Raw genomic sequence first — 288358 nt, 5'->3', positions numbered from 1 at the left:
CCTGTGAAAATTTTAGAGTGATCCAACGGTCGGATCAAAAGTTATGGCCCTTTCGAACCGGTACTCTGTCTGGAGCGACGAGACCTCCGTGACACCGAAAAGAGATTCCACTTCTACTCCAAGGAAAACAGCGTCCGGAAACTCCTGTGAAAATTTTAGAGTGATCCAACGGTCGGATCAAAAGTTATGGCCCTTTCGAACCGGTACTCTGGTCGGAAGCGACGAGACCTCCGGGACACCGAGGAGAGATTCCACAACTCCTGTGAAAATTTTAGAGTGATCCAACGGTCGGATCAAAAGTTATGGCCCTTTCGAACCGGTACTCTGGTCTGGAGCGACGAGACCTCCGGGACACCGAGGAGAGATTCCACTTCTATTCCAAGGAAAACAGCGTCCGGAAACTCCTGTGAAAATTTTAGAGTGATCCAACGGTCGGATCAAAAGTTATGGCCCTTTCGAACCGATACTCTGGTCGGGAGCGACGAGACCTCCGGGACACCGAGGAGAGATTCCAATTCTACTCCAAGGAAAACAGCGTCCGGAAACTCCTGTGAAAATTTTAGAGTGATCCAACGGTCGGATCAAAAGTTATGGTCCTTTCGAACCGGTACTCTGGTCTGGAGCGACGAGACCTCCGGGACACCGAGGCGACATTCCACTTCTATTCCAAGGAAAACAGCGTCCGGAAACTCCTGTGAAAATTTTAGAGTGATCCAACGGTCGGATCAAAAGTTATGGCCCTTTCGAACCGGTACTCTGGTCGGGAGCGACGAGACCTCCGGGACACCGAGGGGAGATTCCACCTCTGCTCCAAGGAAAACAGCGTCCGGAAACTCCTGTGAAAATTTTAGAGTGATCCAACGGTCGGATCAAAAGTTATGGCCCTTTCGAACCGGTACTCTGGTCGGGAGCGACGAGACCTCCGGGACACCGAGGGGAGATTCCACCTCTGCTCCAAGGAAAACAGCGTCCGGAAACTCCTGTGAAAATTTTAGAGTGATCCAACTGTCGGATCAAAAGTTATGGCCCTTTCGAACCGGTACTCTGGTCTGGAGCGACGAGACCTCCGGGACACCGAGGGGAGATTCCACCTCTGCTCCAAGGAAAACAGCGTCCGGAAACTCCTGTGAAAATTTTAGAGTGATCCAACGGTCGGATCAAAAGTTATGGCCCTATCGAATCGGTACTCTGGTCGGGAGCGACGAGACCTCCGGGACACCGAGGGGAGATTCCACCTCTGCTCCAAGGAAAACAGCGTCCGGAAACTCCTGTGAAAATTTTAGAGTGATCCAACGGTCGGATCAAAAGTTATGGCCCTTTCGAACCGGTACTCTGGTCTGGAGCGACGAGACCTCCGGGACACCGAGGAGAGATTCCAATTCTACTCCAAGGAAAACAGCGTCCGGAAACTCCTGTGAAAATTTTAGAGTGATCCAACGGTCGGATCAAAAGTTATGGTCCTTTCGAACCGGTACTCTGGTCTGGAGCGACGAGACCTCCGGGACACCGAGGCGACATTCCACTTCTATTCCAAGGAAAACAGCGTCCGGAAACTCCTGTGAAAATTTTAGAGTGATCCAACGGTCGGATCAAAAGTTATGGCCCTTTCGAACCGGTACTCTGGTCGGGAGCGACGAGACCTCCGGGACACCGAGGGGAGATTCCACCTCTGCTCAAAGGAAAACAGCGTCCGGAAACTCCTGTGAAAATTTTAGAGTGATCCAACGGTCGGATCAAAAGTTATGGCCCTTTCGAACCGGTACTCTGGTCGGGAGCGACGAGACCTCCGGGACACCGAGGGGAGATTCCACCTCTGCTCCAAGGAAAACAGCGTCCGGAAACTCCTGTGAAAATTTTAGAGTGATCCAACGGTCGGATCAAAAGTTATGGCCCTATCGAATCGGTACTCTGGTCGGGAGCGACGAGACCTCCGGGACACCGAGGGGAGATTCCACCTCTGCTCCAAGGAAAACAGCGTCCGGAAACTCCTGTGAAAATTTTAGAGTGATCCAACGGTCGGATCAAAAGTTATGGCCCTTTCGAACCGGTACTCTGGTCTGGAGCGACGAGACCTCCGGGACACCGAGGAGAGATTCCAATTCTACTCCAAGGAAAACAGCGTCCGGAAACTCCTGTGAAAATTTTAGAGTGATCCAACGGTCGGATCAAAAGTTATGGCCCTTTCGAACCGGTACTCGGGTTTGGAGCGACGAGACCTCCGTGACACCGAGGAGAGATTCCACTTCTACTCCAAGGAAAACAGCGTCCGGAAACTCCTGTGAAAATTTTAGAGTGATCCAACGGTCGGATCAAAAGTTATGGCCCTTTCGAACCGGTACTCTGTCTGGAGCGACGAGACCTCCGTGACACCGAAAAGAGATTCCACTTCTACTCCAAGGAAAACAGCGTCCGGAAACTCCTGTGAAAATTTTAGAGTGATCCAACGGTCGGATCAAAAGTTATGGCCCTTTCGAACCGGTACTCTGTCTGGAGCGACGAGACCTCCGTGACACCGAAAAGAGATTCCACTTCTACTCCAAGGAAAACAGCGTCCGGAAACTCCTGTGAAAATTTTAGAGTGATCCAACGGTCGGATCAAAAGTTATGGCCCTTTCGAACCGGTACTCTGGTCGGAAGCGACGAGACCTCCGGGACACCGAGGAGAGATTCCACAACTCCTGTGAAAATTTTAGAGTGATCCAACGGTCGGATCAAAAGTTATGGTCCTTTCGAACCGGTACTCTGGTCTGGAGCGACGAGACCTCCGGGACACCGAGGCGACATTCCACTTCTATTCCAAGGAAAACAGCGTCCGGAAACTCCTGTGAAAATTTTAGAGTGATCCAACGGTCGGATCAAAAGTTATGGCCCTTTCGAACCGGTACTCTGGTCGGGAGCGACGAGACCTCCGGGACACCGAGGGGAGATTCCACCTCTGCTCCAAGGAAAACAGCGTCCGGAAACTCCTGTGAAAATTTTAGAGTGATCCAACGGTCGGATCAAAAGTTATGGCCCTTTCGAACCGGTACTCTGGTCGGGAGCGACGAGACCTCCGGGACACCGAGGGGAGATTCCACCTCTGCTCCAAGGAAAACAGCGTCCGGAAACTCCTGTGAAAATTTTAGAGTGATCCAACGGTCGGATCAAAAGTTATGGCCCTATCGAATCGGTACTCTGGTCGGGAGCGACGAGACCTCCGGGACACCGAGGGGAGATTCCACCTCTGCTCCTAGGAAAACAGCGTCCGGAAACTCCTGTGAAAATTTTAGAGTGATCCAACGGTCGGATCAAAAGTTATGGCCCTTTCGAACCGGTACTCTGGTCTGGAGCGACGAGACCTCCGGGACACCGAGGAGAGATTCCAATTCTACTCCAAGGAAAACAGCGTCCGGAAACTCCTGTGAAAATTTTAGAGTGATCCAACGGTCGGATCAAAAGTTATGGTCCTTTCGAACCGGTACTCTGGTCTGGAGCGACGAGACCTCCGGGACACCGAGGCGACATTCCACTTCTATTCCAAGGAAAACAGCGTCCGGAAACTCCTGTGAAAATTTTAGAGTGATCCAACGGTCGGATCAAAAGTTATGGCCCTTTCGAACCGGTACTCTGGTCGGGAGCGACGAGACCTCCGGGACACCGAGGGGAGATTCCACCTCTGCTCAAAGGAAAACAGCGTCCGGAAACTCCTGTGAAAATTTTAGAGTGATCCAACGGTCGGATCAAAAGTTATGGCCCTTTCGAACCGGTACTCTGGTCGGGAGCGACGAGACCTCCGGGACACCGAGGGGAGATTCCACCTCTGCTCCAAGGAAAACAGCGTCCGGAAACTCCTGTGAAAATTTTAGAGTGATCCAACGGTCGGATCAAAAGTTATGGCCCTATCGAATCGGTACTCTGGTCGGGAGCGACGAGACCTCCGGGACACCGAGGGGAGATTCCACAACTCCTGTGAAAATTTTAGAGTGATCCAACGGTCGGATCAAAAGTTATGGCCCTTTCGAACCGGTACTCTGGTCTGGAGCGACGAGACCTCCGGGACACCGAGGAGAGATTCCACTTCTATTCCAAGGAAAACAGCGTCCGGAAACTCCTGTGAAAATTTTAGAGTGATCCAACGGTCGGATCAAAAGTTATGGCCCTTTCGAACCGATACTCTGGTCGGGAGCGACGAGACCTCCGGGACACCGAGGAGAGATTCCAATTCTACTCCAAGGAAAACAGCGTCCGGAAACTCCTGTGAAAATTTTAGAGTGATCCAACGGTCGGATCAAAAGTTATGGTCCTTTCGAACCGGTACTCTGGTCTGGAGCGACGAGACCTCCGGGACACCGAGGCGACATTCCACTTCTATTCCAAGGAAAACAGCGTCCGGAAACTCCTGTGAAAATTTTAGAGTGATCCAACGGTCGGATCAAAAGTTATGGCCCTTTCGAACCGGTACTCTGGTCGGGAGCGACGAGACCTCCGGGACACCGAGGGGAGATTCCACCTCTGCTCAAAGGAAAACAGCGTCCGGAAACTCCTGTGAAAATTTTAGAGTGATCCAACGGTCGGATCAAAAGTTATGGCCCTTTCGAACCGGTACTCTGGTCGGGAGCGACGAGACCTCCGGGACACCGAGGGGAGATTCCACCTCTGCTCCAAGGAAAACAGCGTCCGGAAACTCCTGTGAAAATTTTAGAGTGATCCAACGGTCGGATCAAAAGTTATGGCCCTTTCGAACCGGTACTCTGTCTGGAGCGACGAGACCTCCGTGACACCGAAAAGAGATTCCACTTCTACTCCAAGGAAAACAGCGTCCGGAAACTCCTGTGAAAATTTTAGAGTGATCCAACGGTCGGATCAAAAGTTATGGCCCTTTCGAACCGGTACTCTGTCTGGAGCGACGAGACCTCCGTGACACCGAAAAGAGATTCCACTTCTACTCCAAGGAAAACAGCGTCCGGAAACTCCTGTGAAAATTTTAGAGTGATCCAACGGTCGGATCAAAAGTTATGGCCCTTTCGAACCGGTACTCTGGTCGGAAGCGACGAGACCTCCGGGACACCGAGGAGAGATTCCACAACTCCTGTGAAAATTTTAGAGTGATCCAACGGTCGGATCAAAAGTTATGGTCCTTTCGAACCGGTACTCTGGTCTGGAGCGACGAGACCTCCGGGACACCGAGGCGACATTCCACTTCTATTCCAAGGAAAACAGCGTCCGGAAACTCCTGTGAAAATTTTAGAGTGATCCAACGGTCGGATCAAAAGTTATGGCCCTTTCGAACCGGTACTCTGGTCGGGAGCGACGAGACCTCCGGGACACCGAGGGGAGATTCCACCTCTGCTCCAAGGAAAACAGCGTCCGGAAACTCCTGTGAAAATTTTAGAGTGATCCAACGGTCGGATCAAAAGTTATGGCCCTTTCGAACCGGTACTCTGGTCGGGAGCGACGAGACCTCCGGGACACCGAGGGGAGATTCCACCTCTGCTCCAAGGAAAACAGCGTCCGGAAACTCCTGTGAAAATTTTAGAGTGATCCAACGGTCGGATCAAAAGTTATGGCCCTATCGAATCGGTACTCTGGTCGGGAGCGACGAGACCTCCGGGACACCGAGGGGAGATTCCACCTCTGCTCCTAGGAAAACAGCGTCCGGAAACTCCTGTGAAAATTTTAGAGTGATCCAACGGTCGGATCAAAAGTTATGGCCCTTTCGAACCGGTACTCTGGTCTGGAGCGACGAGACCTCCGGGACACCGAGGAGAGATTCCAATTCTACTCCAAGGAAAACAGCGTCCGGAAACTCCTGTGAAAATTTTAGAGTGATCCAACGGTCGGATCAAAAGTTATGGTCCTTTCGAACCGGTACTCTGGTCTGGAGCGACGAGACCTCCGGGACACCGAGGCGACATTCCACTTCTATTCCAAGGAAAACAGCGTCCGGAAACTCCTGTGAAAATTTTAGAGTGATCCAACGGTCGGATCAAAAGTTATGGCCCTTTCGAACCGGTACTCTGGTCGGGAGCGACGAGACCTCCGGGACACCGAGGGGAGATTCCACCTCTGCTCAAAGGAAAACAGCGTCCGGAAACTCCTGTGAAAATTTTAGAGTGATCCAACGGTCGGATCAAAAGTTATGGCCCTTTCGAACCGGTACTCTGGTCGGGAGCGACGAGACCTCCGGGACACCGAGGGGAGATTCCACCTCTGCTCCAAGGAAAACAGCGTCCGGAAACTCCTGTGAAAATTTTAGAGTGATCCAACGGTCGGATCAAAAGTTATGGCCCTATCGAATCGGTACTCTGGTCGGGAGCGACGAGACCTCCGGGACACCGAGGGGAGATTCCACAACTCCTGTGAAAATTTTAGAGTGATCCAACGGTCGGATCAAAAGTTATGGCCCTTTCGAACCGGTACTCTGGTCTGGAGCGACGAGACCTCCGGGACACCGAGGAGAGATTCCACTTCTATTCCAAGGAAAACAGCGTCCGGAAACTCCTGTGAAAATTTTAGAGTGATCCAACGGTCGGATCAAAAGTTATGGCCCTTTCGAACCGATACTCTGGTCGGGAGCGACGAGACCTCCGGGACACCGAGGAGAGATTCCAATTCTACTCCAAGGAAAACAGCGTCCGGAAACTCCTGTGAAAATTTTAGAGTGATCCAACGGTCGGATCAAAAGTTATGGTCCTTTCGAACCGGTACTCTGGTCTGGAGCGACGAGACCTCCGGGACACCGAGGCGACATTCCACTTCTATTCCAAGGAAAACAGCGTCCGGAAACTCCTGTGAAAATTTTAGAGTGATCCAACGGTCGGATCAAAAGTTATGGCCCTTTCGAACCGGTACTCTGGTCGGGAGCGACGAGACCTCCGGGACACCGAGGGGAGATTCCACCTCTGCTCCAAGGAAAACAGCGTCCGGAAACTCCTGTGAAAATTTTAGAGTGATCCAACGGTCGGATCAAAAGTTATGGCCCTTTCGAACCGGTACTCTGGTCGGGAGCGACGAGACCTCCGGGACACCGAGGGGAGATTCCACCTCTGCTCCAAGGAAAACAGCGTCCGGAAACTCCTGTGAAAATTTTAGAGTGATCCAACGGTCGGATCAAAAGTTATGGCCCTTTCGAACCGGTACTCTGGTCTGGAGCGACGAGACCTCCGGGACACCGAGGGGAGATTCCACCTCTGCTCCAAGGAAAACAGCGTCCGGAAACTCCTGTGAAAATTTTAGAGTGATCCAACGGTCGGATCAAAAGTTATGGCCCTATCGAATCGGTACTCTGGTCGGGAGCGACGAGACCTCCGGGACACCGAGGGGAGATTCCACCTCTGCTCCAAGGAAAACAGCGTCCGGAAACTCCTGTGAAAATTTTAGAGTGATCCAACGGTCGGATCAAAAGTTATGGCCCTTTCGAACCGGTACTCTGGTCTGGAGCGACGAGACCTCCGGGACACCGAGGAGAGATTCCAATTCTACTCCAAGGAAAACAGCGTCCGGAAACTCCTGTGAAAATTTTAGAGTGATCCAACGGTCGGATCAAAAGTTATGGCCCTTTCGAACCGGTACTCTGGTTTGGAGCGACGAGACCTCCGTGACACCGAGGAGAGATTCCACTTCTACTCCAAGGAAAACAGCGTCCGGAAACTCCTGTGAAAATTTTAGAGTGATCCAACGGTCGGATCAAAAGTTATGGCCCTTTCGAACCGGTACTCTGGTCTGGAGCGACGAGACCTCCGGGACACCGAGGAGAGATTCCACTTCTCTTCCAAGGAAAACAGCGTCCGGAAACTCCTGTGAAAATTTTAGAGTGATCCAACGGTCGGATCAAACGTTATGGCCCTTTCGAACCGGTACTCTGGTCGGGAGCGACGAGACCTCCGGGACACCGAGGAGAGATTCCACTTCTACTCCAAGGAAAACAGCGTCCGGAAACTCCTGTGAAAATTTTAGAGTGATCCAACGGTCGGATCAAAAGTTATGGCCCTTTCGAACCGGTACTCTGGTCGGGACCGACGAGACCTATGGGACACCGAGGAGAGATTCCACTTCTACTCCAAGGAAAACATCGTCCGGAAACTCCTGTGAAAATTTTAGAGTGATCCAACGGTCGGATCAAAAGTTATGGCCCTTTCGAACCGGTACTCTGGTCTGGAGTGACGAGACCTCCGGGACACCGAGGAGAGATTCCACTTCTAGTCCAAGGAAAACAGCGTCCGGAAACTCCTGTGAAAATTTTAGAGTGATCCAACGGTCGGATCAAAAGTTATGGCCCTTTCGAACCGCTACTCTGGTCGGGAGCGACGAGACCTCCGTGACACCGAGGAGAGATTCCAATTCTACTCCAAGGAAAACAGCGTCCGGAAACTCCTGTGAAAATTTTAGAGTGATCCAACGGTCGGATCAAAAGTTATGGCCCTTTCGAACCGGTACTCTGGTCTGGAGCGACGAGACCTCCGGGACACCGAGGAGAGATTCCACTTCTATTCCAAGGAAAACAGCGTCCGGAAACTCCTGTGAAAATTTTAGAGTGATCCAACGGTCGGATCAAAAGTTATGGCCCTTTCGAACCGGTACTCTGGTCGGGAGCGACGAGACCTCCGGGACACCGAGGGGAGATTCCACCTCTGCTCCAAGGAAAACAGCGTCCGGAAACTCCTGTGAAAATTTTAGAGTGATCCAACGGTCGGATCAAAAGTTATGGTCCTTTCGAACCGGTACTCTGGTCTGGAGCGACGAGACCTCCGGGACACCGAGGCGACATTCCACTTCTATTCCAAGGAAAACAGCGTCCGGAAACTCCTGTGAAAATTTTAGAGTGATCCAACGGTCGGATCAAAAGTTATGGCCCTTTCGAACCGGTAATCTGGTCGGGAGCGACGAGACCTCCGGGACACCGAGGAGAGATTCCACTTCTACTCCAAGGAAAACAACGTCCGGAAACTCCTGTGAAAATTTTAGAGTGATCCAACGGTCGGATCAAAAGTTATGGCCCTATCGAATCGGTACTCTGGTCGGGAGCGACGAGACCTCCGGGACACCGAGGGGAGATTCCACCTCTGCTCCAAGGAAAACAGCGTCCGGAAACTCCTGTGAAAATTTTAGAGTGATCCAACGGTCGGATCAAAAGTTATGGCCCTTTCGAACCGGTACTCTGGTCTGGAGCGACGAGACCTCCGGGACACCGAGGAGAGATTCCAATTCTACTCCAAGGAAAACAGCGTCCGGAAACTCCTGTGAAAATTTTAGAGTGATCCAACGGTCGGATCAAAAGTTATGGCCCTTTCGAACCGGTACTCGGGTTTGGAGCGACGAGACCTCCGTGACACCGAGGAGAGATTCCACTTCTACTCCAAGGAAAACAGCGTCCGGAAACTCCTGTGAAAATTTTAGAGTGATCCAACGGTCGGATCAAAAGTTATGGCCCTTTCGAACCGGTACTCTGTCTGGAGCGACGAGACCTCCGTGACACCGAAAAGAGATTCCACTTCTACTCCAAGGAAAACAGCGTCCGGAAACTCCTGTGAAAATTTTAGAGTGATCCAACGGTCGGATCAAAAGTTATGGCCCTTTCGAACCGGTACTCTGGTCGGAAGCGACGAGACCTCCGGGACACCGAGGAGAGATTCCACAACTCCTGTGAAAATTTTAGAGTGATCCAACGGTCGGATCACAAGTTATGGCCCTTTCGAACCGGTACTCTGGTCTGGAGGGACGAGACCTCCGGGACACCGAGGAGAGATTCCAATTCTACTCCAAGGAAAACAGCGTCCGGAAACTCCTGTGAAAATTTTAGAGTGATCCAACGGTCGGATCAAAAGTTATGGTCCTTTCGAACCGGTACTCTGGTCTGGAGCGACGAGACCTCCGGGACACCGAGGCGACATTCCACTTCTATTCCAAGGAAAACAGCGTCCGGAAACTCCTGTGAAAATTTTAGAGTGATCCAACGGTCGGATCAAAAGTTATGGCCCTTTCGAACCGGTACTCTGGTCGGGAGCGACGAGACCTCCGGGACACCGAGGGGAGATTCCACCTCTGCTCCAAGGAAAACAGCGTCCGGAAACTCCTGTGAAAATTTTAGAGTGATCCAACGGTCGGATCAAAAGTTATGGCCCTATCGAATCGGTACTCTGGTCGGGAGCGACGAGACCTCCGGGACACCGAGGGGAGATTCCACCTCTGCTCCAAGGAAAACAACGTCCGGAAACTCCTGTGAAAATTTTAGAGTGATCCAACGGTCGGATCAAAAGTTATGGCCCTTTCGAACCGGTACTCTGGTCGGAAGCGACGAGACCTCCGGGACACCGAGGAGAGATTCCACAACTCCTGTAAAAATTTTAGAGTGATCCAACGGTCGGATCACAAGTTATGGCCCTTTCGAACCGGTACTCTGGTCTGGAGGGACGAGACCTCCGGGACACCGAGGAGAGATTCCACTTCTATTCCAAGGAAAACAGCGTCCGGAAACTCCTGTGAAAATTTTAGAGTGATCCAACGGTCGGATCAAAAGTTATGGCCCTTTCGAACCGCTACTCTGGTCGGGAGCGACGAGACCTCCGGGACACCGAGGAGAGATTCCAATTCTACTCCAAGGAAAACAGCGTCCGGAAACTCCTGTGAAAATTTTAGAGTGATCCAACGGTCGGATCAAAAGTTATGGCCCTTTCGAACCGGTACTCTGGTCTGGAGCGACGAGACCTCCGGGACACCGAGGAGAGATTCCACTTCTATTCCAAAGAAAACAGCGTCCGGAAACTCCTGTGAAAATTTTAGAGTGATCCAACGGTCGGATCAAAAGTTATGGCCCTTTCGAACCGCTACTCTGGTCGGGAGCGACGAGACCTCCGGGACACCGAGGGGAGATTCCACCTCTGCTCAAAGGAAAACAGCGTCCGGAAACTCCTGTGAAAATTTTAGAGTGATCCAACGGTCGGATCAAAAGTTATGGCCCTTTCGAACCGGTACTCTGGTCGGGAGCGACGAGACCTCCGGGACACCGAGGGGAGATTCCACCTCTGCTCCAAGGAAAACAGCGTCCGGAAACTCCTGTGAAAATTTTAGAGTGATCCAACGGTCGGATCAAAAGTTATGGCCCTTTCGAACCGGTACTCTGGTCTGGAGCGACGAGACCTCCGGGACACCGAGGAGACATTCCACTTCTATTCCAAGGAAAACAGCGTCCGGAAACTCCTGTGAAAATTTTAGAGTGATCCAACGGTCGGATCAAAAGTTATGGCCCTTTCGAACCGGTACTCTGGTCGGGAGCGACGAGACCTCCGGGACACCGAGGAGAGATTCCAATTCTACTCCAAGGAAAACAGCGTCCGGAAACTCCTATGAAAATTTTAGAGTGATCCAACGGTCGGATCAAAAGTTATGGCCCTTTCGAACCGGTACTCTGGTCTGGAGCGACGAGACCTCCGGGACACCGAGGAGACATTCCACTTCTATTCCAAGGAAAACAGCGTCCGGAAACTCCTGTGAAAATTTTAGAGTGATCCAACGGTCGGATCAAAAGTTATGGCCCTTTCGAACCGGTACTCTAGTCGGGAGCGACGAGACCTCCGTGACACCGAGGAGAGATTCCAATTCTACTCCAAGGAAAACAGCGTCCGGAAACTCCTGTGAAAATTTTAGAGTGATCCAACGGTCGGATCAAAAGTTATTGCCCTTTCGAACCGGTACTCTGGTCGGGAGCGACGAGACCTCCGGGACACCGAGGAGAGATTCCAATTCTACTCCAAGGAAAACAGCGTCCGGAAACTCCTGTGAAAATTTTAGAGTGATCCAACGGTCGGATCAAAAGTTATGGCCCTTTCGAACCGCTACTCTGGTCGAAAGCGACGAGACCTCCGGGACACCGAGGAGAGATTCCACAACTCCTGTGAAAATTTTAGAGTGATCCAACGGTCGGATCACAAGTTATGGCCCTTTCGAACCGGTACTGTGGTCGGGAGCGACGAGACCTCCGGGACACCGAGGGGAGATTCCACCTCTGATCCAAGGAAAACAGCGTCCGAAAACTCCTGTGAAAATTTTAGAGTGATCCAACGGTCGGATCAAAAGTTATGGCCCTTTCGAACCGGTACTCTGGTCTGGAGCGACGAGACCTCCGGGACACCGAGGAGACATTCCACTTCTATTCCAAGGAAAACAGCGTCCGGAAACTCCTGTGAAAATTTTAGAGTGATCCAACGGTCGGATCAAAAGTTATGGCCCTTTCGAACCGGTACTCTGGTCGGGAGCGACGAGACCTCCGGGACACCGAGGAGAGATTCCAATTCTACTCCAAGGAAAACAGCGTCCGGAAACTCCTATGAAAATTTTAGAGTGATCCAACGGTCGGATCAAAAGTTATGGCCCTTTCGAACCGGTACTCTGGTCTGGAGCGACGAGACCTCCGGGACACCGAGGAGACATTCCAGTTCTATTCCAAGGAAAACAGCGTCCGGAAACTCCTGTGAAAATTTTAGAGTGATCCAACGGTCGGATCAAAAGTTATGGCCCTTTCGAACCGGTACTCTGGTCGGGAGCGACGAGACCTCCGGGACACCGAGGAGAGATTCCAATTCTACTCCAAGGAAAACAGCGTCCGGAAACTCCTGTGAAAATTTTAGAGTGATCCAACGGTCGGATCAAAAGTTATGGCCCTTTCGAACCGGTACTCTGGTCGGGAGCGACGAGACCTCCGGGACACCGAGGAGAGATTCCAATTCTACTCCAAGGAAAACAGCGTCCGGAAACTCCTGTGAAAATTTTAGAGTGATCCAACGGTCGGATCAAAAGTTATGGCCCTTTCGAACCGGTACTCTGGTCGGGAGCGACGAGACCTCCGGGACACCGAGGAGAGATTCCAATTCTACTCCAAGGAAAACAGCGTCCGGAAACTCCTATGAAAATTTTAGAGTGATCCAACGGTCGGATCAAAAGTTATGGCCCTTTCGAACCGGTACTCTGGTCTGGAGCGACGAGACCTCCGGGACACCGAGGAGACATTCCACTTCTAGTCCAAGGAAAACAGCGTCCGGAAACTCCTGTGAAAATTTTAGAGTGATCCAACGGTCGGATCAAAAGTTATGGCCCTTTCGAACCGGTACTCTGGTCGGGAGCGACGAGACCTCCGGGACACCGAGGAGAGATTCCAATTCTACTCCAAGGAAAACAGCGTCCGGAAACTCCTGTGAAAATTTTAAAGTGATCCAACGGTCGGATCAAAAGTTATGGCCCTTTCGAACCGGTACTCTGGTCGGGAGCGACGAGACCTCCGTGACACCGAGGAGAGATTCCAATTCTACTCCAAGGAAAACAGCGTCCGGAAACTCCTGTGAAAATTTTAGAGTGATCCAACGGTCGGATCAAAAGTTATTGCCCTTTCGAACCGGTACTCTGGTCGGGAGCGACGAGACCTCCGGGACACCGAGGAGAGATTCCAATTCTACTCCAAGGAAAACAGCGTCCGGAAACTCCTGTGAAAATTTTAGAGTGATCCAACGGTCGGATCAAAAGTTATGGCCCTTTCGAACCGGTACTCTGGTCTGGAGCGACGAGACCTCCGGGACACCGAGGAGACATTCCACTTCTAGTCCAAGGAAAACAGCGTCCGGAAACTCCTGTGAAAATTTTAGAGTGATCCAACGGTCGGATCAAAAGTTATGGCCCTTTCGAACCGGTACTCTGGTCGGGAGCGACGAGACCTCCGGGACACCGAGGAGAGATTCCAATTCTACTCCAAGGAAAACAGCGTCCGGAAACTCCTGTGAAAATTTTAGAGTGATCCAACGGTCGGATCAAAAGTTATGGCCCTTTCGAACCGGTACTCTGGTCTGGAGCGACGAGACCTCCGGGACACCGAGGAGACATTCCACTTCTAGTCCAAGGAAAACAGCGTCCGGAAACTCCTGTGAAAATTTTAGAGTGATCCAACGGTCGGATCAAAAGTTATGGCCCTTTCGAACCGGTACTCTGGTCGGGAGCGACGAGACCTCCGGGACACCGAGGAGAGATTCCAATTCTACTCCAAGGAAAACAGCGTCCGGAAACTCCTGTGAAAATTTTAAAGTGATCCAACGGTCGGATCAAAAGTTATGGCCCTTTCGAACCGGTACTCTGGTCGGGAGCGACGAGACCTCCGTGACACCGAGGAGAGATTCCAATTCTACTCCAAGGAAAACAGCGTCCGGAAACTCCTGTGAAAATTTTAGAGTGATCCAACGGTCGGATCAAAAGTTATTGCCCTTTCGAACCGGTACTCTGGTCGGGAGCGACGAGACCTCCGGGACACCGAGGAGAGATTCCAATTCTACTCCAAGGAAAACAGCGTCCGGAAACTCCTGTGAAAATTTTAGAGTGATCCAACGGTCGGATCAAAAGTTATGGCCCTTTCGAACCGGTACTCTGGTCTGGAGCGACGAGACCTCCGGGACACCGAGGAGACATTCCACTTCTAGTCCAAGGAAAACAGCGTCCGGAAACTCCTGTGAAAATTTTAGAGTGATCCAACGGTCGGATCAAAAGTTATGGCCCTTTCGAACCGGTACTCTGGTCGGGAGCGACGAGACCTCCGGGACACCGAGGAGAGATTCCAATTCTACTCCAAGGAAAACAGCGTCCGGAAACTCCTGTGAAAATTTTAAAGTGATCCAACGGTCGGATCAAAAGTTATGGCCCTTTCGAACCGGTACTCTGGTCGGGAGCGACGAGACCTCCGGGACACCGAGGAGAGATTCCAATTCTACTCCAAGGAAAACAGCGTCCGGAAACTCCTGTGAAAATTTTAGAGTGATCCAACGGTCGGATCAAAAGTTATTGCCCTTTCGAACCGGTACTCTGGTCGGGAGCGACGAGACCTCCGGGACACCGAGGAGAGATTCCAATTCTACTCCAAGGAAAACAGCGTCCGGAAACTCCTGTGAAAATTTTAAAGTGATCCAACGGTCGGATCAAAAGTTATGGCCCTTTCGAATCGGTACTCTGGTCGGGAGCGAGGAGACCTCCGGGACACCGAGGGGAGATTCCACCTCTGCTCCAAGGAAAACAGCGTCCGGAAACTCCTGTGAAAATTTTAGAGTGATCCAACGGTCGGATCAAAAGTTATGGCCCTTTCGAACCGGTACTCTGGTCTGGAGCGACGAGACCTCCGGGACACCGAGGAGAGATTCCAATTCTACTCCAAGGAAAACAGCGTCCGGAAACTCCTGTGAAAATTTTAGAGTGATCCAACGGTCGGATCAAAAGTTATGGCCCTTTCGAACCGGTACTCTGGTCTGGAGCGACGAGACCTCCGGGACACCGAGGAGAGATTCCAATTCTACTCCAAGGAAAACAGCGTCCGGAAACTCCTGTGAAACTTTTAGAGTGATCCAACGGTCGGATCAAAAGTTATGGCCCTTTCGAACCGGTACTCTGTCTGGAGCGACGAGACCTCCGTGACACCGACAAGAGATTCCACTTCTACTCCAAGGAAAACAGCGTCCGGAAACTCCTGTGAAAATTTTAGAGTGATCCAACGGTCGGATCAAAAGTTATGGCCCTTTCGAACCGGTACTCTAGTCGGAAGCAACGAGACCTCCGGGACACCGAGGAGAGATTCCAATTCTACTCCAAGGAAACACCGAGGAGAGATTCCACTTCTACTCCAAGGAAAACAGCGTCCGGAAACTCCTGTGAAAATTTTAGAGTGATCCAACGGTCGGATCAAAAGTTATGGCCCTTTCGAACCGGTACTCTGGTCGGGAGCGACGAGACCTCCGGGACACCGAGGAGACATTCCAATTCTACTCCAAGGAAAACAGCGTCCGGAAACTCCTGTGAAAATTTTAGAGTGATCCAACGGTCGGATCAAAAGTTATGGCCCTTTCGAACCGGTACTCTGGTCGGGAGCGACGAGACCTCCGGGACACCGAGGAGAGATTCCAATTCTACTCCAAGGAAAACAGCGTCCGGAAACTCCTGTGAAAATTTTAGAGTGATCCAACGGTCGGATCAAAAGTTATGGCCCTTTCAAACCGGTACTCTGGTCTGGAGCGACGAGACCTCCGGGACACCGAGGAGAGATTCCAATTCTACTCCAAGGAAACACCGAGGAGAGATTCCACTTCTACTCCAAGGAAAACAGCGTCCGGAAACTCCTGTGAAAATTTTAGAGTGATCCAACGGTCGGATCAAAAGTTATGGCCCTTTCGAACCGGTACTCTGGTCGGGAGCGACGAGACCTCCGGGACACCGAGGAGAGATTCCATTTCTACTCCAAGGAAAACAGCGTCCCGAAACTCCTGTGAAAATTTTAGAGTGATCCAACGGTCGGATCAAAAGTTATGGCCCTTTCGAACCGGTACTCTGGTCGGGAGCGACGAGACCTCCGGGACACCGAGGAGAGATTCCAATTCTACTCCAAGGAAAACACCGAGGAGAGATTCCACTTCTACTCCAAGGAAAACAGCGTCCGGAAACTCCTGTGAAAATTTTAGAGTGATCCAACGGTCGGATCAAAAGTTATGGCCCTTTCGAACCGGTACTCTGGTCTGGAGCGACGAGACCTCCGGGACACCGAGGAGAGATTCCACTTCTATTCCAAGGAAAACAGCGTCCGGAAACTCCTGTGAAAATTTTAGAGTGATCCAACGGTCGGATCAAAAGTTATGGCCCTTTCGAACCGATACTCTGGTCGGGAGCGACGAGACCTCCGGGACACCGAGGGGAGATTCCACCTCTGCTCCAAGGAAAACAGCGTCCGAAAACTCCTGTGAAAATTTTAGAGTGATCCAACGGTCGGATCAAAAGTAATGGCCCTTTCGAACCGGTTCTCTGGTCTGGAGCGACGAGACCTCCGGGACACCGAGTAGAGATTCCAATTCTACTCCAAGGAAAACAGCGTCCGGAAACTCCTGTGAAAATTTTAGAGTGATCCAACGGTCGAATCAAAAGTTATGGCCCTTTCGAACCGCTACTCTGGTCGGGAGCGACGAGACCTCCGGGACACCGAGGAGAGATTCCACTTCTATTCCAAGGAAAACAGCGTCCGGAAACTCCTGTGAAAATTTTAGAGTGATCCAACGGTCGGATCAAAAGTTATGGCCCTTTCGAACCAGTACTCTGGTCTGGAGCGACGAGAGCTCCGGGACACCGAGGAGAGATTCCACTTCTATTCCAAGGAAAACAGCGTCCGGAAACTCCTGTGAAAATTTTAGAGTGATCCAACGGTCGGATCAAAAGTTATGGCCCTTTCGAACCGATACTCTGGTCGGGAGCGACGAGACCTCCGGGACACCGAGGAGAGATTCCATTTCTACTCCAAGGAAAACGGCGTCCGGAAACTCCTGTGAAAATTTTAGAGTGATCCAACGGTCGGATCAAAAGTTATGGCCCTTTCGAACCGGTACTCTGGTCGGGAGCGACGAGACCTCCGGGACACCGAGGAGAGATTCCACATCTACTCCAAGGAAAACAGCGTCCGGAAACTCCTGTGAAAATTTTAGAGTGATCCAACGGTCGGATCAAAAGTTATGGCCCTTTCGAACCGATACTCTGGTCGGGAGAGACGAGACCTCCGGGACACCGAGGGGAGATTCCACCTCTGCTCCAAGGAAAACAGCGTCCGAAAACTCCTGTGAAAATTTTAGAGTGATCCAACGGTCGGATCAAAAGTAATGGCCCTTTCGAACCGGTTCTCTGGTCTGGAGCGACGAGACCTCCGGGACACCGAGTAGAGATTCCAATTCTACTCCAAGGAAAACAGCGTCCGGAAACTCCTGTGAAAATTTTAGAGTGATCCAACGGTCGAATCAAAAGTTATGGCCCTTTCGAACCGCTACTCTGGTCGGGAGCGACGAGACCTCCGGGACACCGAGGAGAGATTCCACTTCTATTCCAAGGAAAACAGCGTCCGGAAACTCCTGTGAAAATTTTAGAGTGATCCAACGGTCGGATCAAAAGTTATGGCCCTTTCGAACCAGTACTCTGGTCTGGAGCGACGAGAGCTCCGGGACACCGAGGAGAGATTCCATTTCTATTCCAAGGAAAACAGCGTCCGGAAACTCCTGTGAAAATTTTAGAGTGATCCAACGGTCGGATCAAAAGTTATGGCCCTTTCGAACCGATACTCTGGTCGGGAGCGACGAGACCTCCGGGACACCGAGGAGAGATTCCATTTCTACTCCAAGGAAAACGGCGTCCGGAAACTCCTGTGAAAATTTTAGAGTGATCCAACGGTCGGATCAAAAGTTATGGCCCTTTCGAACCGGTACTCTGGTCGGGAGCGACGAGACCTCCGGGACACCGAGGAGAGATTCCACATCTACTCAAAGGAAAACAGCGTCCGGAAACTCCTGTGAAAATTTTAGAGTGATCCAACGGTCGGATCAAAAGTTATGGCCCTTTCGAACCGGTACTCTAGTCGGGAGCGACGAGACCTCCGGGACACCGAGGAGAGATTCCAATTCTACTCCAAGGAAAACAGCGTCCGGAAACTCCTGTGAAAATTTTAGAGTGATCCAACGGTCGAATCAAAAGTTATGGCCCTTTCGAACCGGTACTCTGGTCAGAAGCGACGAGACCTCCGGGACACCAAGGAGAGATTCCACTTCTATTCCAAGGAAAACAACGTCCGGAAACTCCTGTGAAAATTTTAGAGTGATCCAACGGTCTGATCAAAAGTTATGGCCCTTTCGAACCGGTACTCTGGTCTGGAGCGACGAGAGCTCCGGGACACCGAGGAGAGATTCCACTTCTATTCCAAGGAAAACAGAGTCCGAAAACTCCTGTGAAAATTTTAGAGTGATCCAACGGTCGAATCAAAAGTTATGGCCCTTTCGAACCGGTACTCTGGTCAGGAGCGACGAGACCTCCGGGACACCGAGGAGAGATTCCACTTCTATTCCAAGGAAAACAGCGTCCGGAAACTCCTGTGAAAATTTTAGAGTGATCCAACGGTCTGATCAAAAGTTATGGCCCTTTCGAACCGGTACTCTGGTCTGGAGCGACGAGAGCTCCGGGACACCGAGGAGAGATTCCACTTCTATTCCAAGGAAAACAGAGTCCGGAAACTCCTGTGAAAATTTTAGAGTGATCCAACGTCGGATCCAAAGTTATGGCCCTTTCGAACCGGTACTCTGGTCAGGAGCGACGAGACCTCCGGGACACCGAGGGGAGATTCCACCTCTGCTCCAAGGAAAACAGCGTCCGGAAACTCCTGTGAAAATTTTAGAGTGATCCAACGGTCGGATCAAAAGTAATGGCCCTTTCGAACCGGTTCTCTGGTCTGGAGCGACGAGACCTCCGGGACACCGAGGAGAGATTCCAATTCTACTCCAAGGAAAACAGCGTCCGGAAACTCCTGTGAAAATTTTAGAGTGATCCAACGGTCGGATCAAAAGTTATGGCCCTTTCGAACCGGTACTCTGGTCTGGAGCGACGAGACCTCCGGGACACCGAGGAGAGATTCCACTTCTACTCCAAGGAAAACAGCGTCCGGAAACTCCTGTGAAAATTTTAGAGTGATCCAACGGTCGGATCAAAAGTTATGGCCCTTTCGAACCGGTTCTCTGGTCTGGAGCGACGAGACCTCCGGGACACCGAGGAGAGATTCCACTTCTACTCCAAGGAAAACAGCGTCCGGAAACTCCTGTGAAAATTTTAGAGTGATCCAACAGTCGGATCAAAAGTTATGGCCCTTTCGAACCGGTACTCTGGTCGGGAGCGACGAGACCTCCGGGACACCGACGGGAGATTCCACCTCTGCTCCAAGGAAAACAGCGTCCGGAAACTCCTGTGAAAATTTTAGAGTGATCCAACGGTCGGATCAAAAGTTATGGCCCTTTCGAACCGGTACTCTGGTCGGGAGCGACGAGACCTCCGTGACACCGAGGACAGATTCCACTTCTATTCCAAGGAAAACAGCGTCCGGAAACTCCTGTGAAAATTTTAGAGTGATCCAAAGATCGGATCAAAAGTTATGGCCCTTTCGAACCGGTACTCTGTCTGGAGCGACGAGACCTCCGGGACACCGAGGAGATATTCCAATTCTACTCCAAGGAAAACAGCGTCCGGAAACTCCTGTGAAAATTTTAGAGTGATCCAACGGTCGGATCAAAAGTTATGGCCCTTTCGAACCGGTACTCTGGTCGGGAGCGACGAGACCTCCGGGACACCGAGGGGAGATTCCACTTCTACTCCAAGGAAAACAGCGTCCGGAAACTCCTGTGAAAATTTTAGAGTGATCCAAAGATCGGATCAAAAGTTATGGCCCTTTCGAACCGGTACTCTGTCTGGAGCGACGAGACCTCCGGGACACCGAGGAGAGATTCCAATTCTACTCCAAGGAAAACAGCGTCCGGAAACTCCTGTGAAAATTTTAGAGTGATCCAACGGTCGGATCAAAAGTTATGGCCCTTTCGAACCGGTACTCTGGTTTGGAGCGACGAGACCTCCGTGACACCGAGGAGAGATTCCACTTCTACTCCAAGGAAAACAGCGTCCGGAAACTCCTGTGAAAATTTTAGAGTGATTCAAAGATCGGATCAAAAGTTATGGCCCTTTCGAACCGGTACTCTGTCTGGAGCGACGAGACCTCCGGGACACCGAGGAGATATTCCAATTCTACTCCAAGGAAAACAGCGTCCGGAAACTCCTGTGAAAATTTTAGAGTGATCCAACGGTCGGATCAAAAGTTATGGCCCTTTCGAACCGGTACTCTGGTCGGGAGCGACGAGACCTCCGGGACACCGAGGGGAGATTCCACTTCTACTCCAAGGAAAACAGCGTCCGGAAACTCCTGTGAAAATTTTAGAGTGATCCAACGGTCGGATCAAAAGTTATGGCCCTTTCGAACCGGTACTCTGGTCTGGAGCGACGAGACCTCCGGGACACCGAGGAGAGATTCCACCTCTGCTCCAAGGAAAACAGCGTCCGAAAACTCCTGTGAAAATTTTAGAGTGATCCAACGGTCGGATCAAAAGTTATGGCCCTTTCGAACCGGTACTCTGGTCGGGAGCGACGAGACCTCCGGGACACCGAGGAGAGATTCCACTTCTATTCCAAGGAAAACAGCGTCCGGAAACTCCTGTGAAAATTTTAGAGTGATCCAACGGTCGGATCAAAAGTTATGGCCCTTTCGAACCGGTACTCTGGTCTGGAGCGACGAGACCTCCGGGACACCGAGGAGAGATTCCACTTCTATTCCAAGGAAAACAGCGTCCGGAAACTCCTGTGAAAATTTTAGAGTGATCCAACGGTCGGATCAAAAGTTATGGCCCTTTCGAACTGGTACTCTGGTCGGGAGCGACGAGACCTCCGGGACAACGAGGAGAGATTCCAATTCTACTCCAAGGAAAACAGCGTCCGGAAACTCCTGTGAAAATTTTAGAGTGATCCAACGGTCGGATCAAAAGTTATGGCCCTTTCGAACCGGTACTCTGGTCGGGAGCGACGAGACCTCCGGGACACCGAGGGGAGATTCCACCTCTGCTCCAAGGAAAACAGCGTCCGAAAACTCCTGTGAAAATTTTAGAGTGATCCAACGGTCGGATCAAAAGTTATGGCCCTTTCGAACCGGTACTCTGGTCTGGAGCGACGAGACCTCCGGGACACCGAGGAGAGATTCCAATTCTACTCCAAGGAAAACAGCGTCCGGAAACTCCTGTGAAAATTTTAGAGTGATCCAACGGTCGGATCAAAAGTTATGGCCCTTTCGAACCGGTACTCTGGTCTGGAGCGACGAGACCTTCGGGACACCGAGGAGAGATTCCAATTCTACTCCAAGGAAAACAGCGTCCGGAAACTCCTGTGAAAATTTTAGAGTGATCCAACGGTCGGATCAAAAGTTATGGCCCTTTCGAACCGGTACTCTGGTCTGGAGCGACGAGACCTCCGTGACACCGAGGAGAGATTCCACTTCTACTCCAAGGAAAACAGCGTCCGGAAACTCCTGTGAAAATTTTAGAGTGATCCAAAGATCGGATCAAAAGTTATGGCCCTTTCGAACCGGTACTGTGTCTGGAGCGACGAGACCTCCGGGACACCGAGGAGAGATTCCAATTCTACTCCAAGGAAAACAGCGTCCGGAAACTCCTGTGAAAATTTTAGAGTGATCCAACGGTCGGATCAAAAGTTATGGCCCTTTCGAACCGGTACTCTGGTCGGGAGCGACGAGACCTCCGGGACACCGAGGGGAGATTCCACCTCTGCTCCAAGGAAAACAGCGTCCGGAAACTCCTGTGAAAATTTTAGAGTGATCCAACGGTCGGATCAAAAGTTATGGCCCTTTCGAACCGGTATTCTGGTCGGGAGCGACGAGACCTCCGGGACACCGAGGGGAGATTCCACCTCTGCTCCAAGGAAAACAGCGTCCGGAAACTCCTGTGAAAATTTTAGAGTGATCCAACGGTCGGATCAAAAGTTATGGCCCTTTCGAACCGGTACTCTGGTCTGGAGCGACGAGACCTCCGGGACACCGAGGAGAGATTCCACTTCTATTCCAAGGAAAACAGCGTCCGGAAACTCCTGTGAAAATTTTAGAGTGATCCAACGGTCGGATCAAAAGTTATGGCCCTTTCGAACCGGTACTCTAGTCGGGAGCGACGAGACCTCCGGGACACCGAGGAGAGATTCCAATTCTACTCCAAGGAAAACAGCGTCCGGAAACTCCTGCGAAAATTTTAGAGTGATCCAACGGTCGGATCAAAAGTTATGGCCCTTTCGAACCGATACTCTGGTCTGGAGCGACGAGACCTCCGGGACACCGAAGAGAGATTCCACTTCTATTCCAAGGAAAACAGCGTCCGGAAACTCCTGTGAAAATTTTAGAGTGATCCAACGGTCGGATCAAAAGTTATGGCCCTTTCGAACCGGTACTCTGGTCTGGAGCGACGAGACCTCCGGGACACCGAGGAGAGATTCCACTTCTACTCCAAGGAAAACAGCGTCCGGAAACTCCTGTGAAAATTTTAGAGTGATCCAAAGATCGGATCAAAAGTTATGGCCCTTTCGAACCGGTACTCTGTCTGGAGCGACGAGACCTCCGGGACACCGAGGAGAGATTCCAATTCTACTCCAAGGAAAACAGCGTCCGGAAACTCCTGTGAAAATTTTAGAGTGATCCAACGGTCGGATCAAAAGTTATGGCCCTTTCGAACCGGTACTCTGGTCGGGAGCGACGAGACCTCCGGGACACCGAGGGGAGATTCCACCTCTGCTCCAAGGAAAACAACGTCCGAAAACTCCTGTGAAAATTTTAGAGTGATCCAACGGTCGGATCAAAAGTTATGGCCCTTTCGAACCGGTACTCTGGTCGGGAGCGACGAGACCTCCGGGACACCGAGGAGAGATTCCACTTCTATTCCAAGGAAAACAGCGTCCGGAAACTCCTGTGAAAATTTTAGAGTGATCCAACGGTCGGATCAAAAGTTATGGCCCTTTCGAACTGGTACTCTGGTCGGGAGCGACGAGACCTTCGGGACACCGAGGAGAGATTCCAATTCTACTCCAAGGAAAACAGCGTCCGGAAACTCCTGTGAAAATTTTAGAGTGATCCAACGGTCGGATCAAAAGTTATGGCCCTTTCGAACCGGTACTCTGGTCGGGAGCGACGAGACCTCCGGGACACCGAGGGGAGATTCCACCTCTGCTCCAAGGAAAACAGCGTCCGAAAACTCCTGTGAAAATTTTAGAGTGATCCAACGGTCGGATCAAAAGTTATGGCCCTTTCGAACCGGTACTCTGGTCTGGAGCGACGAGACCTCCGGGACACCGAGGAGAGATTCCAATTCTACTCCAAGGAAAACAGCGTCCGGAAACTCCTGTGAAAATTTTAGAGTGATCCAACGGTCGGATCAAAAGTTATGGCCCTTTCGAACCGGTACTCTGGTCTGGAGCGACGAGACCTCCGGGACACCGAGGAGAGATTCCAATTCTACTCCAAGGAAAACAGCGTCCGGAAACTCCTGTGAAAATTTTAGAGTGATCCAACGGTCGGATCAAAAGTTATGGCCCTTTCGAACCGGTACTCTGGTTTGGAGCGACGAGACCTCCGTGACACCGAGGAGAGATTCCACTTCTACTCCAAGGAAAACAGCGTCCGGAAACTCCTGTGAAAATTTTAGAGTGATCCAAAGATCGGATCAAAAGTTATGGCCCTTTCGAACCGGTACTCTGTCTGGAGCGACGAGACCTCCGGGACACCGAGGAGAGATTCCAATTCTACTCCAAGGAAAACAGCGTCCGGAAACTCCTGTGAAAATTTTAGAGTGATCCAACGGTCGGATCAAAAGTTATGGCCCTTTCGAACCGGTACTCTGGTCGGGAGCGACGAGACCTCCGGGACACCGAGGGGAGATTCCACCTCTGCTCCAAGGAAAACAGCGTCCGGAAACTCCTGTGAAAATTTTAGAGTGATCCAACGGTCGGATCAAAAGTTATGGCCCTTTCGAACCGGTACTCTGGTCTGGAGCGACGAGACCTCCGGGACACCGAGGAGAGATTCCACTTCTATTCCAAGGAAAACAGCGTCCGGAAACTCCTGTGAAAATTTTAGAGTGATCCAACGGTCGGATCAAAAGTTATGGCCCTTTCGAACCGGTACTCTAGTCGGGAGCGACGAGACCTCCGGGACACCGAGGAGAGATTCCAATTCTACTCCAAGGAAAACAGCGTCCGGAAACTCCTGCGAAAATTTTAGAGTGATCCAACGGTCGGATCAAAAGTTATGGCCCTTTCGAACCGTTACTCTGGTCTGGAGCGACGAGACCTCCGGGACACCGAAGAGAGATTCCACTTCTATTCCTAGGAAAACAGCATCCGGAAACTCCTGTGAAAATTTTAGAGTGATCCAACGGTCGGATCAAAAGTTATGGCCCTTTCGAACCGGTACTCTGGTCTGGAGCGACGAGACCTCCGGGACACCGAGGAGAGATTCCACCTCTGCTCCAAGGAAAACAGCGTCCGAAAACTCCTGTGAAAATTTTAGAGTGATCCAACGGTCGGATCAAAAGTTATGGCCCTTTCGAACCGGTACTCTAGTCGGGAGCGACGAGACCTCCGGGACACCGAGGAGAGATTCCAATTCTACTCCAAGGAAAACAGCGTCCGGAAACTCCTGTGAAAATTTTAGAGTGATCCAACGGTCGGATCAAAAGTTATGGCCCTTTCGAACCGGTACTCTGGTCGGGAACGACGAGACCTCCGGGACACCGAGGGGAGATTCCACCTCTGCTCCAAGGAAAACAGCGTCCGAAAACACCTGTGAAAATTTTAGAGTGATCCAACGGTCGGATCAAAAGTTATGGCCCTTTCGAACCGGTACTCTGGTTTGGAGCGACGAGACCTCCGTGACACCGAGGAGAGATTCCACTTCTACTCCAAGGAAAACAGCGTCCGGAAACTCCTGTGAAAATTTTAGAGTGATCCAAAGATCGGATCAAAAGTTATGGCCCTTTCGAATCGGTACTCTGTCTGGAGCGACGAGACCTCCGGGACACCGAGGAGAGATTCCAATTCTACTCCAAGGAAAACAGCGTCCGGAAACTCCTGTGAAAATTTTAGAGTGATCCAACGGTCGGATCAAAAGTTATGGCCCTTTCGAACCGGTACTCTGGTCGGGAGCGACGAGACCTCCGGGACACCGAGGGGAGATTCCACCTCTGCTCCAAGGAAAACAGCGTCCGAAAACTCCTGTGAAAATTTTAGAGTGATCCAACGGTCGAATCAAAAGTTATGGCCCTTTCGAACCGGTACTCTGGTCGGGAGCGACGAGACCTCCGGGACACCGAGGAGAGATTCCACTTCTATTCCAAGGAAAACAGCGTCCGGAAACTCCTGTGAAAATTTTAGAGTGATCCAACGGTCGGATCAAAAGTTATGGCCCTTTCGAACCGGTACTCTGGTCTGGAGCGACGAGACCTCCGGGACACCGAGGAGAGATTCCACCTCTGCTCCAAGGAAAACAGCGTCCGCAAACTCCTGTGAAAATTTTAGAGTGATCCCACGGTCGGATCAAAAGTTATGGCCCTTTCGAACCGGTACTCTAGTCGGGAGCGACGAGACCTCCGGGACACCGAGGAGAGATTCCAATTCTACTCCAAGGAAAACAGCGTCCGGAAACTCCTGTGAAAATTTTAGAGTGATCCAACGGTCGGATCAAAAGTTATGGCCCTTTCGAACCGGTACTCTGGTCGGGAGCGACGAGACCTCCGGGACACCGTGGGGAGATTCCACCTCTGCTCCAAGGAAAACAGCGTCCGAAAACTCCTGTGAAAATTTTAGAGTGATCCAACGGTCGGATCAAAAGTTATGGCCCTTTCGAACCGGTACTCTAGTCGGGAGCGACGAGACCTCCGGGACACCGAGGGGAGATTCCACCTCTGCTCCAAGGAAAACAGCGTCCGAAAACTCCTGTGAAAATTTTAGAGTGATCCAACGGTCGAATCAAAAGTTATGGCCCTTTCGAACCGGTACTCTGGTCGGGAGCGACGAGACCTCCGGGACACCGAGGAGAGATTCCACTTCTATTCCAAGGAAAACAGCGTCCGGAAACTCCTGTGAAAATTTTAGAGTGATCCAACGGTCGGATCAAAAGTTATGGCCCTTTCGAACCGGTACTCTGGTCTGGAGCGACGAGACCTCCGGGACACCGAGGAGAGATTCCAATTCTAATCCAAGGAAAACAGCGTCCGGAAACTCCTGTGAAAATTTTAGAGTGATCCAACGGTCGGATCAAAAGTTATGGCCCTTTCGAACCGGTACTCTGGTCGGGAGCGACGAGACCTCCGAGACACCGAGGGGAGATTCCACCTCTGCTCCAAGGAAAACAGCGTCCGAAAACTCCTGTGAAAATTTTAGAGTGATCCAAAGATCGGATCCAAAGTTATGGCCCTTTCGAACCGGTACTCTGTCTGGAGCGACGAGACCTCCGGGACACCGAGGAGAGATTCCAATTCTACTCCAAGGAAAACAGCGTCCGGAAACTCCTGTGAAAATTTTAGAGTGATCCAACGGTCGGATCAAAAGTTATGGCCCTTTCGAACCGGTACTCTGGTCGGGAGCGACGAGACCTTCGGGACACCGAGGGGAGATTCCACCTCTGCTCCAAGGAAAACAGCGTCCGAAAACTCCTGTGAAAATTTTAGAGTGATCCAACGGTCGGATCAAAAGTTATGGCCCTTTCGAACCGGTACTCTGGTCGGGAGCGACGAGACCTCCGGGACACCGAGGAGAGATTCCACTTCTACTCCAAGGAAAACAGCGTCCGGAAACTCCTGTGAAAATTTTAGAGTGATACAAAGATCGGATCAAAAGTTATGGCCCTTTCGAACCGGTACTCTGTCTGGAGCGACGAGACCTCCGGGACACCGAGGAGAGATTCCAATTCTACTCCAAGGAAAACAGCGTCCGGAAACTCCTGTGAAAATTTTAGAGTGATCCAACGGTCGGATCAAAAGTTATGGCCCTTTCGAACCGGTACTCTGGTCGGGAGCGACGAGACCTCCGGGACACCGAGGAGAGATTCCACTTCTATTCCAAGGAAAACAGCGTCCGGAAACTCCTGTGAAAATTTTAGAGTGATCCAACGGTCGGATCAAAAGTTATGGCCCTTTCGAACCGGTACTCTGGTCTGGAGCGACGAGACCTCCGGGACACCGAGGAGAGATTCCAATTCTACTCCAAGGAAAACAGCGTCCGGAAACTCCTGTGAAAATTTTAGAGTGATCCAACGGTCGGATCAAAAGTTATGGCCCTTTCGAACCGGTACTCTGGTCGGGAGCAACGAGACCTCCGGGACACCGAGGGGAGATTCCACCTCTGCTCCAAGGAAAACAGCGTCCGAAAACTCCTGTGAAAATTTTAGAGTGATCCAACGGTCGGATCAAAAGTTATGGCCCTTTCGAACCGGTACTCTGGTCTGGAGCGACGAGACCTCCGGGACACCGAGGAGAGATTCCAATTCTAATCCAAGGAAAACAGCGTCCGGAAACTCCTGTGAAAATTTTAGAGTGATCCAACGGTCGGATCAAAAGTTATGGCCCTTTCGAACCGGTACTCTGGTCGGGAGCGACGAGACCTCCGAGACACCGAGGGGAGATTCCACCTCTGCTCCAAGGAAAACAGCGTCCGAAAACTCCTGTGAAAATTTTAGAGTGATCCAAAGATCGGATCAAAAGTTATGGCCCTTTCGAACCGGTACTCTGTCTGGAGCGACGAGACCTCCGGGACACCGAGGAGAGATTCCAATTCTACTCCAAGGAAAACAGCGTCCGGAAACTCCTGTGAAAATTTTAGAGTGATCCAACGGTCGGATCAAAAGTTATGGCCCTTTCGAACCGGTACTCTGGTCGGGAGCGACGAGACCTTCGGGACACCGAGGGGAGATTCCACCTCTGCTCCAAGGAAAACAGCGTCCGAAAACTCCTGTGAAAATTTTAGAGTGATCCAACGGTCGGATCAAAAGTTATGGCCCTTTCGAACCGGTACTCTGGTCGGGAGCGACGAGACCTCCGGGACACCGAGGAGAGATTCCACTTCTACTCCAAGGAAAACAGCGTCCGGAAACTCCTGTGAAAATTTTAGAGTGATACAAAGATCGGATCAAAAGTTATGGCCCTTTCGAACCGGTACTCTGTCTGGAGCGACGAGACCTCCGGGACACCGAGGAGAGATTCCAATTCTACTCCAAGGAAAACAGCGTCCGGAAACTCCTGTGAAAATTTTAGAGTGATCCAACGGTCGGATCAAAAGTTATGGCCCTTTCGAACCGGTACTCTGGTCGGGAGCGACGAGACCTCCGGGACACCGAGGAGAGATTCCACTTCTATTCCAAGGAAAACAGCGTCCGGAAACTCCTGTGAAAATTTTAGAGTGATCCAACGGTCGGATCAAAAGTTATGGCCCTTTCGAACCGGTACTCTGGTCTGGAGCGACGAGACCTCCGGGACACCGAGGAGAGATTCCAATTCTACTCCAAGGAAAACAGCGTCCGGAAACTCCTGTGAAAATTTTAGAGTGATCCAACGGTCGGATCAAAAGTTATGGCCCTTTCGAACCGGTACTCTGGTCGGGAGCAACGAGACCTCCGGGACACCGAGGGGAGATTCCACCTCTGCTCCAAGGAAAACAGCGTCCGAAAACTCCTGTGAAAATTTTAGAGTGATCCAACGGTCGGATCAAAAGTTATGGCCCTTTCGAACCGGTACTCTGGTCTGGAGCGACGAGACCTCCGGGACACCGAGGAGAGATTCCAATTCTACTCCAAGGAAAACAGCGTCCGGAAACTCCTGTGAAAATTTTAGAGTGATCCAACGGTCGGATCAAAAGTTATGGCCCTTTCGAACCGGTACTCTGGTGTGGAGCGACGAGACCTCCGTGACACCGAGGAGAGATTCCACTTCTACTCCAAGGAAAACAGCGTCCGGAAACTCCTGTGAAAATTTTAGAGTGATCCAAAGATCGGATCAAAAGTTATGGCCCTTTCAAACCGGTACTCTGTCTGGAGCGACGAGACCTCCGGGACACCGAGGAGAGATTCCAATTCTACTCCAAGGAAAACAGCGTCCGGAAACTCCTGTGAAAATTTTAGAGTGATCCAACGGTCGGATCAAAAGTTATGGCCCTTTCGAACCGGTACTCTGGTCGGGAGCGACGAGACCTCCGGGACACCGAGGGGAGATTCCACCTCTGCTCCAAGGAAAACAGCGTCCGAAAACTCCTGTGAAAATTTTAGAGTGATCCAACGGTCGAATCAAAAGTTATGGCCCTTTCGAACCGGTACTCTGGTCGGGAGCGACGAGACCTCCGGGACACCGAGGAGAGATTCCACTTCTATTCCAAGGAAAACAGCGTCCGGAAACTCCTGTGAAAATTTTAGAGTGATCCAACGGTCGGATCAAAAGTTATGGCCCTTTCGAACCGGTACTCTGGTCTGGAGCGACGAGACCTCCGGGACACCGAGGAGAGATTCCACTTCTATTCCAAGGAAAACAGCGTCCGGAAACTCCTGTGAAAATTTTAGAGTGATCCAACGGTCGGATCAAAAGTTATGGCCCTTTCGAACCGGTACTCTAGTCGGGAGCGACGAGACCTCCGGGACACCGAGGAGAGATTCCAATTCTACTCCAAGGAAAACAGCGTCCGGAAACTCCTGCGAAATTTTTAGAGTGATCCATCGGTCGGATCAAAAGTTATGGCCCTTTCGAACCGCTACTCTGGTCTGGAGCGACGAGACCTCCGGGACACCGAAGAGAGATTCCACTTCTATTCCAAGGAAAACAGCGTCCGGAAACTCCTGTGAAAATTTTAGAGTGATCCAACGGTCGGATCAAAAGTTATGGCCCTTTCGAACCGGTACTCTGGTCTGGAGCGACGAGACCTCCGGGACACCGAGGAGAGATTCCACCTCTGCTCCAAGGAAAACAGCGTCCGAAAACTCCTGTGAAAATTTTAGAGTGATCCAACGGTCGGATCAAAAGTTATGGCCCTTTCGAACCGGTTCTCTGGTCTGGAGCGACGAGACCTCCGGGACACCGAGGAGAGATTCCAATTCTACTCCAAGGAAAACAGCGTCCGGAAACTCCTGTGAAAATTTTAGAGTGATCCAACGGTCGGATCAAAAGTTATGGCCCTTTCGAACCGGTATTCTGGTCGGGAGCGACGAGACCTCCGGGACACCGAGGGGAGATTCCACCTCTGCTCCAAGGAAAACAGCGTCCGGAAACTCCTGTGAAAATTTTAGAGTGATCCAACGATCGGATCAAAAGTTATGGCCCTTTCGAACCGGTACTCTGGTCTGGAGCGACGATACCTCCGGGACACCGAGGAGAGATTCCAATTCTACTCCAAGGAAAACAGCGTCCGGAAACTCCTGTGAAAATTTTAGAGTGATCCAACGGTCGGATCAAAAGTTATGGCCCTTTCGAACCGGTACTCTGGTTTAGAGCGACGAGACCTCCGAGACACCGAGGAGAGATTCCACTTCTACTCCAAGGAAAACAGCGTCCGGAAACTCCTGTGAAAATTTTAGAGTGATCCAACGGTCGGATCAAAAGTTATGGCCCTTTCGAACCGGTACTCTGGTCTGGAGCGACGAGACCTCCGGGACACCGAGGAGAGATTCCACTTCTATTCCAAGGAAAACAGCGTCCGGAAACTCCTGTGAAAATTTTAGAGTGATCCAACGGTCGGATCAAAAGTTATGGCCCTTTCGAACCGGTACTCTTGTCGGGAGCGACGAGACCTCCGGGACACCGAGGAGAGATTCCAATTCTACTCCAAGGAAAACAGCGTCCGGAAACTCCTGCGAAAATTTTAGAGTGATCCAACGGTCGGATCAAAAGTTATGGCCCTTTCGAACCGATACTCTGGTCTGGAGCGACGAGACCTCCGGGACACCGAAGAGAGATTCCACTTCTATTCCAAGGAAAACAGCGTCCGGAAACTCCTGTGAAAATTTTAGAGTGATCCAACGGTCGGATCAAAAGTTATGGCCCTTTCGAACCGGTACTCTGGTCTGGAGCGACGAGAACTCCGGGACACCGAGGAGAGATTCCACCTCTGCTCCAAGGAAAACAGCGTCCGGAAACTCCTGTGAAAATTTTAGAATGATCCAACGGTCGGATCAAAAGTTATGGCCCTTTCGAACCGGTTCTCTGGTCTGGAGCGACGAGACCTCGGGGACACCGAGGAGAGATTCCAATTCTACTCCAAGGAAAACAGCGTCCGGAAACTCCTGTGAAAATTTTAGAGTGATCCAACGGTCGGATCAAAACTTATGGCCCTTTCGAACCGGTATTCTGGTCGGGAGCGACGAGACCTCCGGGACACCGAGGGGAGATTCCACCTCTGCTCCAAGGAAAACAGCGTCCGGAAACTCCTGTGAAAATTTTAGAGTGATCCAACGGTCGGATCAAAAGTTATGGCCCTTTCGAACCGGTACTCTGGTTTAGAGCGACGAGACCTCCGTGACACCGAGGAGAGATTCCAATTCTACTCCAAGGAAAACAGCGTCCGGAAACTCCTGTGAAAATTTTAGAGTGATCCAACGGTCGGATCAAAAGTTATGGCCCTTTCGAACCGGTACTCTGGTTTGGAGCGACGAGACCTCCGGGACACCGAGGGGAGATTCCACCTCTGCTCCAAGGAAAACAGCGTCCGAAAACTCCTGTGAAAATTTTAGAGTGATCCAACGGTCGAATCAAAAGTTATGGCCCTTTCGAACCGGTACTCTGGTCGGGAGCGACGAGACCTCCGGGACACCGAGGAGAGATTCCACTTCTATTCCGAGGAAAACAGCGTCCGGAAACTCCTGTGAAAATTTTAGAGTGATCCAACGGTCGGATCAAAAGTTATGGCCCTTTCGAACCGGTACTCTGGTCTGGAGCGACGAGACCTCCGGGACACCGAGGAGAGATTCCACTTCTATTCCAAGGAAAACAGCGTCCGGAAACTCCTGTGAAAATTTTAGAGTGATCCAACGGTCGGATCAAAAGTTATGGCCCTTTCGAACCGGTACTCTAGTCGGGAGCGACGAGACCTCCGGGACACCGAGGAGAGATTCCAATTCTACTCCAAGGAAAACAGCGTCCGGAAACTCCTGCGAAATTTTTAGAGTGATCCATCGGTCGGATCAAAAGTTATGGCCCTTTCGAACCGCTACTCTGGTCTGGAGCGACGAGACCTCCGGGACACCGAAGAGAGATTCCACTTCTATTCCAAGGAAAACAGCGTCCGGAAACTCCTGTGAAAATTTTAGAGTGATCCAACGGTCGGATCAAAAGTTATGGCCCTTTCGAACCGGTACTCTGGTCTGGAGCGACGAGACCTCCGGGACACCGAGGAGAGATTCCACCTCTGCTCCAAGGAAAACAGCGTCCGAAAACTCCTGTGAAAATTTTAGAGTGATCCAACGGTCGGATCAAAAGTTATGGCCCTTTCGAACCGGTTCTCTGGTCTGGAGCGACGAGACCTCCGGGACACCGAGGAGAGATTCCAATTCTACTCCAAGGAAAACAGCGTCCGGAAACTCCTGTGAAAATTTTAGAGTGATCCAACGGTCGGATCAAAAGTTATGGCCCTTTCGAACCGGTATTCTGGTCGGGAGCGACGAGACCTCCGGGACACCGAGGGGAGATTCCACCTCTGCTCCAAGGAAAACAGCGTCCGGAAACTCCTGTGAAAATTTTAGAGTGATCCAACGATCGGATCAAAAGTTATGGCCCTTTCGAACCGGTACTCTGGTCTGGAGCGACGATACCTCCGGGACACCGAGGAGAGATTCCAATTCTACTCCAAGGAAAACAGCGTCCGGAAACTCCTGTGAAAATTTTAGAGTGATCCAACGGTCGGATCAAAAGTTATGGCCCTTTCGAACCGGTACTCTGGTTTAGAGCGACGAGACCTCCGAGACACCGAGGAGAGATTCCACTTCTACTCCAAGGAAAACAGCGTCCGGAAACTCCTGTGAAAATTTTAGAGTGATCCAACGGTCGGATCAAAAGTTATGGCCCTTTCGAACCGGTACTCTGGTCTGGAGCGACGAGACCTCCGGGACACCGAGGAGAGATTCCACTTCTATTCCAAGGAAAACAGCGTCCGGAAACTCCTGTGAAAATTTTAGAGTGATCCAACGGTCGGATCAAAAGTTATGGCCCTTTCGAACCAGTACTCTTGTCGGGAGCGACGAGACCTCCGGGACACCGAGGAGAGATTCCAATTCTACTCCAAGGAAAACAGCGTCCGGAAACTCCTGTGAAAATTTTAGAGTGATCCAACGGTCGGATCAAAAGTTATGGCCCTTTCGAACCGATACTCTGGTCTGGAGCGACGAGACCTCCGGGACACCGAAGAGAGATTCCACTTCTATTCCAAGGAAAACAGCGTCCGGAAACTCCTGTGAAAATTTTAGAGTGATCCAACGGTCGGATCAAAAGTTATGGCCCTTTCGAACCGGTACTCTGGTCTGGAGCGACGAGAACTCCGGGACACCGAGGAGAGATTCCACCTCTGCTCCAAGGAAAACAGCGTCCGGAAACTCCTGTGAAAATTTTAGAATGATCCAACGGTCGGATCAAAAGTTATGGCCCTTTCGAACCGGTTCTCTGGTCTGGAGCGACGAGACCTCGGGGACACCGAGGAGAGATTCCAATTCTACTCCAAGGAAAACAGCGTCCGGAAACTCCTGTGAAAATTTTAGAGTGATCCAACGGTCGGATCAAAACTTATGGCCCTTTCGAACCGGTATTCTGGTCGGGAGCGACGAGACCTCCGGGACACCGAGGGGAGATTCCACCTCTGCTCCAAGGAAAACAGCGTCCGGAAACTCCTGTGAAAATTTTAGAGTGATCCAACGATCGGATCAAAAGTTATGGCCCTTTCGAACCGGTACTCTGGTCTGGAGCGACGATACCTCCGGGACACCGAGGAGAGATTCCAATTCTACTCCAAGGAAAACAGCGTCCGGAAACTCCTGTGAAAATTTTAGAGTGATCCAACGCTCGGATCAAAAGTTATGGCCCTTTCGAACCGGTACTCTGGTTTAGAGCGACGAGACCTCCGTGACACCGAGGAGAGATTCCACTTCTACTCCAAGGAAAACAGCGTCCGGAAACTCCTGTGAAAATTTTAGAGTGATCCAATGATCGGATCAAAAGTTATGGCCCTTTCGAACCGGTACTCTGTCTGGAGCGACAAGACCTCCGTGACACCGAGAAGAGATTCCACTTCTACTCCAAGGAAAACAGCGTCCGGAAACTCCTGTGAAAATTTTAGAGTGATCCAACGGTCGGATCAAAAGTTATGGCCCTTTCGAACCGGTACTCTGGTCTGGAGCGACGAGACCTCCGGGACACCGAGGAGAGATTCCACTTCTATTCCAAGGAAAACAGCGTCCGGAAACTCCTGTGAAAATTTTAGAGTGATCCAACGGTCGGATCAAAAGTTATGGCCCTTTCGAACCGGTACTCTGGTCTGGAGCGACGAGACCTCCGGGACACCGAGGAGAGATTCCACCTCTGCTCCAAGGAAAACAGCGTCCGAAAACTCCTGTGAAAATTTTAGAGTGATCCAACGGTCGGATCAAAAGTTATGGCCCTTTCGAACCGGTACTCTGGTTTAGAGCGACGAGACCTCCGGGACACCGAGGGGAGATTCCACCTCTGCTCCAAGGAAAACAGCGTCCGGAAACTCCTGTGAAAATTTTAGAGTGATCCAACGATCGGATCAAAAGTTATGGCCCTTTCGAACCGGTACTCTGGTCTGGAGCGACGATACCTCCGGGACACCGAGGAGAGATTCCACTTCTATTCCAAGGAAAACAGCGTCCGGAAACTCCTGTGAAAATTTTAGAGTGATCCAACGGTCGGATCAAAAGTTATGGCCCTTTCGAACCGGTACTCTGGTCTGGAGCGACGAGACCTCCGGGACACCGAGGAGAGATTCCACCTCTGCTCCAAGGAAAACAGCGTCCGAAAACTCCTGTGAAAATTTTAGAGTGATCCAACGGTCGGATCAAAAGTTATGGCCCTTTCGAACCGGTTCTCTGGTCTGGAGCGACGAGACCTCCGGGACACCAAGGAGAGATTCCAATTCTACTCCAAGGAAAACAGCGTCCGGAAACTCCTGTGAAAATTTTAGAGTGATCCAACGGTCGGATCAAAAGTTATGGCCCTTTCGAACCGGTATTCTGGTCGGGAGCGACGAGACCTCCGGGACACCGAGGGGAGATTCCACCTCTGCTCCAAGGAAAACAGCGTCCGGAAACTCCTGTGAAAATTTTAGAGTGATCCAACGATCGGATCAAAAGTTATGGCCCTTTCGAACCGGTACTCTGGTCTGGAGCGACGATACCTCCGGGACACCGAGGAGAGATTCCAATTCTACTCCAAGGAAAACAGCGTCCGGAAACTCCTGTGAAAATTTTAGAGTGATCCAACGGTCGGATCAAAAGTTATGGCCCTTTCGAACCGGTACTCTGGTTTAGAGCGACGAGACCTCCGAGACACCGAGGAGAGATTCCACTTCTACTCCAAGGAAAACAGCGTCCGGAAACTCCTGTGAAAATTTTAGAGTGATCCAACGGTCGGATCAAAAGTTATGGCCCTTTCGAACCGGTACTCTGGTCTGGAGCGACGAGACCTCCGGGACACCGAGGAGAGATTCCACTTCTATTCCAAGGAAAACAGCGTCCGGAAACTCCTGTGAAAATTTTAGAGTGATCCAACGGTCGGATCAAAAGTTATGGCCCTTTCGAACCGGTACTCTTGTCGGGAGCGACGAGACCTCCGGGACACCGAGGAGAGATTCCAATTCTACTCCAAGGAAAACAGCGTCCGGAAACTCCTGCGAAAATTTTAGAGTGATCCAACGGTCGGATCAAAAGTTATGGCCCTTTCGAACCGATACTCTGGTCTGGAGCGACGAGACCTCCGGGACACCGAAGAGAGATTCCACTTCTATTCCAAGGAAAACAGCGTCCGGAAACTCCTGTGAAAATTTTAGAGTGATCCAACGGTCGGATCAAAATTTATGGCCCTTTCGAACCGGTACTCTGGTCTGGAGCGACGAGACCTCCGGGACACCAAGGAGAGATTCCAATTCTACTCCAAGGAAAACAGCGTCCGGAAACTCCTGTGAAAATTTTAGAGTGATCCAACGGTCGGATCAAAACTTATGGCCCTTTCGAACCGGTATTCTGGTCGGGAGCGACGAGACCTCCGGGACACCGAGGGGAGATTCCACCTCTGCTCCAAGGAAAACAGCGTCCGGAAACTCCTGTGAAAATTTTAGAGTGATCCAACGATCGGATCAAAAGTTATGGCCCTTTCGAACCGGTACTCTGGTCTGGAGCGACGATACCTCCGGGACACCGAGGAGAGATTCCAATTCTACTCCAAGGAAAACAGCGTCCGGAAACTCCTGTGAAAATTTTAGAGTGATCCAACGCTCGGATCAAAAGTTATGGCCCTTTCGAACCGGTACTCTGGTTTAGAGCGACGAGACCTCCGTGACACCGAGGAGAGATTCCACTTTTACTCCAAGGAAAACAGCGTCCGGAAACTCCTGTGAAAATTTTAGAGTGATCCAAGGATCGGATCAAAAGTTATGGCCCTTTCGAACCGGTACTCTGTCTGGAGCGACAAGACCTCCGTGACACCGAGAAGAGATTCCACTTCTACTCCAAGGAAAACAGCGTCCGGAAACTCCTGTGAAAATTTTAGAGTGATCCAACGGTCGGATCAAAAGTTATGGCCCTTTCGAACCGGTACTCTGGTCTGGAGCGACGAGACCTCCGGGACACCGAGGAGAGATTCCACTTCTATTCCAAGGAAAACAGCGTCCGGAAACTCCTGTGAAAATTTTAGAGTGATCCAACGGTCGGATCAAAAGTTATGGCCCTTTCGAACCGGTACTCTCGTCGGGAGCGACGAGACCTCCGGGACACCGAGGAGAGATTCCAATTCTACTCCAAGGAAAACAGCGTCCGGAAACTCCTGCGAAAATTTTAGAGTGATCCAACGGTCGGATCAAAAGTTATGGCCCTTTCGAACCGCTACTCTGGTCTGGAGCGACGAGACCTCCGGGACACCGAGGAGAGATTCCACCTCTGCTCCAAGGAAAACAGCGTCCGAAAACTCCTGTGAAAATTTTAGAGTGATCCAACGGTCGGATCAAAAGTTATGGCCCTTTCGAACCGGTACTCTGGTCTGGAGCGACGAGACCTCCGGGACACCGAGGAGAGATTCCACCTCTGCTCCAAGGAAAACAGCGTCCGAAAACTCCTGTGAAAATTTTAGAGTGATCCAACGGTCGGATCAAAAGTTATGGCCCTTTCGAACCGGTACTCTGGTCTGGAGCGACGAGACCTCCGGGACACCGAGGAGAGATTCCACCTCTGCTCCAAGGAAAACAGCGTCCGGAAACTCCTGTGAAAATTTTAGAGTGATCCAACGATCGGATCAAAAGTTATGGCCCTTTCGAACCGGTACTCTGGTCTGGAGCGACGATACCTCCGGGACACCGAGGAGAGATTCCAATTCTACTCCAAGGAAAACAGCGTCCGGAAACTCCTGTGAAAATTTTAGAGTGATCCAACGGTCGGATCAAAAGTTATGGCCCTTTCGAACCGGTACTCTGGTCTGGAGCGACGAGAACTCCGGGACACCGAGGAGAGATTCCACCTCTGCTCCAAGGAAAACAGCGTCCGAAAAATCCTGTGAAAATTTTAGAATGATCCAACGGTCGGATCAAAAGTTATGGCCCTTTCGAACCGGTTCTCTGGTCTGGAGCGACGAGACCTCGGGGACACCGAGGAGAGATTCCAATTCTACTCCAAGGAAAACAGCGTCCGGAAACTCCTGTGAAAATTTTAGAGTGATCCAACGGTCGGATCAAAACTTATGGCCCTTTCGAACCGGTATTCTGGTCGGGAGCGACGAGACCTCCGGGACACCGAGGGGAGATTCCACCTCTGCTCCAAGGAAAACAGCGTCCGGAAACTCCTGTGAAAATTTTAGAGTGATCCAACGATCGGATCAAAAGTTATGGCCCTTTCGAACCGGTACTCTGGTCTGGAGCGACGATACCTCCGGGACACCGAGGAGAGATTCCAATTCTACTCCAAGGAAAACAGCGTCCGGAAACTCCTGTGAAAATTTTAGAGTGATCCAACGCTCGGATCAAAAGTTATGGCCCTTTCGAACCGGTACTCTGGTTTAGAGCGACGAGACCTCCGTGACACCGAGGAGAGATTCCACTTCTACTCCAAGGAAAACAGCGTCCGGAAACTCCTGTGAAAATTTTAGAGTGATCCAATGATCGGATCAAAAGTTATGGCCCTTTCGAACCGGTACTCTGTCTGGAGCGACAAGACCTCCGTGACACCGAGAAGAGATTCCACTTCTACTCCAAGGAAAACAGCGTCCGGAAACTCCTGTGAAAATTTTAGAGTGATCCAACGGTCGGATCAAAAGTTATGGCCCTTTCGAACCGGTACTCTGGTCTGGAGCGACGAGACCTCCGGGACACCGAGGAGAGATTCCACTTCTATTCCAAGGAAAACAGCGTCCGGAAACTCCTGTGAAAATTTTAGAGTGATCCAACGGTCGGATCAAAAGTTATGGCCCTTTCGAACCGGTACTCTCGTCGGGAGCGACGAGACCTCCGGGACACCGAGGAGAGATTCCAATTCTACTCCAAGGAAAACAGCGTCCGGAAACTCCTGCGAAAATTTTAGAGTGATCCAACGGTCGGATCAAAAGTTATGGCCCTTTCGAACCGATACTCTGGTCTGGAGCGACGAGACCTCCGGGACACCGAGGAGAGATTCCACCTCTGCTCCAAGGAAAACAGCGTCCGAAAACTCCTGTGAAAATTTTAGAGTGATCCAACGGTCGGATCAAAAGTTATGGCCCTTTCGAACCGGTACTCTGGTCTGGAGCGACGAGACCTCCGGGACACCGAGGAGAGATTCCACCTCTGCTCCAAGGAAAACAGCGTCCGAAAACTCCTGTGAAAATTTTAGAGTGATCCAACGGTCGGATCAAAAGTTATGGCCCTTTCGAACCGGTACTCTGGTCTGGAGCGACGAGACCTTCGGGACACCGAGGAGAGATTCCACCTCTGCTCCAAGGAAAACAGCGTCCGGAAACTCCTGTGAAAATTTTAGAGTGATCCAACGATCGGATCAAAAGTTATGGCCCTTTCGAACCGGTACTCTGGTCTGGAGCGACGATACCTCCGGGACACCGAGGAGAGATTCCAATTCTACTCCAAGGAAAACAGCGTCCGGAAACTCCTGTGAAAATTTTAGAGTGATCCAACGGTCGGATCAAAAGTTATGGCCCTTTCGAACCGGTACTCTGGTTTAGAGCGACGAGACCTCCGAGACACCGAGGAGAGATTCCACTTCTACTCCAAGGAAAACAGCGTCCGGAAACTCCTGTGAAAATTTTAGAGTGATCCAACGGTCGGATCAAAAGTTATGGCCCTTTCGAACCGGTACTCTGGTCTGGAGCGACGAGACCTCCGGGACACCGAGGAGAGATTCCACTTCTATTCCAAGGAAAACAGCGTCCGGAAACTCCTGTGAAAATTTTAGAGTGATCCAACGGTCGGATCAAAAGTTATGGCCCTTTCGAACCGGTACTCTTGTCGGGAGCGACGAGACCTCCGGGACACCGAGGAGAGATTCCAATTCTACTCCAAGGAAAACAGCGTCCGGAAACTCCTGCGAAAATTTTAGAGTGATCCAACGGTCGGATCAAAAGTTATGGCCCTTTCGAACCGATACTCTGGTCTGGAGCGACGAGACCTCCGGGACACCGAAGAGAGATTCCACTTCTATTCCAAGGAAAACAGCGTCCGGAAACTCCTGTGAAAATTTTAGAGTGATCCAACGGTCGGATCAAAAGTTATGGCCCTTTCGAACCGGTACTCTGGTCTGGAGCGACGAGAACTCCGGGACACCGAGGAGAGATTCCACCTCTGCTCCAAGGAAAACAGCGTCCGAAAACTCCTGTGAAAATTTTAGAGTGATCCAACGGTCGGATCAAAAGTTATGGCCCTTTCGAACCGGTTCTCTGGTCTGGAGCGACGAGACCTCGGGGACACCGAGGAGAGATTCCAATTCTACTCCAAGGAAAACAGCGTCCGGAAACTCCTGTGAAAATTTTAGAGTGATCCAACGGTCGGATCAAAACTTATGGCCCTTTCGAACCGGTATTCTGGTCGGGAGCGACGAGACCTCCGGGACACCGAGGGGAGATTCCACCTCTGCTCCAAGGAAAACAGCGTCCGGAAACTCCTGTGAAAATTTTAGAGTGATCCAACGATCGGATCAAAAGTTATGGCCCTTTCGAACCGGTACTCTGGTTTAGAGCGACGAGACCTCCGAGACACCGAGGAGAGATTCCACTTCTACTCCAAGGAAAACAGCGTCCGGAAACTCCTGTGAAAATTTTAGAGTGATCCAACGGTCGGATCAAAAGTTATGGCCCTTTCGAACCGGTACTCTGGTCTGGAGCGACGAGACCTCCGGGACACCGAGGAGAGATTCCACTTCTATTCCAAGGAAAACAGCGTCCGGAAACTCCTGTGAAAATTTTAGAGTGATCCAACGGTCGGATCAAAAGTTATGGCCCTTTCGAACCGGTACTCTTGTCGGGAGCGACGAGACCTCCGGGACACCGAGGAGAGATTCCAATTCTACTCCAAGGAAAACAGCGTCCGGAAACTCCTGCGAAAATTTTAGAGTGATCCAACGGTCGGATCAAAAGTTATGGCCCTTTCGAACCGATACTCTGGTCTGGAGCGACGAGACCTCCGGGACACCGAAGAGAGATTCCACTTCTATTCCAAGGAAAACAGAGTCCGGAAACTCCTGTGAAAATTTTAGAGTGATCCAACGGTCGGATCAAAAGTTATGGCCCTTTCGAACCGGTACTCTGGTCTGGAGCGACGAGAACTCCGGGACACCGAGGAGAGATTCCACCTCTGCTCCAAGGAAAACAGCGTCCGAAAACTCCTGTGAAAATTTTAGAGTGATCCAACGGTCGGATCAAAAGTTATGGCCCTTTCGAACCGGTTCTCTGGTCTGGAGCGACGAGACCTCGGGGACACCGAGGAGAGATTCCAATTCTACTCCAAGGAAAACAGCGTCCGGAAACTCCTGTGAAAATTTTAGAGTGATCCAACGGTCGGATCAAAACTTATGGCCCTTTCGAACCGGTATTCTGGTCGGGAGCGACGAGACCTCCGGGACACCGAGGGGAGATTCCACCTCTGCTCCAAGGAAAACAGCGTCCGGAAACTCCTGTGAAAATTTTAGAGTGATCCAACGATCGGATCAAAAGTTATGGCCCTTTCGAACCGGTACTCTGGTCTGGAGCGACGATACCTCCGGGACACCGAGGAGAGATTCCAATTCTACTCCAAGGAAAACAGCGTCCGGAAACTCCTGTGAAAATTTTAGAGTGATCCAACGCTCGGATCAAAAGTTATGGCCCTTTCGAACCGGTACTATGGTTTAGAGCGACGAGACCTCCGTGACACCGAGGAGAGATTCCACTTCTATTCCAAGGAAAACAGCGTCCGGAAACTCCTGTGAAAATTTTAGAGTGATCCAACGGTCGGATCAAAAGTTATGGCCCTTTCGAACCGGTACTCTGGTCAGGAGCGACGAGACCTCCGGGACACCGAGGAGAGATTCCACCTCTGCTCCAAGGAAAACAGCGTCCGAAAACTCCTGTGAAAATTTTAGAGTGATCCAACGGTCGGATCAAAAGTTATGGCCCTTTCGAACCGGTTCTCTGGTCTGGAGCGACGAGACCTCCGGGACACCGAGGAGAGATTCCAATTCTACTCCAAGGAAAACAGCGTCCGGAAACTCCTGTGAAAATTTTAGAGTGATCCAACGGTCGGATCAAAAGTTATGGCCCTTTCGAACCGGTACTCTGGTCGGGAGCGACGAGACCTCCGGGACACCGAGGGGAGATTCCACCTCTGCTCCAAGGAAAACAGCGTCCGGAAACTCCTGTGAAAATTTTAGAGTGATCCAACGATCGGATCAAAAGTTATGGCCCTTTCGAACCGGTACTCTGGTCTGGAGCGACGATACCTCCGGGACACCGAGGAGAGATTCCAATTCTACTCCAAGGAAAACAGCGTCCGGAAACTCCTGCGAAAATTTTAGAGTGATCCAACGGTCGGATCAAAAGTTATGGCCCTTTCGAACCGGTACTCTGGTCGGGAGCGACGAGACCTCCGGGACACCGAGGAGAGATTCCACATCTACTCCAAGGAAAACAACGTCCGGAAACTCCTGTGAAAATTTTAGAGTGATCCAACGGTCGGATCCAAAGTTATGGCCCTTTCGAACCGGTACTCTAGTCGGGAGCGACGAGACCTCCGGGACACCGAGGAGAGATTCCAATTCTACTCCAAGGAAAACAGCGTCCGGAAACTCCTGTGAAAATTTTAGAGTGATCCAACGGTCGGATCAAAAGTTATGGCCCTTTCGAACCGGTACTCTAGTCGGGAGCGACGAGACCTCCGGGACACCGAGGAGAGATTCCTATTCTACTCCAAGGAAAACAGCGTCCGGAAACTCCTGCGAAAATTTTAGAGTGATCCAACGGTCGGATCAAAAGTTATGGCCCTTTCGAACCGGTACTCTTGTCGGGAGCGACGAGACCTCCGGGACACCGAAGAGAGATTCCACTTCTATTCCAAGGAAAACAGCGTCCGGAAACTCTTGTGAAAATTTTAGAGTGATCCAACGGTCGGATCAAAAGTTATGGCCCTTTCGAACCGGTACTCTGGTCAGGAGCGACGAGACCTCCGGGACACCGAGGAGAGATTCCACCTCTGCTCCAAGGAAAACAGCGTCCGAATACTCCTGTGAAAATTTTAGAGTGATCCAACGGTCGGATCAAAAGTTATGGCCCTTTCGAACCGGTTATCTGGTCTGGAGCGACGAGACCTCCGGGACACCGAGGAGAGATTCCACATCTACTCCAAGGAAAACAGCGTCCGGAAACTCCTGTGAAAATTTTAGAGTGATCCAACGGTCGGATCAAAAGTTATGGCCCTTTCGAACCGGTACTCTGGTCTGGAGCGACGAGACCTCCGGGACACCGAGGAGACATTCCACTTCTATTCCAAGGAAAACAGCGTCCGGAAACTCCTGTGAAAATTTTAGAGTGATCCAACGGTCGGATCAAAAGTTATGGCCCTTTCGAACCGGTACTCTGGTCGGGAGCGACGAGACCTCCGGGACACCGAGGGGAGATTCCACCTCTGCTCCAAGGAAAACAGCGTCCGAAAACTCCTGTGAAAATTTTAGATTGATCCAACGGTCGGATCAAAAGTTATGGCCCTTTCGAACCGGTACTCCGGTCTGGAGCGACGAGACCTCCGGGACACCGAGGAGAGATTCCAATTCTACTCCAAGGAAAACAGCGTCCGGAAACTCCTGTGAAAATTTTAGAGTGATCCAACGGTCGGATCAAAAGTTATGGCCCTTTCGAACCGGTACTCTGGTTTGGAGCGACGAGACCTCCGTGACACCGAGGAGAGATTCCACTTCTACTCCAAGGAAAACAGCGTCCGGAAACTCCTGTGAAAATTTTAGAGTGATCCAAAGATCGGATCAAAAGTTATGGCCCTTTCGAACCGGTACTATGTCTGGAGCGACGAGACCTCCGGGACACCGAGGAGAGATTCCAATTCTACTCCAAGGAAAACAGCGTCCGGAAACTCCTGTGAAAATTTTAGAGTGATCCAACGGTCGGATCAAAAGTTATGGCCCTTTCGAACCGGTACTCTGGTCGGGAGCGACGAGACCTCCGGGACACCGAGGGGAGATTCCACCTCTGCTCCAAGGAAAACAGCGTCCGAAAACTCCTGTGAAAATTTTAGAGTGATCCAACGGTCGAATCAAAAGTTATGGCCCTTTCGAACCGGTACTCTGGTCGGGAGCGACGAGACCTCCGGGACACCGAGGAGAGATTCCACTTCTATTCCAAGGAAAACAGCGTCCGGAAACTCCTGTGAAAATTTTAGAGTGATCCAACGGTCGGATCAAAAGTTATGGCCCTTTCGAACCGGTACTCTGGTCTGGAGCGACGAGACCTCCGGGACACCGAGGAGAGATTCCACTTCTATTCCAAGGAAAACAGCGTCCGGAAACTCTTGTGAAAATTTTAGAGTGATCCAACGGTCGGATCAAAAGTTATGGCCCTTTCGAACCGGTACTCTGGTCGGGAGCGACGAGACCTCCGGGACACCGAGGAGAGATTCCACCTCTGCTCCAAGGAAAACAGCGTCCGAATACTCCTGTGAAAATTTTAGAGTGATCCAACGGTCGGATCAAAAGTTATGGCCCTTTCGAACCGGTTATCTGGTCTGGAGCGACGAGACCTCCGGGACACCGAGGGGAGATTCCACCTCTGCTCCAAGGAAAACAGCGTCCGGAAACTCCTGTGAAAATTTTAGAGTGATCCAACGGTCGGATCAAAAGTTATGGCCCTTTCGAACCGGTACTCTGGTCTGGAGCGACGAGACCTCCGGGACACCGAGGAGAGATTCCACTTCTATTCCAAGGAAAACAGCGTCCGGAAACTCCTGTGAAAATTTTAGAGTGATCCAACGGTCGGATCAAAAGTTATGGCCCTTTCGAACCGGTACTCTGGTCTGGAGCGACGAGACCTCCGGGACACCGAGGAGAGATTCCACTTCTATTCCAAGGAAAACAGCGTCCGGAAACTCCTGTGAAAATTTTAGAGTGATCCAACGGTCGGATCAAAAGTTATGGCCCTTTCGAACCGGTACTCTTGTCGGGAGCGACGAGACCTCCGGGACACCGAGGAGAGATTCCAATTCTACTCCAAGGAAAACAGCGTCCGGAAACTCCTGCGAAAATTTTAGAGTGATCCAACGGTCGGATCAAAAGTTATGGCCCTTTCGAACCGATACTCTGGTCTGGAGCGACGAGACCTCCGGGACACCGAAGAGAGATTCCACTTCTATTCCAAGGAAAACAGCGTCCGGAAACTCCTGTGAAAATTTTAGAGTGATCCAACGGTCGGATCAAAAGTTATGGCCCTTTCGAACCGGTACTCTGGTCTGGAGCGACGAGAACTCCGGGACACCGAGGAGAGATTCCACCTCTGCTCCAAGGAAAACAGCGTCCGAAAACTCCTGTGAAAATTTTAGAGTGATCCAACGGTCGGATCAAAAGTTATGGCCCTTTCGAACCGGTTCTCTGGTCTGGAGCGACGAGACCTCGGGGACACCGAGGAGAGATTCCAATTCTACTCCAAGGAAAACAGCGTCCGGAAACTCCTGTGAAAATTTTAGAGTGATCCAACGGTCGGATCAAAACTTATGGCCCTTTCGAACCGGTATTCTGGTCGGGAGCGACGAGACCTCCGGGACACCGAGGGGAGATTCCACCTCTGCTCCAAGGAAAACAGCGTCCGGAAACTCCTGTGAAAATTTTAGAGTGATCCAACGATCGGATCAAAAGTTATGGCCCTTTCGAACCGGTACTCTGGTTTAGAGCGACGAGACCTCCGAGACACCGAGGAGAGATTCCACTTCTACTCCAAGGAAAACAGCGTCCGGAAACTCCTGTGAAAATTTTAGAGTGATCCAACGGTCGGATCAAAAGTTATGGCCCTTTCGAACCGGTACTCTGGTCTGGAGCGACGAGACCTCCGGGACACCGAGGAGAGATTCCACTTCTATTCCAAGGAAAACAGCGTCCGGAAACTCCTGTGAAAATTTTAGAGTGATCCAACGGTCGGATCAAAAGTTATGGCCCTTTCGAACCGGTACTCTTGTCGGGAGCGACGAGACCTCCGGGACACCGAGGAGAGATTCCAATTCTACTCCAAGGAAAACAGCGTCCGGAAACTCCTGCGAAAATTTTAGAGTGATCCAACGGTCGGATCAAAAGTTATGGCCCTTTCGAACCGATACTCTGGTCTGGAGCGACGAGACCTCCGGGACACCGAAGAGAGATTCCACTTCTATTCCAAGGAAAACAGAGTCCGGAAACTCCTGTGAAAATTTTAGAGTGATCCAACGGTCGGATCAAAAGTTATGGCCCTTTCGAACCGGTACTCTGGTCTGGAGCGACGAGAACTCCGGGACACCGAGGAGAGATTCCACCTCTGCTCCAAGGAAAACAGCGTCCGAAAACTCCTGTGAAAATTTTAGAGTGATCCAACGGTCGGATCAAAAGTTATGGCCCTTTCGAACCGGTTCTCTGGTCTGGAGCGACGAGACCTCGGGGACACCGAGGAGAGATTCCAATTCTACTCCAAGGAAAACAGCGTCCGGAAACTCCTGTGAAAATTTTAGAGTGATCCAACGGTCGGATCAAAACTTATGGCCCTTTCGAACCGGTATTCTGGTCGGGAGCGACGAGACCTCCGGGACACCGAGGGGAGATTCCACCTCTGCTCCAAGGAAAACAGCGTCCGGAAACTCCTGTGAAAATTTTAGAGTGATCCAACGATCGGATCAAAAGTTATGGCCCTTTCGAACCGGTACTCTGGTCTGGAGCGACGATACCTCCGGGACACCGAGGAGAGATTCCAATTCTACTCCAAGGAAAACAGCGTCCGGAAACTCCTGTGAAAATTTTAGAGTGATCCAACGCTCGGATCAAAAGTTATGGCCCTTTCGAACCGGTACTATGGTTTAGAGCGACGAGACCTCCGTGACACCGAGGAGAGATTCCACTTCTATTCCAAGGAAAACAGCGTCCGGAAACTCCTGTGAAAATTTTAGAGTGATCCAACGGTCGGATCAAAAGTTATGGCCCTTTCGAACCGGTACTCTGGTCAGGAGCGACGAGACCTCCGGGACACCGAGGAGAGATTCCACCTCTGCTCCAAGGAAAACAGCGTCCGAAAACTCCTGTGAAAATTTTAGAGTGATCCAACGGTCGGATCAAAAGTTATGGCCCTTTCGAACCGGTTCTCTGGTCTGGAGCGACGAGACCTCCGGGACACCGAGGAGAGATTCCAATTCTACTCCAAGGAAAACAGCGTCCGGAAACTCCTGTGAAAATTTTAGAGTGATCCAACGGTCGGATCAAAAGTTATGGCCCTTTCGAACCGGTACTCTGGTCGGGAGCGACGAGACCTCCGGGACACCGAGGGGAGATTCCACCTCTGCTCCAAGGAAAACAGCGTCCGGAAACTCCTGTGAAAATTTTAGAGTGATCCAACGATCGGATCAAAAGTTATGGCCCTTTCGAACCGGTACTCTGGTCTGGAGCGACGAGACCTCCGGGACACCGAGGAGAGATTCCAATTCTACTCCAAGGAAAACAGCGTCCGGAAACTCCTGTGAAAATTTTAGAGTGATCCAACGGTCGGATCAAAAGTTATGGCCCTTTCGAACCGGTACTCTGGTCGGGAGCGACGAGACCTCCGGGACACCGAGGAGAGATTCCACATCTACTCCAAGGAAAACAACGTCCGGAAACTCCTGTGAAAATTTTAGAGTGATCCAACGGTCGGATCCAAAGTTATGGCCCTTTCGAACCGGTACTCTAGTCGGGAGCGACGAGACCTCCGGGACACCGAGGAGAGATTCCAATTCTACTCCAAGGAAAACAGCGTCCGGAAACTCCTGTGAAAATTTTAGAGTGATCCAACGGTCGGATCAAAAGTTATGGCCCTTTCGAACCGGTACTCTAGTCGGGAGCGACGAGACCTCCGGGACACCGAGGAGAGATTCCTATTCTACTCCAAGGAAAACAGCGTCCGGAAACTCCTGCGAAAATTTTAGAGTGATCCAACGGTCGGATCAAAAGTTATGGCCCTTTCGAACCGGTACTCTTGTCGGGAGCGACGAGACCTCCGGGACACCGAAGAGAGATTCCACTTCTATTCCAAGGAAAACAGCGTCCGGAAACTCTTGTGAAAATTTTAGAGTGATCCAACGGTCGGATCAAAAGTTATGGCCCTTTCGAACCGGTACTCTGGTCTGGAGCGACGAGAACTCCGGGACACCGAGGAGAGATTCCACCTCTGCTCCAAGGAAAACAGCGTCCGAAAACTCCTGTGAAAATTTTAGAGTGATCCAACGGTCGGATCAAAAGTTATGGCCCTTTCGAACCGGTTCTCTGGTCTGGAGCGACGAGACCTCGGGGACACCGAGGAGAGATTCCAATTCTACTCCAAGGAAAACAGCGTCCGGAAACTCCTGTGAAAATTTTAGAGTGATCCAACGGTCGGATCAAAACTTATGGCCCTTTCGAACCGGTATTCTGGTCGGGAGCGACGAGACCTCCGGGACACCGAGGGGAGATTCCACCTCTGCTCCAAGGAAAACAGCGTCCGGAAACTCCTGTGAAAATTTTAGAGTGATCCAACGATCGGATCAAAAGTTATGGCCCTTTCGAACCGGTACTCTGGTTTAGAGCGACGAGACCTCCGAGACACCGAGGAGAGATTCCACTTCTACTCCAAGGAAAACAGCGTCCGGAAACTCCTGTGAAAATTTTAGAGTGATCCAACGGTCGGATCAAAAGTTATGGCCCTTTCGAACCGGTACTCTGGTCTGGAGCGACGAGACCTCCGGGACACCGAGGAGAGATTCCACTTCTATTCCAAGGAAAACAGCGTCCGGAAACTCCTGTGAAAATTTTAGAGTGATCCAACGGTCGGATCAAAAGTTATGGCCCTTTCGAACCGGTACTCTTGTCGGGAGCGACGAGACCTCCGGGACACCGAGGAGAGATTCCAATTCTACTCCAAGGAAAACAGCGTCCGGAAACTCCTGCGAAAATTTTAGAGTGATCCAACGGTCGGATCAAAAGTTATGGCCCTTTCGAACCGATACTCTGGTCTGGAGCGACGAGACCTCCGGGACACCGAAGAGAGATTCCACTTCTATTCCAAGGAAAACAGAGTCCGGAAACTCCTGTGAAAATTTTAGAGTGATCCAACGGTCGGATCAAAAGTTATGGCCCTTTCGAACCGGTACTCTGGTCTGGAGCGACGAGAACTCCGGGACACCGAGGAGAGATTCCACCTCTGCTCCAAGGAAAACAGCGTCCGAAAACTCCTGTGAAAATTTTAGAGTGATCCAACGGTCGGATCAAAAGTTATGGCCCTTTCGAACCGGTTCTCTGGTCTGGAGCGACGAGACCTCGGGGACACCGAGGAGAGATTCCAATTCTACTCCAAGGAAAACAGCGTCCGGAAACTCCTGTGAAAATTTTAGAGTGATCCAACGGTCGGATCAAAACTTATGGCCCTTTCGAACCGGTATTCTGGTCGGGAGCGACGAGACCTCCGGGACACCGAGGGGAGATTCCACCTCTGCTCCAAGGAAAACAGCGTCCGGAAACTCCTGTGAAAATTTTAGAGTGATCCAACGATCGGATCAAAAGTTATGGCCCTTTCGAACCGGTACTCTGGTCTGGAGCGACGATACCTCCGGGACACCGAGGAGAGATTCCAATTCTACTCCAAGGAAAACAGCGTCCGGAAACTCCTGTGAAAATTTTAGAGTGATCCAACGCTCGGATCAAAAGTTATGGCCCTTTCGAACCGGTACTATGGTTTAGAGCGACGAGACCTCCGTGACACCGAGGAGAGATTCCACTTCTATTCCAAGGAAAACAGCGTCCGGAAACTCCTGTGAAAATTTTAGAGTGATCCAACGGTCGGATCAAAAGTTATGGCCCTTTCGAACCGGTACTCTGGTCAGGAGCGACGAGACCTCCGGGACACCGAGGAGAGATTCCACCTCTGCTCCAAGGAAAACAGCGTCCGAAAACTCCTGTGAAAATTTTAGAGTGATCCAACGGTCGGATCAAAAGTTATGGCCCTTTCGAACCGGTTCTCTGGTCTGGAGCGACGAGACCTCCGGGACACCGAGGAGAGATTCCAATTCTACTCCAAGGAAAACAGCGTCCGGAAACTCCTGTGAAAATTTTAGAGTGATCCAACGGTCGGATCAAAAGTTATGGCCCTTTCGAACCGGTACTCTGGTCGGGAGCGACGAGACCTCCGGGACACCGAGGGGAGATTCCACCTCTGCTCCAAGGAAAACAGCGTCCGGAAACTCCTGTGAAAATTTTAGAGTGATCCAACGATCGGATCAAAAGTTATGGCCCTTTCGAACCGGTACTCTGGTCTGGAGCGACGAGACCTCCGGGACACCGAGGAGAGATTCCAATTCTACTCCAAGGAAAACAGCGTCCGGAAACTCCTGTGAAAATTTTAGAGTGATCCAACGGTCGGATCAAAAGTTATGGCCCTTTCGAACCGGTACTCTGGTCGGGAGCGACGAGACCTCCGGGACACCGAGGAGAGATTCCACATCTACTCCAAGGAAAACAACGTCCGGAAACTCCTGTGAAAATTTTAGAGTGATCCAACGGTCGGATCCAAAGTTATGGCCCTTTCGAACCGGTACTCTAGTCGGGAGCGACGAGACCTCCGGGACACCGAGGAGAGATTCCAATTCTACTCCAAGGAAAACAGCGTCCGGAAACTCCTGTGAAAATTTTAGAGTGATCCAACGGTCGGATCAAAAGTTATGGCCCTTTCGAACCGGTACTCTAGTCGGGAGCGACGAGACCTCCGGGACACCGAGGAGAGATTCCTATTCTACTCCAAGGAAAACAGCGTCCGGAAACTCCTGCGAAAATTTTAGAGTGATCCAACGGTCGGATCAAAAGTTATGGCCCTTTCGAACCGGTACTCTTGTCGGGAGCGACGAGACCTCCGGGACACCGAAGAGAGATTCCACTTCTATTCCAAGGAAAACAGCGTCCGGAAACTCTTGTGAAAATTTTAGAGTGATCCAACGGTCGGATCAAAAGTTATGGCCCTTTCGAACCGGTACTCTGGTCAGGAGCGACGAGACCTCCGGGACACCGAGGAGAGATTCCACCTCTGCTCCAAGGAAAACAGCGTCCGAATACTCCTGTGAAAATTTTAGAGTGATCCAACGGTCGGATCAAAAGTTATGGCCCTTTCGAACCGGTTATCTGGTCTGGATCGACGAGACCTCCGGGACACCGAGGAGAGATTCCACATCTACTCCAAGGAAAACAGCGTCCGGAAACTCCTGTGAAAATTTTAGAGTGATCCAACGGTCGGATCAAAAGTTATGGCCCTTTCGAACCGGTACTCTGGTCTGGAGCGACGAGACCTCCGGGACACCGAGGAGACATTCCACTTCTATTCCAAGGAAAACAGCGTCCGGAAACTCCTGTGAAAATTTTAGAGTGATCCAACGGTCGGATCAAAAGTTATGGCCCTTTCGAACCGGTACTCTGGTCGGGAGCGACGAGACCTCCGGGACACCGAGGGGAGATTCCACCTCTGCTCCAAGGAAAACAGCGTCCGAAAACTCCTGTGAAAATTTTAGATTGATCCAACGGTCGGATCAAAAGTTATGGCCCTTTCGAACCGGTACTCTGGTCTGGAGCGACGAGACCTCCGGGACACCGAGGAGAGATTCCAATTCTACTCCAAGGAAAACAGCGTCCGGAAACTCCTGTGAAAATTTTAGAGTGATCCAACGGTCGGATCAAAAGTTATGGCCCTTTCGAACCGGTACTCTGGTTTGGAGCGACGAGACCTCCGTGACACCGAGGAGAGATTCCACTTCTACTCCAAGGAAAACAGCGTCCGGAAACTCCTGTGAAAATTTTAGAGTGATCCAAAGATCGGATCAAAAGTTATGGCCCTTTCGAACCGGTACTATGTCTGGAGCGACGAGACCTCCGGGACACCGAGGAGAGATTCCAATTCTACTCCAAGGAAAACAGCGTCCGGAAACTCCTGTGAAAATTTTAGAGTGATCCAACGGTCGGATCAAAAGTTATGGCCCTTTCGAACCGGTACTCTGGTCGGGAGCGACGAGACCTCCGGGACACCGAGGGGAGATTCCACCTCTGCTCCAAGGAAAACAGCGTCCGAAAACTCCTGTGAAAATTTTAGAGTGATCCAACGGTCGAATCAAAAGTTATGGCCCTTTCGAACCGGTACTCTGGTCGGGAGCGACGAGACCTCCGGGACACCGAGGAGAGATTCCACTTCTATTCCAAGGAAAACAGCGTCCGGAAACTCCTGTGAAAATTTTAGAGTGATCCAACGGTCGGATCAAAAGTTATGGCCCTTTCGAACCGGTACTCTGGTCTGGAGCGACGAGACCTCCGGGACACCGAGGAGAGATTCCACTTCTATTCCAAGGAAAACAGCGTCCAGAAACTCCTATGAAAATTTTAGAGTGATCCAACGGTCGGATCAAAAGTTATGGCCCTTTCGAACCGATACTCTGGTCGGGAGCGACGAGACCTCCGGGACACCGAGGAGAGATTCCATTTCTACTCCAAGGAAAACGGCGTCCAGAAACTCCTGTGAAAATTTTAGAGTGATCCAACGGTCGGATCAAAAGTTATGGCCCTTTCGAACCGGTACTCTGGTCGGGAGCGACGAGACCTCCGGGACACCGAGGAGAGATTCCAATTCTACTACAAGGAAAACAGCGTCCGGAAACTCCTGTGAAAATTTTAGAGTGATCCAACGGTCGGATCAAAAGTTATGGCCCTTTCGAACCGGTACTCTAGTCGGGAGCGACGAGACCTCCGGGACACCAAGGAGAGATTCCAATACTACTCCAAGGAAAACAGCGTCCGGAAACTCCTGTGAAAATTTTAGAGTGATCCAACGGTCGGATCAAAAGTTATGGCCCTTTCGAACCGGTACTCTAGTCGGGAGCGACGAGACCTCCGGGACACCGAACTGGTACTCTGGTCGGGAGCGACGAGACCTCCTGGACACCGAGGAGAGATTCCACTTCTACTCCAAGGAAAACAACGTCCGGAAACTCCTGTGAAAATTTTAGAGTGATCCAACGGTCGGATCAAAAGTTATGGCCCTTTCGAACGGGTACTCTGGTCGGGGGCGACGAGACCTCAGGAACACCGAGGAGAGATTCCACATCTACTCCAAGTAAAACACCGTCCGGAAACTCCTGTGAAAATTTTAGAGTGATCCAACGGTCGGATCAAAAGTTATGGCCCTTTCGAACCGGTACTCTGGTCTGGAGCGACGAGACCTCCGGAACACCGAGGAGAGATCCCACTTCTACTCAAAGGAAAACAGCGTCCGGAAAATCCTGTGAAAATTTTAGAGTGATCCAACGGTCGGATCAAAAGTTATGGCCCTTTCGAACCGGTAATCTGGTCGGGAGCGACGAGACCTCCGGGACACGGAGCAGAGATTCCACTTCTACTCCAAGGAAAACAGCGTCCGGAAACTCCTGTGAAAATTTTAGAGTGATCCAACGGTCGGATCAAAAGTTATGGCCCTTTCGAACCGGTACTCTGGTCGGGAGCGACGAGACCTCCGGGACACCGAGGAGAGATTCCACTTCTACTCCAAGGAAAACAGCGTCCGGAAACTCCTGTGAAAATTTAGAGTGATCCAACGGTCGGATCAAAAGTTATGGCCCTTTCGAACCGGTACTCTGGTCGGGGGCGACGAGACCTCCGGGACACCGAGGAGAGATTCCACATCTACTCCAAGTAAAACAGCGTCCGGACACTCCTGTGAAAATTTTAGAGTGATCCAACGGTCGGATCAAAAGTTATGGCCCTTTCGAACCGGTACTCTGGTCGGGAGCGACGAGACCTCCGGGACACCGAGGAGAGAGTCCACTTCTACTCCAAGGAAAATAGCGTCCGGAAACTCCTGTGAAAATTTTAGAGTGAGCCAACGGTCGGATCAAAAGTTATGGCCCTTTCGAACCGGTACTCTGGTCGGGAGCGACGAGACCTCCGGGACACCGAGGAGAGATTCCACTTCTACTCCAAGGAAAACAGCGTCCGGAAACTCCTGTGAAAATTTTAGAGTGATCCAACGGTCGGATCAAAAGTTATGGCCCTTTCGAACCCGTAGTCTGGTTTGGAGCGACGAGACCTCCGGGACACCGAGGAGAGATTCCACTTCTACTCCAAGGAAAACAGCGTCCGGAAACTCCTGTGAAAATTCTAGAGTGATCCAACGGTCGGATCAAAAGTTATGGCCCTTTCGAACCGGTACTCTGGTCGGGAGCGACGAGACCTCCGGGACACCGAGGAGAGATTCCACTTCTACTCCAAGGAAAACAGCGTCCGGAAACTCCTGTGAAAATTTTAGACTGATCCAACGGTCGGATCAAAAGTTATGGCCCTTTCGAACTGGTACTCTGGTCGGGAGCGACGAGACCTCCTGGACACCGAGGAGAGATTCCACTTCTACTCCAAGGAAAACAACGTCCGGAAACTCCTGTGAAAATTTTAGAGTGATCCAACGGTCGGATCAAAAGTTATGGCCCTTTCGAACGGGTACTCTGGTCGGGGGCGACGAGACCTCAGGAACACCGAGGAGAGATTCCACATCTACTCCAAGTAAAACACCGTCCGGAAACTCCTGTGAAAATTTTAGAGTGATCCAACGGTCGGATCAAAAGTTATGGCCCTTTCGAACCGGTACTCTGGTCTGGAGCGACGAGACCTCCGGGACACCGAGGAGAGATCCCACTTCTACTCAAAGGAAAACAGCGTCCGGAAAATCCTGTGAAAATTTTAGAGTGATCCAACGGTCGGATCAAAAGTTATGGCCCTTTCGAACCGGTAATCTGGTCGGGAGCGACGAGACCTCCGGGACACGGAGCAGAGATTCCACTTCTACTCCAAGGAAAACAGCGTCCGGAAACTCCTGTGAAAATTTTAGAGTGATCCAACGGTCGGATCAAAAGTTATGGCCCTTTCGAACCGGTACTCTGGTCGGGAGCGACGAGACCTCCGGGACACCGAGGAGAGATTCCACTTCTACTCCAAGGAAAACAGCGTCCGGAAACTCCTGTGAAAATTTAGAGTGATCCAACGGTCGGATCAAAAGTTATGGCCCTTTCGAACCGGTACTCTGGTCGGGGGCGACGAGACCTCCGGGACACCGAGGAGAGATTCCACATCTACTCCAAGTAAAACAGCGTCCGGACACTCCTGTGAAAATTTTAGAGTGATCCAACGGTCGGATCAAAAGTTATGGCCCTTTCGAACCGGTACTCTGGTCGGGAGCGACGAGACCTCCGGGACACCGAGGAGAGAGTCCACTTCTACTCCAAGGAAAATAGCGTCCGGAAACTCCTGTGAAAATTTTAGAGTGAGCCAACGGTCGGATCAAAAGTTATGGCCCTTTCGAACCGGTACTCTGGTCGGGAGCGACGAGACCTCCGGGACACCGAGGAGAGATTCCACTTCTACTCCAAGGAAAACAGCGTCCGGAAACTCCTGTGAAAATTTTAGAGTGATCCAACGGTCGGATCAAAAGTTATGGCCCTTTCGAACCCGTAGTCTGGTTTGGAGCGACGAGACCTCCGGGACACCGAGGAGAGATTCCACTTCTACTCCAAGGAAAACAGCGTCCGGAAACTCCTGTGAAAATTCTAGAGTGATCCAACGGTCGGATCAAAAGTTATGGCCCTTTCGAACCGGTACTCTGGTCGGGAGCGACGAGACCTCCGGGACACCGAGGAGAGATTCCACTTCTACTCCAAGGAAAACAGCGTCCGGAAACTCCTGTGAAAATTTTAGACTGATCCAACGGTCGGATCAAAAGTTATGGCCCTTTCGAACTGGTACTCTGGTCGGGAGCGACGAGACCTCCTGGACACCGAGGCGAGATTCCACTTCTACTCCAAGGAAAACAGCGTCCGGAAACTCTTGTGAAAATTTTAGAGTGATCCAACGGTCGGATCAAAAGTTATGGCCCTTTCGAACGGGTACTCTGGTCGGGGGCGACGAGACCTCCGGAACACCGAGGAGAGATTCCACATCTACTCCAAGTAAAACAGCGTCCGGAAACTCCTGTGAAAATTTTAGAGTGATCCAACGGTCGGATCAAAAGTTATGGCCCTTTCGAACCGGTACTCTGGTCTGGAGCGACGAGACCTCCGGGACACCGAGGAGAGATCCCACTTCTACTCAAAGGAAAACAGCGTCCGGAAAATCCTGTGAAAATTTTAGAGTGATCCAACGGTCGGATCAAAAGTTATGGCCCTTTCGAACCGGTACTCTGGTCGGGAGCGACGAGACCTCCGGGACACCGAGGAGAGATTCCACTTCTACTCCAAGGAAAACAGCGTCCGGAAACTCCTGTGAAAATTTTAGAGTGATCCAACGGTCGGATCAAAAGTTATGGCCCTTTCGAACCGGTACTCTGGTCGGGAGCGACGAGACATCCGGGACACCGAGGAGAGATTCCACTTCTACTCCAAGGAAAATAGCGTCCGGAAACTCCTGTGAAAATTTAAAGTGATCCAACGGTCGGATCAAAAGTTATGGCCCTTTTGAACCGGTACTCTGGTCGGGGGCGACGAGACCTCCGGGACACCGAGGAGAGATTCCACATCTACTCCAAGTAAAACAGCGTCCGGACACTCCTGTGAAAATTTTAGAGTGATCCAACGGTCGGATCAAAAGTTATGGCCCTTTCGAACCGGTACTCTGGTCGGGAGCGACGAGACCTCCGGGACACCGAGGAGAGATTCCACTTCTACTCCAAGGAAAACAGCGTCCGGAAACTCCTGTGAAAATTTTAGACTGATCCAACGGTCGGATCAAAAGTTATGGCCCTTTCGAACTGGTACTCTGGTCGGGAGCGACGAGACCTCCTGGACACCGAGGAGAGATTCCACTTCTACTCCAAGGAAAACAGCGTCCGGAAACTCTTGTGAAAATTTTAGAGTGATCCAACGGTCGGATCAAAAGTTATGGCCCTTTCGAACGGGTACTCTGGTCGGGGGCGACGAGACCTCCGGAACACCGAGGAGAGATTCCACATCTACTCCAAGTAAAACAGCGTCCGGAAACTCCTGTGAAAATTTTAGAGTGATCCAACGGTCGGATCAAAAGTTATGGCCCTTTCGAACCGGTACTCTGGTCTGGAGCGACGAGACCTCCGGGACACCGAGGAGAGATCCCACTTCTACTCAAAGGAAAACAGCGTCCGGAAAATCCTGTGAAAATTTTAGAGTGATCCAACGGTCGGATCAAAAGTTATGGCCCTTTCGAACCGGTACTCTGGTCGGGAGCGACGAGACCTCCGGGACACCGAGGAGAGATTCCACTTCTACTCCAAGGAAAACAGCGTCCGGAAACTCCTGTGAAAATTTTAGAGTGATCCAACGGTCGGATCAAAAGTTATGGCCCTTTCGAACCGGTACTCTGGTCGGGAGCGACGAGACATCCGGGACACCGAGGAGAGATTCCACTTCTACTCCAAGGAAAACAGCGTCCGGAAACTCCTGTGAAAATTTAGAGTGATCCAACGGTCGGATCAAAAGTTATGGCCCTTTCGAACCGGTACTCTGGTCGGGGGCGACGAGACCTCCGGGACACCGAGGAGAGATTCCACATCTACTCCAAGTAAAACAGCGTCCGGACACTCCTGTGAAAATTTTAGAGTGATCCAACGGTCGGATCAAAAGTTATGGCCCTTTCGAACCCGTAGTCTGGTTTGGAGCGACGAGACCTCCGGGACACCGAGGAGAGATTCCACTTCTACTCCAAGGAAAACAGCGTCCGGAAACTCCTGTGAAAATTCTAGAGTGATCCAACGGTCGGATCAAAAGTTATGGCCCTTTCGAACCGGTACTCTGGTCGGGAGCGACGAGACCTCCGGGACACCGAGGAGAGATTCCACTTCTACTCCAAGGAAAACAGCGTCCGGAAACTCCTGTGAAAATTTTAGACTGATCCAACGGTCGGATCAAAAGTTATGGCCCTTTCGAACTGGTACTCTGGTCGGGAGCGACGAGACCTCCTGGACACCGAGGAGAGATTCCACTTCTACTCCAAGGAAAACAGCGTCCGGAAACTCTTGTGAAAATTTTAGAGTGATCCAACGGTCGGATCAAAAGTTATGGCCCTTTCGAACGGGTACTCTGGTCGGGGGCGACGAGACCTCCGGAACACCGAGGAGAGATTCCACATCTACTCCAAGTAAAACAGCGTCCGGAAACTCCTGTGAAAATTTTAGAGTGATCCAACGGTCGGATCAAAAGTTATGGCCCTTTCGAACCGGTACTCTGGTCTAGAGCGACGAGACCTCCGGGACACCGAGGAGAGATCCCACTTCTACTCAAAGGAAAACAGCGTCCGGAAAATCCTGTGAAAATTTTAGAGTGATCCAACGGTCGGATCAAAAGTTATGGCCCTTTCGAACCGGTACTCTGGTCGGGAGCGACGAGACATCCGGGACACCGAGGAGAGATTCCACTTCTACTCCAAGGAAAACAGCGTCCGGAAACTCCTGTGAAAATTTAGAGTGATCCAACGGTCGGATCAAAAGTTATGGCCCTTTCGAACCGGTACTCTAGTCGGGGGCGACGAGACCTCCGGGACACCGAGGAGAGATTCCACATCTACTCCAAGTAAAACAGCGTCCGGACACTCCTGTGAAAATTTTAGAGTGATCCAACGGTCGGATCAAAAGTTATGGCCCTTTCGAACCGGTACTCTGGTCGGGAGCGACGAGACCTCCGGGACACCGAGGAGAGATTCCACTTCTACTCCAAGGAAAACAGCGTCCGGAAACTCCTGTGAAAATTTTAGAGTGATCCAACGGTCGGATCAAAAGTTATGGCCCTTTCGAACCGGTACTCTGGTCGGGAGCGACAAGACCTCCGGGACACCGAGGAGAGATTCCACTTCTACTCCAAGGAAAACAACGTCCAGAAACTCCTGTGAAAATTTTAGAGTGATCCAACGGTCGGATCAAAAGTTATGGCCCTTTCGAACCGGTACTCTGGTCGGGAGCGACGAGACCTCCGGGACACCGAGGAGAGATTCCACTTCTACTCCAAGGAAAACAGCGTCCGGAAACTCCTGTGAAAATTTTAGAGTGATCCAACGGTCGGATCAAAAGTTATGGCCCTTTCGAACCGGTACTCTGGTCGGGAGCGACGAGACCTCCGGGATACCGAGGAGAGATTCCACTTCTACTCCAAGGAAAACAGCGTCCGGAAACTCCTGTCAAAATTTTAGAGTGATCCAACGGTCGGATCAAAAGTTATGGCCCTTTCGAACCGGTACTCTGGTCTGGAGCGACGAGACCTCCGGGACACCGAGGAGAGATTCCACTTCTACTCCAAGGAAAACAGCGTCCGGAAACTCCTGTGAAAATTTTAGAGTGATCCAACGGTCGGATCAAAAGTTATGGCCCTTTCGAACCGGTAGTCTGGTCGGGGGCGACGAGACCTCCGGGACACCGAGGAGAGATTCCACATCTACTCCAAGTAAAACAGCGTCCGGAAACTCCTGTGAAAATTTTAGAGTGATCCAACGGTCGGATCAAAATTTATGGCCCTTTCGAACCGGTACTCTGGTCTGGAGCGACGAGACCTCCGGGACACCGAGGAGAGATTCCACTTCTACTCCAAGGAAAATAGCGTCCGGAAACTCCTGTGAAAATTTTAGAGTGATCCAACGGTCGGATCAAAAGTGATGGCCCTTTCGAACCGGTACTCTGGTCGGGAGCGACGAGACCTCCGGGATACCGAGGAGAGATTCCACTTCTACTCCAAGGAAAACAGCGTCCGGAAACTCCTGTCAAAATTTTAGAGTGATCCAACGGTCGGATCAAAAGTTATGGCCCTTTCGAACCGGTACTCTGGTCGGGAGCGACGAGACCTCCGGGACACCGAGGAGCGATTCCACATCTACTCCAAGTAAAACAGCGTCCGGAAACTCCTGTCAAAATTTTAGAGTGATCCAACGGTCGGATCAAAAGTTATGGCCCTTTCGAACCGGTAGTCTGGTCGGGAGCGACGAGACCTCCGGGACACCGAGGAGAGATTCCACTTCTACTCCAAGGAAAACAGCGTCCGGAAACTCTTGTGAAAATTTTAGAGTGATCCAACGGTCGGATCAAAAGTTATGGCCCTTTCGAACCGGTAGTCTGGTCGGGAGCGACGAGACCTCCGGGACACTGAGGAGAGATTCCACTTCTACTCCAAGGAAAACAGCGTCCGGAAACTCTTGTGAAAATTTTAGAGTGATCCAACGGTCGGATCAAAAGTTATGGCCCTTTCGAACCGGTACTCTGGTCGGGAGTAACGAGACCTCCGGGACACCGTGGAGCGATTCCACATCTACTCCAAGTAAAACAGCGTCCGGAAACTCCTGTGAAAATTTATAATGATCCAACGGTCGGATCAAAAGTTATGGCCCTTTCGAACCGGTACTCTGGTCGGGAGCGACGAGACCTCCGGGACACCGAGGAGAGATTCCACTTCTACTCCAAGGAAAATAGCGTCCGGAAACTCCTGTGAAAATTTTAGAGTGATCCAACGGTCGGATCAAAAGTGATGGCCCTTTCGAACCGGTACTCTGGTCGGGAGCGACGAGACCTCCGGGACACCGAGGAGAGATTCCACTTCTACTCCAAGGAAAACAGCGTCTGGAAACTCCTGTCAAAATTTTAGAGTGATCCAACGGTCGGATCAAAAGTTATGGCCCTTTCGAACCGGTACTCTGGTCTGGAGCGACGAGACCTCCGGGACACCGAGGAGAGATTCCACTTCTACTCCAAGGAAAACAGCGTCCGGAAACTCCTGTGAAAATTTTAGAGTGATCCAACGGTCGGATCAAAAGTTATGGCCCTTTCGAACCGGTACTCTGGTCGGGGGCGACGAGACCTCCGGGACACCGAGGAGAGATTCCACATCTACTCCAAGTAAAACAGCGTCCGGAAACTCCTGTGAAAATTTTAGAGTGATCCAACGGTCGGATCAAAAGTTATGGCCCTTTTGAACCAGTAGTCTGGTCTGGAGCGACGAGACCTCCGGGACACCGAGGAGAGATTCCACTTCTACTCCAAGGAAAACAGCGTCCGGAAACTCCTGTGAAAATTTTAGAGTGATCCAACGGTCGGATCAAAAGTTATGGCCCTTTCGAACCGGTAGTCTGGTCTGGAGCGACGAGACCTCCGGGACACCGAGGAGAGATTCCACTTCTACTCAAAGGAAAACAGCGTCCGGAAACTCCTGTGAAAATTTTAGAGTGATCCAACGGTCGGATCAAAAGTTATGGCCCTTTCGAACCGGTACTCTGGTCGGGAGCGACGAGACCTCCGGGACACCGAGGAGAGATTCCACTTCTACTCCAAGGAAAACAGCGTCCGGAAACTCCTGTGAAAATTTTAGAGTGATCCAACGGTCAGTTCAAAAGTTATGGCCCTTTCATACCGGTACTCTGGTCGGGAGCGACGAGACATCCGGGACATCGAGGAGAGATTCCATTTCTACTCCAAGGAAATCAGCGTTCGGAAACTCCTGTGAAAATTTTAGAGTGATCCAACGGTCGGATCAAAAGTTATGGCCCTTTCGAACCGGTACTCTGGTCGGGAGCGACGAGACCTCCGGGACACCGAGGAGAGATTCCACTTCTACTCCAAGGAAAACAGCGTCCGGAAACTCCTGTGAAAATTTTAGACTGATCCAACGGTCGGATCAAAAGTTATGGCCCTTTTGAACCAGTAGTCTGGTCTGGAGCGACGAGACCTCCGGGACACCGAGGAGAGATTCCACTTCTACTCCAAGGAAAACAGCGTCCGGAAACTCCTGTGAAAATTTTAGAGTGATCCAACGGTCGGATCAAAAGTTATGGCCCTTTCGAACCGGTAGTCTGGTCTGGAGCGACGAGACCTCCGGGACACCGAGGAGAGATTCCACTTCTACTCAAAGGAAAACAGCGTCCGGAAACTCCTGTGAAAATTTTAGAGTGATCCAACGGTCGGATGAAAAGTTATGGCCCTTTCGAACCGGTACTCTGGTCGGGAGCGACGAGACCTCCGGGACACCGAGGAGAGATTCCACTTCTACTCCAAGGAAAACAGCGTCCGGAAACTCCTGTGAAAATTTTAGAGTGATCCAAGGGTCAGTTCAAAAGTTATGGCCCTTTCATACCGGTACTCTGGTCGGGAGCGACGAGACATCCGGGACATCGAGGAGAGATTCCATTTCTACTCCAAGGAAATCAGCGTTCGGAAACTCCTGTGAAAATTTTAGAGTGATCCAACGGTCGGATCAAAAGTTATGGCCCTTTCGAACCGGTACTCTGGTCGGGAGCGACGAGACCTCCGGGACACCGAGGAGAGATTCCACTTCTACTCCAAGGAAAACAGCGTCCGGAAACTCCTGTGAAAATTTTAGACTGATCCAACGGTCGGATCAAAAGTTATGGCCCTTTCGAACGGGTACTCTGGTCGGGGGCGACGAGACCTCCGGGACACCGAGGAGAGATTCCACATCTACTCCAAGTAAAACAGCGTCCGGAAACTCCTGTGAAAATTTTAGAGTGATCCAACGGTCGGATCAAAAGTTATGGCCCTTTCGAACCGGTACTCTGGTCTGGAGCGACGAGACCTCCGGGACACCGAGGAGAGATTCCACTTCTACTCAAAGGAAAACAGCGTCCGGAAACTCCTGTGAAAATTTTAGAGTGATCCAACGGTCGGATGAAAAGTTATGGCCCTTTCGAACCGGTACTCTGGTCGGGAGCGACGAGACCTCCGGGACACCGAGGAGAGATTTTACTTCTACTCCAAGGAAAACAGCGTCCGGAAACTCCTGTGAAAATTTTAGAGTGATCCAACGGTCGAATCAAAATTTATGGCCCTTTCGAACCGGTACTCTGGTCGGGAGCGACGAGACCTCCGGGACACCGAGGAGAGATTCCACTTCTACTCCAAGGAAAACAGCGTCCGGAAACTCCTGTGAAAATTTTAGACTGATCCAACGGTCGGATCAAAAGTTATGGCCCTTTCGAACCGGTACTCTGGTCGGGAGCGACGAGACCTCCGGGACACCGAGGAGAGATTCCACTTCTACTCCAAGGAAAACAGCGTCCGGAAACTCCTGTGAAAATTTTAGAGTGATCCAACGGTCGGATCCCAAGTTATGGCCCTTTCGAACCGGTACTCTGGTCGGGGGCGACGAGACCTCCGGGACACCGAGGAGAGATTCCACATCTACTCCACGTAAAACAGCGTCCGGAAACTCCTGTGAAAATTTTAAAGTGATCCAACGGTCGGATCAAAAGTTATGGCCCTTTCGAACCGGTACTCTAGTCTGGAGCGACGAGACCTCCGGGACACCGAGGAGAGATTCCACTTCTACTCAAAGGAAAACAGCGTCCGGAAACTCCTGTGAAAATTTTAGAGTGATCCAACGGTCGGATCAAAAGTTATGGCCCTTTCGAACCGGTACTCTGGTCGGGAGCGACGAGACCTCCGGGACACCGAGGAGAGATTCCACTTCTACTCCAAGGAAAACAGCGTCCGGAAACACCTGTGAAAATTTTAGAGTGATCCAACGGTCGGATCAAAAGTTATGGCCCTTTCGAACCGGTACTCTGGTCGGGAGCGACGAGACCTCCGGGACACCGAGGAGAGATTCCACTTCTACTCCAAGGAAAACAGCGTCCGGAAACTCCTGTGAAAATATTAGAGTGATCCAACGGTCGGATCAAAAGTTATGGCCCTTTCGAACGGGTACTCTGGTCGGGGGCAACGAGACCTCCGGGACACGGAGGAGAGATTCCACTTCTACTCCAAGGAAAACAGCGTCCGGAAACTCCTGTGAAAATTTTAGAGTGATCCAACGGTCAGTTCAAAAGTTATGGCCCTTTCGAACCGGTACTCTGGTCGGGAGCGACGAGACCTCCGGGACACCGAGGAGAGATTCCACTTCTACTCCAAGGAAAACAGCGTCCGGAAACACCTGTGAAAATTTTAGAGTGATCCAACGGTCGGATCAAAAGTTATGGCCCTTTCGAACCGGTACTCTGGTCGGGAGCGACGAGACCTCCGGGACACCGAGGAGAGATTCCACTTCTACTCCAAGGAAAACAGCGTCCGGACACTCCTGTGAAAATTTTAGAGTGATCCAACGGTCGGATCAAAAGTTATGGCCCTTTCGAACCGGTACTCTGGTCGGGAGCGACGAGACCTCCGGGACACCGAGGAGAGATTCCACTTCTACTCCAAGGAAAACAGCGTCCGGAAACTCCTGTGAAAATTTTAGAGTGATCCAACGGTCGGATCAAAAGTTATGGCCCTTTCGAACCGGTACTCTGGTCGGGAGCGACGAGACCTCCGGGACACCGAGGAGAGATTCCACTTCTACTCTAAGGAAAACAGCGTCCGGAAACTCCTGTGAAAATTTTAGAGTGATCCAACGGTCGGATCAAAAGTTATGGCCCTTTCGAACCGGTACTCTGGTCGGGAGCGACGAGACCTCCGGGACACCGAGGAGAGATTCCACTTCTACTCCAAGGAAAACAGCGTCCGGAAACTCCTGTGAAAATTTTAGACTGATCCAACGGTCGGATCAAAAGTTATGGCCCTTTTGAACCAGTAGTCTGGTCTGGAGCGACGAGACCTCCGGGACACCGAGGAGAGATTCCACTTCTACTCCAAGGAAAACAGCGTCCGGAAACTCCTGTGAAAATTTTAGAGTGATCCAACGGTCGGATCAAAAGTTATGGCCCTTTCGAACCGGTAGTCTGGTCGGGGGCGACGAGACCTCCGGGACACCGAGGAGAGATTCCACATCTACTCCAAGTAAAACAGCGTCCGGAAACTCCTGTGAAAATTTTAGAGTGATCCAACGGTCGGATCAAAATTTATGGCCCTTTCGAACCGGTACTCTGGTCTGGAGCGACGAGACCTCCGGGACACCGAGGAGAGATTCCACTTCTACTCCAAGGAAAATAGCGTCCGGAAACTCCTGTGAAAATTTTAGAGTGATCCAACGGTCGGATCAAAAGTGATGGCCCTTTCGAACCGGTACTCTGGTCGGGAGCGACGAGACCTCCGGGATACCGAGGAGAGATTCCACTTCTACTCCAAGGAAAACAGCGTCCGGAAACTCCTGTCAAAATTTTAGAGTGATCCAACGGTCGGATCAAAAGTTATGGCCCTTTCGAACCGGTACTCTGGTCGGGAGCGACGAGACCTCCGGGACACCGAGGAGCGATTCCACATCTACTCCAAGTAAAACAGCGTCCGGAAACTCCTGTCAAAATTTTAGAGTGATCCAACGGTCGGATCAAAAGTTATGGCCCTTTCGAACCGGTAGTCTGGTCGGGAGCGACGAGACCTCCGGGACACCGAGGAGAGATTCCACTTCTACTCCAAGGAAAACAGCGTCCGGAAACTCTTGTGAAAATTTTAGAGTGATCCAACGGTCGGATCAAAAGTTATGGCCCTTTCGAACCGGTAGTCTGGTCGGGAGCGACGAGACCTCCGGGACACTGAGGAGAGATTCCACTTCTACTCCAAGGAAAACAGCGTCCGGAAACTCTTGTGAAAATTTTAGAGTGATCCAACGGTCGGATCAAAAGTTATGGCCCTTTCGAACCGGTACTCTGGTCGGGAGTAACGAGACCTCCGGGACACCGTGGAGCGATTCCACATCTACTCCAAGTAAAACAGCGTCCGGAAACTCCTGTGAAAATTTATAATGATCCAACGGTCGGATCAAAAGTTATGGCCCTTTCGAACCGGTACTCTGGTCGGGAGCGACGAGACCTCCGGGACACCGAGGAGAGATTCCACTTCTACTCCAAGGAAAATAGCGTCCGGAAACTCCTGTGAAAATTTTAGAGTGATCCAACGGTCGGATCAAAAGTGATGGCCCTTTCGAACCGGTACTCTGGTCGGGAGCGACGAGACCTCCGGGACACCGAGGAGAGATTCCACTTCTACTCCAAGGAAAACAGCGTCCGGAAACTCCTGTCAAAATTTTAGAGTGATCCAACGGTCGGATCAAAAGTTATGGCCCTTTCGAACCGGTACTCTGGTCTGGAGCGACGAGACCTCCGGGACACCGAGGAGAGATTCCACTTCTACTCCAAGGAAAACAGCGTCCGGAAACTCCTGTGAAAATTTTAGAGTGATCCAACGGTCGGATCAAAAGTTATGGCCCTTTCGAACCGGTACTCTGGTCGGGGGCGACGAGACCTCCGGGACACCGAGGAGAGATTCCACATCTACTCCAAGTAAAACAGCGTCCGGAAACTCCTGTGAAAATTTTAGAGTGATCCAACGGTCGGATCAAAAGTTATGGCCCTTTCGAACCGGTACTCTGGTCTGGAGCGACGAGACCTCCGGGACACCGAGGAGAGATTCCACTTCTACTCCAAGGAAAACAGCGTCCGGAAACTCCTGTGAAAATTTTAGAGTGATCCAACGGTCGGATCAAAAGTTATGGCCCTTTCGAACGGGTACTCTGGTCGGGGGCAACGAGACCTCCGGAACACCGAGGAGAGATTCCACATCTACTCCAAGTAAAACAGCGTCCGGAAACTCCTGTGAAAATTTTAGAGTGATCCAACGGTCGGATCAAAAGTTATGGCCCTTTTGAACCAGTAGTCTGGTCTGGAGCGACGAGACCTCCGGGACACCGAGGAGAGATTCCACTTCTACTCCAAGGAAAACAGCGTCCGGAAACTCCTGTGAAAATTTTAGAGTGATCCAACGGTCGGATCAAAAGTTATGGCCCTTTCGAACCGGTAGTCTGGTCTGGAGCGACGAGACCTCCGGGACACCGAGGAGAGATTCCACTTCTACTCAAAGGAAAACAGCGTCCGGAAACTCCTGTGAAAATTTTAGAGTGATCCAACGGTCGGATCAAAAGTTATGGCCTTTTCGAACCGGTACTCTGGTCGGGAGCGACGAGACCTCCGGGACACCGAGGAGAGATTCCACTTCTACTCCAAGGAAAACAGCGTCCGGAAACTCCTGTGAAAATTTTAGAGTGATCCAACGGTCAGTTCAAAAGTTATGGCCCTTTCATACCGGTACTCTGGTCGGGAGCGACGAGACATCCGGGACATCGAGGAGAGATTCCACATCTACTCCAAGTAAAACAGCGTCCGGAAACTCCTGTGAAAATTTTAGAGTGATCCAACGGTCGGATCAAAATTTATGGCCCTTTCGAACCGGTACTCTGGTCTGGAGCGACGAGACCTCCGGGACACCGAGGAGAGATTCCACTTCTACTCCAAGGAAAACAGCGTCCGGAAACTCCTGTGAAAATTTTAGAGTGATCCAACGGTCGGATCAAAAGTTATGGCCCTTTCGAACCGGTAGTCTGGTCGGGGGCGACGAGACCTCCGGGACACCGAGGAGAGATTCCACATCTACTCCAAGTAAAACAGCGTCCGGAAACTCCTGTGAAAATTTTAGAGTGATCCAACGGTCGGATCAAAATTTATGGCCCTTTCGAACCGGTACTCTGGTCTGGAGCGACGAGACCTCCGGGACACCGAGGAGAGATTCCACTTCTACTCCAAGGAAAATAGCGTCCGGAAACTCCTGTGAAAATTTTAGAGTGATCCAACGGTCGGATCAAAAGTGATGGCCCTTTCGAACCGGTACTCTGGTCGGGAGCGACGAGACCTCCGGGATACCGAGGAGAGATTCCACTTCTACTCCAAGGAAAACAGCGTCCGGAAACTCCTGTCAAAATTTTAGAGTGATCCAACGGTCGGATCAAAAGTTATGGCCCTTTCGAACCGGTACTCTGGTCGGGAGCGACGAGACCTCCGGGACACCGAGGAGCGATTCCACATCTACTCCAAGTAAAACAGCGTCCGGAAACTCCTGTCAAAATTTTAGAGTGATCCAACGGTCGGATCAAAAGTTATGGCCCTTTCGAACCGGTAGTCTGGTCGGGAGCGACGAGACCTCCGGGACACCGAGGAGAGATTCCACTTCTACTCCAAGGAAAACAGCGTCCGGAAACTCTTGTGAAAATTTTAGAGTGATCCAACGGTCGGATCAAAAGTTATGGCCCTTTCGAACCGGTAGTCTGGTCGGGAGCGACGAGACCTCCGGGACACTGAGGAGAGATTCCACTTCTACTCCAAGGAAAACAGCGTCCGGAAACTCTTGTGAAAATTTTAGAGTGATCCAACGGTCGGATCAAAAGTTATGGCCCTTTCGAACCGGTACTCTGGTCGGGAGTAACGAGACCTCCGGGACACCGTGGAGCGATTCCACATCTACTCCAAGTAAAACAGCGTCCGGAAACTCCTGTGAAAATTTATAATGATCCAACGGTCGGATCAAAAGTTATGGCCCTTTCGAACCGGTACTCTGGTCGGGAGCGACGAGACCTCCGGGACACCGAGGAGAGATTCCACTTCTACTCCAAGGAAAATAGCGTCCGGAAACTCCTGTGAAAATTTTAGAGTGATCCAACGGTCGGATCAAAAGTGATGGCCCTTTCGAACCGGTACTCTGGTCGGGAGCGACGAGACCTCCGGGACACCGAGGAGAGATTCCACTTCTACTCCAAGGAAAACAGCGTCCGGAAACTCCTGTCAAAATTTTAGAGTGATCCAACGGTCGGATCAAAAGTTATGGCCCTTTCGAACCGGTACTCTGGTCTGGAGCGACGAGACCTCCGGGACACCGAGGAGAGATTCCACTTCTACTCCAAGGAAAACAGCGTCCGGAAACTCCTGTGAAAATTTTAGAGTGATCCAACGGTCGGATCAAAAGTTATGGCCCTTTCGAACCGGTACTCTGGTCGGGGGCGACGAGACCTCCGGGACACCGAGGAGAGATTCCACATCTACTCCAAGTAAAACAGCGTCCGGAAACTCCTGTGAAAATTTTAGAGTGATCCAACGGTCGGATCAAAAGTTATGGCCCTTTCGAACCGGTACTCTGGTCTGGAGCGACGAGACCTCCGGGACACCGAGGAGAGATTCCACTTCTACTCCAAGGAAAACAGCGTCCGGAAACTCCTGTGAAAATTTTAGAGTGATCCAACGGTCGGATCAAAAGTTATGGCCCTTTCGAACGGGTACTCTGGTCGGGGGCAACGAGACCTCCGGAACACCGAGGAGAGATTCCACATCTACTCCAAGTAAAACAGCGTCCGGAAACTCCTGTGAAAATTTTAGAGTGATCCAACGGTCGGATCAAAAGTTATGGCCCTTTTGAACCAGTAGTCTGGTCTGGAGCGACGAGACCTCCGGGACACCGAGGAGAGATTCCACTTCTACTCCAAGGAAAACAGCGTCCGGAAACTCCTGTGAAAATTTTAGAGTGATCCAACGGTCGGATCAAAAGTTATGGCCCTTTCGAACCGGTAGTCTGGTCTGGAGCGACGAGACCTCCGGGACACCGAGGAGAGATTCCACTTCTACTCAAAGGAAAACAGCGTCCGGAAACTCCTGTGAAAATTTTAGAGTGATCCAACGGTCGGATCAAAAGTTATGGCCTTTTCGAACCGGTACTCTGGTCGGGAGCGACGAGACCTCCGGGACACCGAGGAGAGATTCCACTTCTACTCCAAGGAAAACAGCGTCCGGAAACTCCTGTGAAAATTTTAGAGTGATCCAACGGTCAGTTCAAAAGTTATGGCCCTTTCATACCGGTACTCTGGTCGGGAGCGACGAGACATCCGGGACATCGAGGAGAGATTCCATTTCTACTCCAAGGAAATCAGCGTTCGGAAACTCCTGTGAAAATTTTAGAGTGATCCAACGGTCGGATCAAAAGTTATGGCCCTTTCGAACCGGTACTCTGGTCGGGAGCGACGAGACCTCCGGGACACCGAGGAGAGATTCCACTTCTACTCCAAGGAAAACAGCGTCCGGAAACTCCTGTGAAAATTTTAGACTGATCCAACGGTCGGATCAAAAGTTATGGCCCTTTCGAACGGGTACTCTGGTCGGGGGCGACGAGACCTCCGGGACACCGAGGAGAGATTCCACATCTACTCCAAGTAAAACAGCGTCCGGAAACTCCTGTGAAAATTTTAGAGTGATCCAACGGTCGGATCAAAAGTTATGGCCCTTTCGAACCGGTACTCTGGTCTGGAGCGACGAGACCTCCGGGACACCGAGGAGAGATTCCACTTCTACTCAAAGGAAAACAGCGTCCGGAAACTCCTGTGAAAATTTTAGAGTGATCCAACGGTCGGATCAAAAGTTATGGCCTTTTCGAACCGGTACTCTGGTCGGGAGCGACGAGACCTCCGGGACACCGAGGAGAGATTCCACATCTACTCCAAGTAAAACAGCGTCCGGAAACTCCTGTGAAAATTTTAGAGTGATCCAACGGTCGGATCAAAAGTTATGGCCCTTTTGAACCAGTAGTCTGGTCTGGAGCGACGAGACCTCCGGGACACCGAGGAGAGATTCCACTTCTACTCCAAGGAAAACAGCGTCCGGAAACTCCTGTGAAAATTTTAGAGTGATCCAACGGTCGGATCAAAAGTTATGGCCCTTTCGAACCGGTAGTCTGGTCTGGAGCGACGAGACCTCCGGGACACCGAGGAGAGATTCCACTTCTACTCAAAGGAAAACAGCGTCCGGAAACTCCTGTGAAAATTTTAGAGTGATCCAACGGTCGGATCAAAAGTTATGGCCTTTTCGAACCGGTACTCTGGTCGGGAGCGACGAGACCTCCGGGACACCGAGGAGAGATTCCACTTCTACTCCAAGGAAAACAGCGTCCGGAAACTCCTGTGAATATTTTTGAGTTATCCAACGGTCGGATCAAAAGTTATGGCCCTTTCGAACCGGTACTCTGGTCGGGAGCGACGAGACCTCCGGGACACCTAGGAGAGATTCCACTTCTACTCTAAGGAAAACAGCGTCCGGAAACTCCTGTGAAAATTTTAGAGTGATCCAACGGTCGGATCAAAAGTTATGGCCCTTTCGAACCGGTACTCTGGTCGGGAGCGACGAGACCTCCGGGACACCGAGGAGAGATTCCACTTCTACTCAAAGGAAAACAGCGTCCGAAAACTCCTGTGAAAATTTTAGAGTGATCCAACGGTCGGATCAAAAGTTATGGCCCTTTCGAACCGGTAGTCTGGTCTGGAGCGACGAGACCTCCGGGACACCGAGGAGAGATTCCACTTCTACTCCAAGGAAAACAGCGTCCGGAAACTCCTGTGAAAATTTTAGAGTGATCCAACGGTCGGATCAAAAGTTATGGCCCTTTCGAACCGGTAGTCTGGTCGGGAGCGACGAGACCTCCGGGATACCGAGGAGAGATTCCACTTCTACTCCAAGGAAAACAGCGTCCAGAAACTCCTGTGAAAATTTTAGAGTGATCCAACGGTCGGATCAAAAGTTATGGCCCTTTCGAACCGGTACTCTGGTCGGGAGCGACGAGACCTCCGGGACACCGAGGAGAGATTCCACTTCTACTCCAAGGAAAACAGCGTCCGGAAACTCCTGTGAAAATTTTAGAGTGATCCAACGGTCGGATCAAAAGTTATGGCCCTTTCGAACCGGTACTCTGGTCGGGAGCGACGAGACCTCCGGGATACCGAGGAGAGATTCCACTTCTACTCCAAGGAAAACAGCGTCCGGAAACTCCTGTCAAAATTTTAGAGTGATCCAACGGTCGGATCAAAAGTTATGGCCCTTTCGAACCGGTACTCTGGTCTGGAGCGACGAGACCTCCGGGACACCGAGGAGAGATTCCACTTCTACTCCAAGGAAAACAGCGTCCGGAAACTCCTGTGAAAATTTTAGAGTGATCCAACGGTCGGATCAAAAGTTATGGCCCTTTCGAACCGGTAGTCTGGTCGGGGGCGACGAGACCTCCGGGACACCGAGGAGAGATTCCACATCTACTCCAAGTAAAACAGCGTCCGGAAACTCCTGTGAAAATTTTAGAGTGATCCAACGGTCGGATCAAAATTTATGGCCCTTTCGAACCGGTACTCTGGTCTGGAGCGACGAGACCTCCGGGACACCGAGGAGAGATTCCACTTCTACTCCAAGGAAAATAGCGTCCGGAAACTCCTGTGAAAATTTTAGAGTGATCCAACGGTCGGATCAAAAGTGATGGCCCTTTCGAACCGGTACTCTGGTCGGGAGCGACGAGACCTCCGGGATACCGAGGAGAGATTCCACTTCTACTCCAAGGAAAACAGCGTCCGGAAACTCCTGTCAAAATTTTAGAGTGATCCAACGGTCGGATCAAAAGTTATGGCCCTTTCGAACCGGTACTCTGGTCGGGAGCGACGAGACCTCCGGGACACCGAGGAGCGATTCCACATCTACTCCAAGTAAAACAGCGTCCGGAAACTCCTGTCAAAATTTTAGAGTGATCCAACGGTCGGATCAAAAGTTATGGCCCTTTCGAACCGGTAGTCTGGTCGGGAGCGACGAGACCTCCGGGACACCGAGGAGAGATTCCACTTCTACTCCAAGGAAAACAGCGTCCGGAAACTCTTGTGAAAATTTTAGAGTGATCCAACGGTCGGATCAAAAGTTATGGCCCTTTCGAACCGGTAGTCTGGTCGGGAGCGACGAGACCTCCGGGACACTGAGGAGAGATTCCACTTCTACTCCAAGGAAAACAGCGTCCGGAAACTCTTGTGAAAATTTTAGAGTGATCCAACGGTCGGATCAAAAGTTATGGCCCTTTCGAACCGGTACTCTGGTCGGGAGTAACGAGACCTCCGGGACACCGTGGAGCGATTCCACATCTACTCCAAGTAAAACAGCGTCCGGAAACTCCTGTGAAAATTTATAATGATCCAACGGTCGGATCAAAAGTTATGGCCCTTTCGAACCGGTACTCTGGTCGGGAGCGACGAGACCTCCGGGACACCGAGGAGAGATTCCACTTCTACTCCAAGGAAAATAGCGTCCGGAAACTCCTGTGAAAATTTTAGAGTGATCCAACGGTCGGATCAAAAGTGATGGCCCTTTCGAACCGGTACTCTGGTCGGGAGCGACGAGACCTCCGGGACACCGAGGAGAGATTCCACTTCTACTCCAAGGAAAACAGCGTCCGGAAACTCCTGTCAAAATTTTAGAGTGATCCAACGGTCGGATCAAAAGTTATGGCCCTTTCGAACCGGTACTCTGGTCTGGAGCGACGAGACCTCCGGGACACCGAGGAGAGATTCCACTTCTACTCCAAGGAAAACAGCGTCCGGAAACTCCTGTGAAAATTTTAGAGTGATCCAACGGTCGGATCAAAAGTTATGGCCCTTTCGAACCGGTACTCTGGTCGGGGGCGACGAGACCTCCGGGACACCGAGGAGAGATTCCACATCTACTCCAAGTAAAACAGCGTCCGGAAACTCCTGTGAAAATTTTAGAGTGATCCAACGGTCGGATCAAAAGTTATGGCCCTTTCGAACCGGTACTCTGGTCTGGAGCGACGAGACCTCCGGGACACCGAGGAGAGATTCCACTTCTACTCCAAGGAAAACAGCGTCCGGAAACTCCTGTGAAAATTTTAGAGTGATCCAACGGTCGGATCAAAAGTTATGGCCCTTTCGAACGGGTACTCTGGTCGGGGGCAACGAGACCTCCGGAACACCGAGGAGAGATTCCACATCTACTCCAAGTAAAACAGCGTCCGGAAACTCCTGTGAAAATTTTAGAGTGATCCAACGGTCGGATCAAAAGTTATGGCCCTTTTGAACCAGTAGTCTGGTCTGGAGCGACGAGACCTCCGGGACACCGAGGAGAGATTCCACTTCTACTCCAAGGAAAACAGCGTCCGGAAACTCCTGTGAAAATTTTAGAGTGATCCAACGGTCGGATCAAAAGTTATGGCCCTTTCGAACCGGTAGTCTGGTCTAGAGCGACGAGACCTCCGGGACACCGAGGAGAGATTCCACTTCTACTCAAAGGAAAACAGCGTCCGGAAACTCCTGTGAAAATTTTAGAGTGATCCAACGGTCGGATCAAAAGTTATGGCCTTTTCGAACCGGTACTCTGGTCGGGAGCGACGAGACCTCCGGGACACCGAGGAGAGATTCCACTTCTACTCCAAGGAAAACAGCGTCCGGAAACTCCTGTGAAAATTTTAGAGTGATCCAACGGTCAGTTCAAAAGTTATGGCCCTTTCATACCGGTACTCTGGTCGGGAGCGACGAGACATCCGGGACATCGAGGAGAGATTCCATTTCTACTCCAAGGAAATCAGCGTTCGGAAACTCCTGTGAAAATTTTAGAGTGATCCAACGGTCGGATCAAAAGTTATGGCCCTTTCGAACCGGTACTCTGGTCGGGAGCGACGAGACCTCCGGGACACCGAGGAGAGATTCCACTTCTACTCCAAGGAAAACAGCGTCCGGAAACTCCTGTGAAAATTTTAGACTGATCCAACGGTCGGATCAAAAGTTATGGCCCTTTCGAACGGGTACTCTGGTCGGGGGCGACGAGACCTCCGGGACACCGAGGAGAGATTCCACATCTACTCCAAGTAAAACAGCGTCCGGAAACTCCTGTGAAAATTTTAGAGTGATCCAACGGTCGGATCAAAAGTTATGGCCCTTTCGAACCGGTACTCTGGTCTGGAGCGACGAGACCTCCGGGACACCGAGGAGAGATTCCACTTCTACTCAAAGGAAAACAGCGTCCGGAAACTCCTGTGAAAATTTTAGAGTGATCCAACGGTCGGATGAAAAGTTATGGCCCTTTCGAACCGGTACTCTGGTCGGGAGCGACGAGACCTCCGGGACACCGAGGAGAGATTTTACTTCTACTCCAAGGAAAACAGCGTCCGGAAACTCCTGTGAAAATTTTAGAGTGATCCAACGGTCGGATCAAAATTTATGGCCCTTTCGAACCGGTACTCTGGTCGGGAGCGACGAGACCTCCGGGACACCGAGGAGAGATTCCACTTCTACTCCAAGGAAAACAGCGTCCGGAAACTCCTGTGAAAATTTTAGACTGATCCAACGGTCGGATCAAAAGTTATGGCCCTTTCGAACCGGTACTCTGGTCGGGAGCGACGAGACCTCCGGGACACCGAGGAGAGATTCCACTTCTACTCCAAGGAAAACAGCGTCCGGAAACTCCTGTGAAAATTTTAGAGTGATCCAACGGTCGGATCCCAAGTTATGGCCCTTTCGAACCGGTACTCTGGTCGGGGGCGACGAGACCTCCGGGACACCGAGGAGAGATTCCACATCTACTCCACGTAAAACAGCGTCCGGAAACTCCTGTGAAAATTTTAAAGTGATCCAACGGTCGGATCAAAAGTTATGGCCCTTTCGAACCGGTACTCTAGTCTGGAGCGACGAGACCTCCGGGACACCGAGGAGAGATTCCACTTCTACTCAAAGGAAAACAGCGTCCGGAAACTCCTGTGAAAATTTTAGAGTGATCCAACGGTCGGATCAAAAGTTATGGCCCTTTCGAACCGGTACTCTGGTCGGGAGCGACGAGACCTCCGGGACACCGAGGAGAGATTCCACTTCTACTCCAAGGAAAACAGCGTCCGGAAACACCTGTGAAAATTTTAGAGTGATCCAACGGTCGGATCAAAAGTTATGGCCCTTTCGAACCGGTACTCTGGTCGGGAGCGACGAGACCTCCGGGACACCGAGGAGAGATTCCACTTCTACTCCAAGGAAAACAGCGTCCGGAAACTCCTGTGAAAATTTTAGACTGATCCAACGGTCGGATCAAAAGTTATGGCCCTTTCGAACGGGTACTCTGGTCGGGGGCGACGAGACCTCCGGGACACCGAGGAGAGATTCCACTTCTACTCCAAGGAAAACAGCGTCCGGAAACTCCTGTGAAAATTTTAGACTGATCCAACGGTCGGATCAAAAGTTATGGCCCTTTCGAACCGGTACTCTGGTCGGGAGCGACGAGACCTCCGGGACACCGAGGAGAGATTCCACTTCTACTCCAAGGAAAACAGCGTCCGGAAACTCCTGTGAAAATTTTAGAGTGATCCAACGGTCGGATCAAAAGTTATGGCCCTTTCGAACCGGTACTCTGGTCGGGAGCGACGAGACATCCGGGACACCGAGGAGAGATTCCACTTCTACTCCAAGGAAAACAGCGTCCGGAAACTCCTGTGAAAATTTAGAGTGATCCAACGGTCGGATCAAAAGTTATGGCCCTTTCGAACCGGTACTCTGGTCGGGGGCGACGAGACCTCCGGGACACCGAGGAGAGATTCCACATCTACTCCAAGTAAAACAGCGTCCGGACACTCCTGTGAAAATTTTAGAGTGATCCAACGGTCGGATCAAAAGTTATGGCCCTTTCGAACCCGTAGTCTGGTTTGGAGCGACGAGACCTCCGGGACACCGAGGAGAGATTCCACTTCTACTCCAAGGAAAACAGCGTCCGGAAACTCCTGTGAAAATTCTAGAGTGATCCAACGGTCGGATCAAAAGTTATGGCCCTTTCGAACCGGTACTCTGGTCGGGAGCGACGAGACCTCCGGGACACCGAGGAGAGATTCCACTTCTACTCCAAGGAAAACAGCGTCCGGAAACTCCTGTGAAAATTTTAGACTGATCCAACGGTCGGATCAAAAGTTATGGCCCTTTCGAACTGGTACTCTGGTCGGGAGCGACGAGACCTCCTGGACACCGAGGAGAGATTCCACTTCTACTCCAAGGAAAACAGCGTCCGGAAACTCTTGTGAAAATTTTAGAGTGATCCAACGGTCGGATCAAAAGTTATGGCCCTTTCGAACGGGTACTCTGGTCGGGGGCGACGAGACCTCCGGAACACCGAGGAGAGATTCCACATCTACTCCAAGTAAAACAGCGTCCGGAAACTCCTGTGAAAATTTTAGAGTGATCCAACGGTCGGATCAAAAGTTATGGCCCTTTCGAACCGGTACTCTGGTCTGGAGCGACGAGACCTCCGGGACACCGAGGAGAGATCCCACTTCTACTCAAAGGAAAACAGCGTCCGGAAAATCCTGTGAAAATTTTAGAGTGATCCAACGGTCGGATCAAAAGTTATGGCCCTTTCGAACCGGTACTCTGGTCGGGAGCGACGAGACATCCGGGACACCGAGGAGAGATTCCACTTCTACTCCAAGGAAAACAGCGTCCGGAAACTCCTGTGAAAATTTAGAGTGATCCAACGGTCGGATCAAAAGTTATGGCCCTTTCGAACCGGTACTCTGGTCGGGGGCGACGAGACCTCCGGGACACCGAGGAGAGATTCCACTTCTACTCCAAGGAAAACAGCGTCCGGAAACTCCTGTGAAAATTTTAGAGTGATCCAACGGTCGGATCAAAAGTTATGGCCCTTTCGAACCGGTACTCTGGTCGGGAGCGACGAGACCTCTGGGACACCGAGGAGAGATTCCACTTCTACTCCAAGGAAAACAGCGTCCGGAAACTCCTGTGAAAATTTTAGAGTGATCCAACGGTCGGATCAAAAGTTATGGCCCTTTCGAACCGGTACTCTGGTCGGGAGCGACGAGACATCCGGGACACCGAGGAGAGATTCCACTTCTACTCCAAGGAAAACAGCGTCCGGAAACTCCTGTGAAAATTTAGAGTGATCCAACGGTCGGATCAAAAGTTATGGCCCTTTCGAACCGGTACTCTGGTCGGGGGCGACGAGACCTCCGGGACACCGAGGAGAGATTCCACATCTACTCCAAGTAAAACAGCGTCCGGACACTCCTGTGAAAATTTTAGAGTGATCCAACGGTCGGATCAAAAGTTATGGCCCTTTCGAACCCGTAGTCTGGTTTGGAGCGACGAGACCTCCGGGACACCGAGGAGAGATTCCACTTCTACTCCAAGGAAAACAGCGTCCGGAAACTCCTGTGAAAATTCTAGAGTGATCCAACGGTCGGATCAAAAGTTATGGCCCTTTCGAACCGGTACTCTGGTCGGGAGCGACGAGACCTCCGGGACACCGAGGAGAGATTCCACTTCTACTCCAAGGAAAACAGCGTCCGGAAACTCCTGTGAAAATTTTAGACTGATCCAACGGTCGGATCAAAAGTTATGGCCCTTTCGAACTGGTACTCTGGTCGGGAGCGACGAGACCTCCTGGACACCGAGGAGAGATTCCACTTCTACTCCAAGGAAAACAGCGTCCGGAAACTCTTGTGAAAATTTTAGAGTGATCCAACGGTCGGATCAAAAGTTATGGCCCTTTCGAACGGGTACTCTGGTCGGGGGCGACGAGACCTCCGGAACACCGAGGAGAGATTCCACATCTACTCCAAGTAAAACAGCGTCCGGAAACTCCTGTGAAAATTTTAGAGTGATCCAACGGTCGGATCAAAAGTTATGGCCCTTTCGAACCGGTACTCTGGTCTGGAGCGACGAGACCTCCGGGACACCGAGGAGAGATCCCACTTCTACTCAAAGGAAAACAGCGTCCGGAAAATCCTGTGAAAATTTTAGAGTGATCCAACGGTCGGATCAAAAGTTATGGCCCTTTCGAACCGGTACTCTGGTCGGGAGCGACGAGACATCCGGGACACCGAGGAGAGATTCCACTTCTACTCCAAGGAAAACAGCGTCCGGAAACTCCTGTGAAAATTTAGAGTGATCCAACGGTCGGATCAAAAGTTATGGCCCTTTCGAACCGGTACTCTGGTCGGGGGCGACGAGACCTCCGGGACACCGAGGAGAGATTCCACATCTACTCCAAGTAAAACAGCGTCCGGACACTCCTGTGAAAATTTTAGAGTGATCCAACGGTCGGATCAAAAGTTATGGCCCTTTCGAACCGGTACTCTGGTCGGGAGCGACGAGACCTCCGGGACACCGAGGAGAGATTCCACTTCTACTCCAAGGAAAACAGCGTCCGGAAACTCCTGTGAAAATTTTAGAGTGATCCAACGGTCGGATCAAAAGTTATGGCCCTTTCGAACCGGTACTCTGGTCGGGAGCGACGAGACCTCCGGGACACCGAGGAGAGATTCCACTTCTACTCCAAGGAAAACAACGTCCAGAAACTCCTGTGAAAATTTTAGAGTGATCCAACGGTCGGATCAAAAGTTATGGCCCTTTCGAACCGGTACTCTGGTCGGGAGCGACGAGACCTCCGGGACACCGAGGAGAGATTCCACTTCTACTCCAAGGAAAACAGCGTCCGGAAACTCCTGTGAAAATTTTAGAGTGATCCAACGGTCGGATCAAAAGTTATGGCCCTTTCGAACCGGTACTCTGGTCGGGAGCGACGAGACCTCCGGGATACCGAGGAGAGATTCCACTTCTACTCCAAGGAAAACAGTGTCCGGAAACTCCTGTCAAAATTTTAGAGTGATCCAACGGTCGGATCAAAAGTTATGGCCCTTTCGAACCGGTACTCTGGTCTGGAGCGACGAGACCTCCGGGACACCGAGGAGAGATTCCACTTCTACTCCAAGGAAAACAGCGTCCGGAAACTCCTGTGAAAATTTTAGAGTGATCCAACGGTCGGATCAAAAGTTATGGCCCTTTCGAACCGGTAGTCTGGTCGGGGGCGACGAGACCTCCGGGACACCGAGGAGAGATTCCACATCTACTCCAAGTAAAACAGCGTCCGGAAACTCCTGTGAAAATTTTAGAGTGATCCAACGGTCGGATCAAAATTTATGGCCCTTTCGAACCGGTACTCTGGTCTGGAGCGACGAGACCTCCGGGACACCGAGGAGAGATTCCACTTCTACTCCAAGGAAAATAGCGTCCGGAAACTCCTGTGAAAATTTTAGAGTGATCCAACGGTCGGATCAAAAGTGATGGCCCTTTCGAACCGGTACTCTGGTCGGGAGCGACGAGACCTCCGGGATACCGAGGAGAGATTCCACTTCTACTCCAAGGAAAACAGCGTCCGGAAACTCCTGTCAAAATTTTAGAGTGATCCAACGGTCGGATCAAAAGTTATGGCCCTTTCGAACCGGTACTGTGGTCGGGAGCGACGAGACCTCCGGGACACCGAGGAGCGATTCCACATCTACTCCAAGTAAAACAGCGTCCGGAAACTCCTGTCAAAATTTTAGAGTGATCCAACGGTCGGATCAAAAGTTATGGCCCTTTCGAACCGGTAGTCTGGTCGGGAGCGACGAGACCTCCGGGACACCGAGGAGAGATTCCACTTCTACTCCAAGGAAAACAGCGTCCGGAAACTCTTGTGAAAATTTTAGAGTGATCCAACGGTCGGATCAAAAGTTATGGCCCTTTCGAACCGGTAGTCTGGTCGGGAGCGACGAGACCTCCGGGACACTGAGGAGAGATTCCACTTCTACTCCAAGGAAAACAGCGTCCGGAAACTCTTGTGAAAATTTTAGAGTGATCCAACGGTCGGATCAAAAGTTATGGCCCTTTGGAACCGGTACTCTGGTCGGGAGTAACGAGACCTCCGGGACACCGTGGAGCGATTCCACATCTACTCCAAGTAAAACAGCGTCCGGAAACTCCTGTGAAAATTTATAATGATCCAACGGTCGGATCAAAAGTTATGGCCCTTTCGAACCGGTACTCTGGTCGGGAGCGACGAGACCTCCGGGACACCGAGGAGAGATTCCACTTCTACTCCAAGGAAAATAGCGTCCGGAAACTCCTGTGAAAATTTTAGAGTGATCCAACGGTCGGATCAAAAGTGATGGCCCTTTCGAACCGGTACTCTGGTCGGGAGCGACGAGACCTCCGGGACACCGAGGAGAGATTCCACTTCTACTCCAAGGAAAACAGCGTCCGGAAACTCCTGTGAAAATTTTAGAGTGATCCAACGGTCGGATCAAAAGTTATGGCCCTTTCGAACCGGTACTCTGGTCTGGAGCGACGAGACCTCCGGGACACCGAGGAGAGATTCCACTTCTACTCCAAGGAAAACAGCGTCCGGAAACTCCTGTGAAAATTTTAGAGTGATCCAACGGTCGGATCAAAAGTTATGGCCCTTTCGAACCGGTACTCTGGTCGGGAGCGACGAGACATCCGGGACACCGAGGAGAGATTCCACTTCTACTCCAAGGAAAACAGCGTCCGGAAACTCCTGTGAAAATTTAGAGTGATCCAACGGTCGGATCAAAAGTTATGGCCCTTTCGAACCGGTACTCTGGTCGGGGGCGACGAGACCTCCGGGACACCGAGGAGAGATTCCACATCTACTCCAAGTAAAACAGCGTCCGGACACTCCTGTGAAAATTTTAGAGTGATCCAACGGTCGGATCAAAAGTTATGGCCCTTTCGAACCCGTAGTCTGGTTTGGAGCGACGAGACCTCCGGGACACCGAGGAGAGATTCCACTTCTACTACAAGGAAAACAGCGTCCGGAAACTCCTGTGAAAATTCTAGAGTGATCCAACGGTCGGATCAAAAGTTATGGCCCTTTCGAACCGGTACTCTGGTCGGGAGCGACGAGACCTCCGGGACACCGAGGAGAGATTCCACTTCTACTCCAAGGAAAACAGCGTCCGGAAACTCCTGTGAAAATTTTAGACTGATCCAACGGTCGGATCAAAAGTTATGGCCCTTTCGAACTGGTACTCTGGTCGGGAGCGACGAGACCTCCTGGACACCGAGGAGAGATTCCACTTCTACTCCAAGGAAAACAGCGTCCGGAAACTCTTGTGAAAATTTTAGAGTGATCCAACGGTCGGATCAAAAGTTATGGCCCTTTCGAACGGGTACTCTGGTCGGGGGCGACGAGACCTCCGGAACACCGAGGAGAGATTCCACATCTACTCCAAGTAAAACAGCGTCCGGAAACTCCTGTGAAAATTTTAGAGTGATCCAACGGTCGGATCAAAAGTTATGGCCCTTTCGAACCGGTACTCTGGTCTGGAGCGACGAGACCTCCGGGACACCGAGGAGAGATCCCACTTCTACTCAAAGGAAAACAGCGTCCGGAAAATCCTGTGAAAATTTTAGAGTGATCCAACGGTCGGATCAAAAGTTATGGCCCTTTCGAACCGGTACTCTGGTCGGGAGCGACGAGACATCCGGGACACCGAGGAGAGATTCCACTTCTACTCCAAGGAAAACAGCGTCCGGAAACTCCTGTGAAAATTTAGAGTGATCCAACGGTCGGATCAAAAGTTATGGCCCTTTCGAACCGGTACTCTGGTCGGGGGCGACGAGACCTCCGGGACACCGAGGAGAGATTCCACATCTACTCCAAGTAAAACAGCGTCCGGACACTCCTGTGAAAATTTTAGAGTGATCCAACGGTCGGATCAAAAGTTATGGCCCTTTCGAACCGGTACTCTGGTCGGGAGCGACGAGACCTCCGGGACACCGAGGAGAGATTCCACTTCTACTCCAAGGAAAACAGCGTCCGGAAACTCCTGTGAAAATTTTAGAGTGATCCAACGGTCGGATCAAAAGTTATGGCCCTTTCGAACCGGTACTCTGGTCGGGAGCGACGAGACCTCCGGGACACCGAGGAGAGATTCCACTTCTACTCCAAGGAAAACAACGTCCAGAAACTCCTGTGAAAATTTTAGAGTGATCCAACGGTCGGATCAAAAGTTATGGCCCTTTCGAACCGGTACTCTGGTCGGGAGCGACGAGACCTCCGGGACACCGAGGAGAGATTCCACTTCTACTCCAAGGAAAACAGCGTCCGGAAACTCCTGTGAAAATTTTAGAGTGATCCAACGGTCGGATCAAAAGTTATGGCCCTTTCGAACCGGTACTCTGGTCGGGAGCGACGAGACCTCCGGGATACCGAGGAGAGATTCCACTTCTACTCCAAGGAAAACAGTGTCCGGAAACTCCTGTCAAAATTTTAGAGTGATCCAACGGTCGGATCAAAAGTTATGGCCCTTTCGAACCGGTACTCTGGTCTGGAGCGACGAGACCTCCGGGACACCGAGGAGAGATTCCACTTCTACTCCAAGGAAAACAGCGTCCGGAAACTCCTGTGAAAATTTTAGAGTGATCCAACGGTCGGATCAAAAGTTATGGCCCTTTCGAACCGGTAGTCTGGTCGGGGGCGACGAGACCTCCGGGACACCGAGGAGAGATTCCACATCTACTCCAAGTAAAACAGCGTCCGGAAACTCCTGTGAAAATTTTAGAGTGATCCAACGGTCGGATCAAAATTTATGGCCCTTTCGAACCGGTACTCTGGTCTGGAGCGACGAGACCTCCGGGACACCGAGGAGAGATTCCACTTCTACTCCAAGGAAAATAGCGTCCGGAAACTCCTGTGAAAATTTTAGAGTGATCCAACGGTCGGATCAAAAGTGATGGCCCTTTCGAACCGGTACTCTGGTCGGGAGCGACGAGACCTCCGGGATACCGAGGAGAGATTCCACTTCTACTCCAAGGAAAACAGCGTCCGGAAACTCCTGTCAAAATTTTAGAGTGATCCAACGGTCGGATCAAAAGTTATGGCCCTTTCGAACCGGTACTCTGGTCGGGAGCGACGAGACCTCCGGGACACCGAGGAGCGATTCCACATCTACTCCAAGTAAAACAGCGTCCGGAAACTCCTGTCAAAATTTTAGAGTGATCCAACGGTCGGATCAAAAGTTATGGCCCTTTCGAACCGGTAGTCTGGTCGGGAGCGACGAGACCTCCGGGACACCGAGGAGAGATTCCACTTCTACTCCAAGGAAAACAGCGTCCGGAAACTCTTGTGAAAATTTTAGAGTGATCCAACGGTCGGATCAAAAGTTATGGCCCTTTCGAACCGGTAGTCTGGTCGGGAGCGACGAGACCTCCGGGACACTGAGGAGAGATTCCACTTCTACTCCAAGGAAAACAGCGTCCGGAAACTCTTGTGAAAATTTTAGAGTGATCCAACGGTCGGATCAAAAGTTATGGCCCTTTGGAACCGGTACTCTGGTCGGGAGTAACGAGACCTCCGGGACACCGTGGAGCGATTCCACATCTACTCCAAGTAAAACAGCGTCCGGAAACTCCTGTGAAAATTTATAATGATCCAACGGTCGGATCAAAAGTTATGGCCCTTTCGAACCGGTACTCTGGTCGGGAGCGACGAGACCTCCGGGACACCGAGGAGAGATTCCACTTCTACTCCAAGGAAAATAGCGTCCGGAAACTCCTGTGAAAATTTTAGAGTGATCCAACGGTCGGATCAAAAGTGATGGCCCTTTCGAACCGGTACTCTGGTCGGGAGCGACGAGACCTCCGGGACACCGAGGAGAGATTCCACTTCTACTCCAAGGAAAACAGCGTCCGGAAACTCCTGTCAAAATTTTAGAGTGATCCAACGGTCGGATCAAAAGTTATGGCCCTTTCGAACCGGTACTCTGGTCTGGAGCGACGAGACCTCCGGGACACCGAGGAGAGATTCCACTTCTACTCCAAGGAAAACAGCGTCCGGAAACTCCTGTGAAAATTTTAGAGTGATCCAACGGTCGGATCAAAAGTTATGGCCCTTTCGAACCGGTACTCTGGTCGGGGGCGACGAGACCTCCGGGACACCGAGGAGAGATTCCACATCTACTCCAAGTAAAACAGCGTCCGGAAACTCCTGTGAAAATTTTAGAGTGATCCAACGGTCGGATCAAAAGTTATGGCCCTTTCGAACCGGTACTCTGGTCTGGAGCGACGAGACCTCCGGGACACCGAGGAGAGATTCCACTTCTACTCCAAGGAAAACAGCGTCCGGAAACTCCTGTGAAAATTTTAGAGTGATCCAACGGTCGGATCAAAAGTTATGGCCCTTTCGAACGGGTACTCTGGTCGGGGGCAACGAGACCTCCGGAACACCGAGGAGAGATTCCACATCTACTCCAAGTAAAACAGCGTCCGGAAACTCCTGTGAAAATTTTAGAGTGATCCAACGGTCGGATCAAAAGTTATGGCCCTTTTGAACCAGTAGTCTGGTCTGGAGCGACGAGACCTCCGGGACACCGAGGAGAGATTCCACTTCTACTCCAAGGAAAACAGCGTCCGGAAACTCCTGTGAAAATTTTAGAGTGATCCAACGGTCGGATCAAAAGTTATGGCCCTTTCGAACCGGTAGTCTGGTCTGGAGCGACGAGACCTCCGGGACACCGAGGAGAGATTCCACTTCTACTCAAAGGAAAACAGCGTCCGGAAACTCCTGTGAAAATTTTAGAGTGATCCAACGGTCGGATCAAAAGTTATGGCCCTTTCGAACCGGTACTCTGGTCGGGAGCGACGAGACCTCCGGGACACCGAGGAGAGATTCCACTTCTACTCCAAGGAAAACAGCGTCCGGAAACTCCTGTGAAAATTTTAGAGTGATCCAACGGTCAGTTCAAAAGTTATGGCCCTTTCATACCGGTACTCTGGTCGGGAGCGACGAGACATCCGGGACATCGAGGAGAGATTCCATTTCTACTCCAAGGAAATCAGCGTTCGGAAACTCCTGTGAAAATTTTAGAGTGATCCAACGGTCGGATCAAAAGTTATGGCCCTTTCGAACCGGTACTCTGGTCGGGAGCGACGAGACCTCCGGGACACCGAGGAGAGATTCCACTTCTACTCCAAGGAAAACAGCGTCCGGAAACTCCTGTGAAAATTTTAGACTGATCCAACGGTCGGATCAAAAGTTATGGCCCTTTTGAACCAGTAGTCTGGTCTGGAGCGACGAGACCTCCGGGACACCGAGGAGAGATTCCACTTCTACTCCAAGGAAAACAGCGTCCGGAAACTCCTGTGAAAATTTTAGAGTGATACAACGGTCGGATCAAAAGTTATGGCCCTTTCGAACCGGTAGTCTGGTCTGGAGCGACGAGACCTCCGGGACACCGAGGAGAGATTCCACTTCTACTCAAAGGAAAACAGCGTCCGGAAACTCCTGTGAAAATTTTAGAGTGATCCAACGGTCGGATCAAAAGTTATGGCCCTTTCGAACCGGTACTCTGGTCGGGAGCGACGAGACCTCCGGGACACCGAGGAGAGATTCCACTTCTACTCCAAGGAAAACAGCGTCCGGAAACTCCTGTGAAAATTTTAGAGTGATCCAACGGTCAGTTCAAAAGTTATGGCCCTTTCATACCGGTACTCTGGTCGGGAGCGACGAGACATCCGGGACATCGAGGAGAGATTCCATTTCTACTCCAAGGAAATCAGCGTTCGGAAACTCCTGTGAAAATTTTAGAGTGATCCAACGGTCGGATCAAAAGTTATGGCCCTTTCGAACCGGTACTCTGGTCGGGAGCGACGAGACCTCCGGGACACCGAGGAGAGATTCCACTTCTACTCCAAGGAAAACAGCGTCCGGAAACTCCTGTGAAAATTTTAGACTGATCCAACGGTCGGATCAAAAGTTATGGCCCTTTCGAACGGGTACTCTGGTCGGGGGCGACGAGACCTCCGGGACACCGAGGAGAGATTCCACATCTACTCCAAGTAAAACAGCGTCCGGAAACTCCTGTGAAAATTTTAGAGTGATCCAACGGTCGGATCAAAAGTTATGGCCCTTTCGAACCGGTACTCTGGTCTGGAGCGACGAGACCTCCGGGACACCGAGGAGAGATTCCACTTCTACTCAAAGGAAAACAGCGTCCGGAAACTCCTGTGAAAATTTTAGAGTGATCCAACGGTCGGATGAAAAGTTATGGCCCTTTCGAACCGGTACTCTGGTCGGGAGCGACGAGACCTCCGGGACACCGAGGAGAGATTTTACTTCTACTCCAAGGAAAACAGCGTCCGGAAACTCCTGTGAAAATTTTAGAGTGATCCAACGGTCGGATCAAAATTTATGGCCCTTTCGAACCGGTACTCTGGTCGGGAGCGACGAGACCTCCGGGACACCGAGGAGAGATTCCACTTCTACTCCAAGGAAAACAGCGTCCGGAAACTCCTGTGAAAATTTTAGACTGATCCAACGGTCGGATCAAAAGTTATGGCCCTTTCGAACCGGTACTCTGGTCGGGAGCGACGAGACCTCCGGGACACCGAGGAGAGATTCCACTTCTACTCCAAGGAAAACAGCGTCCGGAAACTCCTGTGAAAATTTTAGAGTGATCCAACGGTCGGATCCCAAGTTATGGCCCTTTCGAACCGGTACTCTGGTCGGGGGCGACGAGACCTCCGGGACACCGAGGAGAGATTCCACATCTACTCCACGTAAAACAGCGTCCGGAAACTCCTGTGAAAATTTTAAAGTGATCCAACGGTCGGATCAAAAGTTATGGCCCTTTCGAACCGGTACTCTAGTCTGGAGCGACGAGACCTCCGGGACACCGAGGAGAGATTCCACTTCTACTCAAAGGAAAACAGCGTCCGGAAACTCCTGTGAAAATTTTAGAGTGATCCAACGGTCGGATCAAAAGTTATGGCCCTTTCGAACCGGTACTCTGGTCGGGAGCGACGAGACCTCCGGGACACCGAGGAGAGATTCCACTTCTACTCCAAGGAAAACAGCGTCCGGAAACACCTGTGAAAATTTTAGAGTGATCCAACGGTCGGATCAAAAGTTATGGCCCTTTCGAACCGGTACTCTGGTCGGGAGCGACGAGACCTCCGGGACACCGAGGAGAGATTCCACTTCTACTCCAAGGAAAACAGCGTCCGGAAACTCCTGTGAAAATATTAGAGTGATCCAACGGTCGGATCAAAAGTTATGGCCCTTTCGAACGGGTACTCTGGTCGGGGGCGACGAGACCTCCGGGACACGGAGGAGAGATTCCACTTCTACTCCAAGGAAAACAGCGTCCGGAAACTCCTGTGAAAATTTTAGAGTGATCCAACGGTCAGTTCAAAAGTTATGGCCCTTTCGAACCGGTACTCTGGTCGGGAGCGACGAGACCTCCGGGACACCGAGGAGAGATTCCACTTCTACTCCAAGGAAAACAGCGTCCGGACACTCCTGTGAAAATTTTAGAGTGATCCAACGGTCGGATCAAAAGTTATGGCCCTTTCGAACCGGTACTCTGGTCGGGAGCGACGAGACCTCCGGGACACCGAGGAGAGATTCCACTTCTACTCCAAGGAAAACAGCGTCCGGAAACTCCTGTGAAAATTTTAGAGTGATCCAACGGTCGGATCAAAAGTTATGGCCCTTTCGAACCGGTACTCTGGTCGGGAGCGACGAGACCTCCGGGACACCGAGGAGAGATTCCACTTCTACTCCAAGGAAAACAGCGTCCGGAAACTCCTGTGAAAATTTTAGAGTGATCCAACGGTCGGATCAAAAGTTATGGCCCTTTCGAACCGGTACTCTGGTCGGGAGCGACGAGACCTCCGGGACACCGAGGAGAGATTCCACTTCTACTCAAAGGAAAACAGCGTCCGAAAACTCCTGTGAAAATTTTAGAGTGATCCAACGGTCGGATCAAAAGTTATGGCCCTTTCGAACCGGTAGTCTGGTCTGGAGCGACGAGACCTCCGGGACACCGAGGAGAGATTCCACTTCTACTCCAAGGAAAACAGCGTCCGGAAACTCCTGTGAAAATTTTAGAGTGATCCAACGGTCGGATCAAAAGTTATGGCCCTTTCGAACCGGTAGTCTGGTCGGGAGCGACGAGACCTCCGGGATACCGAGGAGAGATTCCACTTCTACTCCAAGGAAAACAGCGTCCAGAAACTCCTGTGAAAATTTTAGAGTGATCCAACGGTCGGATCAAAAGTTATGGCCCTTTCGAACCGGTACTCTGGTCGGGAGCGACGAGACCTCCGGGACACCGAGGAGAGATTCCACTTCTACTCCAAGGAAAACAGCGTCCGGAAACTCCTGTGAAAATTTTAGAGTGATCCAACGGTCGGATCAAAAGTTATGGCCCTTTCGAACCGGTACTCTGGTCGGGAGCGACGAGACCTCCGGGATACCGAGGAGAGATTCCACTTCTACTCCAAGGAAAACAGCGTCCGGAAACTCCTGTGAAAATTTTAGAGTGATCCAACGGTCGGATCAAAAGTTATGGCCCTTTCGAACCGGTACTCTGGTCTGGAGCGACGAGACCTCCGGGACACCGAGGAGAGATTCCACTTCTACTCCAAGGAAAACAGCGTCCGGAAACTCCTGTGAAAATTTTAGAGTGATCCAACGGTCGGATCAAAAGTTATGGCCCTTTCGAACCGGTAGTCTGGTCGGGGGCGACGAGACCTCCGGGACACCGAGGAGAGATTCCACATCTACTCCAAGTAAAACAGCGTCCGGAAACTCCTGTGAAAATTTTAGAGTGATCCAACGGTCGGATCAAAATTTATGGCCCTTTCGAACCGGTACTCTGGTCTGGAGCGACGAGACCTCCGGGACACCGAGGAGAGATTCCACTTCTACTCCAAGGAAAATAGCGTCCGGAAACTCCTGTGAAAATTTTAGAGTGATCCAACGGTCGGATCAAAAGTGATGGCCCTTTCGAACCGGTACTCTGGTCGGGAGCGACGAGACCTCCGGGATACCGAGGAGAGATTCCACTTCTACTCCAAGGAAAACAGCGTCCGGAAACTCCTGTCAAAATTTTAGAGTGATCCAACGGTCGGATCAAAAGTTATGGCCCTTTCGAACCGGTACTCTGGTCGGGAGCGACGAGACCTCCGGGACACCGAGGAGCGATTCCACATCTACTCCAAGTAAAACAGCGTCTGGAAACTCCTGTCAAAATTTTAGAGTGATCCAACGGTCGGATCAAAAGTTATGGCCCTTTCGAACCGGTAGTCTGGTCGGGAGCGACGAGACCTCCGGGACACCGAGGAGAGATTCCACTTCTACTCCAAGGAAAACAGCGTCCGGAAACTCCTGTGAAAATTTTAGAGTGATCCAACGGTCGGATCAAAAGTTATGGCCCTTTCGAACCGGTAGTCTGGTCGGGAGCGACGAGACCTCCGGGACACTGAGGAGAGATTCCACTTCTACTCCAAGGAAAACAGCGTCCGGAAACTCTTGTGAAAATTTTAGAGTGATCCAACGGTCGGATCAAAAGTTATGGCCCTTTCGAACCGGTACTCTGGTCGGGAGTAACGAGACCTCCGGGACACCGTGGAGCGATTCCACATCTACTCCAAGTAAAACAGCGTCCGGAAACTCCTGTGAAAATTTATAATGATCCAACGGTCGGATCAAAAGTTATGGCCCTTTCGAACCGGTACTCTGGTCGGGAGCGACGAGACCTCCGGGACACCGAGGAGAGATTCCACTTCTACTCCAAGGAAAATAGCGTCCGGAAACTCCTGTGAAAATTTTAGAGTGATCCAACGGTCGGATCAAAAGTGATGGCCCTTTCGAACCGGTACTCTGGTCGGGAGCGACGAGACCTCCGGGTCACCGAGGAGAGATTCCACTTCTACTCCAAGGAAAACAGCGTCCGGAAACTCCTGTCAAAATTTTAGAGTGATCCAACGGTCGGATCAAAAGTTATGGCCCTTTCGAACCGGTACTCTGGTCTGGAGCGACGAGACCTCCGGGACACCGAGGAGAGATTCCACTTCTACTCCAAGGAAAACAGCGTCCGGAAACTCCTGTGAAAATTTTAGAGTGATCCAACGGTCGGATCAAAAGTTATGGCCCTTTCGAACCGGTACTCTGGTCGGGGGCGACGAGACCTCCGGGACACCGAGGAGAGATTCCACATCTACTCCAAGTAAAACAGCGTCCGGAAACTCCTGTGAAAATTTTAGAGTGATCCAACGGTCGGATCAAAAGTTATGGCCCTTTCGAACCGGTACTCTGGTCTGGAGCGACGAGACCTCCGGGACACCGAGGAGAGATTCCACTTCTACTCCAAGGAAAACAGCGTCCGGAAACTCCTGTGAAAATTTTAGAGTGATCCAACGGTCGGATCAAAAGTTATGGCCCTTTCGAACCGGTACTCTGGTCGGGAGCGACGAGACCTCCGGGACACCGAGGAGAGATTCCACTTCTACTCCAAGGAAAACAGCGTCCGGAAACTCCTGTGAAAATTTTAGAGTGATCCAACGGTCGGATCAAAAGTTATGGCCCTTTCGAACGGGTACTCTGGTCGGGGGCAACGAGACCTCCGGAACACCGAGGAGAGATTCCACATCTACTCCAAGTAAAACAGCGTCCGGAAACTCCTGTGAAAATTTTAGAGTGATCCAACGGTCGGATCAAAAGTTATGGCCCTTTTGAACCAGTAGTCTGGTCTGGAGCGACGAGACCTCCGGGACACCGAGGAGAGATTCCACTTCTACTCCAAGGAAAACAGCGTCCGGAAACTCCTGTGAAAATTTTAGAGTGATCCAACGGTCGGATCAAAAGTTATGGCCCTTTCGAACCGGTAGTCTGGTCTGGAGCGACGAGACCTCCGGGACACCGAGGAGAGATTCCACTTCTACTCAAAGGAAAACAGCGTCCGGAAACTCCTGTGAAAATTTTAGAGTGATCCAACGGTCGGATCAAAAGTTATGGCCCTTTCGAACCGGTACTCTGGTCGGGAGCGACGAGACCTCCGGGACACCGAGGAGAGATTCCACTTCTACTCCAAGGAAAACAGCGTCCGGAAACTCCTGTGAAAATTTTAGAGTGATCCAACGGTCAGTTCAAAAGTTATGGCCCTTTCATACCGGTACTCTGGTCGGGAGCGACGAGACATCCGGGACATCGAGGAGAGATTCCATTTCTACTCCAAGGAAATCAGCGTTCGGAAACTCCTGTGAAAATTTTAGAGTGATCCAACGGTCGGATCAAAAGTTATGGCCCTTTCGAACCGGTACTCTGGTCGGGAGCGACGAGACCTCCGGGACACCGAGGAGAGATTCCACTTCTACTCCAAGGAAAACAGCGTCCGGAAACTCCTGTGAAAATTTTAGACTGATCCAACGGTCGGATCAAAAGTTATGGCCCTTTCGAACGGGTACTCTGGTCGGGGGCGACGAGACCTCCGGGACACCGAGGAGAGATTCCACATCTACTCCACGTAAAACAGCGTCCGGAAACTCCTGTGAAAATTTATAGTGATCCAACGGTCGGATCAAAAGTTATGGCCCTTTCGAACCGGTACTCTGGTCTGGAGCGACGAGACCTCCGGGACACCGAGGAGAGATTCCACTTCTACTCCAAGGAAAACAGCGTCCGGAAACTCCTGTGAAAATTTTAGAGTGATCCAACGGTCGGATCAAAAGTTATGGCCCTTTCGAACCGGTAGTCTGGTCGGGGGCGACGAGACCTCCGGGACACCGAGGAGAGATTCCACATCTACTCCAAGTAAAACAGCGTCCGGAAACTCCTGTGAAAATTTTAGAGTGATCCAACGGTCGGATCAAAATTTATGGCCCTTTCGAACCGGTACTCTGGTCTGGAGCGACGAGACCTCCGGGACACCGAGGAGAGATTCCACTTCTACTCCAAGGAAAATAGCGTCCGGAAACTCCTGTGAAAATTTTAGAGTGATCCAACGGTCGGATCAAAAGTGATGGCCCTTTCGAACCGGTACTCTGGTCGGGAGCGACGAGACCTCCGGGATACCGAGGAGAGATTCCACTTCTACTCCAAGGAAAACAGCGTCCGGAAACTCCTGTCAAAATTTTAGAGTGATCCAACGGTCGGATCAAAAGTTATGGCCCTTTCGAACCGGTACTCTGGTCGGGAGCGACGAGACCTCCGGGACACCGAGGAGCGATTCCACATCTACTCCAAGTAAAACAGCGTCTGGAAACTCCTGTCAAAATTTTAGAGTGATCCAACGGTCGGATCAAAAGTTATGGCCCTTTCGAACCGGTAGTCTGGTCGGGAGCGACGAGACCTCCGGGACACCGAGGAGAGATTCCACTTCTACTCCAAGGAAAACAGCGTCCGGAAACTCCTGTGAAAATTTTAGAGTGATCCAACGGTCGGATCAAAAGTTATGGCCCTTTCGAACCGGTAGTCTGGTCGGGAGCGACGAGACCTCCGGGACACTGAGGAGAGATTCCACTTCTACTCCAAGGAAAACAGCGTCCGGAAACTCTTGTGAAAATTTTAGAGTGATCCAACGGTCGGATCAAAAGTTATGGCCCTTTCGAACCGGTACTCTGGTCGGGAGTAACGAGACCTCCGGGACACCGTGGAGCGATTCCACATCTACTCCAAGTAAAACAGCGTCCGGAAACTCCTGTGAAAATTTTATAATGATCCAACGGTCGGATCAAAAGTTATGGCCCTTTCGAACCGGTACTCTAGTCTGGAGCGACGAGACCTCCGGGACACCGAGGAGAGATTCCACTTCTACTCCAAGGAAAATAGCGTCCGGAAACTCCTGTGAAAATTTTAGAGTGATCCAACGGTCGGATCAAAAGTGATGGCCCTTTCGAACCGGTACTCTGGTCGGGAGCGACGAGACCTCCGGGTCACCGAGGAGAGATTCCACTTCTACTCCAAGGAAAACAGCGTCCGGAAACTCCTGTCAAAATTTTAGAGTGATCCAACGGTCGGATCAAAAGTTATGGCCCTTTCGAACCGGTACTCTGGTCTGGAGCGACGAGACCTCCGGGACACCGAGGAGAGATTCCACTTCTACTCCAAGGAAAACAGCGTCCGGAAACTCCTGTGAAAATTTTAGAGTGATCCAACGGTCGGATCAAAAGTTATGGCCCTTTCGAACCGGTACTCTGGTCGGGGGCGACGAGACCTCCGGGACACCGAGGAGAGATTCCACATCTACTCCAAGTAAAACAGCGTCCGGAAACTCCTGTGAAAATTTTAGAGTGATCCAACGGTCGGATCAAAAGTTATGGCCCTTTCGAACCGGTACTCTGGTCTGGAGCGACGAGACCTCCGGGACACCGAGGAGAGATTCCACTTCTACTCCAAGGAAAACAGCGTCCGGAAACTCCTGTGAAAATTTTAGAGTGATCCAACGGTCGGATCAAAAGTTATGGCCCTTTCGAACCGGTACTCTGGTCGGGAGCGACGAGACCTCCGGGACACCGAGGAGAGATTCCACTTCTACTCCAAGGAAAACAGCGTCCGGAAACTCCTGTGAAAATTTTAGAGTGATCCAACGGTCGGATCAAAAGTTATGGCCCTTTCGAACGGGTACTCTGGTCGGGGGCAACGAGACCTCCGGAACACCGAGGAGAGATTCCACATCTACTCCAAGTAAAACAGCGTCCGGAAACTCCTGTGAAAATTTTAGAGTGATCCAACGGTCGGATCAAAAGTTATGGCCCTTTTGAACCAGTAGTCTGGTCTGGAGCGACGAGACCTCCGGGACACCGAGGAGAGATTCCACTTCTACTCCAAGGAAAACAGCGTCCGGAAACTCCTGTGAAAATTTTAGAGTGATCCAACGGTCGGATCAAAAGTTATGGCCCTTTCGAACCGGTAGTCTGGTCTGGAGCGACGAGACCTCCGGGACACCGAGGAGAGATTCCACTTCTACTCAAAGGAAAACAGCGTCCGGAAACTCCTGTGAAAATTTTAGAGTGATCCAACGGTCGGATCAAAAGTTATGGCCCTTTCGAACCGGTACTCTGGTCGGGAGCGACGAGACCTCCGGGACACCGAGGAGAGATTCCACTTCTACTCCAAGGAAAACAGCGTCCGGAAACTCCTGTGAAAATTTTAGAGTGATCCAACGGTCAGTTCAAAAGTTATGGCCCTTTCATACCGGTACTCTGGTCGGGAGCGACGAGACATCCGGGACATCGAGGAGAGATTCCATTTCTACTCCAAGGAAATCAGCGTTCGGAAACTCCTGTGAAAATTTTAGAGTGATCCAACGGTCGGATCAAAAGTTATGGCCCTTTCGAACCGGTACTCTGGTCGGGAGCGACGAGACCTCCGGGACACCGAGGAGAGATTCCACTTCTACTCCAAGGAAAACAGCGTCCGGAAACTCCTGTGAAAATTTTAGACTGATCCAACGGTCGGATCAAAAGTTATGGCCCTTTCGAACGGGTACTCTGGTCGGGGGCGACGAGACCTCCGGGACACCGAGGAGAGATTCCACATCTACTCCAAGTAAAACAGCGTCCGGAAACTCCTGTGAAAATTTATAATGATCCAACGGTCGGATCAAAAGTTATGGCCCTTTCGAACCGGTACTCTGGTCGGGAGCGACGAGACCTCCGGGACACCGAGGAGAGATTCCACTTCTACTCCAAGGAAAATAGCGTCCGGAAACTCCTGTGAAAATTTTAGAGTGATCCAACGGTCGGATCAAAAGTGATGGCCCTTTCGAACCGGTACTCTGGTCGGGAGCGACGAGACCTCCGGGTCACCGAGGAGAGATTCCACTTCTACTCCAAGGAAAACAGCGTCCGGAAACTCCTGTCAAAATTTTAGAGTGATCCAACGGTCGGATCAAAAGTTATGGCCCTTTCGAACCGGTACTCTGGTCTGGAGCGACGAGACCTCCGGGACACCGAGGAGAGATTCCACTTCTACTCCAAGGAAAACAGCGTCCGGAAACTCCTGTGAAAATTTTAGAGTGATCCAACGGTCGGATCAAAAGTTATGGCCCTTTCGAACCGGTACTCTGGTCGGGGGCGACGAGACCTCCGGGACACCGAGGAGAGATTCCACATCTACTCCAAGTAAAACAGCGTCCGGAAACTCCTGTGAAAATTTTAGAGTGATCCAACGGTCGGATCAAAAGTTATGGCCCTTTCGAACCGGTACTCTGGTCTGGAGCGACGAGACCTCCGGGACACCGAGGAGAGATTCCACTTCTACTCCAAGGAAAACAGCGTCCGGAAACTCCTGTGAAAATTTTAGAGTGATCCAACGGTCGGATCAAAAGTTATGGCCCTTTCGAACCGGTACTCTGGTCGGGAGCGACGAGACCTCCGGGACACCGAGGAGAGATTCCACTTCTACTCCAAGGAAAACAGCGTCCGGAAACTCCTGTGAAAATTTTAGAGTGATCCAACGGTCGGATCAAAAGTTATGGCCCTTTCGAACGGGTACTCTGGTCGGGGGCAACGAGACCTCCGGAACACCGAGGAGAGATTCCACATCTACTCCAAGTAAAACAGCGTCCGGAAACTCCTGTGAAAATTTTAGAGTGATCCAACGGTCGGATCAAAAGTTATGGCCCTTTTGAACCAGTAGTCTGGTCTGGAGCGACGAGACCTCCGGGACACCGAGGAGAGATTCCACTTCTACTCCAAGGAAAACAGCGTCCGGAAACTCCTGTGAAAATTTTAGAGTGATCCAACGGTCGGATCAAAAGTTATGGCCCTTTCGAACCGGTAGTCTGGTCTGGAGCGACGAGACCTCCGGGACACCGAGGAGAGATTCCACTTCTACTCAAAGGAAAACAGCGTCCGGAAACTCCTGTGAAAATTTTAGAGTGATCCAACGGTCGGATCAAAAGTTATGGCCCTTTCGAACCGGTACTCTGGTCGGGAGCGACGAGACCTCCGGGACACCGAGGAGAGATTCCACTTCTACTCCAAGGAAAACAGCGTCCGGAAACTCCTGTGAAAATTTTAGAGTGATCCAACGGTCAGTTCAAAAGTTATGGCCCTTTCATACCGGTACTCTGGTCGGGAGCGACGAGACATCCGGGACATCGAGGAGAGATTCCATTTCTACTCCAAGGAAATCAGCGTTCGGAAACTCCTGTGAAAATTTTAGAGTGATCCAACGGTCGGATCAAAAGTTATGGCCCTTTCGAACCGGTACTCTGGTCGGGAGCGACGAGACCTCCGGGACACCGAGGAGAGATTCCACTTCTACTCCAAGGAAAACAGCGTCCGGAAACTCCTGTGAAAATTTTAGACTGATCCAACGGTCGGATCAAAAGTTATGGCCCTTTCGAACGGGTACTCTGGTCGGGGGCGACGAGACCTCCGGGACACCGAGGAGAGATTCCACATCTACTCCAAGTAAAACAGCGTCCGGAAACTCCTGTGAAAATTTTAGAGTGATCCAACGGTCGGATCAAAAGTTATGGCCCTTTCGAACCGGTACTCTGGTCTGGAGCGACGAGACCTCCGGGACACCGAGGAGAGATTCCACTTCTACTCAAAGGAAAACAGCGTCCGGAAACTCCTGTGAAAATTTTAGAGTGATCCAACGGTCGGATGAAAAGTTATGGCCCTTTCGAACCGGTACTCTGGTCGGGAGCGACGAGACCTCCGGGACACCGAGGAGAGATTTTACTTCTACTCCAAGGAAAACAGCGTCCGGAAACTCCTGTGAAAATTTTAGAGTGATCCAACGGTCGGATCAAAATTTATGGCCCTTTCGAACCGGTACTCTGGTCGGGAGCGACGAGACCTCCGGGACACCGAGGAGAGATTCCACTTCTACTCCAAGGAAAACAGCGTCCGGAAACTCCTGTGAAAATTTTAGACTGATCCAACGGTCGGATCAAAAGTTATGGCCCTTTCGAACCGGTACTCTGGTCGGGAGCGACGAGACCTCCGGGACACCGAGGAGAGATTCCACTTCTACTCCAAGGAAAACAGCGTCCGGAAACTCCTGTGAAAATTTTAGAGTGATCCAACGGTCGGATCAAAAGTTATGGCCCTTTCGAACGGGTACTCTGGTCGGGGGCGACGAGACCTCCGGGACACCGAGGAGAGATTCCACATCTACTCCAAGTAAAACAGCGTCCGGAAACTCCTGTGAAAATTTATAATGATCCAACGGTCGGATCAAAAGTTATGGCCCTTTCGAACCGGTACTCTGGTCGGGAGCGACGAGACCTCCGGGACACCGAGGAGAGATTCCACTTCTACTCCAAGGAAAATAGCGTCCGGAAACTCCTGTGAAAATTTTAGAGTGATCCAACGGTCGGATCAAAAGTGATGGCCCTTTCGAACCGGTACTCTGGTCGGGAGCGACGAGACCTCCGGGACACCGAGGAGAGATTCCACTTCTACTCCAAGGAAAACAGCGTCCGGAAACACCTGTGAAAATTTTAGAGTGATCCAACGGTCGGATCAAAAGTTATGGCCCTTTCGAACCGGTACTCTGGTCGGGAGCGACGAGACCTCCGGGACACCGAGGAGAGATTCCACTTCTACTCCAAGGAAAACAGCGTCCGGAAACTCCTGTGAAAATATTAGAGTGATCCAACGGTCGGATCAAAAGTTATGGCCCTTTCGAACGGGTACTCTGGTCGGGGGCGACGAGACCTCCGGGACACGGAGGAGAGATTCCACTTCTACTCCAAGGAAAACAGCGTCCGGAAACTCCTGTGAAAATTTTAGAGTGATCCAACGGTCAGTTCAAAAGTTATGGCCCTTTCGAACCGGTACTCTGGTCGGGAGCGACGAGACCTCCGGGACACCGAGGAGAGATTCCACTTCTACTCCAAGGAAAACAGCGTCCGGAAACTCCTGTGAAAATATTAGAGTGATCCAACGGTCGGATCAAAAGTTATGGCCCTTTCGAACGGGTACTCTGGTCGGGGGCGACGAGACCTCCGGGACACCGAGGAGAGATTCCACATCTACTCCAAGTAAAACAGCGTCCGGAAACTCCTGTGAAAATTTTAGAGTGATCCAACGGTCGGATCAAAAGTTATGGCCCTTTCGAACCGGTACTCTGGTCGGGAGCGACGAGACCTCCGGGACACCGAGGAGAGATTCCACTTCTACTCAAAGGAAAACAGCGTCCGGAAACTCCTGTGAAAATTTTAGAGTGATCCAACGGTCGGATCAAAAGTTATGGCCCTTTCGAACCGGTACTCTGGTCGGGGGCGACGAGACCTCCGAGACACCGAGGAGAGATTCCACATCTACTCCACGTAAAACAGCGTCCGGAAACTCCTGTGAAAATTTTAGAGTGATCCAACGGTCGGATCAAAAGTTATGGCCCTTTCGAACCGGTACTCTAGTCTGGAGCGACGAGACCTCCGGGACACGGAGGAGAGATTCCACTTCTACTCAAAGGAAAACAGCGTCCGGAAACTCCTGTGAAAATTTTAGAGTGATCCAACGGTCGGATCAAAAGTTATGGCCCTTTCGAACCGGTACTCTGGTCGGGAGCGACGAGACCTCCGGGACACCGAGGAGAGATTCCACTTCTACTCAAAGGAAAACAGCGTCCGGAAACTCCTGTGAAAATTTTAGAGTGATCCAACGGTCGGATCAAAAGTTATGGCCCTTTCGAACCGGTAGTCTGGTCGGGACCGACGAGACCTCCGGGACACGGAGGAGAGATTCCACTTCTACTCCAAGGAAAACAGCGTCCGGAAACTCCTGTGAAAATTTTAGAGTGATCCAACGGTCGGATCAAAAGTTATGGCCCTTTCGAACCGGTACTCTGGTCGGGGGCGACGAGACCTCCGGCACACCGAGGAGAGATTCCACATCTACTCCAAGTAAAACAGCGTCCGGAAACTCCTGTGAAAATTTTAGAGTGATCCAACGGTCGGATCAAAAGTTATGGCCCTTTCGAACCGGTACTCTGGTCGGGAGCGACGAGACCTCCGGGACACCGAGGAGAGATTCCACTTCTACTCCAAGGAAAACAGCGTCCGGAAACTCCTGTGAAAATTTTAGAGTGATCCAACGGTCGGATCAAAAGTTATGGCCCTTTCGAACCGGTACTCTGGTCGGGGGCGACGAGACCTCCGGGACACCGAGGAGAGATTCCACATCTACTCCACGTAAAACAGCGTCCGGAAACTCCTGTGAAAATTTTAGAGTGATCCAACGGTCGGATCAAAAGTTATGGCCCTTTCGAACCGGTACTCTGGTCGGGGGCGACGAGACCTCCGAGACACCGAGGAGAGATTCCACATCTACTCCACGTAAAACAGCGTCCGGAAACTCCTGTGAAAATTTTAGAGTGATCCAACGGTCGGATCAAAAGTTATGGCCCTTTCGAACCGGTACTCTAGTCTGGAGCGACGAGACCTCCGGGACACGGAGGAGAGATTCCACTTCTACTCAAAGGAAAACAGCGTCCGGAAACTCCTGTGAAAATTTTAGAGTGATCCAACGGTCGGATCAAAAGTTATGGCCCTTTCGAACCGGTACTCTGGTCGGGAGCGACGAGACCTCCGGGACACCGAGGAGAGATTCCACTTCTACTCAAAGGAAAACAGCGTCCGGAAACTCCTGTGAAAATTTTAGAGTGATCCAACGGTCGGATCAAAAGTTATGGCCCTTTCGAACCGGTAGTCTGGTCGGGACCGACGAGACCTCCGGGACACGGAGGAGAGATTCCACTTCTACTCCAAGGAAAACAGCGTCCGGAAACTCCTGTGAAAATTTTAGAGTGATCCAACGGTCGGATCAAAAGTTATGGCCCTTTCGAACCGGTACTCTGGTCGGGGGCGACGAGACCTCCGGCACACCGAGGAGAGATTCCACATCTACTCCAAGTAAAACAGCGTCCGGAAACTCCTGTGAAAATTTTAGAGTGATCCAACGGTCGGATCAAAAGTTATGGCCCTTTCGAACCGGTACTCTGGTCGGGAGCGACGAGACCTCCGGGACACCGAGGAGAGATTCCACTTCTACTCCAAGGAAAACAGCGTCCGGAAACTCCTGTGAAAATTTTAGAGTGATCCAACGGTCGGATCAAAAGTTATGGCCCTTTCGAACCGGTACTCTGGTCGGGGGCGACGAGACCTCCGGGACACCGAGGAGAGATTCCACATCTACTCCACGTAAAACAGCGTCCGGAAACTCCTGTGAAAATTTTAGAGTGATCCAACGGTCGGATCAAAAGTTATGGCCCTTTCGAACCGGTACTCTGGTCGGGAGCGACGAGACCTCCGGGACACCGAGGAGAGATTCCACTTCTACTCAAAGGAAAACAGCGTCCGGAAACTCCTGTGAAAATTTTAGAGTGATCCAACGGTCGGATGAAAAGTTATGGCCCTTTCGAACCGGTACTCTGGTCGGGAGCGACGAGACCTCCGGGACACCGAGGAGAGATTTTACTTCTACTCCAAGGAAAACAGCGTCCGGAAACTCCTGTGAAAATTTTAGAGTGATCCAACGGTCGGATCAAAATTTATGGCCCTTTCGAACCGGTACTCTGGTCGGGAGCGACGAGACCTCCGGGACACCGAGGAGAGATTCCACTTCTACTCCAAGGAAAACAGCGTCCGGAAACTCCTGTGAAAATTTTAGAGTGATCCAACGGTCGGATCAAAAGTTATGGCCCTTTCGAACCGGTACTCTGGTCGGGAGCGACGAGACCTCCGGGACACCGAGGAGAGATTCCACTTCTACTCAAAGGAAAACAGCGTCCGGAAACTCCTGTGAAAATTTTAGAGTGATCCAACGGTCGGATCAAAAGTTATGGCCCTTTCGAACCGGTACTCTGGTCGGGGGCGACGAGACCTCCGGGACACCGAGGAGAGATTCCACATCTACTCCACGTAAAACAGCGTCCGGAAACTCCTGTGAAAATTTTAGAGTGATCCAACGGTCGGATCAAAAGTTATGGCCCTTTCGAACCGGTACTCTAGTCTGGAGCGACGAGACCTCCGGGACACGGAGGAGAGATTCCACTTCTACTCAAAGGAAAACAGCGTCCGGAAACTCCTGTGAAAATTTTAGAGTGATCCAACGGTCGGATCAAAAGTTATGGCCCTTTCGAACCGGTACTCTGGTCGGGAGCGACGAGACCTCCGGGACACCGAGGAGAGATTCCACTTCTACTCAAAGGAAAACAGCGTCCGGAAACTCCTGTGAAAATTTTAGAGTGATCCAACGGTCGGATCAAAAGTTATGGCCCTTTCGAACCGGTAGTCTGGTCGGGAGCGACGAGACCTCCGGGACACGGAGGAGAGATTCCACTTCTACTCCAAGGAAAACAGCGTCCGGAAACTCCTGTGAAAATTTTAGAGTGATCCAACGGTCGGATCAAAAGTTATGGCCCTTTCGAACCGGTACTCTGGTCGGGGGCGACGAGACCTCCGGCACACCGAGGAGAGATTCCACATCTACTCCAAGTAAAACAGCGTCCGGAAACTCCTGTGAAAATTTTAGAGTGATCCAACGGTCGGATCAAAAGTTATGGCCCTTTCGAACCGGTACTCTGGTCGGGAGCGACGAGACCTCCGGGACACCGAGGAGAGATTCCACTTCTACTCCAAGGAAAACAGCGTCCGGAAACTCCTGTGAAAATTTTAGAGTGATCCAACGGTCGGATCAAAAGTTATGGCCCTTTCGAACCGGTACTCTGGTCGGGGGCGACGAGACCTCCGGGACACCGAGGAGAGATTCCACATCTACTCCACGTAAAACAGCGTCCGGAAACTCCTGTGAAAATTTTAGAGTGATCCAACGGTCGGATCAAAAGTTATGGCCCTTTCGAACCGGTACTCTGGTCGGGAGCGACGAGACCTCCGGGACACCGAGGAGAGATTCCACTTCTACTCAAAGGAAAACAGCGTCCGGAAACTCCTGTGAAAATTTTAGAGTGATCCAACGGTCGGATGAAAAGTTATGGCCCTTTCGAACCGGTACTCTGGTCGGGAGCGACGAGACCTCCGGGACACCGAGGAGAGATTTTACTTCTACTCCAAGGAAAACAGCGTCCGGAAACTCCTGTGAAAATTTTAGAGTGATCCAACGGTCGGATCAAAATTTATGGCCCTTTCGAACCGGTACTCTGGTCGGGAGCGACGAGACCTCCGGGACACCGAGGAGAGATTCCACTTCTACTCCAAGGAAAACAGCGTCCGGAAACTCCTGTGAAAATTTTAGAGTGATCCAACGGTCGGATCAAAAGTTATGGCCCTTTCGAACCGGTACTCTGGTCGGGAGCGACGAGACCTCCGGGACACCGAGGAGAGATTCCACTTCTACTCAAAGGAAAACAGCGTCCGGAAACTCCTGTGAAAATTTTAGAGTGATCCAACGGTCGGATCAAAAGTTATGGCCCTTTCGAACCGGTACTCTGGTCGGGGGCGACGAGACCTCCGGGACACCGAGGAGAGATTCCACATCTACTCCACGTAAAACAGCGTCCGGAAACTCCTGTGAAAATTTTAGAGTGATCCAACGGTCGGATCAAAAGTTATGGCCCTTTCGAACCGGTACTCTGGTCGGGAGCGACGAGACCTCCGGGACACCGAGGAGAGATTCCACTTCTACTCAAAGGAAAACAGCGTCCGGAAACTCCTGTGAAAATTTTAGAGTGATCCAACGGTCGGATGAAAAGTTATGGCCCTTTCGAACCGGTACTCTGGTCGGGAGCGACGAGACCTCCGGGACACCGAGGAGAGATTTTACTTCTACTCCAAGGAAAACAGCGTCCGGAAACTCCTGTGAAAATTTTAGAGTGATCCAACGGTCGGATCAAAATTTATGGCCCTTTCGAACCGGTACTCTGGTCGGGAGCGACGAGACCTCCGGGACACCGAGGAGAGATTCCACTTCTACTCCAAGGAAAACAGCGTCCGGAAACTCCTGTGAAAATTTTAGAGTGATCCAACGGTCGGATCAAAAGTTATGGCCCTTTCGAACCGGTACTCTGGTCGGGAGCGACGAGACCTCCGGGACACCGAGGAGAGATTCCACTTCTACTCAAAGGAAAACAGCGTCCGGAAACTCCTGTGAAAATTTTAGAGTGATCCAACGGTCGGATCAAAAGTTATGGCCCTTTCGAACCGGTACTCTGGTCGGGGGCGACGAGACCTCCGGGACACCGAGGAGAGATTCCACATCTACTCCACGTAAAACAGCGTCCGGAAACTCCTGTGAAAATTTTAGAGTGATCCAACGGTCGGATCAAAAGTTATGGCCCTTTCGAACCGGTACTCTAGTCTGGAGCGACGAGACCTCCGGGACACGGAGGAGAGATTCCACTTCTACTCAAAGGAAAACAGCGTCCGGAAACTCCTGTGAAAATTTTAGAGTGATCCAACGGTCGGATCAAAAGTTATGGCCCTTTCGAACCGGTACTCTGGTCGGGAGCGACGAGACCTCCGGGACACCGAGGAGAGATTCCACTTCTACTCAAAGGAAAACAGCGTCCGGAAACTCCTGTGAAAATTTTAGAGTGATCCAACGGTCGGATCAAAAGTTATGGCCCTTTCGAACCGGTAGTCTGGTCGGGACCGACGAGACCTCCGGGACACGGAGGAGAGATTCCACTTCTACTCCAAGGAAAACAGCGTCCGGAAACTCCTGTGAAAATTTTAGAGTGATCCAACGGTCGGATCAAAAGTTATGGCCCTTTCGAACCGGTACTCTGGTCGGGGGCGACGAGACCTCCGGCACACCGAGGAGAGATTCCACATCTACTCCAAGTAAAACAGCGTCCGGAAACTCCTGTGAAAATTTTAGAGTGATCCAACGGTCGGATCAAAAGTTATGGCCCTTTCGAACCGGTACTCTGGTCGGGAGCGACGAGACCTCCGGGACACCGAGGAGAGATTCCACTTCTACTCCAAGGAAAACAGCGTCCGGAAACTCCTGTGAAAATTTTAGAGTGATCCAACGGTCGGATCAAAAGTTATGGCCCTTTCGAACCGGTACTCTGGTCGGGGGCGACGAGACCTCCGGGACACCGAGGAGAGATTCCACATCTACTCCACGTAAAACAGCGTCCGGAAACTCCTGTGAAAATTTTAGAGTGATCCAACGGTCGGATCAAAAGTTATGGCCCTTTCGAACCGGTACTCTGGTCGGGAGCGACGAGACCTCCGGGACACCGAGGAGAGATTCCACTTCTACTCAAAGGAAAACAGCGTCCGGAAACTCCTGTGAAAATTTTAGAGTGATCCAACGGTCGGATGAAAAGTTATGGCCCTTTCGAACCGGTACTCTGGTCGGGAGCGACGAGACCTCCGGGACACCGAGGAGAGATTTTACTTCTACTCCAAGGAAAACAGCGTCCGGAAACTCCTGTGAAAATTTTAGAGTGATCCAACGGTCGGATCAAAATTTATGGCCCTTTCGAACCGGTACTCTGGTCGGGAGCGACGAGACCTCCGGGACACCGAGGAGAGATTCCACTTCTACTCCAAGGAAAACAGCGTCCGGAAACTCCTGTGAAAATTTTAGAGTGATCCAACGGTCGGATCAAAAGTTATGGCCCTTTCGAACCGGTACTCTGGTCGGGAGCGACGAGACCTCCGGGACACCGAGGAGAGATTCCACTTCTACTCAAAGGAAAACAGCGTCCGGAAACTCCTGTGAAAATTTTAGAGTGATCCAACGGTCGGATCAAAAGTTATGGCCCTTTCGAACCGGTACTCTGGTCGGGGGCGACGAGACCTCCGGGACACCGAGGAGAGATTCCACATCTACTCCACGTAAAACAGCGTCCGGAAACTCCTGTGAAAATTTTAGAGTGATCCAACGGTCGGATCAAAAGTTATGGCCCTTTCGAACCGGTACTCTAGTCTGGAGCGACGAGACCTCCGGGACACGGAGGAGAGATTCCACTTCTACTCAAAGGAAAACAGCGTCCGGAAACTCCTGTGAAAATTTTAGAGTGATCCAACGGTCGGATCAAAAGTTATGGCCCTTTCGAACCGGTACTCTGGTCGGGAGCGACGAGACCTCCGGGACACCGAGGAGAGATTCCACTTCTACTCAAAGGAAAACAGCGTCCGGAAACTCCTGTGAAAATTTTAGAGTGATCCAACGGTCGGATCAAAAGTTATGGCCCTTTCGAACCGGTAGTCTGGTCGGGAGCGACGAGACCTCCGGGACACGGAGGAGAGATTCCACTTCTACCCCAAGGAAAACAGCGTCCGGAAACTCCTGTGAAAATTTTAGAGTGATCCAACGGTCGGATCAAAAGTTATGGCCCTTTCGAACCGGTACTCTGGTCGGGGGCGACGAGACCTCCGGGACACCGAGGAGAGATTCCACATCTACTCCAAGTAAAACAGCGTCCGGAAACTCCTGTGAAAATTTTAGAGTGATCCAACGGTCGGATCAAAAGTTATGGCCCTTTCGAACCGGTACTCTGGTCGGGAGCGACGAGACCTCCGGGACACCGAGGAGAGATTCCACTTCTACTCCAAGGAAAACAGCGTCCGGAAACTCCTGTGAAAATTTTAGAGTGATCCAACGGTCGGATGAAAAGTTATGGCCCTTTCGAACCGGTACTCTGGTTGGGGGCGACGAGACCTCCGGGACACCGAGGAGAGATTCCACATCTACTCCACGTAAAACAGCGTCCGGAAACTCCTGTGAAAATTTTAGAGTGATCCAACGGTCGGATCAAAAGTTATGGCCCTTTCGAACCGGTAGTCTGGTCGGGAGCGACGAGACCTCCGGGACACGGAGGAGAGATTCCACTTCTACTCCAAGGAAAACAGCGTCCGGAAACTCCTGTGAAAATTTTAGAGTGATCCAACGGTCGGATCAAAAGTTATGGCCCTTTCGAACCGGTACTCTGGTCGGGGGCGACGAGACCTCCGGCACACCGAGGAGAGATTCCACATCTACTCCAAGTAAAACAGCGTCCGGAAACTCCTGTGAAAATTTTAGAGTGATCCAACGGTCGGATCAAAAGTTATGGCCCTTTCGAACCGGTACTCTGGTCGGGAGCGACGAGACCTCCGGGACACCGAGGAGAGATTCCACTTCTACTCCAAGGAAAACAGCGTCCGGAAACTCCTGTGAAAATTTTAGAGTGATCCAACGGTCGGATCAAAAGTTATGGCCCTTTCGAACCGGTACTCTGGTCGGGGGCGACGAGACCTCCGGGACACCGAGGAGAGATTCCACATCTACTCCACGTAAAACAGCGTCCGGAAACTCCTGTGAAAATTTTAGAGTGATCCAACGGTCGGATCAAAAGTTATGGCACTTTCGAACCGGTACTCTAGTCTGGAGCGACGAGACCTCCGGGACACCTAGGAGAGATTCCACTTCTACTCAAAGGAAAACAGCGTCCGGAAACTCCTGTGAAAATTTTAGAGTGATCCAACGGTCGGATCAAAAGTTATGGCCCTTTCGAACCGGTACTCTGGTCGGGAGCGACGAGACCTCCGGGACACCGAGGAGAGATTCCACTTCTACTCAAAGGAAAACAGCGTCCGGAAACTCCTGTGAAAATTTTAGAGTGATCCAACGGTCGGATCAAAAGTTATGGCCCTTTCGAACCGGTAGTCTGGTCGGGAGCGACGAGACCTCCGGGACACGGAGGAGAGATTCCACTTCTACTCCAAGGAAAACAGCGTCCGGAAACTCCTGTGAAATTTTTAGAGTGATCCAACGGTCGGATCAAAAGTTATGGCCCTTTCGAACCGGTACTCTGGTCGGGGGCGACGAGACCTCCGGCACACCGAGGAGAGATTCCACATCTACTCCAAGTAAAACAGCGTCCGGAAACTCCTGTGAAAATTTTAGAGTGATCCAACGGTCGGATCAAAAGTTATGGCCCTTTCGAACCGGTACTCTGGTCTGGAGCGACGAGACCTCCGGGACACCGAGGAGAGATTCCACTTCTACTCAAAGGAAAACAGCGTCCGGAAACTCCTGTGAAAATTTTAGAGTGATCCAACGGTCGGATCAAAAGTTATGGCCCTTTCGAACCGGTACTCTGGTCGGGAGCGACGAGACCTCCGGGACACCGAGGAGAGATTCCACTTCTACTCCAAGGAAAACAGCGTCCGGAAACTCCTGTGAAAATTTTAGAGTGATCCAACGGTCGGATCAAAAGTTATGGCCCTTTCGAACCGGTACTCTGGTCGGGGGCGACGAGACCTCCGGCACACCGAGGAGAGATTCCACATCTACTCCAAGTAAAACAGCGTCCGGAAACTCCTGTGAAAATTTTAGAGTGATCCAACGGTCGGATCAAAAGTTATGGCCCTTTCGAACCGGTACTCTGGTCTGGAGCGACGAGACCTCCGGGACACCGAGGAGAGATTCCACTTCTACTCAAAGGAAAACAGCGTCCGGAAACTCCTGTGAAAATTTTAGAGTGATCCAACGGTCGGATCAAAAGTTATGGCCCTTTCGAACCGGTAGTCTGGTCGGGAGCGACGAGACCTCCGGGACACCGAGGAGAGATTCCACTTCTACTCCAAGGAAAACAGCGTCCGGAAACTCCTGTGAAAATTTTAGAGTGATCCAACGGTCGGATCAAAAGTTATGGCCCTTTCGAACCGGTACTCTGGTCGGGGGCGACGAGACCTCCGGCACACCGAGGAGAGATTCCACATCTACTCCAAGTAAAACAGCGTCCGGAAACTCCTGTGAAAATTTTAGAGTGATCCAACGGTCGGATCAAAAGTTATGGCCCTTTCGAACCGGTACTCTGGTCTGGAGCGACGAGACCTCCGGGACACCGAGGAGAGATTCCACTTCTACTCAAAGGAAAACAGCGTCCGGAAACTCCTGTGAAAATTTTAGAGTGATCCAACGGTCGGATCAAAAGTTATGGCCCTTTCGAACCGGTACTCTGGTCGGGAGCGACGAGACCTCCGGGACACCGAGGAGAGATTCCATTTCTACTCCAAGGAAAACAGCGTCCGGAAACTCCTGTGAAAATTTTAGAGTGATCCAACGGTCGGATCAAAAGTTATGGCCCTTTCGAACCGGTACTCTGGTCGGGAGCGACGAGACCTCCGGGACACCGAGGAGAGATTCCACTTCTACTCCAAGGAAAACAGCGTCCGGAAACTCCTTTGAAAATTTTAGAGTGATCCAACGGTCGGATCAAAAGTTATGGCCCTTTCGAACCGGTACTCTGGTCGGGAGCGACGAGACCTCCGGGACACCGAGGAGAGATTCCACTTCTACTCCAAGGAAAACAGCGTCCGGAAACTCCTTTGAAAATTTTAGAGTGATCCAACGGTCGGATCAAAAGTTATGGCCCTTTCGAACCGGTACTCTGGTCGGGAGCGACGAGACCTCCGGGACACCGAGGAGAGATTCCACTTCTACTCCAAGGAAAACAGCGTCCGGAAACTCCTGTGAAAATTTTAGAGTGATCCAACGGTCGGATCAAAAGTTATGGCCCTTTCGAACCGGTACTCTGGTCGGGGGCGACGAGACCTCCGGGACACCGAGGAGAGATTCCACATCTACTCCAAGTAAAACAGCGTCCGGAAACTCCTGTGAAAATTTTAGAGTGATCCAACGGTCGGATCAAAAGTTATGGCCCTTTCGAACCGGTACTCTGGTCTGGAGCGACGAGACCTCCGGGACACCGAGGAGAGATTCCACTTCTACTCCAAGGAAAACAGCGTCCGGAAACTCATGTAAAAATTTTAGAGTGATCCAACGGTCGGATCAAAAGTTATGGCCCTTTCGAACCGGTAGTGTGGTCGGGAGCGACGAGACCTCCGGGACACCGATGAGAGATTCCACTTCTACTCCAAGGAAAACAGCGTCCGGAAACTCCTGTGAAAATTTTAGAGTGATCCAACGGTCGGATCAAAAGTTATGGCCCTTTCGAACCGGTACTCTGGTCGGGAGCGACGAGACCTCCGGGACACCGAGGAGAGATTCCACTTCTACTCCAAGGAAAACAGCGTCCGGAAACTCCTGTGAAAATTTTAGAGTGATCCAACGGTCGGATCAAAAGTTATGGCCCTTTCGAACCGGTACTCTGGTCGGGGGCGACGAGACCTCCGGCACACCGAGGAGAGATTCCACATGTACTCCAAGTAAAACAGCGTCCGGAAACTCCTGTGAAAATTTTAGAGTGATCCAACGGTCGGATCAAAAGTTATGGCCCTTTCGAACCGGTACTCTGGTCTGGAGCGACGAGACCTCCGGGACACCGAGGAGAGATTCCACTTCTACTCAAAGGAAAACAGCGTCCGGAAACTCCTGTGAAAATTTTAGAGTGATCCAACGGTCGGATCAAAAGTTATGGCCCTTTCGAACCGGTAGTGTGGTCGGGAGCGACGAGACCTCCGGGACACCGAGGAGAGATTCCACTTCTACTCAAAGGAAAACAGCGTCCGGAAACTCCTGTGAAAATTTTAGAGTGATCCAACGGTCGGATCAAAAGTTATGGCCCTTTCGAACCGGTACTCTGGTCGGGAGCGACGAGACCTCCTGGACACCGAGGAGAGATTCCACTTCTACTCCAAGGAAAACAGCGTCCGGAAACTCCTGTGAAAATTTTAGGGTGATCCAACGGTCGGATCAAAAGTTATGGCCCTTTCGAACCGGTACTCTGGTTGGGAGCGACGAGACCTCCTGGACACCGAGGAGAGATTCCACTTCTACTCCAAGGAAAACAGCGTCCGGAAACTCCTGTGAAAATTTTAGAGTGATCCAACGGTCGGATCAAAAGTTATGGCCCTTTCGAACCGGTAGTGTGGTCGGGAGCGACGAGACCTCCGGGACACCGAGGAGAGATTCCACTTCTACTCCAAGGAAAACAGCGTCCGGAAACTCCTGTGAAAATTTTAGAGTGATCCAACGGTCGGATCAAAAGTTATGGCCCTTTCGAACCGGTACTCTGGTCGGGAGCGACGAGACCTCCGGGACACCGAGGAGAGATTCCACTTCTACTCCAAGGAAAACAGCGTCTGGAAACTCCTGTCAAAATTTTAGAGTGATCCAACGGTCGGATCAAAAGTTATGGCCCTTTCGAACCGGTACTCTGGTCGGGAGCGACAAGACCTCCGGGACACCGAGGAGAGATTCCACTTCTACTCCAAGGAAAACAGCCTCCGGAAACTCCTGTGAAAATTTTAGACTGATCCAACGGTCGGATCAAAAGTTATGGCCCTTTCGAACCGGTACTCTGGTCGGGAGCGACGAGACCTCCGGGACACCGAGGAGAGATTCCATTTCTACTCCAAGGAAAACAGCGTCCGGAAACTCCTGTGAAAATTTTAGAGTGATCCAACGGTCGGATCAAAAGTTATGGCCCTTTCGAACCGGTACTCTGGTCGGGAGCGACGAGACCTCCGGGACACCGAGGAGAGATTCCACTTCTACTCCAAGGAAAACAGCGTCCGGAAACTCCTTTGAAAATTTTAGAGTGATCCAACGGTCGGATCAAAAGTTATGGCCCTTTCGAACCGGTACTCTGGTCGGGAGCGACGAGACCTCCGGGACACCGAGGAGAGATTCCACTTCTACTCCAAGGAAAACAGCGTCCGGAAACTCCTTTGAAAATTTTAGAGTGATCCAACGGTCGGATCAAAAGTTATGGCCCTTTCGAACCGGTACTCTGGTCGGGAGCGACGAGACCTCCGGGACACCGAGGAGAGATTCCACTTCTACTCCAAGGAAAACAGCGTCCGGAAACTCCTGTGAAAATTTTAGAGTGATCCAACAGTCGGATCAAAAGTTATGGCCCTTTCGAACCGGTACTCTGGTCGGGGGCGACGAGACCTCCGGGACACCGAGGAGAGATTCCACATCTACTCCAAGTAAAACAGCGTCCGGAAACTCCTGTGAAAATTTTAGAGTGATCCAACGGTCGGATCAAAAGTTATGGCCCTTTCGAACCGGTACTCTGGTCGGGAGCGACGAGACCTCCGGGACACCGAGGAGAGATTCCACTTCTACTCCAAGGAAAACAGCGTCCGGAAACTCCTTTGAAAATTTTAGAGTGATCCAACGGTCGGATCAAAAGTTATGGCCCTTTCGAACCGGTACTCTGGTCGGGAGCGACGAGACCTCCGGGACACCGAGGAGAGATTCCACTTCTACTCCAAGGAAAACAGCGTCCGGAAACTCCTGTGAAAATTTTAGAGTGATCCAACGGTCGGATCAAAAGTTATGGCCCTTTCGAACCGGTACTCTGGTCGGGGGCGACGAGACCTCCGGGACACCGAGGAGAGATTCCACATCTACTCCAAGTAAAACAGCGTCCGGAAACTCCTGTGAAAATTTTAGAGTGATCCAACGGTCGGATCAAAAGTTATGGCCCTTTCGAACCGGTACTCTGGTCTGGAGCGACGAGACCTCCGGGACACCGAGGAGAGATTCCACTTCTACTCCAAGGAAAACAGCGTCCGGAAACTCATGTAAAAATTTTAGAGTGATCCAACGGTCGGATCAAAAGTTATGGCCCTTTCGAACCGGTAGTGTGGTCGGGAGCGACGAGACCTCCGGGACACCGATGAGAGATTCCACTTCTACTCCAAGGAAAACAGCGTCCGGAAACTCCTGTGAAAATTTTAGAGTGATCCAACGGTCGGATCAAAAGTTATGGCCCTTTCGAACCGGTACTCTGGTCGGGAGCGACGAGACCTCCGGGACACCGAGGAGAGATTCCACTTCTACTCCAAGGAAAACAGCGTCCGGAAACTCCTGTGAAAATTTTAGAGTGATCCAACGGTCGGATCAAAAGTTATGGCCCTTTCGAACCGGTACTCTGGTCGGGGGCGACGAGACCTCCGGCACACCGAGGAGAGATTCCACATGTACTCCAAGTAAAATAGCGTCCGGAAACTCCTGTGAAAATTTTAGAGTGATCCAACGGTCGGATCAAAAGTTATGGCCCTTTCGAACCGGTACTCTGGTCTGGAGCGACGAGACCTCCGGGACACCGAGGAGAGATTCCACTTCTACTCAAAGGAAAACAGCGTCCGGAAACTCCTGTGAAAATTTTAGAGTGATCCAACGGTCGGATCAAAAGTTATGGCCCTTTCGAACCGGTAGTGTGGTCGGGAGCGACGAGACCTCCGGGACACCGAGGAGAGATTCCACTTCTACTCAAAGGAAAACAGCGTCCGGAAACTCCTGTGAAAATTTTAGAGTGATCCAACGGTCGGATCAAAAGTTATGGCCCTTTCGAACCGGTACTCTGGTCTGGAGCGACGAGACCTCCGGGACACCGAGGAGAGATTCCACTTCTACTCAAAGGAAAACAGCGTCCGGAAACTCCTGTGAAAATTTTAGAGTGATCCAACGGTCGGATCAAAAGTTATGGCCCTTTCGAACCGGTAGTGTGGTCGGGAGCGACGAGACCTCCGGGACACCGAGGAGAGATTCCACTTCTACTCCAAGGAAAACAGCGTCCGGAAACTCCTGTGAAAATTTTAGAGTGATCCAACGGTCGGATGAAAAGTTATGGCCCTTTCGAACCGGTACTCTGGTCGGGGGCGACGAGACCTCCGGGACACCGAGGAGAGATTCCACTTCTACTCCAAGGAAAACAGCGTCTGGAAACTCCTGTCAAAATTTTAGAGTGATCCAACGGTCGGATCAAAAGTTATGGCCCTTTCGAACCGGTACTCTGGTCGGGGGCGACGAGACCTCCGGGACACCGAGGAGAGATTCCACATCTACTCCAAGAAAAACAGCGTCCGGAAACTCCTGTGAAAATTTTAGAGTGATCCAACGGTCGGATCAAAAGTTATGGCCCTTTCGAACCGGTACTCTGGTCTGGAGCGACGAGACCTCCGGGACACCGAGGAGAGATTCCACTTCTACTCAAAGGAAAACAGCGTCCGGAAACTCCTGTGAAAATTTTAGAGTGATCCAACGGTCGGATCAAAAGTTATGGCCCTTTCGAACCGGTACTCTGGTCGGGAGCGACGAGACCTCCGGGACACCGAGGAGAGATTCCACTTCTACTCCAAGGAAAACAGCGTCCGAAAACTCCTGTGAAAATTTTAGAGTGATCCAACGGTCGGATCAAAAGTTATGGCCCTTTCGAACCGGTACTCTGGTCGGGAGCGACGAGACCTCCGGGACATCGAGGAGAGATTCCACTTCTACTCCAAGGAAAACAGCGTCCGGAAACTCCTGTGAAAATTTTAGAGTGATCCAACGGTCGGATCAAAAGTTATGGCCCTTTCGAACCGGTACTCTGGTCGGGGGCGACGAGACCTCCGGGACACCGAGGAGAGATTCCACATCTACTCCAAGTAAAACAGCGTCCGGAAACTCCTGTGAAAATTTTAGAGTGATCCAACGGTCGGATCAAAAGTTATGGCCCTTTCGAACCGGTACTCTGGTCTGGAGCGACGAGACCTCCGGGACACCGAGGAGAGATTCCACTTCTACTTCAAGGAAAACAGCGTCCGGAAACTCCTGTAAAAATTTTAGAGTGATCCAACGGTCGGATCAAAAGTTATGGCCCTTTCGAACCGGTAGTGTGGTCGGGAGCGACGAGACCTCCGGGACACCGAGGAGAGATTCCACATCTACTCCAAGGAAAACAGCGTCCGGAAACTCCTGTGAAAATTTTAGAGTGATCCAACGGTCGGATCAAAAGTTATGGCCCTTTCGAACCGGTACTCTGGTCGGGAGCGACGAGACATCCGGGACACTGAGGAGAGATTCCATTTCTACTCCAAGGAAATCAGCGTCCGGAAACTCCTGTGAAAATTTTAGAGTGATCCAACGGTCGGATAAAAAGTTATGGCCCTTTCGAACCGGTAGTGTGGTCGGGAGCGACGAGACCTCCGGGACACCGAGGAGAGATTCCACTTCTACTCCAAGGAAAACAGCGTCCGGAAACTTGTGTGAAAATTTTAGAGTGATCCAACGGTCGGATCAAAAGTTATGGCCCTTTCGAACCGGTACTCTGGACGGGGGCGACGAGACCTCCGGGACACCGAGGAGAGATTCCACTTCTACTCCAAGGAAAACAGCGTCCGGAAACTCCTGTGAAAATTTTAGAGTGATCCAACGGTCGGATCAAAAGTTATGGCCCTTTCGAACCGGTAATCTGGTCGGGAGCGACGAGACCTCCGGGACACCGAGGAGAGATTCCACTTCTACTCCAAGGAAAACAGCGTCCGGAAACTCCTGTGAAAATTTTAGAGTGATCCAACGGTCGGATCAAAAGTTATGGCCCTTTCGAACCGGTACTCTGGTCGGGAGCGACGAGACCTCCGGGACACCGAGGAGAGATTCCATTTCTACTCCAAGGAAAACAGCGTCCGGAAACTCCTGTGAAAATTTTAGAGTGATCCAACGGTCGGATCAAAAGTTATGGCCCTTTCGAACCGGTACTCTGGTCGGGAACGACGAGACCTCCGGGACACCGAGGAGCGATTCCACTTCTACTCCAAGGAAAGAAGCGTCCGGAAACTCCTGTGAAATTTTTAGAGTGATCCAACGGTCGGATCAAAAGTTATGGCCCTTTCGAACCGGTACTCTGGTCGGGAGCGACGAGACCTCCGGGACACCTAGGAGAGATTCCACTTCTACTCCAAGGAAAACAGCGTCCGGAAACTCCTGTGAAAATTTTAGAGTGATCCAACGGTCGGATCAAAAGTTATGGCCCTTTCGAACCGGTACTCTGGTCGGGAGCGACGAGACCTCCGGGACACCGAGGAGAGATTCCACTTCTACTCCAAGGAAAACAGCGTCCGGAAACTCCTGTGAAAATTTTAGAGTGATCCAACGGTCGGATCAAAAGTTATGGCCCTTTCGAACCAGTAGTCTGGTCGGGAGCGACGAGACCTCCGGGACACGGAGGAGAGATTCCACTTCTACTCCAAGGAAAACAGCGTCCGAAAACTCCTGTCAAAAATTTAGAGTGATCCAACGGTCGGATCAAAAGTTATGGCCCTTTCGAACCGGTACTCTGGTCGGGGGCGACGAGACCTCCGGCACACCGAGGAGAGATTCCACATCTACTCCAAGTAAAACAGCGTCCGGAAACTCCTGTGAAAATTTTAGAGTGATCCAACGGTCGGATCAAAAGTTATGGCCCTTTCGAACCGGTACTCTGGTCTGGAGCGACGAGACCTCCGGGACACCGAGGAGAGATTCCACTTCTACTCAAAGGAAAACAGCGTCCGGAAACTCCTGTGAAAATTTTAGAGTGATCCAACGGTCGGATCAAAAGTTATGGCCCTTTCGAACCGGTAGTGTGGTCGGGAGCGACGAGACCTCCGGGACACCGAGGAGAGATTCCACTTCTACTCCAAGGAAAACAGCGTCCGGAAACTCCTGTGAAAATTTTAGAGTGATCCAACGGTCGGATCAAAAGTTATGGCCCTTTCGAACCGGTAGTGTGGTCGGGAGCGACGAGACCTCCGGGACACCGAGGAGAGATTCCACTTCTACTCCAAGGAAAACAGCGTCCGGAAACTCCTGTGAAAATTTTAGAGTGATCCAACGGTCGGATGAAAAGTTATGGCCCTTTCGAACCGGTACTCTGGTCGGGGGCGACGAGACCTCCGGGACACCGAGGAGAGATTCCACTTCTACTCCAAGGAAAACAGCGTCTGGAAACTCCTGTCAAAATTTTAGAGTGATCCAACGGTCGGATCAAAAGTTATGGCCCTTTCGAACCGGTACTCTGGTCGGGGGCGACGAGACCTCCGGGACACCGAGGAGAGATTCCACATCTACTCCAAGAAAAACAGCGTCCGGAAACTCCTGTGAAAATTTTAGAGTGATCCAACGGTCGGATCAAAAGTTATGGCCCTTTCGAACCGGTACTCTGGTCGGGAGCGACGAGACCTCCGGGACACCGAGGAGAGATTCCACTTCTACTCCAAGGAAAACAGCGTCTGGAAACTCCTGTCAAAATTTTAGAGTGATCCAACGGTCGGATCAAAAGTTATGGCCCTTTCGAACCGGTACTCTGGTCGGGAGCGACGAGACCTCCGGGACACCGAGGAGAGATTCCACTTCTACTCCAAGGAAAACAGCGTCCGAAAACTCCTGTGAAAATTTTAGAGTGATCCAACGGTCGGATCAAAAGTTATGGCCCTTTCGAACCGGTACTCTGGTCGGGAGCGACGAGACCTCCGGGACATCGAGGAGAGATTCCACTTCTACTCCAAGGAAAACAGCGTCCGGAAACTCCTGTGAAAATTTTAGAGTGATCCAACGGTCGGATCAAAAGTTATGGCCCTTTCGAACCGGTACTCTGGTCGGGGGCGACGAGACCTCCGGGACACCGAGGAGAGATTCCACATCTACTCCAAGTAAAACAGCGTCCGGAAACTCCTGTGAAAATTTTAGAGTGATCCAACGGTCGGATCAAAAGTTATGGCCCTTTCGAACCGGTACTCTGGTCTGGAGCGACGAGACCTCCGGGACACCGAGGAGAGATTCCACTTCTACTTCAAGGAAAACAGCGTCCGGAAACTCCTGTAAAAATTTTAGAGTGATCCAACGGTCGGATCAAAAGTTATGGCCCTTTCGAACCGGTAGTGTGGTCGGGAGCGACGAGACCTCCGGGACACCGAGGAGAGATTCCACATCTACTCCAAGGAAAACAGCGTCCGGAAACTCCTGTGAAAATTTTAGAGTGATCCAACGGTCGGATCAAAAGTTATGGCCCTTTCGAACCGGTACTCTGGTCGGGAGCGACGAGACATCCGGGACACTGAGGAGAGATTCCATTTCTACTCCAAGGAAATCAGCGTCCGGAAACTCCTGTGAAAATTTTAGAGTGATCCAACGGTCGGATAAAAAGTTATGGCCCTTTCGAACCGGTAGTGTGGTCGGGAGCGACGAGACCTCCGGGACACCGAGGAGAGATTCCACTTCTACTCCAAGGAAAACAGCGTCCGGAAACTTGTGTGAAAATTTTAGAGTGATCCAACGGTCGGATCAAAAGTTATGGCCCTTTCGAACCGGTACTCTGGACGGGGGCGACGAGACCTCCGGGACACCGAGGAGAGATTCCACTTCTACTCCAAGGAAAACAGCGTCCGGAAACTCCTGTGAAAATTTTAGAGTGATCCAACGGTCGGATCAAAAGTTATGGCCCTTTCGAACCGGTAATCTGGTCGGGAGCGACGAGACCTCCGGGACACCGAGGAGAGATTCCACTTCTACTCCAAGGAAAACAGCGTCCGGAAACTCCTGTGAAAATTTTAGAGTGATCCAACGGTCGGATCAAAAGTTATGGCCCTTTCGAACCGGTACTCTGGTCGGGAGCGACGAGACCTCCGGGACACCGAGGAGAGATTCCATTTCTACTCCAAGGAAAACAGCGTCCGGAAACTCCTGTGAAAATTTTAGAGTGATCCAACGGTCGGATCAAAAGTTATGGCCCTTTCGAACCGGTACTCTGGTCGGGAACGACGAGACCTCCGGGACACCGAGGAGCGATTCCACTTCTACTCCAAGGAAAGAAGCGTCCGGAAACTCCTGTGAAATTTTTAGAGTGATCCAACGGTCGGATCAAAAGTTATGGCCCTTTCGAACCGGTACTCTGGTCGGGAGCGACGAGACCTCCGGGACACCTAGGAGAGATTCCACTTCTACTCCAAGGAAAACAGCGTCCGGAAACTCCTGTGAAAATTTTAGAGTGATCCAACGGTCGGATCAAAAGTTATGGCCCTTTCGAACCGGTACTCTGGTCGGGAGCGACGAGACCTCCGGGACACCGAGGAGAGATTCCACTTCTACTCCAAGGAAAACAGCGTCCGGAAACTCCTGTGAAAATTTTAGAGTGATCCAACGGTCGGATCAAAAGTTATGGCCCTTTCGAACCAGTAGTCTGGTCGGGAGCGACGAGACCTCCGGGACACGGAGGAGAGATTCCACTTCTACTCCAAGGAAAACAGCGTCCGAAAACTCCTGTCAAAAATTTAGAGTGATCCAACGGTCGGATCAAAAGTTATGGCCCTTTCGAACCGGTACTCTGGTCGGGGGCGACGAGACCTCCGGCACACCGAGGAGAGATTCCACATCTACTCCAAGTAAAACAGCGTCCGGAAACTCCTGTGAAAATTTTAGAGTGATCCAACGGTCGGATCAAAAGTTATGGCCCTTTCGAACCGGTACTCTGGTCTGGAGCGACGAGACCTCCGGGACACCGAGGAGAGATTCCACTTCTACTCAAAGGAAAACAGCGTCCGGAAACTCCTGTGAAAATTTTAGAGTGATCCAACGGTCGGATCAAAAGTTATGGCCCTTTCGAACCGGTACTCTGGTCGGGAGCGACGAGACCTCCGGGACACCGAGGAGAGATTCCACATCTACTCCAAGTAAAACAGCGTCCGGAAACTCCTGTGAAAATTTTAGAGTGATCCAACGGTCGGATCAAAAGTTATGGCCCTTTCGAACCGGTACTCTGGTCTGGAGCGACGAGACCTCCGGGACACCGAGGAGAGATTCCACTTCTACTCCAAGGAAAACAGCGTCCGGAAACTCCTGTAAAAATTTTAGAGTGATCCAACGGTGGGATCAAAAGTTATGGCCCTTTCGAACCGGTAGTGTGGTCGGGGGCGACGAGACCTCCGGGACACCGAGGAGAGATTCCACATCTACTCCAAGTAAAACAGCGTCCGGAAACTCCTGTGAAAATTTTAGAGTGATCCAACGGTCGGATCAAAAGTTATGGCCCTTTCGAACCGGTACTCTGGTCGGGAGCGACGAGACCTCCGGGACACCGAGGAGAGATTCCACTTCTACTCCAAGGAAAACAGCGTCCGGAAACTCCTGTAAAAATTTTAGAGTGATCCAACGGTCGGATCAAAAGTTATGGCCCTTTCGAACCGGTAGTGTGGTCGGGAGCGACGAGACCTCCGGGACACCGAGGAGAGATTCCACATCTACTCCAAGGAAAACAGCGTCCGGAAACTCCTGTGAAAATTTTAGAGTGATCCAACGGTCGGATCCAAAGTTATGGCCCTTTCGAACCGGTACTCTGGTCGGGAGCGACAAGACCTCCGGGACACCGAGGAGAGATTCCACTTCTACTCCAAGGAAAACAGCGTCCGGAAACTCCTGTGAAAATTTTAGAGTGATCCAACGGTCGGATCAAAAGTTATTGCCCTTTCGAACCGGTACTCTGGTCGGGAGCGACGAGACCTCCGGGACACCGAGGAGAGATTCCACTTCTACTCCAAGGAAAACAGCGTCCGGAAACTCCTGTGAAAATTTTAGAGTGATCCAACGGTCGGATCAAAAGTTATGGCCCTTTCGAACCGGTAATCTGGTCGGGAGCGACGAGACCTCCGGGACACCGAGGAGAGATTCCACTTCCACTCCAAGGAAAACAGCGTCCCGAAACTCCTGTGAAAATTTTAGAGTGATCCAACGGTCGGATCAAAAGTTATGGCCCTTTCGAACCGGTACTCTGGTCGGGAGCGACGAGACCTCCGGGACACCGAGGAGAGATTCCACTTCTACTCCAAGGAAAACAGCGTCCGGAAACTCCTGTGAAAATTTTAGAGTGATCCAACGGTCGGATCAAAAGTTATGGCCCTTTCGAACCGGTACTCTAGTCGGGAACGACGAGACCTCCGGGACACCGAGGAGCGATTCCACTTCTACTCCAAGGAAAGAAGCGTCCGGAAACTCCTGTGAAATTTTTAGAGTGATCCAACGGTCGGATCCAAAGTTATGGCCCTTTCGAACCGGTACTCTGGTCGGGAGCGACGAGACCTCCGGGACACCGAGGAGAGATTCCACTTCTACTCCAAGGAAAACAGCGTCCGGAAACTCCTGTGAAAATTTTAGAGTGATCCAACGGTCGGATCAAAAGTTATGGCCCTTTCGAACCGGTACTCTGGTCGGGAGCGACGAGACCTCCGGGACACCGAGGAGAGATTCCACATCTACTCCAAGTAAAACAGCGTCCGAAAACTCCTGTGAAAATTTTAGAGTGATCCAACGGTCGGATCAAAAGTTATGGCCCTTTCGAACCGGTACTCTGGTCTGGAGCGACGAGACCTCCGGGACACCGAGGAGAGATTCCACTTCTACTCCAAGGAAAACAGCGTCCGGAAACTCCTGTAAAAATTTTAGAGTGATCCAACGGTCGGATCAAAAGTTATGGCCCTTTCGAACCGGTAGTGTGGTCGGGGGCGACGAGACCTCCGGGACACCGAGGAGAGATTCCACATCTACTCCAAGTAAAACAGCGTCCGGAAACTCCTGTGAAAATTTTAGAGTGATCCAACGGTCGGATCAAAAGTTATGGCCCTTTCGAACCGGTACTCTGGTCGGGAGCGACGAGACCTCCGGGACACCGAGGAGAGATTCCACTTCTACTCCAAGGAAAACAGCGTCCGGAAACTCCTGTAAAAATTTTAGAGTGATCCAACGGTCGGATCAAAAGTTATGGCCCTTTCGAACCGGTAGTGTGGTCGGGAGCGACGAGACCTCCGGGACACCGAGGAGAGATTCCACATCTACTCCAAGGAAAACAGCGTCCGGAAACTCCTGTGAAAATTTTAGAGTGATCCAATGGTCGGATCCAAAGTTATGGCCCTTTCGAACCGGTACTCTGGTCGGGAGCGACGAGACCTCCGGGACACCGAGGAGAGATTCCACTTCTACTCCAAGGAAAACAGCGTCCGGAAACTCCTGTGAAAATTTTAGAGTGATCCAACGGTCGGATCAAAAGTTATGGCCCTTTCGAACCGGTAATCTGGTCGGGAGCGACGAGACCTCCTGGACACCGAGGAGAGATTCCACTTCTACTCCAAGGAAAACAGCGTCCCGAAACTCCTGTGAAAATTTTAGAGTGATCCAACGGTCGGATCAAAAGTTATGGCCCTTTCGAACCGGTACTCTGGTCGGGAGCGACGAGACCTCCGGGACACCGAGGAGAGATTCCACTTCTACTCCAAGGAAAACAGCGTCCGGAAACTCCTGTGAAAATTTTAGAGTGATCCAACGGTCGGATCAAAAGTTATGGCCCTTTCGAACCGGTACTCTGGTCGGGAACGACGAGACCTCCGGGACACCGAGGAGCGATTCCACTTCTACTCCAAGGAAAGAAGCGTCCGGAAACTCCTGTGAAATTTTTAGAGTGATCCAACGGTCGGATCCAAAGTTATGGCCCTTTCGAACCGGTACTCTGGTCGGGAGCGACGAGACCTCCGGGACACCGAGGAGAGATTCCACTTCTACTCCAAGGAAAACAGCGTCCGGAAACTCCTGTGAAAATTTTAGAGTGATCCAACGGTCGGATCAAAAGTTATGGCCCTTTCGAACCGGTACTCTGGTCGGGAGCGACGAGACCTCCGGGACACCGAGGAGAGATTCCACTTCTACTCCAAGGAAAACAGCGTCCGGAAACTCCTGTGAAAATTTTAGAGTGATCCAACGGTCGGATCAAAAGTTATGGCCCTTTCGAACCGGTACTCTGGTCTGGAGCGACGAGACCTCCGGGACACCGAGGAGAGATTCCACTTCTACTCCAAGGAAAACAGCGTCCGGAAACTCCTGTGAAAATTTTAGAGTGATCCAACGGTCGGATCAAAAGTTATGGCCCTTTCGAACCGGTACTCTGGTCGGGAGCGACGAGACCTCCGGGACACCGAGGAGAGATTCCACTTCTACTCCAAGGAAAACAGCGTCCGGAAACTCCTGTAAAAATTTTAGAGTGATCCAACGGTCGGATCAAAAGTTATGGCCCTTTCGAACCGGTAGTGTGGTCGGGAGCGACGAGACCTCCGGGACACCGAGGAGAGATTCCACATCTACTCCAAGGAAAACAGCGTCCGGAAACTCCTGTGAAAATTTTAGAGTGATCCAACGGTCGGATCCAAAGTTATGGCCCTTTCGAACCGGTACTCTGGTCGGGAGCGACTAGACCTCCGGGACACCGAGGAGAGATTCCACTTCTACTCCAAGGAAAACAGCGTCCGGAAACTCCTGTGAAAATTTTAGAGTGATCCAACGGTCGGATCAAAAGTTATGGCCCTTTCGAACCGGTACTCTGGTCGGGAGCGACGAGACCTCCGGGACACCGAGGAGAGATTCCACTTCTACTCCAAGGAAAACAGCGTCCGGAAACTCCTGTGAAAATTTTAGAGTGATCCAACGGTCGGATCAAAAGTTATGGCCCTTTCGAACCGGTACTCTGGTCGGGAACGACGAGACCTCCGGGACACCGAGGAGCGATTCCACTTCTACTCCAAGGAAAGAAGCGTCCGGAAACTCCTGTGAAATTTTTAGAGTGATCCAACGGTCGGATCCAAAGTTATGGCCCTTTCGAACCGGTACTCTGGTCGGGAGCGACGAGACCTCCGGGACACCGAGGAGAGATTCCACTTCTACTCCAAGGAAAACAGCGTCCGGAAACTCCTGTGAAAATTTTAGAGTGATCCAACGGTCGGATCAAAAGTTATGGCCCTTTCGAACCGGTACTCTGGTCGGGAGCGACGAGACCTCCGGGACACCGAGGAGAGATTCCACTTCTACTCCAAGGAAAACAGCGTCCGGAAACTCCTGTGAAAATTTTAGAGTGATCCAACGGTCGGATCAAAAGTTATGGCCCTTTCGAACCGGTACTCTGGTCTGGAGCGACGAGACCTCCGAGACACCGAGGAGAGATTCCACTTCTACTCCAAGGAAAACAGCGTCCGGAAACTCCTGTGAAAATTTTAGAGTGATCCAACGGTCGGATCAAAAGTTATGGCCCTTTCGAACCGGTACTCTGGTCGGGAACGACGAGACCTCCGGGACACCGAGGAGCGATTCCACTTCTACTCCAAGGAAAGAAGCGTCCGGAAACTCCTGTGAAATTTTTAGAGTGATCCAACGGTCAGATCCAAAGTTATGGCCCTTTCGAACCGGTACTCTGGTCGGGAGCGACGAGACCTCCGGGACACCGAGGAGAGATTCCACTTCTACTCCAAGGAAAACAGCGTCCGGAAACTCCTGTGAAAATTTTAGAGTGATCCAACGGTCGGATCAAAAGTTATGGCCCTTTCGAACCGGTACTCTGGTCGGGAGCGACGAGACCTCCGGGACACCGAGGAGAGATTCCACTTCTACTCCAAGGAAAACAGCGTCCGGAAACTCCTGTGAAAATTTTAGAGTGATCCAACGGTCGGATCAAAAGTTATGGCCCTTTCGAACCGGTACTCTGGTCTGGAGCGACGAGACCTCCGGGACACCGAGGAGAGATTCCACTTCTACTCCAAGGAAAACAGCGTCCGGAAACTCCTGTAAAAATTTTAGAGTGATCCAACGGTCGGATCAAAAGTTATGGCCCTTTCGAACCGGTAGTGTGGTCGGGGGCGACGAGACCTCCGGGACACCGAGGAGAGATTCCACATCTACTCCAAGTAAAACAGCGTCCGGAAACTCCTGTGAAAATTTTAGAGTGATCCAACGGTCGGATCAAAAGTTATGGCCCTTTCGAACCGGTACTCTGGTCGGGAGCGACGAGACCTCCGGGACACCGAGGAGAGATTCCACTTCTTCTCCAAGGAAAACAGCGTCCGGAAACTCCTGTAAAAATTTTAGAGTGATCCAACGGTCGGATCAAAAGTTATGGCCCTTTCGAACCGGTAGTGTGGTCGGGAGCGACGAGACCTCCGGGACACCGAGGAGAGATTCCACATCTACTCCAAGGAAAACAGCGTCCGGAAACTCCTGTGAAAATTTTAGAGTGATCCAACGGTCGGATCCAAAGTTATGGCCCTTTCGAACCGGTACTCTGGTCGGGAGCGACAAGACCTCCGGGACACCGAGGAGAGATTCCACTTCTACTCCAAGGAAAACAGCGTCCGGAAACTCCTGTGAAAAATTTAGAGTGATCCAACGGTCGGATCAAAAGTTATTGCCCTTTCGAACCGGTACTCTGGTCGGGAGCGACGAGACCTCCGGGACACCGAGGAGAGATTCCACTACTACTCCAAGGAAAACAGCGTCCGGAAACTCCTGTGAAAATTTTAGAGTGATCCAACGGTCGGATCAAAAGTTATGGCCCTTTCGAACCGGTAATCTGGTCGGGAGCGACGAGACCTCCGGGACACCGAGGAGAGATTCCACTCTCCGGGACACCGAGGAGAGATTCCACTTCTACTCCAAGGAAAACAGCGTCCGGAAACTCCTGTGAAAATTTTAGAGTGATCCAACGGTCGGATCAAAAGTTATGGCCCTTTCGAACCGGTACTCTGGTCGGGAGCGACGAGACCTCCGGGACACCGAGGAGAGATTCCACTTCTACTCCAAGGAAAACAGCGTCCGGAAACTCCTGTGAAAATTTTAGAGTGATCCAACGGTCGGATCAAAAGTTATGGCCCTTTCGAACCGGTACTCTGGTCTGGAGTGACGAGACCTCCGGGACACCGAGGAGAGATTCCACTTCTACTCCAAGGAAAACAGCGTCCGGAAACTCCTGTAAAAATTTTAGAGTGATCCAACGGTCGGATCAAAAGTTATGGCCCTTTCGAACCGGTAGTGTGGTCGGGGGCGACGAGACCTCCGGGACACCGAGGAGAGATTCCACATCTACTCCAAGTAAAACAGCGTCCGGAAACTCCTGTGAAAATTTTAGAGTGATCCAACGGTCGGATCAAAAGTTATGGCCCTTTCGAACCGGTACTCTGGTCTGGAGTGACGAGACCTCCGGGACACCGAGGAGAGATTCCACTTCTACTCCAAGTAAAACAGCGTCCGGAAACTCCTGTGAAAATTTTAGAGTGATCCAACGGTCGGATCAAAAGTTATGGCCCTTTCGAACCGGTACTCTGGTCGGGAGCGACGAGACCTCCGGGACACCGAGGAGAGATTCCACTTCTTCTCCAAGGAAAACAGCGTCCGGAAACTCCTGTAAAAATTTTAGAGTGATCCAACGGTCGGATCAAAAGTTATGGCCCTTTCGAACCGGTAGTGTGGTCGGGAGCGACGAGACCTCCGGGACACCGAGGAGAGATTCCACATCTACTCCAAGGAAAACAGCGTCCGGAAACTCCTGTGAAAATTTTAGAGTGATCCAACGGTCGGATCCAAAGTTATGGCCCTTTCGAACCGGTACTCTGGTCGGGAGCGACAAGACCTCCGGGACACCGAGGAGAGATTCCACTTCTACTCCAAGGAAAACAGCGTCCGGAAACTCCTGTGAAAAATTTAGAGTGATCCAACGGTCGGATCAAAAGTTATTGCCCTTTCGAACCGGTACTCTGGTCGGGAGCGACGAGACCTCCGGGACACCGAGGAGAGATTCCACTACTACTCCAAGGAAAACAGCGTCCGGAAACTCCTGTGAAAATTTTAGAGTGATCCAACGGTCGGATCAAAAGTTATGGCCCTTTCGAACCGGTAATCTGGTCGGGAGCGACGAGACCTCCGGGACACCGAGGAGAGATTCCACTCTCCGGGACACCGAGGAGAGATTCCACTTCTACTCCAAGGAAAACAGCGTCCGGAAACTCCTGTGAAAATTTTAGAGTGATCCAACGGTCGGATCAAAAGTTATGGCCCTTTCGAACCGGTACTCTGGTCGGGAGCGACGAGACCTCCGGGACACCGAGGAGAGATTCCACTTCTACTCCAAGGAAAACAGCGTCCGGAAACTCCTGTGAAAATTTTAGAGTGATCCAACGGTCGGATCAAAAGTTATGGCCCTTTCGAACCGGTACTCTGGTCTGGAGTGACGAGACCTCCGGGACACCGAGGAGAGATTCCACTTCTACTCCAAGGAAAACAGCGTCCGGAAACTCCTGTAAAAATTTTAGAGTGATCCAACGGTCGGATCAAAAGTTATGGCCCTTTCGAACCGGTAGTGTGGTCGGGGGCGACGAGACCTCCGGGACACCGAGGAGAGATTCCACATCTACTCCAAGTAAAACAGCGTCCGGAAACTCCTGTGAAAATTTTAGAGTGATCCAACGGTCGGATCAAAAGTTATGGCCCTTTCGAACCGGTACTCTGGTCGGGAGCGACGAGACCTCCGGGACACCGAGGAGAGATTCCACTTCTTCTCCAAGGAAAACAGCGTCCGGAAACTCCTGTAAAAATTTTAGAGTGATCCAACGGTCGGATCAAAAGTTATGGCCCTTTCGAACCGGTAGTGTGGTCGGGAGCGACGAGACCTCCGGGACACCGAGGAGAGATTCCACATCTACTCCAAGGAAAACAGCGTCCGGAAACTCCTGTGAAAATTTTAGAGTGATCCAACGGTCGGATCCAAAGTTATGGCCCTTTCGAACCGGTACTCTGGTCGGGAGCGACAAGACCTCCGGGACACCGAGGAGAGATTCCACTTCTACTCCAAGGAAAACAGCGTCCGGAAACTCCTGTGAAAATTTTAGAGTGATCCAACGGTCGGATCAAAAGTTATTGCCCTTTCGAACCGGTAATCTGGTCGGGAGCGACGAGACCTCCGGGACACCGAGGAGAGATTCCACTTCTACTCCAAGGAAAACAGCGTCCGGAAACTCCTGTGAAAATTTTAGAGTGATCCAACGGTCGGATCAAAAGTTATGGCCCTTTCGAACCGGTACTCTGGTCGGGAGCGACGAGACCTCCGGGACACCGAGGAGAGATTCCACTTCTACTCCAAGGAAAACAGCGTCCGGAAACTCCTGTAAAAATTTTAGAGTGATCCAACGGTCGGATCAAAAGTTATGGCCCTTTCGAACCGGTACTCTGGTCGGGAGCGACGAGACCTCTGGGACACCGAGGAGAGATTCCACTTCTACTCCAAGGAAAACAGCGTCCGGAAACTCCTGTGAAAATTTTAGAGTGATCCAACGGTCGGATCCAAAGTTATGGCCCTTTCGAACCGGTACTCTGGTCGGGAACGACGAGACCTCCGGGACACCGAGGAGCGATTCCACTTCTACTCCAAGGAAAGAAGCGTCCGGAAACTCCTGTGAAATTTTTAGAGTGATCCAACGGTCGGAGCCAAAGTTATGGCCCTTTCGAACCGGTACTCTGGTCGGGAGCGACGAGACCTCCGGGACACCGAGGAGAGATTCCACTTCTACTCCAAGGAAAACAGCGTCCGGAAACTCCTGTGAAAATTTTAGAGTGATCCAACGGTCGGATCAAAAGTTATGGCCCTTTCGAACCGGTACTCTGGTCGGGAGCGACGAGACCTCCGGGACACCGAGGAGAGATTCCACTTCTACTCCAAGGAAAACAGCGTCCGGAAACTCCTGTGAAAATTTTAGAGTGATCCAACGGTCGGATCCAAAGTTATGGCCCTTTCGAACCGGTACTCTGGTCGGGAGCGACGAGACCTCCGGGACACCGAGGAGAGATTCCACTTCTACTCCAAGGAAAACAGCGTCCGGAAACTCCTGTGAAAATTTTAGAGTGATCCAACGGTCGGATCAAAAGTTATGGCCCTTTCGAACCGGTACTCTGGTCGGGAGCGACGAGACCTCCGGGACACCGAGGAGAGATTCCACTTCTACTCCAAGGAAAACAGCGTCCGGAAACTCCTGTGAAAATTTTAGAGTGATCCAACGGTCGGATCAAAAGTTATGGCCCTTTCGAACCGGTACTCTGGTCTGGAGCGACGAGACCTCCGGGACACCGAGGAGAGATTCCACTTCTACTCCAAGGAAAACAGCGTCCGGAAACTCCTGTAAAAATTTTAGAGTGATCCAACGGTCGGATCAAAAGTTATGGCCCTTTCGAACCGGTAGTGTGGTCGGGGGCGACGAGACCTCCGGGACACCGAGGAGAGATTCCACATCTACTCCAAGTAAAACAGCGTCCGGAAACTCCTGTAAAAATTTTAGAGTGATCCAACGGTCGGATCAAAAGTTATGGCCCTTTCGAACCGGTAGTGTGGTCGGGAGCGACGAGACCTCCGGGACACCGAGGAGAGATTCCACATCTACTCCAAGGAAAACAGCGTCCGGAAACTCCCGTGAAAATTTTAGAGTGATCCAACGGTCGGATCCAAAGTTATGGCCCTTTCGAACCGGTACTCTGGTCGGGAGCGACAAGACCTCCGGGACACCGAGGAGAGATTCCACTTCTACTCCAAGGAAAACAGCGTCCGGAAACTCCTGTGAAAATTTTAGAGTGATCCAACGGTCGGATCAAAAGTTATTGCCCTTTCGAACCGGTACTCTGGTCGGGAGCGACGAGACCTCCGGGACACCGAGGAGAGATTCCACTTCTACTCCAAGGAAAACAGCGTCCGGAAACTCCTGTGAAAATTTTAGAGTGATCCAACGGTCGGATCAAAAGTTATGGCCCTTTCGAACCGGTACTCTGGTCGGGAGCGACGAGACCTCTGGGACACCGAGGAGAGATTCCACTTCTACTCCAAGGAAAACAGCGTCCGGAAACTCCTGTGAAAATTTTAGAGTGATCCAACGGTCGGATCAAAAGTTATGGCCCTTTCGAACCGGTACTCTGGTCGGGAGCGACGAGACCTCCGGGACACCGAGGAGAGATTCCACTTCTACTCCAAGGAAAACAGCGTCCGGAAACTCCTGTAAAAATTTTAGAGTGATCCAACGGTCGGATCAAAAGTTATGGCCCTTTCGAACCGGTACTCTGGTCGGGAGCGACGAGACCTCTGGGACACCGAGGAGAGATTCCACTTCTACTCCAAGGAAAACAGCGTCCGGAAACTCCTGTGAAAATTTTAGAGTGATCCAACGGTCGGATCCAAAGTTATGGCCCTTTCGAACCGGTACTCTGGTCGGGAACGACGAGACCTCCGGGACACCGAGGAGCGATTCCACTTCTACTCCAAGGAAAGAAGCGTCCGGAAACTCCTGTGAAATTTTTAGAGTGATCCAACGGTCGGATCCAAAGTTATGGCCCTTTCGAACCGGTACTCTGGTCGGGAGCGACGAGACCTCCGGGACACCGAGGAGAGATTCCACTTCTACTCCAAGGAAAACAGCGTCCGGAAACTCCTGTGAAAATTTTAGAGTGATCCAACGGTCGGATCAAAAGTTATGGCCCTTTCGAACCGGTACTCTGGTCGGGAGCGACGAGACCTCCGGGACACCGAGGAGAGATTCCACTTCTACTCCAAGGAAAACAGCGTCCGGAAACTCCTGTGAAAATTTTAGAGTGATCCAACGGTCGGATCCAAAGTTATGGCCCTTTCGAACCGGTACTCTGGTCGGGAGCGACGAGACCTCCGGGACACCGAGGAGAGATTCCACTTCTACTCCAAGGAAAACAGCGTCCGGAAACTCCTGTGAAAATTTTAGAGTGATCCAACGGTCGGATCAAAAGTTATGGCCCTTTCGAACCGGTACTCTGGTCGGGAGCGACGAGACCTCCGGGACACCGAGGAGAGATTCCACTTCTACTCCAAGGAAAACAGCGTCCGGAAACTCCTGTGAAAATTTTAGAGTGATCCAACGGTCGGATCAAAAGTTATGGCCCTTTCGAACCGGTACTCTGGTCTGGAGCGACGAGACCTCCGGGACACCGAGGAGAGATTCCACTTCTACTCCAAGGAAAACAGCGTCCGGAAACTCCTGTAAAAATTTTAGAGTGATCCAACGGTCGGATCAAAAGTTATGGCCCTTTCGAACCGGTAGTGTGGTCGGGGGCGACGAGACCTCCGGGACACCGAGGAGAGATTCCACATCTACTCCAAGTAAAACAGCGTCCGGAAACTCCTGTAAAAATTTTAGAGTGATCCAACGGTCGGATCAAAAGTTATGGCCCTTTCGAACCGGTAGTGTGGTCGGGAGCGACGAGACCTCCGGGACACCGAGGAGAGATTCCACATCTACTCCAAGGAAAACAGCGTCCGGAAACTCCCGTGAAAATTTTAGAGTGATCCAACGGTCGGATCCAAAGTTATGGCCCTTTCGAACCGGTACTCTGGTCGGGAGCGACAAGACCTCCGGGACACCGAGGAGAGATTCCACTTCTACTCCAAGGAAAACAGCGTCCGGAAACTCCTGTGAAAATTTTAGAGTGATCCAACGGTCGGATCAAAAGTTATTGCCCTTTCGAACCGGTACTCTGGTCGGGAGCGACGAGACCTCCGGGACACCGAGGAGAGATTCCACTTCTACTCCAAGGAAAACAGCGTCCGGAAACTCCTGTGAAAATTTTAGAGTGATCCAACGGTCGGATCAAAAGTTATGGCCCTTTCGAACCGGTACTCTGGTCGGGAGCGACGAGACCTCTGGGACACCGAGGAGAGATTCCACTTCTACTCCAAGGAAAACAGCGTCCGGAAACTCCTGTAAAAATTTTAGAGTGATCCAACGGTCGGATCAAAAGTTATGGCCCTTTCGAACCGGTACTCTGGTCGGGAGCGACGAGACCTCTGGGACACCGAGGAGAGATTCCACTTCTACTCCAAGGAAAACAGCGTCCGGAAACTCCTGTGAAAATTTTAGAGTGATCCAACGGTCGGATCCAAAGTTATGGCCCTTTCGAACCGGTACTCTGGTCGGGAACGACGAGACCTCCGGGACACCGAGGAGCGATTCCACTTCTACTCCAAGGAAAGAAGCGTCCGGAAACTCCTGTGAAATTTTTAGAGTGATCCAACGGTCGGATCCAAAGTTATGGCCCTTTCGAACCGGTACTCTGGTCGGGAGCGACGAGACCTCCGGGACACCGAGGAGAGATTCCCCTTCTACTCCAAGGAAAACAGCGTCCGGAAACTCCTGTGAAAATTTTAGAGTGATCCAACGGTCGGATCAAAAGTTATGGCCCTTTCGAACCGGTACTCTGGTCGGGAGCGACAAGACCTCCGGGACACCGAGGAGAGATTCCACTTCTACTCCAAGGAAAACAGCGTCCGGAAACTCCTGTGAAAATTTTAGAGTGATCCAACGGTCGGATCAAAAGTTATGGCCCTTTCGAACCGGTACTCTGGTCTGGAGCGACGAGACCTCCGGGACACCGAGGAGAGATTCCACTTCTACTCCAAGGAAAACAGCGTCCGGAAACTCCTGTAAAAATTTTAGAGTGATCCAACGGTCGGATCAAAAGTTATGGCCCTTTCGAACCGGTAGTGTGGTCGGGGGCGACGAGACCTCCGGGACACCGAGGAGAGATTCCACATCTACTCCAAGTAAAACAGCGTCCGGAAACTCCTGTGAAAATTTTAGAGTGATCCAACGGTCGGATCAAAAGTTATGGCCCTTTCGAACCGGTACTCTGGTCGGGAGCGACGAGACCTCCGGGATACCGAGGAGAGATTCCACTTCTTCTCCAAGGAAAACAGCGTCCGGAAACTCCTGTAAAAATTTTAGAGTGATCCAACGGTCGGATCAAAAGTTATGGCCCTTTCGAACCGGTAGTGTGGTCGGGAGCGACGAGACCTCCGGGACACCGAGGAGAGATTCCACATCTACTCCAAGGAAAACAGCGTCCGGAAACTCCTGTGAAAATTTTAGAGTGATCCAACGGTCGGATCCAAAGTTATGGCCCTTTCGAACCGGTACTCTGGTCGGGAGCGACAAGACCTCCGGGACACCGAGGAGAGATTCCACTTCTACTCCAAGGAAAACAGCGTCCGGAAACTCCTGTGAAAATTTTAGAGTGATCCAACGGTCGGATCAAAAGTTATTGCCCTTTCGAACCGGTACTCTGGTCGGGAGCGACGAGACCTCCTGGACACCGAGGAGAGATTCCACTACTACTCCAAGGAAAACAGCGTCCGGAAACTCCTGTGAAAATTTTAGAGTGATCCAACGGTCGGATCAAAAGTTATGGCCCTTTCGAACCGGTAATCTGGTCGGGAGCGACGAGACCTCCGGGACACCGAGGAGAGATTCCACTTCTACTCCAAGGAAAACAGCGTCCGGAAACTCCTGTGAAAATTTTAGAGTGATCCAACGGTCGGATCAAAAGTTATGGCCCTTTCGAACCGGTACTCTGGTCGGGAACGACGAGACCTCCGGGACACCGAGGAGCGATTCCACTTCTACTCCAAGGAAAGAAGCGTCCGGAAACTCCTGTGAAATTTTTAGAGTGATCCAACGGTCGGATCCAAAGTTATGGCCCTTTCGAACCGGTACTCTGGTCGGGAGCGACGAGACCTCCAGGACACCGAGGAGAGATTCCACTTCTACTCCAAGGAAAACAGCGTCCGGAAACTCCTGTGAAAATTTTAGAGTGATCCAACGGTCGGATCAAAAGTTATGGCCCTTTCGAACCGGTACTCTGGTCGGGAGCGACGAGACCTCCGGGATACCGAGGAGAGATTCCACTTCTTCTCCAAGGAAAACAGCGTCCGGAAACTCCTGTAAAAATTTTAGAGTGATCCAACGGTCGGATCAAAAGTTATGGCCCTTTCGAACCGGTAGTGTGGTCGGGAGCGACGAGACCTCCGGGACACCGAGGAGAGATTCCACATCTACTCCAAGGAAAACAGCGTCCGGAAACTCCTGTGAAAATTTTAGAGTGATCCAACGGTCGGATCCAAAGTTATGGCCCTTTCGAACCGGTACTCTGGTCGGGAGCGACAAGACCTCCGGGACACCGAGGAGAGATTCCACTTCTACTCCAAGGAAAACAGCGTCCGGAAACTCCTGTGAAAATTTTAGAGTGATCCAACGGTCGGATCAAAAGTTATTGCCCTTTCGAACCGGTACTCTGGTCGGGAGCGACGAGACCTCCTGGACACCGAGGAGAGATTCCACTACTACTCCAAGGAAAACAGCGTCCGGAAACTCCTGTGAAAATTTTAGAGTGATCCAACGGTCGGATCAAAAGTTATGGCCCTTTCGAACCGGTAATCTGGTCGGGAGCGACGAGACCTCCGGGACACCGAGGAGAGATTCCACTTCTACTCCAAGGAAAACAGCGTCCGGAAACTCCTGTGAAAATTTTAGAGTGATCCAACGGTCGGATCAAAAGTTATGGCCCTTTCGAACCGGTACTCTGGTCGGGAACGACGAGACCTCCGGGACACCGAGGAGCGATTCCACTTCTACTCCAAGGAAAGAAGCGTCCGGAAACTCCTGTGAAATTTTTAGAGTGATCCAACGGTCGGATCCAAAGTTATGGCCCTTTCGAACCGGTACTCTGGTCGGGAGCGACGAGACCTCCAGGACACCGAGGAGAGATTCCACTTCTACTCCAAGGAAAACAGCGTCCGGAAACTCCTGTGAAAATTTTAGAGTGATCCAACGGTCGGATCAAAAGTTATGGCCCTTTCGAACCGGTACTCTGGTCGGGAGCGACGAGACCTCCGGGATACCGAGGAGAGATTCCACTTCTTCTCCAAGGAAAACAGCGTCCGGAAACTCCTGTAAAAATTTTAGAGTGATCCAACGGTCGGATCAAAAGTTATGGCCCTTTCGAACCGGTAGTGTGGTCGGGAGCGACGAGACCTCCGGGACACCGAGGAGAGATTCCACATCTACTCCAAGGAAAACAGCGTCCGGAAACTCCTGTGAAAATTTTAGAGTGATCCAACGGTCGGATCCAAAGTTATGGCCCTTTCGAACCGGTACTCTGGTCGGGAGCGACAAGACCTCCGGGACACCGAGGAGAGATTCCACTTCTACTCCAAGGAAAACAGCGTCCGGAAACTCCTGTGAAAATTTTAGAGTGATCCAACGGTCGGATCAAAAGTTATTGCCCTTTCGAACCGGTACTCTGGTCGGGAGCGACGAGACCTCCTGGACACCGAGGAGAGATTCCACTACTACTCCAAGGAAAACAGCGTCCGGAAACTCCTGTGAAAATTTTAGAGTGATCCAACGGTCGGATCAAAAGTTATGGCCCTTTCGAACCGGTAATCTGGTCGGGAGCGACGAGACCTCCGGGACACCGAGGAGAGATTCCACTTCTACTCCAAGGAAAACAGCGTCCGGAAACTCCTGTGAAAATTTTAGAGTGATCCAACGGTCGGATCAAAAGTTATGGCCCTTTCGAACCGGTACTCTGGTCGGGAACGACGAGACCTCCGGGACACCGAGGAGCGATTCCACTTCTACTCCAAGGAAAGAAGCGTCCGGAAACTCCTGTGAAATTTTTAGAGTGATCCAACGGTCGGATCCAAAGTTATGGCCCTTTCGAACCGGTACTCTGGTCGGGAGCGACGAGACCTCCAGGACACCGAGGAGAGATTCCACTTCTACTCCAAGGAAAACAGCGTCCGGAAACTCCTGTGAAAATTTTAGAGTGATCCAACGGTCGGATCAAAAGTTATGGCCCTTTCGAACCGGTACTCTGGTCGGGAGCGACGAGACCTCCGGGACACCGAGGAGAGATTCCACTTCTACTCCAAGGAAAACGGCGTCCGGAAACTCCTGTGAAAATTTTAGAGTGATCCAACGGTCGGATCAAAAGTTATGGCCCTTTCGAACCGGTACTCTGGTCTGGAGCGACGAGACCTCCGGGACACCGAGGAGAGATTCCACTTCTACTCCAAGGAAAACAGCGTCCGGAAACTCCTGTAAAAATTTTAGAGTGATCCAACGGTCGGATCAAAAGTTATGGCCCTTTCGAACCGGTAGTGTTGTCGGGGGCGACGAGACCTCCGGGACACCGAGGAGAGATTCCACATCTACTCCAAGTAAAACAGCGTCCGGAAACTCCTGTGAAAATTTTAGAGTGATCCAACGGTCGGATCAAAAGTTATGGCCCTTTCGAACCGGTACTCTGGTCGGGAGCGACGAGACCTCCGGGACACCGAGGAGAGATTCCACTTCTTCTCCAAGGAAAACAGCGTCCGGAAACTCCTGTAAAAATTTTAGAGTGATCCAACGGTCGGATCAAAAGTTATGGCCCTTTCGAACCGGTAGTGTGGTCGGGAGCGACGAGACCTCCGGGACACCGAGGAGAGATTCCACATCTACTCCAAGGAAAACAGCGTCCGGAAACTCCTGTGAAAATTTTAGAGTGATCCAACGGTCGGATCAAAAGTTATGGCCCTTTCGAACCGGTACTCTGGTCGGGAGCGACAAGACCTCCGGGACACCGAGGAGAGATTCCACTTCTACTCCAAGGAAAACAGCGTCCGGAAACTCCTGTGAAAATTTTAGAGTGATCCAACGGTCGGATCAAAAGTTATTGCCCTTTCGAACCGGTACTCTGGTCGGGAGCGACGAGACCTCCGGGACACCGAGGAGAGATTCCACTTCTACTCCAAGGAAAACAGCGTCCGGAAACTCCTGTGAAAATTTTAGAGTGATCCAACGGTCGGATCAAAAGTTATGGCCCTTTCGAACCGGTACTCTGGTCGGGAGCGACGAGACCTCCGGGACACCGAGGAGAGATTCCACTTCTACTCCAAGGAAAACAGCGTCCGGAAACTCCTGTGAAAATTTTAGAGTGATCCAACGGTCGGATCAAAAGTTATGGCCCTTTCGAACCGGTACTCTGGTCTGGAGCGACGAGACCTCCGGGACACCGAGGAGAGATTCCAATTCTACTCCAAGGAAAACAGCGTCCGGAAACTCCTGTAAAAATTTTAGAGTGATCCAACGGTCGGATCAAAAGTTATGGCCCTTTCGAACCGGTAGTGTGGTCGGGGGCGACGAGACCTCCGGGACACCGAGGAGAGATTCCACATCTACTCCAAGTAAAACAGCGTCCGGAAACTCCTGTGAAAATTTTAGAGTGATCCAACGGTCGGATCAAAAGTTATGGCCCTTTCGAACCGGTACTCTGGTCGGGAGCGACGAGACCTCCGGGACACCGAGGAGAGATTCCACTTCTTCTCCAAGGAAAACAGCGTCCGGAAACTCCTGTAAAAATTTTAGAGTGATCCAACGGTCGGATCAAAAGTTATGGCCCTTTCGAACCGGTAGTGTGGTCGGGAGCGACGAGACCTCCGGGACACCGAGGAGAGATTCCACATCTACTCCAAGGAAAACAGCGTCCGGAAACTCCTGTGAAAATTTTAGAGTGATCCAACGGTCGGATCCAAAGTTATGGCCCTTTCGAACCGGTACTCTGGTCGGGAGCGACAAGACCTCCGGGACACCGAGGAGAGATTCCACTTCTACTCCAAGGAAAACAGCGTCCGGAAACTCCTGTGAAAATTTTAGAGTGATCCAACGGTCGGATCAAAAGTTATTGCCCTTTCGAACCGGTACTCTGGTCGGGAGCGACGAGACCTCCGGGACACCGAGGAGAGATTCCACTACTACTCCAAGGAAAACAGCGTCCGGAAACTCCTGTGAAAATTTTAGAGTGATCCAACGGTCGGATCAAAAGTTATGGCCCTTTCGAACCGGTAATCTGGTCGGGAGCGACGAGACCTCCGGGACACCGAGGAGAGATTCCACTTCTACTCCAAGGAAAACAGCGTCCGGAAACTCCTGTGAAAATTTTAGAGTGATCCAACGGTCGGATCAAAAGTTATGGCCCTTTCGAACCGGTACTCTGGTCGGGAACGACGAGACCTCCGGGACACCGAGGAGCGATTCCACTTCTACTCCAAGGAAAGAAGCGTCCGGAAACTCCTGTGAAATTTTTAGAGTGATCCAACGGTCGGATCCAAAGTTATGGCCCTTTCGAACCGGTACTCTGGTCGGGAGCGACGAGACCTCCGGGACACCGAGGAGAGATTCCACTTCTACTCCAAGGAAAACAGCGTCCGGAAACTCCTGTGAAAATTTTAGAGTGATCCAACGGTCGGATCAAAAGTTATGGCCCTTTCGAACCGGTACTCTGGTCGGGAGCGACGAGACCTCCGGGACACCGAGGAGAGATTCCACTTCTACTCCAAGGAAAACAGCGTCCGGAAACTCCTGTGAAAATTTTAGAGTGATCCAACGGTCGGATCAAAAGTTATGGCCCTTTCGAACCGGTACTCTGGTCTGGAGCGACGAGACCTCCGGGACACCGAGGAGAGATTCCACTTCTACTCCAAGGAAAACAGCGTCCGGAAACTCCTGTAAAAATTTTAGAGTGATCCAACGGTCGGATCAAAAGTTATGGCCCTTTCGAACCGGTAGTGTGGTCGGGGGCGACGAGACCTCCGGGACACCGAGGAGAGATTCCACATCTACTCCAAGTAAAACAGCGTCCGGAAACTCCTGTGAAAATTTTAGAGTGATCCAACGGTCGGATCAAAAGTTATGGCCCTTTCGAACCGGTACTCTGGTCTGGAGCGACGAGACCTCCGGGACACCGAGGAGAGATTCCACTTCTACTCCAAGGAAAACAGCGTCCGGAAACTCCTGTAAAAATTTTAGAGTGATCCAACGGTCGGATCAAAAGTTATGGCCCTTTCGAACCGGTAGTGTGGTCGGGGGCGACTAGACCTCCGGGACACCGAGGAGAGATTCCACATCTACTCCAAGTAAAACAGCGTCCGGAAACTCCTGTGAAAATTTTAGAGTGATCCAACGGTCGGATCAAAAGTTATGGCCCTTTCGAACCGGTACTCTGGTCGGGAGCGACGAGACCTCCGGGATACCGAGGAGAGATTCCACTTCTTCTCCAAGGAAAACAGCGTCCGGAAACTCCTGTAAAAATTTTAGAGTGATCCAACGGTCGGATCAAAAGTTATGGCCCTTTCGAACCGGTAGTGTGGTCGGGAGCGACGAGACCTCCGGGACACCGAGGAGAGATTCCACATCTACTCCAAGGAAAACAGCGTCCGGAAACTCCTGTGAAAATTTTAGAGTGATCCAACGGTCGGATCCAAAGTTATGGCCCTTTCGAACCGGTACTCTGGTCGGGAGCGACAAGACCTCCGGGACACCGAGGAGAGATTCCACTTCTACTCCAAGGAAAACAGCGTCCGGAAACTCCTGTGAAAATTTTAGAGTGATCCAACGGTCGGATCAAAAGTTATTGCCCTTTCGAACCGGTACTCTGGTCGGGAGCGACGAGACCTCCTGGACACCGAGGAGAGATTCCACTACTACTCCAAGGAAAACAGCGTCCGGAAACTCCTGTGAAAATTTTAGAGTGATCCAACGGTCGGATCAAAAGTTATGGCCCTTTCGAACCGGTAATCTGGTCGGGAGCGACGAGACCTCCGGGACACCGAGGAGAGATTCCACTTCTACTCCAAGGAAAACAGCGTCCGGAAACTCCTGTGAAAATTTTAGAGTGATCCAACGGTCGGATCAAAAGTTATGGCCCTTTCGAACCGGTACTCTGGTCGGGAACGACGAGACCTCCGGGACACCGAGGAGCGATTCCACTTCTACTCCAAGGAAAGAAGCGTCCGGAAACTCCTGTGAAATTTTTAGAGTGATCCAACGGTCGGATCCAAAGTTATGGCCCTTTCGAACCGGTACTCTGGTCGGGAGCGACGAGACCTCCAGGACACCGAGGAGAGATTCCACTTCTACTCCAAGGAAAACAGCGTCCGGAAACTCCTGTGAAAATTTTAGAGTGATCCAACGGTCGGATCAAAAGTTATGGCCCTTTCGAACCGGTACTCTGGTCGGGAGCGACGAGACCTCCGGGACACCGAGGAGAGATTCCACTTCTACTCCAAGGAAAACAGCGTCCGGAAACTCCTGTGAAAATTTTAGAGTGATCCAACGGTCGGATCAAAAGTTATGGCCCTTTCGAACCGGTACTCTGGTCTGGAGCGACGAGACCTCCGGGACACCGAGGAGAGATTCCACTTCTACTCCAAGGAAAACAGCGTCCGGAAACTCCTGTAAAAATTTTAGAGTGATCCAACGGTCGGATCAAAAGTTATGGCCCTTTCGAACCGGTAGTGTGGTCGGGGGCGACGAGACCTCCGGGACACCGAGGAGAGATTCCACATCTACTCCAAGTAAAACAGCGTCCGGAAACTCCTGTGAAAATTTTAGAGTGATCCAACGGTCGGATCAAAAGTTATGGCCCTTTCGAACCGGTACTCTGGTCGGGAGCGACGAGACCTCCGGGACACCGAGGAGAGATTCCACTTCTTCTCCAAGGAAAACAGCGTCCGGAAACTCCTGTAAAAATTTTAGAGTGATCCAACGGTCGGATCAAAAGTTATGGCCCTTTCGAACCGGTAGTGTGGTCGGGAGCGACGAGACCTCCGGGACACCGAGGAGAGATTCCACATCTACTCCAAGGAAAACAGCGTCCGGAAACTCCTGTGAAAATTTTAGAGTGATCCAACGGTCGGATCAAAAGTTATGGCCCTTTCGAACCGGTACTCTGGTCGGGAGCGACAAGACCTCCGGGACACCGAGGAGAGATTCCACTTCTACTCCAAGGAAAACAGCGTCCGGAAACTCCTGTGAAAATTTTAGAGTGATCCAACGGTCGGATCAAAAGTTATTGCCCTTTCGAACCGGTACTCTGGTCGGGAGCGACGAGACCTCCGGGACACCGAGGAGAGATTCCACTTCTACTCCAAGGAAAACAGCGTCCGGAAACTCCTGTGAAAATTTTAGAGTGATCCAACGGTCGGATCAAAAGTTATGGCCCTTTCGAACCGGTACTCTGGTCGGGAGCGACGAGACCTCCGGGACACCGAGGAGAGATTCCACTTCTACTCCAAGGAAAACAGCGTCCGGAAACTCCTGTGAAAATTTTAGAGTGATCCAACGGTCGGATCAAAAGTTATGGCCCTTTCGAACCGGTACTCTGGTCTGGAGCGACGAGACCTCCGGGACACCGAGGAGAGATTCCAATTCTACTCCAAGGAAAACAGCGTCCGGAAACTCCTGTAAAAATTTTAGAGTGATCCAACGGTCGGATCAAAAGTTATGGCCCTTTCGAACCGGTAGTGTGGTCGGGGGCGACGAGACCTCCGGGACACCGAGGAGAGATTCCACATCTACTCCAAGTAAAACAGCGTCCGGAAACTCCTGTGAAAATTTTAGAGTGATCCAACGGTCGGATCAAAAGTTATGGCCCTTTCGAACCGGTACTCTGGTCGGGAGCGACGAGACCTCCGGGACACCGAGGAGAGATTCCACTTCTTCTCCAAGGAAAACAGCGTCCGGAAACTCCTGTAAAAATTTTAGAGTGATCCAACGGTCGGATCAAAAGTTATGGCCCTTTCGAACCGGTAGTGTGGTCGGGAGCGACGAGACCTCCGGGACACCGAGGAGAGATTCCACATCTACTCCAAGGAAAACAGCGTCCGGAAACTCCTGTGAAAATTTTAGAGTGATCCAACGGTCGGATCCAAAGTTATGGCCCTTTCGAACCGGTACTCTGGTCGGGAGCGACAAGACCTCCGGGACACCGAGGAGAGATTCCACTTCTACTCCAAGGAAAACAGCGTCCGGAAACTCCTGTGAAAATTTTAGAGTGATCCAACGGTCGGATCAAAAGTTATTGCCCTTTCGAACCGGTACTCTGGTCGGGAGCGACGAGACCTCCGGGACACCGAGGAGAGATTCCACTACTACTCCAAGGAAAACAGCGTCCGGAAACTCCTGTGAAAATTTTAGAGTGATCCAACGGTCGGATCAAAAGTTATGGCCCTTTCGAACCGGTAATCTGGTCGGGAGCGACGAGACCTCCGGGACACCGAGGAGAGATTCCACTTCTACTCCAAGGAAAACAGCGTCCGGAAACTCCTGTGAAAATTTTAGAGTGATCCAACGGTCGGATCAAAAGTTATGGCCCTTTCGAACCGGTACTCTGGTCGGGAACGACGAGACCTCCGGGACACCGAGGAGCGATTCCACTTCTACTCCAAGGAAAGAAGCGTCCGGAAACTCCTGTGAAATTTTTAGAGTGATCCAACGGTCGGATCCAAAGTTATGGCCCTTTCGAACCGGTACTCTGGTCGGGAGCGACGAGACCTCCGGGACACCGAGGAGAGATTCCACTTCTACTCCAAGGAAAACAGCGTCCGGAAACTCCTGTGAAAATTTTAGAGTGATCCAACGGTCGGATCAAAAGTTATGGCCCTTTCGAACCGGTACTCTGGTCGGGAGCGACGAGACCTCCGGGACACCGAGGAGAGATTCCACTTCTACTCCAAGGAAAACAGCGTCCGGAAACTCCTGTGAAAATTTTAGAGTGATCCAACGGTCGGATCAAAAGTTATGGCCCTTTCGAACCGGTACTCTGGTCTGGAGCGACGAGACCTCCGGGACACCGAGGAGAGATTCCACTTCTACTCCAAGGAAAACAGCGTCCGGAAACTCCTGTAAAAATTTTAGAGTGATCCAACGGTCGGATCAAAAGTTATGGCCCTTTCGAACCGGTAGTGTGGTCGGGGGCGACGAGACCTCCGGGACACCGAGGAGAGATTCCACATCTACTCCAAGTAAAACAGCGTCCGGAAACTCCTGTGAAAATTTTAGAGTGATCCAACGGTCGGATCAAAAGTTATGGCCCTTTCGAACCGGTACTCTGGTCGGGAGCGACGAGACCTCCGGGACACCGAGGAGAGATTCCACTTCTTCTCCAAGGAAATCAGCGTCCGGAAACTCCTGTAAAAATTTTAGAGTGATCCAACGGTCGGATCAAAAGTTATGGCCCTTTCGAACCGGTAGTGTGGTCGGGAGCGACGAGACCTCCGGGACACCGAGGAGAGATTCCACATCTACTCCAAGGAAAACAGCGTCCGGAAACTCCTGTGAAAATTTTAGAGTGATCCAACGGTCGGATCAAAAGTTATGGCCCTTTCGAACCGGTACTCTGGTCGGGAGCGACGAGACCTCCGGGACACCGAGGAGAGATTCCACTTCTACTCCAAGGAAAACAGCGTCCGGAAACTCCTGTGAAAATTTTAGAGTGATCCAACGGTCGGATCAAAAGTTATGGCCCTTTCGAACCGGTACTCTGGTCGGGAGCGACGAGACCTCTGGGACACCGAGGAGAGATTCCACTTCTACTCCAAGGAAAACAGCGTCCGGAAACTCCTGTAAAAATTTTAGAGTGATCCAACGGTCGGATCAAAAGTTATGGCCCTTTCGAACCGGTACTCTGGTCGGGAGCGACGAGACCTCGGGGACACCGAGGAGAGATTCCACTTCTACTCCAAGGAAAACAGCGTCCGGAAACTCCTGTGAAAATTTTAGAGTGATCCAACGGTCGGATCAAAAGTTATGGCCCTTTCGAACCGGTACTCTGGTCGGGAACGACGAGACCTCCGGGACACCGAGGAGCGATTCCACTTCTACTCCAAGGAAAGAAGCGTCCGGAAACTCCTGTGAAATTTTTAGAGTGATCCAACGGTCGGATCCAAAGTTATGGCCCTTTCGAACCGGTACTCTGGTCGGGAGCGACGAGACCTCCAGGACACCGAGGAGAGATTCCACTTCTACTCCAAGGAAAACAGCGTCCGGAAACTCCTGTGAAAATTTTAGAGTGATCCAACGGTCGGATCAAAAGTTATGGCCCTTTCGAACCGGTACTCTGGTCGGGAGCGACGAGACCTCCGGGACACCGAGGAGAGATTCCACTTCTACTCCAAGGAAAACAGCGTCCGGAAACTCCTGTGAAAATTTTAGAGTGATCCAACGGTCGGATCAAAAGTTATGGCCCTTTCGAACCGGTACTCTGGTCGGGAGCGACGAGACATCCGGGACACCGAGGAGAGATTCCATTTCTACTCCAAGGAAATCAGCGTCCGGAAACTCCTGTGAAAATTTTAGAGTGATCCAACGGTCGGATCAAAAGTTATGGCCCTTTCGAACCGGTACTCTGGTCGGGGGCGACGAGACCTCCGGGACACCGAGGAGAGATTCCACATCTACTCCAAGTAAAACAGCGTCCGGAAACTCCTGTGAAAATTTTAGAGTGATCCAACGGTCGGATCAAAAGTTATGGCCCTTTCGAACCGGTACTCTGGTCGGGAGCGACGAGACCTCCGGGACACCGAGGAGAGATTCCACTTCTACTCCAAGGAAAACAGCGTCCGGAAACTCCTGTCAAAATTTTAGAGTGATCCAACGGTCGGATCAAAAGTTATGGCCCTTTCGAACCGGTACTCTGGTCGGGGGCGACGAGACCTCCGGGACACCGAGGAGAGATTCCACATCTACTCCAAGTAAAACAGCGTCCGGAAACTCCTGTGAAAATTTTAGAGTGATCCAACGGTCGGATCAAAAGTTATGGCCCTTTCGAACCGGTACTCTGGTCGGGAGCGACGAGACCTCCGGGACACCGAGGAGAGATTCCACTTCTACTCCAAGGAAAACAGCGTCCGGAAACTCCTGTAAAAATTTTAGAGTGATCCAACGGTCGGATCAAAAGTTATGGCCCTTTCGAACCGGTAGTGTGGTCGGGAGCGACGAGACCTCCGGGACACCGAGGAGAGATTCCACTTCTACTCCAAGGAAAACAGCGTCCGGAAACTCCTGTGAAAATTTTAGAGTGATCCAACGGTCGGATCCAAAGTTATGGCCCTTTCGAACCGGTACTCTGGTCGGGAGCAACAAGACCTCCGGGACACCGAGGAGAGATTCCACTTCTACTCCAAGGAAAACAGCGTCCGGAAACTCCTGTGAAAATTTTAGAGTGATCCAACGGTCGGATCAAAAGTTATTGCCCTTTCGAACCGGTACTCTGGTCGGGAGCGACGAGACCTCCGGGACATCGAGGAGAGATTCCACTTCTACTCCAAGGAAAACAGCGTCCGGAAACTCCTGTGAAAATTTTAGAGTGATCCAACGGTCGGATCAAAAGTTATGGCCCTTTCGAACCGGTACTCTGGTCGGGGGCGACGAGACCTCCGGGACACCGAAGAGAGATTCCACATCTACTCCAAGTAAAACAGCGTCCGGAAACTCCTGTGAAAATTTTAGAGTGATCCAACGGTCGGATCAAAAGTTATGGCCCTTTCGAACCGGTACTCTGGTCTGGAGCGACGAGACCTCCGGGACACCGAGGAGAGATTCCACTTCTACTCCAAGGAAAACAGCGTCCGGAAACTCCTGTCAAAATTTTAGAGTGATCCAACGGTCGGATCAAAAGTTATGGCCCTTTCGAACTGGTAGTGTGGTCGGGAGCGACGAGACCTCCGGGACACCGAGGAGAGATTCCACATCTACTCCAAGGAAAACAGCGTCCGGAAACTCCTGTGAAAATTTTAGAGTGATCCAACGGTCGGATCAAAAGTTATGGCCTTTTCGAACCGGTACTCTGGTCGGGAGCGACGAGACATCCGGGACACTGAGGAGAGATTCCATTTCTACTCCAAGGAAATCAGCGTCCAGAAACTCCTGTGAAAATTTTAGAGTGATCCAACGGTCGGATCAAAAGTTATGGCCCTTTCGAACCGGTACTCTGGTCGGGAGCGATGAGACCTCCGGGACACCGAGGAGAGATTCCACTTCTACTCCTAGGAAAACAGCGTCCGGAAACTTTTGTGAAAATTTTAGAGTGATCCAACGGTCGGATCAAAAGTTATGGCCCTTTCGAACCGGTACTCTGGACGGGGGCGACGAGACCTCCGGGACACCGAGGAGAGATTCCACTTCTACTCCTAGGAAAACAGCGTCCGGAAACTTTTGTGAAAATTTTAGAGTGATCCAACGGTCGGATCAAAAGTTATGGCCCTTTCGAACCGGTAATCTGGTCGGGAGCGACGAGACCTCCGGGACACCGAGGAGAGATTCCACTTCTACTCCAAGGAAAACAGCGTCCGGAAACTCCTGTGAAAATTTTAGAGTGATCCAACGGTCGGATCAAAAGTTATGGCCCTTTCGAACCGGTAGTGTGGTCGGGAGCGACGAGACCTCCGGGACACCGAGGAGAGATTCCACATCTACTCCAAGGAAAACAGCGTCCGGGAACTCCTGTGAAAATTTTACAGTGATCCAACGGTCGGATCCGAAGTTATGGCCCTTTCGAACCGGTAGTGTGGTCGGGAGCAACAAGACCTCCGGGACACCGAGGAGAGATTCCACTTCTACTCCAAGGAAAACAGCGTCCGGGAACTCCTGTGAAAATTTTAGAGTGATCCAACGGTCGGATCAAAAGTTATTGCCCTTTCGAACCGGTACTCTGGTCGGGAGCGACGAGACCTCCGGGACATCGAGGAGAGATTCCACTTCTACTCCAAGGAAAACAGCGTCCGGAAACTCCTGTGAAAATTTTAGAGTGATCCAACGGTCGGATCAAAAGTTATGGCCCTTTCGAACCGGTACTCTGGTCGGGGGCGACGAGACCTCCGGGACACCGAGGAGAGATTCCACATCTACTCCAAGTAAAACAGCGTCCGGAAACTCCTGTGAAAATTTTAGAGTGATCCAACGGTCGGATCAAAAGTTATGGCCCTTTCGAACCGGTACTCTGATCTGGAGCGACGAGACCTCCGGGATACCGAGGAGAGATTCCACTTCTTCTCCAAGGAAAACAGCGTCCGGAAACTCCTGTAAAAATTTTAGAGTGATCTAACGGTCGGATCAAAAGTTATGGCCCTTTCGAACCGGTAGTGTGGTCGGGAGCGACGAGACCTCCGGGACACCGAGGAGAGATTCCACATCTACTCCAAGGAAAACAGCGTCCGGAAACTCCTGTGAAAATTTTAGAGTGATCCAACGGTCGGATCAAAAGTTATGGCCCTTTCGAACCGGTAGTGTGGTCGGGAGCGACGAGACATCCGGGACACTGAGGAGAGATTCCACATCTACTCCAAGGAAATCAGCGTCCGGAAACTCCTGTGAAAATTTTAGAGTGATCCAACGGTCGGATCAAAAGTTATGGCCCTTTCGAACCGGTACTCTGGTCGGGAGCGACGAGACATCCGGGACACTGAGGAGAGATTCCATTTCTACTCCAAGGAAATCAGCGTCCGGAAACTCCTGTGAAAATTTTAGAGTGATCCAACGGTCGGATCAAAAGTTATGGCCCTTTCGAACCGGTACTCTGGACGGGGGCGACGAGACCTCCGGGACACCGAGGAGAGATTCCACTTCTACTCCAAGGAAAACAGCGTCCGGAAACTTTTGTGAAAATTTTAGAGTGATCCAACGGTCGGATCAAAAGTTATGGCCCTTTCGAACCGGTACTCTGGTCGGGAGCGACGAGACCTCCGGGACACCGAGGAGAGATTCCACTTCTACTCCAAGGAAAACAGCGTCCGGAAACTCCTGTGAAAATTTTAGAGTGATCCAACGGTCGGATCAAAAGTTATGGCCCTTTCGAACCGGTAGTGTGGTCGGGAGCGACGAGACCTCCGGGACACCGAGGAGAGATTCCACATCTACTCCAAGGAAAACAGCGTCCGGGAACTCCTGTGAAAATTTTACAGTGATCCAACGGTCGGATCCAAAGTTATGGCCCTTTCGAACCGGTACTCTGGTCGGGAGCAACAAGACCTCCGGGACACCGAGGAGAGATTCCACTTCTACTCCAAGGAAAACAGCGTCCGGAAACTCCTGTGAAAATTTTAGAGTGATCCAACGGTCGGATCAAAAGTTATTGCCCTTTCGAACCGGTACTCTGGTCGGGAGCGACGAGACCTCCGGGACATCGAGGAGAGATTCCACATCTACTCCAAGTAAAACAGCGTCCGGAAACTCCTGTGAAAATTTTAGAGTGATCCAACGGTCGGATCAAAAGTTATGGCCCTTTCGAACCGGTACTCTGATCTGGAGCGACGAGACCTCCGGGACACCGAGGAGAGATTCCACTTCTACTCCAAGGAAAACAGCGTCCGGAAACTCCTGTGAAAATTTTAGAGTGATCCAACGGTCGGATCAAAAGTTATTGCCCTTTCGAACCGGTACTCTGATCTGGAGCGACAAGACCTCCGGGACATCGAGGAGAGATTCCACTTCTACTCCAAGGAAAACAGCGTCCGGAAACTCCTGTGAAAATTTTAGAGTGATCCAACGGTCGGATCAAAAGTTATTGCCCTTTCGAACCGGTACTCTGGTCGGGAGCGACGAGACCTCCGGGACATCGAGGAGAGATTCCACTTCTACTCCAAGGAAAAAAGCGTCCGGAAACTCCTGTGAAAATTTTAGAGTGATCCAACGGTCGGATCAAAAGTTATGGCCCTTTCGAACCGGTACTCTGGTCGGGGGCGACGAGACCTCCGGGACACCGAGGAGAGATTCCACATCTACTCCAAGTAAAACAGCGTCCGGAAACTCCTGTGAAAATTTTAGAGTGATCCAACGGTCGGATCAAAAGTTATGGCCCTTTCGAACCGGTACTCTGATCTGGAGCGACGAGACCTCCGGGACACCGAGGAGAGATTCCACTTCTACTCCAAGGAAAACAGCGTCCGGAAACTCCTGTAAAAATTTTAGAGTGATCTAACGGTCGGATCAAAAGTTATGGCCCTTTCGAACCGGTAGTGTGGTCGGGAGCGACGAGACCTCCGGGACACCGAGGAGAGATTCCACATCTACTCCAAGGAAAACAGCGTCCGGAAACTCCTGTGAAAATTTTAGAGTGATCCAACGGTCGGATCAAAAGTTATGGCCCTTTCGAACCGGTACTCTGGTCGGGAGCGACGAGACATCCGGGACACTGAGGAGAGATTCCATTTCTACTCCAAGGAAATCAGCGTCCGGAAACTCCTGTGAAAATTTTAGAGTGATCCAACGGTCGGATCAAAAGTTATGGCCCTTTCGAACCGGTACTCTGGTCGGGAGCGATGAGACCTCCGGGACACCGAGGAGAGATTCCACTTCTACTCCAAGGAAAACAGCGTCCGGAAACTTTTGTGAAAATTTTAGAGTGATCCAACGGTCGGATCAAAAGTTATGGCCCTTTCGAACCGGTACTCTGGACGGGGGCGACGAGACCTCCGGGACACCGAGGAGAGATTCCACTTCTACTCCAAGGAAAACAGCGTCCGGAAACTCCTGTGAAAATTTTAGAGTGATCCAACGGTCGGATCAAAAGTTATGGCCCTTTCGAACCGGTAATCTGGTCGGGAGCGACGAGACCTCCGGGACACCGAGGAGAGATTCCACTTCTACTCCAAGGAAAACAGCGTCCGGAAACTCCTGTGAAAATTTTAGAGTGATCCAACGGTCGGATCAAAAGTTATGGCCCTTTCGAACCGGTACTCTGGTTGGGAGCGACGAGACCTCCGGGACACCGAGGAGAGATTCCACTTCTACTCCAAGGAAAACAGCGTCCGGAAACTCCTGTGAAAATTTTAGAGTGATCCAACGGTCGGATCAAAAGTTATGGCCCTTTCGAACCGGTACTCTGGTCGGGAACGACGAGACCTCCGGGACATCGAGGAGAGATTCCACTTCTACTCCAAGGAAAGAAGCGTCCGGAAACTCCTGTGAAATTTTTAGAGTGATCCAACGGTCGGATCCAAAGTTATGGCCCTTTCGAACCGGTACTCTGGTCGGGGGCGACGAGACCTCCGGGACACCGAGGAGAGATTCCACATCTACTCCAAGTAAAACAGCGTCCGGAAACTCCTGTGAAAATTTTAGAGTGATCCAACGGTCGGATCAAAAGTTATGGCCCTTTCGAACCGGTACTCTGGTCGGGAACGACGAGACCTCCGGGACACCGAGGAGCGATTCCACTTCTACTCCAAGGAAAGAAGCGTCCGGAAACTCCTGTAAAAATTTTAGAGTGATCCAACGGTCGGATCAAAAGTTATGGCCCTTTCGAACCGGTACTCTGGTCGGGAGCGACGAGACCTCCGGGACACCGAGGAGAGATTCCACTTCTACTCCAAGGAAAACAGCGTCCGGAAACTCCTGTGAAAATTTTAGAGTGATCCAACGGTCGGATCCAAAGTTATGGCCCTTTCGAACCGGTACTCTGGTCGGGAGCGACGAGACCTCCGGGACACCGAGGAGAGATTCCACTTTTACTCCAAGGAAAACAGCGTCCGGAAACTCCTGTGAAAATTTTAGAGTGATCCAACGGTCGGATCAAAAGTTATGGCCCTTTCGAACCGGTACTCTGGTCGGGAGCGACGAGACATCCGGGACACCGAGGAGAGATTCCATTTCTACTCCAAGGAAATCAGCGTCCGGAAACTCCTGTGAAAATTTTAGAGTGATCCAACGGTCGGATCAAAAGTTATGGCCCTTTCGAACCTGTACTCTGGTCGGGGGCGACGAGACCTCCGGGACACCGAGGAGAGATTCCACATCTACTCCAAGTAAAACAGCGTCCGGAAACTCCTGTGAAAATTTTAGAGTGATCCAACGGTCGGATCAAAAGTTATGGCCCTTTCGAACCGGTACTCTGGTCTGGAGCGACGAGACATCCGGGACACCGAGGAGAGATTCCACTTCTACTCCAAGGAAAACAGCGTCCGGAAACTCCTGTGAAAATTTTAGAGTGATCCAACGGTCGGATCAAAAGTTATGGCCCTTTCGAACCGGTACTCTGGTCGGGAACGACGAGACCTCCGAGACACCGAGGAGCGATTCCACTTCTACTCCAAGGAAATCAGCGTCCGGAAACTCCTGTGAAATTTTTAGAGTGATCCAACGGTCGGATCCAAAGTTATGGCCCTTTCGAACCGGTACTCTGGTCGGGCGCGACGAGACCTCCAGGACACCGAGGAGAGATTCCACTTCTACTCCAAGGAAAACAGCGTCCGGAAACTCCTGTGAAAATTTTAGAGTGATCCAACGGTCGGATCCAAAGTTATGGCCCTTTCGAACCGGTACTCTGGTCGGGAGCGACGAGACCTCCGGGACACCGAGGAGAGATTCCACTTCTACTCCAAGGAAAACAGCGTCCGGAAACTCCTGTGAAAATTTTAGAGTGATCCAACGGTCGGATCCAAAGTTATGGCCCTTTCGAACCGGTACTCTGGTCGGGAGCGACGAGACATCCGGGACACCGAGGAGAGATTCCATTTCTACTCCAAGGAAATCAGCGTCCGGAAACTCCTGTGAAAATTTTAGAGTGATCCAACGGTCGGATCAAAAGTTATGGCCCTTTCGAACCGGTACTCTGGTCGGGGGCGACGAGACCTCCGGGACACCGAGGAGAGATTCCACATCTACTCCAAGTAAAACAGCGTCCGGAAACTCCTGTGAAAATTTTAGAGTGATCCAACGGTCGGATCAAAAGTTATGGCCCTTTCGAACCGGTACTCTGGTCTGGAGCGACGAGACATCCGGGACACCGAGGAGAGATTCCACTTCTACTCCAAGGAAAACAGCGTCCGGAAACTCCTGTGAAAATTTTAGAGTGATCCAACGGTCGGATCAAAAGTTATGGCCCTTTCGAACCGGTACTCTGGTCGGGAGCGACGAGACATCCGGGACACCGAGGAGAGATTCCATTTCTACTCCAAGGAAATCAGCGTCCGGAAACTCCTGTGAAAATTTTAGAGTGATCCAACGGTCGGATCAAAAGTTATGGCCCTTTCGAACCGGTACTCTGGTCGGGAGCGACGAGACATCCGGGACACCGAGGAGAGATTCCAGTTCTACTCCAAGTAAAACAGCGTCCGGAAACTCCTGTGAAAATTTTAGAGTGATCCAACGGTCGGATCAAAAGTTATGGCCCTTTCGAACCGGTACTCTGGTCGGGAGCAACGAGACCTCCGTGACACCGAGGAGAGATTCCACTTCTACTCCAAGGAAAACAGCGTCCGGAAACTCCTGTGAAAATTTTAGAGTGATCCAACGGTCGGATCAAAAGTTATGGCCCTTTCGAACCGGTACTCTGGTCGGGAGCGACGAGACCTCCGGGACACCGAGGAGAGATTCCACTTCTACTCCAAGGAAAACAGCGTCCGGAAACTCCTGTGAAAATTTTAGAGTGATCCAACGGTCGGATCAAAAGTTATGGCCCTTTCGAACCGGTACTCTAGTCGGGAACGACGAGACCTCCGGGACACCGAGGAGAGATTCCACTTCTACTCCAAGGAAAGAAGCGTCCGGAAACTCCTGTGAAAATTTTAGAGTGATCCAACGGTCGGATCAAAAGTTATGGCCCTTTCGAACCGGTACTCTGGTCGGGAACGACAAGACCTCCGGGACACCGAGGAGAGATTCCACTTCTACTCCAAGGAAAACAGCGTCCGGAAACTCCTGTGAAAATTTTAGAGTGATCCAACGGTCGGATCAAAAGTTATGGCCCTTTCGAACCGGTACTCTGGTCGGGAACGACAAGACCTCCGGGACACCGAGGAGCGATTCCACTTCTACTCCAAGGAAAGAAGCGTCCGGAAACTCCTGTGAAATTTTTAGAGTGATCCAACGGTCGGATCCAAAGTTATGGCCCTTTCGAACCGGTACTCTGGTCGGGAGCGACGAGACCTCCGGGACACCGAGGAGAGATTCCACATCTACTCCAAGGAAAACAGCGTCCGGAAACTCCTGTGAAAATTTTAGAGTGATCCAACGGTCGGATCAAAAGTTATGGCCCTTTCGAACCGGTACTCTGGTCGGGAGCGACGAGACATCCGGGACACTGAGGAGAGATTCCATTTCTACTCCAAGGAAATCAGCGTCCGGAAACTCCTGTGAAAATTTTAGAGTGATCCAACGGTCGGATCAAAAGTTATGGCCCTTTCGAACCGGTACTCTGGTCGGGAGCGATGAGACCTCCGGGACACCGAGGAGAGATTCCACTTCTACTCCAAGGAAAACAGCGTCCGGAAACTTTTGTGAAAATTTTAGAGTGATCCAACGGTCGGATCAAAAGTTATGGCCCTTTCGAACCGGTACTCTGGACGGGGGCGACGAGACCTCCGGGACACCGAGGAGAGATTCCACTTCTACTCCAAGGAAAACAGCGTCCGGAAACTCCTGTGAAAATTTTAGAGTGATCCAACGGTCGGATCAAAAGTTATGGCCCTTTCGAACCGGTACTCTGGTCGGGAGCGACGAGACATCCGGGACACTGAGGAGAGATTCCATTTCTACTCCAAGGAAATCAGCGTCCGGAAACTCCTGTGAAAATTTTAGAGTGATCCAACGGTCGGATCAAAAGTTATGGCCCTTTCGAACCGGTACTCTGGTCGGGAGCGATGAGACCTCCGGGACACCGAGGAGAGATTCCACTTCTACTCCAAGGAAAACAGCGTCCGGAAACTTTTGTGAAAATTTTAGAGTGATCCAACGGTCGGATCAAAAGTTATGGCCCTTTCGAACCGGTACTCTGGACGGGGGCGACGAGACCTCCGGGACACCGAGGAGAGATTCCACTTCTACTCCAAGGAAAACAGCGTCCGGAAACTCCTGTGAAAATTTTAGAGTGATCCAACGGTCGGATCAAAAGTTATGGCCCTTTCGAACCGGTAATCTGGTCGGGAGCGACGAGACCTCCGGGACACCGAGGAGAGATTCCACTTCTACTCCAAGGAAAACAGCGTCCGGAAACTCCTGTGAAAATTTTAGAGTGATCCAACGGTCGGATCAAAAGTTATGGCCCTTTCGAACCGGTACTCTGGTCGGGAGCGACGAGACCTCCGGGACACCGAGGAGAGATTCCACTTCTACTCCAAGGAAAACAGCGTCCGGAAACTCCTGTGAAAATTTTAGAGTGATCCAACGGTCGGATCAAAAGTTATGGCCCTTTCGAACCGGTACTCTGGTCGGGAACGACGAGACCTCCGGGACACCGAGGAGCGATTCCACTTCTACTCCAAGGAAAGAAGCGTCCGGAAACTCCTGTGAAATTTTTAGAGTGATCCAACGGTCGGATCCAAAGTTATGGCCCTTTCGAACCGGTACTCTGGTCGGGAGCGACGAGACCTCCGGGACACCGAGGAGAGATTCCACATCTACTCCAAGGAAAACAGCGTCCGGAAACTCCTGTGAAAATTTTAGAGTGATCCAACGGTCGGATCAAAAGTTATGGCCCTTTCGAACCGGTACTCTGGTCGGGAGCGACGAGACATCCGGGACACTGAGGAGAGATTCCATTTCTACTCCAAGGAAATCAGCGTCCGGAAACTCCTGTGAAAATTTTAGAGTGATCCAACGGTCGGATCAAAAGTTATGGCCCTTTCGAACCGGTACTCTGGTCGGGAGCGATGAGACCTCCGGGACACCGAGGAGAGATTCCACTTCTACTCCAAGGAAAACAGCGTCCGGAAACTTTTGTGAAAATTTTAGAGTGATCCAACGGTCGGATCAAAAGTTATGGCCCTTTCGAACCGGTACTCTGGACGGGGGCGACGAGACCTCCGGGACACCGAGGAGAGATTCCACTTCTACTCCAAGGAAAACAGCGTCCGGAAACTCCTGTGAAAATTTTAGAGTGATCCAACGGTCGGATCAAAAGTTATGGCCCTTTCGAACCGGTACTCTGGTCGGGAGCGACGAGACATCCGGGACACTGAGGAGAGATTCCATTTCTACTCCAAGGAAATCAGCGTCCGGAAACTCCTGTGAAAATTTTAGAGTGATCCAACGGTCGGATCAAAAGTTATGGCCCTTTCGAACCGGTACTCTGGTCGGGAGCGATGAGACCTCCGGGACACCGAGGAGAGATTCCACTTCTACTCCAAGGAAAACAGCGTCCGGAAACTTTTGTGAAAATTTTAGAGTGATCCAACGGTCGGATCAAAAGTTATGGCCCTTTCGAACCGGTACTCTGGACGGGGGCGACGAGACCTCCGGGACACCGAGGAGAGATTCCACTTCTACTCCAAGGAAAACAGCGTCCGGAAACTCCTGTGAAAATTTTAGAGTGATCCAACGGTCGGATCAAAAGTTATGGCCCTTTCGAACCGGTAATCTGGTCGGGAGCGACGAGACCTCCGGGACACCGAGGAGAGATTCCACTTCTACTCCAAGGAAAACAGCGTCCGGAAACTCCTGTGAAAATTTTAGAGTGATCCAACGGTCGGATCAAAAGTTATGGCCCTTTCGAACCGGTACTCTGGTCGGGAGCGACGAGACCTCCGGGACACCGAGGAGAGATTCCACTTCTACTCCAAGGAAAACAGCGTCCGGAAACTCCTGTGAAAATTTTAGAGTGATCCAACGGTCGGATCAAAAGTTATGGCCCTTTCGAACCGGTACTCTGGTCGGGAACGACGAGACCTCCGGGACACCGAGGAGCGATTCCACTTCTACTCCAAGGAAAGAAGCGTCCGGAAACTCCTGTGAAATTTTTAGAGTGATCCAACGGTCGGATCCAAAGTTATGGCCCTTTCGAACCGGTACTCTGGTCGGGAGCGACGAGACCTCCGGGACACCGAGGAGAGATTCCACATCTACTCCAAGGAAAACAGCGTCCGGAAACTCCTGTGAAAATTTTAGAGTGATCCAACGGTCGGATCAAAAGTTATGGCCCTTTCGAACCGGTACTCTGGTCGGGAGCGACGAGACATCCGGGACACTGAGGAGAGATTCCATTTCTACTCCAAGGAAATCAGCGTCCGGAAACTCCTGTGAAAATTTTAGAGTGATCCAACGGTCGGATCAAAAGTTATGGCCCTTTCGAACCGGTACTCTGGTCGGGAGCGATGAGACCTCCGGGACACCGAGGAGAGATTCCACTTCTACTCCAAGGAAAACAGCGTCCGGAAACTTTTGTGAAAATTTTAGAGTGATCCAACGGTCGGATCAAAAGTTATGGCCCTTTCGAACCGGTACTCTGGACGGGGGCGACGAGACCTCCGGGACACCGAGGAGAGATTCCACTTCTACTCCAAGGAAAACAGCGTCCGGAAACTCCTGTGAAAATTTTAGAGTGATCCAACGGTCGGATCAAAAGTTATGGCCCTTTCGAACCGGTACTCTGGTCGGGAGCGACGAGACATCCGGGACACTGAGGAGAGATTCCATTTCTACTCCAAGGAAATCAGCGTCCGGAAACTCCTGTGAAAATTTTAGAGTGATCCAACGGTCGGATCAAAAGTTATGGCCCTTTCGAACCGGTACTCTGGTCGGGAGCGATGAGACCTCCGGGACACCGAGGAGAGATTCCACTTCTACTCCAAGGAAAACAGCGTCCGGAAACTTTTGTGAAAATTTTAGAGTGATCCAACGGTCGGATCAAAAGTTATGGCCCTTTCGAACCGGTACTCTGGACGGGGGCGACGAGACCTCCGGGACACCGAGGAGAGATTCCACTTCTACTCCAAGGAAAACAGCGTCCGGAAACTCCTGTGAAAATTTTAGAGTGATCCAACGGTCGGATCAAAAGTTATGGCCCTTTCGAACCGGTAATCTGGTCGGGAGCGACGAGACCTCCGGGACACCGAGGAGAGATTCCACTTCTACTCCAAGGAAAACAGCGTCCGGAAACTCCTGTGAAAATTTTAGAGTGATCCAACGGTCGGATCAAAAGTTATGGCCCTTTCGAACCGGTACTCTGGTCGGGAGCGACGAGACCTCCGGGACACCGAGGAGAGATTCCACTTCTACTCCAAGGAAAACAGCGTCCGGAAACTCCTGTGAAAATTTTAGAGTGATCCAACGGTCGGATCAAAAGTTATGGCCCTTTCGAACCGGTACTCTGGTCGGGAACGACGAGACCTCCGGGACACCGAGGAGCGATTCCACTTCTACTCCAAGGAAAGAAGCGTCCGGAAACTCCTGTGAAATTTTTAGAGTGATCCAACGGTCGGATCCAAAGTTATGGCCCTTTCGAACCGGTACTCTGGTCGGGAGCGACGAGACCTCCGGGACACCGAGGAGAGATTCCACATCTACTCCAAGGAAAACAGCGTCCGGAAACTCCTGTGAAAATTTTAGAGTGATCCAACGGTCGGATCAAAAGTTATGGCCCTTTCGAACCGGTACTCTGGTCGGGAGCGACGAGACATCCGGGACACTGAGGAGAGATTCCATTTCTACTCCAAGGAAATCAGCGTCCGGAAACTCCTGTGAAAATTTTAGAGTGATCCAACGGTCGGATCAAAAGTTATGGCCCTTTCGAACCGGTACTCTGGTCGGGAGCGATGAGACCTCCGGGACACCGAGGAGAGATTCCACTTCTACTCCAAGGAAAACAGCGTCCGGAAACTTTTGTGAAAATTTTAGAGTGATCCAACGGTCGGATCAAAAGTTATGGCCCTTTCGAACCGGTACTCTGGACGGGGGCGACGAGACCTCCGGGACACCGAGGAGAGATTCCACTTCTACTCCAAGGAAAACAGCGTCCGGAAACTCCTGTGAAAATTTTAGAGTGATCCAACGGTCGGATCAAAAGTTATGGCCCTTTCGAACCGGTAATCTGGTCAGGAGCGACGAGACCTCCGGGACACCGAGGAGAGATTCCACTTCTACTCCAAGGAAAACAGCGTCCGGAAACTTTTGTGAAAATTTTAGAGTGATCCAACGGTCGGATCAAAAGTTATGGCCCTTTCGAACCGGTACTCTGGTCGGGAGCGACGAGACATCCGGGACACGGAGGAGAGATTCCATTTCTACTCCAAGGAAATCAGCGTCCGGAAACTCCTGTGAAAATTTTAGAGTGATCCAACGGTCGGATCAAAAGTTATGGCCCTTTCGAACCGGTACTCTGGTCGGGAGCGACGAGACCTCCGGGACACCGAGGAGAGATTCCACTTCTACTCCAAGGAAAACAGCGTCCGGAAACTTTTGTGAAATTTTTAGAGTGATCCAACGGTCGGATCCAAAGTTATGGCCCTTTCGAACCGGTACTCTGGTCGGGACCGACGAGACCTCCGGGACACCGAGGAGAGATTCCACTTCTACTCCAAGGAAAACAGCGTCCGGAAACTCCTGTGAAAATTTTAGAGTGATCCAACGGTCGGATCAAAAGTTATGGCCCTTTCGAACCGGTACTCTGGTCGGGAGCGACGAGACCTCCGGGACACCGAGGAGAGATTCCACTTCTACTCCAAGGAAAACAGCGTCCGGAAACTCCTGTGAAAATTTTAGAGTGATCCAACGGTCGGATCAAAAGTTATGGCCCTTTCGAACCGGTAATCTGGTCGGGAGCGACGAGACCTCCGGGACACCGAGGAGAGATTCCACTTCTACTCCAAGGAAAACAGCGTCCGGAAACTCCTGTGAAAATTTTAGAGTGATCCAACGGTCGGATCAAAAGTTATGGCCCTTTCGAACCGGTACTCTGGCCGGGAGCGACGAGACCTCCGGGACACCGAGGAGAGATTCCACTTCTACTCCAAGGAAAACAGCGTCCGGAAACTCCTGTGAAAATTTTAGAGTGATCCAACGGTCGGATCAAAAGTTATGGCCCTTTCGAACCGGTACTCTGGTCGGGAACGACGAGACCTCCGGGACACCGAGGAGCGATTCCACTTCTACTCCAAGGAAAGAAGCGTCCGGAAACTCCTGTGAAATTTTTAGAGTGATCCAACGGTCGGATCCAAAGTTATGGCCCTTTCGAACCGGTACTCTGGTCGGGAGCGACGAGACCTCCGGGACACCGAGGAGAGATTCCACTTCTACTCCAAGGAAAACAGCGTCCGGAAACTCCTGTGAAAATTTTAGAGTGATCCAACGGTCGGATCAAAAGTTATGGCCCTTTCGAACCGGTACTCTGGTCGGGAACGACGAGACCTCCGGGACACCGAGGAGCGATTCCACTTCTACTCCAAGGAAAGAAGCGTCCGGAAACTCCTGTGAAATTTTTAGAGTGATCCAACGGTCGGATCCAAAGTTATGGCCCTTTCGAACCGGTACTCTGGTCGGGAGCGACGAGACCTCCGGGACACCGAGGAGAGATTCCACTTCTACTCCAAGGAAAACAGCGTCCGGAAACTCCTGTGAAAATTTTAGAGTGATCCAACGGTCGGATCAAAAGTTATGGCCCTTTCGAACCGGTACTCTGGTCGGGAGCGACGAGACCTCCGGGACACCGAGGAGAGATTCCACTTCTACTCCAAGGAAAACAGCGTCCGGAAACTCCTGTGAAAATTTTAGAGTGATCCAACGGTCGGATCAAAAGTTATGGCCCTTTCGAACCGGTACTCTAGTCGGGAACGATGAGACCTCCGGGACACCGAGGAGCGATTCCACTTCTACTCCAAGGAAAGAAGCGTCCGGAAACTCCTGTGAAATTTTTAGAGTGATCCAACGGTCGGATCCAAAGTTATGGCCCTTTCGAACCGGTACTCTGGTCGGGAGCGACGAGACCTCCGGGACACCGAGGAGAGATTCCACTTCTACTCCAAGGAAAACAGCGTCCGGAAACTCCTGTGAAAATTTTAGAGTGATCCAACGGTCGGATCAAAAGTTATGGCCCTTTCGAACCGGTACTCTGGTCGGGAGCGACGAGACCTCCGGGACACCGAGGAGAGATTCCACTTCTACTCCAAGGAAAACAGCGTCCGGAAACTCCTGTGAAAATTTTAGAGTGATCCAACGGTCGGATCAAAAGTTATTGCCCTTGCGAACCGGTACTCTGGTCGGGAGTGACGAGACATCCGGGACACTGAGGAGAGATTCCATTTCTACTCCAAGGAAATCAGCGTCCGGAAACTCCTGTGAAAATTTTAGAGTGATCCAACGGTCGGATCAAAAGTTATGGCCCTTTCGAACCGGTACTCTGGTCGGGAGCGACGAGACATCCGGGACACCGAGGAGAGATTCCATTTCTACTCCAAGGAAATCAGCGTCCGGAAACTCCTGTGAAAATTTTAGAGTGATCCAACGGTCGGATCAAAAGTTATGGCCCTTTCGAACCGGTACTCTGGTCGGGAGCGACGAGACTTCCGGGACACTGAGGAGAGATTCCATTTCTACTCCAAGGAAATCAGCGTCCGGAAACTCCTGTGAAAATTTTAGAGTGATCCAACGGTCTGATCAAAAGTTATGGCCCTTTCGAACCGGTACTCTGGTCGGGAGCGACGAGACATCCGGGACACTGAGGAGAGATTCCATTTCTACTCCAAGTAAATCAGCGTCCGGAAACTCCTGTGAAAATTTTAGAGTGATCCAACGGTCGGATCAAAAGTTATGGCCCTTTCGAACCGGTACTCTGGTCGGGAGCGACGAGACATCCGGGACACTGAGGAGAGATTCTATTTCTACTCCAAGGAAATCAGCGTCCGGAAACTCCTGTGAAAATTTTAGAGTGATCCAACGGTCGGATCAAAAGTTATGGCCCTTTCGAACCGGTACTCTGGTCGGGAGCGACGAGACTTCCGGGACACTGAGGAGAGATTCCATTTCTACTCCAAGGAAATCAGCGTCCGGAAACTCCTGTGAAAATTTTAGAGTGATCCAACGGTCTGATCAAAAGTTATGGCCCTTTCGAACCGGTACTCTGGTCGGGAGCGACGAGACATCCGGGACACTGAGGAGAGATTCCATTTCTACTCCAAGTAAATCAGCGTCCGGAAACTCCTGTGAAAATTTTAGAGTGATCCAACGGTCGGATCAAAAGTTATGGCCCTTTCGAACCGGTACTCTGGTCGGGAGCGACGAGACCTCCGGGACACCGAGGAGAGATTCCACTTCTACTCCAAGGAAAACAGCGTCCGGAAACTCCTGTGAAAATTTTAGAGTGATCCAACGGTCGGATCAAAAGTTATGGCCTTTTCGAACCGGTACTCTGGTCGGGAGCGACGAGACCTCCGGGACACCGAGGAGAGATTCCACTTCTACTCCAAGGAAAACAGCGTCCGGAAACTCCTGTGAAAATTTTAGAGTGATCCAACGGTCGGATGAAAAGTTATGGCCCTTTCGAACCGGTACTCTCGTCGGGAACGACGAGACCTCCGGGACACCGAGGAGCGATTCCACTTCTACTCCAAGGAAAGAAGCGTCCGGAAACTCCTGTGAAATTTTTAGAGTGATCCAACGGTCGGATCCAAAGTTATGGCCCTTTCGAACCGGTACTCTGGTCGGGAGCGACGAGACCTCCGGTACACCGAGGAGAGATTCCACTTCTACTCCAAGGAAAACAGCGTCCGGAAACTCCTGTGAAAATTTTAGAGTGATCCAACGGTCGGATCAAAAGTTATGGCCCTTTCGAACCGGTACTCTGGTCGGGAGCGACGAGACCTCCGGGACACCGAGGAGAGATTCCACTTCTACTCCAAGGAAAACAGCGTCCGGAAACTCCTGTGAAAATTTTAGAGTGATCCAACGGTCGGATCAAAAGTTATGGCCCTTGCGAACCGGTACTCTGGTCGGGAGCGACGAGACATCCGGGACACCGAGGAGAGATTCCACTTCTACTCCAAGGAAAACAGCGTCCGGAAACTCCTGTGAAAATTTTAGAGTGATCCAACGGTCGGATCAAAAGTTATGGCCCTTGCGAACCGGTACTCTGGTCGGGAGCGACGAGACATCCGGGACACTGAGGAGAGATTCCATTTCTACTCCAAGGAAATCAGCGTCCGGAAACTCCTGTGAAAATTTTAGAGTGATCCAACGGTCGGATCAAAAGTTATGGCCCTTGCGAACCGGTACTCTGGTCGGGAGCGACGAGACATCCGGGACACTGAGGAGAGATTCCATTTCTACTCCAAGGAAATCAGCGTCCGGAAACTCCTGTGAAAATTTTAGAGTGATCCAACGGTCGGATCAAAAGTTATGGCCCTTTCGAACCGGTACTCTGGTCGGGAGCGACGAGACCTCCGTGACACCGAGGAGAGATTCCACTTCTACTCCAAGGCAAACAGCGTCCGGAAACTCCTGTGAAAATTTTAGAGTGATCCAACGGTCGGATCAAAAGTTATGGCCCTTTCGAACCGGTACTCTGGTCGGGAGCGACGAGACCTCCGGGACACCGAGGAGAGATTCCACTTCTACTCCAAGGAAAACAGCGTCCGGAAACTCCTGTGAAAATTTTAGAGTGATCCAACGGTCGGATCAAAAGTTATGGCCCTTTCGAACCGGTACTCTCGTCGGGAACGACGAGACCTCCGGGACACCGAGGAGCGATTCCACTTCTACTCCAAGGAAAGAAGCGTCCGGAAACTCCTGTGAAATTTTTAGAGTGATCCAACGGTCGGATCCAAAGTTATGGCCCTTTCGAACCGGTACTCTGGTCGGGAGCGACGAGACCTCCGGGACACCGAGGAGAGATTCCACTTCTACTCCAAGGAAAACAGCGTCCGGAAACTCCTGTGAAAATTTTAGAGTGATCCAACGGTCGGATCAAAAGTTATGGCCCTTTCGAACCGGTACTCTGGTCGGGAGCGACGAGACCTCCGGGACACCGAGGAGAGATTCCACTTCTACTCCAAGGAAAACAGCGTCCGGAAACTCCTGTGAAAATTTTAGAGTGATCCAACGGTCGGATCAAAAGTTATGGCCCTTTCGAACCGGTACTCTAGTCGGGAACGACGAGACCTCCGGGACACCGAGGAGCGATTCCACTTCTACTCCAAGGAAAGAAGCGTCCGGAAACTCCTGTGAAATTTTTAGAGTGATCCAACGGTCGGATCCAAAGTTATGGCCCTTTCGAACCGGTACTCTGGTCGGGAGCGACGAGACCTCCGGGACACCGAGGAGAGATTCCACTTCTACTCCAAGGAAAACAGCGTTCGGAAACTCCTGTGAAAATTTTAGAGTGATCCAACGGTCGGATCAAAAGTTATGGCCCTTTCGAACCGGTACTCTCGTCGGGAGCGACGAGACCTCCGGGACACCGAGGAGCGATTCCACTTCTACTCCAAGGAAAGAAGCGTCCGGAAACTCCTGTGAAATTTTTAGAGTGATCCAACGGTCGGATCCAAAGTTATGGCCCTTTCGAACCGGTACTCTGGTCGGGAGCGACGAGACCTCCGGGACACCGAGGAGAGATTCCACTTCTACTCCAAGGAAAACAGCGTCCGGAAACTCCTGTTAAAATTTTAGAGTGATCCAACGGTCGGATCAAAAGTTATGGCCCTATCGAACCGGTACTCTGGTCGGGAGCGACGAGACCTCCGGGACACCGAGGAGAGATTCCACTTCTACTCCAAGGAAAACAGCGTCCGGAAACTCCTGTGAAAATTTTAGAGTGATCCAACGGTCGGATCAAAAGTTATGGCCCTTTCGAACCGGTACTCTGGTTGGGAACGACGAGACCTCCGGGACACCGAGGAGCGATTCCACTTCTACTCCAAGGAAAGAAGCGTCCGGAAACTCCTGTGAAATTTTTAGAGTGATCCAACGGTCGGATCCAAAGTTATGGCCCTTTCGAACCGGTACTCTGGTCGGGAGCGACGAGACCTCCGGGACACCGAGGAGAGATTCCACTTCTACTCCAAGGAAAACAGCGTCCGGAAACTCCTGTGAAAATTTTAGAGTGATCCAACGGTCGGATCAAAAGTTATGGCCCTTGCGAACCGGTACTCTGGTCGGGAGCGACGAGACATCCGGGACACCGAGGAGAGATTCCATTTCTACTCCAAGGAAATCAGCGTCCGGAAACTCCTGTGAAAATTTTAGAGTGATCCAACGGTCGGATCAAAAGTTATGGCCCTTTCGAACCGGTACTCTGGTCGGGAGCGACGAGACATCCGGGACACCGAGGAGAGATTCCATTTCTACTCCAAGGAAAACAGCGTCCGGAAACTCCTGTGAAAATTTTAGAGTGATCCAACGGTCGGATCAAAAGTTATGGCCCTTTCGAACCGGTACTCTGGTCGGGAGCGACGAGACCTCCGGGACACCGAGGAGAGATTCCACTTCTACTCCAAGGAAAACAGCGTCCGGAAATTCCTGTGAAAATTTTAGAGTGATCCAACGGTCGGATCAAAAGTTATGGCCCTTGCGAACCGGTACTCTGGTCGGGAGCGACGAGACATCCGGGACACTGAGGAGAGATTCCATTTCTACTCCAAGGAAATCAGCGTCCGGAAACTCCTGTGAAAATTTTAGAGTGATCCAACGGTCGGATCAAAAGTTATGGCCCTTTCGAACCGGTACTCTGGTCGGGAGCGACGAGACCTCCGTGACTCCGAGGAGAGATTCCACTTCTACTCCAAGGAAAACAGCGTCCGGAAACTCCTGTGAAAATTTTAGAGTGATCCAACGGTCGGATCAACAGTTATGGCCCTTGCGAACCGGTACTCTGGTCGGGAGCGACGAGACATCCGGGACACTGAGGAGAGATTCCATTTCTACTCCAAGGAAATCAGCGTCCGGAAACTCCTGTGAAAATTTTAGAGTGATCCAACGGTCGGATCAAAAGTTATGGCCCTTTCGAACCGGTACTCTGGTCGGGAGCGACAAGACCTCCGTGACACCGAGGAGAGATTCCACTTCTACTCCAAGGAAAACAGCGTCCGGAAACTCCTGTGAAAATTTTAGAGTGATCCAACGGTCGGATCAAAAGTTATGGCCCTTGCGAACCGGTACTCTGGTCGGGAGCGACGAGACCTCCGGGACACTGAGGAGAGATTCCATTTCTACTCCAAGGAAAACAGCGTCCGGAAACTCCTGTGAAAATTTTAGAGTGATCCAACGGTCGGATCAAAAGTTATGTCCCTTTCGAACCGGTACTCTGGTCGGGAACGACGAGACCTCCGGGACACCGAGGAGCGATTCCACTTCTACTCCAAGGAAAGAAGCGTCCGGAAACTCCTGTGAAAATTTTAGAGTGATCCAACGGTCGGATCCAAAGTTATGGCCCTTTCGAACCGGTACTCTGGTCGGGAGCGACGAGACCTCCGGGACACCGAGGAGAGATTCCACTTCTACTCCAAGGAAAACAGCGTCCGGAAACTCCTGTGAAAATTTTAGAGTGATCCAACGGTCGGATCAAAAGTTATGGCCCTTGCGAACCGGTACTCTGGTCGGGAGCGACGAGACATCCGGGACACCGAGGAGAGATTCCATTTCTACTCCAAGGAAATCAGCGTCCGGAAACTCCTGTGAAAATTTTAGAGTGATCCAACGGTCGGATCAAAAGTTATGGCCCTTTCGAACCGGTACTCTGGTCGGGAGCGACGAGACATCCGGGACACCGAGGAGAGATTCCATTTCTACTCCAAGGAAAACAGCGTCCGGAAACTCCTGTGAAAATTTTAGAGTGATCCAACGGTCGGATCAAAAGTTATGGCCCTTTCGAACCGGTACTCTGGTCGGGAGCGACGAGACCTCCGGGACACCGAGGAGAGATTCCACTTCTACTCCAAGGAAAACAGCGTCCGGAAACTCCTGTGAAAATTTTAGAGTGATCCAACGGTCGGATCAAAAGTTATGGCCCTTGCGAACCGGTACTCTGGTCGGGAGCGACGAGACATCCGGGACACTGAGGAGAGATTCCATTTCTACTCCAAGGAAATCAGCGTCCGGAAACTCCTGTGAAAATTTTAGAGTGATCCAACGGTCGGATCAAAAGTTATGGCCCTTTCGAACCGGTACTCTGGTCGGGAGCGACGAGACCTCCGTGACTCCGAGGAGAGATTCCACTTCTACTCCAAGGAAAACAGCGTCCGGAAACTCCTGTGAAAATTTTAGAGTGATCCAACGGTCGGATCAACAGTTATGGCCCTTGCGAACCGGTACTCTGGTCGGGAGCGACGAGACATCCGGGACACTGAGGAGAGATTCCATTTCTACTCCAAGGAAATCAGCGTCCGGAAACTCCTGTGAAAATTTTAGAGTGATCCAACGGTCGGATCAAAAGTTATGGCCCTTTCGAACCGGTACTCTGGTCGGGAGCGACAAGACCTCCGTGACACCGAGGAGAGATTCCATTTCTACTCCAAGGAAAACAGCGTCCGGAAACTCCTGTGAAAATTTTAGAGTGATCCAACGGTCGGATCAAAAGTTATGTCCCTTTCGAACCGGTACTCTGGTCGGGAACGACGAGACCTCCGGGACACCGAGGAGCGATTCCACTTCTACTCCAAGGAAAGAAGCGTCCGGAAACTCCTGTGAAAATTTTAGAGTGATCCAACGGTCGGATCCAAAGTTATGGCCCTTTCGAACCGGTACTCTGGTCGGGAGCGACGAGACCTCCGGGACACCGAGGAGAGATTCCACTTCTACTCCAAGGAAAACAGCGTCCGGAAACTCCTGTGAAAATTTTAGAGTGATCCAACGGTCGGATCAAAAGTTATGGCCCTTTCGAACCGGTACTCTGGTCGGGAGCGACGAGACCTCCGGGACACCGAGGAGAGATTCCACTTCTACTCCAAGGAAAACAGCGTCCGGAAACTCCTGTGAAAATTTTAGAGTGATCCAACGGTCGGATCAAAAGTTATGGCCCTTGCGAACCGGTACTCTGGTCGGGAGCGACGAGACATCCGGGACACTGAGGAGAGATTCCATTTCTACTCCAAGGAAATCAGCGTCCGGAAACTCCTGTGAAAATTTTAGAGTGATCCAACGGTCGGATCAAAAGTTATGGCCCTTTCGAACCGGTACTCTGGTCGGGAGCGACGAGACCTCCGTGACACCGAGGAGAGATTCCACTTCTACTCCAAGGAAAACAGCGTCCGGAAACTCCTGTGAAAATTTTAGAGTGATCCAACGGTCGGATCAACAGTTATGGCCCTTGCGAACCGGTACTCTGGTCGGGAGCGACGAGACATCCGGGACACTGAGGAGAGATTCCATTTCTACTCCAAGGAAATCAGCGTCCGGAAACTCCTGTGAAAATTTTAGAGTGATCCAACGGTCGGATCAAAAGTTATGGCCCTTTCGAACCGGTACTCTGGTCGGGAACGACGAGACCTCCGGGACACCGAGGAGCGATTCCACTTCTACTCCAAGGAAAGAAGCGTCCGGAAACTCCTGTGAAAATTTTAGAGTGATCCAACGGTCGGATCCAAAGTTATGGCCCTTTCGAACCGGTACTCTGGTCGGGAGCGACGAGACCTCCGGGACACCGAGGAGAGATTCCACTTCTACTCCAAGGAAAACAGCGTCCGGAAACTCCTGTGAAAATTTTAGAGTGATCCAACGGTCGGATCAAAAGTTATGGCCCTTGCGAACCGGTACTCTGGTCGGGAGCGACGAGACATCCGGGACACTGAGGAGAGATTCCATTTCTACTCCAAGGAAATCAGCGTCCGGAAACTCCTGTGAAAATTTTAGAGTGATCCAACGGTCGGATCAAAAGTTATGGCCCTTTCGAACCGGTACTCTGGTCGGGAGCGACGAGACCTCCGTGACACCGAGGAGAGATTCCACTTCTACTCCAAGGAAAACAGCGTCCGGAAACTCCTGTGAAAATTTTAGAGTGATCCAACGGTCGGATCAAAAGTTATGGCCCTTGCGAACCGGTACTCTGGTCGGGAGCGACGAGACATCCGGGACACTGAGGAGAGATTCCATTTCTACTCCAAGGAAATCAGCGTCCGGAAACTCCTGTGAAAATTTTAGAGTGATCCAACGGTCGGATCAAAAGTTATGGCCCTTTCGAACCGGTACTCTGGTCAGGAGCGACGAGACCTCCGTGACACCGAGGAGAGATTCCACTTCTACTCCAAGGAAAACAGCGTCCGGAAACTCCTGTGAAAATTTTAGAGTGATCCAACGGTCGGATCAAAAGTTATGGCCCTTGCGAACCGGTACTCTGGTCGGGAGGGACGAGACCTCCGGGACACTGAGGAGAGATTCCATTTCTACTCCAAGGAAAACAGCGTCCGGAAACTCCTGTGAAAAGTTTAGAGTGATCCAACGGTCGGATCAAAAGTTATGGCCCTTTCGAACCGGTACTCTGGTCGGGAACGACGAGACCTCCGGGACACCGAGGAGCGATTCCACTTCTACTCCAAGGAAAGAAGCGTCCGGAAACTCCTGTGAAAATTTTAGAGTGATCCAACGGTCGGATCCAAAGTTATGGCCCTTTCGAACCGGTACTCTGGTCGGGAGCGACGAGACCTCCGGGACACCGAGGAGAGATTCCACTTCTACTCCAAGGAAAACAGCGTCCGGAAACTCCTGTGAAAATTTTAGAGTGATCCAACGGTCGGATCAAAAGTTATGGCCCTTTCGAACCGGTACTCTGGTCGGGAGCGACGAGACCTCCGGGACACCGAGGAGAGATTCCACTTCTACTCCAAGGAAAACAGCGTCCGGAAACTCCTGTGAAAATTTTAGAGTGATCCAACGGTCGGATCAAAAGTTATGGCCCTTGCGAACCGGTACTCTGGTCGTGAGCGACGAGACATCCGGGACACTGAGGAGAGATTCCATTTCTACTCCAAGGAAATCAGCGTCCGGAAACTCCTGTGAAAATTTTAGAGTGATCCAACGGTCGGATCAAAAGTTATGGCCCTTTCGAACCGGTACTCTGGTCGGGAGCGACGAGACCTCCGGGACACCGAGGAGAGATTCCACTTCTACTCCAAGGAAAACAGCGTCCGGAAACTCCTGTGAAAATTTTAGAGTGATCCAACGGTCGCATCAAAAGTTATGGCCCTTTCGAACCGGTACTCTGGTCGGGAGCGACGAGACCTCCAGGACACCGAGGAGAGATTCCACTTCTACTCCAAGGAAAACAGCGTCCGGAAACTCCTGTGAAAATTTTAGAGTGATTCAACGGTCGGATCAAAAGTTATGGCCCTTTCGAACCGGTACTCTGGTCGGGAACGACGAGACCTCCGGGACACCGAGGAGCGATTCCACTTCTACTCCAAGGAAAGAAGCGTCCGGAAACTCCTGTGAAAATTTTAGAGTGATCCAACGGTCGGATCCAAAGTTATGGCCCTTTCGAACCGGTACTCTGGTCGGGAGCGACGAGACCTCCGGGACACCGAGGAGAGATTCCACTTCTACTCCAAGGAAAACAGCGTCCGGAAACTCCTGTGAAAATTTTAGAGTGATCCAACGGTCGGATCAAAAGTTATGGCCCTTTCGAACCGGTACTCTGGTCGGGAGCGACGAGACCTCCGGGACACCGAGGAGAGATTCCACTTCTACTCCAAGGAAAACAGCGTCCGGAAACTCCTGTGAAAATTTTAGAGTGATCCAACGGTCGGATCAAAAGTTATGGCCCTTGCGAACCGGTACTCTGGTCGGGAGCGACGAGACATCCGGGACACTGAGGAGAGATTCCATTTCTACTCCAAGGAAATCAGCGTCCGGAAACTCCTGTGAAAATTTTAGAGTGATCCAACGGTCGGATCAAAAGTTATGGCCCTTTCGAACCGGTACTCTGGTCGGGAGCGACGAGACCTCCGTGACACCGAGGAGAGATTCCACTTCTACTCCAAGGAAAACAGCGTCCGGAAACTCCTGTGAAAATTTTAGAGTGATCCAACGGTCGGATCAAAAGTTATGGCCCTTTCGAACCGGTACTCTGGTCGGGAGCGACGAGACCTCCGGGACACCGAGGAGAGATTCCACTTCTACTCCAAGGAAAACAGCGTCCGGAAACTCCTGTGAAAATTTTAGAGTGATCCAACGGTCGGATCAAAAGTTATGGCCCTTTCGAACCGGTACTCTGGTCGGGAGCGACGAGACATCCGGGACACCGAGGAGAGATTCCATTTCTACTCCAAGGAAAACAGCGTCCGGAAACTCCTGTGAAAATTTTAGAGTGATCCAACGGTCGGATCAAAAGTTATGGCCCTTTCGAACCGGTACTCTGGTCTGGAGCGACGAGACCTCCGGGACACCGAGGAGACATTCCACTTCTAGTCCAAGGAAAACAGCGTCCGGAAACTCCTGTGAAAATTTTAGAGTGATCCAACGGTCGGATCAAAAGTTATGGCCCTTGCGAACCGGTACTCTGGTCGGGAACGACGAGACCTCCGGGACACCGAGGAGCGATTCCACTTCTACTCCAAGGAAAGAAGCGTCCGCAAACTCCTGTGAAAATTTTAGAGTGATCCAACGGTCGGATCCAAAGTTATGGCGCTTTCGAACCGGTACTCTGGTCGGGAGCGACAAGACCTCCGGGACACCGAGGAGAGATTCCACTTCTACTCCAAGGAAAACAGCGTCCGGAAACTCCTGTGAAAATTTTAGAGTGATTCAACGGTCGGATCAAAAGTTATGGCCCTTTCGAACCGGTACTCTGGTCGGGAACGACGAGACCTCCGGGACACCGAGGAGCGATTCCACTTCTACTCCAAGGAAAGAAGCGTCCGGAAACTCCTGTGAAATTTTTAGAGTGATCCAACGGTCGGATCAAAAGTTATGGCCCTTGCGAACCGGTACTCTGGTCGGGAGCGACGATACCTCCGGGACACTGAGGAGAGATTCCATTTCTACTCCAAGGAAAACAACGTCCGGAAACTCCTGTGAAAATTTTAGAGTGATCCAACGGTCGGATCAAAAGTTATGGCCCTTTCGAACCGGTACTCTGGTCGGGAGCGACGAGACCTCCGGGACACCGAGGAGAGATTCCACTTCTACTCCAAGGAAAACAGCGTCCGGAAACTCCTGTGAAAATTTTAGAGTGATCCAACGGTCGGATCAAAAGTTATGGCCCTTTCGAACCGGTACTCTGGTCGGGAGCGACGAGACCTCCGGGACACCGAGGAGAGATTCCACTTCTACTCCAAGGAAAACAGCGTCCGGAAACTCCTGTGAAAATTTTAGAGTGATCCAACGGTCGGATCAAAAGTTATGGCCCTTGCGAACCGGTACTCTGGTCGGGAGCGACGAGACATCCGGGACACTGAGGAGAGATTCCATTTCTACTCCAAGGAAATCAGCGTCCGGAAACTCCTGTGAAAATTTTAGAGTGATCCTACGGTCGGATCAAAAGTTATGGCCCTTTCGAACCGGTACTCTGGTCGGGAGCGACGAGACCTCCGGGACACCGAGGAGAGATTCCACTTCTACTCCAAGGAAAACAGCGTCCGGAAACTCCTGTGAAAATTTTAGAGTGATCCAACGGTCGCATCAAAAGTTATGGCCCTTTCGAACCGGTACTCTGGTCTGGAGCGACGAGACCTCCGGGACACCGAGGAGACATTCCACTTCTACTCCAAGGAAAACAGCGTCCGGAAACTCCTGTGAAAATTTTAGAGTGATCCAACGGTCGGATCAAAAGTTATGGCCCTTTCGAACCGGTACTCTGGTCGGGAGCGACGAGACATCCGGGACACTGAGGAGAGATTCCATTTCTACTCCAAGGAAATCAGCGTCCGGAAACTCCTGTGAAAATTTTAGAGTGATCCAACGGTCGGATCAAAACTTATGGCCCTTTCGAACCGGTACTCTGGTCGGGAGCGACGAGACCTCCGGGACACCGAGGAGAGATTCCACTTCTACTCCAAGGAAAACAGCGTCCGGAAACTCCTGTGAAAATTTTAGAGTGATCCAACGGTCGGATCAAAAGTTATGGCCCTTTCGAACCGGTACTCTGGTCGGGAGCGACGAGACCTCCGGGACACCGAGGAGAGATTCCACTTCTACTCCAAGGAAAACAGCGTCCGGAAACTCCTGTGAAAATTTTAGAGTGATCCAACGGTCGGATCAAAAGTTATGGCCCTTTCGAACCGGTACTCTGGTCGGGAACGACGAGACCTCCGGGACACCGAGGAGCGATTCCACTTCTACTCCAAGGAAAGAAGCGTCCGGAAACTCCTGTGAAAATTTTAGAGTGATCCAACGGTCGGATCCAAAGTTATGGCCCTTTCGAACCGGTACTCTGGTCAGGAGCGACGAGACCTCCGGGACACCGAGGAGAGATTCCACTTCTACTCCAAGGAAAACAGCGTCCGGAAACTCCTGTGAAAATTTTAGAGTGATCCAACGGTCGGATCAAAAGTTATGGCCCTTTCGAACCGGTACTCTGGTCGGGAACGACGAGACCTCCGGGACACCGAGGAGCGATTCCACTTCTACTCCAAGGAAAGAAGCGTCCGCAAACTCCTGTGAAAATTTTAGAGTGATCCAACGGTCGGATCCAAAGTTATGGCGCTTTCGAACCGGTACTCTGGTCGGGAGCGACAAGACCTCCGGGACACCGAGGAGAGATTCCACTTCTACTCCAAGGAAAACAGCGTCCGGAAACTCCTGTGAAAATTTTAGAGTGATCCAACGGTCGGATCAAAAGTTATGGCCCTTTCGAACCGGTACTCTGGTCGGGAGCGACGAGACCTCCGGGACATCGAGGAGAGATTCCACTTCTACTCCAAGGAAAACAGCGTCCGGAAACTCCTGTGAAAATTTTAGAGTGATCCAACGGTCGGATCAAAAGTTATGGCCCTTTCGAACCGGTACTCTGGTCGGGGGCGACGAGACCTCCGGGACACCGAGGAGAGATTCCACTTCTACTCCAAGGAAAACAGCGTCCGGAAACTCCTGTAAAAATTTTAGAGTGATCCAACGGTCGGATCAAAAGTTATGGCCCTTTCGAACCGGTAGTGTGGTCGGGAGCGACGAGACCTCCGGGACACCGAGGAGAGATTCCACATCTACTCCAAGGAAAACAGCGTCCGGAAACTCCTGTGAAAATTTTAGAGTGATCCAACGGTCGGATCAAAAGTTATGGCCCTTTCGAACCGGTACTCTGGTCGGGAGCGACGAGACATCCGGGACACTGAGGAGAGATTCCATTTCTACTCCAAGGAAATCAGCGTCCGGAAACTCCTGTGAAAATTTTAGAGTGATCCAACGGTCGGATCAAAAGTTATGGCCCTTTCGAACCGGTACTCTGGTCGGGAGCGACGAGACCTCCGGGACACCGAGGAGAGATTCCACTTCTACTCCAAGGAAAACAGCGTCCGAAACTTTTGTGAAAATTTTAGAGTGATCCAACGGTCGGATCAAAAGTTATGGCCCTTTCGAACCGGTACTCTGGACGGGGGCGACGAGACCTCCGGGACACCGAGGAGAGATTCCACTTCTACTCCAAGGAAAACAGCGTTCGGAAACTCCTGTGAAAATTTTAGAGTGATCCAACGGTCGGATCAAAAGTTATGGCCCTTTCGAACCGGTAATCTGGTCGGGAGCGACGAGACCTCCGGGACACCGAGGAGAGATTCCACTTCTACTCCAAGGAAAACAGCGTCCGGAAACTCCTGTGAAAATTTTAGAGTGATCCAACGGTCGGATCAAAAGTTATGGCCCTTTCGAACCGGTACTCTGGTCGGGAGCGACGAGACCTCCGGGACACCGAGGAGAGATTCCACTTCTACTCCAAGGAAAACAGCGTCCGGAAACTCCTGTGAAAATTTTAGAGTGATCCAACGGTCGGATCAAAAGTTATGGCCCTTTCGAACCGGTACTCTGGTCGGGAGCGACGAGACATCCGGGACACCGAGGAGAGATTCCATTTCTACTCCAAGGAAATCAGCGTCCGGAAACTCCTGTGAAAATTTTAGAGTGATCCAACGGTCGGATCCAAAGTTATGGCCCTTTCGAACCGGTACTCTGGTCGGGAGCGACGAGACCTCCGGGACACCGAGGAGAGATTCCACTTCTACTCCAAGGAAAGAAGCGTCCGGAAACTCCTGTGAAATTTTTAGAGTGATCCAACGGTCGGATCCAAAGTTATGGCCCTTTCGAACCGGTACTCTGGTCGGGAGCGACGAGACCTCCGGGACACCGAGGAGAGATTCCACTTCTACTCCAAGGAAAACAGCGTCCGGAAACTCCTGTGAAAATTTTAGAGTGATCCAACGGTCGGATCAAAAGTTATGGCCCTTTCGAACCGGTAGTGTGGTCGGGAGCGACGAGACCTCCGGGACACCGAGGAGAGATTCCACATCTACTCCAAGGAAAACAGCGTCCGGAAACTCCTGTGAAAATTTTAGAGTGATCCAACGGTCGGATCAAAAGTTATGGCCCTTTCGAACCGGTACTCTGGTCGGGAGCGACGAGACATCCGGGACACTGAGGAGAGATTCCATTTCTACTCCAAGGAAATCAGCGTCCGGAAACTCCTGTGAAAATTTTAGAGTGATCCAACGGTCGGATCAAAAGTTATGGCCCTTTCGAACCGGTACTCTGGTCGGGAGCGACGAGACCTCCGGGACACCGAGGAGAGATTCCACTTCTACTCCAAGGAAAACAGCGTCCGGAAACTCCTGTGAAAATTTTAGAGTGATCCAACGGTCGGATCAAAAGTTATGGCCCTTTCGAACCGGTACTCTGGACGGGGGCGACGAGACCTCCGGGACACCGAGGAGAGATTCCACTTCTACTCCAAGGAAAACAGCGTTCGGAAACTCCTGTGAAAATTTTAGAGTGATCCAACGGTCGGATCAAAAGTTATGGCCCTTTCGAACCGGTAATCTGGTCGGGAGCGACGAGACCTCCGGGACACCGAGGAGAGATTCCACTTCTACTCCAAGGAAAACAGCGTCCGGAAACTCCTGTGAAAATTTTAGAGTGATCCAACGGTCGGATCAAAAGTTATGGCCCTTTCGAACCGGTACTCTGGTCGGGAGCGACGAGACATCCGGGACACCGAGGAGAGATTCCATTTCTACTCCAACGAAATCAGCGTCCGGAAACTCCTGTGAAAATTTTAGAGTGATCCAACGGTCGGATCCAAAGTTATGGCCCTTTCGAACCGGTACTCTGGTCGGGAGCGACGAGACCTCCGGGACACCGAGGAGAGATTCCATTTCTACTCCAAGGAAATCAGCGTCCGGAAACTCCTGTGAAATTTTTAGAGTGATCCAACGGTCGGATCCAAAGTTATGGCCCTTTCGAACCGGTACTCTGGTCGGGAGCGACGAGACCTCCGGGACACCGAGGAGAGATTCCACTTCTACTCCAAGGAAAACAGCGTCCGGAAACTCCTGTGAAAATTTTAGAGTGATCCAACGGTCGGATCAAAAGTTATGGCCCTTTCGAACCGGTACTCTGGACGGGGGCGACGAGACCTCCGGGACACCGAGGAGAGATTCCACTTCTACTCCAAGGAAAACAGCGTTCGGAAACTCCTGTGAAAATTTTAGAGTGATCCAACGGTCGGATCAAAAGTTATGGCCCTTTCGAACCGGTAATCTGGTCGGGAGCGACGAGACCTCCGGGACACCGAGGAGAGATTCCACTTCTACTCCAAGGAAAACAGCGTCCGGAAACTCCTGTGAAAATTTTAGAGTGATCCAACGGTCGGATCAAAAGTTATGGCCCTTTCGAACCGGTACTCTGGTCGGGAGCGACGAGACCTCCGGGACACCGAGGAGAGATTCCACTTCTACTCCAAGGAAAACAGCGTCCGGAAACTCCTGTGAAAATTTTAGAGTGATCCAACGGTCGGATCAAAAGTTATGGCCCTTTCGAACCGGTACTCTGGTCGGGAGCGACGAGACATCCGGGACACCGAGGAGAGATTCCATTTCTACTCCAAGGAAATCAGCGTCCGGAAACTCCTGTGAAAATTTTAGAGTGATCCAACGGTCGGATCCAAAGTTATGGCCCTTTCGAACCGGTACTCTGGTCGGGAGCGACGAGACCTCCGGGACACCGAGGAGAGATTCCACTTCTACTCCAAGGAAAGAAGCGTCCGGAAACTCCTGTGAAATTTTTAGAGTGATCCAACGGTCGGATCCAAAGTTATGGCCCTTTCGAACCGGTACTCTGGTCGGGAGCGACGAGACCTCCGGGACACCGAGGAGAGATTCCACTTCTACTCCAAGGAAAACAGCGTCCGGAAACTCCTGTGAAAATTTTAGAGTGATCCAACGGTCGGATCAAAAGTTATGGCCCTTTCGAACCGGTAGTGTGGTCGGGAGCGACGAGACCTCCGGGACACCGAGGAGAGATTCCACATCTACTCCAAGGAAAACAGCGTCCGGAAACTCCTGTGAAAATTTTAGAGTGATCCAACGGTCGGATCAAAAGTTATGGCCCTTTCGAACCGGTACTCTGGTCGGGAGCGACGAGACATCCGGGACACTGAGGAGAGATTCCATTTCTACTCCAAGGAAATCAGCGTCCGGAAACTCCTGTGAAAATTTTAGAGTGATCCAACGGTCGGATCAAAAGTTATGGCCCTTTCGAACCGGTACTCTGGTCGGGAGCGACGAGACCTCCGGGACACCGAGGAGAGATTCCACTTCTACTCCAAGGAAAACAGCGTCCGGAAACTCCTGTGAAAATTTTAGAGTGATCCAACGGTCGGATCAAAAGTTATGGCCCTTTCGAACCGGTACTCTGGACGGGGGCGACGAGACCTCCGGGACACCGAGGAGAGATTCCACTTCTACTCCAAGGAAAACAGCGTTCGGAAACTCCTGTGAAAATTTTAGAGTGATCCAACGGTCGGATCAAAAGTTATGGCCCTTTCGAACCGGTAATCTGGTCGGGAGCGACGAGACCTCCGGGACACCGAGGAGAGATTCCACTTCTACTCCAAGGAAAACAGCGTCCGGAAACTCCTGTGAAAATTTTAGAGTGATCCAACGGTCGGATCAAAAGTTATGGCCCTTTCGAACCGGTACTCTGGTCGGGAGCGACGAGACATCCGGGACACCGAGGAGAGATTCCATTTCTACTCCAACGAAATCAGCGTCCGGAAACTCCTGTGAAAATTTTAGAGTGATCCAACGGTCGGATCCAAAGTTATGGCCCTTTCGAACCGGTACTCTGGTCGGGAGCGACGAGACCTCCGGGACACCGAGGAGAGATTCCATTTCTACTCCAAGGAAATCAGCGTCCGGAAACTCCTGTGAAATTTTTAGAGTGATCCAACGGTCGGATCCAAAGTTATGGCCCTTTCGAACCGGTACTCTGGTCGGGAGCGACGAGACCTCCGGGACACCGAGGAGAGATTCCACTTCTACTCCAAGGAAAACAGCGTCCGGAAACTCCTGTGAAAATTTTAGAGTGATCCAACGGTCGGATCAAAAGTTATGGCCCTTTCGAACCGGTACTCTGGTCGGGAGCGACGAGACCTCCGGGACACCGAGGAGAGATTCCACTTCTACTCCAAGGAAAACAGCGTCCGGAAACTCCTGTGAAAATTTTAGAGTGATCCAACGGTCGGATCAAAAGTTATGGCCCTTTCGAACCGGTACTCTGGTCGGGAGCGACGAGACATCCGGGACACCGAGGAGAGATTCCATTTCTACTCCAAGGAAATCAGCGTCCGGAAACTCCTGTGAAAATTTTAGAGTGATCCAACGGTCGGATCCAAAGTTATGGCCCTTTCGAACCGGTACTCTGGTCGGGAGCGACGAGACCTCCGGGACACCGAGGAGAGATTCCACTTCTACTCCAAGGAAAGAAGCGTCCGGAAACTCCTGTGAAATTTTTAGAGTGATCCAACGGTCGGATCAAAAGTTATGGCCCTTTCGAACCGGTACTCTGGTCGGGAGCGACGAGACCTCCGGGACACCGAGGAGAGATTCCACTTCTACTCCAAGGAAAACAGCGTCCGGAAACTCCTGTGAAAATTTTAGAGTGATCCAACGGTCGGATCAAAAGTTATGGCCCTTTCGAACCGGTACTCTGGACGGGGGCGACGAGACCTCCGGGACACCGAGGAGAGATTCCACTTCTACTCCAAGGAAAACAGCGTTCGGAAACTCCTGTGAAAATTTTAGAGTGATCCAACGGTCGGATCAAAAGTTATGGCCCTTTCGAACCGGTAATCTGGTCGGGAGCGACGAGACCTCCGGGACACCGAGGAGAGATTCCACTTCTACTCCAAGGAAAACAGCGTCCGGAAACTCCTGTGAAAATTTTAGAGTGATCCAACGGTCGGATCAAAAGTTATGGCCCTTTCGAACCGGTACTCTGGTCGGGAGCGACGAGACATCCGGGACACCGAGGAGAGATTCCATTTCTACTCCAACGAAATCAGCGTCCGGAAACTCCTGTGAAAATTTTAGAGTGATCCAACGGTCGGATCCAAAGTTATGGCCCTTTCGAACCGGTACTCTGGTCGGGAGCGACGAGACCTCCGGGACACCGAGGAGAGATTCCATTTCTACTCCAAGGAAATCAGCGTCCGGAAACTCCTGTGAAATTTTTAGAGTGATCCAACGGTCGGATCCAAAGTTATGGCCCTTTCGAACCGGTACTCTGGTCGGGAGCGACGAGACCTCCGGGACACCGAGGAGAGATTCCACTTCTACTCCAAGGAAAACAGCGTCCGGAAACTCCTGTGAAAATTTTAGAGTGATCCAACGGTCGGATCAAAAGTTATGGCCCTTTCGAACCGGTACTCTGGTCGGGAGCGACGAGACCTCCGGGACACCGAGGAGAGATTCCACTTCTACTCCAAGGAAAACAGCGTCCGGAAACTCCTGTGAAAATTTTAGAGTGATCCAACGGTCGGATCAAAAGTTATGGCCCTTTCGAACCGGTACTCTGGTCGGGAGCGACGAGACATCCGGGACACCGAGGAGAGATTCCATTTCTACTCCAAGGAAATCAGCGTCCGGAAACTCCTGTGAAAATTTTAGAGTGATCCAACGGTCGGATCCAAAGTTATGGCCCTTTCGAACCGGTACTCTGGTCGGGAGCGACGAGACCTCCGGGACACCGAGGAGAGATTCCACTTCTACTCCAAGGAAAGAAGCGTCCGGAAACTCCTGTGAAATTTTTAGAGTGATCCAACGGTCGGATCAAAAGTTATGGCCCTTTCGAACCGGTACTCTGGTCGGGAGCGACGAGACCTCCGGGACACCGAGGAGAGATTCCACTTCTACTCCAAGGAAAACAGCGTCCGGAAACTCCTGTGAAAATTTTAGAGTGATCCAACGGTCGGATCCAAAGTTATGGCCCTTTCGAACCGGTACTCTGGTCGGGAGCGACGAGACCTCCGGGACACCGAGGAGAGATTCCACTTCTACTCCAAGGTAAACAGCGTCCGGAAACTCCTGTGAAAATTTTAGAGTGATCCAACGGTCGGATCCAAAGTTATGGCCCTTTCGAACCGGTACTCTGGTAGGGAGCGACGAGACCTCCGGGACACCGAGGAGAGATTCCACTTCTACTCCAAGGAAAACAGCGTCCGGAAACTCCTGTGAAAATTTTAGAGTGATCCAACGGTCGGATCAAAAGTTATGGCCCTTTCGAACCGGTACTCTGGTCGGGAGCGACGAGACCTCCGGGACACCGAGGAGAGATTCCACTTCTACTCCAAGGAAAACAGCGTCCGGAAACTCCTGTGAAAATTTTAGAGTGATCCAACGGTCGGATCAAAAGTTATGGCCCTTTCGAACCGGTACTCTGGTCGGGAGCGACGAGACATCCGGGACACCGAGGAGAGATTCCATTTCTACTCCAAGGAAATCAGCGTCCGGAAACTCCTGTGAAAATTTTAGAGTGATCCAACGGTCGGATCCAAAGTTATGGCCCTTTCGAACCGGTACTCTGGTCGGGAGCGACGAGACATCCGGGACACCGAGGAGAGATTCCACTTCTACTCCAAGGAAAGAAGCGTCCGGAAACTCCTGTGAAAATTTTAGAGTGATCCAACGGTCGGATCAAAAGTTATGGCCCTTTCGAACCGGTACTCTGGTCGGGAGCGACGAGACCTCCGGGACACCGAGGAGAGATTCCACTTCTACTCCAAGGAAAACAGCGTCCGGAAACTCCTGTGAAAATTTTAGAGTGATCCAACGGTCGGATCAAAAGTTATGGCCCTTTCGAACCGGTACTCTGGTCGGGAGCGACGAGACCTCCGGGACACCGAGGAGAGATTCCACTTCTACTCCAAGGAAAACAGCGTCCGGAAACTCCTGTGAAAATTTTAGAGTGATCCAACGGTCGGATCAAAAGTTATGGCCCTTTCGAACCGGTACTCTGGTCGGGAGCGACGAGACCTCCGGGACACCGAGGAGAGATTCCACTTCTACTCCAAGGAAAGAAGCGTCCGGAAACTCCTGTGAAAATTTTAGAGTGATCCAACGGTCGGATCAAAAGTTATGGCCCTTTCGAACCGGTACTCTGGTCGGGAGCGACGAGACCTCCGGGACACCGAGGAGAGATTCCACTTCTACTCCAAGGAAAACAGCGTCCGGAAACTCCTGTGAAAATTTTAGAGTGATCCAACGGTCGGATCAAAAGTTATGGCCCTTTCGAACCGGTACTCTGGTCGGGAGCGACGAGACATCCGGGACACCGAGGAGAGATTCCATTTCTACTCCAAGGAAATCAGCGTCCGGAAACTCCTGTGAAAATTTTAGAGTGATCCAACGGTCGGATCAAAAGTTATGGCCCTTTCGAACCGGTACTCTGGACGGGGGCGACGAGACCTCCGGGACACCGAGGAGAGATTCCACTTCTACTCCAAGGAAAACAGCGTCCGGAAACTCCTGTGAAAATTTTAGAGTGATCCAACGGTCGGATCAAAAGTTATGGCCCTTTCGAACCGGTACTCTGGTCGGGAGCGACGAGACATCCGGGACACCGAGGAGAGATTCCATTTCTACTCCAAGGAAATCAGCGTCCGGAAACTCCTGTGAAAATTTTAGAGTGATCCAACGGTCGGATCAAAAGTTATGGCCCTTTCGAACCGGTACTCTGGACGGGGGCGACGAGACCTCCGGGACACCGAGGAGAGATTCCACTTCTACTCCAAGGAAAACAGCGTCCGGAAACTCCTGTGAAAATTTTAGAGTGATCCAACGGTCGGATCAAAAGTTATGGCCCTTTCGAACCGGTAATCTGGTCGGGAGCGACGAGACCTCCGGGACACCGAGGAGAGATTCCACTTCTACTCCAAGGAAAACAGCGTCCGGAAACTCCTGTGAAAATTTTAGAGTGATCCAACGGTAGGATCAAAAGTTATGGCCCTTTCGAACCGGTACTCTGGTCGGGAGCGACGAGACCTCCGGGACACCGAGGAGAGATTCCACTTCTACTCCAAGGAAAACAGCGTCCGGAAACTCCTGTGAAAATTTTAGAGTGATCCAACGGTCGGATCAAAAGTTATGGCCCTTTCGAACCGGTACTCTGGTCGGGAGCGACGAGACATCCGGGACACCGAGGAGAGATTCCATTTCTACTCCAAGGAAATCAGCGTCCGGAAACTCCTGTGAAAATTTTAGAGTGATCCAACGGTCGGATCCAAAGTTATGGCCCTTTCGAACCGGTACTCTGGTCGGGAGCGACGAGACCTCCGGGACACCGAGGAGAGATTCCACTTCTACTCCAAGGAAAGAAGCGTCCGGAAACTCCTGTGAAATTTTTAGAGTGATCCAACGGTCGGATCCAAAGTTATGGCCCTTTCGAACCGGTACTCTGGTCGGGAGCGACGAGACCTCCGGGACACCGAGGAGAGATTCCACTTCTACTCCAAGGAAAACAGCGTCCGGAAACTCCTGTGAAAATTTTAGAGTGATCCAACGGTCGGATCAAAAGTTATGGCCCTTTCGAACCGGTACTCTGGTCGGGAGCGACGAGACCTCCGGGACACCGAGGAGAGATTCCACTTCTACTCCAAGGAAAACAGCGTCCGGAAACTCCTGTGAAAATTTTAGAGTGATCCAACGGTCGGATCAAAAGTTATGGCCCTTTCGAACCGATACTCTGGTCGGGAGCGACGAGACATCCGGGACACCGAGGAGAGATTCCATTTCTACTCCAAGGAAATCAGCGTCCGGAAACTCATGTGAAAATTTTAGAGTGATCCAACGGTCGGATCAAAAGTTATGGCCCTTTCGAACCGGTACTCTGGTCGGGAGCGACGAGACCTCCGGGACACTGAGGAGAGATTCCATTTCTACTCCAAGGAAAACAACGTCCGGAAACTCCTGTGAAAATTTTAGAGTGATCCAACGGTCGGATCAAAAGTTATGGCCCTTTCGAACCGGTACTCTGGTCGGGAGCGACGAGACATCCGGGACACTGAGGAGAGATTCCATTTCTACTCCAAGGAAATCAGCGTCCGGAAACTCCTGTGAAAATTTTAGAGTGATCCAACGGTCGGATCAAAAGTTATGGCCCTTTCGAACCGGTACTCTGGTCGGGAGCGACGAGACCTCCGGGACACCGAGGAGAGATTCCACTTCTACTCCAAGGAAAACAGCGTCCGGAAACTCCTGTGAAAATTTTAGAGTGATCCAACGGTCGGATCAAAAGTTATGGCCCTTTCGAACCGGTACTCTGGTCGGGAGCGACGAGACCTCCGGGACACCGAGGAGAGATTCCACTTCTACTCCAAGGAAAGAAGCGTCCGGAAACTCCTGTGAAAATTTTAGAGTGATCCAACGGTCGGATCAAAAGTTATGGCCCTTTCGAACCGGTACTCTGGTCGGGAGCGACGAGACCTCCGGGACACCGAGGAGAGATTCCACTTCTACTCCAAGGAAAACAGCGTCCGGAAACTCCTGTGAAAATTTTAGAGTGATCCAACGGTCGGATCAAAAGTTATGGCCCTTTCGAACCGGTACTCTGGTCGGGAGCGACGAGACATCCGGGACACCGAGGAGAGATTCCATTTCTACTCCAAGGAAATCAGCGTCCGGAAACTCCTGTGAAAATTTTAGAGTGATCCAACGGTCGGATCAAAAGTTATGGCCCTTTCGAACCGGTACTCTGGACGGGGGCGACGAGACCTCCGGGACACCGAGGAGAGATTCCACTTCTACTCCAAGGAAAACAGCGTCCGGAAACTCCTGTGAAAATTTTAGAGTGATCCAACGGTCGGATCAAAAGTTATGGCCCTTTCGAACCGGTACTCTGGTCGGGAGCGACGAGACATCCGGGACACCGAGGAGAGATTCCATTTCTACTCCAAGGAAATCAGCGTCCGGAAACTCCTGTGAAAATTTTAGAGTGATCCAACGGTCGGATCAAAAGTTATGGCCCTTTCGAACCGGTTCTCTGGACGGGGGCGACGAGACCTCCGGGACACCGAGGAGAGATTCCACTTCTACTCCAAGGAAAACAGCGTCCGGAAACTCCTGTGAAAATTTTAGAGTGATCCAACGGTCGGATCAAAAGTTATGGCCCTTTCGAACCGGTAATCTGGTCGGGAGCGACGAGACCTCCGGGACACCGAGGAGAGATTCCACTTCTACTCCAAGGAAAACAGCGTCCGGAAACTCCTGTGAAAATTTTAGAGTGATCCAACGGTCGGATCAAAAGTTATGGCCCTTTCGAACCGGTACTCTGGTCGGGAGCGACGAGACCTCCGGGACACCGAGGAGAGATTCCACTTCTACTCCAAGGAAAGAAGCGTCCGGAAACTCCTGTGAAAATTTTAGAGTGATCCAACGGTCGGATCAAAAGTTATGGCCCTTTCGAACCGGTACTCTGGTCGGGAGCGACGAGACCTCCGGGACACCGAGGAGAGATTCCACTTCTACTCCAAGGAAAACAGCGTCCGGAAACTCCTGTGAAAATTTTAGAGTGATCCAACGGTCGGATCAAAAGTTATGGCCCTTTCGAACCGGTACTCTGGTCGGGAGCGACGAGACATCCGGGACACCGAGGAGAGATTCCATTTCTACTCCAAGGAAATCAGCGTCCGGAAACTCCTGTGAAAATTTTAGAGTGATCCAACGGTCGGATCAAAAGTTATGGCCCTTTCGAACCGGTACTCTGGACGGGGGCGACGAGACCTCCGGGACACCGAGGAGAGATTCCACTTCTACTCCAAGGAAAACAGCGTCCGGAAACTCCTGTGAAAATTTTAGAGTGATCCAACGGTCGGATCAAAAGTTATGGCCCTTTCGAACCGGTACTCTGGTCGGGAGCGACGAGACATCCGGGACACCGAGGAGAGATTCCATTTCTACTCCAAGGAAATCAGCGTCCGGAAACTCCTGTGAAAATTTTAGAGTGATCCAACGGTCGGATCAAAAGTTATGGCCCTTTCGAACCGGTACTCTGGACGGGGGCGACGAGACCTCCGGGACACCGAGGAGAGATTCCACTTCTACTCCAAGGAAAACAGCGTCCGGAAACTCCTGTGAAAATTTTAGAGTGATCCAACGGTCGGATCAAAAGTTATGGCCCTTTCGAACCGGTAATCTGGTCGGGAGCGACGAGACCTCCGGGACACCGAGGAGAGATTCCACTTCTACTCCAAGGAAAACAGCGTCCGAAAACTCCTGTGAAAATTTTAGAGTGATCCAACGGTAGGATCAAAAGTTATGGCCCTTTCGAACCGGTACTCTGGTCGGGAGCGACGAGACCTCCGGGACACCGAGGAGAGATTCCACTTCTACTCCAAGGAAAACAGCGTCCGGAAACTCCTGTGAAAATTTTAGAGTGATCCAACGGTCGGATCAAAAGTTATGGCCCTTTCGAACCGGTACTCTGGTCGGGAGCGACGAGACATCCGGGACACCGAGGAGAGATTCCATTTCTACTCCAAGGAAATCAGCGTCCGGAAACTCCTGTGAAAATTTTAGAGTGATCCAACGGTCGGATCCAAAGTTATGGCCCTTTCGAACCGGTACTCTGGTCGGGAGCGACGAGACCTCCGGGACACCGAGGAGAGATTCCACTTCTACTCCAAGGAAAGAAGCGTCCGGAAACTCCTGTGAAATTTTTAGAGTGATCCAACGGTCGGATCCAAAGTTATGGCCCTTTCGAACCGGTACTCTGGTCGGGAGCGACGAGACCTCCGGGACACCGAGGAGAGATTCCACTTCTACTCCAAGGAAAACAGCGTCCGGAAACTCCTGTGAAAATTTTAGAGTGATCCAACGGTCGGATCAAAAGTTATGGCCCTTTCGAACCGGTACTCTGGTCGGGAGCGACGAGACCTCCGGGACACCGAGGAGAGATTCCACTTCTACTCCAAGGAAAACAGCGTCCGGAAACTCCTGTGAAAATTTTAGAGTGATCCAACGGTCGGATCAAAAGTTATGGCCCTTTCGAACCGGTACTCTGGTCGGGAGCGACGAGAAATCCGGGACACCGAGGAGAGATTCCATTTCTACTCCAAGGAAATCAGCGTCCGGAAACTCATGTGAAAATTTTAGAGTGATCCAACGGTCGGATCAAAAGTTATGGCCCTTTCGAACCGGTACTCTGGTCGGGAGCGACGAGACCTCCGGGACACTGAGGAGAGATTCCATTTCTACTCCAAGGAAAACAACGTCCGGAAACTCCTGTGAAAATTTTAGAGTGATCCAACGGTCGGATCAAAAGTTATGGCCCTTTCGAACCGGTACTCTGGTCGGGAGCGACGAGACATCCGGGACACTGAGGAGAGATTCCATTTCTACTCCAAGGAAATCAGCGTCCGGAAACTCCTGTGAAAATTTTAGAGTGATCCAACGGTCGGATCAAAAGTTATGGCCCTTTCGAACCGGTACTCTGGTCGGGAGCGACGAGACCTCCGGGACACCGAGGAGAGATTCCACTTCTACTCCAAGGAAAACAGCGTCCGGAAACTCCTGTGAAAATTTTAGAGTGATCCAACGATCGGATCAAAAGTTATGGACCTTGCGAACCGGTACTCTGGTCGGGAGCGACGAGACATCCGGGACACTGAGGAGAGATTCCATGTCTACTCCAAGGAAATCAGCGTCCGGAAACTCCTGTGAAAATTTTAGAGTGATCCAACGGTCGGATCAAAAGTTATGGCCCTTTCGAACCGGTACTCTGGTCGGGAGCGACGAGACCTCCGGGACACCGAGGAGAGATTCCACTTCTACTCCAAGGAAAACAGCGTCCGGAAACTCCTGTGAAAATTTTAGAGTGATCCAACGGTCGGATCAAAAGTTATGGCCCTTGCGAACCGGTACTCTGGTCGGGAGCGACGAGACCTCCGGGACACTGAGGAGAGATTCCATTTCTACTCCGTAAAACAGCGTCCGGAAACTCCTGTGAAAATTTTAGAGTGATCCAACGGTCGGATCAAAAGTTATGGCCCTTTCGAACCGGTACTCTGGTCGGGAGCGACGAGACCTCCGGGACACCGAGGAGAGATTCCACTTCTACTCCAAGGAAAACAGCGTCCGGAAACTCCTGTGAAAATTTTAGAGTGATCCAACGGTCGGATCAAAAGTTATGGCCCTTTCGAACCGGTACTCTGGACGGGGGCGACGAGACCTCCGGGACACCGAGGAGAGATTCCACTTCTACTCCAAGGAAAACAGCGTCCGGAAACTCCTGTGAAAATTTTAGAGTGATCCAACGGTCGGATCAAAAGTTATGGCCCTTTCGAACCGGTAATCTGGTCGGGAGCGACGAGACCTCCGGGACACCGAGGAGAGATTCCACTTCTACTCCAAGGAAAACAGCGTCCGGAAACTCCTGTGAAAATTTTAGAGTGATCCAACGGTAGGATCAAAAGTTATGGCCCTTTCGAACCGGTACTCTGGTCGGGAGCGACGAGACCTCCGGGACACCGAGGAGAGATTCCACTTCTACTCCAAGGAAAGAAGCGTCCGGAAACTCCTGTGAAATTTTTAGAGTGATCCAACGGTCGGATCCAAAGTTATGGCCCTTTCGAACCGGTACTCTGGTCGGGAGCGACGAGACCTCCGGGACACCGAGGAGAGATTCCACTTCTACTCCAAGGAAAGAAGCGTCCGGAAACTCCTGTGAAATTTTTAGAGTGATCCAACGGTCGGATCCAAAGTTATGGCCCTTTCGAACCGGTAATCTGGTCGGGAGCGACGAGACCTCCGGGACACCGAGGAGAGATTCCACTTCTACTCCAAGGAAAAAACAGCGTCCGGAAACTCCTGTGAAAATTTTAGAGTGATCCAACGGTCGGATCAAAAGTTATGGCCCTTTCGAACCGGTACTCTGGTCGGGAGCGACGAGACATCCGGGACACCGAGGAGAGATTCCATTTCTACTCCAAGGAAATCAGCGTCCGGAAACTCCTGTGAAAATTTTAGAGTGATCCAACGGTCGGATCCAAAGTTATGGCCCTTTCGAACCGGTACTCTGGTCGGGAGCGACGAGACCTCCGGGACACCGAGGAGAGATTCCACTTCTACTCCAAGGAAAGAAGCGTCCGGAAACTCCTGTGAAATTTTTAGAGTGATCCAACGGTCGGATCCAAACTTATGGCCCTTTCGAACCGGTAATCTGGTCGGGAGCGACGAGACCTCCGGGACACCGAGGAGAGATTCCACTTCTACTCCAAGGAAAAAACAGCGTCCGGAAACTCCTGTGAAAATTTTAGAGTGATCCAACGGTCGGATCAAAAGTTATGGCCCTTTCGAACCGGTACTCTGGTCGGGAGCGACGAGACATCCGGGACACCGAGGAGAGATTCCATTTCTACTCCAAGGAAATCAGCGTCCGGAAACTCATGTGAAAATTTTAGAGTGATCCAACGGTCGGATCCAAAGTTATGGCCCTTTCGAACCGGTACTCTGGTCGGGAGCGACGAGACCTCCGGGACACCGAGGAGAGATTCCACTTCTACTCCAAGGAAAGAAGCGTCCGGAAACTCCTGTGAAATTTTTAGAGTGATCCAACGGTCGGATCCAAAGTTATGGCCCTTTCGAACCGGTACTCTGGTCGGGAGCGACGAGACCTCCGGGACACCGAGGAGAGATTCCACTTCTACTCCAAGGAAAGAAGCGTCCGGAAACTCCTGTGAAATTTTTAGAGTGATCCAACGGTCGGATCCAAAGTTATGGCCCTTTCGAACCGGTACTCTGGTCGGGAGCGACGAGACCTCCGGGACACCGAGGAGAGATTCCACTTCTACGAGACATCCGGGACACCGAGGAGAGATTCCATTTCTACTCCAAGGAAATCAGCGTCCGGAAACTCCTGTGAAAATTTTAGAGTGATCCAACGGTCGGATCCAAAGTTATGGCCCTTTCGAACCGGTACTCTGGTCGGGAGCGACGAGACCTCCGGGACACCGAGGAGAGATTCCACTTCTACTCCAAGGAAAGAAGCGTCCGGAAACTCCTGTGAAATTTTTAGAGTGATCCAACGGTCGGATCCAAAGTTATGGCCCTTTCGAACCGGTACTCTGGTCGGGAGCGACGAGACCTCCGGGACACCGAGGAGAGATTCCACTTCTACTCCAAGGAAAACAGCGTCCGGAAACTCCTGTGAAAATTTTAGAGTGATCCAACGGTCGGATCAAAAGTTATGGCCCTTTCGAACCGGTACTCTGGTCGGGAGCGACGAGACCTCCGGGACACCGAGGAGAGATTCCACTTCTACTCCAAGGAAAACAGCGTCCGGAAACTCCTGTGAAAATTTTAGAGTGATCCAACGGTCGGATCAAAAGTTATGGCCCTTTCGAACCGGTACTCTGGTCGGGAGCGACGAGACATCCGGGACACCGAGGAGAGATTCCATTTCTACTCCAAGGAAATCAGCGTCCGGAAACTCATGTGAAAATTTTAGAGTGATCCAACGGTCGGATCAAAAGTTATGGCCCTTTCGAACCGGTACTCTGGTCGGGAGCGACGAGACCTCCGGGACACTGAGGAGAGATTCCATTTCTACTCCAAGGAAAACAACGTCCGGAAACTCCTGTGAAAATTTTAGAGTGATCCAACGGTCGGATCAAAAGTTATGGCCCTTTCGAACCGGTACTCTGGTCGGGAGCGACGAGACATCCGGGACACTGAGGAGAGATTCCATTTCTACTCCAAGGAAATCAGCGTCCGGAAACTCCTGTGAAAATTTTAGAGTGATCCAACGGTCGGATCAAAAGTTATGGCCCTTTCGAACCGGTACTCTGGTCGGGAGCGACGAGACCTCCGGGACACCGAGGAGAGATTCCACTTCTACTCCAAGGAAAACAGCGTCCGGAAACTCCTGTGAAAATTTTAGAGTGATCCAACGATCGGATCAAAAGTTATGGACCTTGCGAACCGGTACTCTGGTCGGGAGCGACGAGACATCCGGGACACTGAGGAGAGATTCCATGTCTACTCCAAGGAAATCAGCGTCCGGAAACTCCTGTGAAAATTTTAGAGTGATCCAACGGTCGGATCAAAAGTTATGGCCCTTTCGAACCGGTACTCTGGTCGGGAGCGACGAGACCTCCGGGACACCGAGGAGAGATTCCACTTCTACTCCAAGGAAAACAGCGTCCGGAAACTCCTGTGAAAATTTTAGAGTGATCCAACGGTCGGATCAAAAGTTATGGCCCTTGCGAACCGGTACTCTGGTCGGGAGCGACGAGACCTCCGGGACACTGAGGAGAGATTCCATTTCTACTCCGTAAAACAGCGTCCGGAAACTCCTGTGAAAATTTTAGAGTGATCCAACGGTCGGATCAAAAGTTATGGCCCTTTCGAACCGGTACTCTGGTCGGGAGCGACGAGACCTCCGGGACACCGAGGAGAGATTCCACTTCTACTCCAAGGAAAACAGCGTCCGGAAACTCCTGTGAAAATTTTAGAGTGATCCAACGGTCGGATCAAAAGTTATGGCCCTTTCGAACCGGTACTCTGGACGGGGGCGACGAGACCTCCGGGACACCGAGGAGAGATTCCACTTCTACTCCAAGGAAAACAGCGTCCGGAAACTCCTGTGAAAATTTTAGAGTGATCCAACGGTCGGATCAAAAGTTATGGCCCTTTCGAACCGGTAATCTGGTCGGGAGCGACGAGACCTCCGGGACACCGAGGAGAGATTCCACTTCTACTCCAAGGAAAACAGCGTCCGGAAACTCCTGTGAAAATTTTAGAGTGATCCAACGGTAGGATCAAAAGTTATGGCCCTTTCGAACCGGTACTCTGGTCGGGAGCGACGAGACCTCCGGGACACCGAGGAGAGATTCCACTTCTACTCCAAGGAAAGAAGCGTCCGGAAACTCCTGTGAAAATTTTAGAGTGATCCAACGGTCGGATCCAAAGTTATGGCCCTTTCGAACCGGTACTCTGGACGGGGGCGACGAGACCTCCGGGACACCGAGGAGAGATTCCACTTCTACTCCAAGGAAAACAGCGTCCGGAAACTCCTGTGAAATTTTTAGAGTGATCCAACGGTCGGATCAAAAGTTATGGCCCTTTCGAACCGGTAATCTGGTCGGGAGCGACGAGACCTCCGGGACACCGAGGAGAGATTCCACTTCTACTCCAAGGAAAACAGCGTCCGGAAACTCCTGTGAAAATTTTAGAGTGATCCAACGGTAGGATCAAAAGTTATGGCCCTTTCGAACCGGTACTCTGGTCGGGAGCGACGAGACCTCCGGGACACCGAGGAGAGATTCCACTTCTACTCCAAGGAAAGAAGCGTCCGGAAACTCCTGTGAAATTTTTAGAGTGATCCAACGGTCGGATCCAAAGTTATGGCCCTTTCGAACCGGTACTCTGGTCGGGAGCGACGAGACCTCCGGGACACCGAGGAGAGATTCCACTTCTACTCCAAGGAAAGAAGCGTCCGGAAACTCCTGTGAAATTTTTAGAGTGATCCAACGGTCGGATCCAAAGTTATGGCCCTTTCGAACCGGTAATCTGGTCGGGAGCGACGAGACCTCCGGGACACCGAGGAGAGATTCCACTTCTACTCCAAGGAAAAAACAGCGTCCGGAAACTCCTGTGAAAATTTTAGAGTGATCCAACGGTCGGATCAAAAGTTATGGCCCTTTCGAACCGGTACTCTGGTCGGGAGCGACGAGACCTCCGGGACACCGAGGAGAGATTCCATTTCTACTCCAAGGAAATCAGCGTCCGGAAACTCCTGTGAAAATTTTAGAGTGATCCAACGGTCGGATCCAAAGTTATGGCCCTTTCGAACCGGTACTCTGGTCGGGAGCGACGAGACCTCCGGGACACCGAGGAGAGATTCCACTTCTACTCCAAGGAAAGAAGCGTCCGGAAACTCCTGTGAAATTTTTAGAGTGATCCAACGGTCGGATCCAAAGTTATGGGCCTTTCGAACCGGTACTCTGGTCGGGAGCGACGAGACCTCCGGGACACCGAGGAGAGATTCCACTTCTACTCCAAGGAAAGAAGCGTCCGGAAACTCCTGTGAAATTTTTAGAGTGATCCAACGGTCGGATCCAAAGTTATGGCCCTTTCGAACCGGTACTCTGGTCGGGAGCGACGAGACCTCCGGGACACCGAGGAGAGATTCCACTTCTACTCCAAGGAAAACAGCGTCCGGAAACTCCTGTGAAAATTTTAGAGTGATCCAACGGTCGGATCAAAAGTTATGGCCCTTTCGAACCGGTACTCTGGTCGGGAGCGACGAGACCTCCGGGACACCGAGGAGAGATTCCACTTCTACTCCAAGGAAAACAGCGTCCGGAAACTCCTGTGAAAATTTTAGAGTGATCCAACGGTCGGATCAAAAGTTATGGCCCTTTCGAACCGGTACTCTGGTCGGGAGCGACGAGACCTCCGGGACACCGAGGAGAGATTCCACTTCTACTCCAAGGAAAACAGCGTCCGGAAACTCCTGTGAAAATTTTAGAGTGATCCAACGGTCGGATCAAAAGTTATGGCCCTTTCGAACCGGTACTCTGGTCGGGAGCGACGAGACCTCCGGGACACCGAGGAGAGATTCCACTTCTACTCCAAGGAAAACAGCGTCCGGAAACTCCTGTGAAAATTTTAGAGTGATCCAACGGTCGGATCAAAAGTTATGGCCCTTTCGAACCGGTACTCTGGTCGGGAGCGACGAGACCTCCGGGACACCGAGGAGAGATTCCACTTCTACTCCAAGGAAAACAGCGTCCGGAAACTCCTGTGAAAATTTTAGAGTGATCCAACGGTCGGATCAAAAGTTATGGCCCTTTCGAACCGGTACTCTGGTCGGGAGCGACGAGACATCCGGGACACCGAGGAGAGATTCCATTTCTACTCCAAGGAAATCAGCGTCCGGAAACTCCTGTGAAAATTTTAGAGTGATCCAACGGTCGGATCAAAGGTTATGGCCCTTTCGAACCGGTACTCTGGACGGGGGCGACGAGACCTCCGGGACACCGAGGAGAGATTCCACTTCTACTCCAAGGAAAACAGCGTCCGGAAACTCCTGTGAAAATTTTAGAGTGATCCAACGGTCGGATCAAAAGTTATGGCCCTTTCGAACCGGTAATCTGGTCGGGAGCGACGAGACCTCCGGGACACCGAGGAGAGATTCCACTTCTACTCCAAGGAAAACAGCGTCCGGAAACTCCTGTGAAAATTTTAGAGTGATCCAACGGTAGGATCAAAAGTTATGGCCCTTTCGAACCGGTACTCTGGTCGGGAGCGACGAGACCTCCGGGACACCGAGGAGAGATTCCACTTCTACTCCAAGGAAAACAGCGTCCGGAAACTCCTGTGAAAATTTTAGAGTGATCCAACGGTCGGATCAAAAGTTATGGCCCTTTCGAACCGGTACTCTGGTCGGGAGCGACGAGACATCCGGGACACCGAGGAGAGATTCCATTTCTACTCCAAGGAAATCAGCGTCCGGAAACTCCTGTGAAAATTTTAGAGTGATCCAACGGTCGGATCCAAAGTTATGGCCCTTTCGAACCGGTACTCTGGTCGGGAGCGACGAGACCTCCGGGACACCGAGGAGAGATTCCACTTCTACTCCAAGGAAAGAAGCGTCCGGAAACTCCTGTGAAATTTTTAGAGTGATCCAACGGTCGGATCCAAAGTTATGGCCCTTTCGAACCGGTACTCTGGTCGGGAGCGACGAGACCTCCGGGACACCGAGGAGAGATTCCACTTCTACTCCAAGGAAAACAGCGTCCGGAAACTCCTGTGAAAATTTTAGAGTGATCCAACGGTCGGATCAAAAGTTATGGCCCTTTCGAACCGGTACTCTGGTCGGGAGCGACGAGACCTCCGGGACACCGAGGAGAGATTCCACTTCTACTCCAAGGAAAACAGCGTCCGGAAACTCCTGTGAAAATTTTAGAGTGATCCAACGGTCGGATCAAAAGTTATGGCCTTTCGAACCGGTACTCTGGTCGGGAGCGACGAGACATCCGGGACACCGAGGAGAGATTCCATTTCTACTCCAAGGAAATCAGCGTCCGGAAACTCCTGTGAAAATTTTAGAGTGATCCAACGGTCGGATCAAAGGTTATGGCCCTTTCGAACCGGTACTCTGGACGGGGGCGACGAGACCTCCGGGACACCGAGGAGAGATTCCACTTCTACTCCAAGGAAAGAAGCGTCCGGAAACTCCTGTGAAATTTTTAGAGTGATCCAACGGTCGGATCCAAAGTTATGGCCCTTTCGAACCGGTACTCTGGTCGGGAGCGACGAGACCTCCGGGACACCGAGGAGAGATTCCACTTCTACTCCAAGGAAAGAAGCGTCCGGAAACTCCTGTGAAATTTTTAGAGTGATCCAACGGTCGGATCCAAAGTTATGGCCCTTTCGAACCTGTACTCTGGTCGGGAGCGACGAGACTTCCGGGACACCGAGGAGAGATTCCACTTCTACTCCAAGGAAAACAGCGTCCGGAAACTCCTGTGAAAATTTTAGAGTGATCCAACGGTCGGATCAAAAGTTATGGCCCTTTCGAACCGGTACTCTGGTCGGGAGCGACGAGACCTCCGGGACACTGAGGAGAGATTCCACTTCTACTCCAAGGAAAACAGCGTCCGGAAACTCCTGTGAAAATTTTAGAGTGATCCAACGGTCGGATCAAAAGTTATGGCCCTTTCGAACCGGTAATCTGGTCGGGAGCGACGAGACCTCCGGGACACCGAGGAGAGATTCCACTTCTACTCCAAGGAAAACAGCGTCCGGAAATTCCTGTGAAAATTTTAGAGTGATCCAACGGTAGGATCAAAAGTTATGGCCCTTTCGAACCGGTACTCTGGTCGGGAGCGACGAGACCTCCGGGACACCGAGGAGAGATTCCACTTCTACTCCAAGGAAAACAGCGTCCGGAAACTCCTGTGAAAATTTTAGAGTGATCCAACGGTCGGATCAAAAGTTATGGCCCTTTCGAACCGGTACTCTGGTCGGGAGCGACGAGACCTCCGGGACACCGAGGAGAGATTCCACTTCTACTCCAAGGAAAACAGCGTCCGGAAACTCCTGTGAAAATTTTAGAGTGATCCAACGATCGGATCAAAAGTTATGGACCTTGCGAACCGGTACTCTGGTCGGGAGCGACGAGACATCCGGGACACTGAGGAGAGATTCCATGTCTACTCCAAGGAAATCAGCGTCCGGAAACTCCTGTGAAAATTTTAGAGTGATCCAACGGTCGGATCAAAAGTTATGGCCCTTTCGAACCGGTACTCTGTTCGGGAGCGACGAGACATCCGGGACACCGAGGAGAGATTCCACTTCTACACCAAGGAAAACAGCGTCCGGAAACTCCTGTGAAAATTTTAGAGTGATCCAACGGTCGGATCAAAAGTTATGGCCCTTTCGAACCGGTACTCTGGTCGGGGGCGACGAGACCTCCGGGACACCGAGGAGAGAATCCACTTCTACTCCAAGGAAAACAGCGTCCGGAAACTCCTGTGAAAATTTTAGAGTGATCCAACGGTCGGATCAAAAGTTATGGCCCTTTCGAACCGGTACTCTGGTCGGGGGCGACGAGACATCCGGGACACGGAGGAGAGATTCCATTTCTACTGCAAGGAAAACAGCGTCCGGAAACTCCTGTGAAAATTTTAGAGTGATCCAACGGTCGGATCAAAAGTTATGGCCCTTTCGAACCGGTACTCTGGTCGGGGGCGACGAGACCTCCGGGACACCGAGGAGAGATTCCACTTCTACTCCAAGGAAAACAGCGTCCGGAAACTCCTGTGAAAATTTTAGAGTGATCCAACGGTCGGATCAAAAGTTATGGCCCTTTCGAACCGGTACTCTGGTCGGGAGCGACGAGACCTCCGGGACACCGAGGAGAGATTCCACTTCTACTCCAAGGAAAACAGCGTCCGGAAACTCCTGTGAAAATTTTAGACTGATCCAACGGTCGGATCAAAAGTTATGGCCCTTTCGAACCGGTACTCTGGTCGGGGGCGACGAGACCTCCGGGACACCGAGGAGAGATTCCACTTCTACTCCAAGGAAAGCAGCGTCCGGAAACTCCTGTGAAAATTTTAGAGTGATCCAACGGTCGGATCAAAAGTTATGGCCCTTTCGAACCGGTACTCTGGTCGGGAGCGACGAGACCTCCGGGACACCGTGGAGCGATTCCACTTCTACTCCAAGTAAAACAGCGTCCGGAAACTCCTGTGAAAATTTTAGAGTGATCCAACGGTCGGATCAAAAGTTATGGCCCTTTCGAACCGGTACTCTGGTCGGGAGCGACGAGACCTCCGGGACACCGAGGAGAGATTCCACTTCTACTCCAAGGAAAACAGCGTCCGGAAACTCCTGTGAAAATTTTAGAGTGATCCAACGGTCGGATCAAAAGTTATGGCCCTTTCGAACCGGTACTCTGGTCGGGAGCGACAAGACATCCAGGACACCGAGGAGAGATTCCACTTCTACTCCAAGGAAAACAGCGTCCGGAAACTCCTGTGAAAATTTTAGAGTGATCCAACGGTCGGATCAAAAGTTATGGCCCTTTCGAACCGGTACTCTGGTCCGGGGCGACGAGACCTCCGGGACACCGAGGAGAGATTCCACTTCTACTGCAAGGAAAACAGCGTCCGGAAACTCCTGTGAAAATTTTAGAGTGATCCAACGGTCGGATCAAAAGTTATGGCCCTTTCGAACCGGTACTCTGGTCGGGGGCGACGAGACCTCCCGGACACCGAGGAGAGATTCCACTTCTACTCCAAGGAAAACAGCGTCCGGAAACTCCTGTGAAAATTTTAGAGTGATCCAACGGTCGGATCAAAAGTTATGGCCCTTTCGAACCGGTACTCTGGTCGGGAGCGACGAGACCTCCGGGACACCGAGGAGAGATTCCACATCTACTCCAAGTAAAACAGCGTCCGGAAACTCCTGTGAAAATTTTAGAGTGATCCAACGGTCGGATCAAAAGTTATGGCCCTTTCGAACCGGTACTCTGGTCGGGAGCGACGAGACCTCCGGGACACCGAGGAGAGATTCCACTTCTACTCCAAGGAAAACAGCGTCCGGAAACTCCTGTGAAAATTTTAGAGTGATCCAACGGTCGGATCAAAAGTTATGGCCCTTTCGAACCGGTACTCTGGTCGGGAGCGACGAGACCTCCGGGACACCGAGGAGTGATTCCACTTCTACTCCAAGGAAAACAGCGTCCGGAAACTCCTGTGAAAATTTTAGAGTGATCCAACGGTCGAATCAAAAGTCATGGCCCTTTCGAACCGGTACTCTGGTCGGGGGCGACGAGACCTCCGGGACACCGAGGAGAGATTCCACTTCTACTCCAAGGAAAACAGCGTCCGGAAACTCCTGTGAAAATTTTAGAGTGATCCAACGGTCGGATCAAAAGTTATGGCCCTTTCGAACCGGTACTCTGGTCGGGAGCGACGAGACCTCCGGGACACCGAGGAGAGATTCCACTTCTACTATAAGGAAAACAGCGTCAGAAAACTCCTGTGAAAATTTTAGAGTGATCCAACGGTCGGATCAAAAGTTATGGCCCTTTCGAACCGGTACTCTGGTCGGGAGCGACGAGATCTCCGGGACACCGAGGAGAGATTCCACTTCTACTCCAAGGAAAACAGCGTCCGGAAACTCCTGTGAAAATTTTAGAGTGATCCAACGGTCGGATCAAAAGTTATGGCCCTTTCGAACCGGTACTCTGGTCGGGGGCGACGAGACCTCCGGGACACCGAGGAGAGATTCCACTTCTACTCCAAGGAAAACAGCGTCCGGAAACTCCTGTGAAAATTTTAGAGTGATCCAACGGTCGGATCAAAAGTTATGGCCCTTTCGAACCGGTACTCTGGTCGGGAGCGACGAGACCTCCGGGACACCGAGGAGAGATTCCACTTCTACTCCAAGGAAAACAGCGTCCGGAAACTCCTGTGAAAATTTTAGAGTGATCCAACGGTCGGATCAAAAGTTATGGCCCTTTCGAACCGGTACTCTGGTCGGGAGCGACGAGACATCCGGGACACCGAGGAGAGATTCCATTTCTACTCCAAGGAAATCAGCGTCCGGAAACTCCTGTGAAAATTTTAGAGTGATCCAACGGTCGGATCAAAGGTTATGGCCCTTTCGAACCGGTACTCTGGACGGGGGCGACGAGACCTCCGGGACACCGAGGAGAGATTCCACTTCTACTCCAAGGAAAACAGCGTCCGGAAACTCCTGTGAAAATTTTAGAGTGATCCAACGGTCGGATCAAAAGTTATGGCCCTTTCGAACCGATAATCTGGTCGGGAGCGACGAGACCTCCGGGACACCGAGGAGAGATTCCACTTCTACTCCAAGGAAAACAGCGTCCGGAAACTCCTGTGAAAATTTTAGAGTGATCCAACGGTCGGATCAAAAGTTATGGCCCTTTCGAACCGGTACTCTGGTCGGGAGCGACAAGACATCCAGGACACCGAGGAGAGATTCCACTTCTACTCCAAGGAAAACAGCGTCCGGAAACTCCTGTGAAAATTTTAGAGTGATCCAACGGTCGGATCAAAAGTTATGGCCCTTTCGAACCGGTACTCTGGTCCGGGGCGACGAGACCTCCGGGACACCGAGGAGAGATTCCACTTCTACTGCAAGGAAAACAGCGTCCGGAAACTCCTGTGAAAATTTTAGAGTGATCCAACGGTCGGATCAAAAGTTATGGCCCTTTCGAACCGGTACTCTGGTCGGGGGCGACGAGACCTCCCGGACACCGAGGAGAGATTCCACTTCTACTCCAAGGAAAACAGCGTCCGGAAACTCCTGTGAAAATTTTAGAGTGATCCAACGGTCGGATCAAAAGTTATGGCCCTTTCGAACCGGTACTCTGGTCGGGAGCGACGAGACCTCCGGGACACCGAGGAGAGATTCCACATCTACTCCAAGTAAAACAGCGTCCGGAAACTCCTGTGAAAATTTTAGAGTGATCCAACGGTCGGATCAAAAGTTATGGCCCTTTCGAACCGGTACTCTGGTCGGGAGCGACGAGACCTCCGGGACACCGAGGAGAGATTCCACTTCTACTCCAAGGAAAACAGCGTCCGGAAACTCCTGTGAAAATTTTAGAGTGATCCAACGGTCGGATCAAAAGTTATGGCCCTTTCGAACCGGTACTCTGGTCGGGAGCGACGAGACCTCCGGGACACCGAGGAGTGATTCCACTTCTACTCCAAGGAAAACAGCGTCCGGAAACTCCTGTGAAAATTTTAGAGTGATCCAACGGTCGAATCAAAAGTCATGGCCCTTTCGAACCGGTACTCTGGTCGGGGGCGACGAGACCTCCGGGACACCGAGGAGAGATTCCACTTCTACTCCAAGGAAAACAGCGTCCGGAAACTCCTGTGAAAATTTTAGAGTGATCCAACGGTCGGATCAAAAGTTATGGCCCTTTCGAACCGGTACTCTGGTCGGGAGCGACGAGACCTCCGGGACACCGAGGAGAGATTCCACTTCTACTATAAGGAAAACAGCGTCCGAAAACTCCTGTGAAAATTTTAGAGTGATCCAACGGTCGGATCAAAAGTTATGGCCCTTTCGAACCGGTACTCTGGTCGGGAGCGACGAGATCTCCGGGACACCGAGGAGAGATTCCACTTCTACTCCAAGGAAAACAGCGTCCGGAAACTCCTGTGAAAATTTTAGAGTGATCCAACGGTCGGATCAAAAGTTATGGCCCTTTCGAACCGGTACTCTGGTCGGGGGCGACGAGACCTCCGGGACACCGAGGAGAGATTCCACTTCTACTCCAAGGAAAACAGCGTCCGGAAACTCCTGTGAAAATTTTAGAGTGATCCAACGGTCGGATCAAAAGTTATGGCCCTTTCGAACCGGTACTCTGGTCGGGAGCGACGAGACCTCCGGGACACCGAGGAGAGATTCCACTTCTACTCCAAGGAAAACAGCGTCCGGAAACTCCTGTGAAAATTTTAGAGTGATCCAACGGTCGGATCAAAAGTTATGGCCCTTTCGAACCGGTACTCTGGTCGGGAGCGACGAGACATCCGGGACACCGAGGAGAGATTCCATTTCTACTCCAAGGAAATCAGCGTCCGGAAACTCCTGTGAAAATTTTAGAGTGATCCAACGGTCGGATCAAAGGTTATGGCCCTTTCGAACCGGTACTCTGGACGGGGGCGACGAGACCTCCGGGACACCGAGGAGAGATTCCACTTCTACTCCAAGGAAAACAGCGTCCGGAAACTCCTGTGAAAATTTTAGAGTGATCCAACGGTCGGATCAAAAGTTATGGCCCTTTCGAACCGATAATCTGGTCGGGAGCGACGAGACCTCCGGGACACCGAGGAGAGATTCCACTTCTACTCCAAGGAAAACAGCGTCCGGAAACTCCTGTGAAAATTTTCGAGTGATCCAACGGTAGGATCAAAAGTTATGGCCCTTTCGAACCGGTACTCTGGTCGGGAGCGACGAGACCTCCGGGACACCGAGGAGAGATTCCACTTCTACTCCAAGGAAAACAGCGTCCGGAAACTCCTGTGAAAATTTTAGAGTGATCCAACGGTCGGATCAAAAGTTATGGCCCTTTCGAACCGGTACTCTGGTCGGGAGCGACGAGACATCCGGGACACCGAGGAGAGATTCCATTTCTACTCCAAGGAAATCAGCGTCCGGAAACTCATGTGAAAATTTTAGAGTGATCCAACGGTCGGATCAAAAGTTATGGCCCTTTCGAACCGGTACTCTGGTCGGGAGCGACGAGACCTCCGGGACACTGAGGAGAGATTCCATTTCTACTCCAAGGAAAACAACGTCCGGAAACTCCTGTGAAAATTTTAGAGTGATCCAACGGTCGGATCAAAGGTTATGGCCCTTTCGAACCGGTACTCTGGACGGGGGCGACGAGACCTCCGGGACACCGAGGAGAGATTCCACTTCTACTCCAAGGAAAACAGCGTCCGGAAACTCCTGTGAAAATTTTAGAGTGATCCAACGGTCGGATCAAAAGTTATGGCCCTTTCGAACCGATAATCTGGTCGGGAGCGACGAGACCTCCGGGACACCGAGGAGAGATTCCACTTCTACTCCAAGGAAAACAGCGTCCGGAAACTCCTGTGAAAATTTTCGAGTGATCCAACGGTAGGATCAAAAGTTATGGCCCTTTCGAACCGGTACTCTGGTCGGGAGCGACGAGACCTCCGGGACACCGAGGAGAGATTCCACTTCTACTCCAAGGAAAACAGCGTCCGGAAACTCCTGTGAAAATTTTAGAGTGATCCAACGGTCGGATCAAAAGTTATGGCCCTTTCGAACCGGTACTCTGGTCGGGAGCGACGAGACATCCGGGACACCGAGGAGAGATTCCATTTCTACTCCAAGGAAATCAGCGTCCGGAAACTCATGTGAAAATTTTAGAGTGATCCAACGGTCGGATCAAAAGTTATGGCCCTTTCGAACCGGTACTCTGGTCGGGAGCGACGAGACCTCCGGGACACTGAGGAGAGATTCCATTTCTACTCCAAGGAAAACAACGTCCGGAAACTCCTGTGAAAATTTTAGAGTGATCCAACGGTCGGATCAAAAGTTATGGCCCTTTCGAACCGGTACTCTGGTCGGGAGCGACGAGACATCCGGGACACTGAGGAGAGATTCCATTTCTACTCCAAGGAAATCAGCGTCCGGAAACTCCTGTGAAAATTTTAGAGTGATCCAACGGTCGGATCAAAAGTTAAGGCCCTTTCGAACCGGTACTCTGGTCGGGAGCGACGAGACCTCCGGGACACCGAGGAGAGATTCCACTTCTACTCCAAGGAAAACAGCGTCCGGAAACTCCTGTGAAAATTTTAGAGTGATCCAACGATCGAATCAAAAGTTATGGACCTTGCGAACCGGTACTCTGGTCGGGAGCGACGAGACATCCGGGACACTGAGGAGAGATTCCATGTCTACTCCAAGGAAATCAGCGTCCGGAAACTCCTGTGAAAATTTTAGAGTGATCCAACGGTCGGATCAAAAGTTATGGCCCTTTCGAACCGGTACTCTGTTCGGGAGCGACGAGACATCCGGGACACCGAGGAGAGATTCCACTTCTACTCCAAGGAAAACAGCGTCCGGAAACTCCTGTGAAAATTTTAGAGTGATCCAACGGTCGGATCAAAAGTTATGGCCCTTTCGAACCGGTACTCTGGTCGGGGGCGACGAGACCTCCGGGACACCGAGGAGAGATTCCACTTCTACTCCAAGGAAAACAGCGTCCGGAAACTCCTGTGAAAATTTTAGAGTGATCCAACGGTCGGATCAAAAGTTATGGCCCTTTCGAACCGGTACTCTGGTCGGGGGCGACGAGACATCCGGGACACGGAGGAGAGATTCCATTTCTACTGCAAGGAAAACAGCGTCCGGAAACTCCTGTGAAAATTTTAGAGTGATCCAACGGTCGGATCAAAAGTTATGGCCCTTTCGAACCGGTACTCTGGTTGGGCGCGACGAGACATCCGGGACACTGAGGAGAGATTCCATTTCTACTCCAAGGAAAACAGCGTCCGGAAACTCATGTGAAAATTTTAGAGTGATCCAACGGTCGGATCAAAAGTTATGGCCCTTTCGAACCGGTACTCTGGTCGGGGGCGACGAGACCTCCGGGACACCGAGGAGAGATTCCACTTCTACTCCAAGGAAAGCAGCGTCCGGAAACTCCTGTGAAAATTTTAGAGTGATCCAACGGTCGGATCAAAAGTTATGGCCCTTTCGAACCGGTACTCTGGTCGGGAGCGACGAGACCTCCGGGACACCGTGGAGCGATTCCACATCTACTCCAAGTAAAACAGCGTCCGGAAACTCCTGTGAAAATTTTAGAGTGATCCAACGGTCGGATCAAAAGTTATGGCCCTTTCGAACCGGTACTCTGGTTGGGCGCGACGAGACATCCGGGACACTGAGGAGAGATTCCATTTCTACTCCAAGGAAAACAGCGTCCGGAAACTCATGTGAAAATTTTAGAGTGATCCAACGGTCGGATCAAAAGTTATGGCCCTTTCGAACCGGTACTCTGGTCGGGAGCGACGAGACCTCCGGGACACCGAGGAGAGATTCCACTTCTACTCCAAGGAAAACAGCGTCCGGAAACTCCTGTGAAAATTTTAGACTGATCCAACGGTCGGATCAAAAGTTATGGCCCTTTCGAACCGGTACTCTGGTCGGGAGCGACAAGACATCCAGGACACCGAGGAGAGATTCCACTTCTACTCCAAGGAAAACAGCGTCCGGAAACTCCTGTGAAAATTTTAGAGTGATCCAACGGTCGGATCAAAAGTTATGGCCCTTTCGAACCGGTACTCTGGTCCGGGGCGACGAGACCTCCGGGACACCGAGGAGAGATTCCACTTCTACTGCAAGGAAAACAGCGTCCGGAAACTCCTGTGAAAATTTTAGAGTGATCCAACGGTCGGATCAAAAGTTATGGCCCTTTCGAACCGGTACTCTGGTCGGGGGCGACGAGACCTCCGGGACACCGAGGAGAGATTCCACTTCTACTCCAAGGAAAACAGCGTCCGGAAACTCCTGTGAAAATTTTAGAGTGATCCAACGGTCGGATCAAAAGTTATGGCCCTTTCGAACCGGTACTCTGGTCGGGAGCGACGAGACCTCCGGGACACCGAGGACAGATTCCACATCTACTCCAAGTAAAACAGCGTCCGGAAACTCCTGTGAAAATTTTAGAGTGATCCAACGGTCGGATCAAAAGTTATGGCCCTTTCGAACCGGTACTCTGGTCGGGAGCGACGAGACCTCCGGGACACCGAGGAGAGATTCCACTTCTACTCCAAGGAAAACAGCGTCCGGAAACTCCTGTGAAAATTTTAGAGTGATCCAACGGTCGGATCAAAAGTTATGGCCCTTTCGAACCGGTACTCTGGTCGGGAGCGACGAGACCTCCGGGACACCGAGGAGAGATTCCACTTCTACTCCAAGGAAAACAGCGTCCGGAAACTCCTGTGAAAATTTTAGAGTGATCCAACGGTCGGATCAAAAGTTATGGCCCTTTCGAACCGGTACTCTGGTCGGGGGCGACGAGACCTCCGGGACACCGAGGAGAGATTCCACATCTACTCCAAGGAAAACAGCGTCCGGAAACTCCTGTGAAAATTTTAGAGTGATCCAACGGTCGGATCAAAAGTTATGGCCCTTTCGAACCGGTACTCTGGTCGGGAGCGACGACACCTCCGGGACACCGAGGAGAGATTCCACATCTACTATAAGGAAAACAGCGTCCGGAAACTCCTGTGAAAATTTTAGAGTGATCCAACGGTCGGATCAAAAGTTATGGCCCTTTCGAACCGGTACTCTGGTCGGGAGCGACGAGATCTCCGGGACACCGAGGAGAGATTCCACTTCTACTCCAAGGAAAACAGCGTCCGGAAACTCCTGTGAAAATTTTAGAGTGATCCAACGGTCGGATCAAAAGTTATGGCCCTTTCGAACCGGTACTCTGGTCGGGGGCGACGATACCTCCGGGACACCGAGGAGAGATTCCTCTTCTACTCCAAGGAAAACAGCGTCCGGAAACTCCTGTGAAAATTTTAGAGTGATCCAACGGTAGGATCAAAATTCATGGCCCTTTCGAACCGGTAGTCTGGTCGGGAGCGACGAGACCTCCGGGACACCGAGGAGAGATTCCACTTCTACTCCAAGGAAAACAGCGTCCGGAAACTCCTGTGAAAATTTTAGAGTGATCCAACGGTCGGATCAAAAGTTATGGCCCTTTCGAACCGGTACTCTGGTTGGGCGCGACGAGACATCCGGGACACTGAGGAGAGATTCCATTTCTACTCCAAGGAAAACAGCGTCCGGAAACTCCTGTGAAAATTTTAGAGTGATCCAACGGTCGGATCAAAAGTTATGGCCCTTTCGAACCGGTCGTCTGGTCGGGAGCGACGAGACCTCCGGGACACCGAGGAGAGATTCCACTTCTACTCCAAGGAAAACAGCGTCCGGAAACTCCTGTGAAAATTTTAGAGTGATCCAACGGTCGGATCAAAAGTTATGGCCCTTTCGAACCGGTACTCTGGTCGGGAGCGACGAGACCTCCGGGACACCGAGGAGAGATTCCATTTCTACTCCAAGGAAAACAGCGTCCGGAAACTCCTGTGAAAATTTTAGACTGATCCAACGGTCGGATCAAAAGTTATGGCCCTTTCGAACCGGTACTCTGGTCGGGAGCGACGAGACCTCCGGGACACCGAGGAGAGATTCCACTTCTACTCCAAGGAAAACAGCGTCCAGAAACTCCTGTGAAAATTTTAGAGTGATCCAACGGTCGGATCAAAAGTTATGGCCCTTTCGAACCGGTACTCTGGTCGGGAGCGACGAGACCTCCGGGACACCGAGGAGAGATTCCACTTCTACTCCAAGGAAAACAGCGTCCGGAAACTCCTGTGAAAATTTTAGAGTGATCCAACGGTCGGATCAAAAGTTATGGCCCTTTCGAACCGGTACTCTGGTCGGGAGCGACGAGACCTCCGGGACACCGAGGAGAGATTCCACTTCTACTCCAAGGAAAACAGCGTCCGGAAACTCCTGTGAAAATTTTAGAGTGATCAAACGGTCGGATCAAAAGTTATGGCCCTTTCGAACCGGTACTCTGGTCGGGGGCGACGAGACCTCCGGGACACCGAGGAGAGATTCCACATCTACTCCAAGGAAAACAGCGTCCGGAAACTCCTGTGAAAATTTTAGAGTGATCCAACGGTCGGATCAAAAGTTATGGCCCTTTCGAACCGGTACTCTGGTCGGGAGCGACGACACCTCCGGGACACCGAGGAGAGATTCCACATCTACTATAAGGAAAACAGCGTCCGGAAACTCCTGTGAAAATTTTAGAGTGATCCAACGGTCGGATCAAAAGTTATGGCCCTTTCGAACCGGTACTCTGGTCGGGAGCGACGAGATCTCCGGGACACCGAGGAGAGATTCCACTTCTACTCCAAGGAAAACAGCGTCCGGAAACTCCTGTGAAAATTTTAGAGTGATCCAACGGTCGGATCAAAAGTTATGGCCCTTTCGAACCGGTACTCTGGTCGGGGGCGACGATACCTCCGGGACACCGAGGAGAGATTCCTCTTCTACTCCAAGGAAAACAGCGTCCGGAAACTCCTGTGAAAATTTTAGAGTGATCCAACGGTAGGATCAAAATTCATGGCCCTTTCGAACCGGTAGTCTGGTCGGGAGCGACGAGACCTCCGGGACACCGAGGAGAGATTCCACTTCTACTCCAAGGAAAACAGCGTCCGGAAACTCCTGTGAAAATTTTAGAGTGATCCAACGGTCGGATCAAAAGTTATGGCCCTTTCGAACCGGTACTCTGGTTGGGCGCGACGAGACATCCGGGACACTGAGGAGAGATTCCATTTCTACTCCAAGGAAAACAGCGTCCGGAAACTCCTGTGAAAATTTTAGACTGATCCAACGGTCGGACCAAAAGTTATGGCCCTTTCGAACCGGTCGTCTGGTCGGGAGCGACGAGACCTCCGGGACACCGAGGAGAGATTCCACTTCTACTCCAAGGAAAACAGCGTCCGGAAACTCCTGTGAAAATTTTAGAGTGATCCAACGGTCGGATCAAAAGTTATGGCCCTTTCGAACCGGTACTCTGGTCGGGAGCGACGAGACCTCCGGGACACCGAGGAGAGATTCCATTTCTACTCCAAGGAAAACAGCGTCCGGAAACTCCTGTGAAAATTTTAGACTGATCCAACGGTCGGATCAAAAGTTATGGCCCTTTCGAACCGGTACTCTGGTCGGGAGCGACGAGACCTCCGGGACACCGAGGAGAGATTCCACTTCTACTCCAAGGAAAACAGCGTCCAGAAACTCCTGTGAAAATTTTAGAGTGATCCAACGGTCGGATCAAAAGTTATGGCCCTTTCGAACCGGTACTCTGGTCGGGAGCGACGAGACCTCCGGGACACCGAGGAGAGATTCCACTTCTACTCCAAGGAAAACAGCGTCCGGAAACTCCTGTGAAAATTTTAGACTGATCCAACGGTCGGATCAAAAGTTATGGCCCTTTCGAACCGGTCGTCTGGTCGGGAGCGACGAGACCTCCGGGACACCGAGGAGAGATTCCACTTCTACTCCAAGGAAAACAGCGTCCGGAAACTCCTGTGAAAATTTTAGAGTGATCCAACGGTCGGATCAAAAGTCATGGCCCTTTCGAACCGGTACTCTGGTCGAGAGCGACGAGACATCCGGGACACTGAGGAGAGATTCCATTTCTACTCCAAGGAAAACAGCGTCCGGAAACTCCTGTGAAAATTTTAGAGTGATCCAACGGTCGGATCCAAAGTTATGGCCCTTTCGAACCGGTACTCTGGTCGGGAGCGACGAGACCTCCGGGACACCGAGGAGAGATTCCACTTCTACTCCAAGGAAAACAGCGTCCGGAAACTCCTGTGAAAATTTTAGAGTGATCCAACGGTCGGATCAAAAGTTATGGCCCTTTCGAACCGGTACTCTGGTCGGGAGCGACGAGATCTCCGGGACACCGAGGAGAGATTCCACTTCTACTCCAAGGAAAACAGCGTCCGGAAACTCCTGTGAAAATTTTAGAGTGATCCAACGGTCGGATCAAAAGTTATGGCCCTTTCGAACCGGTACTCTGGTCGGGAGCGACGACACCTCCGGGACACCGAGGAGAGATTCCACATCTACTATAAGGAAAACAGCGTCCGGAAACTCCTGTGAAAATTTTAGAGTGATCCAACGGTCGGATCAAAAGTTATGGCCCTTTCGAACCGGTACTCTGGTCGGGAGCGACGAGATCTCCGGGACACCGAGGAGAGATTCCACTTCTACTCCAAGGAAAACAGCGTCCGGAAACTCCTGTGAAAATTTTAGAGTGATCCAACGGTCGGATCAAAAGTTATGGCCCTTTCGAACCGGTACTCTGGTCGGGGGCGACGATACCTCCGGGACACCGAGGAGAGATTCCTCTTCTACTCCAAGGAAAACAGCGTCCGGAAACTCCTGTGAAAATTTTAGAGTGATCCAACGGTAGGATCAAAATTCATGGCCCTTTCGAACCGGTAGTCTGGTCGGGAGCGACGAGACCTCCGGGACACCGAGGAGAGATTCCACTTCTACTCCAAGGAAAACAGCGTCCGGAAACTCCTGTGAAAATTTTAGAGTGATCCAACGGTCGGATCAAAAGTTATGGCCCTTTCGAACCGGTACTCTGGTTGGGCGCGACGAGACATCCGGGACACTGAGGAGAGATTCCATTTCTACTCCAAGGAAAACAGCGTCCGGAAACTCCTGTGAAAATTTTAGAGTGATCCAACGGTCGGATCAAAAGTTATGGCCCTTTCGAACCGGTCGTCTGGTCGGGAGCGACGAGACCTCCGGGACACCGAGGAGAGATTCCACTTCTACTCCAAGGAAAACAGCGTCCGGAAACTCCTGTGAAAATTTTAGAGTGATCCAACGGTCGGATCAAAAGTTATGGCCCTTTCGAACCGGTACTCTGGTCGGGAGCGACGAGACCTCCGGGACACCGAGGAGAGATTCCATTTCTACTCCAAGGAAAACAGCGTCCGGAAACTCCTGTGAAAATTTTAGACTGATCCAACGGTCGGATCAAAAGTTATGGCCCTTTCGAACCGGTACTCTGGTCGGGAGCGACGAGACCTCCGGGACACCGAGGAGAGATTCCTCTTCTACTCCAAGGAAAACAGCGTCCGGAAACTCCTGTGAAAATTTTAGAGTGATCCAACGGTAGGATCAAAATTCATGGCCCTTTCGAACCGGTAGTCTGGTCGGGAGCGACGAGACCTCCGGGACACCGAGGAGAGATTCCACTTCTACTCCAAGGAAAACAGCGTCCGGAAACTCCTGTGAAAATTTTAGAGTGATCCAACGGTCGGATCAAAAGTTATGGCCCTTTCGAACCGGTACTCTGGTTGGGCGCGACGAGACATCCGGGACACTGAGGAGAGATTCCATTTCTACTCCAAGGAAAACAGCGTCCGGAAACTCCTGTGAAAATTTTAGACTGATCCAACGGTCGGACCAAAAGTTATGGCCCTTTCGAACCGGTCGTCTGGTCGGGAGCGACGAGACCTCCGGGACACCGAGGAGAGATTCCACTTCTACTCCAAGGAAAACAGCGTCCGGAAACTCCTGTGAAAATTTTAGAGTGATCCAACGGTCGGATCAAAAGTTATGGCCCTTTCGAACCGGTACTCTGGTCGGGAGCGACGAGACCTCCGGGACACCGAGGAGAGATTCCATTTCTACTCCAAGGAAAACAGCGTCCGGAAACTCCTGTGAAAATTTTAGACTGATCCAACGGTCGGATCAAAAGTTATGGCCCTTTCGAACCGGTACTCTGGTCGGGAGCGACGAGACCTCCGGGACACCGAGGAGAGATTCCACTTCTACTCCAAGGAAAACAGCGTCCAGAAACTCCTGTGAAAATTTTAGAGTGATCCAACGGTCGGATCAAAAGTTATGGCCCTTTCGAACCGGTACTCTGGTCGGGAGCGACGAGACCTCCGGGACACCGAGGAGAGATTCCACTTCTACTCCAAGGAAAACAGCGTCCGGAAACTCCTGTGAAAATTTTAGACTGATCCAACGGTCGGATCAAAAGTTATGGCCCTTTCGAACCGGTCGTCTGGTCGGGAGCGACGAGACCTCCGGGACACCGAGGAGAGATTCCACTTCTACTCCAAGGAAAACAGCGTCCGGAAACTCCTGTGAAAATTTTAGAGTGATCCAACGGTCGGATCAAAAGTCATGGCCCTTTCGAACCGGTACTCTGGTCGAGAGCGACGAGACATCCGGGACACTGAGGAGAGATTCCATTTCTACTCCAAGGAAAACAGCGTCCGGAAACTCCTGTGAAAATTTTAGAGTGATCCAACGGTCGGATCCAAAGTTATGGCCCTTTCGAACCGGTACTCTGGTCGGGAGCGACGAGACCTCCGGGACACCGAGGAGAGATTCCACTTCTACTCCAAGGAAAACAGCGTCCGGAAACTCCTGTGAAAATTTTAGAGTGATCCAACGGTCGGATCAAAAGTTATGGCCCTTTCGAACCGGTACTCTGGTCGGGAGCGACGAGATCTCCGGGACACCGAGGAGAGATTCCACTTCTACTCCAAGGAAAACAGCGTCCGGAAACTCCTGTGAAAATTTTAGAGTGATCCAACGGTCGGATCAAAAGTTATGGCCCTTTCGAACCGGTACTCTGGTCGGGAGCGACGACACCTCCGGGACACCGAGGAGAGATTCCACATCTACTATAAGGAAAACAGCGTCCGGAAACTCCTGTGAAAATTTTAGAGTGATCCAACGGTCGGATCAAAAGTTATGGCCCTTTCGAACCGGTACTCTGGTCGGGAGCGACGAGATCTCCGGGACACCGAGGAGAGATTCCACTTCTACTCCAAGGAAAACAGCGTCCGGAAACTCCTGTGAAAATTTTAGAGTGATCCAACGGTCGGATCAAAAGTTATGGCCCTTTCGAACCGGTACTCTGGTCGGGGGCGACGATACCTCCGGGACACCGAGGAGAGATTCCTCTTCTACTCCAAGGAAAACAGCGTCCGGAAACTCCTGTGAAAATTTTAGAGTGATCCAACGGTAGGATCAAAATTCATGGCCCTTTCGAACCGGTAGTCTGGTCGGGAGCGACGAGACCTCCGGGACACCGAGGAGAGATTCCACTTCTACTCCAAGGAAAACAGCGTCCGGAAACTCCTGTGAAAATTTTAGAGTGATCCAACGGTCGGATCAAAAGTTATGGCCCTTTCGAACCGGTACTCTGGTTGGGCGCGACGAGACATCCGGGACACTGAGGAGAGATTCCATTTCTACTCCAAGGAAAACAGCGTCCGGAAACTCCTGTGAAAATTTTAGAGTGATCCAACGGTCGGATCAAAAGTTATGGCCCTTTCGAACCGGTCGTCTGGTCGGGAGCGACGAGACCTCCGGGACACCGAGGAGAGATTCCACTTCTACTCCAAGGAAAACAGCGTCCGGAAACTCCTGTGAAAATTTTAGAGTGATCCAACGGTCGGATCAAAAGTTATGGCCCTTTCGAACCGGTACTCTGGTCGGGAGCGACGAGACCTCCGGGACACCGAGGAGAGATTCCATTTCTACTCCAAGGAAAACAGCGTCCGGAAACTCCTGTGAAAATTTTAGACTGATCCAACGGTCGGATCAAAAGTTATGGCCCTTTCGAACCGGTACTCTGGTCGGGAGCGACGAGACCTCCGGGACACCGAGGAGAGATTCCACTTCTACTCCAAGGAAAACAGCGTCCAGAAACTCCTGTGAAAATTTTAGAGTGATCCAACGGTCGGATCAAAAGTTATGGCCCTTTCGAACCGGTACTCTGGTCGGGAGCGACGAGACCTCCGGGACACCGAGGAGAGATTCCACTTCTACTCCAAGGAAAACAGCGTCCGGAAACTCCTGTGAAAATTTTAGAGTGATCCAACGGTCGGATCAAAAGTTATGGCCCTTTCGAACCGGTACTCTGGTCGGGAGCGACGAGACCTCCGGGACACCGAGGAGAGATTCCACTTCTACTCCAAGGAAAACAGCGTCCGGAAACTCCTGTGAAAATTTTAGAGTGATCAAACGGTCGGATCAAAAGTTATGGCCCTTTCGAACCGGTACTCTGGTCGGGGGCGACGAGACCTCCGGGACACCGAGGAGAGATTCCACATCTACTCCAAGGAAAACAGCGTCCGGAAACTCCTGTGAAAATTTTAGAGTGATCCAACGGTCGGATCAAAAGTTATGGCCCTTTCGAACCGGTACTCTGGTCGGGAGCGACGACACCTCCGGGACACCGAGGAGAGATTCCACATCTACTATAAGGAAAACAGCGTCCGGAAACTCCTGTGAAAATTTTAGAGTGATCCAACGGTCGGATCAAAAGTTATGGCCCTTTCGAACCGGTACTCTGGTCGGGAGCGACGAGACCTCCGGGACACCGAGGAGAGATTCCACTTCTACTCCAAGGAAAACAGCGTCCAGAAACTCCTGTGAAAATTTTAGAGTGATCCAACGGTCGGATCAAAAGTTATGGCCCTTTCGAACCGGTACTCTGGTCGGGAGCGACGAGACCTCCGGGACACCGAGGAGAGATTCCACTTCTACTCCAAGGAAAACAGCGTCCGGAAACTCCTGTGAAAATTTTAGACTGATCCAACGGTCGGATCAAAAGTTATGGCCCTTTCGAACCGGTCGTCTGGTCGGGAGCGACGAGACCTCCGGGACACCGAGGAGAGATTCCACTTCTACTCCAAGGAAAACAGCGTCCGGAAACTCCTGTGAAAATTTTAGAGTGATCCAACGGTCGGATCAAAAGTCATGGCCCTTTCGAACCGGTACTCTGGTCGAGAGCGACGAGACATCCGGGACACTGAGGAGAGATTCCATTTCTACTCCAAGGAAAACAGCGTCCGGAAACTCCTGTGAAAATTTTAGAGTGATCCAACGGTCGGATCCAAAGTTATGGCCCTTTCGAACCGGTACTCTGGTCGGGAGCGACGAGACCTCCGGGACACCGAGGAGAGATTCCACTTCTACTCCAAGGAAAACAGCGTCCGGAAACTCCTGTGAAAATTTTAGAGTGATCCAACGGTCGGATCAAAAGTTATGGCCCTTTCGAACCGGTACTCTGGTCGGGAGCGACGAGATCTCCGGGACACCGAGGAGAGATTCCACTTCTACTCCAAGGAAAACAGCGTCCGGAAACTCCTGTGAAAATTTTAGAGTGATCCAACGGTCGGATCAAAAGTTATGGCCCTTTCGAACCGGTACTCTGGTCGGGGGCGACGATACTCCGGGACACCGAGGAGAGATTCCTCTTCTACTCCAAGGAAAACAGCGTCCGGAAACTCCTGTGAAAATTTTAGAGTGATCCAACGGTAGGATCAAAAGTTATGGCCCTTTCGAACCGGTAGTCTGGTCGGGAGCGACGAGACCTCCGGGACACCGAGGAGAGATTCCACTTCTACTCCAAGGAAAACAGCGTCCGGAAACTCCTGTGAAAATTTTAGAGTGATCCAACGGTCGGATCAAAAGTGATGGCCCTTTCGAACCGGTACTCTGGTCGGGAGCGACGAGACCTCCGGGACACCGAAGAGAGATTCCACTTCTACTCCAAGGAAAACAGCGTCCGGAAACTCCTGTGAAAATTTTAGACTGATCCAACGGTCGGATCCAAAGTTATGGCCCTTTCGAACCGGTCGTCTGGTCGGGAGCGACGAGACCTCCGGGACACCGAGGAGAGATTCCACTTCTACTCCAAGGAAAACAGCGTCCGGAAACTCCTGTGAAAATTTTAGAGTGATCCAACGGTCGGATCAAAAGTCATGGCCCTTTCGAACCGGTACTCTGGTCGGGAGCGACGAGACATCCGGGACACTGAGGAGAGATTCCATTTCTACTCCAAGGAAAACAGCGTCCGGAAACTCCTGTGAAAATTTTAGAGTGATCCAACGGTCGGATCCAAAGTTATGGCCCTTTCGAACCGGTACTCTGGTCGGGAGCGACGAGACCTCCGGGACACCGAGGAGAGATTCCACTTCTACTCCAAGGAAAACAGCGTCCGGAAACTCCTGTGAAAATTTTAGAGTGATCCAACGGTCGGATCAAAAGTTATGGCCCTTTCGAACCGGTACTCTAGTCGGGAGCGACGAGATCTCCGGGACACCGAGGAGAGATTCCACTTCTACTCCAAGGAAAACAGCGTCCGGAAACTCCTGTGAAAATTTTAGAGTGATCCAACGGTCGGATCAAAAGTTATGGCCCTTTCGAACCGGTACTCTGGTCGGGGGCGACGAGACCTCCGGGACACCGAGGAGAGATTCCACTTCTACTCCAAGGAAAACAGCGTCCGGAAACTCCTGTGAAATTTTTAGAGTGATCCAACGGTCGGATCAAAAGTTATGGCCCTTTCGAACCGGTAGTCTGGTCGGGAGCGACGAGACCTCCGGGACACCGAGGAGAGATTCCACTTCTACTCCAAGGAAAACAGCGTCCGGAAACTCCTGTGAAAATTTTAGAGTGATCCAACGGTCGGATCAAAAGTTATGGCCCTTTCGAACCGGTACTCTGGTTGGGAGCGACGAGACATCCGGGACAATGAGGAGAGATTCCATTTCTACTCCAAGGAAAACAGCGTCCGGAAACTCCTGTGAAAATTTTAGAGTGATCCAACGGTCGGATCAAAAGTTATGGCCCTTTCGAACCGGTCGTCTGGTCGGGAGCGACGAGACCTCCGGGACGCCGAGGAGAGATTCCACTTGTACTCCAAGGAAAACAGCGTCCGGAAACTCCTGTGAAAATTTTAGAGTGATCCAACGGTCGGATCAAAAGTTATGGCCCTTTCGAACCGGTACTCTGGTCGGGAGCGACGAGACCTCCGGGACACCGAGGAGAGATTCCACTTCTACTCCAAGGAAAACAGCGTCCGGAAACTCCTGTGAAAATTTTAGAGTGATCCAACGGTCGGATCAAAAGTCATGGCCCTTTCGAACCGGTACTCTGGTCGGGGGCGACGAGACCTCCGGGACACCGAGGAGAGATTCCACTTCTACTCCAAGGAAAACAACGTCCGGAAACTCCTGTGAAAATTTTAGAGTGATCCAACGGTCGGATCAAAAGTTATGGCCCTTTCGAACCGGTACTCTGGTCGGGGGCGACGAGACCTCCGGGACACCGAGGAGAGATTCCACATCTACTCCAAGTAAAACAGCGTCCGGAAACTCCTGTGAAAATTTTAGAGTGATCCAACGGTCGGATCAAAAGTTATGGCCCTTTCGAACCGGTACTCTGGTCGGGAGCGACGAGACATCCGGGACACCGAGGAGAGATTCCATTTCTACTCCAAGGAAATCAGCGTCCGGAAACTCCTGTGAAAATTTTAGAGTGATCCAACGGTCGGATCAAAAGTTATGGCCTTTTCGAACCGGTACTCTGGTCGGGAGCGACGAGACCTCCGGGACACCGAAGAGAGATTCCACTTCTTCTACAAGGAAAACTGCGTCCGGAAACTCCTGTGAAAATTTTAGAGTGATCCAACGGTCGGATCAAAAGTTATGGCCCTTTCGAACCGGTACTCTGGTCGGGAGCGACGAGACATCCGGGACACCGAGGAGAGATTCCATTTCTACTCCAAGGAAATCAGCGTCCGGAAACTCCTGTGAAAATTTTAGAGTGATCCAACGGTCGGATCAAAAGTTATGGCCTTTTCGAACCGGTACTCTGGTCGGGAGCGACGAGACCTCCGGGACACCGAAGAGAGATTCCACTTCTACTACAAGGAAAACTGCGTCCGGAAACTCCTGTGAAAATTTTAGAGTGATCCAACGGTCGGATCAAAAGTTATGGCCCTTTCGAACCGGTACTCTGGTCGGGGGCGACGAGACCTCCGGGACACCGAGGAGAGATTCCACTTCTACTCCAAGGAAAACAGCGTCCGGAAACTCCTGTGAAAATTTTAGAGTGATCCAACGGTCGGATCAAAAGTTATGGCCCTTTCGAACCGGTACTCTGGTCGGGAGCGACGAGACCTCCGGGACACCGAGGAGAGATTCCACTTCTACTCCAAGAAAAACAGCGTCCGGAAACTCCTGTGAAAATTTTAGAGTGATCCAACGGTCGGATCAAAAGTTATGGCCCTTTCGAACCGGTACTCTGGTCGGGAGCGACGAGACATCCGGGACACTGAGGAGAGATTCCATTTCTACTCCAAGGAAAACACCGTCCGGAAACTCCTGTGAAAATTTTAGAGTGATCCAACGGTCGGATCAAAAGTTATGGCCTTTTCGAACCGGTACTCTGGTCGGGAGCGACGAGACCTCCGGCACACCGAGGAGAGATTCCACTTCTACTCCAAGGAAAACAGCGTCCGGAAACTCCTGTGAAAATTTTAGAGTGATCCAACGGTCGGATCAAAAGTTATGGCCCTTTCGAACCGGTACTCTGGTCGGGAGCGACGAGACCTCCGGGACACCGAGGAGAGATTCCACTTCTACTCCAAGGAAAACAGCGTCCGGAAACTCCTGTGAAAATTTTAGAGTGATCCAACGGTCGGATCAAAAGTTATGGCCCTTTCGAACCGGTACTCTGGTCGCGGGCGACGAGACCTCCGGGACACCGAGGAGAGATTCCACTTCTACTCCAAGGAAAACAGCGTCCGGAAACTCCTGTGAAAATTTTAGAGTGATCCAACGGTCGGATCAAAAGTGATGGCCCTTTCGAACCGGTACTCTGGTCGGGGGTGACGAGACCTCCGGGACACCGAGGAGAGATTCCACTTCTACTCCAAGGAAAACAGCGTCCGGAAACTCCTGTGAAAATTTTAGAGTGATCCAACGGTCGGATCAAAAGTTATGGCCCTTTCGAACCGGTACTCTGGTCGGGAGCGACGAGACCTCCGGGACACCGAGGAGAGATTCCACTTCTACTCCAAGGAAAACAGCGTCCGGAAACTCCTGTGAAAATTTTAGAGTGATCCAACGGTCGGATCAAAAGTTATGGCCCTTTCGAACCGGTACTCTGGTCGGGGGCGACGAGACCTCCGGGACACCGAGGAGAGATTCCACTTCTACTCCAAGGAAAACAGCGTCCGGAAACTCCTGTGAAAATTTTAGAGTGATCCAACGGTCGGATCAAAAGTTATGGCCCTTTCGAACCGGTACTCTGGTCGGGGGCGACGAGACCTCCGGGACACCGAGGAGAGATTCCACTTCTACTCCAAGGAAAACAGCGTCCGGAAACTCCTGTGAAAATTTTAGAGTGATCCAACGGTCGGATCAAAAGTTATGGCCCTTTCGAACCGGTACTCTGGTCGGGGGCGACGACACCTCCGGGACACCGAGGAGAGATTCCACTTCTACTCCAAGGAAAACAGCGTCCGGAAACTCCTGTGAAAATTTTAGAGTGATCCAACGGTCGGATCAAAAGTTATGGCCCTTTCGAACCGGTACTCTGGTCGGGGGCGACGAGACCTCCGGGACACCGAGGAGAGATTCCACATCTACTCCAAGTAAAACAGCGTCCGGAAACTCCTGTGAAAATTTTAGAGTGATCCAACGGTCGGATCAAAAGTTATGGCCCTTTCGAACCGGTACTCTGGTCGGGAGCGACGAGACATCCGGGACACCGAGGAGAGATTCCATTTCTACTCCAAGAAAATCAGCGTCCGGAAACTCCTGTGAAAATTTTAGAGTGATCCAACGGTCGGATCAAAAGTTATGGCCTTTTCGAACCGGTACTCTGGTCGGGAGCGACGAGACCTCCGGGACACCGAGGAGAGATTCCCCTTCTACTCCAAGGAAAACAGCGTCCGGAAACTCCTGTGAAAATTTTAGAGTGATCCAACGGTCGGATCAAAAGTGATGGCCCTTTCGAACCGGTACTCTGGTCGGGGGTGACGAGACCTCCGGGACACCGAGGAGAGATTCCACTTCTACTCCAAGGAAAACAGCGTCCGGAAACTCCTGTGAAAATTTTAGAGTGATCCAACGGTCGGATCAAAAGTTATGGCCCTTTCGAACCGATACTCTGGTCGGGAGCGACGAGACCTCCGGGACACCGAGGAGAGATTCCACTTCTACTCCAAGGAAAACAGCGTCCGGAAACTCCTGTGAAAATTTTAGAGTGATCCAACGGTCGGATCAAAAGTTATGGCCCTTTCGAACCGGTACTCTGGTCGGGAGCGACGAGACCTTCGGGACACCGAGGAGAGATTCCACTTCTACTCCAAGGAAAACAGCGTCCGGAAACTCCTGTGAAAATTTTAGAGTGATCCAACGGTCGGATCAAAAGTGATGGCCCTTTCGAACCGGTACTCTGGTCGGGGGTGACGAGACCTCCGGGACACCGAGGAGAGATTCCACTTCTACTCCAAGGAAAACAGCGTCCGGAAACTCCTGTGAAAATTTTAGAGTGGTCCAACGGTCGGATCAAAAGTTATGGCCCTTTCGAACCGGTACTCTGGTCGGGAGCGACGAGACCTCCGGGACACCGAGGAGAGATTCCACTTCTACTCCAAGGAAAACAGCGTCCGGAAACTCCTGTGAAAATTTTAGAGTGATCCAACGGTCGGATCAAAAGTTATGGCCCTTTCGAACCGGTACTCTGGTCGGGAGCGACGAGACCTTCGGGACACCGAGGAGAGATTCCACTTCTACTCCAAGGAAAACAGCGTCCGGAAACTCCTGTGAAAATTTTAGAGTGATCCAACGGTCGGATCAAAAGTTATGGCCCTTTCGAACCGGTACTCTGGTCGGGAGCGACGAGACCTCCGGGACACCGAGGAGAGATTCCACTTCTACTCCAAGGAAAACAGCGTCCGGAAACTCCTGTGAAAATTTTAGAGTGATCCAACGGTCGGATCAAAAGTTATGGCCCTTTCGAACCGGTACTCTGGTCGGGGGCGACGAGACCTCCGGGACACCGAGGAGAGATTCCACTTCTACTCCAAGGAAAACAGCGTCCGGAAACTCCTGTGAAAATTTTAGAGTGATCCAACGGTCGGATCAAAAGTTATGGCCCTTTCGAACCGGTACTCTGGTCGGGGGCGACGAGACCTCCGGGACACCGAGGAGAGATTCCACTTCTACTCCAAGGAAAACAGCGTCCGGAAACTCCTGTGAAAATTTTAGAGTGATCCAACGGTCGGATCAAAAGTTATGGCCCTTTCGAACCGGTACTCTGGTCGGGAGCGACGAGACCTCCGGGACATCGTGGAGCGATTCCACATCTACTCCAAGTAAAACAGCGTCCGGAAACTCCTGTGAAAATTTTAGAGTGATCCAACGGTCGGATCAAAAGTTATGGCCCTTTCGAACCGGTACTCTGGTCGGGGGCGACGAGACCTCCGGGACACCGAGGAGAGATTCCACTTCTACTCCAAGGAAAACAGCGTCCGGAAACTCCTGTGAAAATTTTAGAGTGATCCAACGGTCGGATCAAAAGTTATGGCCCTTTCGAACCGGTACTCTGGTCGGGGGCGACGAGACCTCCGGGACACCGAGGAGAGATTCCACTTCTACTCCAAGGAAAACAGCGTCCGGAAACTCCTGTGAAAATTTTAGAGTGATCCAACGGTCGGATCAAAAGTTATGGCCCTTTCGAACCGGTACTCTGGTCGGGGGCGACGAGACCTCCGGGACACCGAGGAGAGATTCCACATCTACTCCAAGTAAAACAGCGTCCGGAAACTCCTGTGAAAATTTTAGAGTGATCCAACGGTCGGATCAAAAGTTATGGCCCTTTCGAACCGGTACTCTGGTCGCGGGCGACGAGACCTCCGGGACACCGAGGAGAGATTCCACTTCTACTCCAAGGAAAACAGCGTCCGGAAACTCCTGTGAAAATTTTAGAGTGATCCAACGGTCGGATCAAAAGTGATGGCTCTTTCGAACCGGTACTCTGGTCGGGGGCGACGAGACCTCCGGGACACCGAGGAGAGATTCCACTTCTACTACAAGGAAAACTGCGTCCGGAAACTCCTGTGAAAATTTTAGAGTGATCCAACGGTCGGATCAAAAGTTATGGCCCTTTCGAACCGGTACTCTGGTCGGGAGCGACGAGACCTCCGGGACACCGAGGAGAGATTCCACTTCTACTCCAAGAAAAACAGCGTCCGGAAACTCCTGTGAAAATTTTAGAGTGATCCAACGGTCGGATCAAAAGTTATGGCCCTTTCGAACCGGTACTCTGGTCGGGAGCGACGAGACCTCCGGGACACCGAGGAGAGATTCCACTTCTACTCCAAGAAAAACAGCGTCCGGAAACTCCTGTGAAAATTTTAGAGTGATCGAACGGTCGGATCAAAAGTTATGGCCCTTTCGAACCGGTACTCTGGTCGGGAGCGACGAGACATCCGGGACACTGAGGAGAGATTCCATTTCTATTCCAAGGAAAACACCGTCCGGAAACTCCTGTGAAAATTTTAGAGTGATCCAACGGTCGGATCAAAAGTTATGGCCCTTTCGAACCGGTACTCTGGTCGGGAGAGACGAGACATCCGGGACACTGAGGAGAGATTCCATTTCTATTCCAAGGAAAACACCGTCCGGAAACTCCTGTGAAAATTTTAGAGTGATCCAACGGTCGGATCAAAAGTTATGGCCCTTTCGAACCGGTACTCTGGTCGGGAGCGACGAGACCTCCGGGACACCGAGGAGAGATTCCACTTCTACTCCAAGAAAAACAGCGTCCGGAAACTCCTGTGAAAATTTTAGAGTGATCCAACGGTCGGATCAAAAGTTATGGCCCTTTCGAACCGGTACTCTGGTCGGGAGCGACGAGACATCCGGGACACTGAGGAGAGATTCCATTTCTATTCCAAGGAAAACAGCGTCCGGAAACTCCTGTGAAAATTTTAGAGTGATCCAACGGTCGGATCAAAAGTTATGGCCCTTTCGAACCGGTACTCTGGTCGGGGGCGACGAGACCTCCGGGACACCGAGGAGAGATTCCACTTCTACTCCAAGGAAAACAGCGTCCGGAAACTCCTGTGAAAATTTTAGAGTGATCCAACGGTCGGATCAAAAGTTATGGCCCTTTCGAACCGGTACTCTGGTCGGGAGCGACGAGACCTCCGGGACACCGAGGAGAGATTCCACTTCTACTCCAAGGAAAACAGCGTCCGGAAACTCCTGTGAAAATTTTAGAGTGATCCAACGGTCGGATCAAAAGTTATGGCCCTTTCGAACCGGTACTCTGGTCGGGGGCGACGAGACCTCCGGGACACCGAGGAGAGATTCCACTTCTACTCCAAGGAAAACAGCGTCCGGAAACTCCTGTGAAAATTTTAGAGTGATCCAACGGTCGGATCAAAAGTTATGGCCCTTTCGAACCGGTACTCTGGTCGGGGGCGACGAGACCTCCGGGACACCGAGGAGAGATTCCACTTCTACTCCAAGGAAAACAGCGTCCGGAAACTCCTGTGAAAATTTTAGAGTGATCCAACGGTCGGATCAAAAGTTATGGCCCTTTCGAACCGGTACTCTGGTCGGGGGCGACGACACCTCCGGGACACCGAGGAGAGATTCCACTTCTACTCCAAGGAAAACAGCGTCCGGAAACTCCTGTGAAAATTTTAGAGTGATCCAACGGTCGGATCAAAAGTTATGGCCCTTTCGAACCGGTACTCTGGTCGGGGGCGACGAGACCTCCGGGACACCGAGGAGAGATTCCACATCTACTCCAAGTAAAACAGCGTCCGGAAACTCCTGTGAAAATTTTAGAGTGATCCAACGGTCGGATCAAAAGTTATGGCCCTTTCGAACCGGTACTCTGGTCGGGAGCGACGAGACATCCGGGACACCGAGGAGAGATTCCATTTCTACTCCAAGAAAATCAGCGTCCGGAAACTCCTGTGAAAATTTTAGAGTGATCCAACGGTCGGATCAAAAGTTATGGCCTTTTCGAACCGGTACTCTGGTCGGGAGCGACGAGACCTCCGGGACACCGAGGAGAGATTCCCCTTCTACTCCAAGGAAAACAGCGTCCGGAAACTCCTGTGAAAATTTTAGAGTGATCCAACGGTCGGATCAAAAGTGATGGCCCTTTCGAACCGGTACTCTGGTCGGGGGTGACGAGACCTCCGGGACACCGAGGAGAGATTCCACTTCTACTCCAAGGAAAACAGCGTCCGGAAACTCCTGTGAAAATTTTAGAGTGATCCAACGGTCGGATCAAAAGTTATGGCCCTTTCGAACCGATACTCTGGTCGGGAGCGACGAGACCTCCGGGACACCGAGGAGAGATTCCACTTCTACTCCAAGGAAAACAGCGTCCGGAAACTCCTGTGAAAATTTTAGAGTGATCCAACGGTCGGATCAAAAGTTATGGCCCTTTCGAACCGGTACTCTGGTCGGGAGCGACGAGACCTTCGGGACACCGAGGAGAGATTCCACTTCTACTCCAAGGAAAACAGCGTCCGGAAACTCCTGTGAAAATTTTAGAGTGATCCAACGGTCGGATCAAAAGTGATGGCCCTTTCGAACCGGTACTCTGGTCGGGGGTGACGAGACCTCCGGGACACCGAGGAGAGATTCCACTTCTACTCCAAGGAAAACAGCGTCCGGAAACTCCTGTGAAAATTTTAGAGTGGTCCAACGGTCGGATCAAAAGTTATGGCCCTTTCGAACCGGTACTCTGGTCGGGAGCGACGAGACCTCCGGGACACCGAGGAGAGATTCCACTTCTACTCCAAGGAAAACAGCGTCCGGAAACTCCTGTGAAAATTTTAGAGTGATCCAACGGTCGGATCAAAAGTTATGGCCCTTTCGAACCGGTACTCTGGTCGGGAGCGACGAGACCTTCGGGACACCGAGGAGAGATTCCACTTCTACTCCAAGGAAAACAGCGTCCGGAAACTCCTGTGAAAATTTTAGAGTGATCCAACGGTCGGATCAAAAGTTATGGCCCTTTCGAACCGGTACTTTGGTCGGGAGCGACGAGACCTCCGGGACACCGAGGAGAGATTCCACTTCTACTCCAAGGAAAACAGCGTCCGGAAACTCCTGTGAAAATTTTAGAGTGATCCAACGGTCGGATCAAAAGTTATGGCCCTTTCGAACCGGTACTCTGGTCGGGGGCGACGAGACCTCCGGGACACCGAGGAGAGATTCCACTTCTACTCCAAGGAAAACAGCGTCCGGAAACTCCTGTGAAAATTTTAGAGTGATCCAACGGTCGGATCAAAAGTTATGGCCCTTTCGAACCGGTACTCTGGTCGGGGGCGACGAGACCTCCGGGACACCGAGGAGAGATTCCACTTCTACTCCAAGGAAAACAGCGTCCGGAAACTCCTGTGAAAATTTTAGAGTGATCCAACGGTCGGATCAAAAGTTATGGCCCTTTCGAACCGGTACTCTGGTCGGGAGCGACGAGACCTCCGGGACATCGTGGAGCGATTCCACATCTACTCCAAGTAAAACAGCGTCCGGAAACTCCTGTGAAAATTTTAGAGTGATCCAACGGTCGGATCAAAAGTTATGGCCCTTTCGAACCGGTACTCTGGTCGGGGGCGACGAGACCTCCGGGACACCGAGGAGAGATTCCACTTCTACTCCAAGGAAAACAGCGTCCGGAAACTCCTGTGAAAATTTTAGAGTGATCCAACGGTCGGATCAAAAGTTATGGCCCTTTCGAACCGGTACTCTGGTCGGGGGCGACGAGACCTCCGGGACACCGAGGAGAGATTCCACTTCTACTCCAAGGAAAACAGCGTCCGGAAACTCCTGTGAAAATTTTAGAGTGATCCAACGGTCGGATCAAAAGTTATGGCCCTTTCGAACCGGTACTCTGGTCGGGGGCGACGAGACCTCCGGGACACCGAGGAGAGATTCCACATCTACTCCAAGTAAAACAGCGTCCGGAAACTCCTGTGAAAATTTTAGAGTGATCCAACGGTCGGATCAAAAGTTATGGCCCTTTCGAACCGGTACTCTGGTCGCGGGCGACGAGACCTCCGGGACACCGAGGAGAGATTCCACTTCTACTCCAAGGAAAACAGCGTCCGGAAACTCCTGTGAAAATTTTAGAGTGATCCAACGGTCGGATCAAAAGTGATGGCTCTTTCGAACCGGTACTCTGGTCGGGGGCGACGAGACCTCCGGGACACCGAGGAGAGATTCCACTTCTACTACAAGGAAAACTGCGTCCGGAAACTCCTGTGAAAATTTTAGAGTGATCCAACGGTCGGATCAAAAGTTATGGCCCTTTCGAACCGGTACTCTGGTCGGGAGCGACGAGACCTCCGGGACACCGAGGAGAGATTCCACTTCTACTCCAAGAAAAACAGCGTCCGGAAACTCCTGTGAAAATTTTAGAGTGATCCAACGGTCGGATCAAAAGTTATGGCCCTTTCGAACCGGTACTCTGGTCGGGAGCGACGAGACCTCCGGGACACCGAGGAGAGATTCCACTTCTACTCCAAGAAAAACAGCGTCCGGAAACTCCTGTGAAAATTTTAGAGTGATCGAACGGTCGGATCAAAAGTTATGGCCCTTTCGAACCGGTACTCTGGTCGGGAGCGACGAGACATCCGGGACACTGAGGAGAGATTCCATTTCTATTCCAAGGAAAACACCGTCCGGAAACTCCTGTGAAAATTTTAGAGTGATCCAACGGTCGGATCAAAAGTTATGGCCCTTTCGAACCGGTACTCTGGTCGGGAGAGACGAGACATCCGGGACACTGAGGAGAGATTCCATTTCTATTCCAAGGAAAACACCGTCCGGAAACTCCTGTGAAAATTTTAGAGTGATCCAACGGTCGGATCAAAAGTTATGGCCCTTTCGAACCGGTACTCTGGTCGGGAGCGACGAGACCTCCGGGACACCGAGGAGAGATTCCACTTCTACTCCAAGAAAAACAGCGTCCGGAAACTCCTGTGAAAATTTTAGAGTGATCCAACGGTCGGATCAAAAGTTATGGCCCTTTCGAACCGGTACTCTGGTCGGGAGCGACGAGACATCCGGGACACTGAGGAGAGATTCCATTTCTATTCCAAGGAAAACACCGTCCGGAAACTCCTGTGAAAATTTTAGAGTGATCCAACGGTCGGATCAAAAGTTATGGCCCTTTCGAACCGGTACTCTGGTCGGGGGCGACGAGACCTCCGGGACACCGAGGAGAGATTCCACTTCTACTCCAAGGAAAACAGCGTCCGGAAACTCCTGTGAAAATTTTAGAGTGATCCAACGGTCGGATCAAAAGTTATGGCCCTTTCGAACCGGTACTCTGGTCGGGAGCGACGAGACCTCCGGGACACCGAGGAGAGATTCCACTTCTACTCCAAGGAAAACAGCGTCCGGAAACTCCTGTGAAAATTTTAGAGTGATCCAACGGTCGGATCAAAAGTTATGGCCCTTTCAAACCGGTACTCTGGTCGCGGGCGACGAGACCTCCGGGACACCGAGGAGAGATTCCACTTCTACTCCAAGGAAAACAGCGTCCGGAAACTCCTGTGAAAATTTTAGAGTGATCCAACGGTCGGATCAAAAGTGATGGCCCTTTCGAACCGGTACTCTGGTCGGGGGTGACGAGACCTCCGGGACACCGAGGAGAGATTCCACTTCTACTCCAAGGAAAACAGCGTCCGGAAACTCCTGTGAAAATTTTAGAGTGATCCAACGGTCGGATCAAAAGTTATGGCCCTTTCGAACCGGTACTCTGGTCGGGAGCGACGAGACCTCCGGGACACCGAGGAGAGATTCCACTTCTACTCCAAGGAAAACAGCGTCCGGAAACTCCTGTGAAAATTTTAGAGTGATCCAACGGTCGGATCAAAAGTTATGGCCCTTTCGAACCGGTACTCTGGTCGGGAGCGACGAGACCTCCGGGACACCGTGGTGCGATTCCACATCTACTCCAAGTAAAACAGCGTCCGGAAACTCCTGTGAAAATTTTAGAGTGATCCAACGGTCGGATCAAAATTTATGGCCCTTTCGAACCGGTACTCTGGTCGGGAGCGACGAGACCTCCGGGACACCGAGGAGAGATTCCACTTCCACTCCAAGAAAAACAGCGTCCGGAAACTCCTGTGAAAAATTTAGAGTGATCCAACGGTCGGATCAAAAGTTATGGCCCTTTCGAAACGGTACTCTGGTCTGGAGCGACGAGACCTCCGGGACACCGAGGAGAGATTCCACTTCTACTCCAAGGAAAACAGCGTCCGGAAACTCCTGTAAAAATTTTAGAGTGATCCAACGGTCGGATCAAAAGTTATGGCCCTTTCGAACCGGTAGTGTGGTCGGGAGCGACGAGACCTCCGGGACACCGAGGAGAGATTCCACTTCTACTCCAAGGAAAACAGCGTCCGGAAACTCCTGTGAAAATTTTAGAGTGATCCCACGGTCGGATCAAAAGTTATGGCCCTTTCGAACCGGTAGCGTGGTCGGGAGCGACGAGACATCCGGGACACCGAAAAGAGATTCCACTTCTACTCCAAGGAAATCAGCGTCCGGAAACTCCTGTGAAAATTTTAGAGTGATCCAACGGTCGGATCAAAAGTTATGGCCCTTTCGAACCGGTACTCTGGTCGGGAGCGACGAGACCTCCGGGACACCGAGGAGAGATTCCACTTCTACTCCAAGGAAAACAGCGTCCGGAAACTCCTGTGAAAATTTTAGAGTGATCCAACGGTCGGATCCAAAGTTATGGCCCTTTCGAACCGGTACTCTGGTCGGGGGTGACGAGACCTCCGGGACACCGAGGAGAGATTCCACTTCTACTCCAAGGAAAACAGCGTCCGGAAACTCCTGTGAAAATTTTAGAGTGATCCAACGGTCGGATCAAAAGTTATGGCCCTTTCGAACCGGTACTCTGGTCGGGAGCGACGAGACCTCCGGGACACCGAGGAGAGATTCCACTTCTACTCCAAGGAAAACAGCGTCCGGAAACTCCTGTGAAAATTTTAGAGTGATCCAACGGTCGGATCAAAAGTTATGGCCCTTTCGAACCGGTACTCTGGTCGGGAGCGACGAGACCTCCGGGACACCGAGGAGAGATTCCACTTCTACTCCAAGGAAAACAGCGTCAGGAAACTCCTGTGAAAATTTTAGAGTGATCCAACGGTCGGATCAAAAGTTATGGCCCTTTCGAACCGGTACTCTGGTCGGGGGCGACGAGACCTCCGGGACACCGAGGAGAGATTCCACTTCTACTCCAAGGAAAACAGCGTCCGGAAACTCCTGTGAAAATTTTAGAGTGATCCAACGGTCGGATCAAAAGTTAGGCCCTTTCGAACCGGTACTCTGGTCGGGGGCGACGAGACCTCCGGGACACCGAGGAGAGATTCCACTTCTACTCCAAGGAAAACAGCGTCCGGAAACTCCTGTGAAAATTTTAGAGTGATCCAACGGTCGGATCAAAAGTTATGGCCCTTTCGAACCGGTACTCTGGTCGGGGGCGACGAGACCTCCGGGACACCGAGGAGAGATTCCACTTCTACTCCAAGGAAAACAGCGTCCGGAAACTCCTGTGAAAATTTTAGAGTGATCCAACGGTCGGATCAAAAGTTATGGCCCTTTCGAACCGGTACTCTGGTCGGGAGCGACGAGACATCCGGGACACTGAGGAGAGATTCCATTTCTATTCCAAGGAAAACACCGTCCGGAAACTCCTGTGAAAATTTTAGAGTGATCCAACGGTCGGATCAAAAGTTATGGCCCTTTCGAACCGGTACTCTGGTCGGGGGCGACGAGACCTCCGGGACACCGAGGAGAGATTCCACTTCTACTCCAAGGAAAACAGCGTCCGGAAACTCCTGTGAAAATTTTAGAGTGATCCAACGGTCGGATCAAAAGTTATGGCCCTTTCGAACCGGTACTCTGGTCGGGAGCGACGAGACCTCCGGGACACCGAGGAGAGATTCCACTTCTACTCCAAGGAAAACAGCGTCCGGAAACTCCTGTGAAAATTTTAGAGTGATCCAACGGTCGGATCAAAAGTTATGGCCCTTTCAAACCGGTACTCTGGTCGCGGGCGACGAGACCTCCGGGACACCGAGGAGAGATTCCACTTCTACTCCAAGGAAAACAGCGTCCGGAAACTCCTGTGAAAATTTTAGAGTGATCCAACGGTCGGATCAAAAGTGATGGCCCTTTCGAACCGGTACTCTGGTCGGGGGTGACGAGACCTCCGGGACACCGAGGAGAGATTCCACTTCTACTCCAAGGAAAACAGCGTCCGGAAACTCCTGTGAAAATTTTAGAGTGATCCAACGGTCGGATCAAAAGTTATGGCCCTTTCGAACCGGTACTCTGGTCGGGAGCGACGAGACCTCCGGGACACCGAGGAGAGATTCCACTTCTACTCCAAGGAAAACAGCGTCCGGAAACTCCTGTGAAAATTTTAGAGTGATCCAACGGTCGGATCAAAAGTTATGGCCCTTTCGAACCGGTACTCTGGTCGGGAGCGACGAGACCTCCGGGACACCGTGGTGCGATTCCACATCTACTCCAAGTAAAACAGCGTCCGGAAACTCCTGTGAAAATTTTAGAGTGATCCAACGGTCGGATCAAAATTTATGGCCCTTTCGAACCGGTACTCTGGTCGGGAGCGACGAGACCTCCGGGACACCGAGGAGAGATTCCACTTCCACTCCAAGAAAAACAGCGTCCGGAAACTCCTGTGAAAAATTTAGAGTGATCCAACGGTCGGATCAAAAGTTATGGCCCTTTCGAAACGGTACTCTGGTCTGGAGCGACGAGACCTCCGGGACACCGAGGAGAGATTCCACTTCTACTCCAAGGAAAACAGCGTCCGGAAACTCCTGTAAAAATTTTAGAGTGATCCAACGGTCGGATCAAAAGTTATGGCCCTTTCGAACCGGTAGTGTGGTCGGGAGCGACGAGACCTCCGGGACACCGAGGAGAGATTCCACTTCTACTCCAAGGAAAACAGCGTCCGGAAACTCCTGTGAAAATTTTAGAGTGATCCCACGGTCGGATCAAAAGTTATGGCCCTTTCGAACCGGTAGCGTGGTCGGGAGCGACGAGACATCCGGGACACCGAAAAGAGATTCCACTTCTACTCCAAGGAAATCAGCGTCCGGAAACTCCTGTGAAAATTTTAGAGTGATCCAACGGTCGGATCAAAAGTTATGGCCCTTTCGAACCGGTACTCTGGTCGGGAGCGACGAGACCTCCGGGACACCGAGGAGAGATTCCACTTCTACTCCAAGGAAAACAGCGTCCGGAAACTCCTGTGAAAATTTTAGAGTGATCCAACGGTCGGATCCAAAGTTATGGCCCTTTCGAACCGGTACTCTGGTCGGGGGTGACGAGACCTCCGGGACACCGAGGAGAGATTCCACTTCTACTCCAAGGAAAACAGCGTCCGGAAACTCCTGTGAAAATTTTAGAGTGATCCAACGGTCGGATCAAAAGTTATGGCCCTTTCGAACCGGTACTCTGGTCGGGAGCGACGAGACCTCCGGGACACCGAGGAGAGATTCCACTTCTACTCCAAGGAAAACAGCGTCCGGAAACTCCTGTGAAAATTTTAGAGTGATCCAACGGTCGGATCAAAAGTTATGGCCCTTTCGAACCGGTACTCTGGTCGGGAGCGACGAGACCTCCGGGACACCGAGGAGAGATTCCACTTCTACTCCAAGGAAAACAGCGTCAGGAAACTCCTGTGAAAATTTTAGAGTGATCCAACGGTCGGATCAAAAGTTATGGCCCTTTCGAACCGGTACTCTGGTCGGGGGCGACGAGACCTCCGGGACACCGAGGAGAGATTCCACTTCTACTCCAAGGAAAACAGCGTCCGGAAACTCCTGTGAAAATTTTAGAGTGATCCAACGGTCGGATCAAAAGTTAGGCCCTTTCGAACCGGTACTCTGGTCGGGGGCGACGAGACCTCCGGGACACCGAGGAGAGATTCCACTTCTACTCCAAGGAAAACAGCGTCCGGAAACTCCTGTGAAAATTTTAGAGTGATCCAACGGTCGGATCAAAAGTTATGGCCCTTTCGAACCGGTACTCTGGTCGGGGGCGACGAGACCTCCGGGACACCGAGGAGAGATTCCACTTCTACTCCAAGGAAAACAGCGTCCGGAAACTCCTGTGAAAATTTTAGAGTGATCCAACGGTCGGATCAAAAGTTATGGCCCTTTCGAACCGGTACTCTGGTCGGGGGCGACGAGACCTCCGGGACATCGTGGAGCGATTCCACATCTACTCCAAGTAAAACAGCGTCCGGAAACTCCTGTGAAAATTTTAGACTGATCCAACGGTCGGATCAAAAGTTATGGCCCTTTCGAACCGGTACTCTGGTCGGGGGCGACGAGACCTCCGGGACACCGAGGAGAGATTCCACTTCTACTCCAAGGAAAACAGCGTCCGGAAACTCCTGTGAAAATTTTAGACTGATCCAACGGTCGGATCAAAAGTTATGGCCCTTTCGAACCGGTACTCTGGTCGGGGGCGACGAGACCTCCGGGACACCGAGGAGAGATTCCACTTCTACTCCAAGGAAAACAGCGTCCGGAAACTCCTGGGAAAATTTTAGACTGATCCAACGGTCGGATCCAAAGTTATGGCCCTTTCGAACCGGTACTCTGGTCGGGGGCGACGAGACCTCCGGGACACCGAGGAGAGATTCCACTTCTACTCCAAGGAAAACAGCGTCCGGAAACTCCTGTGAAAATTTTAGAGTGATCCAACGGTCGGATCAAAAGTTATGGCCCTTTCGAACCGGTACTCTGGTCGGGAGCGACGAGACCTCCGGGACACCGAGGAGAGATTCCACATCTACTCCAAGTAAAACAGCGTCCGGAAACTCCTGTGAAAATTTTAGAGTGATCCAACGGTCGGATCAAAAGTTATGGCCCTTTCGAACCGGTACTCTGGTCGGGAGCGACGAGACATCCGGGACACCGAGGAGAGATTCCATTTCTACTCCAAGGAAATCAGCGTCCGGAAACTCCTGTGAAAATTTTAGAGTGATCCAACGGTCGGATCAAAAGTTATGGCCTTTTCGAACCGGTACTCTGGTCGGGAGCGACGAGACCTCCGGGACACCGAGGAGAGATTCCACTTCTACTACAAGGAAAACTGCGTCCGGAAACTCCTGTGAAAATTTTAGAGTGATCCAACGGTCGGATCAAAAGTTATGGCCCTTTCGAACCGGTACTCTGGTCGGGGGCGACGAGACCTCCGGGACACCGAGGAGAGATTCCACTTCTACTCCAAGGAAAACAGCGTCCGGAAACTCCTGTGAAAATTTTAGAGTGATCCAACGGTCGGATCAAAAGTTATGGCCCTGTCGAACCGGTACTCTGGTCGGGAGCGACGAGACCTCCGGGACACCGAGGAGAGATTCCACTTCTACTCCAAGAAAAACAGCGTCCGGAAACTCCTGTGAAAATTTTAGAGTGATCCAACGGTCGGATCAAAAGTTATGGCCGTTTCGAACCGGTACTCTGGTCGGGAGCGACGAGACATCCGGGACACCGAGGAGAGATTCCATTTCTACTCCAAGGAAATCAGCGTCCGGAAACTCCTGTGAAAATTTTAGAGTGATCCAACGGTCGGATCAAAAGTTATGGCCTTTTCGAACCGGTACTCTAGTCGGGAGCGACGAGACCTCCCGGACACCGAGGAGAGATTCCACTTCTACTACAAGGAAAACTGCGTCCGGAAACTCCTGTGAAAATTTTAGAGTGATCCAACGGTCGGATCAAAAGTTATGGCCCTTTCGAACCGGTACTCTGGTCGGGAGCGACGAGACCTCCGGGACACCGTGGTGCGATTCCACATCTACTCCAAGTAAAACAGCGACCGGAAACTCCTGTGAAAATTTTAGAGTGATCCAACGGTCGGATCAAAAGTTATGGCCCTTTCGAACCGGTACTCTGGTCGGGAGCGACGAGACCTCCGGGACACCGAGGAGAGATTCCACTTCTACTCCAAGAAAAACAGCGTCCGGAAATTCCTGTGAAAATTTTAGAGTGATCCAACGGTCGGATCAAAAGTTATGGCCCTTTCGAACCAGTACTCTGGTCGGGGGCGACGAGACCTCCGGGACACCGAGGAGAGATTCCACTTCTACTCCAAGGAAAACAGCGTCCGGAAACTCCTGTGAAAATTTTAGAGTGATCCAACGGTCGGATCAAAAGTTATGGCCCTTTCGAACCGGTACTCTGGTCGGGGGCGACGAGACCTCCGGGACATCGTGGAGCGATTCCACATCTACTCCAAGTAAAACAGCGTCCGGAAACTCCTGTGAAAGTTTTAGACTGATCCAACGGTCGGATCAAAAGTTATGGCCCTTTCGAACCGGTACTCTGGTCGGGAGCGACGAGACCTCCGGGACACCGAGGAGAGATTCCACTTCTACTCCAAGGAAAACAGCGTCCGGAAACTCCTGTGAAAATTTTAGAGTGATCCAACGGTCGGATCAAAAGTTATGGCCCTTTCGAACCGGTACTCTGGTCGGGAGCGACGAGACCTCCGGGACACCGAGGAGAGATTCCACTTCTACTCCAAGGAAAACAGCGTCCGGAAACTCCTGTGAAAATTTTAGAGTGATCCAACGGTCGGATCAAAAGTTATGGCCCTTTCGAACCGGTACTCTGGTCGGGGGCGACGAGACCTCCGGGACATCGTGGAGCGATTCCACATCTACTCCAAGTAAAACAGCGTCCGGAAACTCCTGTGAAAATTTTAGACTGATCCAACGGTCGGATCAAAAGTTATGGCCCTGTCGAACCGGTACTCTGGTCGGGAGCGACGAGACCTCCGGGACACCGAGGAGAGATTCCACTTCTACTCCAAGAAAAACAGCGTCCGGAAACTCCTGTGAAAATTTTAGAGTGATCCAACGGTCGGATCAAAAGTTATGGCCGTTTCGAACCGGTACTCTGGTCGGGAGCGACGAGACATCCGGGACACCGAGGAGAGATTCCACTTCTACTCCAAGAAAAACAGCGTCCGGAAACTCCTGTGAAAATTTTAGAGTGATCCAACGGTCGGATCAAAAGTTATGGCCCTTTCGAACCGGTACTCTGGTCGGGAGCGACGAGACCTCCGGGACACCGAGGAGAGATTCCACTTCTACTCCAAGAAAAACAGCGTCCGGAAACTCCTGTGAAAATTTTAGAGTGATCCAACGGTCGGATCAAAAGTTATGGCCCTTTCGAACCGGTACTCTGGTCGGGAGCGACGAGACCTCCGGGACACCGAGGAGAGATTCCACTTCTACTCCAAGGAAAACAGCGTCCGGAAACTCCTGTGAAAATTTTAGAGTGATCCAACGGTCGGATCAAAAGTTATGGCCCTTTCGAACCGGTACTCTGGTCGAGGGCGACGAGACCTCCGGGACACCGAGGAGAGATTCCACTTCTACTCCAAGGAAAACAGCGTCCGGAAACTCCTGTGAAAATTTTAGAGTGATCCAACGGTCGGATCAAAAGTTATGGCCCTTTCGAACCGGTACTCTGGTCGGGAGCGACGAGACCTCCGGGACACCGAGGAGAGATTCCACTTCTACTCCAAGGAAAACAGCGTCCGGAAACTCCTGTGAAAATTTTAGAGTGATCCAACGGTCGGATCAAAAGTGATGGCCCTTTCGAACCGGTACTCTGGTCGGGGGTGACGAGACCTCCGGGACAACGAGGAGAGATTCCACTTCTACTCCAAGGAAAACAGCGTCCGGAAACTCCTGTGAAAATTTTAGAGTGATCCAACGGTCGGATCAAAAGTTATGGCCCTTTCGAACCGGTACTCTGGTCGGGAGCGACGAGACCTCCGGGACACCGAGGAGAGATTCCACTTCTACTCCAAGGAAAACAGCGTCCGGAAACTCCTGTGAAAATTTTAGAGTGATCCAACGGTCGGATCAAAAGTTATGGCCCTTTCGAACCGGTACTCTGGTCGGGAGCGACGAGACCTCCGGGACACCGAGGAGAGATTCCACTTCTACTCCAAGAAAAACAGCGTCCGGAAACTCCTGTGAAAATTTTAGAGTGATCCAACGGTCGGATCAAAAGTTATGGCCCTTTCGAACCGGTACTCTGGTCGGGGGCGACGAGACCTCCGGGATACCGAGGAGAGATTCCACTTCTACTCCAAGGAAAACAGCGTCCGGAAACTCCTGTGAAAATTTTAGAGTGATCCAACGGTCGGATCAAAAGTTATGGCCCTTTCGAACCGGTACTCTGGTCGGGGGCGACGAGACCTCCGGGACATCGTGGAGCGATTCCACATCTACTCCAAGTAAAACAGCGTCCGGAAACTCCTGTGAAAATTTTAGACTGATCCAACGGTCGGATCAAAAGTTATGGCCCTTTCGAACCGGTACTCTGGTCGGGAGCGACGAGACCTCCGGGACACCGTGGTGCGATTCCACATCTACTCCAAGTAAAACAGCGACCGGAAACTCCTGTGAAAATTTTAGAGTGATCCAACGGTCGGATCAAAAGTTATGGCCCTTTCGAACCGGTATTCTGGTCGGGAGCGACGAGACCTCCGGGACACCGAGGAGAGATTCCACTTCTACTCCAAGAAAAACAGCGTCCGGAAACTCCTGTGAAAATTTTAGAGTGATCCAACGGTCGGATCAAAAGTTATGGCCCTTTCGAACCGGTACTCTGGTCGGGGGCGACGAGACCTCCGGGACACCGAGGAGAGATTCCACTTCTACTCCAAGGAAAACAGCGTCCGGAAACTCCTGTGAAAATTTTAGAGTGATCCAACGGTCGGATCAAAAGTTATGGCCCTTTCGAACCGGTACTCTGGTCGGGGGCGACGAGACCTCCGGGACATCGTGGAGCGATTCCACATCTACTCCAAGTAAAACAGCGTCCGGAAACTCCTGTGAAAATTTTAGACTGATCCAACGGTCGGATCAAAAGTTATGGCCCTTTCGAACCGGTACTCTGGTCGGGGGCGACGAGACCTCCGGGACACCGAGGAGAGATTCCACTTCTACTCCAAGGAAAACAGCGTCCGGAAACTCCTGTGAAAATTTTAGACTGATCCAACGGTCGGATCCAAAGTTATGGCCCTTTCGAACCGGTACTCTGGTCGGGGGCGACGAGACCTCCGGGACACCGAGGAGAGATTCCACTTCTACTCCAAGGAAAACAGCGTCCGGAAACTCCTGTGAAAATTTTAGAGTGATCCAACGGTCGGATCAAAAGTTATGGCCCTTTCGAACCGGTACTCTGGTCGGGAGCGACGAGACCTCCGGGACACCGAGGAGAGATTCCACATCTACTCCAAGTAAAACAGCGTCCGGAAACTCCTGTGAAAATTTTAGAGTGATCCAACGGTCGGATCAAAAGTTATGGCCCTTTCGAACCGGTACTCTGGTCGGGAGCGACGAGACATCCGGGACACCGAGGAGAGATTCCATTTCTACTCCAAGGAAATCAGCGTCCGGAAACTCCTGTGAAAATTTTAGAGTGATCCAACGGTCGGATCAAAAGTTATGGCCTTTTCGAACCGGTACTTTGGTCGGGAGCGACGAGACCTCCGGGACACCGAGGAGAGATTCCACTTCTACTACAAGGAAAACTGCGTCCGGAAACTCCTGTGAAAATTTTAGAGTGATCCAACGGTCGGATCAAAAGTTATGGCCCTTTCGAACCGGTACTCTGGTCGGGGGCGACGAGACCTCCGGGACACCGAGGAGAGATTCCACTTCTACTCCAAGGAAAACAGCGTCCGGAAACTCCTGTGAAAATTTTAGAGTGATCCAACGGTCGGATCAAAAGTTATGGCCCTGTCGAACCGGTACTCTGGTCGGGAGCGACGAGACCTCCGGGACACCGAGGAGAGATTCCACTTCTACTCCAAGAAAAACAGCGTCCGGAAACTCCTGTGAAAATTTTAGAGTGATCCAACGGTCGGATCAAAAGTTATGGCCGTTTCGAACCGGTACTCTGGTCGGGAGCGACGAGACATCCGGGACACCGAGGAGAGATTCCATTTCTACTCCAAGGAAATCAGCGTCCGGAAACTCCTGTGAAAATTTTAGAGTGATCCAACGGTCGGATCAAAAGTTATGGCCTTTTCGAACCGGTACTCTAGTCGGGAGCGACGAGACCTCCGGGACACCGAGGAGAGATTCCACTTCTACTACAAGGAAAACTGCGTCCGGAAACTCCTGTGAAAATTTTAGAGTGATCCAACGGTCGGATCAAAAGTTATGGCCCTTTCGAACCGGTACTCTGGTCGGGAGCGACGAGACCTCCGGGACACCGAGGAGAGATTCCACTTCTACTCCAAGGAAAACAGCGTCCGGAAACTCCTGTGAAAATTTTAGAGTGATCCAACGGTCGGATCAAAAGTTATGGCCCTGTCGAACCGGTACTCTGGTCGGGAGCGACGAGACCTCCGGGACACCGAGGAGAGATTCCACTTCTACTCCAAGAAAAACAGCGTCCGGAAACTCCTGTGAAAATTTTAGAGTGATCCAACGGTCGGATCAAAAGTTATGGCCGTTTCGAACCGGTACTCTGGTCGGGAGCGACGAGACATCCGGGACACCGAGGAGAGATTCCATTTCTACTCCAAGGAAATCAGCGTCCGGAAACTCCTGTGAAAATTTTAGAGTGATCCAACGGTCGGATCAAAAGTTATGGCCTTTTCGAACCGGTACTCTAGTCGGGAGCGACGAGACCTCCGGGACACCGAGGAGAGATTCCACTTCTACTCCAAGGAAAACAGCGTCCGGAAACTCCTGTGAAAATTTTAGAGTGATCCAACGGTCGGATCAAAAGTTATGGCCCTGTCGAACCGGTACTCTGGTCGGGAGCGACGAGACCTCCGGGACACCGAGGAGAGATTCCACTTCTACTCCAAGAAAAACAGCGTCCGGAAACTCCTGTGAAAATTTTAGAGTGATCCAACGGTCGGATCAAAAGTTATGGCCGTTTCGAACCGGTACTCTGGTCGGGAGCGACGAGACATCCGGGACACCGAGGAGAGATTCCATTTCTACTCCAAGGAAATCAGCGTCCGGAAACTCCTGTGAAAATTTTAGAGTGATCCAACGGTCGGATCAAAAGTTATGGCCTTTTCGAACCGGTACTCTAGTCGGGAGCGACGAGACCTCCGGGACACCGAGGAGAGATTCCACTTCTACTACAAGGAAAACTGCGTCCGGAAACTCCTGTGAAAATTTTAGAGTGATCCAACGGTCGGATCAAAAGTTATGGCCCTTTCGAACCGGTACTCTGGTCGGGGGCGACGAGACCTCCGGGACACCGAGGAGAGATTCCACTTCTACTCCAAGGAAAACAGCGTCCGGAAACTCCTGTGAAAATTTTAGAGTGATGCAACGGTCGGATCAAAAGTTATGGCCCTGTCGAACCTGTACTCTGGTCGGGAGCGACGAGACCTCCGGGACACCGAGGAGAGATTCCACTTCTACTCCAAGAAAAACAGCGTCCGGAAACTCCTGTGAAAATTTTAGAGTGATCCAACGGTCGGATCAAAAGTTATGGCCCTTTCGAACCGGTACTCTGGTCGGGAGCGACGAGACCTCCGGGACACCGAGGAGAGATTCCACTTCTACTCCAAGGAAAACAGCGTCCGGAAACTCCTGTGAAAATTTTAGAGTGATCCAACGGTCGGATCAAAAGTTATGGCCCTTTCGAACCGGTACTCTGGTCGAGGGCGACGAGACCTCCGGGACACCGAGGAGAGATTCCACTTCTACTCCAAGGAAAACAGCGTCCGGAAACTCCTGTGAAAATTTTAGAGTGATCCAACGGTCGGATCAAAAGTTATGGCCCTTTCGAACCGGTACTCTGGTCGGGAGCGACGAGACCTCCGGGACACCGAGGAGAGATTCCACTTCTACTCCAAGGAAAACAGCGTCCGGAAACTCCTGTGAAAATTTTAGAGTGATCCAACGGTCGGATCAAAAGTTATGGCCCTTTCGAACCGGTACTCTGGTCGGGAGCGACGAGACCTCCGGGACACCGAGGAGAGATTCCACTTCTACTCCAAGGAAAACAGCGTCCGGAAACTCCTGTGAAAATTTTAGAGTGATCCAACGGTCGGATCAAAAGTGATGGCCCTTTCGAACCGGTACTCTGGTCGGGGGTGACGAGACCTCCGGGACACCGAGGAGAGATTCCACTTCTACTCCAAGGAAAACAGCGTCCGGAAACTCCTGTGAAAATTTTAGAGTGATCCAACGGTCGGATCAAAAGTTATGGCCCTTTCGAACCGGTACTCTGGTCGGGAGCGACGAGACCTCCGGGACACCGAGGAGAGATTCCACTTCTACTCCAAGGAAAACAGCGTCCGGAAACTCCTGTGAAAATTTTAGAGTGATCCAACGGTCGGATCAAAAGTTATGGCCCTTTCGAACCGGTACTCTGGTCGGGAGCGACGAGACCTCCGGGACACCGTGGTGCGATTCCACATCTACTCCAAGTAAAACAGCGTCCGGAAACTCCTGTGAAAATTTTAGAGTGATCCAACGGTCGGATCAAAAGTTATGGCCCTTTCGAACCGGTACTCTGGTCGGGAGCGACGAGACCTCCGGGACACCGAGGAGAGATTCCACTTCTACTCCAAGAAAAACAGCGTCCGGAAACTCCTGTGAAAATTTTAGAGTGATCCAACGGTCGGATCAAAAGTTATGGCCCTTTCGAACTGGTACTCTGGTCGGGGGCGACGAGACCTCCGGGACACCGAGGAGAGATTCCACTTCTACTCCAAGGAAAACAGCGTCCGGAAACTCCTGTGAAAATTTTAGAGTGATCCAACGGTCGGATCAAAAGTTATGGCCCTTTCGAACCGGTACTCTGGTCGGGAGCGACGAGACCTCCGGGACACCGAGGAGAGATTCCACTTCTACTCCAAGAAAAACAGCGTCCGGAAACTCCTGTGAAAATTTTAGAGTGATCCAACGGTCGGATCAAAAGTTATGGCCCTTTCGAACCGGTACTCTGGTCGGGAGCGACGAGACATTCGGGACACCGAGGAGAGATTCCATTTCTACTCCAAGGAAAACAACGTCCGGAAACTCCTGTGAAAATTTTAGAGTGATCCAACGGTCGGATCCAAAGTTATGGCCCTTTCGAACCGGTACTCTGGTCGGGAGCGACGAGACCTCCGGGACACCGAGGAGAGATTCCACTTCTACTCCAAAAAAAACAGCGTCCGGAAACTCCTGTGAAAATTTTAGAGTGATCCAACGGTCGGATCAAAAGTTATGGCCCTTTCGAACCGGTACTCTGGTCGGGAGCGACGAGACCTCCGGGACACCGAGGAGAGATTCCACTTCTACTCCAAGGAAAACAGCGTCCGGAAACTCCTGTGAAAATTTTAGAGTGATCCAACGGTCGGATCAAAAGTGATGGCCCTTTCGAACCGGTACTCTGGTCGGGGGTGACGAGACCTCCGGGACACCGAGGAGAGATTCCACTTCTACTCCAAGGAAAACAGCGTCCGGAAACTCCTGTGAAAATTTTAGAGTGATCCAACGGTCGGATCAAAAGTTATGGCCCTTTCGAACCGGTACTCTGGTCGGGAGCGACGAGACCTCCGGGACACCGAGGAGAGATTCCACTTCTACTCCAAGGAAAACAGCGTCCGGAAACTCCTGTGAAAATTTTAGAGTGATCCAACGGTCGGATCAAAAGTTATGGCCCTTTCGAACCGGTACTCTGGTCGGGAGCGACGAGACCTCCGGGACACCGTGGTGCGATTCCACATCTACTCCAAGTAAAACAGCGTCCGGAAACTCCTGTGAAAATTTTAGAGTGATCCAACGGTCGGATCAAAAGTTATGGCCCTTTCGAACCGGTACTCTGGTCGGGAGCGACGAGACCTCCGGGACACCGTGGTGCGATTCCACATCTACTCCAAGTAAAACAGCGTCCGGAAACTCCTGTGAAAATTTTAGAGTGATCCAACGGTCGGATCAAAAGTTATGGCCCTTTCGAACCGGTACTCTGGTCGGGAGCGACGAGACCTCCGGGACACCGAGGAGAGATTCCACTTCTACTCCAAGAAAAACAGCGTCCGGAAACTCCTGTGAAAATTTTAGAGTGATCCAACGGTCGGATCAAAAGTTATGGCCCTTTCGAACTGGTACTCTGGTCGGGGGCGACGAGACCTCCGGGACACCGAGGAGAGATTCCACTTCTACTCCAAGGAAAACAGCGTCCGGAAACTCCTGTGAAAATTTTAGAGTGATCCAACGGTCGGATCAAAAGTTATGGCCCTTTCGAACCGGTACTCTGGTCGGGAGCGACGAGACCTCCGGGACACCGAGGAGAGATTCCACTTCTACTCCAAGAAAAACAGCGTCCGGAAACTCCTGTGAAAATTTTAGAGTGATCCAACGGTCGGATCCAAAGTTATGGCCCTTTCGAACCGGTACTCTGGTCGGGAGCGACGAGACCTCCGGGACACCGAGGAGAGATTCCACTTCTACTCCAAAAAAAACAGCGTCCGGAAACTCCTGTGAAAATTTTAGAGTGATCCAACGGTCGGATCAAAAGTTATGGCCCTTTCGAACCGGTACTCTGGTCGGGAGCGACGAGACCTCCGGGACACCGAGGAGAGATTCCACTTCTACTCCAAGGAAAACAGCGTCCGGAAACTCCTGTGAAAATTTTAGAGTGATCCAACGGTCGGATCAAAAGTTATGGCCCTTTCGAACCGGTACTCTGGTCGGGAGCGACGAGACCTCCGGGACACCGAGGAGAGATTCCACTTCTACTCCAAGAAAAACAGCGTCCGGAAACTCCTGTGAAAATTTTAGAGTGATCCAACGGTCGGATCAAAAGTTATGGCCCTTTCGAACCGGTACTCTGGTCGGGAGCGACGAGACATTCGGGACACCGAGGAGAGATTCCATTTCTACTCCAAGGAAAACAACGTCCGGAAACTCCTGTGAAAATTTTAGACTGATCCAACGGTCGGATCCAAAGTTATGGCCCTTTCGAACCGGTACTCTGGTCGGGAGCGACGAGACCTCCGAGACACCGAGGAGAGATTCCATTTCTACTCCAAGGAAAACAACGTCCGGAAACTCCTGTGAAAATTTTAGAGTGATCCAACGGTCGGATCAAAAGTTATGGCCCTTTCGAACCGGTACTCTGGTCGGGAGCGACGAGACATTCGGGACACCGAGGAGAGATTCCATTTCTACTCTAAGGAAAACAACGTCCGGAAACTCCTGTGAAAATTTTAGAGTGATCCAACGGTCGGATCCAAAGTTATGGCCTTTTCGAACCGGTACTCTGGTCGGGAGCGACGAGACCTCCGGGACACCGAGGAGAGATTCCACTTCTACTCCAAGGAAAACAGCGTCCGGAAACTCCTGTGAAAATTTTAGAGTGATCCAACGGTCGGATCAAAAGTTATGGCCCTTTCGAACCGGTACTCTGGTCGGGAGCGACGAGACCTCCGGGACACCGAGGAGAGATTCCACTTCTACTCCAAGGAAAACAGCGTCCGGAAACTCCTGTGAAAATTTTAGAGTGATCCAACGGTCGGATCAAAAGTTATGGCCCTTTCGAACCGGTACTCTGGTCGGGAGCGACGAGACCTCCGGGACACCGAGGAGAGATTCCACTTCTACTCCAAGAAAAACAGCGTCCGGAAACTCCTGTGAAAATTTTAGAGTGATCCAACGGTCGGATCAAAAGTTATGGCCCTTTCGAACCGGTACTCTGGTCGGGAGCGACGAGACCTCCGGGACACCGAGGAGAGATTCCACTTCTACTCCAAGGAAAACAGCGTCCAGAAACTCCTGTGAAAATTTTAGAGTGATCCAACGGTCGGATCAAAAGTTATGGCCCTTTCGAACCGGTACTCTGGTCGGGAGCGACGAGACCTCCGGGACACCGAGGAGAGATTCCACTTCTACTCCAAGAAAAACAGCGTCCGGAAACTCCTGTGAAAATTTTAGAGTGATCCAACGGTCGGATCAAAAGTTATGGCCCTTTCGAACCAGTACTCTGGTCGGGAGCGACGAGACCTCCGGGACACCGAGGAGAGATTCCACTTCTACTCCAAGGAAAACAGCGTCCAGAAACTCCTGTGAAAATTTTAGAGTGATCCAACGGTCGGATCAAAAGTTATGGCCCTTTCGAACCGGTACTCTGGTCGGGAGCGACGAGACCTCCGGGACACCGAGGAGAGATTCCACTTCTACTCCAAGAAAAACAGCGTCCGGAAACTCCTGTGAAAATTTTAGAGTGATCCAACGGTCGGATCAAAAGTGATGGCCCTTTCGAACCGGTACTCTGGTCGGGGGTGACGAGACCTCCGGGACACCGAGGAGAGATTCCACTTCTACTCCAAGGAAAACAGCGTCCGGAAACTCCTGTGAAAATTTTAGAGTGATCCAACGGTCGGATCAAAAGTTATGGCCCTTTCGAACCGGTACTCTGGTCGGGAGCGACGAGACCTCCGGGACACCGAGGAGAGATTCCACTTCTACTCCAAGGAAAACAGCGTCCGGAAACTCCTGTGAAAATTTTAGAGTGATCCAACGGTCGGATCAAAAGTTATGGCCCTTTCGAACCGGTACTCTGGTCGGGAGCGACGAGACCTCCGGGACACCGTGGTGCGATTCCACATCTACTCCAAGTAAAACAGCGTCCGGAAACTCCTGTGAAAATTTTAGAGTGATCCAACGGTCGGATCAAAAGTTATGGCCCTTTCGAACCGGTACTCTGGTCGGGAGCGACGAGACCTCCGGGACACCGAGGAGAGATTCCACTTCTACTCCAAGAAAAACAGCGTCCGGAAACTCCTGTGAAAATTTTAGAGTGATCCAACGGTCGGATCAAAAGTTATGGCCCTTTCGAACTGGTACTCTGGTCGGGGGCGACGAGACCTCCGGGACACCGAGGAGAGATTCCACTTCTACTCCAAGGAAAACAGCGTCCGGAAACTCCTGTGAAAATTTTAGAGTGATCCAACGGTCGGATCAAAAGTTATGGCCCTTTCGAACCGGTACTCTGGTCGGGAGCGACGAGACCTCCGGGACACCGAGGAGAGATTCCACTTCTACTCCAAGAAAAACAGCGTCCGGAAACTCCTGTGAAAATTTTAGAGTGATCCAACGGTCGGATCAAAAGTTATGGCCCTTTCGAACCGGTACTCTGGTCGGGAGCGACGAGACATTCGGGACACCGAGGAGAGATTCCATTTCTACTCTAAGGAAAACAACGTCCGGAAACTCCTGTGAAAATTTTAGAGTGATCCAACGGTCGGATCCAAAGTTATGGCCCTTTCGAACCGGTACTCTGGTCGGGAGCGACGAGACCTCCGGGACACCGAGGAGAGATTCCACTTCTACTCCAAAAAAAACAGCGTCCGGAAACTCCTGTGAAAATTTTAGAGTGATCCAACGGTCGGATCAAAAGTTATGGCCCTTTCGAACCGGTACTCTGGTCGGGAGCGACGAGACCTCCGGGACACCGAGGAGAGATTCCACTTCTACTCCAAGGAAAACAGCGTCCGGAAACTCCTGTGAAAATTTTAGACTGATCCAACGGTCGGATCCAAAGTTATGGCCCTTTCGAACCGGTACTCTGGTCGGGAGCGACGAGACCTCCGAGACACCGAGGAGAGATTCCATTTCTACTCCAAGGAAAACAACGTCCGGAAACTCCTGTGAAAATTTTAGAGTGATCCAACGGTCGGATCAAAAGTTATGGCCCTTTCGAACCGGTACTCTGGTCGGGAGCGACGAGACATTCGGGACACCGAGGAGAGATTCCATTTCTACTCTAAGGAAAACAACGTCCGGAAACTCCTGTGAAAATTTTAGAGTGATCCAACGGTCGGATCCAAAGTTATGGCCTTTTCGAACCGGTACTCTGGTCGGGAGCGACGAGACCTCCGGGACACCGAGGAGAGATTCCACTTCTACTCCAAGGAAAACAGCGTCCGGAAACTCCTGTGAAAATTTTAGAGTGATCCAACGGTCGGATCAAAAGTTATGGCCCTTTCGAACCGGTACTCTGGTCGGGAGCGACGAGACCTCCGGGACACCGAGGAGAGATTCCACTTCTACTCCAAGGAAAACAGCGTCCGGAAACTCCTGTGAAAATTTTAGAGTGATCCAACGGTCGGATCAAAAGTTATGGCCCTTTCGAACCGGTACTCTGGTCGGGAGCGACGAGACCTCCGGGACACCGAGGAGAGATTCCACTTCTACTCCAAGAAAAACAGCGTCCGGAAACTCCTGTGAAAATTTTAGAGTGATCCAACGGTCGGATCAAAAGTTATGGCCCTTTCGAACCGGTACTCTGGTCGGGAGCGACGAGACCTCCGGGACACCGAGGAGAGATTCCACTTCTACTCCAAGGAAAACAGCGTCCAGAAACTCCTGTGAAAATTTTAGAGTGATCCAACGGTCGGATCAAAAGTTATGGCCCTTTCGAACCGGTACTCTGGTCGGGAGCGACGAGACCTCCGGGACACCGAGGAGAGATTCCACTTCTACTCCAAGAAAAACAGCGTCCGGAAACTCCTGTGAAAATTTTAGAGTGATCCAACGGTCGGATCAAAAGTTATGGCCCTTTCGAACCGGTACTCTGGTCGGGAGCGACGAGACATCCGGGACACGGAGGAGAGATTCCACTTCTACTCCAAGAAAAACAGCGTCCGGAAACTCCTGTGAAAATTTTAGAGTGATCCAACGGTCGGATCAAAAGTTATGGCCCTTTCGAACCGGTACTCTGGTCGGGAGCGACGAGACATGCGGGACACCGAGGAGAGATTCCATTTCTACTCCAAGGAAAACAACGTCCGGAAACTCCTGTGAAAATTTTAGAGTGATCCAACGGTCGGATCAAAAGTTATGGCCCTTTCGAACCGGTACTCTGGTCGGGAGCGACGAGACATTCGGGACACCGAGGAGAGATTCCATTTCTACTCCAAGGAAAACAACGTCCGGAAACTCCTGTGAAAATTTTAGAGTGATCCAACGGTCGGATCCAAAGTTATGGCCCTTTCGAACCGGTACTCTGGTCGGGAGCGACGAGACCTCCGGGACACCGAGGAGAGATTCCATTTCTACTCCAAGGAAAACAACGTCCGGAAACTCCTGTGAAAATTTTAGAGTGATCCAACGGTCGGATCAAAAGTTATGGCCCTTTCGAACCGGTACTCTGGTCGGGAGCGACGAGACATTCGGGACACCGAGGAGAGATTCCATTTCTACTCTAAGGAAAACAACGTCCGGAAACTCCTGTGAAAATTTTAGAGTGATCCAACGGTCGGATCCAAAGTTATGGCCTTTTCGAACCGGTACTCTGGTCGGGAGCGACGAGACCTCCGGGACACCGAGGAGAGATTCCACTTCTACTCCAAGAAAAACAGCGTCCGGAAACTCCTGTGAAAATTTTAGAGTGATCCAACGGTCGGATCAAAAGTTATGGCCCTTTCGAACCGGTACTCTGGTCGGGAGCGACGAGACCTCCGGGACACCGAGGAGAGATTCCACTTCTACTCCAAGGAAAACAGCGTCCAGAAACTCCTGTGAAAATTTTAGAGTGATCCAACGGTCGGATCAAAAGTTATGGCCCTTTCGAACCGGTACTCTGGTCGGGAGCGACGAGACCTCCGGGACACCGAGGAGAGATTCCACTTCTACTCCAAGGAAAACAGCGTCCGGAAACTCCTGTGAAAATTTTAGAGTGATCCAACGGTCGGATCAAAAGTTATGGCCCTTTCGAACCGGTACTCTGGTCGGGAGCGACGAGACCTCCGGGACACCGAGGAGAGATTCCACTTCTACTCCAAGAAAAACAGCGTCCGGAAACTCCTGTGAAAATTTTAGAGTGATCCAACGGTCGGATCAAAAGTTATGGCCCTTTCGAACCGGTACTCTGGTCGGGAGCGACGAGACCTCCGGGACACCGAGGAGAGATTCCACTTCTACTCCAAGGAAAACAGCGTCCAGAAACTCCTGTGAAAATTTTAGAGTGATCCAACGGTCGGATCAAAAGTTATGGCCCTTTCGAACCGGTACTCTGGTCGGGAGCGACGAGACCTCCGGGACACCGAGGAGAGATTCCACTTCTACTCCAAGAAAAACAGCGTCCGGAAACTCCTGTGAAAATTTTAGAGTGATCCAACGGTCGGATCAAAAGTTATGGCCCTTTCGAACCGGTACTCTGGTCGGGAGCGACGAGACATCCGGGACACGGAGGAGAGATTCCACTTCTACTCCAAGAAAAACAGCGTCCGGAAACTCCTGTGAAAATTTTAGAGTGATCCAACGGTCGGATCAAAAGTTATGGCCCTTTCGAACCGGTACTCTGGTCGGGAGCGACGAGACATGCGGGACACCGAGGAGAGATTCCATTTCTACTCCAAGGAAAACAACGTCCGGAAACTCCTGTGAAAATTTTAGAGTGATCCAACGGTCGGATCAAAAGTTATGGCCCTTTCGAACCGGTACTCTGGTCGGGAGCGACGAGACATTCGGGACACCGAGGAGAGATTCCATTTCTACTCCAAGGAAAACAACGTCCGGAAACTCCTGTGAAAATTTTAGAGTGATCCAACGGTCGGATCCAAAGTTATGGCCCTTTCGAACCGGTACTCTGGTCGGGAGCGACGAGACCTCCGGGACACCGAGGAGAGATTCCATTTCTACTCCAAGGAAAACAACGTCCGGAAACTCCTGTGAAAATTTTAGAGTGATCCAACGGTCGGATCAAAAGTTATGGCCCTTTCGAACCGGTACTCTGGTCGGGAGCGACGAGACATTCGGGACACCGAGGAGAGATTCCATTTCTACTCTAAGGAAAACAACGTCCGGAAACTCCTGTGAAAATTTTAGAGTGATCCAACGGTCGGATCCAAAGTTATGGCCTTTTCGAACCGGTACTCTGGTCGGGAGCGACGAGACCTCCGGGACACCGAGGAGAGATTCCACTTCTACTCCAAGGAAAACAGCGTCCGGAAACTCCTGTGAAAATTTTAGAGTGATCCAACGGTCGGATCAAAAGTTATGGCCCTTTCGAACCGGTACTCTGGTCGGGAGCGACGAGACCTCCGGGACACCGAGGAGAGATTCCACTTCTACTCCAAGGAAAACAGCGTCCAGAAACTCCTGTGAAAATTTTAGAGTGATCCAACGGTCGGATCAAAAGTTATGGCCCTTTCGAACCGGTACTCTGGTCGGGAGCGACGAGACCTCCGGGACACCGAGGAGAGATTCCACTTCTACTCCAAGAAAAACAGCGTCCGGAAACTCCTGTGAAAATTTTAGAGTGATCCAACGGTCGGATCAAAAGTTATGGCCCTTTCGAACCGGTACTCTGGTCGGGAGCGACGAGACATCCGGGACACGGAGGAGAGATTCCATTTCTACTCCAAGGAAAACAACGTCCGGAAACTCCTGTGAAAATTTTAGAGTGATCCAACGGTCGGATCCAAAGTTATGGCCTTTTCGAACCGGTACTCTGGTCGGGAGCGACGAGACCTCCGGGACACCGAGGAGAGATTCCACTTCTACTCCAAGGAAAACAGCGTCCGGAAACTCCTGTGAAAATTTTAGAGTGATCCAACGGTCGGATCAAAAGTTATGGCCCTTTCGAACCGGTACTCTGGTCGGGAGCGACGAGACCTCCGGGACACCGAGGAGAGATTCCACTTCTACTCCAAGGAAAACAGCGTCCGGAAACTCCTGTGAAAATTTTAGAGTGATCCAACGGTCGGATCAAAAGTTATGGCCCTTTCGCATCGGTACTCTGGTCGGGAGCGACGAGACCTCCGGGACACCGAGGAGAGATTCCACTTCTACTCCAAGAAAAACAGCGTCCGGAAACTCCTGTGAAAATTTTAGAGTGATCCAACGGTCGGATCAAAAGTTATGGCCCTTTCGAACCGGTACTCTGGTCGGGAGCGACGAGACATTCGGGACACCGAGGAGAGATTCCATTTCTACTCCAAGGAAAACAACGTCTGGAAACTCCTGTGAAAATTTTAGAGTGATCCAACGGTCGGATCCAAAGTTATGGCCCTTTCGAACCGGTACTCTGGTCGGGAGCGACGAGACCTCCGGGACACCGAGGAGAGATTCCACTTCTACTCCAAGAAAAACAGCGTCCGGAAACTCCTGTGAAAATTTTAGAGTGATCCAACGGTCGGATCAAAAGTTATGGCCCTTTCGAACCGGTACTCTGGTCGGGAGCGACGAGACATCCGGGACACCGAGGAGAGATTCCACTTCTACTCCAAGGAAAACAGCGTCCGGAAACTCCTGTGAAAATTTTAGAGTGATCCAACGGTCGGATCAAAAGTTATGGACCTTTCGAACCGGTACTCTGGTCGGGAGCGACGAGACCTCCGGGACACCGAGGAGAGATTCCACTTCTACTCCAAGAAAAACAGCGTCCGGAAACTCCTGTGAAAATTTTAGAGTGCTCCAACGGTCGGATCAAAAGTTATGGCCCTTTCGAACCGGTACTCTGGTCGGGAGCGACGAGACATCCGGGACACGGAGGAGAGATTCCATTTCTACTCCAAGGAAAACAACGTCCGGAAACTCCTGTGAAAATTTTAGAGTGATCCAACGGTCGGATCAAAAGTTATGGCCCTTTCGAACCGGTACTCTGGTCGGGAGCGACGAGACCTCCGGGACACCGAGGAGAGATTCCACTTCTACTCCAAGGAAAACAGCGTCCAGAAACTCCTGTGAAAATTTTAGAGTGATCCAACGGTCGGATCAAAAGTTATGGCCCTTTCGAACCGGTACTCTGGTCGGGAGCGACGAGACCTCCGGTACATCGAGGAGAGATTCCACTTCTACTCCAAGAAAAACAGCGTCCGGAAACTCCTGTGAAAATTTTAGAGTGATCCAACGGTCGGATCGAAAGTTATGGCCTTTTCGAACCGGTACTCTGGTCGGGAGCGACGAGACCTCCGGGACACCGAGGAGAGATTCCACTTCTACTCCAAGTAAAACAGCGTCCGGAAACTCCTGTGAAAATTTTAGAGTGATCCAACGGTCGGATCAAAAGTTATGGCCCTTTCGAACCGGTACTCTGGTCGGGAGCGACGAGACCTCCGGGACACCGAGGAGAGATTCCACTTCTACTCCAAGGAAAACAGCGTCCGGAAACTCCTGTGAAAATTTTAGAGTGATCCAACGGTCGGATCAAAAGTTATGGCCCTTTCGCATCGGTACTCTGGTCGGGAGCGACGAGACCTCCGGGACACCGAGGAGAGATTCCACTTCTACTCCAAGAAAAACAGCGTCCGCAAACTCCTGTGAAAATTTTAGAGTGATCCAACGGTCGGATCAAAAGTTATGGCCCTTTCGAACCGGTACTCTGGTCGGGAGCGACGAGACATTCGGGACACCGAGGAGAGATTCCATTTCTACTCCAAGGAAAACAACGTCTGGAAACTCCTGTGAAAATTTTAGAGTGATCCAACGGTCGGATCCAAAGTTATGGCCCTTTCGAACCGGTACTCTGGTCGGGAGCGACGAGACCTCCGGGACACCGAGGAGAGATTCCACTTCTACTCCAAGGAAAACAGCGTCCAGAAACTCCTGTGAAAATTTTAGAGTGATCCAACGGTCGGATCAAAAGTTATGGCCCTTTCGAACCGGTACTCTGGTCGGGAGCGACGAGACCTCCGGGACACCGAGGAGAGATTCCACTTCTACTCCAAGAAAAACAGCGTCCGGAAACTCCTGTGAAAATTTTAGAGTGATCCAACGGTCGGATCAAAAGTTATGGCCCTTTCGAACCGGTACTCTGGTCGGGAGCGACGAGACATCCGGGACACGGAGGAGAGATTCCATTTCTACACCAAGGAAAACAACGTCCGGAAACTCCTGTGAAAATTTTAGAGTGATCCAACGGTCGGATCCAAAGTTATGGCCTTTTCGAACCGGTACTCTGGTCGGGAGCGACGAGACCTCCGGGACACCGAGGAGAGATTCCACTTCTACTCCAAGGAAAACAGCGTCCGGAAACTCCTGTGAAAATTTTAGAGTGATCCAACGGTCGGATCAAAAGTTATGGCCCTTTCGAACCGGTACTCTGGTCGGGAGCGACGAGACCTCCGGGACACCGAGGAGAGATTCCACTTCTACTCCAAGGAAAACAGCGTCCGGAAACTCCTGTGAAAATTTTAGAGTGATCCAACGGTCGGATCAAAAGTTATGGCCCTTTCGCATCGGTACTCTGGTCGGGAGCGACGAGACCTCCGGGACACCGAGGAGAGATTCCACTTCTACTCCAAGAAAAACAGCGTCCGGAAACTCCTGTGAAAATTTTAGAGTGATCCAACGGTCGGAGCAAAAGTTATGGCCCTTTCGAACCGGTACTCTGGTCGGGAGCGACGAGACATTCGGGACACCGAGGAGAGATTCCATTTCTACTCCAAGGAAAACAACGTCTGGAAACTCCTGTGAAAATTTTAGAGTGATCCAACGGTCGGATCCAAAGTTATGGCCCTTTCGAACCGGTACTCTGGTCGGGAGCGACGAGACCTCCGGGACACCGAGGAGAGATTCCACTTCTACTCCAAGAAAAACAGCGTCCGGAAACTCCTGTGAAAATTTTAGAGTGATCCAACGGTCGGATCAAAAGTTATGGCCCTTTCGAACCGGTACTCTGGTCGGGAGCGACGAGACATCCGGGACACCGAGGAGAGATTCCACTTCTACTCCAAGGAAAACAGCGTCCGGAAACTCCTGTGAAAATTTTAGAGTGATCCAACGGTCGGATCAAAAGTTATGGACCTTTCGAACCGGTACTCTGGTCGGGAGCGACGAGACCTCCGGGACACCGAGGAGAGATTCCACTTCTACTCCAAGAAAAACAGCGTCCGGAAACTCCTGTGAAAATTTTAGAGTGATCCAACGGTCGGATCAAAAGTTATGGCCCTTTCGAACCGGTACTCTGGTCGGGAGCGACGAGACATCCGGGACACGGAGGAGAGATTCCATTTCTACTCCAAGGAAAACAACGTCCGGAAACTCCTGTGAAAATTTTAGAGTGATCCAACGGTCGGATCAAAAGTTATGGCCCTTTCGAACCGGTACTCTGGTCGGGAGCGACGAGACCTCCGGGACACCGAGGAGAGATTCCACTTCTACTCCAAGGAAAACAGCGTCCAGAAACTCCTGTGAAAATTTTAGAGTGATCCAACGGTCGGATCAAAAGTTATGGCCCTTTCGAACGGGTACTCTGGTCGGGAGCGACGAGACCTCCGGGACACCGAGGAGAGATTCCACTTCTACTCCAAGAAAAACAGCGTCCGGAAACTCCTGTGAAAATTTTAGAGTGATCCAACGGTCGGATCAAAAGTTATGGCCCTTTCGAACCGGTACTCTGGTCGGGAGCGACGAGACCTCCGGGACACCGAGGAGAGATTCCACTTCTACTCCAAGAAAAACAGCGTCCGGAAACTCCTGTGAAAATTTTAGAGTGATCCAACGGTCGGATCAAAAGTTATGGCCCTTTCGCACCGGTACTCTGGTCGGGAGCGACGAGACCTCCGGGACACCGAGGAGAGATTCCACTTCTACTCCAAGAAAAACAGCGTCCGGAAACTCCTGTGAAAATTTTAGAGTGATCCAACGGTCGGATCAAAAGTTATGGCCCTTTCGAACCGGTACTCTGGTCGGGAGCGACGAGACATCCGGGACACGGAGGAGAGATTCCATTTCTACTCCAAGGAAAACAACGTCCGGAAACTCCTGTGAAAATTTTAGAGTGATCCAACGGTCGGATCCAAAGTTATGGCCTTTTCGAACCGGTACTCTGGTCGGGAGCGACGAGACCTCCGGGACACCGAGGAGAGATTCCACTTCTACTCCAAGGAAAACAGCGTCCGGAAACTCCTGTGAAAATTTTAGAGTGATCCAACGGTCGGATCAAAAGTTATGGCCCTTTCGAACCGGTACTCTGGTCGGGAGCGACGAGACATCCGGGACACCGAGGAGAGATTCCACTTCTACTCCAAGGAAAACAGCGTCCGGAAACTCCTGTGAAAATTTTAGAGTGATCCAACGGTCGGATCAAAAGTTATGGCCCTTTCGCACCGGTACTCTGGTCGGGAGCGACGAGACCTCCGGGACACCGAGGAGAGATTCCACTTCTACTCCAAGAAAAACAGCGTCCGGAAACTCCTGTGAAAATTTTAGAGTGATCCAACGGTCGGATCAAAAGTTATGGCCCTTTCGAACCGGTACTCTGGTCGGGAGCGACGAGACATTCGGGACACCGAGGAGAGATTCCATTTCTACTCCAAGGAAAACAACGTCCGGAAACTCCTGTGAAAATTTTAGAGTGATCCAACGGTCGGATCCAAAGTTATGGCCCTTTCGAACCGGTACTCTGGTCGGGAGCGACGAGACCCTTGGGACACCGAGGAGAGATTCCACTTCTACTCCAAGAAAAACAGCGTCCGGAAACTCCTGTGAAAATTTTAGAGTGATCCAACGGTCGGATCAAAAGTTATGGCCCTTTCGAACCGGTACTCTGGTCGGGAGCGACGAGACATCCGGGACACCGAGGAGAGATTCCACTTCTACTCCAAGGAAAACAGCGTCCGGAAACTCCTGTGAAAATTTTAGAGTGATCCAACGGTCGGATCAAAAGTTATGGACCTTTCGAACCGGTACTCTGGTCGGGAGCGACGAGACCTCCGGGACACCGAGGAGAGATTCCACTTCTACTCCAAGAAAAACAGCGTCCGGAAACTCCTGTGAAAATTTTAGAGTGATCCAACGGTCGGATCAAAAGTTATGGCCCTTTCGAACCGGTACTCTGGTCGGGAGCGACGAGACATCCGGGACACGGAGGAGAGATTCCATTTCTACTCCAAGGAAAACAACGTCCGGAAACTCCTGTGAAAATTTTAGAGTGATCCAACGGTCGGATCAAATGTTATGGCCCTTTCGAACCGGTACTCTGGTCGGGAGCGACGAGACCTCCGGGACACCGAGGAGAGATTCCACTTCTACTCCAAGGAAAACAGCGTTCGGAAACTCCTGTGAAAATTTTAGAGTGATCCAACGGTCGGATCAAAAGTTATGGCCCTTTCGAACCAGTACTCTGGTCGGGGGCGACGAGACCTCCGGGACACCGAGGAGAGATTCCACTTCTACTCCAAGGAAAACAGCGTCCGGAAACTCCTGTGAAAATTTTAGAGTGATCCAACGGTCGGATCAAAAGTTATGGCCCTTGCGAACCGGTACTCTGGTCGGGAGCGACGAGACCTCCGGGACACTGAGGAGAGATTCCATTTCTACTCCAAGGAAAACAGCGTCCGGAAACTCCTGTGAAAATTTTAGAGTGATCCAACGGTCGGATCAAAAGTTATGTCCCTTTCGAACCGGTACTCTGGTCGGGAACGACGAGACCTCCGGGACACCGAGGAGCGATTCCACTTCTACTCCAAGGAAAACAGCGTTCGGAAACTCCTGTGAAAATTTTAGAGTGATCCAACGGTCGGATCAAAAGTTATGGCCCTTTCGAACCGGTACTCTGGTCGGGAGCGACGAGACCTCCGGGACACCGAGGAGAGATTCCACTTCTACTCCAAGGAAAACAGCGTCCGGAAACTCCTGTGAAAATTTTAGAGTGATCCAACGGTCGGATCAAAAGTTATGGCCCTTTCGAACCGGTACTCTGGTCGGGAGCGACGAGACCTCCGGGACACCGTCGAGCGTTTCCACATCTACTCCAAGTAAAACAGCGTCCGGAAATTCCTGTGAAAATTTTAGAGTGATCCAACGGTCGGATCAAAAGTTATGGCCCTTTCGAACCGGTACTCTGGTCGGGAGCGACGAGACCTCCGGGACACCGAGGAGAGATTCCACTTCTACTCCAAGAAAAACAGCGTCCGGAAACTCCTGTGAAAATTTTAGAGTGATCCAACGGTCGGATCAAAAGTTATGGCCCTTTCGAACCGGTACTCTGGTCGGGGGCGACGAGACCTCCGGGACACCGAGGAGAGATTCCACTTCTACTCCAAGGAAAACAGCGTCCGGAAACTCCTGTGAAAATTTTAGAGTGATCCAACGGTTGGATCAAAAGTTATGGCCCTTTCGAAACGGTACTCTGGTCGGGAGCGACGAGACCTCCGGGACACCGAGGAGAGATTCCACTTCTACTCCAAGCAAAACAGCGTCCGGAAACTCCTGTGAAAATTTTAGAGTGATCCAACGGTCGGATCAAAAGTTATGGCCCTTTCGAACCGGTACTCTGGTCGGGAGCAACGAGACATTCGGGACACCGAGGAGAGATTCCATTTCTACTCCAAGGAAAACAACGTCCGGAAACTCCTGTGAAAATTTTAGAGTGATCCAACGGTCGGATCCAAAGTTATGGCCCTTTCGAACCGGTACTCTGGTCGGGAGCGACGAGACATCCGGGACACTGAGGAGAGATTCCATTTCTACTTCAAGGAAAACAACGTCCGGAAACTCCTGTGAAAATTTTAGAGTGATCCAACGGTCGGATCAAAAGTTATGGCCCTTTCGAACCGGTACTCTGGTCGGGAGCGACGAGACCTCCGGGACACCGAGGAGAGATTCCACTTCTACTCCAAGGAAAACAGCGTCCGGAAACTCCTGTGAAAATTTTAGAGTGATCCAACGGTCGGATCAAAAGTTATGGCCCTTTCGAACCGGTACTCTGGTCGGGAGCGACGAGACCTCCGGGACACCGAGGAGAGATTCCACTTCTACTCCAAGGAAAACAGCGTTCGGAAACTCCTGTGAAAATTTTAGAGTGATCCAACGGTCGGATCAAAAGTTATGGCCCTTTCGAACCAGTACTCTGGTCGGGGGCGACGAGACCTCCGGGACACCGAGGAGAGATTCCACTTCTACTCCAAGGAAAACAGCGTCCGGAAACTCCTGTGAAAATTTTAGAGTGATCCAACGGTCGGATCAAAAGTTATGGCCCTTTCGAACCGGTACTCTGGTCGGGAGCGACGAGACCTCCGGGACACCGTCGAGCGTTTCCACATCTACTCCAAGTAAAACAGCGTCCGGAAATTCCTGTGAAAATTTTAGAGTGATCCAACGGTCGGATCAAAAGTTATGGCCCTTTCGAACCGGTACTCTGGTCGGGAGCGACGAGACCTCCGGGACACCGAGGAGAGATTCCACTTCTACTCCAAGAAAAACAGCGTCCGGAAACTCCTGTGAAAATTTTAGAGTGATCCAACGGTCGGATCAAAAGTTATGGCCCTTTCGAACCGGTACTCTGGTCGGGGGCGACGAGACCTCCGGGACACCGAGGAGAGATTCCACTTCTACTCCAAGGAAAACAGCGTCCGGAAACTCCTGTGAAAATTTTAGAGTGATCCAACGGTTGGATCAAAAGTTATGGCCCTTTCGAACCGGTACTCTGGTCGGGAGCGACGAGACCTCCGGGACACCGAGGAGAGATTCCACTTCTACTCCAAGCAAAACAGCGTCCGGAAACTCCTGTGAAAATTTTAGAGTGATCCAACGGTCGGATCAAAAGTTATGGCCCTTTCGAACCGGTACTCTGGTCGGGAGCAACGAGACATTCGGGACACCGAGGAGAGATTCCATTTCTACTCCAAGGAAAACAACGTCCGGAAACTCCTGTGAAAATTTTAGAGTGATCCAACGGTCGGATCCAAAGTTATGGCCCTTTCGAACCGGTACTCTGGTCGGGAGCGACGAGACCTCCGGGACACCGAGGAGAGATTCCACTTCTACTCCAAGAAAAACAGCGTCCGGAAACTCCTGTGAAAATTTTAGAGTGATCCAACGGTCGGATCAAAAGTTATGGCCCTTTCGAACCGGTACTCTGGTCGGGAGCGACGAGACCTCCGGGACACCGAGGAGAGATTCCACTTCTACTCCAAGGAAAACAGCGTCCGGAAACTCCTGTGAAAATTTTAGAGTGATCCAACGGTCGGATCAAAAGTTATGGCCCTTTCGAACCGGTACTCTGGTCGGGAGCGACGAGACCTCCGGGAGACCGAGGAGAGATTCCACTTCTACTCCAAGGAAAACAGCGTCCGGAAACTCCTGTGAAAATTTTAGAGTGATCCAACGGTCGGATCAAAAGTTATGGCCCTTTCGAACCGGTACTCTGGTCGGGGGCGACGAGACCTCCGGGACACCGAGGAGAGATTCCACTTCTACTCCAAGGAAAACAGCGTCCGGAAACTCCTGTGAAAATTTTAGAGTGATCCAACGGTCGGATCAAAAGTTATGGCCCTTTCGAACCGGTACTCTGGTCGGGGGCGACGAGACCTCCGGGACACCGAGGAGAGATTCCACTTCTACTCCAAGGAAAACAGCGTCCGGAAACTCCTGTGAAAATTTTAGAGTGATCCAACGGTCGGATCAAAAGTTATGGCCCTTTCGAACCGGTACTCTGGTCGGGAGCGACGAGACCTCCGGGACATCGAGGAGAGATTCCACTTCTACTCCAAGGAAAACAGTGTCCGGAAACTCCTGTGAAAATTTTAGAGTGATCCAACGGTCGGATCAAAAGTTATGGCCCTTTCGAACCGGTACTCTGGTCGGGAGCGACGAGACCTCCGGGAGACCGAGGAGAGATTCCACTTCTACTCCAAGGAAAACAGCGTCCGGAAACTCCTGTGAAAATTTTAGAGTGATCCAACGGTCGGATCAAAAGTTATGGCCCTTTCGAACCGGTACTCTGGTCGGGGGCGACGAGACCTCCGGGACACCGAGGAGAGATTCCACTTCTACTCCAAGGAAAACAGCGTCCGAAAACTCCTGTGAAAATTTTAGAGTGATCCAACGGTCGGATCAAAAGTTATGGCCCTTTCAAACCGGTACTCTGGTCGGGGGCGACGAGACCTCCGGGACACCGAGGAGAGATTCCACTTCTACTCCAAGGAAAACAGCGTCCGGAAACTCCTCTGAAAATTTTAGAGTGATCCAACGGTCAGATCAAAAGTTATGGCCCTTTCGAACCGGTACTCTGGTCGGGAGCGACGAGACCTCCGGGACACCGAGGAGAGATTCCACTTCTACTCCAAGGAAAACAGCGTCCGGAAACTCCTGTGAAAATTTTAGAGTGATCCAACGGTCGGATCAAAAGTTATGGCCCTTTCGAACCGGTACTCTGGTCGGGAGCGACGAGACCTCCGGGACACCGAGGAGAGATTCCACTTCTACTCCAAGGAAAACAGCGTCCGGAAACTCCTGTGAAAATTTTAGAGTGATCCAACGGTCGGATCAAAAGTTATGGCCCTTTCGAACCGGTACTCTGGTCGGGAGCGACGAGACCTCCGGGACACCGTGGAGCGATTCCACATCTACTCCAAGTAAAACAGCGTCCGGAAATTCCTGTGAAAATTTTAGAGTGATCCAACGGTCGGATCAAAAGTTATGGCCCTTTCGAACCGGTACTCTGGTCGGGAGCGACGAGACCTCCGGGACACCGAGGAGAGATTCCACTTCTACTCCAAGAAAAACAGCGTCCGGAAACTCCTGTGAAAATTTTAGAGTGATCCAACGGTCGGATCAAAAGTTATGGCCCTTTCGAACCGGTACTCTGGTCGGGGGCGACGAGACCTCCGGGACACCGAGGAGAGATTCCACTTCTACTCCAAGGAAAACAGCGTCCGGAAACTCCTGTGAAAATTTTAGAGTGATCCAACGGTCGGATCAAAAGTTATGGCCCTTTCGAACCGGTACTCTGGTCGGGGGCGACGAGACCTCCGGGACACCGAGGAGAGATTCCACTTCTACTCCAAGGAAAACAGCGTCCGGAAACTCCTGTGAAAATTTTAGAGTGATCCAACGGTCGGATCAAAAGTTATGGCCCTTTCGAACCGGTACTCTGGTCGGGAGCGACGAGACCTCCGGGACACCGTGGAGCGATTCCACATCTACTCCAAGTAAAACAGCGTCCGGAAATTCCTGTGAAAATTTTAGAGTGATCCAACGGTCGGATCAAAAGTTATGGCCCTTTCGAACCGGTACTCTGGTCGGGAGCGACGAGACCTCCGGGACACCGAGGAGAGATTCCACTTCTACTCCAAGAAAAACAGCGTCCGGAAACTCCTGTGAAAATTTTAGAGTGATCCAACGGTCGGATCAAAAGTTATGGCCCTTTCGAACCGGTACTCTGGTCGGGGGCGACGAGACCTCCGGGACACCGAGGAGAGATTCCACTTCTACTCCAAGGAAAACAGCGTCCGGAAACTCCTGTGAAAATTTTAGAGTGATCCAACGGTCGGATCAAAAGTTATGGCCCTTTCGAACCGGTACTCTGGTCGGGGGCGACGAGACCTCCGGGACACCGAGGAGAGATTCCACTTCTACTCCAAGGAAAACAGCGTCCGGAAACTCCTGTGAAAATTTTAGAGTGATCCAACGGTCGGATCAAAAGTTATGGCCCTTTCGAACCGGTACTCTGGTCGGGAGCGACGAGACCTCCGGGACATCGAGGAGAGATTCCACTTCTACTCCAAGGAAAACAGCGTCCGGAAACTCCTGTGAAAATTTTAGAGTGATCCAACGGTCGGATCAAAAGTTATGGCCCTTTCGAACCGGTACTCTGGTCGGGAGCGACGAGACCTCCGGGAGACCGAGGAGAGATTCCACTTCTACTCCAAGGAAAACAGCGTCCGGAAACTCCTGTGAAAATTTTAGAGTGATCCAACGGTCGGATCAAAAGTTATGGCCCTTTCGAACCGGTACTCTGGTCGGGGGCGACGAGACCTCCGGGACACCGAGGAGAGATTCCACTTCTACTCCAAGGAAAACAGCGTCCGAAAACTCCTGTGAAAATTTTAGAGTGATCCAACGGTCGGATCAAAAGTTATGGCCCTTTCAAACCGGTACTCTGGTCGGGGGCGACGAGACCTCCGGGACACCGAGGAGAGATTCCACTTCTACTCCAAGGAAAACAGCGTCCGGAAACTCCTCTGAAAATTTTAGAGTGATCCAACGGTCAGATCAAAAGTTATGGCCCTTTCGAACCGGTACTCTGGTCGGGAGCGACGAGACCTCCGGGACACCGAGGAGAGATTCCACTTCTACTCCAAGGAAAACAGCGTCCGGAAACTCCTGTGAAAATTTTAGAGTGATCCAACGGTCGGATCAAAAGTTATGGCCCTTTCGAACCGGTACTCTGGTCGGGAGCGACGAGACCTCCGGGACACCGAGGAGAGATTCCACTTCTACTCCAAGGAAAACAGCGTCCGGAAACTCCTGTGAAAATTTTAGAGTGATCCAACGGTCGGATCAAAAGTTATGGCCCTTTCGAACCGGTACTCTGGTCGGGAGCGACGAGACCTCCGGGACACCGTGGAGCGATTCCACATCTACTCCAAGTAAAACAGCGTCCGGAAATTCCTGTGAAAATTTTAGAGTGATCCAACGGTCGGATCAAAAGTTATGGCCCTTTCGAACCGGTACTCTGGTCGGGAGCGACGAGACCTCCGGGACACCGAGGAGAGATTCCACTTCTACTCCAAGAAAAACAGCGTCCGGAAACTCCTGTGAAAATTTTAGAGTGATCCAACGGTCGGATCAAAAGTTATGGCCCTTTCGAACCGGTACTCTGGTCGGGGGCGACGAGACCTCCGGGACACCGAGGAGAGATTCCACTTCTACTCCAAGGAAAACAGCGTCCGGAAACTCCTGTGAAAATTTTAGAGTGATCCAACGGTCGGATCAAAAGTTATGGCCCTTTCGAACCGGTACTCTGGTCGGGGGCGACGAGACCTCCGGGACACCGAGGAGAGATTCCACTTCTACTCCAAGGAAAACAGCGTCCGGAAACTCCTGTGAAAATTTTAGAGTGATCCAACGGTCGGATCAAAAGTTATGGCCCTTTCGAACCGGTACTCTGGTCGGGAGCGACGAGACCTCCGGGACACCGTGGAGCGATTCCACATCTACTCCAAGTAAAACAGCGTCCGGAAATTCCTGTGAAAATTTTAGAGTGATCCAACGGTCGGATCAAAAGTTATGGCCCTTTCGAACCGGTACTCTGGTCGGGAGCGACGAGACCTCCGGGACACCGAGGAGAGATTCCACTTCTACTCCAAGAAAAACAGCGTCCGGAAACTCCTGTGAAAATTTTAGAGTGATCCAACGGTCGGATCAAAAGTTATGGCCCTTTCGAACCGGTACTCTGGTCGGGGGCGACGAGACCTCCGGGACACCGAGGAGAGATTCCACTTCTACTCCAAGGAAAACAGCGTCCGGAAACTCCTGTGAAAATTTTAGAGTGATCCAACGGTCGGATCAAAAGTTATGGCCCTTTCGAACCGGTACTCTGGTCGGGAGCGACGAGACCTCCGGGACACCGAGGAGAGATTCCACTTCTACTCCAAGAAAAACAGCGTCCGGAAACTCCTGTGAAAATTTTATAGTGATCCAACGGTCGGATCAAAAGTTATGGCCCTTTCGAACCGGTACTCTGGTCGGGAGCGACGAGACCTCCGTGACACCGAGGAGAGATTCCACTTCTACTCCAAGAAAAACAGCGTCCGGAAACTCCTGTGAAAATTTTAGAGTGATCCAACGGTCGGATCAAAAGTTATGGCCCTTTCGAACCGGTATTCTGGTCGGGAGCGACGAGACCTCCGGGACACCGAGGAGAGATTCCACTTCTACTCCAAGAAAAAAAGCGTCCGGAAACTCCTGTGAAAATTTTAGAGTGATCCAACGGTCGGATCAAAAGTTATGCCCCTTTCGACCCGGTATTCTGGTCGGGAGCGACGAGACCTCCGGGACACCGAGGAGAGATTCCACTTCTACTCCAAGAAAAAAAGCATCCGGAAACTCCTGTGAAAATTTTAGAGTGATCCAACGGTCGGATCAAAAGTTATGGCCCTTTCGAACCGGTACTCTGGTCGGGAGCGACGAGACATCCGGGACACCGAGGAGAGATTCCACTTCTACTCCAAGGAAATCAGCGTCCGGAAACTCCTGTGAAAATTTTAGAGTGATCCAACTGTCGGATCAAAAGTTATGGCCCTTTCGAACCGGTACTCTGGTCGGGGGCGACGAGACCTCCGGGACACCGAGGAGAGATTCCACTTCTACTCCAAGGAAAACAGCGTCCGGAAACTCCTGTGAAAATTTTAGAGTGATCCAACGGTCGGATCAAAAGTTAAGGCCCTTTCAAACCGGTACTCTGGTCGGGGGCGACGACACCTCCGGGACACCGAGGAGAGATTCCACATCTACTCCAAGTAAAACAGCGTCCGGAAACTCCTGTGAAAATTTTAGAGTGATCCAACGGTCGGATCAAAAGTTATGGCCCTTTCGAACAGGTACTCTGGTCTGGAGCGACGAGACCTCCGGGACACCGAGGAGAGATTCCACTTCTACTCCAAGGAAAACAGCGTCCGGAAACTCCTGTGAAAATTTTAGAGTGATCCAACGGTCGGATCAAAAGTTATGGCCCTTTCGAACCGGTATTCTGGTCGGGAGCGACGAGACCTCCGGGACACCGAGGAGAGATTCCACTTCTACTCCAAGAAAAAAAGCGTCCGGAAACTCCTGTGAAAATTTTAGAGTGATCCAACGGTCGGATCAAAAGTTATGGCCCTTTCGAACCGGTACTCTGGTCGGGAGCGACGAGACATCCGGGACACCGAGGAGAGATTCCACTTCTACTCCAAGGAAATCAGCGTCCGGAAACTCCTGTGAAAATTTTAGAGTGATCCAACGGTCGGATCAAAAGTTATGGCCCTTTCGAACCGGTACTCTGGTCGGGGGCGACGAGACCTCCGGGACACCGAGGAGAGATTCCACTTCTACTCCAAGGAAAACAGCGTCCGGAAACTCCTGTGAAAAGTTTAGAGTCATCCAACGGTCGGATCAAAAGTTAAGGCCCTTTCAAACCGGTACTCGGGTCGGGGGCGACGACACCTCCGGGACACCGAGGAGAGATTCCACATCTACTCCAAGTAAAACAGCGTCCGGAAACTCCTGTGAAAATTTTAGAGTGATCCAACGGTCGGATCAAAAGTTATGGCCCTTTCGAACAGGTACTCTGGTCTGGAGCGACGAGACCTCCGGGACACCGAGGAGAGATTCCACTTCTACTCCAAGGAAAACAGCGTCCGGAAATTCCTGTGAAAATTTTAGAGTGATCCAACGGTCGGATCAAAAGTTATGGCCCTTTCGAACCGGTACTCTGGTCGGGAGCGACGAGACCTCCGGGACACCGAGGAGAGATTCCACTTCTACTCCAAGAAAAACAGCGTCCGGAAACTCCTGTGAAAATTTTAGAGTGATCCAACGGTCGGATCAAAAGTTATGGCCCTTTCGAACCGGTACTCTGGTCGGGGGCGACGAGACCTCCGGGACACCGAGGAGAGATTCCACTTCTACTCCAAGGAAAACAGCGTCCGGAAACTCCTGTGAAAATTTTAGAGTGATCCAACGGTCGGATCAAAAGTTATGGCCCTTTCGAACCGGTACTCTGGTCGGGGGCGACGAGACCTCCGGGACACCGAGGAGAGATTCCACTTCTACTCCAAGGAAAACAGCGTCCGGAAACTCCTGTGAAAATTTTAGAGTGATCCAACGGTCGGATCAAAAGTTATGGCCCTTTCGAACCGGTACTCTGGTCGGGAGCGACGAGACCTCCGGGACACCGTGGAGCGATTCCACATCTACTCCAAGTAAAACAGCGTCCGGAAATTCCTGTGAAAATTTTAGAGTGATCCAACGCTCGGATCAAAAGTTATGGCCCTTTCGAACCGGTACTCTGGTCGGGAGCGACGAGACCTCCGGGACACCGAGGAGAGATTCCACTTCTACTCCAAGAAAAACAGCGTCCGGAAACTCCTGTGAAAATTTTAGAGTGATCCAACGGTCGGATCAAAAGTTATGGCCCTTTCGAACCGGTACTCTGGTCGGGGGCGACGAGACCTCCGGGACACCGAGGAGAGATTCCACTTCTACTCCAAGGAAAACAGCGTCCGGAAACTCCTGTGAAAATTTTAGAGTGATCCAACGGTCGGATCAAAAGTTATGGCCCTTTCGAACCGGTACTCTGGTCGGGAGCGACGAGACCTCCGGGACACCGAGGAGAGATTCCACTTCTACTCCAAGAAAAACAGCGTCCGGAAACTCCTGTGAAAATTTTATAGTGATCCAACGGTCGGATCAAAAGTTATGGCCCTTTCGAACCGGTACTCTGGTCGGGAGCGACGAGACCTCCGTGACACCGAGGAGAGATTCCACTTCTACTCCAAGAAAAACAGCGTCCGGAAACTCCTGTGAAAATTTTAGAGTGATCCAACGGTCGGATCAAAAGTTATGGCCCTTTCGAACCGGTATTCTGGTCGGGAGCGACGAGACCTCCGGGACACCGAGGAGAGATTCCACTTCTACTCCAAGAAAAAAAGCGTCCGGAAACTCCTGTGAAAATTTTAGAGTGATCCAACGGTCGGATCAAAAGTTATGCCCCTTTCGACCCGGTATTCTGGTCGGGAGCGACGAGACCTCCGGGACACCGAGGAGAGATTCCACTTCTACTCCAAGAAAAAAAGCATCCGGAAACTCCTGTGAAAATTTTAGAGTGATCCAACGGTCGGATCAAAAGTTATGGCCCTTTCGAACCGGTACTCTGGTCGGGAGCGACGAGACATCCGGGACACCGAGGAGAGATTCCACTTCTACTCCAAGGAAATCAGCGTCCGGAAACTCCTGTGAAAATTTTAGAGTGATCCAACTGTCGGATCAAAAGTTATGGCCCTTTCGAACCGGTACTCTGGTCGGGGGCGACGAGACCTCCGGGACACCGAGGAGAGATTCCACTTCTACTCCAAGGAAAACAGCGTCCGGAAACTCCTGTGAAAATTTTAGAGTGATCCAACGGTCGGATCAAAAGTTAAGGCCCTTTCAAACCGGTACTCTGGTCGGGGGCGACGACACCTCCGGGACACCGAGGAGAGATTCCACATCTACTCCAAGTAAAACAGCGTCCGGAAACTCCTGTGAAAATTTTAGAGTGATCCAACGGTCGGATCAAAAGTTATGGCCCTTTCGAACAGGTACTCTGGTCTGGAGCGACGAGACCTCCGGGACACCGAGGAGAGATTCCACTTCTACTCCAAGGAAAACAGCGTCCGGAAACTCCTGTGAAAATTTTAGAGTGATCCAACGGTCGGATCAAAAGTTATGGCCCTTTCGAACCGGTATTCTGGTCGGGAGCGACGAGACCTCCGGGACACCGAGGAGAGATTCCACTTCTACTCCAAGAAAAAAAGCGTCCGGAAACTCCTGTGAAAATTTTAGAGTGATCCAACGGTCGGATCAAAAGTTATGGCCCTTTCGAACCGGTACTCTGGTCGGGAGCGACGAGACATCCGGGACACCGAGGAGAGATTCCACTTCTACTCCAAGGAAATCAGCGTCCGGAAACTCCTGTGAAAATTTTAGAGTGATCCAACGGTCGGATCAAAAGTTATGGCCCTTTCGAACCGGTACTCTGGTCGGGGGCGACGAGACCTCCGGGACACCGAGGAGAGATTCCACTTCTACTCCAAGGAAAACAGCGTCCGGAAACTCCTGTGAAAAGTTTAGAGTGATCCAACGGTCGGATCAAAAGTTAAGGCCCTTTCAAACCGGTACTCGGGTCGGGGGCGACGACACCTCCGGGACACCGAGGAGAGATTCCACATCTACTCCAAGTAAAACAGCGTCCGGAAACTCCTGTGAAAATTTTAGAGTGATCCAACGGTCGGATCAAAAGTTATGGCCCTTTCGAACAGGTACTCTGGTCTGGAGCGACGAGACCTCCGGGACACCGAGGAGAGATTCCACTTCTACTCCAAGGAAAACAGCGTCCGGAAACTCCTGTGAAAATTTTAGAGTGATCCAACGGTCGGATCAAAAGTTATGGCCCTTTCGAACCGGTATTCTGGTCGGGAGCGACGAGACCTCCGGGACACCGAGGAGAGATTCCACTTCTACTCCAAGAAAAAAAGCGTCCGGAAACTCCTGTGAAAATTTTAGAGTGATCCAACGGTCGGATCAAAAGTTATGGCCCTTTCGAACAGGTACTCTGGTCTGGAGCGACGAGACCTCCGGGACACCGAGGAGAGATTCCACTTCTACTCCAAGGAAAACAGCGTCCGGAAACTCCTGTGAAAATTTTAGAGTGATCCAACGGTCGGATCAAAAGTTATGGCCCTTTCGAACCGGTATTCTGGTCGGGAGCGACGAGACCTCCGGGACACCGAGGAGAGATTCCACTTCTACTCCAAGGAAAACAGCGTCCGGAAACTCCTGTGAAAATTTTAGAGTGATCCAACGGTCGGATCAAAAGTTAAGGCCCTTTCAAACCGGTACTCTGGTCGGGGGCGACGACACCTCCGGGACACCGAGGAGAGATTCCACATCTACTCCAAGTAAAACAGCGTCCGGAAACTCCTGTGAAAATTTTAGAGTGATCCAACGGTCGGATCAAAAGTTATTGCCCTTTCGAACCGGTACTCTGGTCGGGAGCGACGAGACATCCGGGACACCGAGGAGAGATTCCACTTCTACTCCAAGGAAAACAGCGTCCGGAAACTCCTGTGAAAATTTTAGAGTGATCCAACGGTCGGATCAAAAGTTATGGCCCTTTCGAACCGGTATTCTGGTCGGGAGCGACGAGACCTCCGGGACACCGAGGAGAGATTCCACTTCTACTCCAAGAAAAAAAGCGTCCGGAAACTCCTGTGAAAATTTTAGAGTGATCCAACGGTCGGATCAAAAGTTATGGCCCTTTCGAACCGGTACTCTGGTCGGGAGCGACGAGACATCCGGGACACCGAGGAGAGATTCCACTTCTACTCCAAGGAAATCAGCGTCCGGAAACTCCTGTGAAAATTTTAGAGTGATCCAACGGTCGGATCAAAAGTTATGGCCCTTTCGAACCGGTACTCTGGTCGGGGGCGACGAGACCTCCTGGACACCGAGGAGAGATTCCACTTCTACTCCAAGGAAAACAGCGTCCGGAAACTCCTGTGAAAAGTTTAGAGTGATCCAACGGTCGGATCAAAAGTTAAGGCCCTTTCAAACCGGTACTCGGGTCGGGGGCGACGGCACCTCCGGGACACCGAGGACAGATTCCACATCTACTCCAAGTAAAACAGCGTCCGGAAACTCCTGTGAAAATTTTAGAGTGATCCAACGGTCGGATCAAAAGTTATGGCCCTTTCGAACAGGTACTCTGGTCTGGAGCGACGAGACCTCCGGGACACCGAGGAGAGATTCCACTTCTACTCCAAGGAAAACAGCGTCCGGAAACTCCTGTGAAAATTTTAGAGTGATCCAACGGTCGGATCAAAAGTTATGGCCCTTTCGAACCGGTATTCTGGTCGGGAGCGACGAGACCTCCGGGACACCGAGGAGAGATTCCACTTCTACTCCAAGAAAAAAAGCGTCCGGAAACTCCTGTGAAAATTTTAGAGTGATCCAACGGTCGGATCAAAAGTTATGGCCCTTTCGAACCGGTACTCTGGTCGGGAGCGACGAGACATCCGGGACACCGAGGAGAGATTCCACTTCTACTCCAAGGAAATCAGCGTCCGGAAACTCCTGTGAAAATTTTAGAGTGATCCAACGGTCGGATCAAAAGTTATGGCCCTTTCGAACCGGTACTCTGGTCGGGGGCGACGAGACCTCCGGAACACCGAGGAGAGATTCCACTTCTACTCCAAGGAAAACAGCGTCCGGAAACTCCTGTGAAAATTTTAGAGTGATCCAACGGTCGGATCAAAAGTTAAGGCCTTTTCAAACCGGTACTCTGGTCGGGGGCGACGACACCTCCGGGACACCGAGGAGAGATTCCACATCTACTCCAAGTAAAACAGCGTCCGGAAACTCCTGTGAAAATTTTAGAGTGATCCAACGGTCGGATCAAAAGTTATGGCCCTTTCGAACAGGTACTCTGGTCTGGAGCGACGAGACCTCCGGGACACCGAGGAGAGATTCCACTTCTACTCCAAGGAAAACAGCGTCCGGAAACTCCTGTGAAAATTTTAGAGTGATCCAACGGTCGGATCAAAAGTTAAGGCCCTTTCAAACCGGTACTCTGGTCGGGGGCGACGACACCTCCGGGACACCGAGGAGAGATTCCACATCTACTCCAAGTAAAACAGCGTCCGGAAACTCCTGTGAAAATTTTAGAGTGATCCAACGGTCGGATCAAAAGTTATGGCCCTTTCGAACAGGTACTCTGGTCTGGAGCGACGAGACCTCCGGGACACCGAGGAGAGATTCCACTTCTACTCCAAGGAAAACAGCGTCCGGAAACTCCTGTGAAAATTTTAGAGTGATCCAACGGTCGGATCAAAAGTTATGGCCCTTTCGAACCGGTATTGTGGTCGGGAGCGACGAGACCTCCGGGACACCGAGGAGAGATTCCACTTCTACTCCAAGAAAAAAAGCGTCCGGAAACTCCTGTGAAAAGTTTAGAGTGATCCAACGGTCGGATCAAAAGTTATGGCCCTTTCGAACCGGTACTCTGGTCGGGAGCGACGAGACATCCGGGACACCGAGGAGAGATTCCACTTCTACTCCAAGGAAATCAGCGTCCGGAAACTCCTGTGAAAATTTTAGAGTGATCCAACGGTCGGATCAAAAGTTATGGCCCTTTCGAACCGGTACTCTGGTCGGGGGCGACGAGACCTCCGGGCACCGAGGAGAGATTCCACTTCTACTCCAAGGAAAACAGCGTCCGGAAACTCCTGTGAAAAGTTTAGAGTGATCCAACGGTCGGATCAAAAGTTAAGGCCTTTTCAAACCGGTACTCTGGTCGGGGGCGACGACACCTCCGGGACACCGAGGAGAGATTCCACATCTACTCCAAGTAAAACAGCGTCCGGAAACTCCTGTGAAAATTTTAGAGTGATCCAACGGTCGGATCAAAAGTTATGGCCCTTTCGAACAGGTACTCTGGTCTGGAGCGACGAGACCTCCGGGACACCGAGGAGAGATTCCACTTCTACTCCAAGGAAAACAGCGTCCGGAAACTCCTGTGAAAATTTTAGAGTGATCCAACGGTCGGATCAAAAGTTATGGCCCTTTCGAACCGGTACTCTGGTCGGGAGCGACGATACCTCCGGGACACCGAGGAGAGATTCCACTTCTACTCCAAGGAAAACAGCGTCCGGAAACTCCTGTGAAAATTTTAGAGTGATCCAACGGTCAGATCCAAAGTTATGGCCCTTTCGAACTGGTACTCTGGTCGGGAGCGACGAGACCTCCGGGACACCGAGGAGAGATTCCACTTCTACTCCAAGGAAAACAGCGTCCGGAAACTCCTGTGAAAATTTTAGAGTGATCCAACGGTCGGATCAAAAGTTATGGCCCTTTCGAACCGGTACTCTGGTCGGGGGCGACGAGACCTCCGGGACACCGAGGAGAGATTCCACTTCTACTCCAAGGAAAACAGCGTCCGGAAACTCCTGTGAAAATTTTAGAGTGATCCAACGGTCGGATCCAAAGTTATGGCCCTTTCGAACCGGTACTCTGGTCGGGAGCGACGAGACCTCCGGGACACCGAGGAGAGATTCCACTTCTACTCCAAGGAAAACAGCGTCCGGAAACTCCTGTGAAAATTTTAGAGTGATCCAACGGTTGGATCAAAAGTTATGGCCCTTTCGAACCGGTACTCTGGTCGGGGGCGACGAGACCTCCGGGACACGGAGGAGAGATTCCACTTCTACTCCAAGGAAAACAGCGTCCGGAAACTCCTGTGAAAATTTTAGAGTGATCCAACGGTCGGATCAAAAGTTATGGCCCTTTCGAACCGGTACTCTGGTCGGGAGCGACGAGACCTCCGGGACACCGAGGAGAGATTCCACTTCTACTCCAAGGAAATCAGCGTCCGGAAACTCCTGTGAAAATTTTAGAGTGATCCAACGGTCGGATCAAAAGTTATGGCCCTTTCGAACCGGTACTCTGGTCGGGAGCGACGAGACCTCCAGGACACCGTGGAGCGATTCCACATCTACTCCAAGTAAAACTGCGTCCGGAAACTCCTGTGAAAATTTTAGAGTGATCCAACGGTCGGATCAAAAGTTATGGCCCTTTCGAACCGGTACTCTGGTCGGGAGCGACGAGACCTCCGTGACACCGAGGAGAGATTCCACTTCTACTCCAAGAAAAACAGCGTCCGGAAACTCCTGTGAAAATTTTAGAGTGATCCAACGGTCGGATCAAAAGTTATGGCCCTTTCGAACCGGTATTCTGGTCGGGAGCGACGAGACCTCCGGGACACCGAGGAGAGATTCCACTTCTACTCCAAGAAAAAAAGCGTCCGGAAACTCCTGTGAAAATTTTAGAGTGATCCAACGGTCGGATCAAAAGTTATGGCCCTTTCGAACCGGTACTCTGGTCGGGAGCGACGAGACATCCGGGACACCGAGGAGAGATTCCACTTCTACTCCAAGGAAATCAGCGTCCGGAAACTCCTGTGAAAATTTTAGAGTGATCCAACGGTCGGATCAAAAGTTATGGCCCTTTCGAACCGGTACTCTGGTCGGGGGCGACGAGACCTCCGGGACACCGAGGAGAGATTCCACTTCTACTCCAAGGAAAACAGCGTCCGGAAACTCCTGTGAAAATTTTAGAGTGATCCAACGGTCGGATCAAAAGTTAAGGCCCTTTCAAACCGGTACTCTGGTCGGCGGCGACGACACCTCCGGGACACCGAGGAGAGATTCCACATCTACTCCAAGTAAAAAAGCGTCCGGAAACTCCTGTGAAAATTTTAGAGTGATCCAACGGTCGGATCAAAAGTTATGGCCCTTTCGAACAGGTACTCTGGTCTGGAGCGACGAGACCTCCGGGACACCGAGGAGAGATTCCACTTCTACTCCAAGGAAAACAGCGTCCTGAAACTCCTGTGAAAATTTTAGAGTGATCCAACGGTCGGATCAAAAGTTATGGCCCTTTCGAACCGGTACTCTGGTCGGGAGCGACGAGACCTCCGGGACACCGAGGAGAGATTCCACTTCTACTCCAAGGAAAACAGCGTCCGGAAACTCCTGTAAAAATTTTAGAGTGATCCAACGGTCAGATCCAAAGTTATGGCCCTTTCGAACCGGTACTCTGGTCGGGAGCGACGAGACCTCCGGGACACCGAGGAGAGATTCCACTTCTACTCCAAGTAAAACAGCGTCCGGAAACTCCTGTGAAAATTTTAGAGTGATCCAACGGTCGGATCAAAAGTTATGGCCCTTTCGAACCGGTACTCTGGTCGGGGGCTACGAGACCTCCGGGACACCGAGGAGAGATTCCACTTCTACTCCAAGGAAAACAGCGTCCGGAAACTCCTGTGAAAATTTTAGAGTGATCCAACGGTCGGATCCAAAGTTATGGCCCTTTCGAACCGGTACTCTGGTCGGGAGCGACGAGACCTCCGGGACACCGAGGAGAGATTCCACTTCTACTGCAAGGAAAACAGCGTCCGGAAACTCCTGTGAAAATTTTAGAGTGATCCAACGGTTGGATCAAAAGTTATGGCCCTTTCGAACCGGTACTCTGGTCGGGGGCGACGAGACCTCCGGGACACCGAGGAGAGATTCCACTTCTACTACAAGGAAATCAGCGTCCGGAAACTCCTGTGAAAATTTTAGAGTGATCCAACGGTCGGATCAAAAGTTATGGCCCTTTCGAACCGGTACTCTGGTCGGGAGCGACGAGACCTCCAGGACACCGTGGAGCGATTCCACATCTACTCCAAGTAAAACTGCGTCCGGAAACTCCTGTGAAAATTTTAGAGTGATCCAACGGTCGGATCAAAAGTTATGGCCCTTTCGAATCGGTACTCTGGTCGGGAGCGACGAGACCTCCGTGACACCGAGGAGAGATTCCACTTCTACTCCAAGAAAAACAGCGTCCGGAAACTCCTGTGAAAATTTTAGAGTGATCCAACGGTCGGATCAAAAGTTATGGCCCTTTCGAACCGGTATTCTGGTCGGGAGCGACGAGACCTCCGGGACACCGAGGAGAGATTCCACTTCTACTCCAAGAAAAAAAGCGTCCGGAAACTCCTGTGAAAATTTTAGAGTGATCCAACGGTCCGATCCAAAGTTATGGCCCTTTCGAACTGGTACTCTGGTCGGGAGCGACGAGACCTCCGGGACACCGAGGAGAGATTCCACTTCTACTCCAAGGAAAACAGCGTCCGGAAACTCCTGTGAAAATTTTAGAGTGATCCAACGGTCGGATCAAAAGTTATGGCCCTTTCGAACCGGTACTCTGGTCGGGGGCGACGAGACCTCCAGGACACCGAGGAGAGATTCCACTTCTACTCCAAGGAAAACAGCGTCCGGAAACTCCTGTAAAAATTTTAGACTGATCCAACGGTTGGATCACAAGTTATGGCCCTTTCGAACCGGTACTCTGGTCGGGAGCGACGAGACCTCCGGGACACTGAGGAGAGATTCCATTTCTACTCCAAGGAAAACAGCGTCCGGAAACTCCTGTGAAAATTTTAGAGTGATCCAACGGTCGGATCCAAAGTTATGGCCCTTTCGAACCGGTACTCTGGTCGGGAGCGACGAGACCTCCGGGACACCGAGGAGAGATTCCACTTCTACTCCAAGGAAAACAGCGTCCGGAAACTCCTGTGAAAATTTTAGAGTGATCCAACGGTCGGATCAAAAGTTATGGCCCTTTCGAACCGATACTCTGGTCGGGGGCGACGAGACCTCCGGGACACCGATGAGAGATTCCACTTCTACTCCAAGGAAAACAGCGTCCGGAAACTCCTGTCAAAATTTTAGACTGATCCAACGGTCGGATCAAAAGTGATGGCCCTTTCGAACAGGTACTCTGGTCGGGAGCGACGAGACATCCGGGACACTGAGGAGAGATTCCATTTCTACTCCAAGGAAAACAGCGTCCGGAAACTCCTGTGAAAATTTTAGAGTGATCCAACGGTCGGATCAAAAGTTATGGCCCTTTCGAACCGGTACTCTGGTCGGGGGCGACGAGACCTCCGGGACACCGATGAGAGATTCCACTTCTACTCAAAGGAAAACAGCGTCCGGAAACTCCTGTCAAAATTTTAGACTGATCCAACGGTCGGATCAAAAGTGATGGCCCTTTCGAACCGGTACTCTGGTCGGGAGCGACGAGACATCCGGGACACGGAGGAGAGATTCCATTTCTACTCCAAGGAAAACAGCGACCGGAAACTCCTGTGAAAATTTTAGAGTGATCCAACGGTCGGATCAAAAGTTATGGCCCTTTCGAACCGGTACTCTGGTCGGGAGCGACGAGACCTCCGGGACACCGAGGAGAGATTCCACTTCTACTCCAAGGAAAACAGCGTCCGGAAACTCCTGTGAAAATTTTAGAGTGATCCAACGGTCGGATCAAAAGTTATGGCCCTTTCGAACCGGTACTCTGGTCGGGGGCGACGAGACCTCCGGGACACCGAGGAGAGATTCCACTTCTACTCCAAGGAAATCAGCGTCCGGAAACTCCTGTGAAAATTTTAGAGTGATCCAACGGTCGGATCAAAAGTTATGGCCCTTTCGAACCGGTACTCTGGTCTGGGGCGACGAGACCTTCGGGACACCGAGGAGAGATTCCACTTCTACTCCAAGGAAAACAGCGTCCGGAAACTCCTGTGAAAATTTTAGAGTGATCCAACGGTCGGATCAAAAGTTATGGCCCTTTCGAACCGGTACTCTGGTCGGGGGCGACGAGACCTCCGGGACACCGAGGAGAGATTCCACTTTTACTCCATGGAAAACTGCGTCCGGAAACTCCTGTGAAAATTTTAGAGTGATCCAACGGTCGGATCAAAAGTTATGGCCCTTTCGAACCGGTACTCTGGTCGGGGGCGACGAGACCTCCGGGACACCGAGGAGAGATTCCACATCTACTCCAAGTAAAACAGCGTCCGGAAACTCCTGTGAAAATTTTAGAGTGATCCAACGGTCGGATCAAAAGTCATGGCCCTTTCGAACCGGTACTCTGGTCGGGAGCGACGAGACATCTGGGACACCGAGGAGAGATTCCACATCTACTCCAAGGAAAACATCGTCCGGAAACTCCTGTGAAAATTTTAGAGTGATCCAACGGTCGGATCCAAAGTTATGGCCCTTTCGAACCGGTACTCTGGTCGGGAGCGACGAGACCTCCGGGACATCGAGGGGAGATTCCACTTCTACTCCAAGGAAAACAGCGTCCGGAAACTCCTGTGAAAATTTTAGACTGATCCAACGGTCGGATCAAAAGTTATGGCCCTTTCGAACCGGTACTCTGGTCGGGAGCGACGAGACATCCGGGACACCGAGGAGAGATTCCACTTCTACTCCAAGGAAATCAGCGTCCGGAAACTCCTGTGAAAATTTTAGAGTGATCCAACGGTCGGATCAAAAGTTATGGCCCTTTCGAACCGGTACTCTGGTCGGGAGCGACGAGACCTCCGAGACACCGAGGAGAGATTCCACTTCTACTCCAAGGAAAACAGCGTCCGGAAACTCCTGTGAAAATTTTAGAGTGATCCAACGGTCGGATCAAAAGTTATGGCCCTTTCGAACCGGTACTCTGGTCGGGAGCGACGAGACCTCCAGGACACCGAGGAGAGATTCCACTTCTACTCCAAGGAAAACAGCGTCCGGAAACTCCTGTGAAAATTTTAGAGTGATCCAACGGTCGGATCAAAAGTTATGGCCCTTTCGAACCGGTACTCTGGTCGGGAGCGACGAGACCTCCAGGACACCGAGGAGAGATTCCACTTCTACTCCAAGGAAAACAGCGTCCGGAAACTCCTGTAAAAATTTTAGACTGATCCAACGGTTGGATCACAAGTTATGGCCCTTTCGAACCGGTACTCTGGTCGGGAGCGACGAGACCTCCGGGACACTGAGGAGAGATTCCATTTCTACTCCAAGGAAAACAGCGTCCGGAAACTCCTGTGAAAATTTTAGAGTGATCCAACAGTCGGATCCAAAGTTATGGCCCTTTCGAACCGGTACTCTGGTCGGGAGCGACGAGACCTCCGGGACACCGAGGAGAGATTCCACTTCTACTCCAAGGAAAACAACGTCCGGAAACTCCTGTGAAAATTTTAGAGTGATCCAACGGTCGGATCAAAAGTTATGGCCCTTTCGAACCGGTACTCTGGTCGGGGGCGACGAGACCTCCGGGACACCGATGAGAGATTCCACTTCTACTCCAAGGAAAACAGCGTCCGGAAACTCCTGTCAAAATTTTAGACTGATCCAACGGTCGGATCAAAAGTGATGGCCCTTTCGAACAGGTACTCTGGTCGGGAGCGACGAGACATCCGGGACACTGAGGAGAGATTCCATTTCTACTCCAAGGAAAACAGCGTCCGGAAACTCCTGTGAAAATTTTAGAGTGATCCAACGGTCGGATCAAAAGTTATGGCCCTTTCGAACCGGTACTCTGGTCGGGGGCGACGAGACCTCCGGGACACCGATGAGAGATTCCACTTCTACTCCAAGGAAAACAGCGTCCGGAAACTCCTGTCAAAATTTTAGACTGATCCAACGGTCGGATCAAAAGTGATGGCCCTTTCGAACAGGTACTCTAGTCGGGAGCGACGAGACATCCGGGACACGGAGGAGAGATTCCATTTCTACTCCAAGGAAAACAGCGTCCGGAAACTCCTGTGAAAATTTTAGAGTGATCCAACGGTCGGATCAAAAGTTATGGCCCTTTCGAACCGGTACTCTGGTCGGGAGCGACGAGACCTCCGGGACACCGATGAGAGATTCCACTTCTACTCCAAGGAAAACAGCGTCCGGAAACTCCTGTCAAAATTTTAGACTGATCCAACGGTCGGATCAAAAGTGATGGCCCTTTCGAACCGGTACTCTGGTCGGGAGCGACGAGACATCCGGGACACTGAGGAGAGATTCCATTTCTACTCCAAGGAAGACAGCGTCCGGAAACTCCTGTGAAAATTTTAGAGTGATCCAACGGTCGGATCAAAAGTTATGGCCCTTTCGAACCGGTACTCTGGTCGGGAGCGACGAGACCTCCGGGACACCGAGGAGAGATTCCACTTCTACTCCAAGGAAAACAGCGTCCGGAAACTCCTGTGAAAATTTTAGAGTGATCCAACGGTCGGATCAAAAGTTATGGCCCTTTCGAACCGGTACTCTGGTCGGGGGCGACGACACCTCCGGGACACCGAGGAGAGATTCCACATTTACTCCAAGTAAAACAGCGTCCGGAAACTCCTGTGAAAATTTTAGAGTGATCCAACGGTCGGATCAAAAGTCATGGCCCTTTCGAACCGGTACTCTGGTCGGGAGCGACGAGACATCTGGGACACCGAGGAGAGATTCCACATCTACTCCAAGGAAAACATCGTCCGGAAACTCCTGTGAAAATTTTAGAGTGATCCAACGGTCGGATCCAAAGTTATGGCCCTTTCGAACCGGTACTCTGGTCGGGAGCGACGAGACCTCCGGGACATCGAGGGGAGATTCCACTTCTACTCCAAGGAAAACAGCGTCCGGAAACTCCTGTGAAAATTTTAGACTGATCCAACGGTCGGATCAAAAGTTATGGCCCTTTCGAACCGGTACTCTGGTCGGGAGCGACGAGACATCCGGGACACCGAGGAGAGATTCCACTTCTACTCCAAGGAAATCAGCGTCCGGAAACTCCTGTGAAAATTTTAGAGTGATCCAACGGTCGGATCAAAAGTTATGGCCCTTTCGAACCGGTACTCTGGTCGGGGGCGACGAGACCTCCGGGACACCGAGGAGAGATTCCACATCTACTCCAAGTAAAACAGCGTCCGGAAACTCCTGTGAAAATTTTAGAGTGATCCAACGGTCGGATCAAAAGTCATGGCCCTTTCGAACCGGTACTCTGGTCGGGAGCGACGAGACATCTGGGACACCGAGGAGAGATTCCACATCTACTCCAAGGAAAACATCGTCCGGAAACTCCTGTGAAAATTTTAGAGTGATCCAACGGTCGGATCCAAAGTTATGGCCCTTTCGAACCGGTACTCTGGTCGGGAGCGACGAGACCTCCGGGACATCGAGGGGAGATTCCACTTCTACTCCAAGGAAAACAGCGTCCGGAAACTCCTGTGAAAATTTTAGACTGATCCAACGGTCGGATCAAAAGTTATGGCCCTTTCGAACCGGTACTCTGGTCGGGAGCGACGAGACATCCGGGACACCGAGGAGACATTCCACTTCTACTCCAAGGAAATCAGCGTCCGGAAACTCCTGTGAAAATTTTAGAGTGATCCAACGGTCGGATCAAAAGTTATGGCCCTTTCGAACCGGTACTCTGGTCGGGAGCGACGAGACCTCCGAGACACCGAGGAGAGATTCCACTTCTACTCCAAGGAAAACAGCGTCCGGAAACTCCTGTGAAAATTTTAGAGTGATCCAACGGTCGGATCAAAAGTTATGGCCCTTTCGAACCGGTACTCTGGTCGGGGGCGACGACACCTCCGGGACACCGAGGAGAGATTCCACATCTACTCCAAGTAAAACAGCGTCCGGAAACTCCTGTGAAAATTTTAGAGTGATCCAACGGTCGGATCAAAAGTCATGGCCCTTTCGAACCGGTACTCTGGTCGGGAGCGACGAGACATCTGGGACACCGAGGAGAGATTCCACATCTACTCCAAGGAAAACATCGTCCGGAAACTCCTGTGAAAATTTTAGAGTGATCCAACGGTCGGATCCAAAGTTATGGCCCTTTCGAACCGGTACTCTGGTCGGGAGCGACGAGACATCTGGGACACCGAGGAGAGATTCCACATCTACTCCAAGGAAAACATCGTCCGGAAACTCCTGTGAAAATTTTAGAGTGATCCAACGGTCGGATCCAAAGTTATGGCCCTTTCGAACCGGTACTCTGGTCGGGAGCGACGAGACCTCCGGGAAATCGAGGGGAGATTCCACTTCTACTCCAAGGAAAACAGCGTCCGGAAACTCCTGTGAAAATTTTAGACTGATCCAACGGTCGGATCAAAAGTTATGGCCCTTTCGAACCGGTACTCTGGTCGGGAGCGACGAGACATCCGGGACACCGAGGAGAGATTCCACTTCTACTCCAAGGAAATCAGCGTCCGGAAACTCCTGTGAAAATTTTAGAGTGATCCAACGGTCGGATCAAAAGTTATGGCCCTTTCGAACCGGTACTCTGGTCGGGAGCGACGAGACCTCCGAGACACCGAGGAGAGATTCCACTTCTACTCCAAGGAAAACAGCGTCCGGAAACTCCTGTGAAAATTTTAGAGTGATCCAACGGTCGGATCAAAAGTTATGGCCCTTTCGAACCGGTACTCTGGTCGGGAGCGACGAGACCTCCGGGACACCGAGGAGAGATTCCACTTCTACTCCAAGGAAAACAGCGTCCGGAAACTCCTGTCAAAATTTTAGACTGATCCAATGGTCGGATCAAAAGTGATGGCCCTTTCGAACCGGTACTCTGGTCGGGAGCGACGAGACATCCGGGACACCGAGGAGAGATTCCACTTCTACTCCAAGGAAAACAGCGTCCGGAAACTCCTGTAAAAATTTTAGAGTGATCCAACGGTCGGATCCAAAGTTATGGCCCTTTCGAACCGGTACTCTGGGCGGGAGCGACGAGACATCCGGGACACCGAGGAGAGATTCCACTTCTACTCCAAGGAAAACAGCGTCCGGAAACTCCTGTGAAAATTTTAGAGTGATCCAACGGTCGGATCAAAAGTTATGGGCCTTTCGAACCGGTACTCTGGTCGGGAGCGACGAGACCTCCAGGACACCGAGGAGAGATTCCACTTCTACTCCAAGGAAAACAGCGTCCGGAAACTCCTGTAAAAATTTTAGACTGATCCAACGGTTGGATCACAAGTTATGGCCCTTTCGAACCGGTACTCTGGTCGGGAGCGACGAGACCTCCGGGACACTGAGGAGAGATTCCATTTCTACTCCAAGGAAAACAGCGTCCGGAAACTCCTGTGAAAATTTTAGAGTGATCCAACGGTCGGATCCAAAGTTATGGCCCTTTCGAACCGGTACTCTGGTCGGGAGCGACGAGACCTCCGGGACACCGAGGAGAGATTCCACTTCTACTCCAAGGAAAACAGCGTCCGGAAACTCCTGTGAAAATTTTAGAGTGATCCAACGGTCGGATCAAAAGTTATGGCCCTTTCGAACCGGTACTCTGGTCGGGGGCGACGAGACCTCCGGGACACCGATGAGAGATTCCACTTCTACTCCAAGGAAAACAGCGTCCGGAAACTCCTGTCAAAATTTTAGACTGATCCAACGGTCGGATCAAAAGTGATGGCCCTTTCGAACAGGTACTCTGGTCGGGAGCGACGAGACATCCGGGACACTGAGGAGAGATTCCATTTCTACTCCAAGGAAAACAGCGTCCGGAAACTCCTGTGAAAATTTTAGAGTGATCCAACGGTCGGATCAAAATTTATGGCCCTTTCGAACCGGTACTCTGGTCGGGGGCGACGAGACCTCCGGGACACCGATGAGAGATTCCACTTCTACTCCAAGGAAAACAGCGTCCGGAAACTCCTGTCAAAATTTTAGACTGATCCAACGGTCGGATCAAAAGTGATGGCCCTTTCGAACAGGTACTCTGGTCGGGAGCGACGAGACATCCGGGACACCGAGGAGAGATTCCACTTCTACTCCAAGGAAAACAGCGTCCGGAAACTCCTGTAAAAATTTTAGAGTGATCCAACGGTCGGATCCAAAGTTATGGCCCTTTCGAACCGGTACTCTGGTCGGGAGCGACGAGACCTCCGGGACACCGAGGAGAGATTCCACTTCTACTCCAAGGAAAACAGCGTCCGGAAACTCCTGTGAAAATTTTAGAGTGATCCAACGGTCGGATCAAAATTTATGGCCCTTTCGAACCGGTACTCTGGTCGGGGGCGACGAGACCTCCGGGACACCGATGAGAGATTCCACTTCTACTCCAAGGAAAACAGCGTCCGGAAACTCCTGTCAAAATTTTAGACTGATCCAACGGTCGGATCAAAAGTGATGGCCCTTTCGAACAGGTACTCTGGTCGGGAGCGACGAGACATCCGGGACACCGAGGAGAGATTCCACTTCTACTCCAAGGAAAACAGCGTCCGGAAACTCCTGTAAAAATTTTAGAGTGATCCAACGGTCGGATCCAAAGTTATGGCCCTTTCGAACCGGTACTCTGGTCGGGGGCGACGAGACCTCCGGGACACCGATGAGAGATTCCACTTCTACTCCAAGGAAAACAGCGTCCGGAAACTCCTGTCAAAATTTTAGACTGATCCAACGGTCGGATCAAAAGTTATGGCCCTTTCGAACCGGTACTCTGGTCGGGAGCGACGAGACCTCCGGGACACCGAGGAGAGATTTCACTTCTACTCCAAGGAAAACAGCGTCCGGAAACTCCTGTGAAATATTTAGAGTGATCCAACGGTCGGATCAAAAGTTATGGCCCTTTCGAACCGGTACTCTGGTCGGGAGCGACGAGACCTCCGGGACAACGAGGAGAGATTCCACTTCTACTCCAAGGAAAACAGCGTCCGGAAACTCCTGTGAAAATTTTAGAGTGATCCAACGGTAGGATCAAAAGTTATGGCCCTTTCGAACCGGTACTCTGGTCGGGGGCGACGAGTCCTCCGGGACACCGAGGAGAGATTCCACTTCTACTCCAAGGAAAACAGCGTCCGGAAACTCCTGTGAAAATTTTATAGTGATCCAACGGTCGGATCAAAAGTTATGGCCCTTTCGAACCGGTACTCTGGTCGGGAGCGACGAGACCTCCGGGACAACGAGGAGAGATTCCACTTCTACTCCAAGGAAAACAGCGTCCGGAAACTCCTGTGAAAATTTTAGAGTGATCCAACGGTCGGATCAAAAGTTATGGCCCTTTCGAACCGGTATTCTGGTCGGGAGCGACGAGACCTCCGGGACACCGAGGAGAGATTCCACTTCTACTCCAAGGAAAACTGCGTCCGGAAACTCCTGTGAAAATTTTAGAGTGATCCAACGGTCGGATCAAAAGTTATGGCCCTTTCGAACCGGTACTCTGGTCGGGGGCGACGAGACCTCCGGGACACCGAGGAGAGATTCCACTTCTACTCCAAGGAAAACAGCGTCCGGAAACTCCTGTGAAAATTTTAGAGTGATCCAACGGTCGGATCAAAAGTTATGGCCCTTTCGAACCGGTACTCTGGTCGGGGGCGACGAGACCTCCGGGACACCGAGGAGAGATTCCACTTCTACTCCAAGGAAAACAGCGTCCGGAAACTCCTGTGAAAATTTTAGAGTGATCCAACGGTCGGATCAAAAGTTATGGCCCTTTCGAACCGGTACTCTGGTCGGGGGCGACGACACCTCCGGGACACCGAGGAGAGATTCCACATCTACTCCAAGTAAAACAGCGTCCGGAAACTCCTGTGAAAATTTTAGAGTGATCCAACGGTCGGATCAAAAGTCATGGCCCTTTCGAACCGGTACTCTGGTCGGGAGCGACGAGACATCTGGGACACCGAGGAGAGATTCCACATCTACTCCAAGGAAAACATCGTCCGGAAACTCCTGTGAAAATTTTAGAGTGATCCAACGGTCGGATCCAAAGTTATGGCCCTTTCGAACCGGTACTCTGGTCGGGAGCGACGAGACCTCCGGGACATCGAGGGGAGATTCCACTTCTACTCCAAGGAAAACAGCGTCCGGAAACTCCTGTGAAAATTTTAGACTGATCCAACGGTCGGATCAAAAGTTATGGCCCTTTCGAACCGGTACTCTGGTCGGGAGCGACGAGACATCCGGGACACCGAGGAGAGATTCCACTTCTACTCCAAGGAAATCAGCGTCCGGAAACTCCTGTGAAAATTTTAGAGTGATCCAACGGTCGGATCAAAAGTTATGGCCCTTTCGAACCGGTACTCTGGTCGGGAGCGACGAGACCTCCGAGACACCGAGGAGAGATTCCACTTCTACTCCAAGGAAAACAGCGTCCGGAAACTCCTGTGAAAATTTTAGAGTGATCCAACGGTCGGATCAAAAGTTATGGCCCTTTCGAACCGGTACTCTGGTCGGGAGCGACGAGACCTCCGGGACACCGAGGAGAGATTCCACTTCTACTCCAAGGAAAACAGCGTCCGGAAACTCCTGTGAAAATTTTAGAGTGATCCAACGGTCGGATCAAAAGTTATGGCCCTTTCGAACCGGTACTCTGGTCGGGAGCGACGAGACCTCCGGGACAACGAGGAGAGATTCCACTTCTACTCCAAGGAAAACAGCGTCCGGAAACTCCTGTCAAAATTTTAGACTGATCCAACGGTCGGATCCAAAGTTATGGCCCTTTCGAACCGGTACTCTGGTCGGGAGCGACGAGACCTCCGGGACATCGAGGGGAGATTCCACTTCTACTCCAAGGAAAACAGCGTCCGGAAACTCCTGTGAAAATTTTAGACTGATCCAACGGTCGGATCAAAAGTTATGGCCCTTTCGAACCGGTACTCTGGTCGGGAGCGACGAGACTTCCGGGACAACGAGGAGAGATTCCACTTCTACTCCAAGGAAAACAGCGTCCGGAAACTCCTGTGAAAATTTTAGAGTGATCCAACGGTCGGATCAAAAGTTATGGCCCTTTCGAACCGGTACTCTGGTCGGGAGCGACGAGACCTCCGGGACACCGAGGAGAGATTCCACTTCTACTCCAAGAAAAAAAGCGTCCGGAAACTCCTGTGAAAATTTTAGAGTGATCCAACGGTCGGATCAAAAGTTATGGCCCTTTCGAACCGGTATTCTGGTCGGGAGCGACGAGACCTCCGGGACACCGAGGAGAGATTCCACTTCTACTCCAAGGAAATCAGCGTCCGGAAACTCCTGTGAAAATTTTAGAGTGATCCAACGGTCGGATCAAAAGTTATGTCCCTTTCGAACCGGTACTCTGGTCGGGGGCGACGAGACCTCCGGGACACCGAGGAGAGATTCCACTTCTACTCCAAGGAAAACAGCGTCCGGAAACTCCTGTGAAAATTTTAGAGTGATCCAACGGTCGGATCAAAAGTTATGGCCCTTTCGAACCGGTACTCTGGTCGGGGGCGACGAGACCTCCGGGACACCGATGAGAGATTCCACTTCTACTCCAAGGAAAACAGCGTCCGGAAACTCCTGTGAAAATTTTAGAGTGATCCAACGGTCGGATCAAAAGTTATGGCCCTTTCGAACCGGTACTCTGGTCGGGGGCGACGAGACCTCCGGGACACCGATGAGAGATTCCACTTCTACTCCAAGGAAAACAGCGTCCGGAAACTCCTGTCAAAATTTTAGACTGATCCAACGGTCGGATCAAAAGTGATGGCCCTTTCGAACAGGTACTCTGGTCGGGAGCGACGAGACATCCGGGACACTGAGGAGAGATTCCATTTCTACTCCAAGGAAAACAGCGTCCGGAAACTCCTGTGAAAATTTTAGAGTGATCCAACGGTCGGATCAAAAGTTATGGCCCTTTCGAACCGGTACTCTGGTCGGGGGCGACGAGACCTCCGGGACACCGATGAGAGATTCCACTTCTACTCCAAGGAAAACAGCGTCCGGAAACTCCTGTCAAAATTTTAGACTGATCCAACGGTCGGATCAAAAGTGATGGCCCTTTCGAACCGGTACTCTGGTCGGGAGCGACGAGACATCCGGGACACCGAGGAGAGATTCCACATCTACTCCAAGTAAAACAGCGTCCGGAAACTCCTGTGAAAATTTTAGAGTGATCCAACGGTCGGATCAAAAGTTATGGCCCTTTCGAACCGGTACTCTGGTCGGGAGCGACGAGACCTCCGGGACAACGAGGAGAGATTCCACTTCTACTCCAGGGAAAACAGCGTCCGGAAACTCCTGTGAAAATTTTAGAGTGATCCAACGGTAGGATCAAAAGTTATGGCCCTTTCGAACCGGTACTCTGGTCGGGGGCGACGAGACCTCCGGGACACCGAGGAGAGATTCCACTTCTACTCCAAGGAAAACAGCGTCCGGAAACTCCTGTGAAAATTTTATAGTGATCCAACGGTCGGATCAAAAGTTATGGCCCTTTCGAACCGGTACTCTGGTCGGGAGCGACGAGACCTCCGGGACAACGAGGAGAGATTCCACTTCTACTCCAAGGAAAACAGCGTCCGGAAACTCCTGTGAAAATTTTAGAGTGATCCAACGGTCGGATCAAAAGTTATGGCCCTTTCGAACCGGTATTCTGGTCGGGAGCGACGAGACCTCCGGGACACCGAGGAGAGATTCCACTTCTACTCCAAGGAAAACTGCGTCCGGAAACTCCTGTGAAAATTTTAGAGTGATCCAACGGTCGGATCAAAAGTTATGGCCCTTTCGAACCGGTACTCTGGTCGGGGGCGACGAGACCTCCGGGACACCGAGGAGAGATTCCACTTCTACTCCAAGGAAAACAGCGTCCGGAAACTCCTGTGAAAATTTTAGACTGATCCAACGGTCGGATCAAAAGTTATGGCCCTTTCGAACCGGTACTCTGGTTGGGAGCGACGAGACATCCGGGACACCGAGGAGAGATTCCACTTCTACTCCAAGGAAATCAGCGTCCGGAAACTCCTGTGAAAATTTTAGAGTGATCCAACGGTCGGATCAAAAGTTATGGCCCTTTCGAACCGGTACTCTGGTCGGGAGCGACGAGACCTCCGAGACACCGAGGAGAGATTCCACTTCTACTCCAAGGAAAACAGCGTCCGGAAACTCCTGTGAAAATTTTAGAGTGATCCAACGGTCGGATCAAAAGTTATGGCCCTTTCGAACCGGTACTCTGGTCGGGAGCGACGAGACCTTCGGGACACCGAGGAGAGATTCCACTTCTACTCCAAGGAAAACAGCGTCCGGAAACTCCTGTGAAAATTTTAGAGTGATCCAACGGTCGGATCAAAAGTTATGGCCCTTTCGAACCGGTACTCTGGTCGGGAGCGACGAGACCTTCGGGACACCGAGGAGAGATTCCACTTCTACTCCAAGGAAAACAGCGTCCGGAAACTCCTGTCAAAATTTTAGACTGATCCAACGGTCGGATCCAAAGTTATGGCCCTTTCGAACCGGTACTCTGGTCGGGAGCGACGAGACCTCCGGGACATCGAGGGGAGATTCCACTTCTACTCCAAGGAAAACAGCGTCCGGAAACTCCTGTGAAAATTTTAGACTGATCCAACGGTCGGATCAAAAGTTATGGCCCTTTCGAACCGGTAGTCTGGTCGGGAGCGACGAGACCTCCGGGACACCGAGGAGAGATTCCACTTCTACTCCAAGAAAAAAAGCGTCCGGAAACTCCTGTGAAAATTTTAGAGTGATCCAACGGTCGGATCAAAAGTTATGGCCCTTTCGAACCGGTACTCTGGTCGGGAGCGACGAGACATCCGGGACACCGAGGAGAGATTCCACTTCTACTCCAAGGAAATCAGCGTCCGGAAACTCCTGTGAAAATTTTAGAGTGATCCAACGGTCGGATCAAAAGTTATGTCCCTTTCGAACCGGTACTCTGGTCGGGGGCGACGAGACCTCCGGGACACCGAGGAGAGATTCCACTTCTACTCCAAGGAAAACAGCGTCCGGAAACTCCTGTGAAAATTTTAGAGTGATCCAACGGTCGGATCAAAAGTTATGGCCCTTTCGAACCGGTACTCTGGTCAGGGGGCGACGAGACCTCCGGGACACCGATGAGAGATTCCACTTCTACTCCAAGGAAAACAGCGTCCGGAAACTCCTGTCAAAATTTTAGACTGATCCAACGGTCGGATCAAAAGTGATGGCCCTTTCGAACAGGTACTCTGGTCGGGAGCGACGAGACATCCGGGACACTGAGGAGAGATTCCATTTCTACTCCAAGGAAAACAGCGTCCGGAAACTCCTGTGAAAATTTTAGAGTGATCAAACGGTCGGATCAAAAGTTATGGCCCTTTCGAACCGGTACTCTGGTCGGGGGCGACGAGACCTCCGGGACACCGATGAGAGATTCCACTTCTACTCCAAGGAAAACAGCGTCCGGAAACTCCTGTCAAAATTTTAGACTGATCCAACGGTCGGATCAAAAGTGATGGCCCTTTCGAACCGGTACTCTGGTCGGGAGCGACGAGACATCCGGGACACCGAGGAGAGATTCCACTTGTACTCCAAGGAAAACAGCGTCCGGAAACTCCTGTAAAAATTTTAGAGTGATCCAACGGTCGGATCCAAAGTTATGGCCCTTTCGAACCGGTACTCTGGTCGGGAGCGACGAGACCTCCGGGACACCGAGGAGAGATTCCACTTCTACTCCAAGGAAAACAGCGTCCGGAAACTCCTGTGAAAATTTTAGAGTGATCCAACGGTCGGATCAAAAGTTATGGCCCTTTCGAACCGGTACTCTGGTCGGGGGCGACGAGACCTCCGGACACCGATGAGAGATTCCACTTCTACTCCAAGGAAAACAGCGTCCGGAAACTCCTGTCAAAATTTTAGACTGATCCAACGGTCGGATCAAAAGTTATGGCCCTTTCGAACCGGTACTCTGGTCGGGAGCGACGAGACCTCCGGGACACCGAGGAGAGATTTCACTTCTACTCCAAGGAAAACAGCGTCCGGAAACTCCTGTGAAAATTTTAGAGTGATCCAACGGTCGGATCAAAAGTTATGGCCCTTTCGAACCGGTACTCTGGTCGGGAGCGACGAGACCTCCGGGACAACGAGGAGAGATTCCACTTCTACTCCAAGGAAAACAGCGTCCGGAAACTCCTGTGAAAATTTTCGAGTGATCCAACGGTAGGATCAAAAGTTATGGCCCTTTCGAACCGGTACTCTGGTCGGGGGCGACGAGACCTCCGGGACACCGAGGAGAGATTCCACTTCTACTCCAAGGAAAACAGCGTCCGGAAACTCCTGTGAAAATTTTATAGTGATCCAACGGTCGGATCAAAAGTTATGGCCCTTTCGAACCGGTACTCTGGTCGGGAGCGACGAGACCTCCGGGACAACGAGGAGAGATTCCACTTCTACTCCAAGGAAAACAGCGTCCGGAAACTCCTGTGAAAATTTTAGAGTGATCCAACGGTCGGATCAAAAGTTATGGCCCTTTCGAACCGGTATTCTGGTCGGGAGCGACGAGACCTCCGGGACACCGAGGAGAGATTCCACTTCTACTCCAAGAAAAAAAGCGTCCGGAAACTCCTGTGAAAATTTTAGAGTGATCCAACGGTCGGATCAAAAGTTATGGCCCTTTCGAACCGGTACTCTGGTCGGGAGCGACGAGACATCCGGGACACCGAGGAGAGATTCCACTTCTACTCCAAGGAAATCAGCGTCCGGAAACTCCTGTGAAAATTTTAGAGTGATCCAACGGTCGGATCAAAAGTTATGTCCCTTTCGAACCGGTACTCTGGTCGGGGGCGACGAGACCTCCGGGACACCGAGGAGAGATTCCACTTCTACTCCAAGGAAAACAGCGTCCGGAAACTCCTGTGAAAATTTTAGAGTGATCCAACGGTCGGATCAAAAGTTATGGCCCTTTCGAACCGGTACTCTGGTCAGGGGGCGACGAGACCTCCGGGACACCGATGAGAGATTCCACTTCTACTCCAAGGAAAACAGCGTCCGGAAACTCCTGTCAAAATTTTAGACTGATCCAACGGTCGGATCAAAAGTGATGGCCCTTTCGAACAGGTACTCTGGTCGGGAGCGACGAGACATCCGGGACACTGAGGAGAGATTCCATTTCTACTCCAAGGAAAACAGCGTCCGGAAACTCCTGTGAAAATTTTAGAGTGATCAAACGGTCGGATCAAAAGTTATGGCCCTTTCGAACCGGTACTCTGGTCGGGGGCGACGAGACCTCCGGGACACCGATGAGAGATTCCACTTCTACTCCAAGGAAAACAGCGTCCGGAAACTCCTGTCAAAATTTTAGACTGATCCAACGGTCGGATCAAAAGTGATGGCCCTTTCGAACCGGTACTCTGGTCGGGAGCGACGAGACATCCGGGACACCGAGGAGAGATTCCACTTGTACTCCAAGGAAAACAGCGTCCGGAAACTCCTGTAAAAATTTTAGAGTGATCCAACGGTCGGATCCAAAGTTATGGCCCTTTCGAACCGGTACTCTGGTCGGGAGCGACGAGACCTCCGGGACACCGAGGAGAGATTCCACTTCTACTCCAAGGAAAACAGCGTCCGGAAACTCCTGTGAAAATTTTAGAGTGATCCAACGGTCGGATCAAAAGTTATGGCCCTTTCGAACCGGTACTCTGGTCGGGGGCGACGAGACCTCCGGACACCGATGAGAGATTCCACTTCTACTCCAAGGAAAACAGCGTCCGGAAACTCCTGTCAAAATTTTAGACTGATCCAACGGTCGGATCAAAAGTTATGGCCCTTTCGAACCGGTACTCTGGTCGGGAGCGACGAGACCTCCGGGACACCGAGGAGAGATTTCACTTCTACTCCAAGGAAAACAGCGTCCGGAAACTCCTGTGAAAATTTTAGAGTGATCCAACGGTCGGATCAAAAGTTATGGCCCTTTCGAACCGGTACTCTGGTCGGGAGCGACGAGACCTCCGGGACAACGAGGAGAGATTCCACTTCTACTCCAAGGAAAACAGCGTCCGGAAACTCCTGTGAAAATTTTAGAGTGATCCAACGGTAGGATCAAAAGTTATGGCCCTTTCGAACCGGTACTCTGGTCGGGGGCGACGAGACCTCCGGGACACCGAGGAGAGATTCCACTTCTACTCCAAGGAAAACAGCGTCCGGAAACTCCTGTGAAAATTTTATAGTGATCCAACGGTCGGATCAAAAGTTATGGCCCTTTCGAACCGGTACTCTGGTCGGGAGCGACGAGACCTCCGGGACAACGAGGAGAGATTCCACTTCTACTCCAAGGAAAACAGCGTCCGGAAACTCCTGTGAAAATTTTAGAGTGATCCAACGGTCGGATCAAAAGTTATGGCCCTTTCGAACCGGTATTCTGGTCGGGAGCGACGAGACCTCCGGGACACCGAGGAGAGATTCCACTTCTACTCCAAGGAAAACTGCGTCCGGAAACTCCTGTGAAAATTTTAGAGTGATCCAACGGTCGGATCAAAAGTTATGGCCCTTTCGAACCGGTACTCTGGTCGGGGGCGACGAGACCTCCGGGACACCGAGGAGAGATTCCACTTCTACTCCAAGGAAAACAGCGTCCGGAAACTCCTGTGAAAATTTTAGAGTGATCCAACGGTCGGATCAAAAGTTATGGCCCTTTCGAACCGGTACTCTGGTCGGGGGCGACGAGACCTCCGGGACACCGAGGAGAGATTCCACTTCTACTCCAAGGAAAACAGCGTCCGGAAACTCCTGTGAAAATTTTATAGTGATCCAACGGTCGGATCAAAAGTTATGGCCCTTTCGAACCGGTACTCTGGTCGGGAGCGACGAGACCTCCGGGACAACGAGGAGAGATTCCACTTCTACTCCAAGGAAAACAGCGTCCGGAAACTCCTGTGAAAATTTTAGAGTGATCCAACGGTCGGATCAAAAGTTATGGCCCTTTCGAACCGGTATTCTGGTCGGGAGCGACGAGACCTCCGGGACACCGAGGAGAGATTCCACTTCTACTCCAAGGAAAACTGCGTCCGGAAACTCCTGTGAAAATTTTAGAGTGATCCAACGGTCGGATCAAAAGTTATGGCCCTTTCGAACCGGTACTCTGGTCGGGGGCGACGAGACCTCCGGGACACCGAGGAGAGATTCCACTTCTACTCCAAGGAAAACAGCGTCCGGAAACTCCTGTGAAAATTTTAGAGTGATCCAACGGTCGGATCAAAAGTTATGGCCCTTTCGAACCGGTACTCTGGTCGGGGGCGACGACACCTCCGGGACACCGAGGAGAGATTCCACATCTACTCCAAGTAAAACAGCGTCCGGAAACTCCTGTGAAAATTTTAGAGTGATCCAACGGTCGGATCAAAAGTCATGGCCCTTTCGAACCGGTACTCTGGTGAAGAGCGACGAGACATCTGGGACACCGAGGAGAGATTCCACATATACTCCAAGGAAAACATCGTCCGGAAACTCCTGTGAAAATTTTAGAGTGATCCAACGGTCGGATCCAAAGTTATGGCCCTTTCGAACCGGTACTCTGGTCGGGAGCGACGAGACCTCCGGGACATCGAGGGGAGATTCCACTTCTACTCCAAGGAAAACAGCGTCCGGAAACTCCTGTGAAAATTTTAGACTGATCCAACGGTCGGATCAAAAGTTATGGCCCTTTCGAACCGGTACTCTGGTCGGGAGCGACGAGACCTCCGGGACAACGAGGAGAGATTCCACTTCTACTCCAAGGAAAACAGCGTCCGGAAACTCCTGTCAAAATTTTAGACTGATCCAACGGTCGGATCCAAAGTTATGGCCCTTTCGAACCGGTACTCTGGTCGGGAGCGACGAGACCTCCGGGACATCGAGAGGAGATTCCACTTCTACTCCAAGGAAAACAGCGTCCGGAAACTCCTGTGAAAATTTTAGACTGATCCAACGGTCGGATCAAAAGTTATGGCCCTTTCGAACCGGTACTCTGGTCGGGAGCGACGAGACCTCCGGGACAACGAGGAGAGATTCCACTTCTACTCCAAGGAAAACAGCGTCCGGAAACTCCTGTGAAAATTTTAGAGTGATCCAACGGTCGGATCAAAAGTTATGGCCCTTTCGAACCGGTATTCTGGTCGGGAGCGACGAGACCTTCGGGACACCGAGGAGAGATTCCACTTCTACTCCACGAAAAAAAGCGTCCGGAAACTCCTGTGAAAATTTTAGAGTGATCCAACGGTCGGATCAAAAGTTATGGCCCTTTCGAACCGGTACTCTGGTCGGGAGCGACGAGACATCCGGGACACCGAGGAGAGATTCCACTTCTACTCCAAGGAAATCAGCGTCCGGAAACTCCTGTGAAAATTTTAGAGTGATCCAACGGTCGGATCAAAAGTTATGGCCCTTTCGAACCGGTACTCTGGTCGGGGGCGACGAGACCTCCGGGACACCGAGGAGAGATTCCACTTCTACTCCAAGGAAAACAGCGTCCGGAAACTCCTGTGAAAATTTTAGAGTGATCCAACGGTCGGATCAAAAGTTAAGGCCCTTTCAAACCGGTACTCTGGTCGGGGGCGACGACACCTCCGGGACACCGAGGAGAGATTCCACATCTACTCCAAGTAAAACAGCGTCCGGAAACTCCTGTGAAAATTTTAGAGTGATCCAACGGTCGGATCAAAAGTTATGGCCCTTTCGAACCGGTACTCTGGTCGGGAGCGACGAGACCTCCGGGACACCGAGGAGAGATTCCACTTCTACTCCAAGGAAAACAGCGTCCGGAAACTCCTGTGAAAATTTTAGAGTGATCCAACGGTCGGATCAAAAGTTATGGCCCTTTCGAACCGGTACTCTGGTCGGGAGCGACGAGACCTCCGGGACACCGAGGAGAGATTCCACTTCTACTCCAAGGAAAACAGCGTCCGGAAACTCCTGTGAAAATTTTAGAGTGATCCAACGGTCGGATCAAAAGTTATGGCCCTTTCGAACCGGTACTCTGGTCGGGAGCGACGAGACCTCCGGGACACCGAGGAGAGATTCCACTTCTACTCCAAGGAAAACAGCGTCCGGAAACTCCTGTGAAAATTTTAGAGTGATCCAACGGTCGGATCAAAAGTTATGGCCCTTTCGAACCGGTATTCTGGTCGGGAGCGACGAGACCTCCGGGACACCGAGGAGAGATTCCACTTCTACTCCAAGGAAAACTGCGTCCGGAAACTCCTGTGAAAATTTTAGAGTGATCCAACGGTCGGATCAAAAGTTATGGCCCTTTCGAACCGGTACTCTGGTCGGGGGCGACGAGACCTCCGGGACACCGAGGAGAGATTCCACTTCTACTCCAAGGAAAACAGCGTCCGGAAACTCCTGTGAAAATTTTAGAGTGATCCAACGGTCGGATCAAAAGTTATGGCCCTTTCGAACCGGTACTCTGGTCGGGGGCGACGACACCTCCGGGACACCGAGGAGAGATTCCACATCTACTCCAAGTAAAACAGCGTCCGGAAACTCCTGTGAAAATTTTAGAGTGATCCAACGGTCGGATCAAAAGTCATGGCCCTTTCGAACCGGTACTCTGGTGAAGAGCGACGAGACATCTGGGACACCGAGG

The sequence above is a fragment of the Populus nigra genome, chromosome 2 (assembly GCF_951802175.1).
Source record: "Populus nigra chromosome 2, ddPopNigr1.1, whole genome shotgun sequence".
In the NCBI taxonomy this organism is placed as follows: domain Eukaryota; kingdom Viridiplantae; phylum Streptophyta; class Magnoliopsida; order Malpighiales; family Salicaceae; genus Populus; species Populus nigra.
This window is presented reverse-complemented; position numbering follows the sequence as displayed.